Below are 288,358 nucleotides of genomic sequence, written 5' to 3' on the forward strand. Positions count from 1 at the left end.
TCTAAAATTTTTAATACATATTTGGCAGAAATGAAATCACTCATCTACCAAGTATTAACTACCATTCACTTTGTGAATGGTTAATCCTAATTGTAAGCAGAGTATTGAAATGGAAATCAATGAATAAAGTTATAATTGCAACAAAATAGTAAACTCAAATGTGATTCCATTATCTTCAGTTGCCAACAGAGTTGCCAACCAAGTCTCTATCCTATATTATTTATTTTTAGAATTTCTCATAATTATTGTATACCTTTAAAGATATAGCATTCCCTAAACTTCATTGAAATTATGGGTTAAATTAAATAAAAATGGAGAATGTATCTGGTTTACAGGATAATTCCAGTACCTAAAAATTTGGGGTCATATCTACAAAAACTAAAATCTTTCAGTTATTTTCCCTTTACATTTGTTCATCTATCCTTGCAGCCATGCATTTCATAAAATAAAAGGGAACACAGCCAGGCACTGATCTGGGTCTTGGGAGTACAACTAGTAAGGGCACAGGCAGATTATTCATACGTGCATGGAACTTTCATCCTGCAGAAAGGGGTATAGAGTAAAATGGTCAAATAAATAAGTTAAAATACAATATGTTGTATATGATAAGTGCTATGTCAGTGGAAGGGAAATAGGAATTGCCATAATTGCATACAGATGGGTGTTATCTCCAATTTGCTTAGAACAAATGAGGCATAAATTCCTAGAAATGAAAGATAATTTAAGATTAGCCCTGATGGTCTCCAGTGGAGAGCAGAGGTAAAGCTGTAATTGCTGCAGAAAAGGAAACATCTTGTCAGGAACTAGCAGAATTCTGAGGGTCTTCTCTTTTGCCGGAGATTGAGCAGCCAGAAAGATGTCCTCCTACTCAGAGCTTGTAGGGTTTGTCAGCTCACTCTTGAATCCTCTGAGGGGAAATATGGGGAAAAACAATATGTTTTCCAATATCAAGACTGTTCTCACTTCATTTATGAAATCCTTCTTTTCTATTCATTATTTTTCCCTTTTCTCTGGGTATATTATGCAAGTTCATGTTTGCCTGGAGTTCTTCTCATATCATAGCGTGCAAGGGGCTTATGAGCTTTCGGTTCTTTGGGTACAATATACTAGATACAATCAAAATCCTCAGATTAAAGTCTCTGTAGTGAACATTTTTGGAGAAGGCAATGGCACCCCACTCCAGTACTCTTGCCTGGCAAATCCCATGGACAGAGGAGCATGGTGGGCTGCAGTCCATGGGGTCGCTACAAGTCAGACACAACTGAGCAACTTCACTTTCACTTTTCACTTTCATGCATTGGAGAAGGGAACGGCAACCCACTCCAGTGTTCTTGCCTGGAGAATCCCAGGGACGGGGGAGCCTGGTGGGCTGCCGTCTATGGGGTCGCACAGAGTTGGACGTGACTGAAGCGACTTAGCAGCAGCAGCAGCAGTAAACCTTTTCCCCTCTTCTGATGATCTGACTGGAAACATATGGCTGGGGCCTCAGACAGGGGTGCTGGAATGGTTTTTCAGTTCTTCCCCACCTGATGGCCAGACAGCTCTCTCTATCCATCCTCTCCATGTGTCCCACATGGGCTTCCTTGTATCACAGCAGTGACAGAGGTCAGAAATGTATAGGAACTGACTTCTGCCAGAGTGAGCATTCCAAGAGTAGGAAACTGCCAATCTCTTAAAGGCTGGGCTTGGAGATTGGTATTGGTTCAGGGTCATTTCCTCATATTCTATTTATAAAGGTAGTCATAAAACCTACTCAGATTCAAAGATAAGGATTATAGAACCAACTTCTCAAGGGAAAGAGACCCAAAAAATTTGTAGCCACAGGATTACAACCTGACCTCCTGAGAATTGAATGGGTTCTTGCGACTAATTCTGATTTAATAAGCTGTAGGCAGAATGGCTTGTGTCACTTCCAGACTAGGGTATTTATCTCTCTTTCAAGAATTTCAAAAGTCTTTTTCCCTTAGACATAGAACCTGATAACATTTGAGAGATTAAACTGAGTCAAAAGTGAAGAGGCGTGGAGTAGAGACCTTTGTCAACCTATAATGGACCTATGGTATAAGCTGAAAATATACCTTAATTTAAGGTACTAAGATTTGGGAGTCATTTGTAAGTATACAATAACCTAGTCCATCCTGATGGATATGTAGCCTGGGTATCCACTTTCCTTATCACCCTCCCTGACTACTAAGATATGCCAAATTTATTATCATGTGGAAGTTCTGATAGTTTTTACATATGGGAAGAGATTTAGTCAAAGAAAATGATTATTGCCTCCTAGACATATCACATATGGCAAAACAACTGGAGAACAATTCAAATATTCCACCCTCTATTTCTTAAAGTTAAGCAGAGAAAAAATGTTTTAGCCAGTATTTAATGTTTCCTGAATAGATAAAACATTTCAAGCAGAATTTATATTTATTACATTTGACTTGTTCTCTTGGCATGGTCATATTCCTGTCAGTGTCTGATAATTCCTTTTCCTTCTCATTTTTTTCCATTTATTTCATCTGCTTTGGTTTGCTTAGTATGGGAGTTAATTTCTAATGATTTCTAATTCAGGACAACTTCATACACTCTTAGGAACAAGAAATGACAAGGAACTTTCTTCAGTTTTACATTTAAAAGTCATTTGGTTAAATTAAATGACAATAATATGTTTTTCAAAGTCATTTTTATATTGTAAGTGTTTAGTTTTAGAGAGGAGAATTGTGTAGTGCTCCTTTCCCCAATATTTTTGCAGCTGGGTTGGTTTAAAATGTATCAGGTTGAAAGGGCACCCACTAGATGGCAACAATAATTGGATTTGATTCTCTTTTTTTTTTTAACTGATATTTATTTATTTATTTATTTTTCTCTGACTAATCATTTTATTTATTTATTTTTTAAAATATAAATTTATTTATTTTAATTGGAGGTTAATTACTTTACAATATTTTATTGGCTTTGCCATACATCAACATGAATCCGCCACAGGTGGATTTGATTCTTTTTAAAATCCTGGCTCAGGAAACTCAAACAGGGGCTCTGTATCAACCTAGAGGGGTGGGATGGGGAGGGCAATGGGAGGGAGGTCCAAAAGGGAGGGGATATATGTATACCTGTGGCTGATTCATGTTGAGCTTTGACAGAAAACAGCAAAATTCTGTAAAGCAATTATTCTTCAATAAAAAATAAATTAATTAAAAAAAAAAATCAGGGCTTCAAATCCTGAGTGAGGTACACATGTCCCCAAGTAAATGCTCTGTGTTCTGGTAACATGGAAAACACTGAGGATGAGTTCTATAGGTCAGTCCAGCCTGTTTAGAAAAGAAACCTAGAATTACAAACGTATAGAATGTCAAAATTAAAATTTACAGAAGTCAAATCCCCACTCAAATCACACATTCTTTCCTTACTTCTGAATAACGATCATCTGAATCTGGTTGAATTCTCACATGACAGGAAGATCAAAGGACAAAAGAATGTAGTTCATTTCCTGGATGAATAGCTCTAAGTATTAGAAAGTACTTCTTTCTTTGCCATGGAGTTTTAAATATATCATGTCATTCCATTCTGGCCTGCAGTTTCTGCAGAAAAATCAACTGATAGCCTTATGAGGTTCCTTTGTATATGAATGATTTTTTGTTTTTCTACTACTAACTTTAGAATTCTCCATTTATCTTCACTTTTACAGTTTTAATTATTATATGTTTTGTTGTGATTCTATTTCAGATAATCTTGTTTGAGACCCTCTGTGCTTCTTGTACCTGGGTATCTGTTTCTGTCTTCAGGTTTGGGAAGTTCTCAGGCATTATTTCATTAAATACAATTTATTTGGTTTTAATTGAAGTATAGTTGATTTACAGTGTTGTTACTTTTATATGCATAGCATAGTGGTTCAGCATTTTTATAGATTATTTTCCATTATATGATATTACAAAGTAATGGGTATTCTTTGACCTTCTCTCTCTCTCTTCTCCTTCTGGGAGCCCTATAACTTGAATCTTGGTGTGCTTAATATTATTCCAAAGATCCCTTAAATTGTTTTAGTTTTTAAAATTGTTTCTCTTTTTACTGTTGTAATTGGGTGATTTCTATTATCCTGTCTTGCAAATCAGTTGTGTGTTCTGTCTCATCTAGGCTGCTGTTCATTTCCTCTAGTGTGGTTTTCATTTTATTTATTGTATTTCTCAGTTCTGACTGTTTATTTTTTTGTATTTTCTAGTTCCTTGTTAAAATTCTCACTGTATTCATCTCTTTCCCTAACTTAGTTACCAACCTTATTACTAATGCTTTGAATTGTTAATCTAGTAAGTTGTGTATTTCTGTTTTATTAGTTGTCTTCACAGGGGTTTTTGCTTGCTTTTTCAGTTGAAACAAATTCTGTCTTTTCATTTTGCCTATCTTTTTCTGTCTCTATGAAATGAGGTGAAGTAGTTACCTGTGGAGATATTGAAGGGGTATCCTTATGTGGGCATATTGGTTATGGTCTGTGCTGGTATATGGTCTGTGTTTGCTCAATGGCTTTGGTGGGAGAAATGGATTTAACAGCATATATTCATGTCTTTTTTCAGAGTGGGCTTTCTCAGTCACATCTTTTCTCAGAGCTGACTGGCAGCTATCACCTTGGTAGGGGGTGGGGTTGAAGGAGGAGGGACTAGGGCTAGAACCAGGTTGAAGTGTTGCTTCCCCTCTGCTCAGTGGCTATAACTGCTCTATCAGAGGAGGGGTCAGGTGCCAAGCTACAGCAGAAGCTCTCAGGGTTGGGTGCCAGCTGGCTAAGTTCCCTTTCAATGTGTGCTTTTGCCCTTCCTAGCACTGGCACCCTCAGTCCAAGAGATGAGCTGTGTTAGAACAAGAGATGTGGTAGGGTAGTTGGCAAGGACTGAAATGCAGCGTGTGGTATTTTTGCCACTGTCTGATCCACTCTGCCTCTGATGTGCTGCCTGTGCAATTGCAAGTAATGGCTGCCTCCTCAGCATCTCAGTCAAGCTTTTTCTCTGGTCATGGCCACCCATGCTCAGTACGGAGTTTTACATGAGGCAAACAATGCTTAGTCTTTGTTCAGCTCAGGTTGGGGTGGGTGCCAGGACAGTCAAAGGAAACAGGTCAGCCAGCTACAGGGTTCAATCCACCATTTCAGCCCTGCTTTGAGAGTAAGCAGGTGCTTGTGTATTACTTACAGGAAGAGTTTAGGCTTCCCACAGCCCTCCAACCAGGTAAGCTGAGTGGGCTTTCCTTTGTCAGACCCCAGGGTTGGGACACCTACTGTGAGACTTGAGCCACTCACTCCTCAGGGTAGGGTTCCACCAGCATAATTTACCTTTCTGAGTTCCCTGTCAGGGGCACCGGTCCTGAGCTGATCACTTCTCTTATCTGCGTATGCAGTTCCACGTGTATCTTTCTTCCAGTTTTGGTTTTACAGGAGTCTTTGTGTTAGTCTCCAGTTAGTTTTCAGTGAAAACTGTTCCATGTGTAGATGTATTTCTGATGTGTTCATGGGGAAAGGTGATTTCTGTGTCCTCCTACTCCATCATTTTGTTCAATTCCTATGGCTTGGAATTTTTAAGAAACTACAATCATAGGACACGTTTTTTCTGTTTTACTTTTTAGAGTCCACATACAAATTATAGTATTAGTGTTTGTCTTTCTCTGGCTCATTTCACTAAGTGTATTACCCTCCAGTTTTATCCATATTGAAAATGGCAACATTTCATTCCGTTTTAGAGCTGATTAGTATTCCATTGTGTGTGTGTGTATACCATACCTTCTTGATCCATTTATCTGTGATGAACATTTAGGGTATAAATTTTATATCCTAGTTTTATCTATTTAGAACTTTATTTAAATGGAATAATATTTTGAATTTTATTTAAATGGAATTTGTCTTATTTTGTGCCTTGATTTTTATACTTAACTTTATAGTTGTTAAGACATGAGTAGTAATAGTTTGTTCAATTTTGGTGCTTTACAATATGATTTTGTTAAATGTATTGTCTTTATTTGGTATTTTTCCTCAACCCAGTAAACCCCATGGTACACGGTGTCCTGAAAGTATGAATATATGCATTTATGTAGGATATATATCCAGCAGTTCAGTTTTTCCATGACACAATGCATGCATCTTAAATGTTACTAGAAACTGCTGAAATCTCTACTTATTCCAATCTATACTCCAGCCAACAGTGAACAAAAATTCCTTTTGCTCCATATCCTCCCCAAATTTATGCTATCAGATTTAAATTTTTTGCCCAATGTGGGTCTGATTGTGATTTGCATGTCTCTTATGATTACTGAAATTGAGCATATTTCCCTATGTTTATTGGCTGTTTGAATTTTCTTTTTTTGTAATATGCCTTATTTTCTTCTGTGTGACAGCATTTTAAAATGAAGACATGTTTCATATTTCTGCTTAGTTTTCTGTTCTTTCATGTTTGTTAAACGATATAGCATCTTGGATTACATTTCATGTATGTACTTTAGGTTGACCTTTTTCCTTTTATAATACAATATGAGAATGACACTCATTATTCTTTAAGTGATCTGAACAGTGCAGAATAAATCATAGTTCTAGTTCCCTTCATCTGGAAGACTATACTTAGATTTGCATTAGAAATCTTAGCTCTTTTGTTAGCAAGTCATAATTAATCCCACAGTATTGAAAGCCAGCATTTTGTTGAGTCTGACATTTTTATAGAGTGATTGGAACAGGTAGGTTAATTTCTTCTATTCACCACAGAAAATTAATACGTGTTATAATCTACCTATACATTGAGCACAATCTCTTTCCCTTTTACTGGAAAAATATATTAGGGTGAATATTTTTTCTCCTTGGCCAAGAAGAGGTGTCAGGTAGGAACATTTTTGTTTTGTGTAAAAGTTGAGCAAATTCTAATAGGAAAATGAAATTTTCGACAGGGTGATGTTTTGTATGCCAAAAATAGCAGTATCATACAGAAATGATTATACTAAGAACATAGTGTTTTCGTTTTCATCGAATATGTAACAAAAATATTGAGCAAATGTTTCATGGGATATAATTATAAGCAACTTAATTTTCAATTCTTCTTCTTGTTTCAAGTTTATTCTCTAGAGTTAGTATCTTTTCTACCTCTCTCTGTCCCAATATGATTCTGCCAAGAGGAGGAAAGAGGTGCAGTGGCAGATTCTTTCTTTCCCCAAGTTGTGATTTGAGTTTTTTTCTGTTTCTTGTCAATAGTGCTTTCTGACCCTTTTAGGATCAAAAAATGAGAGAAAATGAGAGAAGGAAATGGGCAGAGAGGATTCCTTATTTGGTTTATATTATTTTGAATGATTGTAATGCTCTCTGAGCTTTGAAAATATTTCAAGCTGCCACAACCTTGTGCAACACTTTCATATGTTCTTAGAAGAGATCGCTGTTGCCTAACCTCCCTCCCCTGCTGTTCCCTTGATGCACATGATAAGCTCCCCACTAGTTGGCTGCTTGGTGGTGCACTTCTGCACAGATTGTCTCTCTGTTGGGTCTCAGTTGACCCTCTTGGGCAAAATTCCTTTAAGGGGTTTCCAGCTCAGTTTTTGTGTTATGAACACAATCTGTCTCTGGAATATTCACCTTTGGTTCTTTCATCAGGACTACAGGTATCAAACTGGTACCTCCTTCTGAGATGGAACAATACCTCAACCAACCTCTTAACCTTTAAGTTTCTAGGGCATAAATTAGACCACTGCGTATGTCAGTCAAACTCTCCAAAGTCCTGTGGAGTCCTTTTCCTCTAGTCTTCAGGTGAAGAGTTGACATCCTTCCCTTCTTCCACTTTATAATGGGACTCACAGCACACCAACTCTCTTTGTCCAGAAATTCTTTGTTAACTATTAGGCTTCTAACTTTGTTTATACCCTTAACATGGGGGAGAAAAGACTCTACTTTGGTACATGGTATATAATATTTTAGAATTTGAACCAAAAATAAGGCTAAAATAATTTTATTTAAAGAGAAAAAAAATGCATTATATACTTCATTCTGAGTGTTTATCATTCCAGGCACTGTTTTAGGAGCTGGGATTACATTTTAGAAATAAAACCAACAAATCCTTGTAATTATAAAGCTTGTATTATAGTTTGAAAGGAGAATTAAGACAAACAAGTAATGTATATAGCACATTCAGTTCAGTTCAGTTCAGTTCAGACGCTCAGTCGTGTCTGACTCTGCGACCCCATGAATCGCAGCAATCCCAGGCCTCCCTGTCCATCACCAACTCCCGGAGTTCACTCAGACTCACGTGCATCGAGTCCATGATGCCATCCAGCCATCTCATCCTCTGCTGTCCCCTTCTCCTCCTGCCCCCAATCCCTCCCAGCATCAGAGTCTTTCCCAATGAGTCAACTCTTCACACGAGGTGGCCAAAGTACTGGAGTTTCAGCTTTAGCATCATTCCTTCCAAAGAAATCCCAGGGCTGATCTCCTTCAGAATGGACTGGTTGGATCTCCTTGCAGTCCAAGGGACTCTCAAGAGTCTTCTCCAACACCACAATTCAAAAGCATCAATTCTTCGGCGCTCAGCTTTCTTCACAGTCCAACTCTCACATCCATACATGACCACTGGAAAAACTATAGCCTTGACTAGACGGACCTTTGTTGGCAAAGTAATGTCTCTGCTTTTGAATATGCTATCTAGGTTGGTCATAACTTTCCTTCCAAGGAGTAAGCATCTTTTAATTTCATGGCTGCAGTCACCATCTGCAGTGATTTTTGGATCCCCCCAAAATAAAGTCTGACACTGTTTTCACTGTTTCCCCATCTATTTCCCATGAAGTGATGGGACCGGATGCCATGATCTTCATTTTCTGAATGTTGAGTTTTAAGCCAACTTTTTCATTCTCCTTTTTCACCTTCATTCAGAGGCTTTTGAGTTCCTCTTCACATTCTGCCATAAGGGTAGTGTCATCTGCATATCTGAGGTTATTGATATTTCTCCCAGCAATCTTGATTCCAGCTTGTGCTTCTTCCAGTCCAGCGTTTCTCATGATGTACTCTGCATATAAATTAAATAAGCAAGGTGACAATATGCAGCTTTGACATACTCCTTTTCCAATTTGGAACAGTCTGTTGTTCCATGTCCAATTCTAACTGTTGCTTCCTAACCTGCATACAAATTTCTCAAGAGGCAGGTCAGGTGGTCTGATATTCCCATCTCTTTCAGAATTTTCCACAGTTTATTGTGATCCACACAGTCAAAGGCTTTGGCATAGTCAATAAAGCAGAAATAGATGTTTTTCTGGAACTCTCTTGCTTTTTCTATGATCCAGTGGATGTTGGCATTTGGTCTTTGGTTCCTCTGCCTTTTCTAAAACCAGCTTGAACATCTGGAAGTTCACAGTTCACGTATTGCTGAAGCCTGGCTAGGAGAATTTTGAGCATTACTTTACTAGCGTATGAGATGAGTGCAATTGTGCAGTGGTTTGAGCATTCTTTGGCATTGCCTTTCTTTGGGAATGGAATGAAAACTGACCTTATCCAGTCCTGTGGCCCCTGCTGAGTTTTCCAAATTTGCTGGCATACTGAGTGCAGAACTTTCACAGCATCATCTTCCAGTTGAAATAGCTCAACTGGAGTTCCATCACCTCCACTAGCTTTGTTCGTAGTGATGCTTTCTAAGGCCCACTTGACTTCACATTCCAGGATGTCTGGCTCTAGGTCAGTGATCACACCATCGTGATTATCTGGGTTGTGAAGATCTTTTTTGTACAGTTCTTCTGTGTATTTTTGCCACCTCTTCTTAATATCTTCTGCTTCTGTTAGGTCCATACCATTTCTGTCCTTTATTGAGCCCATCTTTGCATGAAATATTCCCTTGGTATCTCTAATTTTCTTGAAGAGATCTCTAGTCTTTCCCATTCTGTTGTTTTCCTCTATTCTTTGCATTGATCGCTGAGGAAGGCTTTCTTATCTCTTCTTCCTATTCTTTGGAACTCTGCATTCAGATGCTTATATCTTTCCTTTTCTCCTTTGCTTTTTGCTTCTCTTCTTTTCACAGCTATTTGTGAGGCCTCCCCAGACAGCCATTTTGCTTTTTTGCATTTATTTTCCATGGGGATGGTCTTGATCCCTTTCTCCTGTACAATGTCACGAACCTCAGTCCATAGTTCATCAGGCAGTCTATCTATCAGATCTAGTCCCTTAAATCTATTTCTCACTTCCACTGTATTATCATAAGGGATTTGATTTAGGTCTTACCTGAATGGTCTAGTGGTTTCCCCTACTTTCTTCAATTTCAAACTGAATTTGACAATAAGAAGTTCATGATCTGAGCCACAGTCAGCTCCTGGTCTCGTTTTTGTGGACTGTATAGAGCCTCTCCATCTTTGGCTGCAAAGAATATAATCAATCTGATTTCGGTGTTGACCATCTGGTGATGTCCATTAGATGATGCTAAATGCTAAGACAAGAAAACATTAATGAAAAACATAAGGAAGGGGAAGCAGTCAATGAGAGTGTTGTCATTTGAGATAGAGTGGCCAGGAAAGATCTCGTAAGAGGCTGATGTTTGAGTAAAGGCCTGCAGAAAATGAAGAAGTAAACCATGCAGTTGCTATGTGAAGAGGATTCCAGGTAAAGTGGTCATATTGGGTCACTGCCCTGAAGTGGGAACACAGCTGGTTCACATGAGGAAACCAAGGAGGCTGATATGGTTGAAGGGAATCATCCAAGGGAAAAGTAGTAGGAGATGTGGTCACAGAGGAAAATAGCAGGTGGGGCTAGATTGTTCTTGGCCTGAAAACCTCTGAGAAAACACTGGCTTTTGCCCCCAAGTACACCTTAGAATCATTGGAGTGTTTTGAGCAGAAGAAAGACAGCATCTGAGTTTTATTTTAGTAGGATTATTCTGCTTCCATGTAGAGAATAGAGTATGGGGTGGGGACTATGGCAGAAGCCAGAGCCCATTGAGGGGACTACTGTAATCAGCCAGGCAAGAAATGATGGTGTCTTGAGAGGAGTCAATAGTGGGGAGAGTGGTAAAAGGTAGGTAGAAATTAGATGTACTTAAGAAGAACTGACAGGAATTCATGATGGATTGGATAAAGATTTGAAAAATAGAGATGAGGTAAGGATAATACAGGTTTTGGCCTGAGAAATTGGAAGGGAAGTCTTGTCATTTACTGAAATAAAGCAGACTGAGAAAGCAGTACATTTGGAGGGGAAGATTAGGAGTTCAGTTTTGCATATGTTAAGTTTAATATCTTATTAGCATTTAGGTAGGAACATCAGGGAAGCATTTGGTTACAAAGTCTGAGACTTAGGAGAGATTTCCAGGCTGGAGATATAAATGATATGCCTATTAGGGTAGAATAGCTTGGAGGCAGATGGTGAATCATGTTTTTCATAAAGGGAGATATTGAATCCTGAAATATAAAAATACCTTAGAATTCCTAAGAGCTGGGACTAAAATCTTCCACTCAGTTGGTGCTTATTTAATATTGGTCTTTGGGGATGATGAGGAGACCTTTGGTCCTGATATCTCAGTCTTTCAGTGGTCAGATCTTATGAAATCTCTAGGCTTAGTACAAGCTTATTGTGAAAGTCTAGCTGAGGTGGGGTAGATAACCTCGAGTAGAGACTGCTGTGTCCAACTCAACTTCACCATGGAGTCAGGGAAGCCAGTGTTCCTAACTTGGGATGTAGGATATCCTGTGGAACTCACTGTTGCTGATTGCCTTTCCAAGGTGGATAGGGTTGCTTAATGTCCATAAAAATCAGTCAATAAAACATGCTTTCTAGCTAAGTCCTCAAGGCAGATCTTTGTTTCTGCCATTTTTATTTCTGAGTCAAACACCTTTCTTCCTGCCCTCAACCATTAACTTTATTGGCTTAAGAAGTGACTTTGAGATGTCCATAGACTTAAACATGCTGCAGAGAGACTCTGGAATCAGACTGCTCTACATACCAGCTAGCCCTGATGCTTATAAGTGATGTGACTGTTCATGGATCAATTCTTTTTTATGGACCTCAGTTTCCTTATCTGTACTATGGAGCTGGTCATAGTAATCACCTCATATGCTTGCTGTGAAGGTTACATTAGGTAATCCACACAAATCTTCAGCCTGTAGCTGAGTAAGTTGGAAACAAATGTTGGCCGCTACCTGCCTGCTACTTCAAGTGCATCATTATTCAGCAGACTGTTATGGGAGGAACGAAGAGGAAAATCCTCTTCACTATGCCCCCATTTAGTTCTTCCTTGATAACCTTAAAGGAGGACTTAGTCAAAGGTTCATGTATGATCTCCTTATGGTGCTTGTTAAGTAAACTTCTAGTGGGCCATGACATCCCCTGCTCCTTTGAAATTGGCTTGCAGGGAATAACGATGCTATAGAACACTGCTTTATTGTATCACATCCCTATAAGTCTCAGGGACCTTATAGATGCTGAAATGATATCCCTCCAAGGTAGTTTGGATGAAAGGAGAGGTACAAGATAGGTATATAAAGTTGGGGCCTGGAGTAAGTAGAAAACTCCCAGGAAGCTTCTTGAGCACTATTTCCAAGCTAATTTGCACCTTCCTGTTTGAAACTAAGGCTTTCTGAGTGGTGAGCATTGGCCAGAATAAAGGCCTATGAGTTTCAAGGTGAAGTGCCACCAGGGGGACAAACACACACACACAAACACAAAACTCAGTAAACTCATGTCTCAAATTGTTAGTTCAGTTGTATTATTATTTACTTTTGAAATTCAGTTCAAGAATGGTATTTCTGGAAGTGAAATATTGATCCAAGATTGACTTAAGCTATATTTTTGTTGAATTAGAAGTATTTCAATTACTATATTAAATCGGTTTAGTTTCTTTATTTTTATATTATTCTTTAATTTATTTAGTTTATTTGAAACATGTGGTTTGATAGATCATACATTAGAATTATCCTAAAGACAAATTGCCCTTATTAAGTATTTTTAGTTATCAGATCACTTAGTTTTTCTAACTGTAGGAAGAGATGGTAAAGAATCTGCCTGCAATGCAGGAGACCTGGGTTTGATCCCTGGTCCTGGAAAATCCCCTGGAAAAGGAAATGGCAACCTGTTCCAGTATTCTATCCTGGAAAATTCTGTGGGCACAGGAGCCTGGTGGACTGCAGTCCATGAGGTTGCAAGGAGTTGGACACAACTGAGCGACTAACATGTTCACTTTTTCACTTTAAATAATAAAAAAGAGATGAAATTTACTCTCTTTTTAAAATTCAAGGATAGTTGACAAAAAATACTCTTTTCAGGTGTATAGCATAATGATCCAGCTTTTATATACATTACAAATTGATCTTGGTGATAAGTCTAATAACCATACAAATTGCAATGTCACTCGCTATATTGACACAGGAAAGCTGTACATCCCCATGACATATTTATTTTATAACTGAAAGTTCACAGCATCCCTTTTAAACTGAGAATGCAGAGTTCCATTGCCAATATCATTTCCAAGATCACACCACTTTTTTGTTGTTGTTGTTTCAAAAAAGAGTGTACGTACACACAGACACACCTAAACACAATTTCCCTTTTTATCCAAACGGTATACATTCATGAACGCACAAGTGGACAGACAGCAGTACTGTTCGGCCTCTGTTAGATTGTTTAAGCACTTTCTGAAGAAGAAAATTTCCCCAAAACAGTAGTGTAAAATATACCACTTATTCTAAATGTCATGTAGGGCACCAGTATTTCTTCATCTTTTTCTACATGGCAATTGCTATTCAGCCCACATAAATCATGATTAGTAATAAATCAAAAACAATGAAACTGGTCTTCTCCTCAGGCAACTTGTTCTCTCTCATGGAAGGGCTGTGTTTTTAGTAATCAAAGTACAAATTGTTCCTTCAGGAAAACAATGATGACAGGAAGACATAGCGTACATAGAAAATTATATATGCTTGAGAAAGCAGAACTATACTAACCAGTACCTAAGAGAAGGACAAATCTGTCTACACATTTCATCCATCAGTAGATGTGAAGTAATTATATCTTGTGGAGTCCTAAAATTTCATAGTTCAAAGGTATACTAGAGGTCTTTCAGACCACAGATAATAAAGTTGAAAAGGTAAGTCATTTACACAGTTCCTTAGAACTAGTTCCCAGCTAAATGGAGAGTTACATGCTTTTTTCTGGTCCTCCAAGTCAATTTTTTCTTAATAGTGATACACTAAACAGTCTTATCTCTCGAACTTGCAAATTCTAAGGTTCAGGGCAGAAATCATTTGTACAAATGTACAATGACACATATATACCATTATAGTATCATACAAAATAGTTTTACTGGCCTTAAAACCCTTTGTGCTCCACCCATTCATCCATCCCTCCTAGCAAACCCTGACAACCATTGATATTTTTTACTATTGTTATAGGTTTACGTTTTCCAGAATACCCTACTATTGAACTCATACAGCCAATAGCCTTTTCAGATTGCTTTCTTTCACTTAAGTTAAATGCATTTAAGGTTTTTAGTCTTTTCATCATTTGCTAACTTACTTATTTTTAGCACAGAATAATATTTCACTGTCTGGGTGTACTGCAGATTATCTAACTATCCACCTATTGAAGAACATTGTGGTTGCGTTTATACTTTGACAATATGAATAAGGCTGCTACAAACGTGTGTGGAATAGTTTGTGTAGACATAAGTTTTATCTCTAAGGAGTGTGATTGCTAGTTCATAAGGTAAGAGTTTTCTTAGTTTTGTAAGAAATTACCAAACTGTTCTCCAAAGTGGCTGCACAACTGTGCATTTTCACCAGCAATGAATCAGAGTTCATGTTGCTCCACATCCTCTTCGGCATATTCTGGTGTTAGTGTGCTGGATATTGGCCATCCTATCAGGCACGTAGTGGTATCTCATTGCTGTTTTAGTTTCTGTTTCCCCAATGGCATATGATGTAAAATATCTTTTCATGTATTATTTGTTTTGGTTTTTGCTTTGTGTTTACTTTCTGTAGTGAAATGTCTGTTGAGGTCTTTGGCCCATTTTCAGTGGTGATGCTTAATTCTTTATGATTAAATTTTAAAAGTTCTTGGCCTGCTTTGGGTATTATTTTGGGTATAAAGGCACACCTTTATTATTTGTGCCTTTTACAAAGAGTTTATCCAAGTCTATGGGTTGTCCTCTTATTCTCTTAACATTGTCTTTTGCAAAGAAGTTTTAATTTTAATGAAGTTGTTGCTTTTATGGATCTTGCTTTTGGTGTTGTCTAAAAAGTCATATTCATACCCAAGGTCATCTTGATATTCTGTACTTTTGTTGCCTCGGAGTTTTATAAGTTTGAATTTTATATTTAGGGCTATTTTCCATTTGGGGTTAATTTTCATGAAGGGTGTAAGTTCTGTGTCTACATTCATTTTTTTGCATGTAGTTGTTTAGTTGTTTTAGCATAATGTCTTATAAAGGCTAACTTTGCTCCATTTTTTGGAGCAAATACTTTACTCCAAAGTATTGCCTTTGCTCCCTCTTCAAAGATCAGTTGATATATTTATGTGATCTATTTCTGAGCTTTCTGTTTTGTTTAATTAACCTATTGTCTATTCTTTCATCAAAACCAGATTGTCTTGATAACTAACTTTATGCTAAGCCTTGAGCTAAAGTCATGTAAACAGTCCTCCAACTTTGTTCTTTTCGTTCAGTGTTGTATTAGCTCTTCCGGGCCTTTGGTTTTATCATATAAATGTTAGAATCAGTTTGTCAGTATCTATTTGCTGACATTTTCTTTGAAATTGCACTGAATCTATAGATCAAGTTGGGAAGAGCTGAATATTGAATCCTTTTTATCAATGAACACTGAATATTTCTCCATTTATTTAGTTCTTTGATTTCATTAGCAGTTTTATGACTTTCCTGAAAGAAATCTTATATCTATTTTGTTAGATTTATACCTAAGTATTAAATTTTAAGAGTGCTAATATAAATGGTATTGCATTTTTAATTTGAACTCTTACTTGTTCATTGCTGGTATGTAGGAAAGCAATTGATTTTTGTATATTAGCCTGTATTTTGCAACCTTATATTCTGCGATGACCTATAATTGTTCATTAGTTTCAGGAAATTTTGTTGATTCTTACGGTTTTTCTACCTCATTTACAAGCAAAGACAGTTTTATTTCTTGCGTTTTGATCTGGGTATGGGTGTTAAAATACTTCTTAATTCATTCTATGAGGCCAGTTTTATCTCCATACCAAACCAGACAAATATATTACAAAATACAGAAACTACACAGCAATATTTCTTATGAACATAGATTCAAAATCTTGAAGAAAATATAAATAAATTGAATCCAACAGTGTATAAAAGAATACACATTACCACAACTTAATAGCTGTTTTCTACTGTTCGTTTAACGCTAGTAATGGTCAAAGCATGGTGAACGTAGGTCTTCCTCAGCCCTGGCACTCATGATGGTTTTTGGCTACTCACAAGCAATGTGAAATTTTATACCCAAGCAGAATTTCTAAGCACAATCTAAATTCAATCAACGTATTATTTGTTTAAATAACATGTTTTAGCTCTCACTACATGCCTTCTAAATAGGCCTGGGTATGCTTATCACACTTCCTTGGTAGTGATTATATACACAAAGTAGTGAAAAACTACTATATTAGTAGAAAATTCTGCTGTTTCCACAGCTCTCTAGGCCAAACAATTTATTAAGTAATACTTTGAGAATTTTGTTGAGCAAGAACTAGCAGCCACGGAACTCCTCTGTGTTTTGTCCATAATTTTTCATGTAAAGGCAAATCTTGGTATAAAATTGTTTGAGGACTTTCTTCTCCCTTCAGCTCTTTTTTAGTATGAATTGGTTTTTAGTATAAATTCTCAGCAAAACAAGGATAAGGGCAAAGTTTTAGGGTCAAAATTTTCTTGGTTACTTTAGCAATTCCTTAGAGAACACAGATTCAGTTACATTTCCTGGTTACCATGAGCTATAGAGACACAGCAAGCATGGAGAAAATAAGCTTCATATTGACTTGCAGTTCTTGACAGAGAGTTGAACACGACTTGATGTCTTCCTTAAATTTTAGGTCACTACACAAGCCCGTAGAAACTAAGTTAAACTTTAAATACGATTTAAAAGATTTAATCTTATTCCAAATAAGATTATTGCTTAATCAAGCATTTCTTGATCTTTATAGTTCTCTATGGTATATTCTATTTAGAGTTCTCAAAGTGTAGGCAGAATTAAAAGATTTGTTTTTGTCATTGTTAGGATGGCCATGGTATTTTTTTTTCTGAACTACAACAGGTATAAAAACACTAACTAAGGGATACCATATTGAAAGAGCTTCCCTGGTAGCTCAGTGATGAAGAATCCACCTGTCAATGCAGGAGATGTGAGTTCAGTCCCTGGTCTGGAAGATCTCCTGAAGAAGGAAATGGCAACCCACTCCAGTATTCTTGCCTGGAAAATCCCATGGACAGAGGAGTCTGGTGGGCTACAGTCCATGGGGTTGCAAAGAATCGGTTGTGACTTAGCAACTAAACAATAACCTTATTGAAAAAATAGTTTGTCTAAAAGAAATTCAATGTATTATTTTTCTTAAGTTTTTTTGTTTTTGTTAGATTTATTGCAATTTTTATGAAGTCTCATACTTTTCCACCTTAGGCAGACAGAGAAAATGATGGATCAAGTGTAGCAAAAGATGCAATCAGCATATTTAAATTTAAATATCAGTGTGCAGCTGTTTAAATTTAATTAAAATTAAATTAAAAATTTAGAACCTCAGTGGCACTAGTCACATTTCAAGTGCACAAAAGCTACATGTGCTTGTGTGTAGGATTTTGGACAGAACAGATACTGAATATTTCTGTCATTGGAGAAAGTTCTACTGGATAATATTTCTCTAGATTCTTGTTTTTTTTTATGCATAGGAGTATAATTGGCACTCCAATTATGTTCCAGAGTTTCAAAGAGAGAAATGTACATTCTGGGTGTTTCATTTTAGAAGTTAAAGAAACATAGAACTCATTTTAAAACATTTATTCCAATTTAGAATATATGGAAAATATAGGAATTTAAAGTGGTTAGTTAGGGTTTATCTACCTTAGTAATTTGTGATGTGAATACTGGAATGTCGAATAATATTGTTTTATTGTTTTATATGTTTTTAAAAGACTTCTTTTGATGTTTTATGGTTTAGTGAAATATGAAGATTGTGTCATGAAAAGGTGGTATAAAAAATAAAAGTAAAAACATGCTACCTAATTATCAGGTGCATATCTTACCCACTATATTATGAGTAAATGAAAGATGTCTCTATTTTCCATTCTAATGAGGAAAGCGATGGTATAAACAAAGTGTTTGTTGTGCTGGATTAGGACCATTAAAAATGGTCTTGTTTCAGTCCCACACGTAGGTGAAATAAGAGAAGAACATTTCAAATGTACCATTATAAGGTAGCAGTAGACTTATCAGATAAAATATAGGATACCTACCTGTGTAAGTTGGAATTTTAAATAAGCAACAGATATCTTTTTCAGTATGTCCTAAATATTGCATAGGAAATGCTTATACTAATATATATATATGTGTGTATATATACACATTGTTTATCTAAAACTCAAGTTTAATTTGAATTCCTGCATTTTGTTTTCTAAATATGGCCACCCTAGGTAGAAGATTTGACAGAGTTATGATTTGCCAACTAACCATCTTTCCCACTGGGTTACTTTGTGCAGTTTAATTGTCCTGTAAGGGAAAAGATACCGTTGACTACTTACTGCTCATGGATAACCAAGGAACCATTGAGCCAGGATCACTAACATTTTTAGCATTCTTTTCAGAAGCTTCATATCTGAACCATACATAAAAATCTTTGATGGCTAACTGTCAACATATATATGTACAATGTAGCCATAATTAAGGTTACTGTTATAACATGGGAGTTTGATAAAACATGTACTGAAGATTTTGCCCCTTGCTCCTCTTCCACTATCCTGAGTACCCACTCTGCAGCCTCGAATGTGGAGCTTCCTTCCGCGTATCTGGCACATTTGTGCCCTTAGGAATCACTGTGCTACCAGTACAGCTATTCACACAAGCCTCCCTTGCCTTTTCCAATCCAGGGAATAGATACTTGGTGATGAGCTGATTCCCCTCTTCCCATTCTCTAACAGGAGGTAACACTGTCAAAGTGAAGCTAGAACAGACTGGAAATAAAACTGACTTGAGATAACTTGCATTTAAAGATATGGCAGTATACCATCTTTCTCCTCTGATATTTCATCTTGTGAAGAGTACTTCAGTGAAAATGGTAGGCAGGTATTACAAAACTGAGAGAGAGTCTTCTGTATTCCAGAAGAAAGAAATTCTGAATTTCCCTTTTTCTTTAACAGAGATACCCTGTGATACTCATGTTCACTCATTATTCTCCCTTAGTGTGGTTGATGTATAGGAGCTAAATGATTTTGTTCATTTTTTCAGACATGACAAAGGATCCCAAATGGCAAGAAGTTCAGTAAAGTCTAGATCTCTGGGTGTTGGTGGTTGGTTTTGAAATACAAAGGTTCATAAAGAGGTGATCAGAGACATACCTTATGAATAGTCGATTTCCAATAGCAAATAGCTGTATTCTGCTTCTCTTTGTAAAGGCTCCTCCAGTCACCCCTCATCTTCTCTGCTTTCTGATCATATCACGTGGATATCTAGAACAATACAGAACTATGTGAGGCTATATACAGAGTGAAAAAAAATCTTCTAAACTATTAAGTCTATGTTAAAAACATTTACCTTTGTTAAGTATTTAAGGGACTCTATTCTGGATCTCAGTGTAGTGCAAGATTGATAAAAATCTGTGAAGTTACTGGAAGCCAGTTCAGTTAAGTTCAGTCGCTCAGTCGTGTCCATAAAGACATAACTATATAACATATCCAAGACCTCAATAAGTCCTTGAAATGAGAACCTTGAAATTGACAAATAAGAAAAATTGCAGTTTCTCCTCTCCCCTAATCTTTAAACCCACATACTCAGGCATTAAACTGTGCAATAAACTGTGGAAAATTCTGAAAGAGATGGGAATACCAGACCACCTGATCTGCCTCTTGAGAAATTTGTATGCAGGTCAGGAAGCAACAGTTAGAACTGGACATGGAACAACAGACTGGCCCCAAATAGGAAAAGGGGTACGTCAAGGCTGTATATTGTCACCCTGTTTATTTAACTTATATGCAGAGTACATCATGAGACACGCTGGGCTGGAAGAAGCACAAGCTGGAATCAAGATTGCAGGGAGAAATATCAATAACCTCAGATATGCAGATGACACCACCTTTATGGCAGAAAGTGAAGAGGAACTCAAAAGCCTCTTGATGAAAGTGAAAGTGGAGAGTGAAAAAGTTGGCTTAAAGCTCAACATTCAGAAAACGAAGATCATGGCATCCGGTCCCATCACTTCATGGGAAATAGATGGGGAAACAGTGGAAACAGTGTCAGACTTTATTTTGGGGGGCTCCAAAATCACTGTAGATGGTGACTGCAGCCATGAAATTAGAAGATGCTTACCCCTTGGAAGGAAAGTTATGACCAACCTAGATAGCATATTCAAAAGCAGAGACATTACTTTGCCAACAAAGGTTCGTCTAGTCAAGGCTATGGTTTTTCCTGTGGTCATGTATGGATGTGAGAGTTGGACTGTGAAGAAGGCTGAGCACCGAAGAATTGATGCTTTTGAACTGTGGTGCTGGAGAAGACTCTTGAGAGTCCCTTGAACTGCAAGGAGATCCAACCAGTCCGTTCTAAAGGAGATCAGCCCTGGGATTTCTTTGGAAGGAATGATGCTAAATCTGAAACTCCAGTACTTTGGCCACCTCATGTGAAGAGTTGACTCATTGGAAAAGACTCTGATGCTGGGAGGGATTGGGGGCAAGAGGAGAAGGGGACGACAGAGGATGAGATGGCTGGATGGCATCACTGACCCGATGGATGTGAGTCTGAGTGAACTCCGGGAGTTGGTGATGGACAGGGAGCCCTGGCGTGCTGCGATTCATGGAGTCACAAAGAGTCGGACAGGACTGAGTGACTGATCTGATCTGATCTGACTCAGGCATTGCCAACAAACACATACACAGTGTTTATTGACTATGATCATAATGATCACAGTAAAGGTCCACTCTTCATTACTGCACAGGAGTCTGAGACATGCAAATGTTAACAAAAATTTTGATTAAAGCTTAAGGCTCATAATGCTGGAAAATCCAATTGTAAAAGAAAGCACTTAAATTTTGTTGGCTTCATAAGAACTACACAAAAGAGACTGATGATACAGAGGAGAAATATAATACAAACAGAGAGAAATTTCTTATCCAAAAACTAAGTAAACTGGCTGAAAAATGTAGGCTTTGTGGTAAATTCTGCTGCTGCTGCTGCTAAGTCGCTTCAGTCATGTCTGAGTCTGTGCGACCCCATAGACGGCAGCCCACCAGGCTCCCCCGTCCCTGGGATTCTCCAGGCAAGAACACTGGAGTGGGTTGCCATTTCCTTCTCCAATGCATGAAAGTGAAAAGTGAAAGTGAAGTCGCTCAGTCATGTCTGACTCTTAGCAATCCCCATGGACTGCAGCCTACCAGGCTCCTCTGTCCATGGGATTTTCCAGGCAAGAGTACTAGAGTAGGTTGCCATTGCCTTCTCTGTGTGGTTAATTCTGAATATATATTATTTTAAAGACTTGACTTTTGTTTTTTACTCAATGACCAATCTTTCTAAGAGTATTCTTACTATGATGCAAATGAACTCACCATAGACCTCTGTGGTTGGGATTGAATTTAGCAGCATAAAATGCAAAATCCAGATTAAAGAGGTTTAATTGATTGAAACTTAAATTTGTCTCATGGAAATTGGGAAGATAAGGGTGGAATGGCTGCTTCACTAATATTAGGAAATATTGTATTTTTATCTTTTTCTCTTCTTCCTTCCCTAGCACATGTTTTCCGTCTTTGAATTGTCTCGGGCTATATGAGGACAGTTGTACTTCCAGACAATATGTTTATACTCCAAGAAGGAAGAATAAGGAAGCCAGGGAAGCTAAAAGGGAAAAAAGTCCCACTTTAAAAAAATGTCCTTATCTCCTATCTGATGACTCCTACTGTACTTCACTGGATGCAAATAAGACTGTGAAATATAATTTTTTATTTAGGTATTTTGTTGCATTGGATAAGATCAGATTCTGTTAGTAAGGAGAAGTACAGAATTGATCTTGGGTGAGCAACTAGCAATACCTTCCTTCCTAACAGTGTACTACTGTAATAATAATTTAAAAAAAAATCTTTGTTATTTTTCTAGTTTCTAACTTGCAGAGGATCTTAGCAGGTAGTCATCAAAATAGAACTTAAACATAATATAGGTAATCCCAATAGAGCATTCTGTGTGCTGGCCAGTGTTTCAAATGCTTTACATATTTAACATTTTAAGAAGACCCATGAGAAATGTATTATGATCATCCTTTTAAGGAAAGGATTATGATCATCCTTTTAACAGATAAGGAAACTAAGTTACAGAGAGGTTCAGTAACTCAACCAATGCCACGCAGCTAATGACTGTAGATTGAATGCTATATGAAAGCATGCTTGTCAGCAGTTGGCCATTCTCCCGTTCAAGATTCAGAAAAAATTTTGATTTCAAGTTTTTAGATTTTATTACTGCTACTTAAAATTAAGCATCTTAAAGACCTTGAAATAAAGTACAACATTTTGGTTATATTTTTCAAACGCAGAAGTAGAACATAGGAAAGGTGAAGGGAAGTTATTAGAAAATTCTCACCAGAGAATGACATACTTGGTATAAGAACACAACAGAGGATAAACCTTTGTTTTCCCAAATGAGGAGCAAAACATGGATCTTGGGGTCATACTTCTCTTGAAAAATTCCCTACTTTGAGGCACCTACCGTCTCCTTGCTTTTATGTTAATTTGTAACTTGAATTCTATTGTCTTTTGAATGTCTGTAGAACTGATCAATACATTTGCTTCTTAGAGATATCTTTCCCTCACTATGACTCATTACCCTTAAATATGGACCTTTCTGTCTTAGATAAATCATCTGCTTTTATTTCATCCCCGTTCTATCTTCAGATATTTTGGTTATAATAATTAGATCTTTCTTTCTAAAATTTAGGTAGAGTTTGTATTGTGTTTCTGATTTTTGTTCACTTTGGCGGTTTTGAGCAAATTTCAAAAAAAAAGGTACAGGTAATATATCTGTTTTTATCATCTTAATTTGAAAAATCTATTCCTGTTCCATTTGGAAATTCTTAGAAGAGAAGGATTGGCCCTCAGCTGCACTCACTGGCCAGGCTGTTATCACAGATGTGGAGCTCCTAATGTCAATACTCAGTCATTTAAGGCAGCAGCATTGCTGATACCCACGGTTACACATTCCATAGTCCCATCATGTAGAGTGCTTATTTCTGTCACCCATGAGTGAATACCAGTTTATTATGGTGTCTTCTACTGTTTGGCCACTAAATGTTAGCAATACTATGAAAGAGAACATTGGTAAAAACACACACACACACAAAAGTACAATTTGCTCCCTTAATTAACAATCATCAAAGGGTAAGTTTTGAACAGAATTGAAATAGTTATAAGCAGTGTATTCTAGCTCAAAAAAAAAAAACAAACAAAAAACCCTAATCAAACCTTACAATCTTGCCATCTTCTTTGGTACCCAGCATCTACTTTAGAAATTCTTGTCTCCATTTTTAATTTCTGTCTTGATACTAAAATGTTTTCCATTTCTGGTCACCGAAAGAAAATGACAAATGAACATATTTGCACTAGGGTTTTTGGTACTCATTATTTTTATAAAACAATTTGCATTTAAAAAGATACATTGAAGAGAAAAGGCAGTGATTAAATCAATGAAATTACATGTTGAACTTTGAGCATGAGGAAAGATGTGGGGATGGGAGGCTCTTCCAGGGTCTCAGTCATGCTATTCTCCATAAAGTCAGCCCCTATCATAAGGATTATGTTGTTATGTCCTGGAAAATAAACAGTTCGAGGGTGGAGCTTAGAGATATCGCATTAGCAGGTCAGAGTTAAGAAATAACTTTTTCAAGAGACTTAGGAAACTCATTCAGGAAAAAAAAAAAGCTTATTTTCAATAAGAAATGGGTTATTAATGATCGAAAGAAAAAGGGCAAAACAAGGATAACTCTAGGGGACTACTTAAATTCAGTCTATTTTTCACTTCTACATCTTTCTGAAATAGTTGTATTATACTCTTGAAGGACACAGTAAAACATTCAAAAGTAGAACTTACAAAGCTTATATATTTTCTGAGTTTATGTTCAGTAGCATACAGATGAGCATGATTCTAAAAGTTTAAAATCCTATTCTGTCTACTTCAAGAATCCTGCATCAGCTATTCTATTTGACTTGTTTCCTAGAAGGAGAGCATTTTTAGCTTTTTAAACGCAAATTATTAGGAAACAATTTTAGGATATTATTACATACATGATGGTACTGTGTGACATTACTGGAAACACGTTGACATTTTCCTCTGTGATCTGTGAATTGATTAGGATTTTCAAATATAGTAAAAGTGAACAAGTAACCCTTGCAACTTAAAATGATTAAGTGTTTTATCAGTTTTGAACCCTAAAATTAAGGGTCTTTTGTGCATAGAGAAACCATTTAATGGAGCATGCTGTTCCCTATTTTTGGCTAATACTTTTAAGTTACTGTACTTCACTGTTCATTGTAGCTTGAACCAACACTTCCAACTGTAGTATCCTGATTCTTGAATGCAGCTAAGGTATTGTGATCCCGGAACCTAAAGAAGAGACGGCAATTTCCAGAATTCAGCAAAGCCAAAATTTCTCTTAGTGATCCAATTCTGAAGTGCTATTCTAGGAGTCATTTTGAAGGCCCAGCCTGGAACTTGTTCCTCTAAGGCCTTCCAATAATTTTAGAAATACTCATTCATCCATATCAAATATTCTTTGCTTAAAATTGCTAGGGATTTATTATCTGAAAGTGAGTCCTTATTTTAAACCATTTTTTATTATAGTTAATTTACAATGCTGAGTTAGTTTCAAGTATACAGTAAGGTGATTCAGTTTTTCACATTCATTTCCATTAGCTATTGACCTTAGTTCCCTGTGCTATGCAGTAGGTTCTTGTTGTTTATCTCTTATATATATAATAATGCACATATGCTAATCCCAAACTCCTAATTTATCTGAATGAAGCCAACTCTCTATTGATAAAGTATTTGGCACCAAAAGTAGTTGCAGGCAACAGATTCTTAAGGATGAAAATTGAATAGTTCCCTGATGCTGCTGGTTTAAAAGGAGAAAATATCTCTTCTACTACAGAATGGTATCTTCATAGCATGATTCCCAATGTGAAAAATATTACTAAAGGTTTTATTGATGAATGTACAATTCTATTAGATTAAATGATAGCTTCTGTAGTGTACTGTAACAACCACATAAAATTAAAAGCCTGTGAGATGGGGTGTTTCTAATAATACTGAATAACAGAAAAATAAGAATAACAGAATCAGGGCTTTACATTCTTAGCATAAGGACCAATCATAGAAACAAAAATATCTGTGATCCTTGTAAATTAATGTCTTTCCTTAATTAGCTTGAGGGCTAAAATAAACAATGATCAAATAAAATCTGATCCTGTGAGATGATATCTTGCAAAATAGACTAAAGTTTACAGATTCCTTAGGTCCCTTATATGAACACTGATTATGGGGGGGAAAAATCCCCCTCTTCTTCTTCTCCAAAAATAAAATTTGATGTTTGAATGATTTTGTAAGTGTAAGCATTCTAAATGCCCAAGCCGAAAAGAGCCCCCCAGGCAAGCCAAAACCTCCCCTTCATCTTTGAATAGGTGCCTACTTTGTTGGAGAGATAACATGACCTCACAGGTCACCTTGGAAGAGAATAACAATTATCTTTTTGCTCTATCACTACTATCTAATTTCCTCCAGAGCTAAATTTAGTATCAGATCCCAGCATGGCACAGAGGCCACTTATAATGTCAAACCAAGAAGTAGAGAATTAATATGCCAAAATAAGTTCCAGATACTGGTAGATGGTATTTTTATTTTTAAAATATTTTCTGTGCTCTCCTCCTATAGCAAATTAGCACATTTCTATCTGATTGACTTAACGACTTGGCTGTAAGAGTTAACTGTGACAAAGGGAATGTGAGTAGAACTGGCGTGTGCAAACTTACAAGTGTTCAGAGCCTTTGTGTGGTTCACCGGCAGGTCTGCTGCTGCCACAAGACCAGCAATTTGCAGAAAGGTCCTAATCTTTGAGGTTGGACTCTAGGATGCAGACAACATAAAATATACTGTGGCCAACCCACAAAGGAGTCATAACGAAAAATACTGTGTATGTGTTTTGCCTTTGCTGGATTCTAGAAATTGCCATCCCAACTTTTGGTTTGGGGATCATAATATCTTAGGTGCATGCAGAAATCAGGAAACCACTGCTGAAACTTCTGGTTCAAGCTGTGCTGCTAGAACCAGGAAAGAGTGTCCCTTTCCATCTTTTACTCCATTTAATGAGGTTATATGTATGTGTCCATTGATTCATGAGCTCAAAAATGCATCTGTAACTCTGAGAGAGAGTCTGAGAAATCTTATACTTTGAGTCTAATAAAGGAAGGAGTTTAAGAATAAATATTGGAAAAAATAATCAATGTAAGTACTAAAAATAGTAAGTATAAATAATTAAGGTATAATAGTCCATGGGGTCACGAAGAGTTGGACACGACTGAGCGACTTCACTTCCACTTTTCACTTTCATGCATTGGAGAAGGAAATGGCAACCCACTCCAGTGTTCTTGCCAGGAGAATCCCAGGGACGGGCGAGCACGATGGGCTGCCGTCTATGGGGACGCGACTGAAGCGACTTAGCAGCAGTAGCAGTATATAAATAGTATTTTTAAAAGCCTATCTTCAGTATGTGTAGCATTGTTCTATTTCCTTTCCTGTTGTTTCTATTGGGATGTCTGTTTTCAACTTACTGTTTTCCTTAATAGATTAAAAAATTTGATCTGTAGCTGCATTGAATGTCTTCTTACTTGTTGTGCTGTAGCTTTTCTGGGTCATCTCTAGGGGTGGATGAATTTTTATCTACTTTTTTAAAGAGTCATTATGATTCCTGATTATAATGATTTATGTACTTCAGTAATTCTTAGAAATTCTCATTGTTGTATTTTCTCTCTTTAGTCACTCTGGTATGTCCTTCTGGAACGTCTATTTTATACATATGTTTACATGCATATGTTTACATACATACAGATGTATACAGATAATGTAAAACCTTCTAATAACATTTATTTTTTTAACCTTGTTATACAATTTATATATAGTTTCCTTATATATGTGATCCAGATAACCAATAATCACAGCAGTATTTAAGCTGCTGGATAATTTATTCACTGGTTTATTTCATTTCAGTGACTGTATTATTTACAATTTGAAGTTGTTTTGGTCTTTTGCAAAACTGGAAGGTATTTTTCCATAGTGTCACACTACAGCCTCTTTTAAGCAATGCAATTATTTACTCTGCTGGTTCTCATATCTGAAATTCTTTAGAGGGTGCAGTAGGTTGAATGCACCCTAGACTCTTGAGAAGATACATTCTGAATCCCAGAACTTTCCAGTGTTATCTTATTTGGAAAAAGGGTCTTTACAGATGTAATTAAGTTAAGGATGTGGAGATGATATCATTTTGGGTATCTGAGTGGGTTCTAAATGTAATGACAGGTGTCCTCATGTGAGACACAGAGAGGAGAAGATGACGGAAGCAGAGAGCAGAGCAATGCAGACAAATACTAGAAATGCCCACAGCTACTGGTAGCTGAAAAAGCAAGAACACAATCTTCTTCAGAGCCTCTGAAGGGAGTTCAGTCCTCCTAGCCCTTAGACTGCTGTCTATAGGGTCACACAGAGTCGGGCACGACTGAAGCGACTTAGCAGCAGCAGCAGCAGCCCTTAGACTTCATATGTCTGGCCTTGTGAGAATTAATTTCTATTGCTTCAAGCCATCAACTTCACAGTAATTTGTGAGGGCAGTCCTTGGAAGTTTATACAGAACAAAATCTTGCTTTCCTTGTTTTGCCTATTCTTCCTCAGGGTTGATTAGTTCCCCAGGCACTTGGTACTTTCAGATCGTGAGCTCTTGTTTAATAAGAGTTTGTGCAGACTTGGTTTAAGGACATGTCCCTTTTTAAAGGCTATACATTTGATTATTCCATAAGACTGAGAAGTGTCACCAGCCTGGACCAATTATTTATTTGTTTTTTATGTTAATTTTTTTATACATTGAGATCTTAAGGGATCTGGTAGTAAAAATGTGACCATGCCCAGCAGACTGCGGGTAGGTAGGGCAGTTAATTGTGAAAAATTCCCTGAGAATATTGCTTGAGAATATTTATTCCTGTCCTGGCCATCCTTTCAGCATTAATTAATTTTGCTTTAGTTCACTCTTTCTTGAGAATTTAATGCTCTCGTTCTGTATACACTCTTCATTTTTAATCTCTGATAATTCTTTTATTTTATGCAGGATATGGCTTTTAAAGGACTTAAAAGTATTTATTCCAGTATCTATTTCTAAGTAATTTGTAGCATGAAATATAGCAGGAGATATGATTGGCTTAAGTTTGTAACAGAGACCCATTAAAACATTAAATAAGTTTGTAGCAGAGACCTTTAATAAAATTACAATTTTCTGATTATGATTATATCACCATTGAGGGAAAATGGCTGAAGGGCTGAAGAGATTTCCCTATAATTTGTACAACTGTATGTAAATCTATAATTATCTCAAAACATTTACAAAATAAAAATAAAATTGGTTAAGCTACATATGAGATTATTCCTTTTTCACATAGGAGAAAAGTTAACCTCAAGATGGAAACAGCTTAGGATTTTATATTTAAGATGGGGTTGTTTTCAGCTTTCTGCTCTATAATTTTTTATATTATAGCTCATGGCTTCAAGTCCCAAATTGTACTTCAGTTAAGATGTTGGTGTTCCCAGAGCATTTAGAGGTAGGAAGGAAAAAGGACACACTTTTCCTTTCAAGGATGCATTCTCTAAATTGCATGTATTATTCACCCTCACCTTTTGTGTCAGAGATTTGTTACATAACTACACTCTTTGGAAGTTGCCTAAGAATTGCAGCCTTTATTCTGGATTGCTAGTTACTTATATTAAAAACAGAAGTTCTAGTTCTATGGGAGCAGGGAGTTATCTTGAAGTCTCTATCATTGTCCATGTATTATCTAATACAAAAATCTCTGTTAACATCTTTTCCTTATGGCAGGTAACAGAAGGAATGTGATCAAGCCATATATTTGTGTTTGTTTTGAAACAAACACTAGAATCATGCCACATAATTAAATAATCTGAAGGATATCTATAAAATTATACCTTTGACAGATTATTAGGCAGCATTAAACTAGCATTTGCAGAATTTCTCATTATGTTTATAATTTATTATCATCATCATTGTTGTTATATTTAGGATGGGCCTTGGGGATGAGCAAACAGTAATGGGTTTGTATAGTTAAGAATGAAATTTCTGCAATGTATTTTTAAAATAAACTATTAAATCAGCCAGAGACGTTAAAAAAGTCTTTAGTAAAAGAGCTTTGCATGAATGCTTCAGGAAATCTTAAAGGTCAAAATACCTGAAAGCTTTAAAGTACTAAATTCTGTGTATAGCATTGTTCTTTGGAAATTAAGGTTTGTTTTAAAAAGAAAAAAGCCTTTCTTTCTGGAACCTTAGCAATCCATGCTGTCATTCACAATGGCAACTGGAAAGGAAACAATAGTCACAATAAAACTTGGCATCCAGTCAGCAGCCAAGAGGCAATGGTAACCTTTCCTTTCTCTGTCAGAGTAATTCTCTCCCAAGAGTTGATTCAGTGATTGTTCCAGCTCAAATGAATTTGCTCGGTGTGTTCTTTAAAAATTGGAGCATGATGGCCGAATAGCAGTTTCTTGAGAAAAACTCATTAGTCACTGAAGCTACTGTTTAATCTAGCCCTGACTTAAATGTGACAATTCAAGCAAAAATTGTCCCATCATCCCAAATAAGGCGATGTGTTTTCTCGGTGGATGGGAAGTAGTAGTGTGCACAGATCTTTCTCTCTACTAGCTATATTTTTATATTATTCAAGCCTTGTCCAGAAAAGAATATGCTTTGTTATTGGTGATATTCTATTTAAAAGGATGCCTTATTAAAATATATCCTACACATTAAATGCATTGAAGTGAAAAAATATGCATAAAACATGGTGCCATAAGGGCAGAAAGAATTTATCATTTCATTCTTAGGACTGACCATCTTTTAATAGGTCATTTACACCATGTGATTAAAATACTATTTCATTCGATCAATGTAAGCCTCACTGACAGTTTAATGTATGATATATGTTCCATCTTCAGCAGTCTAAATTCTTTTCTCTTTAGACTTCCAGAAGATTGTACATCTAATTCTATCACTTGTAAAAATAAGAATTGGAACTCATTAGATTTTCATCTAGGGATATTCCTAGGTATGATATTTCCAAATTGGCAAAAATAAACTTCTATAATTTTCTCTGATAAACTTTTTTATAAAATAATATTGGACTAGTTTCTTCAGATGGAAAAGGCAATGGCACCCCACTCCAGTACTCTTGCCTGGAAAATCCTGTGGATGGAGGAGCCTGGTAGGCTGCAGTCTATGGGGTTGCTAAGAGTTGGACACGACTGAGCGACTTCCCTTTTGCTTTTCACTTTCATGCATTGGAGAAGGAAATGGCAACCCACTCCAGTGTTCTTGCCTGGAAAATCCCAGGGATGGGGAAGCCTGGTGGACTGCCGTCTATGGGGTCGCACAGAGTCAGACACTACTGAAGCGACTTAGCAGCAGCAGCAGCAGTTTCTTCAGAAAAACCATTTACAATTATAGTAGTGCTTTGTATTTTACAATACAAGTTCACATGTTATTATTTATAGTTAAAAATAATATTAAAATCTAAAGATTTTAGTGATATTAGAATACATTTTATTCCTTAGGGTGTATGCAATGAAGTATAAATGGGTAAGTGAAAATTACATATGTAACATTTCTCAAATTGTGCATAAAATAATTATATTTTATATTAAGGTAAATCGTATATATATACACATATGTATGCAAAGGAGAATGATAAAAGAATTGTGCAAAGTGTTAAAAATCTGGGTAAAGGATATATAGAGTATAGGGAATATGAGAGATTTTGTGTGTGTACGTGCATATGTTTTACTATTCTGCAACTTTTCTGTAAGTTTGAATTACTTTAAATCAAATTAACAAAAAAGAACTTGAGATGTATCTGGTTCAGCCCCCCATTTACAGGTTAGCAAACTGAGGAACAGGCCAGGAAAATCATGTATTAAAGTTGTAGAGGGCTTCAGTGATAGAGATAGGAATGATGTATCAGTATTCTGTTCTGATTTCTAGTAAAGGTCTCCTGCACAACTCCAAGCTTTATTTACACAATATCTAGGAGAGTAAAGAAGCACAAGTACTATCATTCACATTTACAGATAAAAAACATACTAGAAGAAATTAGATTAATCTTTTTAGTTCACATAATTAGCAGTAGAGCAGAAATTTTAGCTTGTAAATGGATTTCAAATTTTGGAATTCTTTTTGTTATGTGATGGATTAATGTATGCATATACAAGAGAACATGCTTCTGCTTAAAATCAGGACAAATTATACAGTTAAAGAAAAAAATGCTTTTTACTTCAGAATGTATCAATATATAAAGATAGAACATATTATCATAATATTCCAGAATGTTCCTAGAGGCTAATCAGCAATGGAATTAAGGTCAGATTTTATTCATGTTTTGTATTATATTCCACACATATTAGGAAATAATACTGTTCAGGTTATAAATGAAAATTCACTGCCTATTGATGTCAAAAGTAACTACAATTGCAATGAAGCTAACCAAGTGCAAATTCTAAATTTTAATTTATTTGAATTAATTCCACTTCAGCATTTAATTTGTTTTGACTCATCTGACTCAGAGGGAAAACTCAAAGAACCATAATGAAAACTTTGTTTCGTGGATAGGATTTTCTCATCGCTCTGCATTTAGAGAACGATCTCTGTTATTTTCATTTTATGTTGGAAGGGTAGTCATCATTCTAGAATTAAATTCTGTTAGGTGCAATTTGTATTTCTCTGTTTTAGCATGTTTCCCCACTGTATTTTCAAGTTCTTCTGTTCACCCTGCATTTTGCTACACTGAGTCAGATAGAGACTATTTATGATCTTTAAAGATATTTGATTTGAATCTGCTATACTTATCATATAATGTAGGCTCAATAAAGATTTATTAAATTAAAGTCATTCTAAGTATATATGATATACATGCATATCATATATATGTCAAATACATTCACATATGAATGTATACATAAGCACATTGGGGAATTCAGAGTAAGGTAGCGATCCTACTAAAAGTTCACTAAGATAACATTTTTTTAAATGGAAATTTTTACATTAGTCCTGAAAACTGGTCAGAGAGAATTCTTTTAAGTATCAGTTCAGTTCAGTCGCTCAGTTGTGTCCGACTCTTTGCGACCCCATGAATCACAGCACACCAGGCCTCCCTGTCCATCACAAACTCCCACAGTTCACTCAGACTCATGTCCATCGAGTCAGTGATGCCATCCAGCCATCTCATCCTCTGGCATCCCCTTCTCCTCCTGCCCCCAATCCCTCCAAGCATCAGAGTCTTTTCCAATGAGTCAGCTCTTCGCATGAGGTGGCCAAAGTACTGGAGTTTCAGCTTCAGCATCATTCCCTCCAAAGATTCAACTAATTAACAATGATATCTAAGACTAATTTGACAAATCTGCCTCCACTGACAAACAGGTTTTTCAGAAAGAGGACAAAATTCATTCAAAATCCTATGATTTCTCCCTAATTTGGAGTGATGGAAATAGGGAGACATTTACAATATTTTTATCTCATCAAAAATGTTATAAAGATTGGATCAAGATGGCTTCTTACTAAGGAATGAATATGGACTTATGTTAGTAAAGATCCCCAAATTAAGGTGACTAAAATAAGATGAAACTGTCTTTCAAATGAAGTCCAGAAGTAAGAAGTCAAGGACTTGGCATGAAAGCTTCATGGTTTCAATGAAGATCATATTAAGTTCTGTCTGCTTTGTCTTCCTAGATGTGTGCAAGGTCATCTCTTGGCCCCTGGAGCCTCAGCACCATTTGTATCATGGACCAATGAAAGGAGGAAACGGGCAAAGACATGGGGGCTCTTCCATATGCATTGATTCCTGTTAACCAGTCATTCTGAAAGTATAGATAGCATTTTCTCATACACTGCTTTGGCTAGAATGAAGCCAACTGGCCAGACCTACCATCCACAGAGGTTAGAAAATGACATTGTTTATTCATATGCTATTTTACTCTGCTAAAATTTTGGTTTGGTTATCAGGAAGGCATGTTTCTTAATTATTTTTTTGAGACAGATCCATGACACTGGTTTACCTAAATACCTATTCCAGTTGTCTTTTAACAGGAGTTTGTTAACAGAAGCTACAAAAATTAAAAACTAAATTTCTAAGACTCCCTAAAACCAGATTTTTGGTTATGATTATGATGTACCAGTTAATTCATTTCCACACAATATTAATTAAGAACTAAATTATACAAGGACACAGAAAGAATTGAGACCTCTATTTTGCTGGTGAAACTAATCTGAGATGATACGATTCTGTACCCAACAGTGGACTCCACAGCTTTCTGATCATGGTGATACACTGCAGCTTCATTGGCAACTAAATTCTGTGAGAGCCTTTCTGACATGCTCATGTCGGTTTCTGCATTCTTCCAGTCTTTGTCCTAGTTCAAACATTAAAAAAAAAAAAAAAAATCCCAGTGTGGTTAAAGATCTATAGTAGGTTCTGCTGTCTGTATTTAAAAACTCAAATCAATAAACACAAGTTTTGATAAATACATGTTGTTTAGCTAAATAGAAAATCACCAGGTATAAAAATCTGAGGACTGTCTGAAAGATATATGATCTAAAACTTCAACTTTGTATTAGCTTAAATTTGTAATAAAAATAGTTTAAATGATCTAGTTAAAATATTTTGATTGCTTTAAGGCAAAAAATGCAATTTTAAAAATGTTACTATATCCACAAAGGAAGAATATTTTTTTTCAAAAGGAAATAAATTATTCCAGACAATAACATTGTAATGATGTAAGAAAAACATGAAGTTTATGTTCCATGACTAGAAAGCATAGACTCTTCACACACACTCACATACACACAAATCCAATTTATACTCTCTATAAAAAGATATACTTAAGGGAAAACAAGAAAGTATAAGAAAATTATGTATAATAATATAGTTGGCAAATTGTAAGAAAGAGGCAGGTAGAGTTATGCTTCTGCCTAATGTATAGAAAACTGAAATGAACATCCTTCTTATAATAATAATAACAAAACAGAAAAAGTACCAAAGCATAACTTTATTGAAGCTTTTTGATAACAAGTTGCAGAGAAATAGAATGCAATCTAAGAGGAGATAGGCCCCTTGGACGAGACAGGACACAAGCGGTCATTCAAATGCTGCAGAGCACAGAAGGGAAAGGTAAGAAAACTCAGATATAAATGTTAAAGTCTTAAAGGTTGAATATGGACTATTTAGGAGAGAACATATTCATATTCTTCCCAAGTAGAACACATTCTACTTGGGAAGAGGCAAAAGGGAATTTATACTAAAAGCAACTAGTAGGAAGGAAATAATTAAAATGGAAAATAGAAAACAATTAAAATTTAAAACAGAAAAACAATAGACAAAACTAGTGAAACCAAAAGTAGATTCCTTGAAAAGAATAATAGCATTAATGAACTTCTAGTCTACTGAATATGAAAAAAGGAGAAAACACACAAATCACAAACATTAGGAAAGGAAAGTGGTAACGAAAAACTAGAGCCACTGGAGAAATTACAAGAAAATAAGGAGATGTTGCAAGTAACTCTCTGCCCACGGATTTGAAGATTTTGATAAAAGGATCAAATTATTTGAAAGATACCAACCTCCGAAAGCTCACTGAAGAAGAACAGATAATCTGGATAGTTTATTCCTATTTAAAAAGTTGAACTTATAGTTTAAATCATTGTAACAGAACTGCAGATTCATGTGGCTTCTCTGGGAAATTCTACTAAACACTTGAGGAAGAAATAATGCCAATTCACTACAATCTCTTCTGTGCTGTAGAAAAGGAGTGAATATATCTTAACTAATTTTAGGAAAGAAAGATTACCTGGTTCTGAAATCAGAGTAGAAATCACAAGGGAAAAAAAAGACATAGATTAATATTAATCATAATCATAAATGCAAAAAAAGTTATATATGTATCAGTAAATGGGGGTGTATCCAAGAAATGCAAAAGTGATTCAGCAAGTTGATCAGATAGACTGAAAAAGAGATGCAATTGATAAACTTTAGTATCACTTTATGATACAATTTCAGGAAACTTGGAAAGAAGAGTATTTCTTCATCTGATAAATGACATCTATAAAAGACCTGCTGCTACTGCTGCTACTAAGTCGCTTCAGTCGTGTCTGACTCTGTGCGACCCCATAGACAGCCTCCTACCAGGCTCCTCTGTCCCTGGGATTCTCCAGGCAAGAACACTGGAGTGGGTTGCCACCAGCTAACATAATACTTAGTGATGAATGACTGAAAGTATTCCTTTTAAGAAGAAAGCAAAGCAAAGATATTCACACCTACTTGATATCATTCTGGAGCACATATTGGCTTAGGGCTCACCTTAATTTTAATCAATTCATTTTCACTTAACTTTTAAAGGCCCTAAGTCCAAATGCAGTCACATTGTGAGGTTAGGTCTTCAATACGTGAGTTTATTCAAGGGGACACAATTTAGTGCGTAACGCTATTTAACACTTATGTAATAAAAGAATAAAGGTTTTAAATCAATGACCAAAGTTTCATGTTAGAAACTAGTAAAACAAAACCCAAAGAAAAATACAAAATAATGACGTGTAGAACTTAATGACATAGGAAAGGAAATAATAAAGTAAAAAAATAGGTTTTTAAAAAATATTTCAATAAAATTAATGACTGTCTTACTCAACTCACCAAATAAATACAAACAAAAAGGACATAAAATTGCTTATATCAGAAATTGTCAGTATCAGGATAAAATGGATAAATTTAAGGCAAGAGACAAACCACTAAAGCTCATTCAATCATACATACATACATGCATACATAGGTACATACAACCTGAATAGTCTTACTAAACACATAGAATTCCTAGATCAAAACCTTCTCACAAAAAATGTTTTAGGTCCAAATGGCTTCAACAAATGAATTTCCTCAAACATTTAAGGAAAAAATATTGAAATTCTATAGAAAATATTCCACAAAACATGAGTAGGGAATACTTTTAAAGTCATTTCAGGAGGCTAGCATTACCCTGATAGCAAAACCAGAAAAAGACACTGGAAAAACTTCCATACCAGTATCACCCATGAATATAGATGCAAATATCTAGCCAAATATTTCCAAATGGAATATAGCTATGTGTAAAAAGTATAATATATCATAATATATTATACAAGAGGGCTTTATCCCCAGAAAGCAAGTATGGTTTGTCATTCAAGATCAATCACTGTAATTCATTATGTCAAGAGATGAGAAAAGAAAACCTATATGATTTTCAGAATATATTCATAAAATATTTAACAGAAGTCAATAGCTTTCTGTGATATTCACTCTCAATAGTTTAGGAATAGAAAGATATTTCTCTAACATGATAAAATGTACCTGCAAAAACTGATTAGCATCATATTTAATATTGACATCTGAAGGCTCATTGCCCAAGCTTGTGAGCAGAGCATAAATATTTGTTTTTACCACTTTTATTTCTGAATGTACTGAAGAGCCTAGTCAGAATAAAATGCCAAGAAAAGAAATAGACATTAAATAAAACTAACTTCATTCACAAAATTTCTGTTTTAAAAAAGTCTACATAAAACTACTGGAAGAAATAACTGTTTAGCAATGTCACATGATAAAGGCCAATATACAAGAATCAATTTTAGTAATTGCTAGCAATAAAAATTGGAAATTGATATAAAAATGACCAACATATAAAAAACCTTGATAAAATATACTACTTCAAAATTAAAAAAAGGAACACTTCTTCTTTAAAAGACACTGTTAACAAAATGAAAGCTAAACCAAAAACTGGGAGGAAATAATTACAAAACATTTTATTTCAAATATATAAAAAACCAAACAATTCAATACTAGGATTAATGATGATTAAAAATGGAGAATAATTTGAAGAGATAATTCATCATGAAAGAGATATGGTTGTTACATAAATTTATTAAAGATGCTCAACAGCATTAGTCATTAGGAAAATATGAATTAAAACACAAGTGAGATACTACTGTACTCTTATTAGAATGTCTAAAATTAACAAAAATATCTGACATTATCAAGTCAATAACTAAGGTGGCTTGAAATCTCATACATGCAGAATAGAAGGAATAAAAGTATAGAATTCTAGATCTATTTAAGAAAAGAGCTTTCTTATAAAGAAAAGAATTTCTTGTAAAGTTAGAGGGGAAATTACGTAACAAGACATATGGTTACATAAAGACTTGTATACAAATATTTATTGCACTGTCAAAAATAATAGCCAATATCTGGAAATAATGCAGGGTCCATAACTTGTGAATGATTAAACAGAATACAAAATATCATTAAAATGGAATCTCTCTCAGCAATTAAAAAGGTATGATGTTTTGACATATGCAACATCAGTGAATCTCAAAATTTTTTGCTAAATGAAGACAGGCACCAAAGACTTTATGATTCTGTATTAAAGTTCATAAAATAATCATAGCAAGAAAAAGCAAATCACTATTTTCTAGGGGCCATGGGTTTGAGGGAGGGAGAGGATTGACTGCTAAGAGAAAAAAGGAGGCTTGTGATGAAGGAAATTTTCTAAATCTTTATTGTAATGGCAGTCATGAAACTATGCACATTAGTCAAAACTCATTGACCCATGTACCTAAAATGGGTTAATTTGATTTTGTATAAAATATACCTCAGTGAATTGATTAAAATATAAATATTTAATAATGCATAAAATAGAAATAATATTCATGTTAGATATATTATGGAGGAAATTTTGCCTATCTTATTGGGTTTGTGTTTTTATAAACATTAAATAAGATTATGTGCATAAAACTCGTAGAACATTGTCTGAAAGCAGTGAGCACTCAATACTGGCAATGAATGCTATTAATGTTCAAACTCAGAAAAAAGTGCAAAACCTCTTTCATGATATACTTCAAAGAACTGAGAAAAACATTGCGAGATTCAAATAGTTCAAGTGTTATCACTTATATGCATATTTTCCTTTAAGACTATATTCATGCAGCAGTAGGTAGTGTTCACATATTAGTGTCATCTTAAGGAGGAGTCTTAGCTTGGAAATCTGTCCTCTTTATATGACAGAGGATTTCTGAACTGAAGCTTGCTAAGCCAAATACTTGTGGGAGATTTGAGAACCTGAGAAAGGTCTGCTTTTATTGTAGATTTTTCAAGAAGAAATAATTTTGTATCAGTGGCCTGAATGGTGCAAAACTCCTAAAAAGACTCTGGTTTAGTTGCTAAGTCATAAGACTCTTTGCGACCCCCTGGACTGTAGTCCACCAATGTCCTCTGTCTGTGGGATTTTGCAGACAAGAACACTGGAGTGGCTTGCCATTTCCTTCTCTAGGGGATCTTCCTGACCCGGGGATTGAACCCGCATCTCCTGTTTGGCCAACCAATTCTTTACCACTAAGCCACCCGGGAAGCCTGTTTACAAGTAGAAAAAAAAATTTGAACACACCAGGATGCTTCTGTTTCACAGTATTTGTGCAACTCTTTCCTGTACCTGGAATACTTTCCTCCAGAACATTGGAGGATGGGTCATTCACGTACCTTCTTCAAATTTTTACTTAAAAACTACCTCCATGAGGCACATGGCCATCATATGTAAAACTGTGACTCCCACTATAGCCAGGTACCCCCATTCTGTTTTGTTCCATCCGCACTTAACACCTCCTAACATACTGTGTAATTTAACTATTTATCACTGATGTATTTATGACCTTTTTTTTTTTTGCTAGAATTAAACCTCCATCAAAGCAGAGAATTTGTCAATTATTTTTTTCCATCGTGTATTACCAGTTCTTGGCACATTGTACATATTAGACAAAAATCTGATGAAAGGGAAAAGAGAATGAAGGAAAAGTCTGGTAAATATTAAACACTGCAGAACAAAAAAGAAGAAAATAAATTTGCACTTTAAGAAAGGAAGGCATATGTATCTAGTCAGACATCATCATATGCCCAAGAAAGGATAATATTTTCTGTTATGCTTCCTGTACCTCCAGGTACATTCCTGACCTTAATAGCCCCATTTGTTCCCCCCTTTTCTCTTTTTAAATGGTTAGTTTAATTTACTCAGATTATAGAAGGAAATGTAATGACTATTCTTCAAAGTTGAGTGAACATAAAAGTATTAAAGCTGCTGCTGCTGCTAAGTTGCTTCAGTCGTGTCTGACTCTGTGTGACCCCATAGACGGCAGCCCACCAGGCTCCCCCGTCCCTGGGATTCTTCAGGCAAGAACACTGGAGTGGGTTGCCATTTCCTTCTCCAAGTCGCTCAGTCATGTCCGAGTCTTAGCGACCTCATGGACTGCAGCCCACCAGGCTCCTCCATCCATGGGATTTTCCAAGCAAGAGTACTGGAGTGGGGTGCCATTGCCTTCTCTGATTAAAGCTGCTAGGAGAAAAGAAAGGTATAATTTGAATTGGCAGTACTTAAAATGGAATGCTCTTTCTTTGTCTAGAGAAGGGCATTTTGAATCAGATGATCAGTAAACAACATTTTCCTTGTCATTCCAGTGTTGCTCTTTATATAAATATACACATTACACTGATGTACAAAGAGTTTAGACCAATTTGAGTTATTGCAATCAGTATTTCAAGATTCAGATAAGAGAAAGTAGCTTTTGGTACCCATCTAATGCCCCTGCAGTACCGATCACCTAATTTTACAGAATTTAATGCCATCTTTAGGCCAGTGTTTTGCTTGCAAAGTACAGTTTAGGATCATGCAAGAGCAAAGGGCCAGGATTATTGCTTGAATTTTATTGAGGCATATAACAGACAGGAACTTCCATGGAGATATTATTTGTAAGATTCATTTTGTTGTCTTTTTTCCAAGGAGACTCTGGGAGAAATTGCTTTGAGCGTTTGACCCAGTGTTTATCAAAAGCTTTTTGAAAGAAGAAACTATGGATGAATAAGATAATTAAGCACAGACTGATGGGGAAAATGAGAGTTTCCAAATCCTTTCAGTCACTTTATTTTGTTTCTTTAGTTTCTGGGAATAAATGAATAAATATGTTTGTAAATATGCATCTAATAACTGATAATGTTTAATGCTGAGATATATTTAATACTGATAATGATCTTCTGATGACTACATACTTTATTTCCTAAGTATAATACCAAAAAATTATCTACAATTTAACTTTTTGGCAACTAGATTAATTTTTAAACATTTCAAGTGTGATTTTTAAAAAATATATTAAAAATTTAAAGTAGGCTGATAAGATAAATATCGATCAAGCCATAGGCCCATTTACAGTTTCTAATTCATAGTTATTATTTCCTAGGTAAGTGTGCCTGTTTTCATCAAATATCCAAAAACACTTGTAATTTTGTAAGTCTATATTTGTAATTCTCACATTTATGGAGATTTTACTAATTATGGTTATTAATTCAAATGAACCTCCTAAAAGACATTTCAATCAAAATGGCTCTAACAGACATTGATTTTCTCCTCTGGACATATATTTTTTTTCTAAAGCTCTTTATATAAAATTCAAATATTTTATCAATGCAAAGATGCAGTTAATGAATATTTTTGCTATTTGATCAGCTATAGTGTGCTTTGCTTCCAGAAAATGATTGAACTATTTTTGTCTAAAGATTGAATATTGCATCTAGTTTAAGCACATGTATATTGCCACTTGTTGACTCCTTTAGCCAAAATAAGTTGCATCAATAAAGTTAGAAATCTAATGGCAGATTCTTTAAAGCATCTGGATAGTTCTATTTACCAATCTGGTCAGTGATTTTGAACATTAGAACTGTCAACATCCCTGTTTCCATGGCCACACTTTATATAATTTGTCATACATGTTTCCAAGAAAGTTTAATTGGGGATATGGATGCCCAGTAATAATGTCTTGTGTTTAATATTTGATTTTTTTTTTAAGTAAAAGCTTTTAGCACAATTTCTTGCTATTAAGGAATTCATAATTGAATCAGATCAAAGCCTGAGGCACATGCAGTAAACACCAAGACACACAATGACGATTGTGTGTTTTATCCTATGTTTGGGTTAATACCAAGATGTTAGTAATAAAAAATAATAATTTTCTAACCTAGAATAGCATTATTTTTTTTTCCAGATATCTGTTTGAATTTTTAAACTTTTGTTTCACAAGCATTGTTTTTGTTTTAAATTTAATGGTTGCCACTTCTTTTTATCATCATTGCCTTGGTTATGAAAGTAGATTTGGGTAGATTTATCTAGACTAATAGAATTAGAACTAGCTTCCAAAAATGTCTGCTCCCAGCTCCTCTTTGTGAGGCTCTGCAAGATCAGCAAATAGTTCTGACCCAGGCTCTTTTTTTTTTTTTCCACTTTACTGTTATTATTAATGTAATTTTTAAAGGTTGCTTTCAATTTACAGTTATTACAAAATATTGGCTATATTCCCTGTGTTGTACAATATATCCTTGAGCCTGTCTTAAACCCAGTAGTTTCTACCTCCCCCCCACCATATCACTCCTCTTCCCACCCCCCACACTGGTGACAACTGGTTTGTTCTCTGTCTCTGTGATTCTGCTTCTTTCTTGTTATATTTACCAGTTTGTTACATTTTTTAGATTCCACCAATGATATCACACAGTATTTTTCTTCCTCTGTTTGACTTATTTCACTTGGATTAATGCCCTCCAACTCTATCCCTATTGCTGAAAATCACAAAATTCAATGATATTTTATGGCTGACTAGTATTCCATTGGAGAAAGCAATGGCACCCCACTCCAGTACTCTTGCCTGGAAAATCCCATGGACGGAGGAGCCTGGTAGGCTGCCGTCCATGGGGTCGCTAAGAGTCGGACATGACTGAGTGACTTCACTTTCCCTTTTCACTTTCATGCATTGAAGAAGGAAATGGCAACCCTCTCCAGTGTTCTTGCCTGGAGAATCCCAGGGACAGAAGAGCCTAGTGGGCTGCCATCTATGGGGTCGCACAGAGTCAGACACAACTGAAGCGACTTAGCAGCAGCAGCAGCAGTATTCCATTATCTTGGAGAAGGAAATAGGAACTCACTCCAGTCTTCTTGCCTGGGAAATCCCAGGACAGAGGAGTCTGGCAGTCTACAATCCATGGGTTTGCAAACTGTCAGACACAACTTAGCGACTATACAGCAACAGTATTCCCTTATGTACAGTTCTTCAGGCTAAGTTCATCATGCTTTCTTTACACTGAATTATATCTCATAAACCCAGGTTAAGCTAATCAAATACTGTCCTGCTGTGTCTCTATAAACACATTATATTGCCTCTTTGTACCTTTGCCAGGAAAAAAAAATCTACTAACTTCTCTCCTCAAGAGTATTTCAGGAGTTAATAAGTGTGCAGAATTTTTAAAGAAACGGATAGTGTTTAGAGCTCTGTGGAGAAAACACGTGTATATGAATGCAATACATCATTATTACAGGATCTCCTTGCAGCCTAATGAAATGAACCCAATGCACTCTAGGAACACAGTTTTTACTTGGGTTCCATCCAACTCACCAGACACAATTAGCACATAAAACTTTTGTCATAACCATAAACTAAAACAACCTGGAACTCTGTAGAAGTAAGTCATTCTGTACTCTGTCCAGTTAGATATTGGAAGGACTATAAGGTCTTCATTATAATATGATTCTATGAGAATGATTAAGTTCACATTTCCAGTGTGTTATTTAGGGCTCCTAAAAGGAAGCAGCATTTAACATTCCAAAATATGCCTTTTGGTCATATAGATTATTTCAGACTGATTATTTTTAAGAAACAGTAGACATAGAATATGTTCTGAAAGTGGAATAGAAGTTACCCTTTTGCAAGAGACATTTACAGGGGAGGTCTTCATGTATAAGGATGTCTCCCTCTCTGTCCCAGGAAGAGCAGGATGACTAAATCTCTAGAAACTTATCGGTGGAGAAGGCAGTGGATATAAGTCTACTTAACAAACTTACACTTGTTCACTGTGCTTTTGTTCATAGCTGGTTCTCCCCCTCAAAATCTTTTGTCTTTACCTGGAGATAGTATTTAAGATAGTGACATGGACCATTTTGGGGAGTTACCCAGTCTTCTTGGGTTTCTTTCATGTATACAGAAGGTATACATGTCATTAAACTTATGTTTTCCTCCTGTTAATTTCTTTTATGACAGGGGGTTCTCAGCCAAGAACTTAGAAGGATAGAGGGGAAATTATTTTTCCTCCCCCATACTCCAAACACAAAGGGTTCTGTTTGTGTTTCTGCCTGGTTTTGGCAATTTTTTTTCCTCTAAGACAAATTCAAATTGGATTTTTTTGAAGTGTTTAACAAACATTTTACCAACGACTTGATCCAAGTTTCATAAATTTTCTCTTTCCTTTCTAAAAGTGTTACCCCTTCTACAATCTTATTTCTTTCCTTACTTTTAATTTCAAACCTGTGAAAGAGTAGTCTTCACCTGTCAATTTGATTTCCTTTCCACCCACTTTCAATTTAAAAAGAGAAATACTCTTGTTTTGCCTTCTCCAATATACTGATTCAGTTTTTTTTATCCAAATCTCAAGATTTATTTGAAATTAATACACAGAAAATAATAGCTCATATTAAATAAATGAATAATATGAATAACTGATATTTTCTTTTTTTAATTTAATTTTATTTTTAAACTTTACATAATTGTATTAGTTTTGCCAAATATCAAAATGAATCCACCACAGGTATACATGTGTTCCCCATCCTGAACCTATGGAAGATTACCAATAATGATATGGATACATCTAGAAGTTTCTTTCTTAAAAAAAATTATTGGAGTATAGTTGATTTACAGTGCCATGTTAGTTTCTGCTGTACAGCAAAGTGAACCGTTATATATATATTATATATACATATATAATATATACATATATCTACTCGTTTTTAGATTATTATCCCATATATACTATTGAATAAAGTTCCCTGTGCTATACAGTAGGTTCTTACTACTACTACTACTAAGTCCCTTCAGTCGTGTCTGACTCTGTGCGACCCCATGGACTGCAGCCTACCAGGCTTCTCCATCCATGGGATTCTCCAGGCAAGAACACTGGAGTGGGTTGCCATTTCCTTCTCCAACAGTAGGTCCTTACTAGTTATCTATTTTATATATGTGTGCGTGCGTGCTAAGTTGCTTCAGTCTTGTCCAACTGTTTGCGACCCTATGGAATGTAGCCCGCCAGGCTCTTCTGTCCATGGGATTCTCCAGGCAAGAATACTGAAGTGGATTACCTTGACTTTCTCCAGGAGATCTTTCCAACCCAGGGATCAAACCTGAGTCTCTTGTGTCTCCTGCATTGGCAGGCAGGTTCTTTACCACTAGTGCCATCTGGGAAACCCAATTTATATAGTGTGTATATGTTTCTTATTTGTTTAATGTCCTTACTCTTCTTCCTATGTCTTGGTTGCATTTTATGCAGTGAATTAATGTATGCTCACTGATAACTTTCCCTTTATGTTCTATTATACTCTATTCATTTCCGCTTTGTTCTCATTATTTCTCTCTACCTTTCTTATTTTTTGTTAAATATTACCATTTTGAGTAATACCTTTTGAGAAAGCCTAAAATTCTACCTTGTCCATATTAGATCTCAAATTACGTAGAGACCATGTCTTTACATCCATAAGGATTTGCCTTAAGCATTCTTATTATGTCAGTTTCCTTCCTTGTACTTTACTATATCTTTCAATTTCATGAAGTCTTGCTGAAGACATGGTATATTGTAGGCATTCAGTAGATGTTGAACAGGTCAACATTTGTCTGATTCCTAAGCATTTGTTATTTCCATTTTTCTGTGTTACTTGTCTGTTTGGTATCTTAAACTCTGTACTAGCATTATGATATAGCTGAGGACTGCATCCTAAACCTCTTTTGAATATTTTTCTTTTCTTCTATTAAGTAAGAGTCTGGCTCATGGGTGAGATAGCTGGCCTGGCTCAGGGGTGAAATAGCTGGTGACATTCTTGAGCACCAAATGGGTCCGTTGTGTCAAGCCACCTCTGCAACTGCTCCTGGCTCTCTACTGTCCTCTGGTGGCTATATGCTGTATCCCCCTTCCTGGAGTGGTATAAATAAAAAAATAGTCTGGATGAAGACCTAAAATGTTCTGTTCCCACAGCCTGGATTACTGTGGGCTGACCTAAGTAGTATGGTGAACTGATGTGGCCTGTCATGGAAAAATTAGATCCAGATCATTATGAGCTTGGAGACCCATTAATGTCCCTTTCATTGCCATTCAAGGCAAGCTGCCTACAAGCAACTGCCCCCACCCCTTCATCCCATGGTCTTTCATAGATATGCAGTTATGTGTTTCAAGATTTCAATCATTCTAATCCAAAATATGCCTTGTGAGCAAAATGTCTTTCAATAGTTTAGAACATTTATAGTCCCCGTTAAAAGTAGAAGGCTCTCTCCACTTGGATGTTCTGGGAAACCACTTAACTTCTCACAGCTGCAAATTCCTTATGTAAAAATTTAGCCCTTCCTGTAAGTGGTTGAAAATAACTGATGGAAATAATCCCAAAATATTTTGTAAAAATCAATAGGAGCATTAAGCAATATTTCAAATGTGAGTATAGAGATTGTGTGTGTGTTTAAACAAAATCTATTTTGGACAACAGCAAACTACAATGGGGAAAAATTGGTTTTGAAACATGAAAGCCAGTCGTCATAGGGAGCAGATTCTACATATATGTCATATGGAATATGTATGTGGCAAATGTACCCTGGAAATCCTTAAGCTCTCTGGAAGGAAATACCAATCTTGAGTCTTTAATTGTTCTTTAAGGCAACTGTGGTTCTTTTCAGATTGATGATAAGGTGTATGATCTACATGATTGAGTTGCTGAATTGTAAGAAAGACTTGCTACTTCAAGAAGGTGCTGAAGTCAGAAACTGTCTTAATCCTGCCATGTGAACTACTATATCAAGCAGTCTTAATATGCAGACTTTGACAGGAAGATAAAAGCTTAAGCCTTGGGTGATGGGAAGGTATCTCTTTGTGAAAACAATCTGGGGGGCAAAATATTTTTCTGTAAATCAGCGTGCTAAGGAAATAGATGCAGGTTCAGTCCCTGGGTCGGGAAGATCCACTGGAGGAGTAAATGGCAACCCACTCCAGTATTCTTACCTGGAAAATCTCATTAACAGAGGATAGTTGATTCATAATGTTGTGTTAGCTTCTGGTATACAGCAAAATGATTCAGTTATACAAATATATATATATATATATATATTTGTATATTAGTGTGTGTGTATATGTATATATATATATATATATTAGTTTGCATTTGCTAATCCCAAACTCTCAGTCCATCCCTTCCCTCCCACCCCCACCTTGGCAACCACAAGTGTGTTCTCTAGGTCTGTGAGTCTGTTTCACAGATAAGTTTATTTGCATCATACTTTCGATTCCATACAGAAGTAACATCATATGGTATTTGTCTTTATCTTTCTGACTTCACTTAGTATGATAAGCTCTAGGTCCACCCATACTGCTGCAAATGGTATTTTTTCATTCCTTTTTATGGCTGAGTAGTATTACATTGCTTATGTATACCACATCTTCTGTATCCATTCATCTGTAAATGGATATTTATATTGTTTCCCTGCCTTTGTTATTGAAAATAGTGCTACTATGAACTTAGGAGTGTATATATCTTTCTGAATTATAGTTTTGTTTGGATACACGCCCAGGAGTGAGATTGCAGGATCATATAGCAATTCTGTTTTTAGGTTTTTGAGGAAACTTCATACTGTTTTCTGAAGTGGCTGCACTAATTAACACTGAATCATCTATTTTAAAAGGAGAGAGAGCATCAAAACAGTTATTGCTACTGTATGGAAGAATCAATGAAATAACAATCTTTAAATGTCAGTTACTTTGTCATACAAACCTACTTACTAAACATCTTTAATTCTTCATTTCTTTCTTGATGGATTTTATAGTCTTTGTTATTCTGTTTTCGGACATTAAGATTTAAAATCTCATTTCTGTCTTTTTCACTTTGACCTCTCAACAAGCTGTTTCTCTGTTCTCACTCACATACTTGATTGTATTTTAGAATGTAAAATAAAATAGCTTTTACAATGACAAGGCCTTTATAAAGTACAATTTGATAGTAGAAAGACAAGAAGAGAATATATTTTTTTTAAAAACTGAGATTCTGGATGAAATTCCAAGGAGCTGTGGGGCCCTCAAGATGTGGGATTGCTATTTTTTAAAGTGGTTCAATGCTATGAATGCCCTTGGAAATTTCATATACTAAATTATGTAACTGTAAAAATGAATGTTTTATGGAAGAATATTATTTTGGTTTGCTGACCTTTTGAAGAAGTGGAAACAGGATTATATGTCATTCATCTTACATGATTTATATACACTTCCTCCAGCTCCTTGTATTATAAAAGTTATTGAGGCAAAAGTGACACTTGAAGTTTTCAAATTTCCTGATAAGTTTACAGAATGATTTGTTTTGTTTGTGAAATATATCTAAATACTTACAATATTCAGTTATATTCAGTTATGATTTGCCCTTATTTCTTTTTTGCTGTTATTTCTATATTCAAGAGTATAAGACATCTTTATTCTTCATTATTTAAGTACAAAACTCATCTCCAGTTGGCAGTTTTGGAAAAACTTGAAGTCTCAATATTTCCAAACTAGAGTTAATTTCAACAAACTGTACATATCTCACATGTATAATAGGGTGAAGATGGACACCAGTAGAAACTGAATCTTCTTTGAAGCACAGACTGAATAGAGAAGTTGGAGGCTTAGTTCACAATTCAGTGAATTTAAATACTGCAAAATAAAGTGATCCTGCAATTAAACAAGAAATGGAAAGGCATCCAAGCATTCTTTTAATCCTTGAACTTCTCACTGAATATACTAACATTAGTATAAATCTGAGCACTGCACATATATAGGTATAGAATAGACTTTAGCAGAGAAAAAATTAAGGCAGTTAGTTTTCATTTCCACATAAATGGGAGATCTGAAAGGCTTGAGTCTACCAGCATTACTTTGTAATTTATTTTCTCAACACTTCTTTTTTCCCCCTTTTTTGGTCTTATTAATAATCATACTTCATTGGTTTTGCTGATGTTGTTATCTATTATTGGGCTTCCATAATAGCTCAGTTGGTAAAGAATCTGCCTGTAATGCAGGAGACCCCAGTTCGATTCCTGGGTCAGGAAGATCCACCAGAGAAGGGATAGGCTACCCACTCCAGTATTCTTGGGCTTCCCTGGTGGCTCATTTGTAAGAGAATCTGCCTGCAATGCGGGAGACCTGGGTTCAACCCCTGGGTTGGAAAGATCCCCTGGAAAAGGGAAAGGATACCCCACTCCAGTATTGTGGCCTGGAGAATTCCATGGACTGTATAGCGTCTATTATACAGCGTCTATTATTAGCTTCTTAGATATGTGTATTGCAAATCTCTGCAGCTAAAGCAAATGTAAAAAAAACAAAAAAACAAAAAAACAAAAACCGAAAGGGAGAGAGAGATTACTATTTGGCAGCTTTATAGTAGAGAATGAAGATGCATAGCATGTGTGTGTGTGTGTGTCCATGTGTCTGTGGAATTCTCCAGGCAAGAATACTGGAATAGGTAGCTATTCCCTTTTCCAGGGGATCTTTTCGACCCAGAGATTGAACCTTGGTCTCCCACATTGCAGGCAGATTCTTTACTGTCTGAGCCACCAGGGAAGCCCTGTGAGTGAAGATGGTCAAATGTGCCTGAGGGTAATCTGATGTGACTGTTACAGAAATAGGAAAACTGAGCCAAATCAGGATTCCGTGGGGGTGTGTTAACTACTGAATGAGAACATGGAAATGAGAAAACAGGGAAACAAGAAAGATATAGCTTATTCCTGGATAGCTACAAAACAAAATAAAGATTAAAAAACATCAGTATGGTGGGTTAAATTGTTATTTAACAATTAGGACTAATACCTTAATGTAACACTGTATTTCCAGATTATACAGTTCGAAAACTTCTTAGTAAATATATAGACTTAAAAAATGAATAAAAACCAGGCATTTCCAAGGGAGGATTCCATGTATTAAAGAAAATGTTGGTACTACAGAACTTTAATGCCTTGTGTATGAGATCTGATTACCTGCTTATTGATGGGAACAAGCAATCTTTGTCAATAAGTAGATACTGATAATATACATGGCCAATAAATATGCACTATAAATTATATACTGATGGGGACAAATAACTGTGTCAACAATTTTATATATATGTGTGGGTGTGTATCAAAATTATATATATATATATATATATATATATATATATATATATTCCACTCAGTCTATACGGGCAGCTATTCAATGACTGGATTTAGATTACACGAGTAATTATTAACTCAAATAATAAAACTGGTAAACTAATCAGCTCTAAATTTTAATTGTTATTTGTATCAGATGTTGGAGCCTAACATATGCAGAGAATTTTTTCCTAGGTAATATTTTTGCTTTATCTTTATTCCTTTATCCATTTCTCTCATGACTAACTAAAAAGGCATCCTCTTGTGAGTGAGTAGTTGGAGCGAGGCAGTGGATGGAGGCTGGAATGGACATTAGGAAGCTGGATTCATAGTCCTGGCATCATCAGGGATCAGTGAAGTCAATAACTAGTGACTAAAGTTTGTGTCAATAAGATATCTTCTGTTTAAGAAATTGTAAACCAGGAGTCTGATATATAGAGTTATCAAAACAAAATTATTAATTAGCTATAAAGCTAATTATAGAAACTTAATAAACTATTAAGGAAGTTAGGTTATAATTTCAAAAGTCTACCCAGAATACAGTAGTGTGTTTTTAGTATCATGTCCAATTTTAGTTGCTTTGTAGGAATTTATTTAACTCTGTGAACTTTCAGGGGAAAGAAATGTTGCTCAATAGGGACCATATATTGCAGATGTCATCTATTCAGTTTGCTGTTTAATAAGTTGACTGCTTGTAAGTCACCTGAGTTTGCATATTTGCCTTTATCATACAGTGTCCTAGAATTCTAGCATATTAGATCAACTGAAAGATGTATACAGTAAATTTTTATGTTACATAATCATCTAAAAGAATTCCCCACATCTTTGTGTTTGAAATTAGCTATGAAACTTAAAATTGTCTTTACACAAAATAAATGAAATAACGATTTTCATAACACTGGCTTAAAAAATGGGCAGCTTTCAGAGAAAGGTAAGGTTTAACTAATACCTTTAAAAGATCTGACTGCAGGAGACTGTTCAGGTCATTTATCCCAGCCTCCTCCCTGGCAGAGATAAAAATCACAATCTAGAAACATTGACCTGAAGGAGAAAAAAAGTGTCATTTTTCAGCCTCAATTTTTCATTTGTAAAATGAGTATCAAAACAAAACCTTCCTTAGAAGGTCACTGGGCTTATAACACAACTTGGGCACTTGAGAATCTTATGTCATGAGCACCCTAATACAGAATTTTCACAGACTGCTTTTCAGCTGTTTTGATTTCACCCAAGAGGTTGTTTTTAATCTTCCTAACCCTCCCCCAACACACATACCTAAATGTAAAATTCCCTCACCTCTTCCAGAAAATTTGACAAGCCCTGACACCTTCTCTGCCTCAGAATTGGAAGAATCCAATTGACTTGGATGTGAACTGTTGATTTGAGAATTGAAAATCTGCTTACATACCATAGAATAGTGCTTGGATCTGAACTATAATTGAACATAATTTCTTTGAGGAAATGGTGCCAAACATCAAAAACTCCAACTTTATTTATTGTCAACTCCCTGCACTCTCTTCTCAGAAGGCATTAACGTTATTCTCCTCAACCCTCATTTCTGCTGTTGACATTTCTTGTTTAAATTCTAAGCCTACCAGGTCACCTTCAGAACTGTTCACCAGCAGAGACATTTTTCCCAAAGAAATTTATCCCATGGTGACTGCAAAATGCCGCTATCCTCAAAGCCAGATTCTTTAAACAAAACAAAGCAAACTTTGTGATTTTCTTCTCTTACTGTGTCAGATCAAACTGGTCTCCAGACACCAAACTGTGTCTCCTCTTCTTTTCATCCTCTTTTTACTACACTGCACATGTCACTAAATTCACTCCCGTGAAAGAAGCACAAGACTCATGTATTTCCCAAGAGAATTTTCAAGCAGCCACAGAAACTTTAAGCAAAAGGGTATTTTCCTGATTCATCACCTAGTTTTGAATCATGAATCAAATGTATGCCCTGAGTGAATATACCCTGCAACCCAACCAAACACAAAATACTGTGATATGGGTGAGTTGGAGGGAAGGAAAGTTAGTGCTCTGTTATGGTCTTTGACTCAAGAACAGGTGGTAAGTACAACCTGCTGAATGTTTCTGATCACTCCTTCTCTTCCTTCTTTTCTTTTCTTCCCCACCAGATAGAGAGTAGATGAAAAGAGTTTTTCCAGTAAGTGACGTATATAAATGTGGAGCCTACAAGACCCTTCCCTCTTTTATGGATTCTGTATTCTTTATATCTAGTTTCAGTCCCAGCCTCTGCTGAACCAGATGATTCTCACAGAGAATGTTTAATACCTGTACATTTCATACTTGACATGATGCATGTGTTGGGCTAAGGCAGGGCATCTATGCTAAGGCATGTATCTAGCATGATACACTTCCTTGAGTACTTTTAAAATTACTTGAGTAATTTTACTCTAAGACTTGAGAAATAAGCCATTACTTTCAAGTAATAAGAAAATATGGCTGATAATAAAGTAAACTAAAATCCTGGTGGTTTTTTAAGACAAAATATCCTGATATTTTATGTTCATAGAGATCTGATGAGTTAATACAAGGTATTGTCAAAAGTTAGGACTTTGATATCAGACATATCTTCCTCTGCTACTCAATAGTTATTTTGGGCAAGTCACTAAGTCTCTTCAAACTTCTTTTTTGTTTCACTCCTATGTGCAAGATGCAAAAAAAAAAAAAAATCTCACTTCCTAAAAGTTTTATTAGGATTAAATGAAATATGGTCTTGCCTATAATAAACATATGATAAAATATAATTAATGCTATCATTTTTCCAGAGACTTCTGTCCTTATGTTAAAACTCCTCTTTGACCTTTAGATAGCTTTTTTTTAGGTAAATAAGTTAAACTTTTCATTGGTTGACTTATTGAAAAATATAGCATTTAGGTCTAAGATTAAAAGAAACAGTGAGAATGTTAACCTGATCATCATTTGCTGCTGCTGCTACTGCTAAGTTGCGTCAGTCGTGTCTGACTCTGCGACCCCATAGACGGCAGCCCACCAGGCTCCTCTGTCCCTGGGGTTCTCCAGGCAAGAATACTGGAGTGGGTTACCATTTCCTTCTCCAGTGCATGAAAGTGAAAAGTGAAAGTGAAGTCGCTCAGTGGTGTCGGACTCCTCGTGATCCCATGGACTGTAGCCCACCTGGCTCCTCCTTCCATGGAATTTCCCAGGCAAGGGTACTGGAGTGGGGTGCCATTGCCTTTTCCTAAAGTGTAAGTTCAGTGCAATTCAGTTCAGTCACTCAGTTGTGTCCGACTCTTTGCGACCCCATGAATTGCAGCACCCCAGGCCTCCCTGTCCATCACCAACTCCCGGAGTTCACCCAAACTCATGTGCATCGAATCTGCGATGCCATCCAGCCATCTCATCCTCTGTCATCCCCTTCTCCTCCTGCCCCCAATCCATCCCAGCATCAGGGTCTTTTCCAGTGAGTCAGCTCTTTGCATCAGGTGGCCAAAGTATTGGAGTTTCAGCCTCAGCATCAGTCCTTCCAATGAACACCCAGGACTGGTCTCCTTTAGGATGGACTGGTTGGATCTCTTTGCAGTCCAAGGGACTCCCAGGAGTCTTCTCCAATACCACAGTTCAAAAGCATCAATTCTTCATTGCTCAGCTTTCTTCACAGTCCAACTCTCACATCCATACATGACCACTGGAAAAACCATAGCCTTGACTAGACGGACCTTTGTCAGCAAAGTAATGTCTCTGCTTTTGAATATGTTATCTAGGTTGGTCATAACTTTCCTTCCAAGGAGTAAGCGTCTTTTAATTTCATGGCTGCAATCACCATCCGCAGTGATTTTAGAGCCCCAAGAAATAAAGTCTGACACTGTTTCCACTATTTCCCATAAAGTGATGGGACAAGATGCCATGATCTTAGTTTTCTGAATATTGAGCTTTAAGCCAACTTTTTCACTCTCCTCTTTCACTTTCATCAAGAGGCTTTTTAGTTCCTCTTCACTTTCTGCCATAAGGGTGGTGTCATCTGCATATCTGAGGTTATTGATATCAGGAGAATATGATAAAAACAAACAAAAGAAAACAGTACCTGACACCATGATTTAGAGATACTTTGTATGTGTCTTGCTAGAGAAACCTTGCTTTTATCAACATAACTTAATACTACTTTTTTGCACTGTTTGAATTTTTAAAAATTGTATATAAGGCAAGTATTCTTTTATCATACTTTTATTTGAAATTTCCAGCTCTGGTACAAAGGAACCATTCCCACAGGGCAAGGTCCCAGGTGAAATAAAAACAAGAAAACAAAACCTAGGGCTCACAGTCCCACAGGACTGCCCTGAGCTCTCATCAATATACAAGTTATATAATGTAACCCTTGGACAACTTGCAAACGCTGTTCCTATTTTCTGATATTTGAAATGAGGTTTACCCCATTTCCCTCAAAAAGTGATTCAGGGCAATGTTATAGGCAAAGTGTCTGTATGTATTTATTCAGCAATGTCTTTCTGAACACATACACTCGACCAAGTGCTACTCAAGGTGCTGGGAATAAAATCTGCATAAGATAAATATGCTCCTACCCTGGGAACTTAGTTCTGATTGGGGACGGCCTACAAATTAGAAATGAGCATTGGAGGAGGGATGCAGGGATCCGTGTACTGTTTTATCACAGGGGCCATGATCTCTGACATTTGCCTTGAGTGAGGGGGCTTTGAGCTGGAACCCAAGCCAGGAATCATGTTGTTTTGCCTCCCCAACTCAAAACAAGATATTGTCAATGTCAGAGGGAAGGTAATGAAAAAGTAAGTTACAAAATGAGTGTGTAGATGCTAAATGGGAAAAGAAGGGGACTGGAAAAAAGAGGATACCCCAGGCCAAGAGAAAAGCATTTATAAATGATCATGAGGCATATTTTAATAAGGAATAATAATAATGATGTATTTGATAAATAGCACTGTTTTCTTAAAGGACTATCTCATATTCATTATTTTCATTATCTTGACACTTTCCCATAGTTTCTATACTTTCATTTTTGGATGAAGTACCTGAGGCACAGGCTCTGAACTCTCTGCTTTCTGAATTTTAACAGCAAATATAAACAAAACATTTTTTAAAGAACTAAAGGGGAGGAGCTTTGCTTTCTCTCTCGTCCTCTCCCCTCCATCTCCCTCCTCCCCTCCCTCCCGGCCCCCAAATTTTGCTTTCTTTTTCTCTTGTGTACATGTGTGTGAGTGGATGAAACACATCACCAAACTAGGCTATTACCACCGTCATTACAAATAAGAGCAACTTACACTGGTACTTAGATAATTTTCAAATTACTTTCAGGTGCTTTATCATGTCTGAAGTATCCAGTAGTGTTAAGTGTCTCTAGTCCAATCTAGGCGCAAACAATAAAAGAGAAGTAGATCCAGGACTAGAATCAAAATCTACGCATGCTTTAGGAAGTAGTCATAGAAAGTTTTTAGTTTGTTATTTAATAAATCACACAAGCAAAGGCACAAAGTAACTTAAAGTGGGAAATGCTGTAGAGCAGACAGTTTCCTAATGTTCCAAGAGGAGATAACCCTCTGCCCAGAGTAGGCTATGGTATATGTGTGTGGTTCCAGTGGCGACCCCGACTGACTGTGGGCTGCAGATGGGCATAGACATAAAACCAGAGAACAATCTCAAAGGTACTATTTTACCACCAGTTTAAATCATGCCTGGTTTAATACTATTATATTTTAGGTTGTTTCAAAAATCTAAACTAAATGCAATCTCTTGTACCTTGTTAATGTTTTCCAACCTGTTTATAGGATTATTGGAAATGCCTGGAACTGTTGTTGATGGCTGATAAATTCTTAAATTAAGGGAACCATGAAGTCAAGGTCTATTAAAATATTGTAAGGAAACCCTTGTGCCTAAGAAATTTACATTCCAATGTGCTGATCGCATTCCTTCTCTTAATGATGGAACTTTTCCACTCAGGGGTTCCCATAAGAACAGCTCTGTAAAATTAATGTTTTCACTGGTAGGCAAGAAATTAGTTACTTCTTAAAGCCGATGAAATGTAAAATATATCAATTGCTATCTGAGGATCATGGAGTCCATTTTTCATTATCCTTTCTAATGGGAGGTAAAAAGGATAATTAAAAACGGAGGATATTAAAAGTGTATATCTTTGATTTTAGTGTTGACTTATATGAGCTGCTTATGTTTTGGAAATTAATCCTTTGTCAGTTGTTTCATTTGCTATTATTTTCTCCCATTCTGAGGTTTTTCTTTTCACCTTGTGTAATTTCCGTTGCTGTGCAAAAGCTTTTAAGTTTAATTAGCTCCCACTTGTTTATTTTTATTTCCATTACTCTGGGAGGTGGGACATAGAGGATCTTACTGTGATTTATGTCACAGAGTGTTCTGCCTATGTTTTCCTCTAAGAGTTTTATATTTTCCGGTCTTACATTTAGGTTTTTAATCCATTTTGATTTTATCTTTGTGTATGGTGCTAGAAAGTGTTATAATTTCATTCTTTTACACGTAGCTGTCCAGTTTTCCTAGCACCACTTACTGAAGAAGCTGTCTTTGCCCCATTGTATAGTTTTGCCTCCTGTGTAAAAAATAGGTGCATGGGTTTGTCTCTGAGATTTCTATCTGGTTCCATTGGTCTATATTTTCAGTACTATACTGTCTTGATGACTGCACCAGAAAAACAAACAACCCAATCAAAAAATGGGAGAAAGGCCTTAACAGACATGTCTCCAAAAAAGACATACAGATGGCTAACAAGCACATGAAAAGATGCTCAATGTTGCTCATTATCAGAGAAATGCAAATCAAAACTACAGTGAGATACCACCTCACATTGGTCAGAATGGCCATCAGCAAAAAGTCTACAAACAGTAAATGCTAGACACGGTGTGGAGAAAAGGGAACCCTCCTGCACTGTTGGGAATGTAAGTTGATACAGCCACTATGGAAGATGGTATGGAGATTCCTTGAAAAGCGAGGAATAAATACCATCATATGACCCAACAATCCCACTACTGGGTATATATAGTGAGGCAACCAAAGCTGAAAAAGATGCTCATACCCAATTGTTCATTGCAGCACTATTTACAATAGCTAGAACACGGAAGCAACCTAGATGTCCATCGACAGATGAGTGGATAAAGAAGCTGTGGTACATATATACAATGAATATTACTCAGCCATAAAAATGTATGCATTTGAGTCAGTTCTAACAAGGTGGATGAGCCTAGAAAGCCTACTATGCAGAGCAAAGTAAGTCAGAAAGAGGAAAACAAATACCATATACTAATGCATATGTATGGAATCTAGAAAGATGGTGCTGATGAAATTATTTGCAAGGCAGCAATGGAGACACAGACATAGAGAACAGACTTATGGGGACAGGGTGGGTGGGGAGAGGAAGGAGAGAGTGGGTTGTATGGACAGAGTAACATGGAAACTTACATTACCATATGTAAAATAGATAGCCAATGGGAATTTGTTGTATGACTCAGGGAACTCAAATTGGGGCTCAGTAACAACCTAGAGGGTGGGATGGGGAGGAAAATGGGAGAGAGGATTAAGAAGGAGGGACATATGTATACCTATGGTTGATTCATGTTGATGTTTGGCAGAAACCAACACAGTTCTGTAAAGCAATTATCTTCAGTTAATAAATAAATTTAAAATAAAATAAAAAAACATATATACTTGATTTTAAAGCAGTTTGAATGAGAGAACCAAATCCAGAAATCCTGAATCAAATTGTGAGAACTCAGTGTAAAGTTCTGGTTCTATAGAATATAACTTTATCCTGGTTTTTTTTGTTGTTGTTGTTGTTTTCTGATTTTTAAACTTAGGATAAAGTTATTTACTTTTTCATAGTACCATAAGAAGAAAAAGAAATTAGTGATCTCTCTCTTTCTCCTTTTATGTACTTGCTCACGTTGTCTTTAGGGCTGTTTCAACAGTTAGGGGGACAATTAAAACATTTCCTTATACCAGGACATCAATCTTCTTCTTTATACGTCAATGAGACCTTTAATTTTATGATGCCTTATAGTTGTAGAACATTTTAGCATGTATGATCTAAGATAATCCTCAAAGCAACATAGAAATAGCATGGGCAAATCTTGTCTGGTGGTGGTTGTTTTTGTGTTTTTTACTTGAAATACAGACTCTGACAGACCGGAGCCATGGTCACAATCACCCAGCTAGAGAAATACAGAGGATCTAACCTGTCGTTGACTGCCTCGTCTACTACCTTATGTTTCTTTCATCTTTATTAGACCTTTATCTATTATCTGAACCCTGTCATTCAAGACATTTCCCCAGTCTAATAAAAACTTTTAACTTTATTTTTAAATATTCTTTTGAAACATACAATTCAGTCAAAAAGGGGTCTCCTGTGCCACACGCGTCCCCTGCCACTCTCAGATGCTTACTTGTATCTGTGGTGTCTTCCTGCACTTCCCAGACCCAGCCGGTTTGCCCTTTTCCATCAAAGCTCAGCTCTTACCAGGACCCACCTGGGGTCACAGGACCTTCATAAACACATCTCAGCACAGATTTCTCTTTTCTCTGAACTTCCACTTTGCCCTCTGTGTAGTGCCCTTTCCTCATTGAATAGATACTTTCTTTTACATTTCTTGTGTAAATGACTTGTGATGGTCTTCATTTGTGTGAAGTGAAGTTGCTCAGTCGTATCCGACTCTTTGTGACCCCGTGGACTATAGCCTACCAGGTTCCTCCATCCATGGGATTTTCCAGGCAAGAATACTGAAGTGGGTTGCCATTTCCTTTTCCAGGAGATCTTCCCAACCCAGGGATTGAACCCAGGATCTCCCGCATTGTAGGCAGACCCTTTACTGTCTGAGCCAACAGGGAAGTATTTATTTGTGGACGTGTGTCCAAACATAGTTAACTTCCCCACCCTGAATACTGTATCTTTCTTTAATGAGAAGAATGTGTTAGACCATTTGTTTTAACATGGTGATTTTCCCATGGTATCTGATTCTCAATATATATCTGAAGACTGAATGGAAATGTCAACAAAATGGGCAAATAAAACTCAAAAGCAAGATTTGTTGTAGATAACTTAATTCCATTCTGGCAAATCAACTGACATTCCTGATTTACTAGCACATTATGTAGTAGTTAGGTTAATATATGCAATTGTTTTGATTCATAGGTTCTTTGGAGAAATCTGTTTAATATATTTCATAGCAGATACTTTTAATAGGTATTGAGATACCTCAGTATCATTACCAAGAATTTCTTTCATAAAAATTACCTGTTAATCATTAATCATTGTGGTAGACAAAATAATATTCTTCCCCCAAAAGATGTTCACATGCTAATCGTCAGAATTAGTGAATATAAAAGGGCCCTTGATGATCCATTTTAATTAAGGATCTTCAAACTGGGAAATTTTCCTGGATTATTCAAATGATCCCAATGAAATCACACATTTGTAAGAGGTAGACAAATAAGTCAAAATAATAAAAAGGAGATGACCATGAAACCAGAGGCTGGCATAATGTGCTTTGAAGATAAAGGAAGGGACCACTAGCAAAGTAATGCAGGTGACTTTCAAAAACTAGAAAAGACAAGGAAAGATTGTCCCCTAAAGCCTCCAGAAGCAATGTAGCCATTCTAACACTTTGATTTTAGAACCCTGAAGTCTAGAACTGTAAGAGAATAACTGCATTATCTAAGCTGCTGTTTGCAGTAATTTGTTAGAGCAGTAATAGAAAGCCAATATAAACTTAATGAAGGTATTCACTTTAAATATAAATTAAAACTTAAAGTATTTACATAGAATTTTTTTCTCCATAGTATTGAGTTTTTATTGTGTGGGTCACTGACATTGAGACCTTGATGTTCTGAGCATGAGCTAACCTCTGCAAAATATGAATAACATACTACAAACACTTAATATTTCAGTTGTCCCTTTATGTACAAAAACGTGGAAATTAAAAGATTTAGAAATGTTAAGATTAAATTCAGCATCAGTGAGTAATGCTCATAACTAAATTGTAATTTGGATTCACTTGGTTCACATTTTTTATGATACCAGATTAGTGATACACAAGGTAGTTCTCCTTGTTACTGATTAAATATACAGTGATTAGGTGCTCATGGACTTAGGGGCAACTATGTTTGTTATTTTCCACTGGTTTCTTTCCCTAGAGCTATTATTATTATATGAGTTCTGTTAGAACTGATAAGAAAATGCCTAATTAATGACTCACCTTCCATTTTCCTTGTGTGATTTCATGGTTATCAAATTTGCTCAGCGAATAGACATAGTGATAAAATCCCAAACCAAACAAAATAAACTAAATACAATCTTTAATGGGGTGAAAAATGTATTGTTATAACTTAAACAAGCTCTGCTCTCATCCCAAAGAAAACTGATCTGTGGTCAACTTGCCTGCTAAGAGCTCAGCCCCTCTCAGTTGGATTAGATCAAGTTGTACTTTTAAAGAAGGATATTTGAACTAATTTGGGGATATAATTCAGCCAAAAAAGGAATAGAATTTTAGACGTGAATATATTGACATGATATGGATAAATATTGTTGATAGATGGTTAAGATCATAAAGCAACCTATGGAACAGTAGCTTCTAATCTTAGTTTCGAGACTCCTTTATATGAAGGACATCAAAGATATTTTGTTTATGTGAATTGTCTCTATTCATAGTTATTAGAAATTAAAAAACAGATCCATATTTGATATATATATTAAATCATTAAAAATGCAATAGATTAGTCATTGTATATTTATAACATATTCCATAAAAATAATATTAATTTTCAAAAAATTTAGTGAGAATAATGGCATTGTTTTTGCACCTTGCAAATCTCTTTACTGTCTTGCTTATTAGAGGGCAGCTGCAGTCTCATACCTGCTGCTGCCTTTTGGCCTCAAAACTTTTCTTTTCATTTGTGAGAAAATGAGAATAAAGAAAGAAAATAAGGTCTTAGTATTCTGATGAAAAGTTTTAACACATGAGCTCTGCGAAGGATCCAGGAGATCTCTAGAGATCCCTGGACCATATATTGAGAACTGCAGGCTGTGCGTGTCTGCATATTTATTTCTTTATCTATCTATATAACTATTTTACTAGAAAAAATTTTGGAAGAATGCTGAGTTTTTAAAATACTACCTTTGCTACTATTACAGTTTAACTACCCAATTATTCGTAGTTAATATTCTGAATATTTACTCTGTTTCATACATTTGGATAAATACTTAAAAATATTACATTGCTTAATCTTCACAAAAACCTTAGAAAGCACATAATCTCATTCAAGGTAAGGAAACATATTTGACAGGTAATGAAACAAATAAGAATATGTTCTTTGCCATTTAGAAACTGGTGAATCTAGGATTTTACTCTGGCATATCTCACTCTGGAACCCATGTTACATATCTCACTCAACATGGAACCCGTGTTGTAATTATAAAATCTAAGAGAAATAGCTAACAGGGCATGAAGGTATGTGTGAGTGTTTCTTCATACTTGTGAGTTTGTCTGTTTACAAAAGAAGCTCTTAAAGAGCAGGAAAATGTCAAATAGTTGATGTTATTCCAAATTGTAAGCAAGTCTACTTTCATGATTTTTTAATAGGTTGTTTTCCTTTCTGTTGATACGGAAAAGTTTTCCCATTTACACCATAGGTAGAAAAGCTTTCTATTTTATGAATATAATAACATGAGACAAGTATTTATTTACTTTTTTGAAGAGTTTTTGAACTCTTAGAACACCAATGAATACCTTTTCTCATGAGTCATTGTGAAAGTTACTTGAGTCTTTCTTTGCAATGTGAATACTGACTTGGGCATATTCATTGTATTTCTTATTTTTTACATTTTTTTTCCAGGCAGCTCACCAAATTAATAGTCAAATTTTCAATCATTTAGATTACGTTTTTGAGAATTTGAGTCTACCCATATAAACCATCAAATATGGATGGCAGTGATTTGATTTTTTCAATTAATGTTAAAAAATAAATTTGACTTTAAATTGGTTCTAAATTTAGAGTCTAAATAAACAGTTCATGTACCAGCAATAAGTGATAAATATCAGATAACATGTGCATTTTTCTGGGTAATAGATGTATACATTTGATCAATTTGACAAAGAAATCAGTGACCCCCAAAAGTTGAAAACCACTTCCTTAATCAAAGTTCTATGCATCATGAAAAATAATGTATCTAAATTACTTTTAATAGTATACTTTTACCTTACTTTATGGCAGTATCAGAGCTAAAATATTTGCTTGAAGTAAAAAAATACTTTTCAGAATATTTATATATGTTTATAATATTTATTTGGAAATGGCAATTCACTCCTGTATTCTTGTCTGGAAAATTCCATGGACAGAGGAGCCTAGCAGGCTACAGTCCATGGAGTCGCAAAGAGTTGGACATGACTGAGCAGGCATACTAGTTAACCTCTCCATAAATATACAGAATTATTCTTTACAATAAATTATTTTTATAAAAAATTTTAAATTCCAGTGAAAAATAATTAAAGGAGAATAATTTAAACAACTAATTAAAAGGACACTTTGCATTGATAGCTAAAAATATATGAATATTTGAGATAAATTTCTAATTTAATTTGAAATGTTATATTTGCCCCCATATAATGAAATTCTGAGCTGTTGCAGAGAATCAACATTTTGTAATTCTTTACTTTGACTAGGATCCATCATGAATACAATTATTTTTAAAGGTTGCTGTAGATCCTTTCACTCTGTTGCTAGAAGGAATTATTAATTTTATTTAGATAAATTATCTAATATAATTTTGAAAGAAAATGCTCTGTTAAGGTGTTTATAGACACATATTGTCCTTTAAAAACATTCCCCTTAGTCAAACCTACAAGGTGAAGTTGGAGATAAACAACTGTTTTATGATTCATTTTAACCTTTGGATAATTAGTATAACAATTGCCTACTTTTTAAAAGACTGCTTAGGAAAAGATAATGGAAAATATAGAAACCAACAATTTCAGCTTCATTTTGATCAATATCTCCCACATTTATTTCCATCACTTACTTTCACCTTTATTACTCAGAGACAGGAATACCCAATAATAATTTCCCCTCAGCTTCCATGAATTCTCCCATCCTCCCCAGTTGATGGCAGTATCAATACTTAATCACACTCCAAATTGTGGATAGTGAAATGGGTGAGGAACTGGTGAATTTGGCTTTATGAGTTACAAATATAATATCAATTTGTAAATAACCGAGAGTTACACAAGATCCATATGTTTTCATCCAGGTAACTTTCTTGTTTCAAGTTACTATCTAGATGTTACACTCAATCATACAATTTCAGGGCCTGTGTCAGGAAAGTCAGGAAAGACAGTCAGTCATTTCAGTTTGGAAATTTTCACTGAAAGTTACCTCAATAAAAAATTCAAAGCAACCAGGTTACAAACATATTCTCATTTCCTTGTTTTCAGTGAAAGCTTCCTTGTCAAATTGTTAAATAATTATTATTTAACAATAATTATTAATTATTATCTGATAACCCAGATCCCAATTATTATTGAACTGCTTTTCATCATTAAACATTATACAAATGGTATTTCATGAACATTTACGTTCAAAGAATATGTTGAATGATGGACATTTATGTTTGGACCTGAGCTCCTTCCACACTTGGAAGGTGTTGTCATCGGAATGAAGTACCATCTCTTATTTTTTCTTACAATTACATTTTTTCAAGAATATCACTAATACAAACATCTACAGACAGTTTTTATCTTTTCAATCCAAAAGACAGCTGCATTAGCTTTCATATGCCACAAATAGAACCTGAACTTGTACTAGTTTTGAAGAAAAGATCTTAATTCAGATGACTCTGAAGTCTGGGGATAGAGTTGGCACCAAAGACTCCGGGGCCTTAAACGATGCCACTGGGGATTGTTCTCTTTCAGACCCTTGTTTCCCTGTTTGTGTGTTGGCCATTTTCTCTCCTGTCACCAAGATGAGGAATGAGGGGCGTGCCTGTTAATAGATCCAGGTTTATAAAACTCAATGTCACATCAAAAGGAAGAGAGAACCTCTTTACTCCAGAGTCTCTATATAAAGCATTGTGAGAGGCATTCAGTAGTCTTACGGCATTTGCTGGAAGCTTATTATAGCCTGAGAGAGAATGTGACTGGTGGCCCGTCAGATCCATGTAGTCTGTAAAGGCCACTCTGGTCTGGCATACGAAACAGATTCTAGTACAGACACCTTGCAATGAGAAACTGTGCCTTGCTCACAGGAGCAAGCCATTTTGTTCAGGCTTTCTTGTGGCTTCTTAGACACTAGTAATGTATTCTTTCCCAGACACTCTTCTTCCTCGATTTGTATACAGCCAATTGTGAATTGGATATTGAAAAGCCTTTTCTAATTGGCTCTCCACACAGTCTGTACTTTCATTATAAACTTCTTTCTCTTCCTTCAAGTGCTTTCCCTACATATACTCAGAAACAAACAAAAACAAAAGCAAAATGCAAACAAAAAATAAATGAAAATCCTTCTTTTTTTCTAAGTTACTCTAAGGACTGTTTGAAAAGTTAAAAGGGATGGATTCCACAAGCTATTCTCTAAATTATACATGAGGATTGGGGTAGAAATCTGAAAAATGATACTCTCATTTGGGCAAAAATCTTTCTGAAGAGGGTCAGCTACTATTCTGTATGTGGTATAATGGAGAGTTTAGTAATTTTATTATATATCTGTTTCCAGGATTAGCAGAATAGAAGCTATTTGATACAGGTACAGACAATATATAAATATTTCCCCTATTTTCCTATTATTAATTAGTAAGCACACACACACGCATATATATATACATTTTTATACAGATTTATGTACAATTCTCACCATATAGAAATATATGTATTAGAGTTCTGCAACAGAACCACTAGAATCTACAAGGAATTGGCTCACACAATTATGGAAGTTGGCAAGTCCCAACCTGTACAGGGCAAGTTGGCAAGCTGGAGATCCAGGAGATCCAATAATATAGTTCCAGTTCAAAGGCCAGCAAGCTGAAGACTTAGGAAGAATTTATATTTCAGCTTGAGTCCAAAGGCAGGAAAAAGTTGATGTTCCAGTTTGAAGGCCATCAGGCAAAAAGAATTCTCTTATTTTGGGGAAGGTCATTATTTTGGTTATATTCAGGCCTCCGGTTGATTGGATGAGGCCCACTCACTGAGGCCAATCTGCTTTACTCAGTCTATCTATTTGAATATTCACCTCATCCAAAATTGCTCTTTCAGAAACACCCAGAATAATATTTGACCAAATATCTGGACACCTCACAGCCCAGTTAAATTGACACATAAAATTAACTATCACAATATACATGCTCAGGGTCTCTAATTTCTTTTCTGTGAAGGGCAAATGATTTCTCACCTTCAACATTCTGAGTTTTCCAAATACAGTTTGCCAGAAAATTTGTTGAAGTTGCTCAGTCGTGTCCGACTCTTTGCGACCCCATAGACTGTAGCCCACCAGGCTCCTCCATCCATGGGATTCTCCAGGCAAGAGTACTGGAGTGGGCTGCCATTTTCTTCTCCAGGGGATCTTCCTGACCCAGGGATCAAACCCAGGTCTCCTGCATTGTAGGCAGACGCTTTACCATCTGAGCCACCAGAGAAGTCCAAAAGTAATGCTGCTGCTGCTGCTGCTAAGTCCCTTCAGTCATGTCCGACTCTGTGCGACCCCATAGACAGAAGCCCACCAGATTCCCCCGTCCCTGGGATTCTCCAGGCAAGAACACTGGAGTGCTAAAAAGTATTAAATATTTTCTGAGAAATCAATGACTTAAGAACATTCCAAAGGATGATCTGTTGCAAAATTCACTGTATTCATAAATCCAGAAGCTTCACCCAGAAAGCTAAAAATTTTTTATTTACTTAAACAGAAACTAGTTGTCTTTGTAATGCACATCGTTTAACAAAGACTTTTAGTCTTATAAACATGACATGCTAACCTACAACCTTGAGATCCCTTTGCCAGTCAGACATTTGATACCTGTGGTAGAGTTGGGTCCTGTGTTCCTCACAACTCCATATAACCTCTTTCTTCTTTAATAATAAAAATACAAAATTCAGGATCATGAGATAAACAGAGGCCTGGACACAGATTCTCTGAGAAGCGTAGCCCTTCTAAACAGAGATGCCTGCTTGCTTCTTATTTCCATGTCATCATGTATCTCAGATGCAGAATCGCCCTTATATCAGTGTGCATGTGTGTGTGTGTGTGTGTGTGTGTGTGTGTGTGTACGTGTGAATGCCTGTGTTGTAACTCATCATACACTCTGCACAGTGTATGGGAAAGAATTCTCACCTTGGAGTCTTCCAGTGAAGCTACCTAGAAAATTAGGCATAAGGCATTACTGTTCAATGCAATGCCATTTATTTATTTATTCATTTATATTGATAGTTATTTTTATTGAAGTATGGTTAATTTACAACACTGTGTTAGATTCAAGTGCACAGCAAAACGATTCAACTACACACATTTTTTGTATTTATAAATATTCTTTTTAAAATTCTTTTCCATTATAGGTTATTACAAGATATGGTTCCCTATGCTTATAGGAGATCCTTGTTTTATATATATATATATGTATATGTATATATGTATATGTATATATGTATATATGTATAAGTATATATATATATATATATATATATATATTTGTAGTGTGTATCTTTTAATCCCAAACTCCTGATTTATTTCCCCCATCCCATGCTATCCCCTTACAATACCTTTTAAAAAGCGAAGCATCTCATATATTACTCTTATCTCTCAAGTAAATTTTAATAAGGAATAAAGGAAGGTTTTAAAATTGTTTCACTTGAAGATAAATAAGAATTCAGTTCAGTTCAGTTCAGTCGCTCAGTCTTGTCCGACTCTTTGCGACCCCATGAACCGCAGCACCCCAGGCCTCCCTGTCCATCACCAACTCCTGGAGTTCACTCAAACTCATGTCCATTGAGTCGGTGATGCCATCCAGCCATCTCATCTTTTGTCGTCCCCTTCTCCTCCCAGCATCAGAGTCTTTTCCAATGAGTCAACTCTTCGCATGAGGTGGCCAAAGTATTGGAGTTCCAGCTTTAGCATCAGTCCTTCCAATGAACACCCAGGACTGATCTCCTTTAGAATGGACTGGTTGGATCTCCTTGCAGTCCAAGGGACTCTCAAGAGTCTTCTCCAACACCACAGTTCAAAAGCATCAATTCTTTGGTGCTCAGCTTTCTTATAGCTTCTTTCATTCTGCAGCTAGTGAGCCTATTATGATTTTGCATCGCTCTTAAATGATGTATCCAAGTTATTACTTTGTTGCAATGCACTACAATTTAAAGAATTATTTTTAATAGATATTAACCAGTTTTTATTCAAAGGTAATGTATGAACTTTAATTGTATAGTGTCACTTTACAATAAATACTGTTATGGAGGATTCTCCAGAGATAAGTTTTCATTCCTAAATAAAACACACACACAAAATTTATGGTTCTGTTCTACATACCAGATATTAAGTATTTTTTCAAGGGAATTGAGTTCTCTTTTTGCTTATCTCCCAAAATAATAGTTTTACATATAGTATTTTGTATTTGGAAAATGTTTCATCTATATGAATTCTCACAAATTATTAGCTATCAGAAATGAAGGATTCTAGCACAGGAAACAATATTTAATATCCTGTGATAAATCATAATGGAAAAGAATATGAAAGAAGTGTGTGTGTGTGTGTGTATATATATAATGTATATATAGCTGAATCACTTTGCTGTACAGTAGAAATTAGCCCAACATTGTAAGTCAACTATAATTCAATAAAATTTAAAAAAGGAAATGAATTTAAAAAATGTGACTTATAGAAGACAAAAATACATGAATCAGAACACAGATAAAGTTTACACAGGACTCCTCAGAGCTGCCTAAACATCTGTGGACAGACAGCAGGGTCCTCTCATAAATATTACAATGAATGCTATCATGTCATAATCCATATCTTTAATCTCACAACCTTGTGAATGATTTGCCCTCACTTTTGTTGCTTTGAGCTGAATATACACTATTCTTCAAGCTCTACATCCCAAAACATATTACTGAATTAAAGGTCAGGCTGGCTTGAGTTATGTGAGCTGCTAATCCATTTGCCATTTCATAGTTATCATGTAAAGTTATCATGTAATGGAAATTGACTGACTTTCAGAAACAAATTCAAGGGGCAAGTGTAACAAGAAGCGAAGGTTTAAATATTTGTCATAGAAAGAAGATTAGAAATGACTTGGACAAATATGTCTTTTAACTGAAATGGAGAAGAGGGAGTTAATTAATCAGAAACTCAGGTGAAAATCTGGGTGTGGGCTGCTTTTGTAACACATTTCCTGTTACTGTGAGTTAAGACACTAAGGTGGACTTCTGAATTGTGATAACAAAGGGTGATAAGTCAGATTGGGGCTTCCTGGCATAGGGCACTACTTTAAAAGTACTTGGTGTCTGGTTATTTGCTTTCATTTATTACAAGAAAATCAGAGCCATTAGCTTATCGTAGTCCTTGGGCCTAGGGCATTGCCTTGGAATCTTTGTGTGCTGATGGTCAGCCTCGGTATAGTTGCACTGCCTAGTCTAGGGTCTCTTTGATGTGCACCTTGTTGGCTGATGCAAATGAAGGGTAGATGGTGAGTTAAGCATAAGCTACATTTTGCTCTAGGTTGAACCCAGCAATATCTCCTTAATCAGGAGTCATGACACTTTTTAAGGTAGAGAAAGCTTGACAAAGGTGCTTTGGAGCTAGCCTTGCTATTCCTGGACCTCAATCTTATTTGTACTATGTCTGCTTCCCCCTTGTCTCTGATGCTACCTGTCTTCAAGGACAGATGTCTGGCTTTCTAAACCCTGAATATGTACAAACGATCACATACCTTTTCTCAGTCAAGTTGGATTATATTTAGAAAAATCTTCTTCCAGAATAGCAGGTTTTCTTCCCCCTCTGATCTCGCAACGGTCAGCTTTAGTGGAAGCATTCTCTGTAGTAGCACTTCCTTAAGGCTGCGAGTAGCCAACACAGTCTAGCCTGCTGAAAATTTCCTGCCAACTGTCTTAATCCTGTAGTTTTGAGGCATATACTTTGTTAATCAGGGAATAATAAGCTACCATTTGAGAAAAATAATTAATAATAAAGATTGACAGCTTATTAATGCAATCTGTTCACTTGTTTCCTTCTAATTGTGACCCATTTCACATTTTGGACCTGTAACACTCCTCTTTCTTAAATAAAATTCTGTTACTACTAAAAAATTGTAAGTTATACTTAAAGAGGACTCATCTCCACTCTTTAAAATAATGACAGGAACTATTTTTTCATTAACTTAAAAGCGGAAGTTTCAAGGTAATGATTTGACCACAGTCCTGAACTCTATTTCCTCTTAAAGGTTGGTAGAAGAGTATATTATTTACATGTATAAAGTATGTAAGGATAGAAATTGGGGGCGAGGCAGAGTCAGGAAGATGATTCCAGTTCCTTTGGTCTAATTCTCTGCTGTCCTCTCTGTGCTTCCCTCATGCTAGCAAAATGGCTGCAGTTCCAGGCTTCACACTCATATTGTATCCCACATTGCTGAAAGAGAGAGAGAGACAGAGGGAGAAGGAGAGAGAGAGAATCTGCTTCCTAGAATGGAAACAACAATGGAACAGCTCATTGTTATATACTCACCTCTCAATATATTGATCTCCCTTAACTTGGGTAGGGTAGCAGTGCTCCTTTCCTTCAACTTCCCTGGGAAGCCATGGATCAGTGGCATGACACAACAGATATTTGTGTCAGCCTGCAGATATCTACTTAATTTGTGGAGACCAAAAGACAGTGATCAGTGTGATAAGGGTCTGCCCATTGTGTCATGTGAGGACTAGGTGAATATTAAGGAGATGAAAATCCAAAGACTGAAGTAAAGACTCTGTCCATGGTTTACAAATATCATCTATGAAAACTGATCAGGCCATTTGATGGGATATAAGCAAAGAAGGCTGACTACCAAAGAATTGATGCTTTTGAACTGTGGTATTGGAGAAGACTCTTGACAGCTCCTTGAACAGCAAGGAGATCCAACTTGTCAATCCTAAAGGAAATCAGTCCTGAATATTCATGGAAGGACTGACGCTGAAGCTGAAATTCCAGTACTTTGGCCATGTGATCCAAAGAACCGATTCATTGGAAAATACCCTGATGCTGGGAAAGATTGAGGGTGGGAGGAGAAGGGGACGACAGAGGATGAGATGGTTGGATGGCATCACCAACACCATGGACATGAGTTTGAGTAGGCTTTGGGAGTTGGTGATGAACAGGGAAGCCTGGTGTGCTGCAGTTCATGGGGTCGCAAAGAGTCAGACACGACTGAGTGACTGAACTGAACTGAAGCACAATATGGGATAACAATAAGATGAAGTTACATTAAAAGTTAACAATCTTAGGCTTCATAAAGTACTTATTGGAAACAAAAAACTAACTTTAGTTAGTTATTAAAACTAACTTGACTTTTAATTTAGGCTGGGTAGATGCAACTTGGAATGCAATTTGTGTAGATGCAACTTGGAATGCAATTTGTGTAGATGCAACTTGGAATGCAATTTTTAGGTTTGAGTGTCACAGTTTTAAAGTGACACATTAGGGATCATGAAGGTGGTCATGTGGATTTTAAAAATATGATGGCCTAAGTATGATGGCCAGAAAGTAATTTTTTAGCATTTGCTACATAAGCTTATTCATGGTCATCCAATTTCTCTAAGTGTAGGCTTCAGATATACACATATACCATATGTATGTATATCTATATGATTTTGTTGTATATTTATATAATTTTACTTTAATTTGGTTGTGAAAATAAATGTTTAAAAGGAAATGTATGAAAACTTTTTCACTGTAGAAATTCTAATAATATTAAACTATATTAAGCATATTAAGTGCTCCTTGAATAACTGTTCTGACATTAATCACTTTTTTCTCCCAGAAATAACCCCCCTTTTCCTAGATCCTTCCCTCAATGATTTATTGTTGTTTAGTCACTCAGTCCGGAGAAGGCAATGGCACCCCACTCCAGTACTCTTGCCTGGAAAATCCCATGGACGGAGGAGCCTGGTAGATTGCAGTCCATGGGGTCGCGAAGAGTCTGACACGACTGAGTGACTTCCCTTTCACTTTTCACTTTCATGCATTGGAGAAGGAAATGGCAACCCACTCCAGTGTTCTTGCCTAGAGAATCCCAGGGACGGGGGAGCCTGGTGGGCTGCCGTCTATGGGGTCGCACAGAGTCGGACACGACTGAAGCGACTTAGCAGCAGCAGCAGCAGCAGTCACTCAGTCATGTCTGACTCCTTGTGACCCCGTGGACTATAGCCCACCAGCTCCTCTATCCATAGGATTTCCAAGCAAGAATACTGGAGTGGATCGCCACTTCCTTTGCCAGGGGATCTTCCTGACTCAGGAACTGAACCCGTGAATCCTGCATTGGCAGGTATGTTCTTTACCACTGAGCTCAGGGAAGCTCAGTGATTTCTTTGTTTTGCCAAAAATTTACACGATTGCTTCAATATTTAAATACATAATTTTGTCAATATTATTTTTGAAATTTAGTGACTTGATTTAACACAAGTAGATTTAGTCCATCTTTTAAAATAATATAGAAGAGTCAGATTACATCAATAATATACATTGTTTCTCATTCTCAATGACTATTCATAGATTTAATTTTCACTTATTCAAATCAATTTATTATTATTATAAAATCACTCTCAAAGTTGGCAGACCAATTTTGTTTCATACCAGCAATGAATGAGAGTTACTATTTACTCACTCATATTAACATGTTTGTTGCACGTTTTGTGGATGTAAATTTAATTAATTATATTTTATAGTGCTTTTTACTAGTGAAATTGAGCATCTATTATTGGCCATTTGAATTTCTTCCCCATGAATTCAAAACCTTTGCTTGCTTCTCATATTGGTTGTTTAAAATTATTCTTACTTGAGTTCTAGAAGTTATTTATACTTGCTGGCTGCTAATCCTTTGTATTAAATAGTGTGCTACTGCTAAGTCACTTCAGTCGTGTCCGACTCTGTGCGACCCCATAGACAGCAGCCCACCAGGCTCCCCCATCCCTGGGATTCTCCACGCAAGAACACTGGAGTGGGTTGCCATTTCCTTCTCCAGTGCGTGAAAGTGAAAAGTGAAAGTGAAGTCGCTCAGTCATGTCTGACTCTTAGCGACCCCATGGACTGCAGCCTTCCAGGCTCCTCCATCCATGGGATTTTCCAGGCAAGAGTACTGGAGTGGGGTGCCATTGCCTTCTCCGTTAAATAGTTTACATGTATTAAAAATAATTTTATCAAAATTATGGCTTTTCCTTTATATTCCTTCATGAAAATTTGTGTGTTTGTGTGTGAAGATGTGATATATCTTGAAAAGAGAATGTAAAAGTGTTGCTCAGTTGTCTACTGACTCTTTGCAACCCCATGAACTGTAGTCCTCCATGTTCCTTTCCATGGAATTCTCCAGGTAAGAACATTGGAGTGGGTAGCCATTCCCTTCTCCAGGGAGTCCTCCCAAACCAGGGATCAAACCCAGGTTTGATCTCCCACACTGCAGGCATATTCTTTCCTGTCTGAACCACTTACTGAATTACAGTTAACCAATCTTTCCCTTGATGGTTTTGTCTCTTGCTCCTGTGTGATATACTCCAGCTGGCAGTGTGTGTGTGTGTCTTCTTTCTTATTACAACACCCAGGGCCATGATTATATCAGATGCATTTCTTTTTCATATTACTGTTAACATTTTCTGGTGCCCCCTTCATAAATAGACTTTCTGAAAATAATTGTAACATTTAATAATATTAAAACTTACTTAAAGTGTCTACAGGCAGAAAATAGAGGCTCACCAGTTACCTGATCAGTTAAGATTTTCCCTGATATATTCTTGGTTGTCAAGAAAAGAGATTGAAGTTGTTGATTTTACTTTCCATAACCACGTAAAGTCTAATATAGGAGATGCCTCATAGTTGGCACTTAATCTTTTGGCAACTCATCAGGGGTGAAGAAAATGATCCATAAGTTCTATTGACAGAAGACCATTCAAACAGCAGGAAAAGTTAGTCAGGGAGGAACAAATGAGGAAACTGACGATATTTAGGCTGAGAAAATAGAAGCCTTGAAGGGCAGTGAGGCATGATAGTTACCTTAAAGTAATTGAAGTGCTGTCTTTTGGAAGACGGATAAGACTCTGTGTATCCTTAGCAACGTAAAGAATGAATCAATGGGTAGAACTGGTGTTCCAATACATGTAAGAAAAACACGTAAGAAACATCATGGCTTACAATCTGAATGAACATGAGTGACTTTAAAAGCATTACCAGAAATGTTGACTCAGTGGCTAGATGACCTTTTCCTCTGGAGGATTATAGACTTTAGATGAAGAGTTGTGTTATTATTTTCCACTTTAGGATTACAGAAAAACAAAACAGTTAATGTTCAGAAATTAAATGGACTACCGAGGGAACTAAAGAACTCATATTTTAAATAAGGAAAACAAATGACTAAAGGTGCAATAGAGAATGTTCCTTTAGCTTGGAGAATATTTTGATAAATATTAAAATTGATCTTTTTCAAACTATATGATCCCTATTAAACCACTAAATAAAATAATTATTCAGAAATGGGTAGTGTGAAGTGTATATAAACACATGTGAACTGTTATAAATGACTGTAAAACAATGATGCCTGTACTAGGTTGAGTTTATTTATTTATTACTGTCTTGTTTTTTTTTTAATTAATTTATTTTAGTTGGAAGCTAATTACTTAACAATATTATAGTGGTTTTTGCCATACACTGATATGAATCAACCATGGGTGTACATGTATTCCCCATCCTGAACCCCCCTCCCACCTCCTTCCCCATCCCATCCCTCTGGGTTATCCCAGGGCACCAGCCGTGAGCACCTGTCTCATACATCAAACCTGGACTGGTGATCTGTTTCACATATGATAATATACATGTTTCAATGCTATTCTCTCAGATCATGCAACTCTCACCTTCTCTCACAGAGTCCAAAAGACTGTTCTATACATCTGTGTCTCTTTTTCTGTCTCACATATAAGGTTATTGTTACCATCTTTCTAAATTCCATATATATGCATTAGTACACTGTATTGGTGTTTTGCTTTCTGATTTACTTCACTCTGTATAATAGGCTCCAGTTTCATCCACCTCATTAGAACTGATTCAAATGTATTCTTTTTAATGGCTGAGTAATACTCCATTGTGTATATGTACCACAGCTTTCTTATCCATTCGTCTGTTGATGGATATCTAGGTTGCTTCCATGTCCTGGCTATTATAAACAGTGCTGCGATGAACACTGGGGTACACGTGTCTCTTTCCCTTCTGGTTTCCTCGATGTGTATGCCCAGCAGTGGGATTGCTGGGTTCTATGGCAGTTCTATTTCCAGTTTTTAAGGAATCTCCACACTGTTCTCCATAGTAGCTGTACTAGTTTGCATTCCCACCAACAGTGTAAGAGGGTTCCCTTTCCTCCACACCCTTTCCAGCATTTATTGCTTGTAGACTTTTGGATCGCAGCCATTCTGACTGGCGTGAAATGGTACCTCATTGTGGTTTTGATTTGCATTTCTCTGATAATGAGTGATGTTGAGCATCTTTTCATGTGTTTGCGAGCCATCTGTATGTCTTCTTTGGAGAAATGTCTATTTAGTTCTTTGGCCCATTTTTGATTGGGTCATTTATTTTTCTGGAATTGAGCTGCAGGAGTTGCTTGTGTATTTTTGAGATTAATTCTTTGTCAGTTGCTTCATTTGCTATTATTTTCTCCCATTCTGAAGGCTGTCTTTTCACTTTGCTTATAGTTTCCTTTGTTGTGCAAAAGCTTTTAAGTTTAATTAGGTCCCATTTGTTTATTTTTGCTTTTATTTCTGTTACTCTGGGAGGTAAGTCATAGAGGTCCTGCTGTGATTTATGTCGGAGAGTGTTTTGCCTATGTTTTCCTCTAGGAGTTGTATAGTTTCTGGTCTTACGTTTAGATCTTTAATCCATTTTGAGTTTATTTTTGTGTATGGTGTTAGAAAGTGTTCTAGGTTCATTCTTTTACAAGAGGTTGACCAGTTTTCCCAGCACCACTTGTTAAAGAGATTGTCTTCTCCATTGTATATTCTTGCCTCCTTTGTTGAAGATAAGGTGTCCATACTAGATTGAGTTTAGATTAAATGATACAGTAAATGCAGTTTCATTCCTAAGGAATGGCTAGGAGAAGGGTGAGCCACAGATATTTTCTTATCATGTTGGATTGGCTCCTTGAATTCTTCTAGATTCCCTTAAGCATAGCTTTTTAAAATAGTACTGTAAATTTACCTCACTTATTTTTAGTAGTGTTAGATTAAACTAACTAAATCAACATAATGCTTTCTGCCACTTACAGATTTCAGTTCGGTGTAGTTACACTGTTTCTTCCTCAAAGAACTAACTTTTTCATATTCCACTTTTGTAGTAAGTTAATTTAAGCCTAACCCAAATGCATAACTTAGGCCCCAGACAAATATCTAATTTGTTTTCTCACCTCAAGGTGCAGCCCTATGACTAGACCAACAGTGTATTAGAACTTCTTACTGTGATGGAAATGTTTTCTATGTATGCAACCCAGTGTGGTGGCTTATCTCTAATGAACCCTTGAAACAGGTCTAGTGTTACTGAGAAACTGAATTCTAATAGTATTTAATTTTTATTAATTTATGTCTAAATTATATTAATTTATATCTGAATATCTAGTGATTACCATGTTGACAAGATAAATGTAATCAGATTTACCATAGGTCCTTTCAGATATAACCCTTAACTTTTTGCAAACATATCTTAAGACTTATCCTAAATCTCAGTGTTTCTACTTGAACTTCCTGAATCTCCAAGTCAACTGGAGTATGAAGACAGAGAGGACAGTGAAATTTGTGTTTTCATCATCTTCTGTATTTCAGTGAGAAAGTCTTATCGAGACTCTATAGTGTGGTAAATGCTGTCAAGGTGCTACGTTTACAGCACGTAATGGCAAATTTACTTCCATATAACTGCTGCTGCTGCGGCTAAGTCGCTTCAGTTGTGTCCAATTCAGTGCGACCCCATGGATGGCAGCCCACCAGGCTCCACCATCCCTGGGATTCTCCAGGCAAGAACACTGGAGTGGGTTGCCATTTCCTTCTCCAATTCATGAAAGTGAAAAGTGAAAGTGAAGTCGCTCAGTCGTGTCCGACTCTTAGCGACCCCATGGACTGCAGCCTACCAGGCTCCTCCGTCCATGGGATTTTCCAGGCAAGAACACTGGAGTGGGGTGCCATTGCCTTCTCCGTCCATATAACTAGATGTATTCAATTTTTTCTAGCTGTTTCTTGGGTATTTGCTGAAGTAATTTTTGGTATGATCTCTGAACATTTCTTCAAATTAATTTTATTACTCTATGAATGAGACAGATATTATCCTCTTCTGAAGAAAAAATAAAATAGATGATCTATTTTAATAAGAATTAGAATTGTTTGAGTGTTTCTATCACTCTTCTTGGTGCAGGAAATGTAAAGATAAAAGACATTTAGTCCTTATGATTTTTAAGAGCAAGAACCTTGAAGTTTTCATTATTTTACCAGATTGTCTGGAAAACAGAGGGAAATTAATGAATATGTTAAATGAATGAGTAGTTTTTTACTTCAAAGAAGTTATAGCCCAGCGTATAAGACACATTTGTTGTTGTTTAGTCGCTAAGTCATGTCCAACTCTTTAGTGACCCCATGGACTGTAGACCAGCAAGCTCCTCTGTCCATGGGATTTCCCAGGCAGGAATACTGGAGTGGGTTGCCATTGCCTTCTCCAGAGGATCTTCCTGACCCAGGAATTGAACCTGTGTCTTCTGCATTGCATGCACATTCTTTACTACTGAGCCACCTGGGAAGCCCAAGTACAAGACCCACATTTAAACCATAATAATCTGCAATGGGAAAGGCACACATAGTCTAGAGGGATCCATACATTGTGTTATTCACTGAAGTTTATATATTCATTAGGGATTGATTTTGGGAAAATCTTAGCTGTAGATACAATGTCCTTTAACCACCATTTTTAGAAACAATTAACTATGCGATCTCCACTTCTTAATTCTTTTTTACTGACTCTTTAATATGATTAGGATCTTATGCTTTCTAATATCTCATTGTGCAGCTTTTCACAACCTGCCTTTCTAATATGTCAAAATAGATGTTCTTAAACCAATTTCTTCAGTGTATTGACCTAATTAAGTAGAAAATTAAAAGAAAATATTCTGTCTAATAAACCTTAACATAGTAATGCATTAATTCTCTCAGAGATATTTATTTGCATTATATTCTCTTGGTCATCAAAAATCTTGTTGATCCGAAAGAAAACATTGCATACCTTGTTGATATTTTTGAAAAGAAACATTTGAGGGCTTTCCCAGTGCCCTTCAGAGTGCAGGAATAGGTATTTGCTTACCCTGCTTTGACTGAGGTCAGCTCTGGGGAGACATGGAGAAAATTTGTGTTTTCTTTAAGCTCTGATCTATAACATAAGGATATTAATTATTTCTTGTACTTCAGTCTCTCATTCTAAAATGAGAATCTTATCTAAATTTAATTTCCCAGGGCATGGTGCAGATTAATTAAATAATGGACAGTGAATTATTCCTTCAGAAGTTTATCTCTAATAAAGGTCTGTATGGGAAATCCTCTCTGTTCCACTGCCAAATATTCAATGCAGAAACCAGTAAGTATAATCTTCCCTGTTAAGACCTTGAAAGATTTGTCTCTGAGGGGTTTGATCAAGGACTTAATCAAACAATACTTATTAATCTCATCTTGTTAAATCAGTGTAGTCTTTGAGAATTTATCTTCACTTCCTTACAGGGTCATTAGATTTCTGAATTTATGGAAACTTGGAAATTGATTTCCAAAGTTTATTTCCAAAGACAGCAGAAGTTTTCCTCAGTACATAAATTCTCGGTGTTTGGATATTATCTTTAACTTACTCCAAGTTTTCTCTAACACTGAGCTAATTTCCTAACTCTTTTTTTATTTTTTGTTTGTTTAATCTATTTGAAAAGGCCTATGTCTTGTAGACAATCTCCCCAAACTATTTCTCTCTCAATACATACCTTAAAGTACTTTTTAAATGAAATGTAGTTATTTATTATTAACATAAGATCTTATTTCTAATTTTACCTACTCTGATTCATCTATTAATATATAAATTGATTATTTCATGTGTTCTTTCAATACGCATCTGGCATAATTTATTATTTTAAGGAGCTTAAATAAAATTGGGCTTCCCTGGTAACTCAGCTGGTAAAGAATCCGCCTGCAATGCAGGAGACCCCGGTTCAATTCCTGGGTTGGGAAGATCCCTTGGAGAAGGCATAGGCTACCCATTCCAATATTCTTGGGATTCCCTGGTGGCTCAGCTGGTAAAGAATCCGCCTGTAATGCGGGAGATCTGGGTCCGATCCCTGGGTGTTACATAGGATGGAACTAAGTTCCTCGGTTCCCTCTTTCTTCTTCCTTTTTTCATACATTCTTTTCCTTTTACTCCTCCTCCTTCTATCACTGTCTCTCTTCTCCTTTCATAACTTCATGCAAAGGCACTTCTTAATTGTCATTTAAACATACAATTTTGTTATTTTCTGCTTTCAGATCTTTCCTCCATTATCAAGCCAAAACTGGTTTCTTCATGGTCATGATTCCCATGACCAGAATTTCTTAAATCATCTCTTTTTAAGTCACAAATCTAAATGTTTAAAAAGCCTAGGGAAAACAGGATGAAGATCTCATCTACATTTTATCTACCAGAAAACAAGTCAGTCCCTCTCCAATGGGGAATGAACAATCGCATGATAATTATGCTGTGGTGAGGGTGATAACTCCCACCTATAGAAATGGCTCAGTGTCTGGGAGGGTCACTTCTTGCAATTTGGTACATTTAGAAAAATGTATAGGTTTGCTTCCAAGGTGGTGCAGTGGTAAAGAATCTGCCTGCAATGCAGGAGATACAGAAGATACAGGTTTGATCCCTGAGTTGGGAAGACTCCCTAGAGTAGGAAATGGCAACCCATTCCAGTATTCTTGCCTGGAAAATTCTGGGGATAGAGGACCTGGTGGGCTACAGTCCATAGAGTTGCAAACAGCTGAAAACGACTGAGCGATGGAGCACTAGCGCTGACACAGACTTGCTTGGACCTCCTAACACATGTGCTCCTAACAGATGTGCTCCCGCAGGGGATTTTGATACAGACAAGATTATGTTATTTACTTCATAGCATACAAATTGTAAAGACAGGTTTGAACCTGGGACTATTTAATTTCATACTTTCCGTAATATATTGATGAGTCTTCAACCTAGACCTACTGTGCTGATATCTCCAATAAATGAGGTCTTGCTACTGGGCATTTTTCATTATTTCCAGTATAGAAATCTATTTGAGGTATCTTGCATTGAATAAATTTTGGTGGTATACTGGATTCAAGGTCATAGCAACACACTCTTTCAACAACACAAGAGAAGACTCTATACATATTCATGAACATCACCAGATGGTCAATACTGAAATCAGATTGATTATATTCTTTGCAGCCAAAGATGGAGAAGCTTTATACAGTCAGCTAAAACAAGACCGGGAGCTGACTGTGGCTCAGATCATAAACTCCTTCTTGCCAAGTTAAGTTCAGTTCATTTCAGTACAGTCTCTCAGTCATGTCCGACTCTTTGCAACCCCATGAACTGCAGCACACCAGGCCTCCCTGTCCATCACCAACTCCTGGAGTTTACTCAAACTCATGTCCATCCAACCACCTCATCCTCTGTCATCCCATTCTCCTCCTGCCCTCAATCTTTCCCAGGATCAGGGTCTTTTCAAATGAGTCAGCTCTTCGCATGAGGTGGCCAAAGTATTGGAGTTTCAGCTTCAACATCAGTCCTTCCAATGAACACTCAGGACTGATCTCCTTTAAGAGGGACTGGTTGGATCTCCTTGCAGTCCAAGGGACTCTTAAGAATCTTCTCCAACACCACAGTTCAAAAGCATCAGTTCTTCTGTATTCAGCTTTCTTTCTAGTCCAACTCTCACATCCATACATGACCATTGGAAAAACTGTAGACTTGACTAGATGGGCCTTTGTTGGCAAAGTAATGTCTCTGCTTTTTAATATGCTGTCTAGGTTGGTCATAACTTTCCTTCCAAGGAGTAAGTGTCTTTAATTTCACGGCTGCAATTACCATCTGTAGTAATTTTGGAACCCAAAAGTATAAAGACAGCCACTGTTTCCACTATTTCCCCATCTATTTGCCATGAATTCAGACTTAAATTGAAGAAAGTAGGAAAAACCATTAGACCATTCAGGTATGACTAAATCAAATCCCTTATGAGTATATAGTGGAAGTGACAAATAGATTCAAGAGATTAGATCTGATAGAGTACCTGAAGAACTATGGACAGAAGTTCGTGACATTGTACAGGAAGCAGGGATCAAGATTATCCCAAGAAAAAAAAAATGCAAAAAGGCAAAATGGTTGTCTGGGGAGGCTTTAGAAATAGCTGTGAAAAGAAGAGAAGTGAAAGGCAAGGAGACTAGGAAAGATATACCCATTTGAATGCAGAGTTCCAAAGAATAGCAAGGAGAGATAAGAAAGCCTTCCTGAGTGATCAGTGCAAAGAAATAGAGGAAAACAACAGAATGGGAAAGACTAGAGATCTCTTCATGAAAATTAGAGGCACCAAGGGAACATTTCATGCAAAGATGGGCTCAAAAGGACAGAAATGGTATGGACCCAACAGAAGCAGAAGATATTAAGAAGAGATGGCAAGAATACACAGAAGAACTATACAAAAAGATCTTCACGACCCAGATAATCACGATGATGTAATCACTCACCTAGAGCCAGACATCCTGGAATGTGAGGTCAAGTGGGCCTTTGAAAGCATCACTATGAACAAAGCTAGTGGAGGTGATGGCATTCCAGTTGAGGTATTTCAAATCGTAAAAGATGATGCTGTGAAAATTCTGCAGTCAATATACCAGCAAATTTGGAAAACTCAGCAGTGGCCATGGGGCTGAAAAAGGTCAGTTTTCATTCCAATCCCAAAGAAAGGCAATGCCAAAGAATGCTCAAACGACTTCACAATCTCACTCATCTCACACACTAGCAAAGTAATGCTGAAAATTCTCTAAGCCAATCTTCAACTGTACGTGAACCATGAACTTCCAGATGTTCAAGCTGGATTTAGAAAAGGCAGAGGAACCAGAGATCCCATTGCCAACATCTGCTGAATCATCAAAAAAGCAAGAGAGTTCCAGAAAAACATCTACTTCTGTTTATTGACTATGCCAAAGCATTTGACTGTGTGGATCACAACAAATTGTGGAAAATTATTAAGAGATGGGAATACCAGACCACCTGACCTGCCTCCTGAGAAATCTGTATGCAGGTCAGGAAGCAACAGTTAGAACTGAACATGGAACAAAAGACTGGTTCAAAACTGGGAATGGAGTATGTCAAGTATGTCAAGGCTGTATATTGTCACCCTGCTTATTTAACTTACATGCAGAGAAATGCTGGGCTGGATGAAGCATAAGCTGGAATCAAGATTTCTGGGAGAAATATCAATAACCTCAGATATGCAGGTGATACCACCCTTATGGCAGAAAGTGAATAAGAACTAAAGAGCCTCTTGATGAAAGTGAAAGAGGAGAGTGAAGAAGTTGGCTTAAAGCTCAACATTCAGAAAACTAAGATCATGGCATCTGGTCCCATTACTTCATGGCAAATAGATGGGAAAACAATGGAAACAGTGACAGACTTTATTTTGGGGGGCTCCAAAATCACATGTGGTAACTGCAGTCATGAAATGAAAAGATGCTTGCTCCTTGGAAGCAAAGTTATGAGCAACCTAGACAGCCTATTAAAGCAGTGACAACACTTTGCTGTGTTGTCACAGCAAAAGTCTGTCTAATCAGAGCTATGGTTTTTCCTGTGGTCATGTATGGATGTGAGAGTTGTACTGTAAAGGAAGCTGAGCACCAAAGATTTGATGCTTTTGACCCATGGTGTTGGTGAAGACTCTTGAGAGACCCCTGGACTGCAAGGAGATCCAACTAGTCCATCCTAAAGGAAATCAGTCCTGAATATTCATTGGAAGGACTGATGCTAAAGCTGAAACTCCAATATTTTGGCCACCTGATGCGAAGAGCTGACTCATTGGAAAAGACCCTGATGCCAGGAAAGATTGAAGGCAGGTGGAGAATGGGATAACAGAGGAAGAGATGGTTGGATGACATCACTGACTCAATGGACATGAGTTTGAGTGAACTCCGGGAGTTGGTGATGGACAGGGAAGCCTGGGTGCTGTAGTCCATGGGATGGCAAAGAGTCAGCCACATCTGAGTGACCGAAATGAACTGAACTGAGGATAAAGGGGGTTGCATATTCCCAGTTTACTCCCTCTCAAATAATCAGAAAGACATTGTTGATCAAGTCTCTTCCTGAAACTAGAAGAATGAGACTAGTGAAACTAGAAGAGTGATATAAAAATTAAACAAGAGTTTAAAAGTTATTCATTCTAGTGGTAGTATGTCATGTATAGCAACGGTGATGAAATTAAATGTCCAGGGATGATAGTGGCTGTTCAGATGTCGAATCATTACCAGATGTGTTCTGTTCTTTCCCATAGCCTCCTTTTTATTCCTGATCCTGATTCTCCAATCTGCATGTAAGGATTATAAGTTACTTGATGCTCTTCCATTATATAATGGTTCTACTTAAGGCATCATTGTTTTTTTTTTTTTTTTTTCCTTCCAACCAGACCAATAACCTTAATCACCAGAGTATTTTCCTAATAAACTAGATTTGGATACATACTAGATCTCATGGCAAAACAAAGGTAAGGATATGGAGTCTAAGAAACTTCTTCTGTTTAATTTGTTTGTGTAGCAAAGCTTTCTGAAGACAAAAATATTTATACTTAATTATATATACAGCTGATTTTATTAAAAGAGTGAAATAAGTACTATTTAGACAATTAAGGACACATGATTTCTATGTGGTTAGTATGGAAAATGATGGAGCAGAATGGTAAGGGACAACACTATGATCTTAGCTGATATTTTAAGGATAAGTAGAATTGACTAGCGGAGAAGGCACTGGCAACCCACTCCAGTACTCTTGCCTGGAAACTCCCATGGATGTAGGAGCCTCATAGGCTGCAGTCCATGGGGTCGCTAAGAGTCGGACACGACTGAGAGACTTCCCTTTCACTTTCCACTTTCATGCATTGGAGAAGGAAATGGCAACCCACTCCAGTGTTCTTGCCTGGAGAATCCCAGGGACAGAGGAGCCTGATGGGCTTCCATCTATGGGGTCGCACAGAGTCGGACATGACTGAAGCGACTTAGCAGCAGCAGCAGAATTGACTAGGCTATGAAACAGAATAATTCCTTCCATGTGTATCAGCAAAAGCCCAAAATATGACTGGAGCTCTGCTGACTATGGTGAGGAGTTAAATGTCCCCCCAATACTGAAGCCATCTTTAAGAGATCATTGTTCATTTGAAATATATATTTTTCAAAAATAGAAGGTAGTTTGAATTCATTTAATGATGATAAAAGAATTACTTGAATAAGTAATATAAGAGCATGTAACTTTGTTTTAAGTAGATAGAGCTAGTGAATGCTGTCCTCACAAAATATTTAGCTTGACAGTTAGGTTTCTTTGCAAACATAATCTTAGTAAACTCCTTTTGGATTTTTTTTCCAGAGTCTGTGCAAGAAAACCACTCAATGGTAGTCTTATATTTTTTGAAACAGCTCTAACTATCTGTATTCATATTTGGAGAATCTGAGGAGAGGGAGTTATGAGGCTAGTACATGTTTTTAAGATACAAAACATAGAATGCTCATAATATAATAAAGATTCTGTGTGTCTTTGAAAGCAAACATCAAACATTCATCACAAAACTTTATAATAATGACTACATCCCTAAAGATAGAAAGTAAGATAGGTTTACAGCTTGTGCAAGATGCACTAATCATTCAGACATTAGATGTGTGAATTCTGCTATGAAAGTGTTAAAAAACAACCTCAGGGTCACTATCTTAGGATAAACTTCAGGTTGGCATGTCATAATGACTAGGTATATACAGAATAGGGCTTTTCAGGTAGCTCAGCTGGTAAGGAACCCACCTGTAATGCAGGAACCCTGGTTCAATTCCTGGATCTGGAAGTTCCCCTGAAGAAGGAATAGACTTACCCACTCCAGTATTCTTGGGCTTCCCTGGTGGCTCGGATGGTACAGAATCTGCCAGCAATGTAGGCTACCTGGGTTTGATCCCTGGGTTGGGAAGATCCCTTGGAGGAGGGTGTGGCAACTCACTCTGGTATTCTTGCCTGGAGAATCCAGATCCTGATGGACAGAGGTGCTTGCGGCGGGCTACATTCTGCCCGCAAAGAGTTGGACATGACAGAGTGACTGAGCATATATACGGAAAAATCCTACTTTCTTTTTTATTAAATGTTTACCTAAATTCTTTTGTTATTTGAACAAGTTAATTAAAGTCAGATTTAAAACATGATATATACAAACAGTAGAGTTATACATAAAATATTTAAATATATACTAATTGTTTTTTCCTTGGATTATAGATTTAGTAATTGAGCTCTTTCCTAGACTTTAATATTTTGTTCATTTAGACTAAATTCAACATCTTTTATTTTATTTTTTCATGGAAAGGCATTTTATTTTAAATATAGCAGTGTGTACATGTCAATGCCAAAATCTCAACATCATTTTTCAAGTTAACTTTTCAAGTGTTGTATTAGTCAGGGTTCTCCAGAGAAAGAACCAATAGGAGATATATATATAGATAAACATAGATATATGTAAAATATTAATATACACATATATATTAATATATACACATATATATGGGGGCTTCCCTGGTGGCTCAGTAGTAAAGAACTGCCTGCTAATGCAAGTAGACACTGAAGACATGGGTTCGATCCCTGGGTTGGGAAGATTCCCTGGAGAAGAAAATGACAACCCACTTCAGTATTCTTCCCTGGGAAATCCCATGGACAGAAGAGCCTGGGGGTCTGCAGTTCATGGGGTCACTAAAGAGTTGGATGTCTCTTGCTAAGTTTAGATGACTTAGCATCTAAACAACGACTATACACACACACACATATCTATACATGTGTATATATATATATTTATTATAGAAATGGGCTCACATGACTGTGGAAGTTGAGAGGTCTCACAATCTTCTGTCTATAAGCTGGATAACCAGGGAAGTTGTTATTATAACTTAGTGTGAGTCCAAATGCCAGGGACCCAGCATCACTGATGTCATAGTGCAGGAGAAGATGGATATCTCATCTCAAGCAATGAGGCATCATTTGCCTTCCTTTGCCTTTTTGTTGTATTCAAGTCCTCAGGGGATTGTCGATGTCCACCCACACTAGGGAGAACAATCTTCTTTACTCTTTCTACCGATTCAAATGCTAAACTTTTCTGGAGATGCCTTCATAGAAACATCTAGAAATAATGTTTTACCAGATATCAGGGTATTTCTTAGCCTGGACAAGTTTATACATTAACCATCACAAGTGTCAGCAAAGTGTATTATTAAGGATGATACTTAACTGAATGATGCAAGTAAAAGACCAAGTAAAAGGGAATATATCGGGTTAGGAGTAAATACAACTATTATAAAGCATTCAGTTATATTGATAGAAATGGTGAAGTACAGTGTCCATTATCCTACCAGTTACAAAGAATATGGTATATTATGAATAGCTACCAGTATGCTTTATGAAATAGCTAATCCACTGAATGAGAAAAGAGGAGGTTAGTTATAGAGCTTCTCCTATATCACAGTACCTAATTAGAATAATGCTGCATCAACAGATGGAACAACTCTGATTTAAGTACTTTGATGAAAGTGAAAGAGGAGAGTGAAAAAGATGGCCTAAAGCTCAACATTCAGAAAACGAAGATCATGGCATCTGGTCCTATCACTTCATGGCAAATAGATGGGGAAACAGTGGAAACAGTGTCAGACTTTATTTTTTTGGGCTCCAAAGTCACTGCAGATGGTGACTGCAGCCATGAAATTAAAAGATGCTTACTCCTTGGAAGGAAAGTTATAACCAACCTAGATAGCATATTCAAAAGCAGAGACATTACTTTGCCAACAAATGTCCATTTAGTCAAGGCTATGGTTTTTCCAGTGGTCATGTGTTGATGTGAGAGTTGGACTGTGAAGAAAGCTGAGAGCTGAAGAATTGATGCTTTTGAACTGTGGTGTTGGAGAAGACTCTTGAAAGTCCCTTGGACTGCAAGGAGATCCAACCAGTCCATCCTAAAGGAGATCAGCCCTGGGTGTTTATTGGAAGGACTGATGCTGAAGCTGAAACTCCAATACTTTGGCAACCTCATGCAAAGAATTGACTCATTAGAAAAGATCCTGATGCTGGGAGGGATTGGGGGCAGGAGGAGAAGGGGACGACAGAGGGTGAGATGACTGGATGGCATCACCACCTCAATGGACATGAGTTTGGGTAAACTCCAGGAGTTGGTGATGGATAGGGAGCCCTAGCATGCTGCAATTCATGGGGTAGCAAAGAGTCAGACATGACTGAGCGACTGAACTGTACTATTAAGATACTAAATTTGATTTTTCACTTTCCTCACCTTCTGAAGGTTACTTACATAAACTGGAAAAAAAATTTCTGTCATTGGTTGATGATTCTTTGGACCAAATATAACAAGTTATTTAATATTAACCTCTCCATGTCTTAGCTTCCTCACATGTGAACTGAAGTTAATACTCATCCTTTTTTTAATTATTATTATTTTATTTTTAAACTTTACAGTATTGTATTAGTTTTGCCAAATATCAAAATGAATCCGCCACAGGTATACATGTGTTCCCCATCCTGAACCCTCCTCCCTCCTCCCTCCCCATACCATCCCTCTGGGTCGTCCCAGTGCACCAGCCCCAAGCATCCAGTATCATGCATCGAACCTGGACTGGCGACTCATTTCATACATATAATATACATGTTTCAATGCCATTCTCCCAAATCTTCCCACCCTCTCCCTCTCCCACAGAGTCCATAAGACTGATCTATACATCAGTGTCTCTTTTGCAGTCTCGTACACAGGGTTATTGTTACCATCTTTCTAAATTCCATATATATGCACTAGTATACTGTATTGGTGTTTTTCTTTTTTTTTTTAATTTATTTATTTTAATTTTATTTTATTTTTAAACTTTACATAATTGTATTAGTTTTGCCAAATATCAAAATGAATCTGCCACAGGTATACATGTGTTCCCCATCCTGAACCCTCCTCCCTCCTCCCTCCCCATACCATCCCTCTGGGTCGTCCCAGTGCACCAGCCCCAAGCATCCAGTATCGTGCATCGAACCTGGACTGGCAACTCGTTTCATACATGATATTTTACATGTTTCAATGCCATTCTCCCATATCTTCCCTCTCTCTCCCTCTCCCACAGAGTCCATAAGACTGTTCTATACATCAGTGTCTCTTTTGCTGTCTTGCATACAGGGTCATTGTTACCATCTTTCTAAATTCCATATATATGCATTAGTATACTGTATTGGTGTTTTTCTTTCTGGCTTACTTCACTCTGTATAATAGGCTCCACTTTCATCCACCTCATTAGAACTGATTCAAATGTATTCTTTTTAATGGCTGCGTAATACTCCATTGTGTATATGTACCACTGCTTTCTTATCCATTCATCTGCTGATGGACATCTAGGTTGCTTCCATGTCCTGGCTATTATAAACAGTGCTGCGATGAACATTGGGGTACACGTGTCTCTTTCCCTTCTGGTTTCCTCAGTGTGTATGCCCAGCAGTGGGATTGCTGGATCATAAGGCAGGTCTATTTCCAGTTTTTTAAGGAATCTCCACACTGTTCTCCAGAGTGGCTGTACTAGTTTGCATTCCCACCAACAGTGTAAGAGGGTTCCCTTTTCTCCACACCCTCTCCAGCATTTATTGCTTGTAGACTTTTGGATCACAGCCATTCTGACTGGTGTGAAATGGTATCTCATAGTTGTTTTGATTTGCATTTCTCTGATAATGAGTGATGTTGAGCATCTTTTCATGTGTTTGTTAGCCATCTGTATGTCTTCTTTGGAGAAATGTCTATTTAGTTCTTTGGCCCATTTTTTGATTGGGTCATTTAGTTTTCTGGAGTTGAGCTGTAGGAGTTGCTTGTATATTCTCGAGATTAGTTGTTTGTCAGTTGCTTCATTTGCTATTATCTTCTCCCATTCTGAAGGCTGTCTTTTCACCTTGCTAATAGTTTCCTTTGATGTGCAGAAGCTTTTAAGGTTAATTAGGTCCCATTTGTTTATTTTTGCTTTTATTTCCAATATTCTGGGAGGTGGGTCATAGAGGATCCTGCTGTGATGTATGTCAGAGAGTGTTTTGCCTATGTTCTCCTCTAGGAGTTTTATAGTTTCTGGTCTTACGTTTAGATCTTTAATCCATTTTGAGTTTATTTTTGTGTATGGTGTTAGAAAATGTTCTAGTTTCATTCTTTTACAAGTGGTTGACCAGATTTCCCAGCACCACTTATTAAAGAGATTGTCTTTAATCCATTGTATATTCTTGCCTCCTTTGTCAAAGATAAGGTGTCCATATGTGCGTGGATTTATCTCTGGGCTTTCTATTTTATTCCATTGATCTATATTTCTGTCTTTGTGCCAGTACCATACTGTCTGGCTTACTTCACTCTGTATAGTAGGCTCCAGTTTCATCCACCTCATTAGAACTGATTCAAATGTATTCTTTTTAATGGCTGAGTAATACTCCATTGTGTATATGTACCACAGCTTTCTTATCCATTCATCTGCTGATGGACATCTAGGTTGCTTCCATGTCCTGGCTATTATAAACAGTGCTGCAATGAACATTGGGGTACACGTGTCTCTTTCCCTTCTGGTTTCCTCAGTGTGTATGCCCAGCTGTGGGATTACTGGATCATAAGGCAGTTCTATTTCCAGTTTTTTTAAGGAATCTCCACACTGTTCTCCATAGTGGCTGTTGTGTGTTCCAGACGGTGGAGAATACTCATCCTTACTTCACAGGTTGCTAAACTGAAAGTGAAGTCACTCAGTTGTGTCCAACTCATAGCGACACCATGGACTGCAGCCTACCAGACTCCTCCGTCCATGGGATTTTCCAGGCAAGAGTACTGGAGTGGGGTGCCATTGCCTTCTCCAGGGGATCTTCCCGACCCAGGGATCGAACCCGGATCTCCCGCATTGTAGACAGACGCTTTACCATCTGAGCCACCAAGGAAGTCCACTCAGAGGTTGCTAGGGGGATTGCAAATGAGTTAATACCTAAAATACCTAGAGCAATGCCTGATGCATAATGAGTGCCAGGACTATCTGGTGGTGTCCTTTGGTTTTGTGGAGTGCACAGCTTATGTAGCTGTATGCAACAGCTTTGGTAAGTCATTTTATTTCAATTTTTATAGAAATAAAGTCTCACTTATAAGCATTATCAGAGATGGCAATGGCACCCCACTACAGTACTCTTGCCTGGAAAATCCCATGGACGGAGGAGCCTGGTGGGCTGCAGTCCATGGGGTCGCTAAGGGTCGGATACCACTGAGCGACTTCACTTTCACTTTTCACTTTCATGCATTAGAGAAGGAAATGGCAACCCACTCCAGTGTTCTTGCCTGGAGAATCCCAGGGATGGGGGAGCCTGGTGGGCTGCTGTCTATGGGGTCGCACAGAGTCAGACACAACTGAAGCGACTTAGCAGCAGCAACAGCGTAAGCATTATGCTCTATTGTCTGCCTTTGGTGATGGTGATGCCATGGAAATATTAAGGTCATCACAATAGTGCACTGCTACCTTTTGTCTGTTGACATTAAAGGAATCTCTGATGACCAAACTCATGTTAAATGTCTGCCGACACCTTCATTCTTCCACCATGGTCTTCCCTGGTGGCTCAGGTGGTAGAGAGTCTGCCTGCAATGCAGGAGACCTGGGTTGGATCCTTAGGTGGGGAAGATCCCCTGGAGAAGGGAAAGGCTACCCACTGCAGCATTCTTGCCTAGAGAATTCCATGGACAGAGGATCCTGGCAGGCTACAGTCCATGGGGTTGCAGAGTTGGACACGACTGAGCAACTTTCACTCACACACCTTCCTCAAAAAAAGGATAGAATTGCTCACTTTGCCATTCTTGCAGAGCATACCAAGTATACAGGAGAACTGAAGCCAATTTTCAGATCATACATCAGTTCAGTTCTGTTCAGTTCAGTCGCTCAGTTGTGTCCGACTCTTTGCGACCCCATGAATCGCAGCACGCTAGGCCTCCCGGTCCATCACCAACTCCCGGAGTTCACTCAGACTCACGTCCATTGAGTCAGTGATGCCATCCAGCCATCTCATCCTCTGTCATCCCCTTCTCCTCCTGCCCCCAATCCCTCCCAGCATCAGAGTCTTTTCCTATGAGTCAACTCTTTGCATGAGGTGGCCAAAGTACTGGAGTTTCAGCTTTAGCATCATTCCTTCCAAAGAAATCCCAGGGCTGATCTCCTTCAGAATGGACTGGTTGGATCTCTTTGCAGTCCAAGGGACTCTCAAGAGTCTTCTCCAACACCACAGTTCAAAAGCATCAATTCTTCGGCGCTCAGCCTTCTTCACAGTCCAACTCTCACATCCATACATGACCACTGGAAAAACCATAGCCTTGACTAAACAGACCTTTGTTGGCAAAGTAATGTCTGCTTTTCAATATGCTGTCTAGGTTGGTCATAACTTTCCTTCCAAGGAGTAAGCATCTTTTAATTTCATGGCTACAGTCACCATCTGCAGTGATTTTGGAGCGCCCCCCCCAAAAAAAAATAAAGTCTGACACTGTTTCCACTGTTTCCCCATCTATTTGCCATGAAGTGATGGGACCAGATGCCATGATCTTAGTTTTCTGAATGTTGAACTTTAAGCCAACTTTTTCACTCTCCTCTTTCATACATAAACATACTCAATTGCCTGTATATTTACTGTGAAAAATGCAGAACACTGTGGGGAATATTTAATACTATAGGTAAATATTCTATAGTTTGTTTATACATGGTTGAAAGCCATTTTGCAAGTTTTACTTATTCGGGTATAGTTTTACATTTGAAAGGAGAGAACATTTTCTTAACAGTTTTTGTTAGCTCACCTATGTTTTAAGAACTCTGTACTTTAAAATGCCATTGTCCTTTCAGTATATTGTCATGATCCCTTTTTTTGAGTTATTTGAATAAGATACTAATGATAAATTTATTTTTCCCATCTCCAGTGACTTAATGCTTCCTGTTTTTAAAAACTCTGACTTGTTTTTCATAAGCTTAAGCATTTTGTGCTTTTCTCTTTTTTCTTATTTACCTAAAGTAGAAACTCAAATTCATTTCATTTTCCTACTATGCACACAAAATTTAGTATAAATCACATGTACTTCAAAAACATCATTTCTCATTAAATAAAACATGGGTTTATCTCCCATATTTTGTCTACTGGTCTGGGATTCTTCCTCTCACAAATGGCCTCTATGCATCCCAGTGCTCAGTTTATCCTTTGTTCATACAGTGGCAAAATAATTTTTAAACACTTTTATTTTTCTGCTGTTTTAAGATCTCATTCCTTAAATTTCTATGTATTTGCTCATACTAGGAGTCAAATCAGCAGGTGAGCTTCCAGTTATTTTTCTTCTGCACCTTCCCTACCTGATTGAGATCCTACTGAACAGTGATCTGTTTTCAATCAGGAAATAGAAACAAGAAAGAGGCAGAAAAAATTGCTTTGGTTATCCAATTATTGGGTGGTTCTAGAGACCAGGCTGTATCCATGCATTCACAGTATCACTATGGAGATTCATAAAAGAAAATAAAAGTTTTAAAAGAAGATTTCAATGTCTTGTGTAAGGGAATAGTCTTAAGAGAGTGAAGCTTGTAAATAAGCAGCAAAACCTCGATTGGTGACTTCCGACCTTTAATTCCTCTTTCATTTGGATGTTCTAAAATAAGCCTCTGGAAAGTCAGACTTAATTACAAGAGGAATCCCTTAACACATTGACATTATATTACTCTAAGTGATTAGAACTTCCTGAGAGAGGCAGTATCTTAAAGGGAAACTCACAGCTCCCAGAGATGGCTTTTTTAAAGAGCTGTCTTCCCATAACCACTTCTGCTCTCTGCAGTTTCAGCTTTGGAGAGTACCAGTCCTGGGAAAGGCACTATCCTTGTGGCTTTCCTACTTCATGCCCAAATTTTAATAAATTGTCCCTCTCTAAACTCTTCAAATTATCCAATTCACATGTGCTATTCCTGTTGCTCTTTAGATGCTAAGTCATGTCTGACTCTTTTGTGAACCCCATGGACTATAACCTGCCAAGCTCCTCTGTCCATGGGATTTTCCAGGCTAGAATACTGGCATATATGTTTAGTCGCTCAGTTGTATCCAACTGTTTGCAACCCCATGGACTGCAGCCCACCAGGCTCCTCTGTCCATGGGGATTCTCCAGGCAAGAATACTAGAGTGGTTTGCCATTTCCTTCTCCAGGGAATCTTCTCGACCCAGGGATCAAACCCATGTCTTCTCCATTCCTGCTATTCCTGTTATGACCTTGACCAATAGGCTGATTTTGGAATAGGACTCAAGTAAAATTCAGGCTTCAGGATTTTCTGGTTAGTAACTTTGAGTAACTTACTTAGCCTCTTTGAGTCTCAAATATTTCATCTATAAAGAAAAATAGTAAAACTTACCTCACTATGAAGGAATGAGTATTAAATGAGATTATATAGGTAAAATGTTAGCCATATCTTTGATGCATAATAAGTACTTATAATTTCATTTCTTGCCTCTCTTTCCCACCCATTTATGTGGTTGCTATCCTTGAAGAATTGATGGGCCAAGGAAGATTTTGTTACAAAAAGGAAAGTTTCAAAGACCCTTTTTATTTTTCACCACTGTGATTATGACTATTATTAATTTTTGCCAGACCAATCATTTTACAAATTTTACACTCAGTCTTTAGGTCTAAGGTTATATTTTTCTGTGCTTATCTGTGTGTGCACAACAGAATGAGAGAATATGAGTGTGTATATTTTAGTGTGTGGATTAGATGTTTAAATTAAAATAACAAAGCAGCCTTTTGTAACAGTTCAAACCAAAAGAATAAAAAAGAGTTTAAAGGAAGAGTTTCTCCTTGTCCATTCTACTTTTCTCTCCATAGGTCACCCTTATTAGATGGTGGTGTATGTGCATACACAGACACAGACACATTCATATTTACAAAAATAAACCCTATATTCTTTTGTTGCTTCAGTGTGGAGGAGTACACAAATGAAATCCTATCATATAGATTGCCATGCCTTTTGTTATTGCTAATCTTTTTTTCATTTCCTAAAACCTAAAGAAATGTTATTTTTTATTGTTATATTAGTCCATAAAATTGATGCATGTTTTAATTTATTTTTCTGCTATCTGCACATTTCCCCAGGTTTTCACTGCAAAAAGTGCTGTGTGCAAATGTGCAGTTTTCTGCAGTGTACATTAGGAGAAGTAGAATTCTAGGGTAAAAAAAAAAATACATATTTTTATTTTTGATTGACCCTTCCAAACTGTCTCTTTAAAACTCTCTCAAATTTATTTCTGACATTAGTATAGAAATGTGATAATGTTCCCATACATTTTTTGAATCATAAATATAATCAATATGTTATTTGTATGTATTTGAGTGGATAATGTTATCTTTTTAATTTGCATTATTTTTCCATATATTTGTAGACTAATTGTACTTATTTTTCTATGAAATTCATATCGATACCTTTTCTTCTTTGTTGGCCAGTTGTCACATTTATATTGATTTATTGGAGATCTTTGTATGTTATAAATAAATCTTTGTTCATTATTTATGTTGCAAAAATTTCCCAGCCTATTGCTTGTCTTTTGACTTGGCTTTGGTGTGAAGTTTTAAATTCTTATACATTCAAATTTGTCAGTATTTTTTAGACTTTTGGACTTCATATTTTCTTTAGGAAATAATTTTCTAAATAGACTTGCTTTTGTTTTTTTCCTACATTAACCCTCTTTGAAATATTAAAATGACTTCCTAAACACAGTTATGTAGTCTTTACTATTTTATGTTTAGAGAAGGAATGATATACTGAAAAATAGAACAGATTTTATAAGAGTCTCTGTGCTGGTACATAACAGGTCTTAGAAAATATTTCTTAAATAAATGAAATGCTGTGGGCTTTATTGAAAACAACCAAGAGTTATTAACCTTTAATTGGTATGAACTTGATAAATTATTGTCTGTGTTTATACATTTTAAATGGAAATAATTCATATTATGATTTTAAAATACATGATTTGTAATGTAACTTTGTACATAAACAGCATTTCATAAATCCATAGTATGAAAAACAATCAAATATTGAAGTTACCAGGTTGAAGCAAATGAGTGTGGGTGGGTGGCAAGTAGAAAACATCAGAGCTCTCGCTAGAGTTTCCTGTTTTCACTACCGAAACAGTCTCTAAGACATCTCTGTACAAGCCTCTAAGCCTCTCTTTTTGAAAAGACCTATCTAAATCAGTTGGAGAAGGTGATGGCACCCCACTCCAGTACTCTTGCCTGGAAAATCCCATGGACAGAGGAGCCTGGTAGGCTACAGTATGGACTGGGTTGCGAAGAGTCGGACACGACTGAGCAACTTCACTTTCATGCATTGGAGAAGGAAATGGCAACCCACTCCAGTGTTCTTGCCTGGAGAATCCCAGGGACGGGGGAGCCTGGTGGGCTGCCGTCTATGGGGTTGCACAGAGTCAGACACGACTGAAGTGACTTAGCAGATCTAAATCAGTGATTTCTAAAGTCAGTGCTAGAGGTGATCTATTAGTGTTTAGTAACAAAAGGTTAGAACTTCCATTTATATTAATATGATTTCAATTTTTGCATGTTTTATAATGCACATATAATATTAGCATAGCATTTCTGTCATTGTTTAGCTACTAAGTCATGTCCAACTCTTTTTGTGACCCTGTGGACTATAGCCCACCAGGCCTCTCTGTCCATGGGATTTCCAGGCAAGAATGCTGGAGTGGGTTGCCAGTAGTTTAGTGTACTAGTGTATAATATATAAATAAATTACATATATTGGGACATGTAATTGTATTAAGCCAATTCTAGTCATAAAGGTTTAAGAGTCTATGTATTCTAATATTGTGTCTCCATTTTTGTGTTAAGTACTATGAGGTTAAACAAATAGATTAGATATATGACATATATTCCCTGTAGTGAAGGAGCCCCCTATTTAATTTATAAGATAATTTTGCCTAGCTGCAAAGAGAGACTCCAGGGTATATTACAGATATGTGTTCAAGGTATTCAACAAATGGGGACCAGTACAGGTCAAAATGGTGTGGGGAATGAAAAAGAACTTGGTATTCCATGTGAGTCCTAAAAGGTCAAGAAAATTCAAGAAGGTGACTCAGTTTAACTTCCTTGAAATCCTTAATTGGAGAACTAGATTAAACAAGAGAGGTAAACTAAATAAGCAAGAAATGCCTCCTTCTGTTTATAAAACCCACAGGCTTCTCTGATTAGTAAAGAGAGATGTCTGATGGGGTCCTCTGAGTTCTCTGGCCTCATAATTATTAGAATTGGGAGTTCAGTTCAGTCGCTCAGTCATGTCCAACTCTTTGCGACCCCATGAATTGCAGCACACCAGGCCTCCCTGTCCATCACCAACTCCCGGAGGTCACTCAAACTCACGTGCATCGAGTCATAACCAATCCTTTAATTCTAATCTCATTTCTGCAAATGAAGAAATTGAAATTGAGGCACAGACATAGCAGGTTAGATACCAAGTCATTGACAGGTTGGGAGCTGAGATCCAAATCTTTGCCCCACCAACTAGTGTTCTTTCTACGTTATTGTGAATGACAGTCAAACTTTACATAATATTATGCAGGATTTTGAGTGGAGAATGGAGGAAAAAACATAAGGTACAATAAGACACGGAAATAACATAATAACATCATGTACAAAATATACACAATGCTAAATATTCTACTTGGCTTTCTTTTCCCATCTTTGGCCTCATAGAATGACATAGTATTTCTACATTTTTGTGCTGGAAAATCTCTTCTTTCCTAAGCCAGGCTGTCAGAACTACTCTCTTTATCTTAATGTCAGCCTTTCTTCGAGATAGATGCTGCATTGCTTCTCACCCTACAAGTGGATTGTATAGAATTTGTGTTGTCAGTTCATCTTCTTTTTCTTTTAATTAATGACTGCATTTGTGAAAATTGGTTGGTCTTGTTATGGTTCTAGCATTGACTGTATACAGACTTTAAAGCTATAATATGACATAAAGAGATTCCTGCTTACAAGTCAAGAAAGCATTATCTTCTAGTTTTTTACATATAAAAGTAACTTATAACTGACTTTCGGTTAGTAGCTACATATCTAACTCCTTATCACTCTCCATTCCCTCTTTCAATATTCTGGGGAGGGTTATTGCCATTCTCTAGGGATCTTTGGAAGGTGAATTGGAAGATCTGTACTGCTGCTGCTGCTAAGTCACTTCAGTTGTGTCCGACTCCATGAGACCCCATAGACGGCAGCCCACCAGGCTCCGCCGTCCCTGGGATTTTCCAGGCAGGAACACTGGAGTGGGGTGCCATTTCCTTCTCCAATGCATGAAAGTGAAAAGTGAAAATGAATCTCTCAGTCGTGTCCGACCCTTCGCGACCCCATGGACTGCAGCCTACCAGGCTCCTCCGTCCATGGGATTTTCCAGGCAAGAGTACTGGAGTGGGGTGCCGTCGCCTTCTCCAAGATCTGTACTATTGTTCCTTAAAATGATTGTTTGGCCAATATTTATGTCTATTGTAAATTATAAATGTACCCACACACTTAGACCTTGGGAATAAAATTACATTAAAATGCTAACACTTTTTATGACACTCAGATGGGAAAATCTCCCTTATAACCTAAAAATCGGAGACATTCAGAAGACAAACCTAAGTTTCCTAACCATCAGAACTCTAGATTTAATGACATAGGCAAGACTGCGAAAATTTCAAAAGTAAGAGATTCCTGAGAAAAATGCTTTCTGTATTGAAATGAGCTTTTGTCTCCTCACATGCTCCAGAGATCAAACCAGCGAGAGGCGTTTCCATTATTCACAGTCGTTATAGCAGCAGTTGAAGTTTATGGCAGCCTTTTCTGTAAATGTCTATTGCTGATGGAATCATAATATCACATGGCACACAAATGAGGTAATTCATAGTATCGCTATGGGGCATCTCATGTTTTTCAGGAAGGTTGAATAGAATAGAATATATATTTACTCCTTTTAGTTTTAATTTTGCCTTTGATTTGAAATGAGAAAATATTGATTTCTATCTCTGCACAGCTTTCTATTCTTCTGTCTTATCTCTGAATAAACATTGAGGGCTTATTTGACATGAATTTACCCATTTCTAATATAGCTACACTGTTAGAACTTAACTAATTTTAGTCTTATGAAAGTGACAGATACCTGAGCCCAGGTAGATTCCTGAGGACAGTCTAGCATAAGTGATGTACTCTACTTGGTCACCATTTTTAGAAAATTGATTATCACTGGTTCCAAACCAGGAGCACAATAGGTATTTACTCTGTTGAATTAAGCTACCTCAATCAGGAAGCTCACTATACTAAGATAATACAACATGAGAGTTCATAGAGACAGCTGATTTTCTCTGAGAAAATTAAACCCCACATTACAACATTTATGGAGTTCATGAAACCCAATGGTAATGTATATGTGCTGAAAGTGTAAAAGAACTGTAAGTATACTTGTAAACACAAATAGCCATGTATACATATATAATATTATAACAAATTATTTTCCTTAAGGTTTTTGGTAAATAATAGAGTGGTAAAATAATTGGCCCCACCTTATCTTTTCTGTGGAAGAAAAGAGGCTTTCACTTACCCAGAAAAGAACTCATTCTACTTTCAGCAACCACCCCTACCCCTAACCAGTTATTAGTAAAATAGGAAAGTCTGAGATTCATAGGTCTCTATGAGTCAGGGGCAGGGTCACTGTGCGGAAGTATGGGCGGTAATCCTGATGGACACCAGATGTATGACTAGATACGAAAAACGAGCACTTGGGCTTTCAACTTCCAAACACTGAGTATGTTAGGAAGACCATTTTCTAAGCATTTGCATAGAATGATTTTTCTAATAAACACACAGGATATAATATAATTTCACTCTTTACAAAACAGATTTATTCTAAAAAAGTTATTAACAAAAGTGTAGACTGGCAATGCAAGCAATTTTCAGATTGCTGGCTTCACCTTCTTTCAATCTCATCAGCATCTCTCTGAACCTGTATTGGAGAAGTCTCAAATTGAGGTCCTATGGGAACAGAAGCCTTGGAAAAGCATTCCCTTCCACTCTGGTGGGAATGAGACCTTATTTTAACAGACATGTTTTCAGTTGGTAAGAGTCAGTAGAAGGGATGAACAAATAGTTTGGACTCTGCAAAACTCAGTTGTGAAAACTTAGGGGGAGGGTAGTGTCTATTTTCTTCTTGCCTAGTGTTTCTGTTTGTTACTGGGTATTTTTTGGTCTTTTCCATGTATTATTTGACATTTGTCTAGGCATTTTCTTGAATTGGTTTTGATTGCAAATTAAGAGATTATTCAGTTGTTTAAAATATAGCCTTAAAAATAAATGACTGCTTCATTTCTGTTGTTTTGCTGTTTATCCATTTCTCTAATGAATTATTAATCACACTTTGGGGATTAGGACATACTGACTTTTCCAGTGATAATATATAGTGGTAATATAGTCCACAAATATGTCTGATGCTACCACAGCATAATTACCTTGCTATGGTGGAAAAGGTTTTATAGCCAGCTCTAGCTCTGGGGGAAAGAGAACATCTAGTTGAATTGAATGTGACCTGAAAAGGCTTCACTCTTTCTCATAAGACTGTTCATAGATTTCTTGTGCCACAATTTTGAACTGCATCTCTCTTACTCCTTTTTCCCTGGCAGTGTCCTAGTCCTCTCTCTCTCTCCTATCTATTGATCAGTGTTTTAACTTTATTTTGCTACTTATGAGAGATGTTGCTGTTTATCTGCTTTTTGCCCCATAATGAATACTGCACTGAAAACTGATGCTCTTCAGTCATTAAGCTGCCATGATCTTGATGTATTGCTGAGATGCCAGTGCTTTATCGAACACCTACAGAACAGAGTTTGGACATTTCTGCCATATATTGAATATATAAGCATTCAGATTTGTGATGGATGTACTTATCTTGCATGCTTAATCTACACTACATGGATATAATACCAATTCTACACTACATTTCATGAAAGAATAAGTGGAACTTCACTAAAATTTAAAAATCTGTTCTGTGAAAGACAATGTCAAGAGAATTATAAGAAACCATAGACTGAAAGAAAATATTTGCAAAATACACACCTAATAAAAGAGTGCTATCGAAAATATTCAAAGACCTCTTAAAATTCAACAATAAGAAAGCAAACATAACAACTAAGAATGGGCAAAGACTGTAGCAAATACCTTATGAAAGAAGATATACACGTGTTTTTCATCATATGTCATCCTGGAAATGCAAATTCAAACGACAAGAAGATAAATCATTACACATGTATCAAATGGCAATATCTGGGACAGTGACAACACCAAAAGCTGGCGAGAAACTAGAGCAACAGAAACTCTGGTTCACTGCTGGTGGTTATACAAAATGATGCAACTGTTTTGGAAGATAGGTTAATAGTTTCTTACAAAACTAAACGTACTGTTACTACACAATTCATCAATTGTGTTCCTTTGTATTCATATTTATCCAAAGAACTTGTGTGTATACACACTAAAACCTGAACATAAATGTTAATAATTGTGGAAACCTGCGGAGCAACCAAGATACCCTTCAGTGGTTTGAAGATACCCTTTAGTGAATGGAGCTGTGGAGCATCCAAACAATGTATTATTATTCAGTGCTAATAAGAGTTGAGCTGTCAAGCCATGGAAAGTTATGGTGAAAGCTTAAATGCGTATTATTAACTGAAAAGGCCAATCTAAAAAGGCCACATCTATTATTTCAACTCTATGACATTCTGGAAAAGACAAAACTATGAAGATAATAAACAGATCAGTGGTTGCCAGAGGCTGAGAGAGGAGGGAGGAGAGATGAACAGGCAGAACACAGAGGCCTCTTGCTGCTACTGCTGCTAAGTCGCTTCAGTCGTGTCCGACTCTGTGCGACCCCAGAGATGGCAGCCCACCAGGCTCCTCCGTCCCTGGGATTCTCCAGGCAAGAACACTGGAGTGCGTTGCCATTTCCTTCTCCAATGCATGAAAGTGAAAAGTGAAAGTGAAGTCGCTCAGTTGTGTCCAACTCCTAGCGACCCCACAGACTGCAGCCCACCAGGCTCCTCCATCCATGGGATTTTCCAGGCAAGAGTACTGGCCTCTTAGGGCAGTGAAAAATATTCCTGATGCTATAATAATGATGGCTATATCTCATCATGTATTTGTCAAAACTCATAGAATGTACACTTCTAACTTGGGGTGAATATGACCTAATATAGGTTCATCCTTGGTTGGAAATGTATCATTCTGATGGGTGATGTTGACAATTGAGAAGGTTATACATATTGAGTGGCAAGGGTGATAAGGGAAATCTTTGTGCCTTCACATCAATTTTTTGTGAGCCAAAAACTGATTTAAACATTGTCTTTAAAATATCTAAAAAATAGTTTCAACAGAGAAATAGAAGTCTCAGAAAAGAAGTAAACATTATAAAGAAGAACACAATGGCACGTTTAGAAGTAAAAAATACAAGTATAAAAATAAAAACTCAATGGACACACTCAACAGCAGGTGGAAAAGACAGACGAGTCAGTAAATATAAAATAATAGAAATAAAACTGAGACATAAAACACTAGATATCACCCAGTCTGAACAACAGAGAGATATATATTGGAAAAATTATAAAATTTCAGAGACATATAGGACTTTAACAAAAGTATTTCTTTGAGTCAGCAGAATCCTAGAAGAGAGGAGTAAAAGGATGGAATTTACAAAGCATTGGGAGAAATAATGGCTGAAAATTTCATAACTATTACAAAACACTGAAACCTACAGATTAACAAAGCTTAATAAACTTCAAACAAAGTAAACTCAAAGATATCTGCACTAAGACATATCCTATTCAAACTTCTGAAGACTAAGCACAAAGAAAATTTTGAAAAAGCTAGACAGAAATGACTCATTCCTGGAAGGAAAAAGCAATTGGAACAACAGCCAGTTTCTAAGAAGAAACTATAGTGACCAGAAGGAAGTGGTGCAGTATTTTTCTAAAGAAAAATAAAACAAAATATCTGCTGACCTAGAATTCTGTATCAGTCAGAAATTATTGGAAAATTCTAGATCATTCAGAAATGCAAACATCAAAAAAAATGCAAACATCTCACCAATGTCAAATTTCTGCTTTTGTTATTGTATTATAACTAAGATATAACAATTGGAGTGAAATTGGGTGAAGCTGGCATGACATCCAGCTGTAAATCTTTGTGAATTCCTATGAATCTAAACATATTTTAGGATAAGAAAGTTTTTTTTTAAAGTTTAACAAAGTAGCTTAAGTCCCAAATTTAGTTTTAAAGACACCGTCACTGGTTGGCAGAAGTCTAGTAGAAATCCACAAGTTTCATGTACTTTCTTAAGCCCCCTCAGCCATATTTCTAAGGAAAATGAAATGATTTGTATTTTACCATTAAGAAACATTAGATGTGTTTGGACTCCCAGCCATTCATTTTCAAAAATTTCACATAATTCCTCAGAACCTAGCAGGTCAGAGGCAGAATCCTCCACAGAATCAGATAGTCTTTACTTTGATTTTTGTCTTAAAGATCTTTCTCTTCTCCTGTCTCCTTTCTCTCTCTCTCCGTGTGTCTGTGTACACACACATGCACATGGGGTTTCCCAGGTGGTGCTAGTGGTAAAGAACCCACCTGCCAATGCAGGAGATGTAAGGGACACAGGTTCGATCCCTGGATTGGGAAGAGCCTCTGAAGATGGCATGGCAACCCACTCCAGTATTCTTTCCTGGAGAATGCCCATGAACATAGGAGCCTGGTGGGCTATGGCCCATAGGGTTGCATAGAGATGGACACAACTGAAGGAATTAGCAGCGTGGAGTGGGTTGCATGCCCTCCTCCAGGGCATCTTCCCAACCCAGGGACTGAACCCACATTTCTTATGTCTCCTGCATTTACAGGAGGGTTCTTTACCACTAGCGCCACCTGGGAAGCCCGCATATGTACACACACACACACACACACACATATGTCTATGTATATATAAAGTGACTTATAAAAATCACTCCCAGGAGTTATTGATTTTCACTTTTTAAAATATATATTTGAAAAGCAAGTGTTAATCTTTGCGTAACCATTTTATTATGTTTTTAAGATAGTTTACCTTTGAAATATCCTAGCTATTCTTAACTTGATGATTTTAGAGAAAAGTAATACTTAGTATGAGTTGAGCACTCTGAATGGCTAAGTTTCTTCTTAATAATGCAGTACTTAATATTGCCCATGGGCAGTTTGACGTATCGCTGCCAGTTTGCAGCAGAAATGTGAGTGCAATGCTGTGTAGCTATGTGGCCTCTCTCCATAGGCCACAAGTTAAGTGATAGTCATTCAGTCATGTCCTTTCTTTGTGAATCCATGGACTGTACAGTCCATGGAATTCTCCAGGCCAGAATACTGGAGTGGATAGTCTTTCCCTTCTCCAGGGGATCTTCCCAACCCAGGAATTGAACCCAGGTCTCCTGCATTGCAGGAGGATTCTTTACCTGCTGAGCCACAAGGGAAGCCCAAGCATACTGGAGTGGGTAGCCTATCTATTCTCCAGGGGATCTTCCCAACCCAGCAATCGAACTGGGATCTCCTGCATTGCAGGCAGATTCTTTACCAACTGAACTATCAGGGAAGTCACAAGAGCTCTTCTCAAAACCACTTTTTATTGCGAGGTGGTTCCCAAGGCACCAACAAAAGATTTTTAAAGCATCTCTTGGAGAGAATCTGCATCAAGCGAAAACCCAAAGGCAAGGTGGAATCACAAAAGATCTTTTAATGGGAAGGGGTTGCTTGAGTGTTAAAAAATCTCAGTTGGGAAGCTGGCAAATGTAAAGAAATCATTTTTTGTCATTGAATGTGCTTTCTAACCTCAAATGCTGGAGTACTTGGTGAATTATTTTAATGAGCAAAATCGCCTAACAAAGCTGAATCAAAAACTCAGGGGCATGATGAAGTGAATTTGCCTCCTCCACCTAAATTTTTGTGGTTTTACCTAGTGCAGATATTAGTACAGTGGTAGAATTCAATGGAAAAATATATAATCCTTACATTCTTATTTAATAAAATGGAGGAAACAATTTGTACATCTATTTTGAAGAATCCTATATATTGTAGCTATCACTTGGAAGTCAGTAGCAAATAGCTTATGGGAGCCTACTGGACTTTTAAAAATTAGTCGTTGAATAAAAAATTTTGATGAAATACAGATTTATTTTAGAAAATATTTATAGAGATATCCTTAAAGTTACTGGATTAAAGAAATGAACACTGAGATTGGGAAGCATCAAAGAAAGTGCTTGAGGGATTTCAAAATGTGAGATATTGAAAAAAATTTACAGGATTTTATAGGCCCCAGATTTTATTGAGAAAATTGAAATTGAAAATGCTGATAGTGGAATCAACCAGCCCTTTTCAAAGAGGATATTGGACTGTGATTCTTTGGCAAGAGCAACTAATCCTTGGCAAGTGCAACTTCACAGAAGAGTTAAATTTGTGTACATTTTTCAAATTTGAAATGCAAATCAATAGTACATTTACCATAGTCTTAATAACTTCTACATTCTTAACATTGTTCATCCATTTTAGGAGCTTCATGGGTTATTCATTGTCTGGTTAATATTTAATTTATAGGATGGACACAATATTCAGTTCAGTTCAGTCACTCAGTCATGTCCGACTCTTTGCGACCCCATGAATCGCAGCACGCCAGGCCTCCCTGTCCATCACCAACTCCCGGATTTACACAAATTCATGTCCATCAAGTCAGTGATACCATCCAACCATCTCATCCTAGGTCATCCCCTTCTCCTCCTGCCCCCCAGTCCCTCCCAGCACCTGGGTCTTTTCCAATGAGTCGACTCTTCTTATAAGGTGGCCAAAATATTGGAGTTTCAGCTTCAGCATCAGTCCTTCCAATGAACACCCCGACTGATCTCCTTTAGGATGGACCGGTTGGATCTCCTTGCAGTCCAAGGGACTCTCAAGAGTCTTCTCCAACACCACAGTTCAAAAGCATCAATACTTTGGCACTCAGCTTTCTTCACAGTCCAACTCTCACATCCATATATAACCACTGGAAAAATCATAGCCTTGACTAGATGGACCTTTGTTGGCAAAGTAATGTCTCTGCTTTTGAATATGCTATCTAGGTTGGTCATAACTTTCCTTCCAAGGAGTCAGCATCTTTTAATTTCATGGCTGCAATCACCCTCTGCAGTGATTTTGGAGCCCCCAAAAATAAAGTTCGACACTGTTTCCACTGTTTCCCCATCTATTTCCCAAGAAGTGATGGGACCAGATGCCATGATCTTAGTTTTCTGAATGTTGAGCTTTAAGCCAACATTTTCACTCTCCTCTTTCACTTTCATCAAGAGGCTCTTTAGTTCCTCTTCACTTTCTGCTGTAAGGGTGGTGTCATCTGCATATCTGAGGTTATTGATATTTCTCCCAGCAATCTTGATTCCAGCTTGTGCTTCCTCCAGCCCAGCATTTCTCATGATGTACTCTGCATAGAAGTTAAATAAGCAGGGTGACAATATACAGCCTTGACATACTCCTTTTCCTATTTGGAACCAGTCTGTTGTTCCATGTCCAGTTCTAACTGTTGCTCCCTGACCTGCATACAAGTTTCTCAAGAGGCAGGTCAGGTGGTCTGGTATTCCCATCTCTTTCAGAATTTTCCACAGTTTATTGTGATCCACACAGTCAAAGGCTTTGGCATAGTCAATAAAGCAGAAATAGATGTTTTTCTGGAACTCTTGCTTTTTCGATGATCCAGTGGGTGTTGGCAATGGGATCTCTGGTTCCTCTGCCTTTTCTAAAACCAGCTTGAACATCTGGAAGTTCATGGTTCATGTATTGCTGAAGCCTGGATTGGAGAATTTGAGCATTACTTTACTAGAGTGTGGGATGAGTGCAATTGTGCGGTAGTTTGAGCATTCTTTGGCATTGCCTTTCTTTGGGATTGGAATGAAAACTGACCTTTTCCAGTCCTGTGGCCACTGCTGAGTTTTCCAAATTTGCTGGCATATTGAGTGCAGCATTTTCACAGCATCATCTTTTAGGATTTGAAATACCTCAACTGGAATTCCATCACCTCCCCTAGCTTTGTTCGTAGTGATGCTTTCTAAGGCCCACTTGATTTCACATTCCAGGATGTCTGGCTCTAGGTGAGTGATCATACCATCATGATTATCTGGGTCGTGAAGATCTTTTTTGTACAGTTCTTCTGTGTATTCTTGCCACCTCTTCTTAATATCTTCTGCTTCTGTTAGATCCATACCGTTTCTGTCCTTTATCGAGCCTATCTTTGCATGAAGTGTTCCCTTGGTATCTCTAATTTTCTTAAAGAGATCTCTAGTCTTTCCCATTCTGTTGTTTTCCTCTATTTCTTTGCATTGATCCCTGAGAAAGGCTTTTTTATCTCTTCTTGCTATTCTTTGGAACTCTGCATTCAGACGCTTATATCTTTCCTTTTCTCATTTGCTTTTTGCTTCTCTTCTTTTCACAGCTATTTGTTGTCTCCTCAGACATATTTTCATTTTATTTGTATGTTTTTTTAGATACGTTAAATTTACTTTTTTCTTTGTTACTTCTGTATTTTTTATACTGTCCCTCAATCACATAATTGGAAAAGTCTCTTAAGATTGGTTCTTTGTATAATAATATGATGATTGTGATTTAGATTGTCACCTTGAGATGATATATGTGTAAAGTATAAACAGAAACATTTATACAAATGTAACCTCTATATAAATTTTGGAAGCATGCAAATCTGATGGTGTAGTGATTTGGGATAAAGAGTAGAAAAATACAGAGGTTAAATGAGAAGTTCACTGATAAAAAGTAGAAGCTCACCTGTTTGGATTGGCTTTGTGTTCAGACTTGGTACCCCCATGGGGGCTTTCCTGGTGGCTCAGACAGTAAAGAATCTCCCTGCAATGCAGGAGGCCAGGGTTCAGTCCCTGGGTCGGGAAGATCCCCTAGAGAAAGGAATGGTTTGGGGATTCCCTTGTAGCTTAGTTGGTAAAGAATCTGCCTGTAATGCAGAAGACCTGAGGCTTGATCTCTGGGTCGGGAAGATCCCCTGGAGAAGGAAATGGCAACCCACTCCATTATTGGTCCCCAGAGAAGGTCCTCTTATGAAACATTATCAAGGGTGACATGAAACTGTTGGTGTATTGACATCATATTTGAACAAAACATGATGACCCCTCTGGTAAGTCAATTGAGACTTTTTTTTTTAATTGGAGGATAATTGCTTCACAATATTGTGTTGGCCTCTGCCATACATCAACATAAATCAGCTGCAGGTATACATATGTCCACTCCCTCTTGAACCCCACTCCTATCTCTCACCCCATCCAACCCCTCTAAGTTGTCACAGAGCACTAGGTTGAGCTCCCTGTCTCACACAGCAGATTCCTACTTGCTGTCTATCGAGAGTCTTTATTTTAAAGTCACAAAATAATGCTTTCCAAAACAAAATTGATGAGTTTAATTACTAAAGGCTAAGATGGTGATTGCAGCCATCAAATTAAAAGACGCTTGCTCCTTGGAAGAAAAGTTATGACTGACCTAGACAGCATATTAAAATCCAGAGACATAACTTTGCCTGCAAAGGTCCGTCTAGTTAAAGCTGTGTTTTTTCCAGTAGTTATATACTGATGTGAGAGCAGGACAATAAAAGAGGCAGAGCGCTGAAGAACTGATGCCTTCGAACTGTAGTGCTGGAAAAGACTCTTGAGAGTCCCATGGACAACAAGGAGATCAAACCAGTCAATCCTAAAGGAAATCAACCCTGAATTTTCATTGGAAGGACTAATGTTGAAGCTGAAACTCCACTACTTTGGCCACCTGATAACGAAGAACTGACACCTTGGAAAAGACTGGGAAAGACTGAAGGCAAAAAGAGAAGGGGACAACAGAGGATGTGATGGTTGGATGGCATCACCAACTCAAGGGACTTGAGTCTGAGCAAAGTCCAGGAGATGGTGAAGTAAAGGGAAGCCTGGCATGCTGCAGTTCATGGTCGCAAAGAGCCCAACACGACTGAGCAACTGAACAACAACAGCAATAAATTATACATCAATAAAACTGCTGTCAAAAATACATTAGAAATATAAATTCTGTAGACTTCTGTCTTCCAATCTGCATGGAAGCTCTCTAGCCTCCAAACTAAGCTATCATTCTGGAGGTTCTCTTCAGTATTTAAATGGGTATTTCCTTATTTTCTTTTTTTTTTTTTAAGGTGTATATCATAATGATTTAATTTACATACATCATGAAATCATTACCACAATAAGTTTCATGAACACCCATAATCTTATATAAATACAGCATTTTTTAAAAAGAAAGAAAGGAAAAAAAAAAAAAAAAAAAACCAGGGGAGTATCATTTGCAACTGGGCCATTTAATAACTCATGATATTATTTCCTTCTTTTCTCTTTTTCACAGTATCTCCTATTTATTGGATCCTAGCTCTTCCCCTGCTGACATATCCTTCATAGTTTTAGTGGAAGATTGCTAGGGTTGAGTTCATAGCAGGTACACTTTTTAAAAAATGTGTATATCTGACAAAATGTTATCTTTGATACTTAATGGAGAAGTTTCTCTGTGAATGATACTCTAGATTTGGTGCCATTTCATTCAATATTTTGAGACCATTGCTCCATTGTATTTCAGTTTTCAACGATACAGATAAAAATTTCAATATTGAAAGTTATTATGATGTTGGCATATGTGTATAAGTTTTATTATTCAGTATTCTGATTGTTCTTGCCCTTGGTTGGTCCTTTCTATACAAAAACATATGTCTTTCAATTCTGGGAAATATACTTGTAATTTTTCTTTGATATTTGTTCTCAGTAATGACCTATCACTGTTAGTTAGCACATTATAACTTAGTAGAAGTGAACTACTAGAAGGAAAATTTTACTGGAACCTGAACTATACCTCAAATATACCTATATATTCAGTTCAGTTGAGTTCAGTTCAGTTGCTCAGTCATGTCCAACTCTGCGACCCCATGAATTGCAGCACGCCAGGCCTCCCTGTCCATCATCACCCATGGCAGAGACCTACATTTGATGCTGCTTAAACAGAGGATTAAGCCCTCTTTGCGGGCTATTTATTAATAGCCTCCTAGTTCATAATAGCTCACGTGCTTGGTTGACATTCTAGTAAACCACAAATTTTCAGCTGCTCTTTTCTCACTGATCTTGCTCATATTCTGTGTATGAAGGAAAAGATTGAAATCTTATTCACCTAACTACTCTAAATCAACTAATATAAGAACTCTAAAGAGCCCAAAGAGAATTTGAGATCTAGAAAATTTTCTGTTTATTTTGTTATCAGTGTCACATATACCAGGTCCTTCAGGTCACGTTTTAGTTTTCCAAGAGCCTCTTTCTACAACAACATCTCAAAAAATTCAAAAGTCCTCCTGTTGATTCAGTTTCTCCTACTTGAGCCCTGTATTTGGAGTAAAGATGGGAGAGCAGGAAGAGATCAAAATGCTGCTGTACGCTTCCAGTTTTCCCACAAAGCATATCATACAGAAAATTTTAGCATTTTAGAGTACCTGGAATACTTTTATTCACTTTTATTGAAAAATACTTGAAACACATCATGTATAATTTTAATGGAGTGTTTGATTTACATTTATTGTAAAATGATTAACCCAATAGTTTGAGGTAGCATCCACCTTCACATATAAATACAATTAAAAAAAAAGAAAAAAAGGGAAAAATCCTCTTTATAATGAGAATTCTTAGGATTTATTCTTATTGCAACTTTCCTATATATCATAAAGCAGTTCTCTCTGAACTATGATAGATTCTATTACAATCTCAAACTGATCTCACTTTATAGAAAAGGCTACAGTTCATGTGTTTCACAGTCATCAACAGAGACTCTTCTAGTCATCCCAGGGCAAGAAATATAATATAGCCAACTTGCATACGGGACTGAAACTAGAAAGCAAGAAAATGGGTAATTTCTCAGTACCTTAGATATTGTGAAATGTCTTTGCCTCATCTCTCTTTTGCTGTATCTGTCTCCCTGCTTCCCTCTCTAGACTATTTTTCTCTGCTTACACATGGTTGGCATGGCCATTCCCTTACAATCCTTGCTGTTTCATTGAAATTACAGGATTTCAGTTGTACCCCCGCCTTACACAGACTACCAACAGTGCCAAAGTCTTGTTGATCAATTATTGAAGGAAAAGGAAATGTTTATTCTGTACTATGGACTGGTTTCCTTTAACTTAGTGGTTCATATTCAATCTAATCTGCTGTTGACAGAATGGAGTTGTCTAGAGATGACTTTAGTGTAGGAGTTTGGTCTGTAGGTGGAGTGCTGTATTAAGTGGTTAATACACGGCACATCATTAAAGCATCTTGACAGTACTGTGAGGTGGTTGGTTTTATGTCAGGTTCACCAAAAAAAAAAGGGAACTAAGGGGTAGGAAATTTAAATAAGCATTTTCATATCACATAGTTTAAGTGACATGTCCATTATTCGAATATAAACTCAGCTAATTCCAAAATCCATGCCCTTAACCAATATTCTTTCATCAGTGAATAATCCTCTACCCAACTCAGACTCTCTCTTTAAGTGGCTGTCTCAGTGCTATAGTAATGGTAGCCTCTGTCTGTTGTTTTTATATGTGGTGAATTGTCTCCCCTAGAGAATCCTTTTCAGTCAGGACACATACCATATGAGACATGAGGGAGCCAAATGCTGGATGGTAAATGAATGTGGGTACACGGAGTGCCCCCCATCCCTTTGCAAAACACTGTCTGTGGTCATGTGACCAAGCATACTCCATCCTTGCTATTCTGTAGTAACCCTCAAATTCCAGCTCCTGTTAACATGGATACTGTACTTTAAACTCTCCTCCTGCATCCATAGTTACCCTTTTTTATAGTATTGCTGAATGCTGACATTTTCTTCAGGATTCCCTCCAGTCCTCTAAAGGCAGCTCATAGTTACTGAAATGATGTCTGGTCCGTGAAACTACCTCCTGCCCCCTCCACTGCCAGCAGCATCTGTAGCAAGAACCAACCTCACCCTAATCCCTCAGCTGCTGCCAAGTCTGTCAAGCCCTTTCTGGGTTTGAACTATTCAGGATAGTAATTTGTATCTTTGAGTCATCAAGCAAAATAATGCTGTTTACCAAGTATTCCTGAGTAGTATCATATAGTACATTAAATATTCTGTGGGTTGCATTGTCTGTAGGTTTTCACTTTGTCAGTCAGAGTGTCTGCCTTTGGAATCAGAGAAGGCTTCTGAATAGCATTTACATTATAAGTCATTTCTTTTAATATTTATAATGTGTATTGAGCTAGCTTCACTTGTTAACATATTTGCTTGGTTTCATAAATGTCAAATAAGATTCATTTGATTGGTACTTTGGATTGTCTCATTATTAACTTTTTTTAAGTTACTTTTTTTTCTTTAAAAAAATGAATTTTTAATTGGAGAATAATTATGTATTTATTTATGCATTTTGCCATACATCAACATGAATTGGCTATAAGTATACACGTGTCCCCTCCCTCTTGATCCCACTTCCTTCCACACCCCACCCCTCTAGGTTGTCACAAAGTACCGACTTTGGGTTTCCTGTGTCATACGTCAAACTCCTAATGGGTACCTATTTTACATATGGTAATGTATATATTTCAATGCTGTTCTCTCAATTCATTACACTCTCTCCTTCCCCCAGTGTCCAAAAGTCTTTTCTTTATGTCTGTGTCTTCTTTGCTGACTTGCGTGTAAGATTGTTGGTGCTATCTATATTACATGTATATGTGTTAAAATATGATATTTGTCTTTCTCTTTCTGACTTACTTCACTCTCTTCATAATCAATTGCATTATGGAAAAGGGTACCAGAAGAGAAGAGCTCTCATTGCACATCTGTGCAGCACAAGAGGAAATACTTTCAATAGGCTATTAAGTGCATCTATAGTATTTAAATCTCAACAAGTACTACCACAAGTTAAAAGTGCCTTCTTATAATTTTCAAAATATAACAAATGTCCCTGTGCATATGAATTCCAAAAATAAGGTGGCTAATGAACAATAATGCTTCAAACCGATTTTACAAGCACAATTTGCTGTATCAGGATGAATGTCATATTCAGATGCCCATCAGTATTGAAGTAGCGGGTTTCTACTTCTCACTCTTATCTTGAGTTCTGAGTTTATCTCAGGGGTTGCAGTGGATATAAACAGGCTGGAAGTGAGCAATAATGGTTACCTCAAACCATTTCTTTTGTTTCGGCATTTTACGAACACTTTTAAGCAATTGCTCTGTGTCAGGCATTTTTCTGGGTACTGGTTGAAGCACAGTGGAACAATACATAATTATTGCCTTCATTGAAACTTACTTTCTAATGAATGACAGTTATTATAGAACTGAATTGTGTAATATTGGTTACATTTTTAAAAAGTGGGAAAGAAGAGAACAGAATAAGAAAAAAGAGTTTTAACATCAGTTTATGAGTTCAGAGTACTTTATATGAAGGGATCAAGGGGATCCTGTGGGGAAGTGGGTGAAATAAAAAAGCTAAATAGGTTGGCAACAGCTCTGTTGTTGAGAACATTGAGTACTCAGATATGGTGTTTATCCTGAAGGACATAGAGAAACTCAGAACAGAAATTCTTAGTACTACCATTACATATTGCCTCTGATCTTAATTAAAGGAACCATTAAATATCAGTCAAAAGTTACTGACGATGAAAATGTAACATTTTCATTCCAAATCTTAGCCCCTGAATTCTAAGACTTGCTTGAGGAACACACAAGATTTCTAATAAATGAAATTATTGCTGGAGACAGTACATTCAGAATAATGCTAGTTCTTTCTATTGTAAAATTTTTAGAATTATATACAGGAGTCTGATTGGAGGAGTGGAGAATTCCAAAACATTTAATTATGGAAAGTTGGAGTTTTAGTTGATGTACAATGAGAAATACTAACTGGCAAGTGAGTGAGGAACAAGGGCAAGGGTGTAATCCAATGCCTGTTGGTTGATTCTTATTTAGTAGGAGTAAAGTGGTATCAGAAGAAAAGTAATGAACTGGGGAAAATTCAGTTGTCAAAAGGTTAATGGTATCAGTGAGGTGAAAGACTAAGTGTATTGTCAATAATAAAGTAATAAAATTTGAATAATATGAAGTTCTATCAGAGAGTTGTAGAGTAGTGTTTTGATCTCATATGTCAATGATTATTCACACTGATGAGTGATTTGACAAGGGAGATCATTAGTACAGAGGAATTTTAGTAATTTGATTGTTGTATGAGTAAGTGACACAGATAAATAAGAGTCTATTGGGAGAATGAGTGATAGAAAAATCATGATCAGGTGCCATTACATGTATCTACATGTGTAGATGTAGATGACAAAAATAAAAGTTTGAGTATATATAGATGTCATGAGTTCTCATGAAGATATAATTATTGATGTCTGAGGTATAATACAGCAGTGGCCATGGGACTGGAAAAGGTCAGTTCTCATTCCAATATCAAAGAAAGGCAATGCCAAAGAACCCTCAAACTACCGCACAATTGCACTCATCTCACACTCTAGTAAAGTAACGCTTAAAATTCTCCAATCCAGGCTTCAGCAATACATGAACCATGAATTTCCAGATGTTCAAGCTGGTTTTAGAAAAGGCAGAGGGACCAGAGATGAAATTACCAACATCTGCTGGATCATCAAAAAAGGAAAAGAGTTCTAGAAAAACATCTATTTCTGCTTTATTGACTATGCCAGGGCCTTTGACTGTGTGGATCACAATAAACTGTGGAAAATTCTGAAAGAGATGGGCATACCAGACCACCTGACCTGCCTCTTGAGAAATCTGTATGCAGGTCAGGAAGCAACAGTTAGAACTGGACATGGAACAACAGACTGGTTCCAAATAGGAAAAGGAGTACATCAAGGGTGTATATTGTCACCCTGCTTATTTAACTTATATAGAGTACATCATGAGAAAGGCTGGGCTGGAGGAAGCACAAGCTGGAATCAAGATTGCTAGGAGAAATATCAATAACCTCAGATATGCAGATGACACCGCCCTTATGGCAGAAAGTGAAGAAGAACTAAAGAGCCTCTTGATGAAAGTGAAAGAGGAGAGTGAAAATGTTGGCTTAAAGCTCAACATTCAGAAAACTAAGATCATGGCATCCGGTCCCATCACTTCATGGGAAATAGATGGGGAAACAGAGGAAACAGTGTCAGACTTTATTTTTGGGGGCTCCAAAATCACTGCAGATGGTGATTGCAGCCATGAAATTAAAAGACGCTTACTCCTTGGAAGGAAAGTTATGACCAACCTAGATAGCATATTCAAAAGCAGAGACATTACTTTGCCATCAAAGGTCCGTCTAGTCAAGGCTATGATTTTTCCAGTGGTCATGTATGGATGTGAGAGTTGGACTATAGAGAAAGCTGAGCGCCAAAGCATTGATGTTTTTGAACTGTGGTATTGGAGAAGACTCTTGAAAATCCCTTGGACTGCAAGGAGATCCAACCAGTCCATCCTAAAGGAGATCAGTCCTGAATATTCCTTGAAAGGACTAACGTTGAAGCTGAAACTCCAATCCTTTGGCCACCTGATGCAAAGAGCTGACTCATTTGAAAAGACCCTGATGTTGGGAAAGATTGAGGGCAGGAGGAGAAGGGGCCAACAGAGGATGAGATGGTTGGATAACATCACCGACTCGATAGACATGGGTTTGGGTGGACTCCGGGAGTTGGTGATGGACCAGGAGGCCTGGCGTGCTGCGGTTCATGAGGTCACAAATAGTGGGACACGAATGAGCGATTGAACTGAAGTGAACTGAGATATAATTGGTTGAAAGTGAGACAAGAATTGCACTTGCTTGATCATATTTCTTTATGATGTAGTACATAGGAAATGAAAAAGTGAGTAATGAGCTATGAAATGACACAGGAGAGTTGCATAACTCCTTTGTTTGGGAAGCTCGCTTTATAATGAAGGATAAAGATGAATAATCAAGTAAATTACTATAAAAAGTATAAGCAGAGTGAACTAGGAATGCACAAGAGGATTATTCAGATCAACTACCTTTATGATTATATAATAGTCCAGATGTTTGATTACTCTAAATCATTTATAGTGAAATTAAAAATTCCATAAGATCCAAAAATCACCTTTTGTTAGGAAGAAGGAACAATGTGTATCCACATAAACCAGAGACAAACTCCAGAAATAGGATTGATTTCTAATTAACATATTTGAAAATATGCCATTTTTTAATCCTGTGTCTTTGTTCTTTGACATGATTTCCCTTTTGCATAAACTCTTTCATGACTTGAATAATAACTAGATTGGGTTAGAACTAACACCCCCAAAAGATGTCCTTTTCATTATAGGGAACTGGAATGAAAAGTAGGAAGTCAAGAAACACTTGGAGTAACAGACAAATTTGGCCTTGGAATACAGAATGAAGCAGGGCAAAGGCTAACAGAGCTTTGCGAAGAGAATGCACTGGTCATAGCAAACACCCTCTTCCAACAACACAAGAGAAGACTCTACACATGGACATCACCAGATGGCCAACACCAAAATCAGATTGATTATATTCTTTGCAGCCAAAGATGGAGAAGTTCTATAAAGTCAACAAAAACAAGACCGGGAGCTAACTGTGGCTCATCATGAACTCCTTATTGTCAAATTCAGACTTAAATTGAAGAGAGTAGGGAAACCCCCTAGACCACTCAGATATGACCTAAATCAAATCCCTTATGATTATGCAGTGGAAGTAAGAAATAGATTTAAGGGACTAGATCTGATAGACAGAGAGCCTGATGAACTATGAATGGAGCTTCATGACATTGTACAGGAGGCAGGGATCAAGACAATCTCCAAGAAAAAGAAATGCAAAAAAGCAGAATGGCTGTCTGAGGAAGACTTACATATGGCTGTGAAAAGACGAGAAGTGAAAAGCAAGGGGGAAAAGGAAAGATATACACATTTGAATGCAGAGTTCCAAAGAATAGCAAGGAGAGATAAGAAAGCCTTCCTTAGCTATCAGTGCAAAGAAATAGAGGAAAACAATAGAATGGGAAAGACTAGAGATCTCTTCAAGAAAATCAGAGACACAAAGGGAACATTTCATGCAAAGATGGGCTCAATGAAGGACAGAAATGGTATGGACCTAACAGAAGCAGAAGATATTAAGAGGTAGCAAGAATACACAGAAGAACTGTACAAAAAAGAGCTTCACGAGCCAGATAATCATGATGGTGTGGTCACTCACGTAGAGCCAGACATCCGGGAATGTGAAGTCAAGTGGGCCTTAGAAAGTATCACTACGAACAAAGCTAGTGGAGGTGATGGAATTCCAGTTGAGCTATTTCAAATCCTAAAAGATGATGCTGTGAAAGTGCTGCACTTAATATGCCAGCAAATTTGGAAAGCTCAGCAGTGGCCACAGGACTGGAAAAGGTCAGTTTTCATTCCAATCCCAAAGAAAGGCAATGCCAAAAAATGCTCAAACTACTGCACAATTGCACTCATCTCACATGCTAGTAGGTCATGCTCAAAATTCTCCTAGCCAGGCTTCAGCAATACATGAACCATGAGCTTCCAGATGTTCAAGTTGGTTTTAGAAAAGGCAGAGGGACCAGAAATGAAATTGCCAACATCTGCTGGATCATCAAAAAAGCAAGAGAGTTCCAGAAAAACATCTATTTCTGCTTTACTGAGTATGCCAAAGCCTTGGACTCTGTGGATCACAATAAACTGTGGAAAATTCTGAAAGAGATGGGCATACCAGACCACCTGACATGCCTCCTGAGAAATCTGTATGCAAGTCAGGAAGCAACAGTTAGAACTGAACATGGAACAGACTGGTTCCAAATAGGAAAAGGAGTACATCAAGGGTGTATATTGTCACCCTGCTTATTTAACTTCTATGCAGAGTACATCATGAGAAACCCTGGGCTGGATGAAGCTCAAGCTGCAATCAAGGTTGCTGGGAGAATTATCAATAACCTCAGATATGCAGATGACACCACCCTTATGGCAGAAAGTGAAGAGGAACTAAGAGCCTTTTGATGAAAGTGAAAGAGGAGAGTGAAAAGGTTGGCTTAAAGCTCAACATTCAGAAAACGAAGATCATGGCATCTGGTCCCATCACTTCATGGCAAATAGATGGGGAAACAGTGGAAACAGTGACAGACTTTATTTTTTGGGGTTTAAAAATCACTGCAGATGGCGATTGCCGCCATGAAATTAAAAGACGCTTACTCCTTGGAAGGAAAGTTATGACCAACCTAGATAGCATATTCAAAAGCAGAGACATTACTTTGCCAAAAAAGGTCCGTTAAGGTCTAGTTAAGGCTATGGTTTTTCCAGTGGTCATGTATGGATGTGAGAGTTGGACTGTGAAGAAAGCTGAGCACCAAAGAATTGATGCTTTTGAACTGTGGTGTTGGAGAAGACTCTTGAGAGTCCTTTGGACTGCAAGGAGATCTAACCAGTCCATTCTAAAGGAGATCAGCCCTGGGTGTTCTTTGGAAGGAATGATGCTAAAGCTGAAACTCCAGTACTTTGGCCACCTCATGTGAAGAGTTGACTCATTGGAAAAGACCCTGATGCTGGGAGGGATTGAGGGCAGGAGGAGAAGGGGACGACAGAGGATGAGATGGCTGGATGGCATCACTGACTCGATGCACGTGAGTCTGAGTGAACTCTGGGAGTTGGTGATGGACAGGGAGGCCTGGCGTGCTGCAATTCATGGGGTTGCCAAGAGTCAGACACAACTGAGTAACTGAACTGAACTGAACTGACTGCAGCACTTTCACAGCATCATCTTTTAGGATTTGAAAAAGCTCAACTGGAATTCTATCACTTCCACTAGCTTTGTTTGTAGTGATGCTTCCTAATATCTGCTCTTTAAAAAAAAAAAAAAATCCCAGCCTATTCTGTCTAACATCTTTTTTAATACCTTTTCTGAAGAGTTGAAAGGTGTCTGGCATATCTGGTCTCTCTTTTTTTCCATAAGACTCAACTACATTTGCAGCATAACTTCAACTCATCTTTCCAGCTCAATAATCAACACACTGGCCAATAGGAGTAATGGAACAAAAGTACCTTGAGCCAAAATAAACCACCAGTTTAGCTCTGTCTGATGTCTCCGTTACTGTTTCGTCAATCCACGTGTTTAGGATGCCATTGAGGCCATCAACTCACTGTCATACCTGCTGTCAATTAACTACAATTAGAAGAAAAGATGTTTTTCATTTTCTCTTTCTAAAATCTAAAATTATTCATTTAAAACCCTTGCAGGTAGACTTTTTACATAACACTCTATATTTAGCTCCACTGTATTCAAAATATTTGCTGAAAACTTCTCTGTGTCATAGTCAGTTCTAAGAAAGGATTTTCTACAAACCTGTTAATGCATTTTAATTACAAACACATGGGAAATAGCCAAGTGAGTCTCATAATTCAAGTGAAGTGATGGGTACCTTAGAAAGTACTGCATTTTGAAAGTACCAGTTTTAATAATCTAAAGTGTAGATTTAAGTGCCTATAAGAAAGTAATTATTCTTTATTAGCTATTCTATTAACTTGATACACTAAACTGAGAATCCAAGAAAAAGGGAGTTGTTCCATTACTGACTAATGTGAGTATGATGTACCTTTCTCTACTGAAGCCTGCTGAAAATATGAATGCGATCTAGAAAATTACATGAATAGTAGTAGGCTCCTTTGATTGCATTCTTCTATGTACTCATTTTTTCTCATTCTGAAATTAGTTACTACTTACTCTGCTGAAATTTTTTGAGAAAAAACTAAGAATGACTAATACTGACTTGAATTTTTTTCTCCAGTATAATACATGTACTTTAAAATCAGCTTTCAAATTTCTCACACAAAGAAATAACTTATGTGGTCATTTCCCGTGGTGAAACTTTTTCATAAGGATGAATCCATTCTCTGACGTTCTTTGCTATACACTTTTGAACATACATTTGCTTGTGAACATATTTGTGTACAAAATAGGCATGTGCATTCATCACACACTATGTATAATCATTATTTTTCCATTTAATAAAATTGCCTTTAACTTTTTCTAGAAATTGTGAAATTTCCAAATTTGCTTGAAATAGACTTGTTTTACAATCAGCTCTAGGTGTTCTGGTTCTACTTTGCCTTTTCTGCTGAATACAACCACATAATATGGGCTGACTGCATAGAATAGCTGTTTGAACTCTGTAAAGTAAATCATAGAAAGCAGATAGGAGAAGACCTGAATTTCAAATCCTCTGAAGCAAGAATCCCTTTAGTTCTGACTTGTAAAACAGGAAAGGCTACATCTAACTCTCAAAGGAAGTATGGAAATCACCTCTTTTTTTTTTTTAACTTTTGTCTGTTCTGTCATGCCCCAGCCCTCAAGCAATCTCATGGTGGTGGTGACAGACAGTGGCAAATTCTAAGGAAAGGAAAACTTTCTCTGTGTTCAAAGGAGCTCTGATTACAAAGCCTTGAGGGAAACCCTTGCTCTTTTCTCTCTGTGTCTCCCTACTGATTTACCCCACACATTGGACTGCTGTGGAAGTTCATATCAGAGGGGGGTAACTAGATCTCCAGGGAACTTGAAAATACTGGGAGAACTACAGCGAGGAAGAAGCCCAATAAAGTGACTCCATAAAGTTTTCTTTTTAGGTCCTGAGCATCCCCAACTTCCTCATGCACAATCCAATCCTGTTCTGCATATTAAAGGCATTAAACTTGAATTAACAAAATTCTCCATTGGATGTAAACAAGACTCAGATTCTTATAACTTCTTATTTAAAATGTCCAGGTACAATCCAAAGTTATTTTACAAAAAAAAAAAAAAATATTAAAATTAACTTGTATGAGAAAAGCCAGTTATTAGACTCTTAACACCAAGGTGGCATAGATGTTGGAGTTTTCTGACAAAGACTTAAATCAAGTATTATACAAATGCTTTAGCAAGCAATTATGAATACTGTTGAAGCCAACAGATAAATTAAAAATCTCATCAAAGAAATAGAAGGACCAAATAGTAATTTTTGAATCAAAAATCACAAGGACCAAAATAAAAAATTCATAGGATGGCCCTTTAGAAGGTGAACTGATAAAGAAACTGTTTATGGTACAACATAAAATATTCAGTGCTGGAAAGAAATGTGCTATAAGCCATGACAAGATATGGAGGAACCTAAAATGAATATTACTAAGTGAAAGAAACCAATTATAAACCATATGATTCCAACTACATGTTCTGGAAATGCAAAAGTATGGAGCAGTAAAAGATTAGCAAATATCAGAGGTTGGGGTGGAGGGAAGGGTTGAATAGGTGAAGCACAGGATTTCTAAGGCAATGAAAATACTCTGTTTGATGATATAATGATGTTATGCATTGATTTTTGATATTGATTGATATCAGTTGATGATTGATACATGATTTAAATGCCACTGTACATTTGTCCAAACCATAGAATGTACAACACCAAGAGAGAACCCTAACGTAAACTATGGACTTTGGATATTATGATGTGTCAATGTAGGGTCATCAATTGTAAACAGATTTACTACTTTTGTGGTGAATTGATATCAGAGGAAGCTATGCATGTGTGGAGCGGGCGATATATGGGAAATGTCTCTACCCTCCTCTCAATTTTTTGTGAATCTAAAGCTGCTCTAAAAAAATAAAATATGTCTGTATCTCCATGGTTGCCCTTCAAATAGGTTCATCGGTACCATCTTTCTAGATTCTATACCTGTGAGTTAATGTACAATATTTGTCTTTCTCTTTCTGACTGACTTCACTCTGTACATAGGCTCTAGGTTCATCCACCTCATTAGGATTCAAATGCATTCTTTTTTTTTTTTAGTATTCCATTGTATATATGTGCCACAATTTCTGTATCCATGGGAGGGAGAGGATGGAATGAACTGAGAGAGTAGCATAGACACATATTTATTACCATATGTAAAATAGATGGCCAGTGGGAATTTGCTGTGTACAACAGAGAGCTCAACCCAGTGCTCTGTAACAACCTAGAGGAGTGGGGCGGAGTGGGAGATGGAAGGGATGTTCAAGAGGGTGGAGAATTATATATGTATATATTTGTGACTGATTCATTATGATGCATGGCAAAAACCAGCACAATATTGTAAAGCAATTATCCTCCAATAAAAAAATTTAAAAATAAAATAATTTTAAAAATTCATAAGATGTACATAATATCAAGCAAAACTAATACAATTATGTAAAGTTTAAAAAATAAAATAAAATTAAAAAAAAAAAGAAAAAAAAAGAAAATAAAAAGAGAGATGGTAAAACAAATGACGAAAAGAACTCAGAGATAAAGAATAAATTAGCGGTTACCAGTGGAGAAAGGGAGAAGGGGGCAAAATAGGCGATATTAAGAAATACAAACAACTATGTATAAAATAGATAAGCAACAAGGATATATCGTACTGCACAAGGATGTATAGCCATTGTTTTGAAATAAATTTAAATGGAATATAATCTACAAAAATGTTGAATCACTGTTTACACCTGAAACTAATGTAATATTATAAATCAACTACTCTTCAACTTTAAAAAAATCCAGTGGATTTGAAGTTATACCTATAGATGGAAATATACAATCTGTAAAACAGTGAAGAGAAAAATGAAAAGTAGTTGTGATGTTCTACCATTTAGTAGTTGGAAAATGTACTCTAGATTCCTTCTAATTGCAGGAGACCAATTTAAGGATCTGGGAAGTTTAAATTATGCCTATGAAATAAGGAAATGATCTCAAATTTTGCTTCTCTGCTCAGTGGTAGATGATGGCTAAGCCATCCAGCTTTATCTTAGTCTGCCCTAATGACCGCTCCAGACATTATCCTTATCCCTGTTATGTGAACAACTGACTGGTTCAAAATTGGGAAAGGAATACAACAAGAGTATGTTGTCACCCTGTTTATTTAACTTATATGCAGAGTATATCATGCAAAATGCTGGGATGGATGAAGCACAGCCTGAAATCAAGATTCCTAGGAGAAATACCAACAACCTCAGATATGCCGATGATACCACCCTAATGGCAGAAAACTAAGAGGAACTAAAGAGCCTCTTCATGAAAGTGAAAGGGGAGAGTGAAAGCTGGTTTGAAACTCAACATTCAAAAAACTAAGATCATAGCATCTGGTCTCATCACTTCATGGTAACTAGAAGGTGAAAAAGTGAAGCAGTGACAGATTTTTTTTTCCCTTGGGTTCCAAAATTACTGCTGTTGGTGACTGCAGCCATGAAATTAAGAAACTTGCTCCTTGGAAGAAAATCTATGGCAAACCTAGACAGCATATTAAAAAGCAGAGACATTACTTTGCTGACAAAGGTCCATATAGTCAAAGTTATGGTTTTTCCAGAAGTCATGTACAGATGTGAGAGTTAGACCATAAAAAAGGTTGAATACCAAAGAATTGATGCTTTTGAATTGTGGTGCTGGGGAACACTCTTGAGAGTCCCTTGGACAGCAAGATCAAATCAGTCAATCCTAAAGGAAATCAACCCTGAATATTCATTGGAATGACTGATGCTGAAGCTGAAGCTCCAATACTTTGGCCACGTGATGTAAAGAGCTGACTCATTGGAAAAGACCCTGATGCTGGGAAAGACTGAGGGCAGGAGGAGAAGAAAGTGGCAGAGGATGAGATGGTTAGATAGCATCACCAACTCAATAGACATGAATTTGAACAAACTCTTAGAGATAGTGAAGGACAGGGAAGCCTGACATGCTGCAGTCCATGGGGTCACAAAGAGTCAGACATGGCTGAGTGAGCAACAACTGTTACCCATGGACAACATCAGCCACATACCAAGTTCCTGATGGTATATAAATGCCTTAAACCCCTTTCACTTAAATTAGACCTTTCACCTTATGCTCATGTCTCTAGCTCTCAAACTCCTAGCTTTAATAGCTGTTTTTAGATCATTAGATTTTTGAATGATATTAATACTCCTCTCTGATTCATTGCTTTCTGTGTTCCATTCAACTTCCATCTCTGCATCCTCATTTACTGTCTCAGAATATAGAGTCCTTCTTACACTCGGCTCTATGATCCCACAGGCTAAATTCTGACTTACCAGCCAAAACTAAGTGTTCAATCATGGGCTATAGTTTCCTGAAATGAAGTCTCAGAAATCTGACCTAGGTTGTGATATCCTAGAATTTTGTCTATTCTGCTGTACAAGGAATATTGAAGAAATTTGATATAGAATCTTTTTTTTTTGCTTAACTTGTAACTTCAGAAATTAGTCACTTAATTTCATTGTACTGTTAAACATTAAATAAAACAGTACTGTTTTATTTCTAACTGATAGGTATTATACTTAAGCTCAAATCTCCATAGAATGACAAATTATCTCCTTAAGTATTTTAAGGAGATAACCTTTCCTAGGAGATGTATTTTGTTACTCTCTTTTTAAGCTTTGGTTAAAGCTCCTTTTAGAATCTCAGGTAAGCATTTTCCACTGATCCTCTTGATACTTTTGCCTTCCATTTTAGGATACTTGGCCTTCCATCTTTTCTGATTTCCTTTTATTGTTTGGTCAACCATTTTCCAGAGACTTTTATAATAAATCTTTATATGATGATAACATGAAATGTGAACTGAGATGATCTTTTAATTCTGATTGCTCAGTAATAGCATGTTACATAAAGAATAATTTCTTATTGTTTTCTGATCATTTGTATCCTCTGTGGTTTTTGTTAAGTAAGAATAGTCCTGCTAAAACCTGAAATTCTATGTGTGCTCCATAAGATGTCATTAGGATTAGCCTGGTTAGAGCACTGAAATATTTGAAGAGCATTTTTTATAAGTGGGTTTTTTATTGTGATTTCTTTAATCAGCTTTCCAGCTGAAAAACACATACAGAATCTATGCAGTTCTCTGGCTATACTTCCTTGTCTCTGTGAATAATGCAACAGACTTTAGCAGTAGTGGCTTGGTAGGAACTACTGTAATTCCCGGAATCACAGTCCTTTATGAGGTTCTGCAGTGATTTCGAAAAGTCAAATCATATTAGGATGCATAATGGTACAAGCACTTGCAAAGCCATAGTCTTATTTCATACAAGAAGAAGGCTTGAATTTTGATTTTGTGGTTATACTATTAGGTAAAAAAAGTTATCTGGGCTAGTTCTTAAAAACAACCATGATAACAATATCCCATCTTTATAACAGTTCCAAAATTGTTATTCGTGAATATGGTGTTATACAATCAGTATTAGTTCTTTACTAACACGCTGTGTTTTGAGCTATGTTCTTCAGACCAGATGGTCAGAATAGTCTGAACCCAACCCCAAATTGACTGAACCAGAATTTTTGTGGGTTTATGTGACTCATGAATTTACTTACACATTTTGCATCCTCCCAAGGTGATTCTTAATGCCACTAGTTAGGCAGTCTTTATCCCTGGATAAGGGAAAGACTGTTTCAGGACAATATAAATGATGGCACGCCATCATCAGTGTTCTGTAATTAAAGTCAGAAGGAAGAGAATAACCATCCAAGACTAAAAATGAAGAAATGACTTAAAATCAGTAAATATTTCACTTTCAGTATTAAAAATCATATAGTAGACCCAAAAGGGACCTTAGATTTCCAGTCTAAGCCTTATAACATATGACTGGGAAAACTGATAGCAGTAGCTATTATCTAGTCAGTGCTTACTACATGCTAGACATTATGCTAAGCACTATATAGGAGATATTTTATTTAATCTTTGTTGCTCAGAGAGTTGAAGATTTAAGATTATCAAGGAAGTTATTGGTAAAGTGAGGCCAGACTCTAGATTTGGCTTAGGGCCACGTTCTTATTGTCCCTCACTGCTTCCTATTTTCTTCCTGGGGAATAGTAGATACTGGCCAATTATATGTGCCTCTTGAAATGAATTTCAAGTACTTATATCACAAGTCACATTTTCACAAAATGTTTGCCATCTACTTACTTTTTCATTTTTTCCTAAAGAATGAAGAAATAAAATTCTCTAAAATGTCATACTTTGACCTTATTCAAAGTCCAACTACTAAGTATACTATGTTAAAATAAAATAACCAGGAAAATATCCAGATGTAAAGTTTTATGTGAAGATTACCAGAAATATTGGAGTTAGTTTCCTTTCAATGATTGAGTCTTAATTTTGTAATGAAGAATTATACATCGTGATCTTTAAGCTGTTATTTAATTGTACTTTCTGTGCTGTTTAGATTCTGGAGCCAGCAGTTTGCTTGCTCATTATCTCTAGAGATCTGTTTGCATGTGGGCTGTGTGCATATGTTTCATCCAGTCATTTGTGAAGCATTCTTATATTTTTCTATCTCCTACAATGCTTGTCATTTATGTAAGTCTACATGAATTTGCAAGATCAAAAAGCTGCATCTTCCCTTATATTCTCTTGTGACAGACTTAGGGCATGGGGAGGAAATAATTCTGTGTTAGGCCCCCATGCTTTTCGGCAAAATGGCCAAATATTTTAGCATTATTGAATTGTCATGGGCTAGTCCTAGCCTACTTTTTCAGCGGCATTTCTTACCACTTTCTTTGTTCTTCCTCTTATATTGCAACAATACTTGAAATACCATGAGCATATAACACTGTCTCATTCACTCATGTATGTGTACTTATTGTTTTATGCCTTAAACCCTCATTTACTTATCTCCCTGAAGAATTCCAACAGGGTTCAACCTAAATGTTAACTTCTCTACAACAAACTCTAACTCAGCCTCAACCTCCAAGCAGGATTTATTACTTCCTTTGCTGCATCATCTCTGGCCTTTTATACTTACCTCTCTCCATTACTTACCTCTCTCCTTTTATACTTACCTCTTTCTATTGCATTTGCCACTCTTCATTTTAGTTGCTTTTCTCTCTTCCTGATTTCTTGCTTGCTTGAAGAAGATTCTCTTTTTTTTTTTCCTCCAGAACCCAGAATAATTGGCAGAGCAAATGCTTATTAAAAGAGATTCATTTTGCCCTTTGTTTTATGTTCTTAAAGACTCACATCTGTGCCCTCCTTCTTTCTTTTTGGCTGAGCCACATGCATTGCAGGATCTTAGTTCTCTGACCAGGGGTCGAACCTGGGCCTTTGGCAGTGAAAGCTCAGAGTCTTAACCTGCCAGGAAATTCTCAAAACTCATGCTTTTTCAATGTAGTTTTCTTTATAAAGAAAATCTACTAACTGAGAAAATGGCATGTAGTGGGAATTAGCATGTTGATTACTAGACTGAATTAATGATTATGTCATTAATTGTCAACTTGTCAATACAATAAGAATTATTTTCATAGGGTTTCACAGTTTCTGGTGAATTTTTATATATGAACTTAATGTCGATACCACTGAGGTAGATATCCATTCCATTGCAGCTGTGAGGACTGGAGATCTCACAATTGTAAATGATTTGCTCATTGCAGCTAGTTTGTTTCCTTGTTTGCTTTTACCCTGAAATTTTGTGCTCATTACAGTTGCAAAGAGAGCAGTTATGAATGAATGATTTAGTGAACCCTCTTCAAGGAAAATGAATAACTTTTTTTTTTAGAAGTCTTTAGTTTGAAAATTGATTTTGTTTTCTTAAAGATCACTGACCATAAATAATTCATCTTTTCATATTGAATGGAAGCTCACAGCATTTATTTTTTTAAATGTATGCTATATTTCAGATGTTGAGAGATATGACATGTGTTAAGTATTCCCCCATGCTTTTGCAAAATTTCAAAAGATTTGTGGGAAAGAAGAATTTGCAACTGTTTAAGAAAATAACAATTATTTTCTCTTTTTTCTATTTTTTTGGGTGAAAAGAACAAGGAGTATGGGGATACATCTGATTTTTTTCATTAGATCCCTAATACCTTTGTATATAACACATGCATGACATTAATAAAATTGATTAAAAATTATAGACATATAAATATGGTTTAAATATTGACATTTAAATTAATAGATTACTAGTCATTTTAGAAGTGATTATTCTATTGTAGCTCAACATTGTCCTCTGGCGATTTCAACAAGAAAATAAGGAAACTAAAGCACATTTCCTACCAAGTATTCTCTCTACACATGGTTTCAACCAAAATAAGTCTTATTTAATTACACACAATTTTGCAGCCCAGAGCTGCTGTTTTTCTCTCTACTCATTTTTTCATGTCTTCCCATAAATATTCTCTGAATGTAAAGTGCCTGGCTGAGTTTAAGAGCACTGAAACACTTGCCCACACTGCAACCCTACACACCATTAGGAAGAAAGTATTAGAGCATTGCTAAATTTGCAAAAGCCTGAGTAATTTAGTTTGATTCATGTTCACTTTTAGATGAGATCTATGATTACATCTATATATTACATTGAACACATATTCATTTTATTTGCCTCCAGTATACACAGCACATTTGTACTAGAAGAGTCATGCATCTATATACAAACCTTTAATACTTTTCAATTGCTTGCTAGATTATATTCAAACTGCATGGTTTGATATGCAAAGTCTCTTATATTCTGGTCCCAGCCTGCATTTCATGCTTATTATTCCTGTGTACCCGATGTTCCATTCAATCTGGTCAGGTAATTGAGCCATCTTTTCATTAGTCACTCAGCTATGTCTGACTCTCTGTGGCTCCATGGACTCAGTCATGTCCAACTCTTTGAGACTCCATGCACTGTAGCCCACCAGGCTCCTCTTTCCATGGGATTATCGAGACAAGAATTCTGGAGTGAATTGCCATTTCCTTCTCCAGGGAGTCTTCCTGACCCAGGGCTTGAACCCTGGTCTCCTGCATTGCAGGCAGATTCTTTACTGTATGAGCCACCAGGGAAGCCCCTCTTCCCACATGGGTGTCTTAAACATCTACTTTCCCATCAATTTAGTCACTCAGTCATGTCTGACTCTTTGAGACCCCATGGACTGAAACATGCCAGCCTTCCCTGTCCATTACCAACTCCCGGAGCTTGCTCAAACTCATGTCCATACATTTGGTGATGCATTCCAACTGTCTCATCTCCTGTCATACCCTTTTCCTCCTGCCTTCAATCTTTTCCAGTGTCAGGGTCTTTTCCAATGAGTCAGTTCCCATGAGGTGGCCAAAGTGTTAGAGCTTCAGCATCAGTCTTTCCAATGAATATTCAGGACTGATTTCCTTTAGGATTGACTGGTTGGATCTCCTTGCTGTCTAAGGGACTCTCAAAAGTCTTCTCCAGCACTACAGCTCAAAAGCATCAATTCTTCAGTGCTCAGCTTTTTTAATAGTTAACTCTCACATGCATACATGACTACTGGAAAAACCATAGCTTTGACTAGGTGTACTTTTGCTGGCAAAGTAATGTCTCTGCTTTTTAATATGCTGTCTATGTTGGTCATAGATTTTCTTCTAAGGAGCAAGCATCTTTTAATTTCATGGCAGCAGTCACCATCTGCAGTGATTTTGGAGCCCAAGAAAATAAAGTCTGTCACTGTTTCCATTGTTTCCCCATATTTGCCATGAAGTTTTTAATCCAAGGACAGATTTTTTAAAAATCCTCTTCAAATTCAGTGATTAAAAATGCATCATGGAATTCAAACTAGATGAACCAGATTTTTTGTAGTAACCTGATTTCCCCTATGATTTTTTAATTTTAGTGTATTATAAACTGTAGTTAAGTATTATAGTTATGAAAAAATCAAGTGTTACATAAAGGATCTGTGCAGACCAATAGGAATCTGAGATTTTAGGTCAAACATGCTTCCAAGAGTGAAACTCTGTAATGATCTAACAGCATCACCTGACCTACATAATTTACCAAGGTGGGCATTTGGGCAAGGGGGATCAAAGTCAGTACTCTTCTCAGTTCACCAAAGGGAGAAAAACTACTATTTATTTTGTCTGTTCAAGAAAAAAAAAAGAAACACCACACAATAGGTTCTACTCTCAGTGATCAAACACAAGTCACAAAAGTAATAATAACACTGAAGAGGTTTAAAGAATCACAATTTAGAGAAGATTCGTGAAAGTGCTTTCTGAACTAAATGAATGCCAACTCATTCATTTGCAAACTAAAACATCAAAATTAAAAAGCAACAACCTCTTTTTATCTTAGTGGAAAACGGATCTCATTTCAGTACTTTTTGTTTTTAATTTTTTTTTAAGTTGGTACAAATGTGCGTATGTGTGTGAACAAGTGGCAAGTGAGTTAGCAAAGTATCAGCTCCATGAATTTAAAAAAAGCTCCCATAGATAGAAGATAATATATTACTTATATAAAATGAAGGGCTATGTTGTTCACTTGCTTTAGGTCTTTTTTTTTTTTTCTGATGCCTCAAATAGACATAATGAAATTATCTGCAATGCAATATCTGTGTGATGACTATATATCCAATTACTTCTGAAAAGCCTCTCTTGTAAGTGGAAGACTAATCATTTCATGAGTTTGGAGATTTACTAAGCAAAAGTACATTCAGTCAAATCATACTGTGTTAAGGAAGGGGGAGATAATTTACCAAAGTAATGCAGGGGGAAAAGGGAGTAATGAGAAGAGGAAAAAGAGAAGTGAAGATCAAGTAAACTAATACTGCCACTTAAAAAGTAAGATGCGTCTTTCTTGGGGAAAAATCGTCATAACGAGAACTCTTTGCAAGTGTTTGAGTTATATTATAGTTTGGACTTTAATTGAAAATAGATTTATACAGTTTCAGTGTATATTATGCCCTCATCTGTGGAAGATGATTTCATTTTTAACACCCTCTCTGTTCCCCAATGATACTCAGTCTACCATATACATTATTTAAATTTAACAGAAGCCTGTCTTTATAAATCGTCTTCTCTACAATGGTTAAAATCAGTAAGAAAGTAAAATATTCAATATGTATGTAAATAAAGGCCATGGCCCTTAAGTTTTTAGGTAACTAAAGCAATAATATTGCCGTTAATATAGCTTCAAAGAAATAAGCAAACATGGATGGAGCCTGAAGGCTGGACCACATTCTGACTCCCCAGATGCAGGTCTATTAGTTAATAATTAAAGACAAAATAATAGCACAATTTCAGGCATCACAGGACTGGTGAAGAACTCCCTTCATAGTGGAAGGCAGGATCAAGTGTGTCTTTCTTATCACTAGGCACAAAGAAGCTCATTAGAAGGAGAAACGTCTGTTTTGATAGCTGAGAAGACTAGAGTTCCTTAACACCAGCTGCTGAAATTGAAGGGTTGTGGATTCTGGCTGATTCATAGGAAAAAGGAACTCCACATCTTGGAAATATTTGAGAACAGTGATAATGCAATTTTGTTTTAATTTCTCCAATGCATCTAACAGAATTTTGCTTATAAGAAATCAATAAATACATGCTGATGGGATGTATGCACTAGTGCTACTATGGGCACTGGGCTTGAGTTACAACAGCTTGTTTATGCACAGTTCATTCCTATTTGCTGCCAGTGATTTGCCATTTTTCTTCACTGCCTCATCTGGCATCTCCTCCTTAAACTTTTATTGCTCATTTTCCCTCTCTTACTTTTCACTTCTGATACTTCAATCAATCATTCCAGTTAATCAGTCTGACCCAGAGTTTGCTATTAGTAATTTATATGAGATGAGTAATTGACAGCTTTTCCTTTGGCAAAGGCCCTGTGTATTGGGAGACTGAATCTACAATTGGACAATGACTGCTCTATACCTAAAAATAGAATGCTATCCCACAACTTCTGCAGCAACTAGCCTGGGGAGTCAAACCACATTCAATGCAGCAATCAACCCAGAGTACTTACGACCTCATCAGTAACTGTCAGTTATACTAATTTTTGCCCCCTTTCCTTTTGTCCATTTTGGAATCAACCAGAGAAAGCCAGCTATCTCCCCAAACCAACCACAGAGGCTAGCTCACTTCTCTTGACCTGACTCGAATTTCCTCATGCCAGCAAACCTCCACGTAAAACATACTTCAAAGCTTCCCCTATTTACCATGTAAAGCTTTCCTACTTCCACAGCTATCTTTGAGTCTCTGCCCAACACAAGTGATGGTGTCTGACTCCCTTGCTATAGCAAGCTATAATAAATAGCCTTTGCTTGGCCTCTTTTGTGATTTTCATTTATTCACACAAAATTATCTCTCCCAGTATTTATATTGTAAACTTCCAATTTATAATTTATAAAAGAATGTTTTGCTTCTGTTTGAAATGTAAGTCAAACAGTGGGGAAAGAATTGTTTGCATTCTTGAGAGAAGCTTGAGACCAGTGATGGTGCAGATCTAAATTCTAAATTTTTAGACAATTTACCAGGATTTGTTGATAGGAGAAAGCCTTGAATCTTTTAAAAGGTATGATGGTATTTGGCAACCAGACTGAAACTCTGGTTGACTGAAATAACTCTCTGCTAAACAGTTACTTTTTATCTCTTGCCTGTCTACCATAAATGGAAGACAGTTACTTTTTTTCTTCCCTCTGCAGCAAGAATTCAAAATGAGCATAAATTCCCTTGTATTATCTTATATTTAAGAGGATTTGTGTTTTTTTCCTTGGGTGTAATATTTTAGAATATTATGAAGAAACCGAGGATCAAATAACTTAAATGATTTAATCAAAAGACAGAACTGGTAGGTACCAGATTCATAGGTGAATCCATCTTGCTCTGACTTTCCAGACTGTTTGTTTTCTTCCAAAGTACGTAATTCCTTTTTTGTTATCTCTCATATTTGGCCAATTGTTACTTCTTTGTGGCCACTGCTTGAATGATTCAGGATAAAGATCTCCAATATAGGTTTCAGATCACTCATTTGTGTCCAACTCTTTGTGACCCCATGAATCGCAGCACACCAGGCCTCCCTGTCAATCACCAACTCCCGGAGTTCACTGAGACTCTCACGTCCATCAAGTCAGTGTGCCATCCAGCCATCTCATCCTCTGTCGTCCCCTTCTCCTCCTGCCCCCAACCCCTCCCAGCATCAGAGTCTTTTCCAATGAGTCAACTCTTCGCATGAGGCGGCCAAAGTACTGGAGTTTCAGCTTTAGCATCATTCCTTCCAAAGAACACCCAGGGCTGATCTCTTTCCGAATGGACTGGTTGGATCTCCTTGCAGTCCAAGGGACTCTCAAGAGTCTTCTCCAACACCACAGTTCAAAAGCATCAATTCTTCGGTGCTCAGCCTTCTTCACAGTCCAACTCTCACATCCATACATGACCACTGGAAAAACCATAGCCTTGACTAGACGAACCTTTGTTGGCAAAGTAATGTCTCTGCTTTTGAATATGCTATCTAGGTTGGTCATAACTTTCCTTCCAAGGAGTAAGCGTCTTTTAATTTCATGGCTGCAGTCACCATATGCAGTGATTTTGGAGCCCAGAAAAATAAAGTCTGACACTGTTTCCACTGTTTCGCCATGTATTTCCCATGAAGTGATGGGACTGGATGCCATGATCTTCGTTTTCTGAATGTTGAGCTTTAAGCCAACTTTTTCACTCTCCTCTTTCACCTTCATCAAGAGGCTTTTTAGTTCCTCTTCACTTTCTGCCATATGGGTGGTGTCATCTGCATATCTGAGGTTATTGATATTTCTCCCAGCAATCTTGATTCCAGTTTGTGTTTCTTCCAGTCCAGCGTTTCTCATGATATACTCTGCATATAAGTTAAATAAACAGGGTGACAATATACAGCCTTGACGTACTCCTTTTCCTATTTGGAACCAGTCTGTTGTTCCATGTCCAGTTCTAACTGTTGCTTCCTGGCTTGCATACAAATTTCTCAAGAGGCAGATCAGGTGGTCTGGTATTCCCATCTCTTTCAGAATTTTCCACAGTTTATTGTGATCCACACAGTCAAAGGCTTTGGCATGGTCAATAAAGCAGAAATAGATGTTTTTCTGGAACTCCCTTGCTTTTTTGATGATCCAGTGGATGTTGGCAATTTGATCTCTGGTTCCTCTGTCTTTTCTAAAACCAGCTTGAACATCAGAAAGTTCATGGTTCACATGTTGCTGAAGCCTGGCTTGGAGAATTTTGAGCATTACTTTACTAGCGTGTGAGATGACTGCAATTGTGCGGTAGTTTGAGCATTCTTTGGCATTGCCTTTCTTTGGGACTGGAATGAAAACTGACCTTTTCCAGTCCTGTGGCCACTGCTGAGTTTTCCAAATTTGCTGGCATATTGAGTGCAGCACTTTCACAGCATCATCTTTCAGGATTTGGAATAGCTCAACTGGAATGCCATCACCTCCACTAGCTTTGTTCGTAGTGATGCCTTCTAAGGCCCACTTGACTTCACATTCCAGGATGTCTGGCTCTAGGTCAGTGATCACACCATTGTGATTATCTGGGTCGTGAAGATCTTTTTTGTACAGTTCTTCTGTGTATTCTTGCCATCTCTTCTTAATATCTTCTGCTTCTGTTAGGTCCATACCATTTCTGTCCTGTATCGAGCCCATCTTTGCATGAAATGTTCCTTTGGTATTTCTGATTTTCTTGAAGAGATCTCTAGTCTTTCCCATTCTGTTGTTTTCCTCTATTTCTTTGCATTGATCGCTGAAGAAGGCTTTCTTATCTCTTCTTGCTATTCTTTGGAACTCTGCATTCAGATGTTTATATCTTTCCTTTTCTCCTTTGCTTTTCGCTTCTCTTCTTTTCACAGCTATTTGTAAGGCCTCCTCAGACAGCCATTTTGCTTTTTTGCATTTATTTTCCATGGGGATGGTCTTGACCCCTGTCTCCTGTACAATGTCATGAACCTCATTCTATAGTTCATCAGGCACTCTATCTATCAGATCTAGGCCCTTAAATCTATTTCTCACTTCCACTGTATAATCATAAGGGATTTGATAGGTCATACCTGAATGGTCTAGTGGTTTTCCCTACGTTCTTCAATTTAAGTCTGAATTTGGCAATAAGGAGTTCATGGTCTGAGCCACAGTCAGCTCCTGGTCTTGTTTTTGCTGACTGTATAGAGCTTCTCCATCTTTGGCTGCAAAGAATATAATCAATCTGATTTCAGTGTTGACCATCTGGTGATGTCCATGTATAGAGTCTTCTCTTGTTTTGTTGGAAAAGGGTGTTTGTTATGACCAGTGCATTTTCTTGGCAAAACTCTATTAGTCTTTGCCCTGCTTCATTCCGTATTCCAAGGCCAAATTTGCCTGTTACTTCAGGTGTTTCTTGATTTCCTACTTTTGCATTCCAGTCCCCTATAATGAAAAGGACATCTTTTTTGGGTGTGAGTTCTAAAAGGTCTTGTAGGTCTTCATAGAACCGTTCAACTTCAGCTTCGTCAGTGTTACTGGTTGGGGCATAGACTTGGATTACCGTGATATTGAATGGTTTGCCTTGGAAACGAACAGAGATCATTCTGTCGTTTTTGAGATTGCATCCAAGTACTGCATTTCGGACTCTTTTGTTGACCATGATGGCTACTCCATTTCTTCTGAGGGATTCCTGCCCACAGTAATAGATATAATGGTCATCTGAGTTAAATTCACCCATTCCAGTCCATTTCAGTTCGCTGATTCCTAGAATGTCGACATTCACTCTTGCCATCTCTTGTTTGACCACTTCCAATTTGCCTTGATTCATGGACCTGACATTCCAGGTTCCTATGCAATATTGCTCTTTACAGCATCGGACCTTGCTTCTATCACCAGTCACATCCACAGCTGGGTATTCTTTTTGCTTTGGCTCCATCCCTTCATTCTTTCTGGAGCTATTTCTCCACTGATCTCCAGTAGCATATTGGGCACCTACTGACTTGGGGAGTTTCTCTTTCAGTATCCTATCATTTTGCCTTTTCATACTGTTCATGGGGTTCTCAAGGCAAGAATGCTGAAGTGGTTTGCCATTCCCTTCTCCAGTGGACCACATTCTGTCAGACCCGCCCATCTTGGGTTGCCCCACGGACATGGCTTAGTTTCATTGAGTTAGACAAGGCTGTGGCCCTAGTGTGATTAGATTGACTAGTTTTCTGTGGGTATGGTTTCAGTGTGTCTGCCCTCTTGCAACACCTACCGTCTTACTTGGGTTTCTCTTACCTTGGGTGTGGGGTATCTCTTCACAGCTGCTCCAGCAAAGTGCAGCTGCTGCTCCTTACCTTGGACTAGGGGTATCTCCTCACCGCCGCCCTTCCTGACCTTCAACGTGGGATAGCTCCTCTAGGCCCTCCTGTGCCTGCACAGCCACGGCCTGGAGTTTCTCCTCCCGGCTGCCGCCCCTGGCCTCGGGCTTAGGGGGGGTGGGGTATCTCCTCTCGCCCGCCTCCCCTGACCTCAGACTTGGGGTAACTCCTCTTGGCCGCCACCCTTCGGGCATGGGGTCTTCCTGGCTTCTGCCCCTGACCTCCTACGTGGGGTATCCCCTCCCGGCCGCGCTTAGCGCACCCATCGCAGCCGCCTCCGCTTTAGCACAAGATACAATTTTTGTTTTATTTTATTTTTAAATTTAAAAGTCTTCAAAGACAGGAATCATCTTATAAGCCCCTAGAATAATTCATAGTCTATGCCTTGTCTTTTTGATATAATTGCCAGCCTAGCATTTTAATATAATTGAAATCAAGTATTGCAGTCTGCAACAAGTTATCAAAAACTATATAGCCAAAGTGCATATCTCAATAAGATACTTCTGTGATTGTGAGGGTATAGGCATATTCCATTCATTATTATTATGAACTGAATTAGAAAAATCTGGTTAATATAATACCATTGATTATAGTCATGAATCACTATGCAAAAGCCTATGATATCCTCAACATAAGCTAGAAATATGAAAGACTGTTCTTCCATGAAAAACTGAGAAAATTTAAGATTGAAAAGTAAAACTTTTTATTCTATAATCTATTTTATGTGTATTAATCTATATCTATTAATCTCATAAATCTAATTTATCTCTCTCCCTTCCTTTTCCCATTTGGTAAACATAAGTTTATTTTCTATGCCTGTAAGTCTGTTTTCATTTGCTATATAGATTCAACCTATTATATAGATTTGTATTATTTTTTTAGATTCCACATATAAGTGATGTACTATAATATATGTCTTAATTTGATTTACTTCACTAAGATGGTACTCTCTAGACACATCCTTATTACTACAACTGACAATATTTTACTCTTTTTTATGACTGAGCAGTATTCCATTGTATATAATATAAAATATCTTAAGCCAGTCTTCTGTTGATGGACACTTAGGTTGTTTTCACATCTTGGTTGCAAATACTGTTGCCATGAACATTAGGGTGCATGCATATATCTTTTTGAATTAGAGTTTTCATCTTTTCCAGATATCTGCCTAGGAGGGGATTGCTGAGTCATATGGTAGTTCTATTTTCTTTTTTTTTTTTTTAAGAAACCTCCATAGTGTAGAAGAGTTCCTTTTTCTCCAGACCCTCACTAACATTTATTATTTGATGATGGCCTTTCTGACCAGTGTGAGGTGATACCTCACTGTAGTTTTGATTTATATTTCTCTAATACTTAGTAGCATTAGCATCTTTTTGTGTGCCTTTTGACCATCTATATGTCTTCTTTGGAGAAATGTGCACTTAAGACTTCTGTGCCTTTTTTGTTGGCTTGTTTATTTTTTGACATTGGATTGTATGAGTTGTTTGTATATTTTGGATATTAACACCTTGTAGGTCACATCATTTGTAAATATTTTTTCCCAGTCTATGTTATCTTTTCGTTTTGTTGATGGTTTCCTTAGGTACCATTTGTGGGTTTTTTTTTTTTTTTTTGCTTTTATTTCTTTGGCCTTGGAAGACTGATTTAAGACAATATTGCTACAGTTTATATCTTAGAATGCTCTTCCTATATTCTCCTGTAGAAGTTTTATGGTATCCTGTCTTATATTTAAGTCTAAGCCATTTTGAGTTTATTTTTTTTATTAATATGGTGTGAGGGAGTGTTCTAATTTCATTATTTTACATGTAGCTGTCTAGGTTTTCCAACAGTACTTGTAGAAGAAACTCTTTTCTCCATTATATATTCTTGCCCCTTTGTTGTAGAGTAATTGGCCATAGGTATTTGAGTTTATTTCTGGACTCTATATTCTGTTCTATTCTACATGTTTGTTTATTGTACCAATACCATGCTCTTTTGATTATAGTACCTTTGTAATATAGCCTGAAGGGTTTTGCCTCCAGCTTTTCTCTTTATCCTCAGGTCTGCTTTGGCAATTCTGAGTTTTTTGTTTTTGGTTTTTTTGGTTCCATATAAATTATTTGTAGTACATGCAAGAAAAATGTCATAGGTGTTTTGATAGAGATCACATTAAATCTGTAGATTGCTTCCCATACCATGGGCATTTTAAATGACTTTAATTCTTCCAATCCAAGAGCATGAGATATTTTTCCATTTCTTTGAATCATCTTTAGTTTCCTTTATCAATATTTTATAGGTTGCAGGAAATAGCTCTTTGGGATTCCCTAGTGGCTCTGATGTTAAAGAATCTGCCTGTAATTCAGGAGACCTGTGTTTAATCCCTGGGTTAAGAAGATCCCCTGGAGATGAGAATGACTACCCACTCCAGTATCCTTGCCTAGAGAATTCCATGGACAGAGGAGCCTCGTGGGCTACAGTCTACAAGGTTGCAAAGAGTCTGACATGAGAAACTCGCACTTTCATTTACACATATAGGTTTTAAACCTTTTGGGTTTATTCTTAGGTATTTTTGATGTAATTTTAAAACAGAAATTTTTTTAAACTTTCTTTTACTGATGCTTCATTGTTAGTGAAAAGAAATAGAGCAGATTTCTGTATATTAATCTTGTCTCCTGCTACCTTGCTGAATTCACTTATTATTAATAGTTCTAAGAGTTTTTGTGTGCAGTTTTAGGGTCCTTCTGTTACAATTAGCATGCTTCTTATTTATTCTTCTTGTCTAATTTCTGTGGCTAAGACTTCCAATACTGTGTTGAAGAATAGTGATAAGAGTGAGCATGATTGTCTCATCCAGAATTTAATGGAAAGGAAGGCTTTCAGCTTTTCACTGTTGAGTATTATGTTGGATGTGAGTTTGTCATAAATGGCTTTTATTATGTTGAAATATGTTTGCTCCATACCCACTTTGGTAAGAGTTTCTTTTATGAATGGATGTTGAACTTTACCAAGAGCATTTTCTGTGTGTATAAAATGATTGTGTGGTTTTGTCTTTTCTTTGATTGATTTGCATATATTGATTGATTGCATATGTGACTCTGGAATGAATCCAACTTGATCACAGGGTATGATCCTATTTTGTTGAGATTTTTGCTTCTATATTCATGAATGATATTGACCAGTAACATTCTTTTTTCATAGTCTTTGTCTGGTTTGGTATCAGGATGACTGTGGCTTTACAAAATAAATTTATGAATGTTGCCTCCTTTTCAATCTTTTGGAATAGTTGGAGAAGTATGGATTTAAGTTTTTCTTTGTATATTTGGTATAATTCCCTGAGGAAGCCATCTGGTTCTGAATTTTGTTTGCAGGGACATTTTATTATTATTATTATTACTGATATTATTTCACTTCTAATGATCAGTCTCTTCAAATTATCTGTTTATTCTTGACTCAGCTAGGCAGATTATATGTTTCTAGAAACATTCATTTCTTCTAAATTGTCCAATTTGTTGGCATATAACTCTTTATAGTAGTATTTTATGATTTTTTGTGTTTCTACCACTGTTATTTCTCCCCTTCTGCCACTTTTTTGTTGTTGTTGTTATTTTGTTATTGATTTCTCTAACTTTACTTCTTGGTGAGCCTGGCAGGAGATTTGTCAGTTTTATTTAACTTTTCAAAAATCAGCTCTTAATTTTATTGATCTTTTCTATTATTTTTGTTTCTATTTTATTTATTTCCTCTCTCATCTTTATTATTTTATTCCTTCTACTGACTTGGGGTTTTGTTTTTTTTTCTTTTTCTGATTCTTTTAGGTGGTAAGTAGATTGTTTGAGATTTTTATTTGTTTCTTGAGGAAGGCTTCTAGGGCTCTGAACTTTCCTCTTATAGCTGTTTTTACTGCATCCCATAGTACTCTTGCCTGGAAAATCCCATGGACAGAGGAGCCCAGTAGGCTGCAGTCCATGGGGTCACTAGGAGTCAGACACAACTGAATGACTTCGTTTTCTCTTTTCACTTTCCTGCATTGCACAAGGAAATGGCAACCCACTCCAGTGTTCTTGTCTGGAGAATCCCAGCGACAGGGGAACCTGGTGGGCTACCATCTATGGGGTCGCACAGAGTCAGACACGACTGAAGTGACTTAGCAGTAGCAGCAGCAGTGTAGATTTACTAAGGTTGTGCTTTCATTTTTTTTTTTTTAAATCTCAAGGTATTTTCTGATTTCCTCATTGATTTCCTCATTGACCTATTGATTCTTTAGCATCATGCTGTTTATGTGTTTGTTATTTTATGATTTTTCTTTCTGTGGTTAATTTCTAGTTTCATGTCATTGTGGGCAGAAAAGATACTTGACATTGTTTCTGTCCTCTGAAATTTGTAGAGTTTTGTTTTGTGACCTAGTACATGGTCTATCCCACAGAATGTTCTATGTGCTCTTGAATAGAATGCATATTCTGATTTTATTTTGATGGACTTGAAACTCAGCATTAATAAACTAAGATTATGGCATCCAGTCCCATCACTTCTTGACAAATAGAAGGGGAAAAAAGTGGAAGCTGTGACAGATTTTCTTTGGCTCTAAAATCAGTGTGAATGGTGACTGCATCCATGAAATTAAAAGATGCTTGCTCCTTTGAAGGAAAGCTGTGACAAACCTAGACAGTGTATTAAAAACCAGAGACATCATTTTGCTGGCAAAAGTCCATACGGTCAAAGCTATGATTTTCCCAGTAGTCGTGTATAGATTTAAGAGTTGGACCATAAAGAAGGCTGAGCTCTGAAGAAGTGATGCTTTAGAGTTGTGGTGCTGAAAAAGGTCTTAAGAGTCCCTTGGACAGGAAGGGAATAAAACCAGTCAATCCTACAAGAAATAAACCCTGGATACTCATTGAAGGACTGATGCTGAAGCTGAAGCTCCAATACTTTGGCCACTTGATGCAAAGAGCATATTCATTGGAAAAGACCCGGATGCTGGGAAAGATTGAAGGCAAAAGGAGAATGGGATGGCAACAGAAGCATCCTATGAATATCAATTAAGGACAACAGGTCTATTGTGTAATTTAGGACCTTTGATGCCTTATTAATTTTCTCTCTTGATTATCTATCCATTTTTGTTAGTGGGGAGTTAGTCTCCTACTATTGTAATATAATTGTCAATTTCTCCTGTTATGTCTGTTAATATATCCTTTACATATTTAGGTGATCCTACATTTGGTGCCTATATGTTAATAAGTGTTCAGTTCAGTTCAGTCACTCAGTTGTGTCCGACTCTTTGCGACCCCATGAATTGCAGCACCCCAGGCCTCCCTGTCCATCACCAACTCCCAGAGTTCACTCAAACTCATGTCCATCAAGTCGGTGATGCCATCCAACCATCTCATCCTCTGTTTTCCCCTTCTCCTCCTGCCCCCAATCCTTCCCAGCATCAGAGTCTTTTCCAATGAGTCAACTCTTCGCATCAGGTGGCCAAAGTATTGGACTTTCAGCTTTAGCATCATTCCTTCCAAAGAACGGCCAGGGCTAATCTCCTTCAGAATGGACTGGTTGGATCTCCTTGCAGTCCAAGGGACTTTCAAGAGTCTTCTCTACCACCACGTTCAAAAGCATCAATTCTTCGGCACTCAGCTTTCTTCACAGTCCAACTCTCACATCCATACATAACCACTGGAAAAACCATAGCCTTGACTAGACGAACCTTTGTTGGCAAAGTAATGTCTCAGCTTTTGAATATGCTATCTAGGTTGGTCATAACTTTCCTTTCAAGGAGTAAGCATCTTTTAATTTCATGGCTGCAATCACCATCTGCAGTGATTTTGGAGCCCCAAAAAATAAAGTCTGACACTGTTTCCACCGTTTCCCCATCTATTTGCCATGAGGTGATGTAACCGGATCCCATGATCTTCGTTTTCTGAATGTTGAGCTTTAAGCCAACTTTTTCACTCTCCTCTTTCACTTTCATCAAGAGACTCTTTAGTTCCTCTTCACTTTCTGCCATAAGGGTAGTGTCATCTGCATATCTGAGGTTATTGATATTTTCCCCGGAAATCTTGATTCCAGCTTGTGCTTCTTCCAGCCCAGTGTTTCTCATGATGTACTCTGGATAGAAGTTAAATAAGCAGAGTGACAATATACAGCCTTGACGTACTCCTTTTCCTATTTGGAACCAGTCTGTTGTTCCATGTCCAGTTCTAACTGTTGCTTCTTGACTTGCATATAGGTTTCTCAGGTCAGGTGGTCTGGTATTCCCATCTCTTTCAGAATTTCCCACAGTTTATTGTGATCCACACAGTCAAAGGCTTTGGCATAGTCAATAAAGCAGAAATAGATGTTTTTCTGGAACTCTTGCTCTTCGATGATCCAGCATATGTTGGCAATTTGATCTCTGGTTCCTCTGCCTTTTCTAAAACCAGCTTGAACATGTGTAAGTTCACGGCTCACGTATTGCTGAAGCCTGACTTGGAAAAATTTGAGCATTACTTTACTAGCTTGTGATAAATGTAATATGCTATATCTTAACAGGTGTTATATTTTCTTCTTTTATTGAACCATTTCCCATTATATAATGTTCTTCTCTCCTTATGGATTTGGTTTTAAAGTCTGTTTTTTCCAATATGAGTATTGCTACTTCAGTCTCTTGTTGTTTCCATTTGCATGAAATATTTTATCCATCCCCTCACTTTCAATCTGTGTGTCTTTCATTTGAAGTGAGTGTTTTATAGGCAGCATGTTTTAGCTTCTTGTTTGTTTTGCTCTGTTTTTAAATCCATTCTGCCACTCTGTCTTTTGATTGGAGAATTTAGTCCATTGACATTTAAAGTAGTTATTTATAGGTACAGACTTACTGCCATTTTAAATCGTATTTCCCTGTTGATTTTTTAATTGTCTTTTGTTCATTTTTTCTCTTTTTTCCTTTTGTGGCTTAATGGTTTTCTTTTGTGTTGTACTTGAGCTCCTTTTTTTTTTTACTTTTGTGACCCATTGTAGCTTTTTGATTTGTGGTTACTCTGGTTTTCAAGTGTGTTGAACTTTGTCTACTTTATACTATAAGTCATATCAGTTTAAATACATTCTGAAAGATCTACATTTTTTGTTCCCCTCCCCCTACACTTTGTGATTTTGATGTCCTTTTATGCATCTTCATTTTTGTCTATTTACTGTTAATTGAGTTATAATTTCTTATGCATTTTTTTTACCTTTTTAATGTATACACTTATTTATATAAGTGATCCTCAATCTTTTTATATATTTGCCTTTCCTGTTGTGATTTTTTTCCTTTCCTGTAGATTTTTTATTCTCTTCTATTTAATAAAGATATTTATTTTAGGGTAGGTTTTGTATTGCTGTATTATTTCAGTTTTTGCTTATCTGAGTTTTTTTTTTTTTTAAACTCTCCTTCTAAGAGTTTTCTTGCTGGGCAGAGTATCCTAGGTTGGAGGTTTTTCAGTTTCAGGATTTTTAGTATTTCATGCCACTCCCTTCTAGCCTTCAAAGTTTCGGGAGAGAAATCAACTGATACTGTTATTTAAGAGAGATAGCAAGAATTTCATAGCTGCCTTACAGTATTTGGAGAATTGTCCTGAGAAAGAGAGAGAGAATTATGCTCTTAACTAATGGTGAACACCTATTAGATGCCCGGTAGATATTACAGGAATGAATGAATATGTGAATGAATGAGTGATTGAAATACTAAAACCAAAACGTAGAAGGAAGAGCAAAGGATGAAAGGTACAGGGAGATAAATATTATTTTAATGTGAAGACTAATGTTCTCTTGACAAGAGCTGTCCACAAATATTCACATCAGCAAACTGCCCTGGCTAGATGGAAAAATTACATTTATAAGATTACAGTTATAATTTTTTTCAGTATCATTGTAGAGAGAGGCAATGGGTGTTTCTAAAATTATGCATCTTGCAAAAAGATAGTTTTTTCTATAGCTGCATCTAGCTATAGAAACTAGCTTTCAAATTAGTATTCTTTTAATTTCATAACATGTTGAAACTAATTTTTAACACATGGAGCAGTTTCAAGATGCAAGTTGTTCTAGGAAAGAAAATGTCAAATAATTTTTAATTAAATATGTATTCCAACTGTTTCTAGGATGAGCAAACCAACATTGTCTATAATAGTAGTAAGGCTTACTCTCTGTCATCTCTCATCAAGGAACTGTGCTAAGAGTTTCATGTGTCTCTAACACAAATACCAAATCAGGTTTAGGACAGCCAAGAACTGTCATGTATTGTATAAACTGTCTTGGGTTTGGGGATGTTTAGTAGTTTACTCAGTGTCATGAATTTATTAATTTGTGGAACAGGGACCTATATCTTAGTCTGTCTTATTTTTTTTATCATGTTTTTTAACACGTAATTTTTCCCACCTGTAGAAAATCTTCCTTCTGCTGTTGCTTTTCTGAATTAAATTGGTGTCATTATTCTATATTGCCTAGCAAGCATTCTCTAGTAGGCAAATAATATACAATTTATAGTAAAACAAATCTCAATCGTTTCATATGAGTTACATCATACATGAACTTAAGTAAAAATTGACAGCAAGTACTTTTGTTAAGAAAATGCTATCCTGTTAAACCACTGTCATTTCTGGAAAATGCATACTGACATGAAATTTAAAGTTCATTATATATTTCTTGAGAATGGCTTTTTCTTAACAATCAGAATATGAACTGGTAATGAAAGTTATGCAGAAAGAATCAATGAAGCACTGAGTTTGGTCTGCTGGACAGAGAGATTTGAAGATAGGTAGTGAGATTTGTAATACCAAGCTTTCATTCAATAGTTTTTTAAATGGAAGATTATAAATGATGCTAGTTATAAAATATAGAAAATAATATAGAAGACAGGGATCACTAAACTATTTACTTTTGTTATGGAGAAAAAATTTATTCACATACATGCATTCTACTCTTTTCTTCCTTCAACTAGATAATTTTCTCTTTGTACAGTAAATAGTTATATCCTGCCCTCTAGTCTCTGCGAAAAGTTTGATCTACCACTGGGTGCTTCAGATTGCACTATCAGCTTCCCAAATTCATCTATCCTAAATTTTGTTTGTTGATTTTTTGTTTGTCATTTTAGTTTTATCTCATGTGAATGGATCCCCAATAATTTTGTTTTCTTTGAAATTCATATAAAATACATGAAATATGCATATTCTTAGGGGCTTGCTTATTTTCTTCAGCATATTCATCTTCATTCCTGTATAGTGACCAATTATTTATTATTAAATCAATATCCAAAGTGACTATACCAATTAAAAATGCCCCCATCCAAAACATATGGAAGCTTTTATTACCCATTTATGCACTAAAATCTTTGAAGTCAAACTTCTTGTATTCAATATGATAGGTGTGAAAGTTTCTCCCTATCATTTTTAATTTGCATTTTCCTAATGACTAATGAGATTGAGCCTTTTAAAATGAATTTCTCTGCGAAATATATTTAAATGTCATTTGCTTAAATGTCATACTTTCATATTTTGTTATGAGTTTTTTCTTTCCTGGTTTTAGGTAGGTTTTCTTTAAATTGTAAACAGAGCTACAGCTTTTCTGATGATATGTGTAAAAACATTCTTCAACATTTGTGACCTGTTTTACCATGTCTTTAATTTGTTAAATTTTTAGATTTTGATATAATTCCTCATTTGTGCTATTTATAGATTATGCATGTTTATATTTCATTTAACAAATATTTTTTTTCATATGACAAAGTCATAACAATTTTTTCCCATGTTTCCTTCAAATTTATTAAAGATTTATCTTTTCAATTTGTCTTTACTCCATTTTGGCTTTATTATTGTGTATAGTGTAAAATTGTATCACAAAAACTACTATTACAGTTCATATTTTCCCATTAAGCGAAATGATAACTTTTGCCATATATTTTTTCAAATACATGTGCATATGTGTGTATATGTATATATTAATATATATGCTGCTAAGTCGCTTCAGTCGTGTCTGACTCTGTGCGGCCCCATAGACGGCAGCCCACCAGGCTCCCCCATCCCTGGGACTCTCCAGGCAAGAACACTGGAGTGGGTTGCCATTTACTTCTCCGGTGCATAAAAGTGAAAAGTGAAAGTGAAGTCACTCAGTCGTCTGACTCTTAGCGACCCCATGGACTGCAGCCCACCAGGCTCCTCCATCCATGGGATTTTCCAGGCAAGAGTACTGGAGTGGGGTGCCATTGCCTTCTCCGATTAATATATATACACATATATATTTTCAACTGTGTGGAAGACAGTTGAAAATTCACATATAGCTTATGATCAACCCTTAGTATATGAAGTTCCTCATGTCCATAGATTCAACAACTTTAAATCATATAGCACAGTACTATTTACTATTTTAAAAAATCTGTATATAAGTGGGTAGTTTTACCATCATTTACTTGCCTGTCTAGAACTCTTTGCCTCAATATTTTCTGATAAATTTTTTATGTAGCACATTCACTTTCTCCCTACTGTGCTGAAATTTATAGTCTCCAGTAGACTATACTGGAGAAGTCATACAGTGTAAAAGAGTACATTTATTCTTTAGGGTAATTCTCAACCTTCAGTTTGCGTAAACATTGTTAAGATAGCATGATTAAGTGCTATCTGCATACCCCAGATAATCTGTATCTGTAGGTCTAGGATGAGGTTTGAGAATTTCATTTCTAGCAGCATCCCAGGCAATTCTGCTATTGGTTTAGAACTGCACATTGAATATCACTCAATTATGATACTGGTAGCAATTTTTAGGATATTCTGTTGACAGATTTTAGAGAAAGAGCTTTACCTCAGATGAAATCTTCATTCCTTGTATGTTCACATATGAAATGGCAGCTGTATTGTTCAATTAGCAATGATGCCTCATTTGATTCACTGATGGGATGTTAAGTACAATTCAGTGCTTCTTGTGCCTATGGACAATGACGCACATGACACAAATGTAATCTGATATCAGCTATCTATACTTCTGAAAGCTCAAATTACATTGTCTCTGAACCTGGCTTATTAATGTATCAAACCTGATATGTAGCATTCCTAAAAGTATCCCTGTTATTTGTTCCTCGAAAAAGGGAACATAGATTGCAAACCAGTTCTTCAGATGCAGGCAACTTTAGTTTCTTATGTTCTTCCTCCCATGCTTGTTTCCCTACCTCCCGGAGAGTCTCTTTAGGAGCCTCAGTGCTGCAACTCTTGACATATCACTGTGGGTATACCATCTATGAAAACTTCCCAAACTTCCAATCTGCAAGGTGCCAATCTTGCCTGGAAAATAGGCTGCAGTCCATTGGGTCACTGAGAGTCGGACACAACTGAGCGGCTTCACTTTCACTTTCAATCTTCAATCTGGTGTTTTTCTCACCTAGAAGCTGCAAGATATTAACGTTTCTGGGGTAATCCTATCAAAATACCCTTTTATTCTTTTCATAGTTAATGGAGGATGCAACAAATCTTGCTTGCCAATTTTACTTTGAAATTTTTAGCAGTGTATCCATCTCTGTGATTATCCACAATAATGGTTAAGGTCCTCATCTACTCTTGCCAAGATTGTTAAAATAATCTCTTAACTGGTCTCCTTCCATACTTATTCCTCTAAATTACATCTTTTCTACAGTCAAAGAAAGATTTATCTGAACACATAACTATGCAACTATAATAAGAACTGTGTATTTAATTATATCTATGTATTTCCTACTTAATAGGGTAAAGATTTTAAAAAAAATCTCTGGAATTAAACTTTATAGTGATCATTATTAGGCAATTTTAGGAGTTGAAAGTACTTAGTAATATTCCCAGTAAATAGTGGAACACATATATATGACTGTATCTTCTATTAAGGATATATTTGAGGGCATTAATTCAGCATCTTCTACACAGAAAAAAATACATTCCCCAATTTTCAGTGTTTGCATCAGCAGTTCAGAAATAACTATCTTGATCTTAAAATAAGACTAACTAAACAAAATGGTATGAGACTGGAAATGAATCACATTTAGAAAAGAAACCTGATTTCTGTAACAAAAATTAATGCCCTGGTGTCAATGAGGAATCATTATGAAGCAGAGTGTAAACGTTTTGTTGATAATTAACTTAAATATGGAGAAATGATGAGAAAGATGTAAGGGAAATACTAATATGGATTTTGGATAAAAGTTATAGGCTGTTTAAATTGTTTTCAATATTTGAATATTATTTTCATGTGCTATCTTTATGTTTTGATATTGATCTAATACACTATTGAATATCAAACATTATGTTTACTTCATCAACCAGTAAACAGCAGAGAACAAATTTTGATGAGTTCAACTGAGTCAGTGTTTTTGATGAGGCTGGGAAAGAATGGGGGTAATAATTTTTTGACATATGGATACCCTGGCACTTGAACTAGTCCCGCTGTTCCCACATAATGTCCCCAAAATGTCAAACAATCCCTCTATCCATGCTATGCAGCCCCAGCAAAACTCTTGCTTGCCTGGTGCTGGAAGCCAGGAAATCGTAATAAATGTCAAAAGGAATATGAGGAAAATATATGGAAAGGCACTCGGCAAGAAATGTAGCTGATACTGCCTGCTTTTAAACTCAGTTGTTACTGATCCTATTCCAAGCTTCTTTAATTTAAAAAGCTGATGAGTATCCTGAACATCGTGTTCAAAAGAAGAATATTCAAATAGCTCAAAAAACAAGAAATTTATAACTCATTAATATAATCTCAATAAATGACAGAAGGAAATTCTTGGCCTAAATCACTCCAAAAGTATACTTGATCCCACTCTACTGTCTCTCTTCTCACTTTCTGGTCATTAATCTGCTAAAGAGTCTAGTTCTGCCGAGAAACAGGTCAAGTGCAGAAGAATTCATAAGCCAGTAAGATTTTTTTTAAACAAGGTACTTGTGTTTATTATTTATTGCTGTGTACCATAAATTACTCAAAGTCCAGCATCTTGAAGAGACAAACGTTATCTCACAGAGATGAGAATCAGGAATCTTAAGAGTGGCTTAGTTGGGTGATTCTGGGTCAGGGTTTCTTATGAAGGTGCTATCAAAGTACCTCTGAAGACTTGAGTGGGATTGGAGAATGCCCTTCAACACTCATTCTTATAGTTGTTGGCAGGAGGCAACACTTTCAACACTGTTCTTAGAAATTTCAGCTAGATTACCAAGTTATTATATGCAATGCTGATACTAAAATTGGCTGCCACTACAGAGCAAGGCATCACCAACTCTATGGACGTGAGTTTGGGTGAACTCCGGGAGATGGTGATGAACAGGGAGGCCTGGCGTGCTGCGATTCACGGGGTCGCAAAGAGTCGGACATAACTGAGCGACTGAATTGAACTGAACAGAGCAAGGATCTCCTTTTCCCAAGTTTCAGATAACATTTTACTTCTGTTTCTACAAGCTCTTTCTGGGAGTCTTATTAATCACCACTTGACTTTAAGGCTTTATTTAACAGATCCTTCAAAAGTAACATTTAATTAATGATATAAAGGAAGTAAGAGAGAGAACTATGCAGCTAACCAGGGGAAGAACATTCCAATTAGAGGAAGCCAAATGCACAGATGCACCGAGGAAGAGGTGCTTTGACGTGGTCAGAAAATCCTACAAAGGCCAGAATAGCTGCAGTAAAATGCAAGAAGGAGGAATTCCTTTGAGTAGGAGGAAAGAGTTGCAGCAAGTAGTAAGATCGATTAGGGGCTTAGAGGCTGCTGTAATGACTTTTTGCTGATTGAGATGGGGAAGTAATGGTGGATATGCAATCTGGCTTAAATTATAAAAGAATCACCCTGGCTGTATATGGAATATACCTTGGTATGTGTGGGATGTGTGTGTGGTGTAAATATGGGCCAGTTAGGAAATATTGTAGTCCAGTGCAAGATGTTGGCACCCTAAGCTTGGCTCATAACAGGAGCTTTAACAAAAATTGCTGAATTTTGAATATTTCAAAAGGAATATCTTGAAGCTTCTGTTCATGTGGATCCATATTACATATTACTCGGGAGTTGATGTCAAATCATAACTTTATAACTCTTAAGACTTGAGATCTGTAACATTTGATTCGAAACCAAAGATAAATATTTGTAGGATATCAGATTGTAATCTGGATAAATAGATCATTGGGCCATTCTATTTTAACCTAAAACAGAAGGTTAAAGTATAAGTCAATAAGAAACACATGTGCATTGTACAGATAATACAACTTGAAAATCAGGTTTGAAAATTAAAAGTCATATTGAATCTTCCTTTTGCTCAGATTTTTACAAATGAACTAGTTCTGTTGATTTATTATAAAATGTATGTAAAGGAAAGTTTGACAGATGAAAAGGGCAAATGACACCTGATAACTAATGGAGAGTAAAAGTGTCTTGGTGTCTGTGTTTATCAGATTAGGGATAATTAAATAGCTGAAATTATATATCAGTAGTCAACTTTCAATGGTTGTTAATGCATAGATTACCTTACCATTACTATGATTTAAAAAATATGTTTAAGAACAACTACCTTAAAATATATAAGGGAAAAGAATTTGTGGAAAGTGAAGTATTCTGGCCAGGAAAGTTGATGGTTTGGAAATAGTATTTAAAAAACAATTTCAAAGCAGATAATAGTATAGTTTCTATCTCATTTGTCATTGTTGTATTGAACATTTAATAGAAATGCTTTATATTTTATCCAAAGTAGGGTAAGAGGGCAGATCCCAGTTATGGAGAAGCACTAATTTTTCCAGGTATGGCCCATGACTAGCTACCCTCAGTTGTCCCGCAAGTCTATTCTACATTTATTGATACCTTAACCCCTTTGTAAGGAGAGACTGTATTAATCTCTGAAGATTGTTCCCTAGCACCCTGAGTCATCCTCCAAGGATGAATAGTCCTGTCATATGTTCTTTTTGGATACTATACTAATGTCTGATACTATAATTTACCTCCATTTTCCACAATGTACTACCAGCCATGTTCTTAGAATATTTATTACATAATCACACAGTTTGCAAGGAAACTTTTCACCTAAAGTTGTAAATAATAGTGAAAGATATTGGAGGTAGTTCTTGGAATGGGGTAGGACTTCATAAAGTGTTTCTTGAGTGAGAGGCACCATTTTTTTATGTAATACATCTGCATTATAAATCTTGCTCCAGTGCCCAAAGTATTCTTGATATTTACCCTTTTAACAAAACCACTCCTGTTACTGCAGTATGTGATTGAAGAATGGCTAGATGCTACAGATATTAAAATGAGGCTTAAGATTATTTTTGAAATAGGAGCTCAAGTCACTTTTGTCTTCTCCTATTATAATACTTCTGGAGAAGGCAATGGCACCCCACTCCAGTACTCTTGCCTGGAAAATCCCATGGACGGAGGAGCCTGGTAGGCTGCAGTCCATGGGGTCGCTAGGAGTCAGACACGACTGAGCGACTTCACTTTCACTTTTCACTTTCATGCACTAGAGGAGGAAATGGCAACCCACTGCAGTGTTCTTGCCTGGAGAATCCCAGAGATGGGGGAGCCTGGTGGGCTGCCGTCTATGGGACTGCACAGAGTCGGACACGACTGAAGCGACTTAGCAGCAGCAGCAGCTATTATAATACTTCAGTCCTTTGTTGCTAACTTCACACTCATTCTTAGATACCGACTTATAACAGGATCTTTTAGCTTTGTGCCAGTGGAAGCTTCAGATTCACATTTAACTGATACTAATAATAACTGAATAAAAACTATTTACCAAGCACTGTGCTGGGTACTTTCACAGATTATGTAATTTCAGTCCACAAGCAGGCATGATTTAGTCCTATTGAAGGAAAATGAAAACTTGTAGAGGTAAAATAACTTGCTTGAAGCATCACAGACCCTGTTTGGATTTAAGTTTTTATTCTCAGTCCAGGATTCTCTGACATTCATCCAGACTACTTATTATTCTGCAAGGAAGATTTGTGTCCTTAACCATTAGTCTTAAACATCAGTGACAGTTATCTTTAGAGATGCCATGCTAATCCTATTGTGTTCTGGGTCATTATTTCTAGAATGCCATTTTAGTCTGAGGATTAGAGGTGTAAAAGTAAGCACCCAGATACACATCACAGTTAATGTCAAAATCTTCAACATTTTAACAGACAGAGCTTCATTTTGAAATAGTAATTTTTCATTTCAGTTTCTCAGGGGTTTGAACAAAAGCCAAGATTGGAGGTTGGTTTTCACAAATTGAGCTAGATTAAATTATATCTTGTCTTCATTTTGTCATGCAATGGCCTGGAAGTATAAATAGTACTAATATAATTGCCCTGGTTCACTTTAATATACATATGACTGCTAAAACCAATCTAAATTAATTAAACGAGTTTTAATTTGATTTTTAACCTTTTAAGTATCCCAAAATAAGACAGAAGATCTAATTTGGAAAATAGAGATGCTCAGGATGCCAAGTCAAATTTAATCTACAAAACAAGTCAGATATTGACTGGAGACACATTTCTATGGACTGATTTATGCTGTTAAGAGAGGTAAAAATGTTAACCCTGTACTTTAGAGACCTGGAATTAGGAAATGTCTCTTTATAAGCCAAGGGACTGAGATTCAGCATCAGTGTATAATACATCTGCTTAGGGTGTGTACTTATTTTCTATGAAAAGCCATCTAGCCTTCTTTTCTTTATTTTTTTTTTTAATATGTCTTTCTGTACACCATTCTTGGTAGAAACATTTTATTGGAGATAGTGCTAGAGACAAGGTAGGAGCTTGACAAATTGTTTTGATTTCCTTAAAAAGGAAATATGTGGTCAATTAATAAAAGTGCTGTTGCTGCTGATGGCGATAATGATGGTAATGGGGCCAATGTTCGCTGAATGTTAACTGTCTACCAGACCTATTCTAAGTTCTTTAAATGTAGTAACCTATTTAGTACTTTTTGCAGCCACAAAAGATGGGTTATACTTATCCCCTCTATTTTATTTTATTTTTTGTATTTCTTTTTTTAAAATTTATTTATTTTAGTTGGAGGCTAATTACTTTACAATATTGTAGTGGTTTTTGCCAGACTAAGGGACTCTTTTTCCCAATTAGTTGAACCCAATTGATGGTAGAAACATTATCTTTTCTTGTTGGTTATCATCCAATACAGCCATGTATTCAGTAAATGTCTACTGAGAGTTGATTCTAGAAGTACTGATGAACATGACACATGTCTTTACCGAAAGGGCTTATCATTAAACAGAAACAAATATAAGAAGTAACAAATTCTACCTGTGAACAAACTGCAGGGTCCATGATGTACATCAAGATTAACCTGAAATATGTCAAAAGTGCAAATCTCAGGTTGAAACACGTTGACATGTAGAAAGAAGAGAAAATCACTGGAAAAAAATCTCAACCTATAAGTAAGTAAACTTTCCTCTAATAAAACTCAAAAAGAAGAACCACTAAAAATTAATGATTTAAACTTTTTCAAAATGAAGAAGACTTGTTCTTCAAAAGACAGTTTTATAAAATGAAAAGACAGAAATACTGGGAGGATATTTATGTATTCTCCAAGAATTTTATATATATATATATATGTATATATGGGGCATATATTTTATATGTATTGATACCCAATGTTCTTCTAAAGACAGCATTAAAAAAAGGAAAAGATAGCAAAAGAAAAAGTACACACATATATTACATATATATATTTCCCTGATATCTCACTCATATATATTGATATATTGATAAATAGATATCAATTTAAACACAAAATGTATAAATTTTATAATTTATAAAATGTAAATATATCAATATAGATCAGTTCAGTCAGTTCAATCACTCAGTCGTGTCCGACTCTGCAACCCCGTGGACTGCAGCACGCCAGGCCTCCCTGTCCATCACCAACTCCCAGAGTTTACTCAACCATCTCATCCTCTGTCGTCCCCTTCTCCTCCCACCTTCAATCTTTCCCAGATCAGGATATTTTCAAATGAGTCAGTTCTTTGCATCAGGTGGCCAAAGTATTGGAGTTTCAGTAGGTCTTCATAAATCAGTTATTTATATCTATATTTATTTCTCATATTTATAGATATACTGATATATTTATAAATATATCAATATGTATCAATATAATTTTATATAGAGTAGATAAGAATTCTTAAAACCAATAAAAACTCCAACAAACTAGTACAAAGTAAGAAAAATATTTGGACAGAGACTTCTGCAAAGAAGATATAAGATGACTAATAAGCACACAAAAAAATGTGTAACAATTTTAGTTTCCTGAAAAATACGAATTAAAACAATGAGATACTGCCATGTAGATCATATAACTAATAGGAGGGTGAGAAGTTTCTAAAACAGACAATACCAATTGTTAGCAATTATGTGATCAACTGGGGTTCTCATACATTGCTGGTGGGAATGTAACATAAGACACCCACTTTGGGAAACAATTTTGAAACTTTTTTTTTAAGTTTAAACATAACCTTACCATAAAACTCCCAAGGAAAATGAATTGTGTGTCCATGAATCTTACGTTCAATGAGTTGGTACATGAATATTCATTGCAGCTTATTCATTATAGTAAAACCTGGAATTAATCCAATTATTCATCAGCGGCTGAATAGATCAATTATGGTATATTTCATGCAATGAAATGCAATTCAGTCATAAGTAGATACAAACTAGCAACACACACAACAATATGGGCAAACTGCCAAAACATTGTGCTGAGTGCAAGAATCCAAACGCAAAGGACAACATGCTGTGAGATGCGGTGAACATGGCTCTCAAAGAGATGATGCTAATCTATCCTGACAGAGGGCAGATCAGGTTTACCTGAGTTGTGATATAGGGTAAGGGATTCATTAGGAAAGACACAGTAGGGTTGCCAGGTTAGCTAAATACATGAATGCATAAACAGATAAATACAAGATACCCAGTTAAATTTGAGTTTCAACTAAAAAATGATTTTTTTAAATGTATCTCAAATACTGCATGCTTGTGATACATAGTACTGACTGATAAAAGAAATAGTATCATGTCCCCAAACATGACACACATAAAGAGAAATATATACACTTAAATGCTTATATTGGAACTTATATTAGCAAAAAGAAACAGCATGAATCATGCATTGGAATAAGAAAAATATGTAATAAAGCAAAAAAATCTGTATAAAATATTATTTAAGGACACAGAAAGATATGATAAAAAATACCATCAACTCAATAAAATTTGAAATGTTTCATAAGATGAATCAGGGAAAAAAGGGAGATGATACAAATGACTGTTATCAAGATTGAAAAGGGGACAGCTCTAACAATAAAGCAGATATTAAAAACAAATAAAACCTATGAAACATTTATGCCAGAAATTTTCAAACTTAGGTGAAATGAGTAAATAAAAATTAAAAACCATCAGATTCACTCAAGGGGCTTCCCTGGTGGCTCAGTTGGTAAAGCATCTGCCTGCCATGCAGGAGACCAGGTTCGATTCCTGTGTCGGGAAGACCCCCTGGAGAAGAGAATGGAAATCCACTCCAGTATTCTTGCCTGGAGAATTCCAAGGACAGAAGATTCTGGAGGGCTGCAGTCCATCGGGTGATAAAGAGACAAACACGACTGAGTGACTAACACACACAAAATTCATCAGATTCACTTGAAGAGAATTAGAAGTTCTGAATTATTCTGTAATCTTAAACTCAATAGTTTAAAAAGCCCTACTGAAAATGATAGATTTTACCAATGAGTTCTACCAGAGAGTCAAGGAAGAATTCAATCCTGGCTTATCCATGATTTTGCAGACTGAAGTGAGAAAACTCCCAAATTGTGTGATTCAGTTAGAATAGCATTGATTGCAAAACCTAAAATGTTTAACAGTATTAATGATATCTTACATAGAAACATTGTTCACATAAACTAAAACATTACCAAAATAATTCAAGAATATATAAAAATGCATTATAGTCAATTGACCTTATTTTGTGTATAAAAGGATCAGGAAAGAAATGAATATAATTTACCACATTAATAAAAATAAATGAATAAATGATCGACTATATTGTTATAATGATAGATGCAAACTAGGAATTGAAGGAAGTTTCCCTAATTGATAAGACTATCTGGAGGAAAATATATAACAAACACTGTATTTTATGGTGAAATATTAATACATTCCCTGTAAATCAATGTGCCTATTATTACCATTTGAATTCATATATTTTCTGGATTTTCCTATGGTTCTCATACTTTAATAAGTATATGAGTCATCTAAGGATCTTGTGAAATGCATGCTATAATTCAGTTTATCTGAGGGGGGCTGATATAAATATATATGTATTTTCTTTCTTTTTCATATTTTTTCTCTTATAGGTTATTACAAGTTATTAAATGTAGCTCCCTGTGCTCTACCGTATATCTTTGTTATTTTATATATAGTAGTGTGCATCTGTTAATCCCAAATTCATAATTTATCCCTTCCTAAATTCTTTTTGCATAAGTCTAAGTTTGTATTCTATGTGAGTCTATTTCTGCTTTGTAAATAAGTTTCTTTGTATCCTTTTCTTTTTTTTAGATTTCAGATGTAAGTACTATAATACAATATTTGTCTTTCTCTGTCTAATTTACTTAGTGTGATAATCTCTAGGTTCATCCATGTTGCTGCAATATGGCATTATTTCATTCCTTTTAATGATTAGTAATATTCCAATTTGTGTGTGTATCACATTTTCTTTATCCGTTGATGGACATTTAGGTGGTGTCCATGTCTTGACTATTGTAAACAGTGCTGCTATGAACATTGAAGTGCAGTTATCTTTTTGAATTAAAGTTTTTGTCTTTTCTGGATTTATATCCAGGAGTAGGAATGCTAAGTCATATGGTAGCTCTATTTGTAACTTTTTAAGGAACTTTCATAGTGTTTTCCATAGAGCTATACCATTTACATTCCTACCAACAGTGTAGTTCCTTTTTTCCACACCCTCCTTGGCTATTAATTTTTTTAAGTGTTTTTCTTAGGTTGATTCTAAAATTAATAGAATAAGGAAAGAGGCTAAAAATAGATAAGACTAACCTGAAGAAAGAAAACAAGGTGAAGAGATTTGTTCAAACAATATCAATTCATAAAACTAGAATAACAAAGGCAATATTGGTTCATGGATGGGCTAATAGAAAAATGGGAAAAATAGGGAATATGGAGTCAGATACACACATATTCTGAAAAACTAGTATGTTATGGGCATGGTTCAGTACATCAAAGATAATCAATGAACTGTTTGATAAATTGTGTTGGGGGAAAGTTTATACATATGTATAAATATATTTTATATATAATGTCCATATGCTTGGTTCAAAAATACTTCTTGAGATATCAAACGTTAGTTTCAAAGGCAGAATACAAAGCTATTAAAAGACAGCATAAAACAAGATTTTATGATTTCAGAATAGGTATACATTTTCAAGATGCTAAAAAGAAAATATTTTAATAAAGACAAGATTTTAAAGTTTCAAAAATCTTAAATTAAAAAAATTAGAATGTATAAATCTTAATTAGGAGAAGATGTTTGTATCACAGATAATAGCAAAGAATTAGTATCTAGAATAAACAAAACTCAGAGTGACCTATGAGAAAAGAAAAGCAACCCAACGGGAGAAAGTCAGGTACAAAAACACTACAGAGGGAAAATATATCCTAAATCAACATATGAATCTCAGTATTAATTGGAGCATAGAAATTATAAATATAAAAAGAAAAACTATGACCACCTACTTGGTGAAAATTAAATTAACTGACACAAATGTTGATTAAGATACTGAAAGCTTTATGAGTACTTATACAATATTAACGGGAGTGTATAATTATATTCTGCTTGAGAAATCATGTAAGTAAGTAAGTTAGAATTGTTTTGTAAAGCTGAAGAAAAATAACCTTGATAGCCTCAAAATTTCACTCGTATTTCTCATGTCTTAGAGAAATTCATATACATGTGCACTGTGTCCGTATGGTTTTGAATAGCAGAATATTGAATCAACCCAAGCGTTGTTAACAGTAAAATATATAAATGAATTGTAGAATATTCATGTAATATAACCCAATAAGATAGTCAAATAATGAATTCTAGCTTCACTTATCAATCTGGATAAATGTCAAAAATGTAATGTAAAGGAAAATGCACATTCCTAAAAGAACACATAGTTTTTACATTAAGTTAAAAGCAAACACAAATGGATATTACATGCTAAGAGATTCATAAATGGAAAGGCAAATGTATTAACAGAAAGATGTGGCACATAGTGACATCTTTAAAGGTGCCAATTATGCTAGTTTTTGTAAGCAGGATGTTGGATACGAAGGATTCAAAGATGTTTATAAATTATTCTTTATCTTGCACATATACATTATATATGTACACAGATACTTATATATATGGCATATAAAATATTTATTATTTTAAATGTATGACATATTTCTATAAATGCATGTTGTAAAAAGATCAAGCAGAATATTATAAGGCCATTTTCCCTTACAAACACAATGGCATGACAACAATTTTTACCATGTACTTCCATCTGGTGTAAATACAGAAATTCTTAGTTATTTTTGTTTCTCTGCCACTGAGGCTCAATGTAATGTAGGCAAACTTCATTACTCTCCTGTGCTTGTAATTTTCTTTTGCAAAGTGTAAGGCATATTTTTCATTCACCTTGAAGAAATGCCGTGGGACCCAAAATGTAAACACTTTTAAAACAAAGCTGATAAATTCTTATTTATTCACTTTAAGATTCCAACTACCCATGGGAAAATTCTCAGATTGCTTATAGCCCTTTACATACAATGGTTTTTCAAGGAAGTATATCTTTTTTAAAAAAATATAAATTTATTTATTTTAATTGGAGGCTAATTACTGTACAATATTGTATTGGTTTTGCCATACATCAACATGAATCCACCACGGGTGTACACGTGTTCCCCATCCTGAACCCTGCTCCCACCTCCCTCCCCATACCATCCCTCAGGGTCATCCCAGTGCACCAGCCCCAAGCATCCTGTATCCTGCATCGAACCTGGACTGGAGATTAGTTTCTTATATAATACATGTTTCAATGCCATTCTCCCAAATCATCCTACCCTCTCCCTCTCCCACAGAGTCCAAAAGACTGTTCTATACATCAGTGTCTCTTTTGCTGTCTCATATACAGGGTTATTGTTACCATCTTTCTAAATTCCATATATATGCATTAGTATACTGTTTTGGTGTTTTCCTTTCTGGCTTACTTCATTCTGTATAATAGGCTCCAGTTTCATCCACCTCATTAGAACTGATTCAAATGTATTCTTTTTAATGGCTGAGTAATACTTTGCCGGGAGCTGGCATATTGCATATTGAGTGCATATTGCATATTGAGTGCAGCACTTTCCACAGCATCATCTTTCAGGATCTGGAATAGCTCATCTGGAATTCTATCACTGCCGGGAGCCAGCGTGAGGAATTCCGCCCATGACAAAGGTCATGAGGAAGGAGGCTCGGCATACGCAAAGGCGGGATCGAGCCTCAGGAGTCCCCCTGGAAATTCTCGAGCATCTACCCCCCAAACCAGAGTCTGCCTACTTTCTGCTTTGTGCTTTCACCTACACCTCTGACTTTACGGGGGGCTGTCCCCCACTACCTCTCTCTGAAAAAAGAGTTAGCTTACAGCTCCAGTTAATAATTCCTGGGTGTGACAGTGTTTAACCTACAAACTCCTTTGGAAATCCTCTAGCCTGCCTGAATAGGTTTTTCCGGCCACATGTGATTGTTCAGAGCCTCCCAACTGTGAGAGGCAGGAGATGTTCTAAACTGTCTAAACACAGATTCCTTTGAGTAGTTAAAAGATTGATTAGAAATTGTATTGGTGAAGGGTTTGTCACTTATTGAGCCAATGTTTGCTGCTAAGTCTCCATACTCCGTACCTACTGTGTCCTTGGCAGTGTATTGATTGATATAATGGGTGTATAGAAATGTAAGTAGTAGCTTCAATGTTTGTAACGTTGGACCCTTGAGTTAATTCTTTTCTTGATTGAGCCCCCCTCACCTTTGCCCTATAGGAATGCAGCTTTGTCCAATGCTTTTTTTGGAGGCTGGTGCCTGACTTTGGAATAATCACCTTTAGAGAAAGGTAAGTTTCTTAAAATGTTAACAGGCCTCCTGGCCAGAAGATGATGTAATTCACCTGAACTTTTGCATATGATAAGTTTGAAAAGCCTGGCTTCAATTAGGACCAGGAACTGCTGTCCTTGCATGACTCCACCCCTTCCCCCATTATCCTCTATGCACAACTTTAGGTATAAAAACTACTTTGGAAAATAAAGTGCGGGCCTTGTTCACTGAAACTTGGTCTCCGCATGTCGCTCTCTCTTTCAAATTCTGGCTGAGTCTCCATCTGGAGCGCGGAACCTACCATGCTTGCTAATTATGCCTGGGCTTCTAAGATCCGACCGGGGAGGCCTCAGTGTCTCCTCTCCTTCGGAAGAACGGAAGGACGCCTGCGGCCTACGTAAGTGGTGCAAACTTCTTGTCTTGAAGTTTTATTGGTCTCCCGCGTAAACCAAGCTACTCAGCCTCTTTTCTCCACTGAATTTTCCTACTGAGCTATCCTCATTCTATTACTCTTTATATCTTTGATGAATAAATAATTAAATAGGTCGCCGACGCCGTCCCCGCTTCGAATACCCTGGATCAGCCGGGGCTGGACCCCGGCAATACTCCATTGTGTATATGTACCACAGCTTTCTTATCCATTCATCTGCTGATGGACATCTAGGTTGCTTCCATGTCCTGGCTATTATAAACAGTGCTGCGATGAACATTGGGGTACACATGTCTCTTTCAATTCTGGTTTCCTCGGTGTGTATGCCCAGTAGTGGGATTGCTGGGTCATAAGGCAGTTCTATATCTTTCTATTCATTGAGCATTCACTACTATACTTTAACAACAATATCTGGTATGCTCTTTAGTATTTCAAAGTTATTTGATATTTGTGATTCAGTTTTACTCTCATACCACCCTCATGAGACAGTGAGGAATTGTTCATACCATTTTACATACAGTAAAGATCATAGCGCTAGCAACATCCATGGACTGTTAATGAGTTGAAGGCAGTTTCTTCCATGAATTGTAGCTTAACTGATATCTTCTTAAACACTGAAATTTTCTCTGATCTGGAAGGGATTGTTTTTGGCACTGCCTTCCAAAAGCAACCATAATCCTCTATAGAGGAAGATAACATAATTTTAGACCTCAAATTATCTTTCCAATCAAACTTATGGTTACCAGCAGTGAAGAGTAGGGGAGGGGAATTGGAGGAAGGTGGTAAAAAGGTATAAATTTTTTGTTGTTGTTCAGTCACTATGTCCAGTTCTTTGTGACTTCATGGACTGCAACACGCCAGGGTCCATTATCTCCAGAATTTGCTCAAATTGAGTATTTGATGCTATCTAACCATCTCATCCTCTGCTGTTCCCTTCTCCTTCTGTCTTCAGTCTTTCCCAGCATCAGAGTCTTTTTCCAATGAGTTGGTTTTAGACATTTTCAGTGAGTCATCAATCAACTTTGAGTTGTAAATAAGTACTGGGACTATGATGTACAGCATGACAGTGCAGATAGAAAACTGTACAAAATTATCATAGAGATGGGAATACCAGACCACCTAACCTTCCGCCCGATAAACCTGTATGCAGGTCAAGAAACAACGGTTAGAACTGGACATGGAACAGCAGACGGGTTCCAAATTGGCGAAGAAGTATGTCAAGGCTGTATATTGTCACCCTGCCTATTTAATTTATGTGCAAAGTATATCATGTGGAATGCCAGGCTGTATAAAGCACAAGCGGGAATCAAGATTGCCAGGACAAATATCAATAACCTCAGACTTGGAGGTGACACCACCCTAATGGCAGAAGATGAAGAGGAACTAAAGAGCCTCTTGATGATGGTGGAAGAGGAGAGTGAAAAAGTTGGCTTGAAACTCAGTATTTAAAAAGCAAAGATCATACCATCAAGTTCCATCACTTCATGGCAAAAAAAAAAAAAAAAAAAAGAAAGAAAATGGGGAAAAATGGAAAATAAAAAATGTATTTTCTTGGGCTCCAGAATTACTGAAGACAGTGACTACAGACATGAACTTAAAAGATGCTTGCTCCTTGGAAGAAAAGTTATGACAAACCTAGACAGGTTATTAAAAAGCAGAGACATCACTTTACCAACAAAGGTCTGTAGAGTCAAAGGTATGATTTTTCCAGCAGTCATGATGGATGTGCGACTTGGAACATAAAGAAGACTGGGCACAGAAGAATTGATGGTTTCAAATTGTGGTGCTGGAGATTTCTTGATAGTCTCTTGAACAGCAGGAAGTGAAAGCAGTGAATTCTAAAGGAAATCAGTCCTGAATATTCATTGGAAGGACTGATGCTGAAGCTGAAGTTCCAATACTTTGGCCACCTGATGAGAAGAGCCAACTCACTGGAAAAGATCCTGAGGCTGGGAAAGATTTGGGGCAGGTGGAGAAGGGAATGACAGAGGACAAGATGCTTGTTTGGCATCACTGACTCAATGGACATGAGTGTGGGCAATCTCTAGGAGATAGTAAAGAATAGGGCAACCTAGCATGCTGCAGTCCATGGGGTCTTAAGGAGTTGGACATAACTGAGCTACTGAACAACAAGAACATCACTGCTCTGTGATACATAGCAAAGTTGTTAAGAGGATGAATCCTAAGAGTTCCCATCACAAAGAGAATTTTTTCCCTTTTCTTTCTTTCTTTTTACTGTGTCTGTATGAAAAGATGGATGTTATCTGAACTTGTGATAATAATTTCATAATATATATAAATAAAACCATGCTATGCCCCTTAAACTTATGTAGTTATTTCAATTATTTCTCAATAAAATTGAAAAATTTTTACAAAAATGTATTTGTAGTAAGAATAATATTCAGTTCAGTTAGTCACTCAGTCATGTCTGACTCTTTGCAACCCCATGGACTGCAGCACATCAGGCCTCCCTGTCCATCACCAACACCTGGAGCCTACTCAAACTCATGTCCATTGCATCGGTGATGCCATCCAACCATCTCATCCTCTCTTGTCCCCTTCTCCTCCTGCCTTCAGTCTTTCCCAGCATCAGGGTCTTTTCCAATGAGTCAGTTCTTCGCATCAGGTGGCCAAAGAATTGGAGTTTCGGCTTCAGCATCAGTCCTTGCAATGAATATTCAGGACTGATTTTCTTTAGGACTGACTGGTTGGATCTCTTTTCAGTCCAAGGGACTCTCAAAGTCTTCTCCAACACCACAGTTCATAAGCATCAATTCTTTGGTGCTCAGTTTTCTTTTTTTAAATATATATGGTCATTTTAAAAATTTTATTTTTAATTGGAAGATATTGCCTTACAATGTTGTGTTGGTTTCTGCCATACATCAATATGAATCAGCCATAAGCAGACATATGTCCCCTCCCTGTTTAGCTTTCTGCCCACCTCCCACCACCTCCCACCCCTCTAGGTCGTCATAGAGTACCAGGTTTCAGTTTCCTGCATCTTACAGCAAATTCCCACAGGCTAGTTGTTTTACAGTAATATATGTTTCAGTGTTGCTCTATTTGTCCCACCCTTTCATTTTCCTAGTGTGTCCAAAAATCTGTTCACTATGTCTGCATCTTCATTGCTGCCCTGCAGATAAGTTCATCAGTAGCATCTTTCTAGATTCCATGTACATATATTACTATGCAATATTTGTTTTTCCCTTTCTGACTTACTTCACTCTGTATAACAGGCTCTAGGTTCATCCACCTCCTTATAACTGACCCAAATATTTTCCTGTTTATGACTTGAGTAATATTCCATTGTGTAACTATGCCACACCTTCATTATCTGTTGATGGACATCCTGGTTGCTTCCATGTACTAGCTATTGTAAATGGTGCTATTGTGAACATTGAAGAACATGTGTGTTTTTGAATTATGGTTTTCTTTCTTTATAGTTCAGCTCTCACATACATATATGACTATTGGAAAAACCATACCTTTGACCAGACAGACCTTTGTTAGTAATGTCTCTGTTTTTTAATATGCTGTCTAGGTTGGTCATAGCTTTTCTTCCAAGGAGGAAGTGTCTTTTAATTTCATGGCCGCAATCACTATCTGCAGTGATTTTGGAGACCAATAAAATAAAGTTGTTCACTCTTTTCATTCATTTCCCATCTATTTGCCATGAAGTGATGGGACCAGATGCCATGATCTTAGTTTTCTGAATGTTGAACTTTAAACCAACTTTTCCACTCTCCTCTTTCACTTTCATCAAGAGCCTCTTTAGCTCTTTTTCACTTTCTACCATAAGGGTGGTGTCATGTGCATATCTGAGGTTATTGATATTACTCCCAGTAACCTAGATCCCAGCTTGTGCTTTATCCAGCCCTGCATTTCACTTGATGTACTCTGCAAATAAGTTAAATAAGCAGAGTGACAATATACAGCCTTGATGTACTCTTTTCCCAATTTGGAACCAGTCTGTTGTTCCATGTCCAGTTCTAATTGTTACTTCTTGACCTGCATAGAGAATTCTCAGGAGGCAGGTCAAGTGGTTTGGTATTCACATCTTTTGAAGAATTCTCCACAGTTTGTTGTGATCCCACAGTCAAAGGCTTTGGCGTAGTCAGTAAAGCAAAAGTAGATGTTTTTCTGGAACTCTCTTGCTTTTTTGATGATCCAACAGATGTTGGCAATTTGATCTCTGGTTCCTCTGCCTTTTCTAAAAGCAGCTTGAACATCTGGAAGTTCACAGCTCACGTAGTGTTGAAGCCTGGCTTAGAGAATTTTTAACATTACCTTACTATCATGTGCTGCTGCTGCTGCTGCTAAGTCACTTCAGTCGTGTCCAACTCTGTGCGACCCCATAGACGGCAGCCCACCAGGCTCCCCCGTCCTTGGGATTCTCCAGGCAAGAACATATGTGAGATGAGTGCAATTGTGCAGTAGTTTGAGCATTCTTTGGCATTGCCTTTCTTTGGGATTGGAATGAAAACTGACCTTTTTGAGTCCAGTGGCCACTGCTGAGTTTTCCAGATTTGCTGGCATATTGAGTGCAGCATTTTCACAGCATCATCTTTTACTATTGTTAACAACCAAAAACAAAAGAATAATATAACATGGACAGCAGCCGCTATAAACTATAAGCTATAGAAACAGAACCACAGAGCATCTGAAATTACCTAAAATAGACTATAAAATAACAATATTTACTGTCTTCCAGAAGATAAAAGGGCTTTTTTGGTGGCTCAGATGATAAAGTATCCACCTGCAATGCGGGAGACCTGGGTTTGATCCCTGGGTTGGGAAGATTCCCTGCTGAAGGGAATGGCAACCTACTCCAGTATTCTTTCCTGGAAAATCTCCATGGACAGAGGAGCCTGGTGGACTACAGTCCACGGGATTGCAAAGAGTTGTACTCTACTAAGTGACTAAGCACAGTACACATAAGATAAACATACATGATTAAAAATTTAGCAGATAACTGAATAATGTAAAAAATAGCTCGATGAAAATTCTAGAACTGGCAAATACAATAATCAGATTTAACAGTTGTAATTGATGGGTTCAGAAATAATAAGATTTTTAATGGATAAAGAGAGAATTAGTACTAAAAGATTGGGCAGAAGGAAAAAAAATCAGAATTTAGCATAGAGAGGCAAAAGAATAAAAATCAAAAGGGAAGTTAAGAAACAAAGATGATGCCACATATAAAACTTAAGCATAACACTCAAACACAAACAAGGAAAAAAAATGTTATGTCTCTAAAGGCTGTGTTTGTGTGTGTATACATTTATATTTTTACATATGTGTATATGTGTATATGTGTGTATATCCTTATATCTGAAGATTTAAAATACTGTTGTAAAAGTCACCAGGATTGGTGACTTTTAAACCCTTTTTTAAAGGGTTTAACATTTTACCTCTAATTTATTGTTTTTAAATTTATTTATTTTTAATTGAAGAATAATTGCTTTACAATGCTATGTTGGTTTCTGCCATATATCAACATGAATCAGCCATAGATAGACATATATCCCCTCCCTCCCACCTCCCACCCATCCTACCCTTCTAGGTTGTCACAGAGTCCAGGTTTGTGTTCTCTGAGTCTTACAGCAAATTCCCACTGGCTGTCTACTTTACATATGGTAGTGTATATTTTTCAATGCTATTCTCCATTCGCCCCACCATCTTTTAATGTTATTGCTAAATAACCTTTTTTCTCAACATGTTAAATTTTATTTAATCATATAAAAGATACGTTTTCTACTGTTTGTTCTTCATCCTGATTTCCAGTTCAACTGAGTCTTTAAATCATCAAGGAGCCAAAACGTTGGTTTGTTTCTTTATAGATAAGAAATATGAAAAGTTTGGCCAAAAGTAGAATTGACATCTCCTTACAGACTGGTTTCAAATAGGAAAAGGAGTACGTCAAGGCTGTATATTGTCACCCTGCTTATTTAACTTCTATGCAGAGTACATCATGAGAAACGCTGGACTGGAAGAAGCACAAGCTGGAATCAAGATTGCCATGAAAAATATCAATAACCTCAGATATGCAGATGACACCACCCTTATGGCAGAAAGTGAAGAGGAACTAAAAAGCCTCTTGATGAAAGTGAAAGAGGAGAGTGCAAAAGTTGGCTAAAGCTCAACATTCAGAAAACCAAGATCATGGCATCTGGTCCCATCACTTCATGGCAAATAGATGGGGAAAGTGTCAAACTTTATTTTTCTGGGCTCCAAAATCACTGCAGATGGTGACTGCAGCCATGAAATTAAAAGACGCTTACTCCTAGGAAGGAAAGTTATGACCAACCTAGATAACATATTAAAAAGCAGAGACATTACTTTGCCAACAAAGGTCCGCTTAGTCAAGGCTATGGTTTTTCCAGTGGTCATGTATGGCTGTGAGAGTTGGACTGTGAAGAAAGCTGAGCACCAAAGAATTGATGCTTTTGAACTGTGGTGTTGGAGAAGATTCTTGAGAGTCCCTTGGACTACAAGGAGATCCAACCAGTCCATCCTAAGGAAGATCAGTCCTGGGTGTTCATTGGAAGGACTAATGCTAAAGCTGAAACTCCAGTACTTTGGCCACCTCATGCAAAGAGTTGACTCATTGGAAAAGACCCTGATGCTGGGAGGGATTGGGGGCAGGAGGAGAAGGGGACAACAGAGGATGAGATGGCTGGATGGCCTCACTGACTCGATGGACCTGAGTTTGAATGAACTCCAGGAGTTGGTGATGGACAGGGAGGCCTGGTGTGCTGTGATTCATGGGGTCGCAAAGAGTCGGACACAACTGAGCGACTGTACTGAACTGAACTCTACTTTAAATCTAGATCCTTAATTCTAGTTCTCAACCTCATGCAAGATATTGAACAGTTGCGTTTGTCAGATCATCTTTTGGTGAAATGTATTTCTTTACATCTTACTGTTATTTCTTGCTTAGGCAATTGAAACATTATGGTGAAACATAGTCCTTAAATTAGAATCACAGGTTGATAAACATTAAGTGACAGTGGTAGTATAAAACTGGAGAGGTCCAGGGTTCCCAGCACAAAACAAGGAGAAAAATGATCCAGGTTGGTCGTTGCTGTCAGGTAATTGGAAACCTATACACTCTGCTATACTCTGCCATGTCCTGTACCTTCTGGTCCCACCACTTCTTCCAGGATCATCTGTCCTCTTGTTCTCATTCAGAAGAGAGAGGTCCAAGTAAAAGAATTCAAAATGCTTGCCAGTAGCAATGATAAAAACCAATCTAAACTTTTTAGAGTGCTTTGAGTACTGCTCAATGTTTTTATTCTGTGGATCATGTATTACCTACTGAGAGGTTATACTTTCCTTTTTCTTTTTGAATAGAAGATATTTAAGTAATTGCTCAGAGGACTAGATCTTCCTGTGATTCAAAGAGATATTTAGCTCTGTAATTTGCAGTACTCAAAACAAATTGGCCAATTCATATTCCCAAAGTAGGAAACAATTGAATACACACCTCAGTTTTTTTTTTTCCTGCTTCCTAATTTACTGAGTGGAAAACTAAAGTCCTATAGGCTAGAAATGATTTGCTAGAAATACTGTGAAGAATACTCATTAAACTGACTTCAACTTGTAGCTTTGGGGTAAATGATCACATAGTGTATGAAAGAATTATTATTTATACCAATGTTGATGTGTTGTGCATTTTGGAGTTAGAATCCAAATGAATTATTTATTAAATATTCATAATTGAATCTGGAAATGATTATGAAAAGTATTATTTGGTGACAAAATGATTTTAACTCAATAATTTTAGCATATTTTTCATCTTATATTTTTTATTTGTTTACCTAAGCCAAGATAATATGAGATTCTAAAAAAAAAATTAGGAGATAATCTGTTTATCTAGGCAAAAGGAAGGACAGGTAAAAATCTGTATATTGGGCTTCTCTGGTGGCTCAGAGGTATCTGCCAGCCAATGCAGGAGCCATGGGTCTGATCCCTGCTCCGGAAGATCCCATGTGCCTTGGAGCAGGTAAACCCACGCAACACAGCTGCTGAGCCTGTGTTCTAGAGCCCGGGAACTGAAACTGCTGAGCCCACATGCCACAACTACTGAAGCCCTCGTGCCCGAGAGCCTGTGCTCTGCAAGAAGAGAAGCCACTGCAATGAGAAGCCAGAGCGCTAAAACTAGAGGGTAGCCCCTACTCACTGCAACTAGAAGAAAAGCACAGCAGCAAAGACCCAGCACAGCCAAAAAGGAAAGAAAAAAAATTTTTTTAATAAAATCTATATATTAATAGCACAAAGGAAAGTTTCACAATCTTCTGCATTATGTTTATGCGCAATCAAGTAACCCGGCCAAAAGCAGCACTTAGGAATAGAAATCCCTTGAACGTGGAGTTGCTCAGTCGTGTCCGACTCTTTGTGACTCCATGGACTGTATAGCCTACCAGGCTCCTCTGCCCATGGGATTTTCCAAGCAAGAATAGTGGAGTGGGTTGCCATTTCCTTCTCTAAGAAATCCCTTAGAAGAAACTTAAAAATGTGGAGAAGAAGGGCTTTTGGTTGTTGTTACTGTTGGTAAAACTGATTTTCGTTTCCAGGAACAAACAAAAAGAAAGAACTTATTCAATGAGTGCAGGAATCTACCCTTCACTGATTAGAAAGGGAATGGATCAAAAACTCACCTTCTGAATACTTCTTATGTAATAGGCACTGTAAGGTAAAATTTTCATCATGATGCTCACAATTAATAATCCTGTGAGGTGTTATTCTACCCATTTTCCAGAGAGAGATGATGAGTCTAAGTCATTTTCCCAAGTTAAATCAAACGGTAAGTAATGGGAATTGATTCTGAATCATGTTCCATTTACAAATGATGACCTTAATCTGCTATAACCCAATAAAAAAAAAAACTTTAAAATTAAAAAAATAAATAAAAAATTGTGACCTTAATAATCACTCTTGGAAATTTCTCTCGAGTATTACTTTCCTGTAGCTTCCTTTGTCCTCTGAGAATCTTCAATTTGTCTCAATTTTAAAAATAAATAATTTTAGTCCAGTGATAATTTTCAGACAACATAGCTCTTGCTAATATGGATTTGGAAAACAGAGCCCAAAATATCAGTTGGTGATTAAGTAAATATAATCACAAACAAAAATTACCCAATCAATCTTAACTTTCCATCATTATCTGTTTTTCCAATAACATATTGAAGTTGCAGAGTTTTAAATTGTTATTTTAATATATATTTTTTTAATTTCTAAAATGTTGAAAATAGAATTTTAATACCACAGATATACTGTGTATCTGCTTATATACAACATGTATATCAGCACTTTATATCTGAAAAAGTAAGATTTTGGAGGTTATGGCTTCTTTATTCCCATATTGTTTGTGTCTTTTTTCATTTTTACTTGAAAACTCTTTCCTGTGTTTGTTCTATTCTTTAGCCGTTTCCAAGTATCAATTTCAGGCTCTTTTGGTCCTGGTTTACTCTTTTATATTCTATTCCATTAATTTCTGCTTTTATACATTTTAAAGTGAATAAATACTTCATGTTTTAAATGTTTTCTCCAATAAAAATACTTAAGTTCACTTATATTCTGCCATATTTTAAGCATTATTTTATTAGAGCAAATAGTTACTGAATACTTACTTCTTCTGGAGACCTGTGGTAAAATTTTACACATTTTAGCTCATTTAATCCTCACACTAACTCATTAGGTCAATAGAGTTATTTTCTTTCTTTTTCACAGGAAACAAAGAGAAGTGAAATAACTAGATCAAAGTCACACAGCTAATAAATTCTGGAGACAAGATTCAACTCAGGTCGTCTTAACTCAAGAATCTAGATTGTTAACCATTAATGCTGTTGCCTGTTTTCTATTTTCATTATGATTTTTAATCAAAGCATCCATTTATTAGAAGTCTTACTATACTTCTCTATATATGGGTGTTTAGTTGTCATTCTATATACATTTATAACTTAAATAATCAGAGAACATATTTGATAAGACCAGTTGTTTGAAATATGTGACCTAATATATGACCAGTCTTCTTTAAAGTTTTATATTTACTGAAGAATTATACATTCATTTTCTTAGTTAATGAGGATAAGTTGCTATCATATTTATTGTTGTTCAGGCACTAAGTCATGCCTGACTCTTTGTGACTCCATGGACTGGAATACACGAGTCTTTCCTGTCCTTCACTCTCTCCAAGATTTTGTTCCAATTCATGTCAATTGAGTCAGTGATTCCAAACAACCATCTCATCGTCTGTCGGCCCCTTCTCCTCCTGCCTTCAATCTTTCTCAGCATGATGCTGGGTCTTTTCCAGTGAGTTGGCTCTTTCTATCAGGTGGCCAAAGTATTGACACTTCAGCTTCAGTATCAGCCTTCCAAAGAATATTCAGAGTTGATTTCCTTCAAGATTGACTGGTTTGATCTCCTTGCAGGCCATGGGACTCTCAAGAATGTTCTCCAGTAATGCAGTTCAAAACCATCAATTCTTTGACATTCAGCCTTATTAATGGCCTGACTCTCACATCTGTACGTGACTACTGGAAAAACCATAGCTTTGACTATATGGAACTTTGTTGGCAAAGTGATATCTCAGCTTTTAAATACACTGTCTAGGCTTATCATAGCTTTTCTTCCAAGGAGCAAGCGTCTTTTAATTTCATGGCTGCGGTCACTGTCTGCAGTGATTTTGGAGCCCAAGAAAATAAAGTTTGTCACTACTTCCATTTTTACCCCCATCAATTTGCCATCAAGAGACAGAACTAGATGTGCCATGATCTTAGTTTTTTGAATGTTGAGTTTTAAGCCAGCTTTTTCACTCTCCTCTTACACCTTCATCAAGAGGTTCTTCAGTTCCTCTTTGCTTTCTGCCATACCCTAATGGCATATGTGAGGTAATTGACATTTCTCCTGGCGATCTTGATTCTAGCTTGTAAATCATCCAGACAGTACATATATATTTACTTTTCATTTAAGTTAAATAAGCATGGTAATAATGTACAGCCTTTCCAAATTTTGAACTAGTCCATTGTTCCATATTTGGTTTTAACTGATGCTTGTTGACCTGCATACAGGTTTCTCAGGAGGCAGAGTTCAGTTCAGTTCAGTTGTTCAGTCGTGTCCGACTCTTTGTGACCCCATGAATTGCAGCATGCCAGGCCTCCCCGTCCATCACCAACTGCTGGAGTCCACCCAAACCCATGTCCATTGAGTCGGTGATGCCATCCAGCCATCTCATCCTCTTTCGGCCCCTTCTCCTCCTGCCCTCAATCTTTTCCAGCATCAGAGTCTTTTCCAATGAGACAACTCTTCACGTCAGGTGAAGAGTTCAGCATCAGTCAGTCCTTCCAATGAAGACCCATGACTGATCTCCTTTAGGATGGACTGGTTGGATCTCCTTGCAGTCCAAAGAACTCTAAAGAGTCTTTTCCAAAACCATAGTTCAAAAGCATCAGTTCTTTGGCGCTCAGCTTTCTTTATAGTCCAACTATCACATCTATACATGACCACTGGAAAAACCACAGCCTTGACTAGACAGACCTTTGTTGACAAAGTAATGTCTCTGCTTTTTAATATGGTGTCTAGGTTGGTCATAACTTTCCTTCCAAGGAGTAGGCATCTTTTAATTTCATGGCTGCAGTCACCATCTGCAGTGATTTTGGAGCCTAGAAAAATAAAGTCAGCCACTGTTTCCATTGTTTCCCCATCTATTTGCCATGAAGTGATGGGACCAGATGCCATCATCTTAGTTTTCTGAATGTTGAGCTTTAAGCCAACGTTTTTCAGTCTCCTCTTTCACTTTCATCAAGAGGCTCTTTAGTTCTTCACTTTCTGCCATAAGGGTGGTGTCATCTGCATATCTGAGGTGATTGATATTTCTCCTAGCAATCTTGACTCCAACTTGTGCTTCCTTTAGCCCAGCATTTCTCATGATGTACTCTGCATAGAAGTTAGATAAGCAGGGTGACAATATACAGCCTTGACGTACTCCTTTTCCTGTTTGGAACCAGTCTGTTGTTCCATGTCCAGTTCTAACTGTTGCTTTCTGACGTGCATACAGGTTTCTCAAGAGGCAGGTCAGGTGGTCTGGTATGCCCATCTCTTTCAGAATTTTCCACATTTATTATGATAAGGTGGTCTGATATTCCCATCTCTAAAAATTTTTCATAGTTTGTTGTGATCCACACAAAAGCTTTAGTGTAGTCAGTGAAGCAGAAGTAGATGTTTTTCTGGAATTCTCTTGCTTTTTCTATGATCCCATGGATGTTGGCAATTTGATCACTGATCCCTCTGCCTTTTCTAAATCCAGCTTATACATCTGGAAGCTCTCAGTTCACATACTGTTGAAGCCTAACTTGAAGGATTTTGAGCATTACCTTGCTAGCATGTGAAATGTGTGCAAAGCCAAACATTTGCCACACAACTGCACTCATTTCACATGCAAGGTTATGCTCAAAAATCCTAACTTTCAATATTGTCACTACTTACTTATTTGTATCTTGTAATATCTGTGACTCTTATTTCTTAAAGATCTATTAGGTTCTATCATGTTCATGTTTATGAATCAACTTGGCTAGGCCACGGTACCAAATTTTTGTCAAATACCATCTAAATGTTTCTGTGAAGGAATTTTTGGTGTGATTACATTTAAATTGGTAAAGTTTTAATAAAGCAGATTACCCTCTGTTATTTAATTACCCTTCCTCATTTAATCATCTGAAGCCTTTAAGAGAAAAAAGCTGAAGTGTCCCAGGAAAGAAGGATTTCTGCCTCCAGATTGCCTTTGGACTTAGACTGTAACATCAATCTTATGTAGCTTTCCAGCCTGCTAGCCTATTCTGCAGATTTCACAGCCATGTCCCACAATATCACAAGCCAAATCTCTAAAATAAATCTCTGTTTCTCTTTCTCTCTCATAAAGTTTAGACTGAGCTTTTATTTTGTGTGAAAGCTATGGGGTCTTGATTAAGAGAAGTTCCTCTGAAAAAGGTTTGAATTGGACCAGAGACTGACAGGAACTACCATTATAAGAACGTTCAAAAATTTTTAAAAATTATTTTCTTGATTTGAAGTTTCCTGTTCCATGAAGGTAGAATAAATTTGAACCTCAAATCCACATAAGACAAGCCTGGTATTCTAATACTAGTGGGAGACAATCTTAATCCAAGTTCGGGACTAACAGATAGGCTTATTTTGTAATCTTCTTTTTCCAATGGGCACCTGTTTTTTTTTTTTTTTTTTTCTATTTTACACTTTCCCTAAAGAGAGAACATTTTGATGGTTCTATTTTTATTTAAGAGTCTCAATTCTAAATCCCCACCTTGAGTAAGTTAAAACCCACTCCATGGTCAGTGATGCCTTTAAAACATACTCGTACCTAGTTCCTGGGATGGCCAATCCCCTCAGAACTACTTGACCTTCAAATTACCTCTCTATTTTTAGGTTGTTCTTCATTTAATATCACTGTGGTATTTCTTTTATGGTTTTAAAATATCAGCTATACTGAGAATCATATGTATTTTTTTTCAGCTTTCCTACCTGATTTATATCAAGATATTTTTCAGAATATGTAGCCTTGAGATTTTTTTTCTTAAGCTATTTAAAATTCATATCCTTGGTGAAACAAAAACTATAGTCTTATTTGTCATCTTTAGGGTTTTGAGTTCTAAAATTAAATTAAAAATTTGTAAATTCTTTTGTATATATGTAATTATCTTAAGCATAAAAATAAAATGAACATGGTTCTTTCTTTTCATTTCTACATGACTTACACATTCTGTCCATTGCATTAATAGAATTCCCTTCTTCTTTTGTAATTATTGATAAACAATGGAGAATATATATAAAATTTAAACTTCTCATATCTTGGTTAAGAGTTAAAAATTTTTGTGAACATTCTTGTGAATGATTTTCTTTCAAATATCATTTTATGAATCACTTTAGAACAAATTTAAAATTTTAGTGATATTGAAATCTATATAGAAGAATAAAAATAAGACATAGCACAAGATTTTGAAATTATACTACTGTGTTAATTTCTCTGTTGTTACAATATTTGGTATTTTGCATTGTATTTTTGATCTTGTCTTTTTGAGATGTCAAACAGAAAAAAATAAGGATGAAACTCATTGTCCATTTTGTTTTTACAAAGGAAATTTCCCTTGAGTTCAAGAATATGCTTCAGAATATCTTTGTAAATCTTAAAATGTAGTGTCAAAAATGAATATGTCCTAGACAAAGCAACCACTTTGGATGAACCTGAAATACATTATGCTGCTAAGTCGCTTCAGTCGTGTCCGACTCTGTGTGACCCCACAGACGGCAGCCCACCAGGCTCCCCCATCCCTGGGATTCTCCAGGCAAGAACACTGGAGTGGGTTGCCATTTCCTTCTCCAATGCATGGAAGTGAAAAGAGAAAGTGAAGTCGCTCAGTCGTGTCCAACTCCCAGCGACCCCATGGACTGCAGCCCACCAGGCTCCTCTATGCATGGGATTTTCCAGGCAAGAGTACTGGAGAGGGGTGCCATTGCCTTCTCCAGAAGTACATTATAGGCTAAGTGAAAAAATCCAGACACAGAAAGAAAAATACTGCATGATTACTTATATATGGGACCTTAAAAGTTTGAATACATAGAAGCAGAAGATAGAGTAGTGGTTACCAAGGAGGGTAGTTGGAGGAAGTGGGAGGATGTTGGCCAAAGGATGCAAAGCTGAAGTTACATAGGTTGAATAAGTTCCAGAAATCTAATTTACAGCAAGGTGAGTTTAATTAATAATGCTATACTGTATGCTGGAAATTTGCTATACAGTGGATTTCCTTGTTCTCACTACACACACACACACACACACACACACACACAAATATGGTAACTATGTGAGAGGACAGTTATGTTAATTTGCTTTATTGTGGCAGTAATTTCATCATATCTATATAGATAGAGATATGTCAAAACATCATGTACATTTAAAATATATACAATTTTTATTTTAAAAACTTAACATGCCTTGTTTAACTTTTTAGATTCTACATATAAATTATAACATACAGTGTCTGCATTTCTCTAACTTATTTTACTAAGCATAATATACTCCAGGTTCATCCATGTTGTTGGGAGAAGTCAAAAAGTGGAAGTGTTAGTCACTTAGTCATGTCCAACTCTTTGCAATCCCTTGGACTGTAGCCCGCCAGGCTCCTCTGTCCATGGAATTCTCCAGGCAAGAATACTGGAGTGGGTAGCCATTCCCTTCCCTAGGGGGTCTTCCTGACTCAGGAATCAAACCTAGGTCTCCTGCCTTGTGGGCAGATTCTTTATCATCTGAGCCACCAGGGAAGCCCCATGTAGTTGCAAATGGCCAAATTTCATTCTTGTATGGCTGAGTAGCATTTCACTGTGTGTATATGTGTGTGTGTCTATATATGTATACATATACTGCATCTTCTTTATCTGTTGATATGTTGATATGTTGATAAACACTTAGATTGCTTATATTTTTTGGCTATTATAAATAATGCTGCTATGATTATTGGGACGTATATATCCTTTCAAACTGGTGTTTTTATTTTCTTTGGATATGTACCCAGGAGTGAAATGACTGGATCGTAACGTAGTTCTAGTTTTAGTTTTTTCAGGAACCTTCATATTGTATTCCAGTGGCTGCACCAATATATGTTCACACCGACAATATACAAGGGTTCCTTTTTCTCCACATCCTTGCCAACATTGGTTTTTTGTAGACGTTTAGATGATAGCCTCTGACGTGTGAGGTGTTATCTCATTGTTTTGATTTGCATGTGTTTGATAATTAAAAAGTGCTGAGCATCTTTTCGCGTTCCTGTTGGTCATCTATATGTCTTCTTTGGAAAAATGTCTATTTGGGTCTTCTGCCTGAACTGATTTTTAATCCATGTTTGTTTGTTTTTTTTTTTTTGGACATTGAGTTGTTTGAGCTGTTTATATATTTTTGCATATGAACTTGTTATAGGTCATATTATTTGCAAATATTTTTCTCCCATACAGTAGATAGTTTTATTGTTGCATTGATTTTTTTTTTAAACCTGTGTAGAAGCTTTTAGGTTATTTAGGTCCCATTTATATTTGCTTTTTTTATTCCCCCCTTTTCTTTAGGAGATGGATCCAAAAATATATAGCTAGGATTTATATCAAAGAATGTCCTACCTATGTTTTATTCTAGGAGTTTTATAGCTTTCAATTTTACATTTAGGTCCCTAATACATTTTGAATTTATTTTTGTATATGGTGTGAGAAATATTCTGATTTCATTCTTTTACATGTAGCTGTCCAGTTTTCACACTTGGTGCCTACCTACTAGTAGGTAGAGCGGATCCTGGAACTAGTTCCGGCCCACTGGCGAACAGAGCCAGACCTAGGTCTGGATGCAGGAATCAGGGATCCCTGAGTTAGCATAGGACTGCTGGTGGGTAGGGCTGTTTCTTGACCAGCTAGCTGGCTGTAGGATCCAAGGTGTCTTGACACTTTTGTCAGCCCATTGGTGAGCAGGGCTGAATCTGGAAGGCCAGAGACCTAAGGTGTCAGAGCTGGTATCAGACTGCTAGTGGGTGGACTCGGTCCTACCACAGCTGTCTGCTGGCCTGCGGTTGTCCTGAGGCTAATGTCTGCCTGCTGGTGGGTAAGGCTGGTCCTGAAGGGTGAACAGGCTTAGTAGTGGACAGGGCTGGGGCCCAGGAGATTCTGGGACAGGTGCCTGCTCCCTGATGGAACTGTGTCTGGATCTCTGGTTGCAGGGCCCTGGAGGTCCTGGGTCCTGGGCCCTGGAGGGCCCTGGCTATACCTGGGTCTAGTATCTGTGCAATGCTGTGTGGGGCTATGTCCTGGCCCATCTTATGGGCAGGCCCATGTCCTGGGCAGCTGTAGGGTCAGAAATTCATAGGGCAGCCTGTCTGCAGGTGAGTGGGGTTCTGCCCAGTTAGTTGCATAACCCGAGGCATCCTGGTATTAGTGTCTACAGCCCTTTGAGCCAGGCCAGGCCAGCGTGAGGCCAATAAGCTAGAGGGAGGATTCCAAAATGATGCTCGCCAGCACCAGTGTCCACATGGTAGAAGAGGCTCCCGAAATGCCCACCACCTGTGTATATGTCCCCAGGGTGAGCTCCCATTGCCTGTTGCCTCTCTGGGAGATTCTCCAGAACTAGAAGGTAGGTCTGACCAGGCTCTTCAAATTTCTGCTCTGGGTCTCAACAACTGCGAGATTTTGTGTGCACTCTTTAAGAGTGGAGTCTCTATTCCCATAGCCCTCTGGGTCTCCTGAAAGTAAGCCCCACTGGCCTTCAATACCAAGCATGATGAGGGTTTGTTTTCTCACCATGAGACCCCTGGATTTGGGAGCCCAATGTGGAGCTCAGATCCCTTGCTCCTTGAGGAGAACCTCTGCAATTTTTCTCCTGTTTGTGGATCACCAGTGTGGACGTGTTGGTATTGGCTGTACCGTGACTCTGTCCCTCCTACCCTTGTGGTTCTTTCTTTAGATCTTTCATTGTAGATACTTCCTAGTAGTTTCCAGTCTTTTCATTAATAGTTAATTTGTAAATAGCTGTAATTTTGATGTTCTGGTGAGAGGAGGTGCGCTGAGTCTTACTACTCCACTATCTTCTTCATATATCATGGCTAATATTGTTAATGAAATTTTCTTATGAAGAGACAGGAAAACAGTAAGTTCATTCACTTGCAAGGGACAGCAACCGCTTTCTTAATTTCCTTCATCTTTCTCTTGTAACTCAGCTTTCCTAAGATAGGGACCAGAAAAACAGAAAGAAATAGGCAAGGGGAAAAAACAAAAAAACTGTTAAGTTCTTCATTAAGCATCCTAAGAGGTCAACTAATAACAAGGGGGATATTGACATTTTTGCAAATGATTATATGGGAGACACACAACGAAAAAGCTACTTAACCTCGCTTAAAATGAAAGGTGATGAAATATTACCACAAGCATTTCCTGAATAGTATCTACTTGAAACATTCCTTCCTGTCTCTTTCCCTCCTTCCATTCCTCTCTCTCTTTCTAGTTTCCATTCTATATACTATCATTTATTTTCACAATTTTCTCCCTGCTGATTTACTTTGATATAAAATTTTGATTCTGACTCACACTATAGATGGATCCTTTGTCTTGAAGAAAAAAATTGTTCCCCCTCCTTGCTGTACCACTATGGTTATTGGGCCATTATGCTGGTTGAAGAGCAATGTGCTGAATTATAAAATAATCTCTGGGCATATCTTTTAGCTGAATGCTCAGTATGGTGCTCCTAGCACTGAATGTTTTAATGGGCTAATTTCTCCCTCTGGAGCGCAGAATAAAAGCAATAATCTTATTTTCCAGCCACTGTTGGCACTGTTTGGCATTTTCCTAATAAAGCCACAGTGCTCCTGGCATTTCATCACAGCTTTCCAGTAGTTTCTCCAAACCATTCTACCCTAATTACTGTAGCCTAGAAACATCACCTCCCACCCCCTGTGAGTTTTGCTGAACAATCACCAACTTGCAGTGGATCAGAATTGAATGACAATCTGGGTGAGAAAGAGCCATGCAAGAAGAGATGCCATCTCCCCAGAGTCAGTCTGTTGAAATAGGATTTCATGAGCATGGATTTTCCTTAGTTCTGTTTTAGTCTTTATTGAAATGAAAAAGAAATGCCTCAAAAATTGAAATAAATTTCAATGACAGCACTGCCTACAAGTCAAGACATTTCTTTTCATGTTAATCATCCATTTTGTCCCCATCAAATGAGTAGGAAGGGGTTTATTTGTCTAGAGATTCCTTTTTAAACCCCAAGTGACAGGGTTCAGGCTAAATGAATCACAGTGAAATAGTTATTTTCAAAGGAGAGATTTATTATTAATGATGTTCTTAATAAATGAAAGTGGAGAACATATAGACATTTGAGTTAGACAAGTACAAAGTGATGCATTACAGAAGAACTCTACATTGCCTACTCAGAAGAGAAGGTAGGAAAAGCTGCATGAGAAAGAATGAGAGATGGATGAGAGGGTGAGTTTACGTCAACATGGACAAAAGGCCAGCAGTTAGAACCTGCAGGGAAATGGACCAAAAGTGCTATCACATATAATCAATATTCTCCTAAAGAGCCTGTGTTGAAGGGGGAAATCCTAATTTGGTAGTCATCATTCCATTTGCAATATATTTTTTCCTTCGAAGGAATTCTTGATGATACATCATTTGCATTTCACAAATTGAGTATTAGAAAGTTGACATGCCTGCCCCCAAATTACATAGCCAGAGGGTGAAGAAGTAAGATTTGTTGACCTCTGAACCTTTTGTTTGCTCTACTATAGTGAACTGTCTTAAACTAAGAAGCAGTTATATGTAGAGACAAAAAGATCTTTAAAGATCACTATACAGTGTCTTTATGCAAAGACATATAATCTTCATTAAGTTGTCTAATCATTCATTTAACTTGTATGTATTGTTTATTAACATTATGTGCCTGGAGAAATAATATAAAATGTGAACAAAATACAACATTTAGGAAACTCAGAGTATAGAAGGAAACAGTAAACAAATAGCTATCATTGTGAAGAATTTTCTGAGAGAATATTCCTCAGTGCTACAGAAGTGCATAATGCCCCACCTAATTTATAGGCTTCTGTAATACAGCAACAGGAGAGGGAGATGACAGAGGCTGGTCCCTCTCACAACTGTTGTGGAGTTTGTTTGTTTGTTTACTTACTAATTAGACATAAATTAGGGAAAGAAGTGAAACTGTCACTCTTGGCACTTGAAATTATTATGAAACTGAAATTCACCATAGAACCTATTGAAAAACCATACAAACAATGTAAAAATGCAGTAAGGTAATAGGATATGAAATAAGTATATAGAAATAAGGGTTTCCCAAGTGGTGCTAGTGGTAGAGAACTCTTCTGCCAGTGCAGGTAGACATGACAGATGAGAGTTTGATCCCTGGGTCGGGAAGATCCCCTGAAGGCGGGCACAGCAACTCACTCCAGTATTCTTGCCTGGAGAATCCCATGGACAGAGGAGCCTGTAGGCTATGGTCCACAGTGTCGCAAAGAGTTGGACATACCTGAAGCAACTTAGGATGCATGCATGCAGAAATCAACACCATTTGTGTATATATTAATAAAACAAATAACTTAGATGGTATATGGTAAAAGAAAAGTTCTCTCATTTACAATCAAAACAGAACAAAGAAAGCTCAAGATCCATATGGAGAAATGTTTAAAATACCCCCAAAAAAGCAAACAAAGGAAAAAGTTGAAACAAATTCAAATATAAAAACATTCTGGTAAGAAGTCAAAAAATAAAGATGTTAATGTTCTCTGAGCTGATAGTTTTAACAAATAACCAAGGTGCTTCTAAAGATCAAATGGTAAGTTAACAGAAATAACCAGGAATTTTTGAAAATGAAGATCAGAGAAATGATCTTAGGGCTTAGTTCTACCATTTATAAAAATACTTATAAATTCTAAATAAGGAACACACAGCCATGTGTCATGAACAGACATGAAGACAAAAGGAATAGAATATGATGCCAGAATTTGACCCAGTTACATTTAGGAATCTAAGTTATGAAAGGCAACACATATAATAAATGAAGACTATATACAGAATTTAATAAATTATTGAGGACAACTGAATGGTCATCTGGACATGGTGGGATTTATGCTTGTCAGGCTTCACCAGATGGATGTCTAGTGGATTAAAGATGCACATGTGAAAAATGAAACCATAAAACAAGTCAGAAGATAACATATACCTAATCTTGGAGCAAGAATATTTCTAATTCTGACTAAAAATTCAGGAGCCAATAAAATGGATAATTTCAAGTAATTTTACAAATCTGCATGCCTTAAAAAATCAAGCAGAAGAAAACCAAAACACTTCAAAACTAGCATGAGCAAAGTGAAAGAAAGTGAAGTCGCTCAGTTGTGTCCGACTCTTTGCAACCCCATGGACTGTAGCCTGCCAGGCTCCTCCATCCATGGGATTCTCCAGGCAAGAGTACTGGAGTGGGTTGCCATTTCCTTCTCCAGGGGATCTTCCTGACCCAGGGATCGAACCCGGGTCTCCCGCATTGTAGCATGAGCAAATAAAAATATAAATTGGCATAATATATTTTGAGTCTATACCTATAAAGGGGTTATTTTACATAGATAAGTAGATAGATAATCTAGAAAATCTTAAGAAAAAGATCAAGAATCACAATAGAAAAATAAGCAAAGAATATGAATAGAGAATTCAGTTAAAAAAAATAATAAAGGAAATACAAATATATCTTACAAAAAATCTAGGTAATAGCAATTTCATCCTTCCAGTTGCTCAAGCTAGAAAAGTTGGAGTAATAATTTGCTTTTTTATTTCCTTTACACTACATATCCAGTTTTCTCAGGAAATCTTGTTTGCTGTATCTTGAACATATATTCAGAATCTGACAACCCAGTTTTATTACTCAACCCTGGAATAATCTTCCATCATCTCTTGATAGGATTGAGGCAGTAGTCTTGAAACTGGTCTTTCTGCTTCCACCCTTGCTTTGTATGGTTTAATCTTAATAGCATCTATAGTGATCCTTTAGAAGTATATGTTAGCTTTAAAATATATACTTTTATATTTTCAGTGGCTTTTCATTTATCCAGAATGAAAGCCAAAGTGTTTTGCATTGTGTACCAAAGCCCTGTGCATTCCTGCTTCTCGTTCTCTCTCTAACAATTTTTATCATTCCTCCCCTCTCTGGTTCTGCTTCAGTCACACTGAACTTGTAATTCCTCCACAATGCCAACTATTCTCCACCTTGAGATTTTGCACTGGCTCTTTCTTCTACCTGGAATTCACTCCTCCCAGTTATCTCCCTCATCTTCAAAGTTTTTCCAAAATGTGACTCTGTCAGTGAAGTTTATCCTGACTGTCGTTCTCCCTTCGTCTTATTCTACTTTTATTTCTTCGTAACAATTATCACCATCTAATACTATACTGAATAATTCACTATATGTATATGATTACATGCATAGTCAGATACATATATATGCTTTTTATGTTCAGTTCACTTTTATATTTCCATCACCTTGAATAAAGCTGGCACATAATAGGGATTCAATAAGTATCTGTTCAGTGAATAAATTTAATTCTATTCCTAATCTTACAGAGAAAGGTAAATTAATATTCCAATGAGAAGCCATTTTCATGTAACACATTGGCAAAACCCAGAAATTGTTAACACACTTGTGCAAAATATACTTTCATAAATTCCTGGTGGGAGTGTAAAATGGTACAAACCACCTGGAGGAAAATTTGGCAATATGTGCTTCAATGCACTGGTGTATGTTCTTTGGCATAGAAAGTATAGTTTTTGCACAAGGATGAAATGACATAAGTTTATATTATTCATTGTCATATTATTTTTAAAGAATAGAAAAAATATTAATAAAGAACTGTTTGAACAAATTATGTTAATATATTGGAATGCTATACAACTTAAAAAAAATAATGATTAGTCCTCTATACACTGATTTGAAAAGTTTTTCAAATGATATAGGCAAATTTTAAAGAAGATACAAATCAGTGTGTACAATAGCCTAACACTTATAAAAGAAACTGCTGCTAAGTCGCTTCAGTCGTGTCCGACTCTGTGCAACCCGTAGACGGTAGCCCATCAGGCTCCACTGTCCCTGGGATTCTCCGGGCAAGAACACTGGAGTGGGTTGCCATTTCCTTCTCCAATGCATGAAAATGAAAAGTGAAAGTGAAGTCGCTCAGTCGTGTCGGACTCTTAGCGACCTCCATGGACTGCGGGCCACCAGGCTCCTCCGTCCATGGGATTCTCCAGGCAGGAGTACTGGAGTGGGGTGCCATTGCCTTCTCCATAAGAGAAACTAAACAGATATATATTAACATTTGTTTGTATCTGTCTATCAACTATGGAAGGATACAAAAGAAATTAATCGATGTTTCCAGGATGGAGTTATTTCAATAGGAAAAACTGGAAACAAAGGTAAAGCAGGAGATATTTCTTTCTTTCTTTTTTAATTTTATTTAACTTTACAATATTGTATTGGTTTTGCCATATATCAAAATGAATCTGCCACAGGTATACATGTATTCCCCATCCTGAACCCTCCTCTCTCCTCCCTCCCCATACCATCCCTCTGAGTCGTCCCAGTGCACCAGCCCCAAGCATCCAGTATCTTGCATTGAACCTGGATTGGTGACTCATTTCATATATGATATTATCATGTTAAAGATGATATATTGATATATTTAAAATACTGAATATAGAAACTAAGTTGAAAATTATTGCAAGATAGTATACACTGTAAGAGAAGTATAGATAAAAAGACTGACTTTTAATCACATTCCAAAAAGTAGTAGAGCAGCAGCAGTTTTCTTTAGAACTTGGAAATGTGTTAAAGTTTTGAGGATAGGTTGAAGGAAATCAACATGTAAATAGGTGAAATAAATCATGTGGAAATACCCCACCTAAGTAATTATTTCATGAATATGAGTGGTCCTAATCAAGGGATGAGGGTGTAGTTTCTATCAAAATATGACTACATTAAACATCTTTAAATTGTGACTAAGATAATACTGTTAATAAATTAAAAGGAAAAGGATATTTACTGAAGATAGGTGGTTTATAGAAACATAGAAAGGCCAGAGTTGGAAAGAGAAGCTGGCGCTTCATTCCTTAGTGTCCCATCATAGGGGCTCACTGCATAATGGTCATTGGATTATATTAGGTATGCTTATTGTATATACTCACTCACTGTGCAGATGAATGCACAGACTATTAAGGCCTTATGTCAAAATCCATTGAAAATATCTACTTTAATTAAAATCAACTTTCTAGTTGTTATCAGATGCAGCTGTCTGAAAGTGAATAAAAAGATAAAGCTAGTTTGAACATTCTGTTCTACTTGATATTAAGTTCTTCAGTGGAGAGTAGTGCATGTACATTTTGCTCTCTTGAGATTTTGATTAATATAAGTCTGCCTCCTTGACTTTGATTGTCATAGGGATATTGACAAAACTACAAGCCCATGAAACTAAAGATTAGGTGCAGAATTCATGTCATAGCATCAAGGTGCTGTCGAAAGGAATTGTCTGGATGATCAGCCAGTGAGGATTACTGATGTTGCCTTATAGTATTATGATGTCACCTTATAGTATTATTTACAATAATAAAGCAAAGGTAATTGGATAGAAGAACACAGGATTGAAAGCATGAGATGACTGAGTTAACTCCTCACTCAGACTCACATCCATCGAGTCAGTGATGCCATCCAGCCATTTCATCCTCTGGCATCCCCTTCTCCTCCTGCCCCCAATCCCTCCCAGCATCAGAGTCTTTTCCAATGAGTCAACTCTTCCCATGAGGTGGCCAAAGTACTGGAGTTTCAGCTTCAGCATCATTCCCTCTAAAGAAATCCCAGGGCTGATCTCCTTCAGAATGGACTGGTTGGATCTCCTTGCAGTCCAAGGGACTCTCAAGAGTCTTCTCCAACACCACAGTTCAAAAGCATCAATTCTTCGGTGCTCAGCCTTCTTCACAGTCCAACTCTCACATCCATACATGACCACAGGAAAAACCATAGCCTTGACTAGACGAGCCTTTGTTGGCAAAGTAATGTCTCGGCTTTTGAATATGCTATCTAGGTTGGTCATAACTTTCCTTCCAAGGAGTAAGCGTCTTTTAATTTCATGGCTGCAGTCACCATCTGCAATGATTTTGGAACCCCCCAAAATAAAGTCTGACACTGTTTCCACTGTTTCCCCATCTATTTCCCATGAAGTGATGGGACCGGATGCCATGATCTTTGTTTTCTGAATGTTGAGCTTTAAGTCAACTTTTTCACTCTCCACTTTCACTTTCATCAAAAGGCTGTTTAGTTCCTCTTCACCTTCTGCCATAAGGGTGGTGTCATCTGCATATCTGAGGTTATTGATATTTCTCCCAGCAATCTTGATTCCAGCTTGTGTTTCTTCCAGTCCAGCATTTCTCATGATGTACTCTGCATATAAGTTAAATAAGCAGGGTGATAATATACAGCCTTGGTGTGCTCCTTTGTGTACTCCTTTTCCTATTTGGAACCAGCCTGTTGTTCCATGTCCAGTTCTAAGTGTTGCTTCCTGACCTGCATACAGATTTCTCAAGAGGCAGGTCAGGTGGTCCGGAAGTCCCATCTCTTTCAGAATTTTCCACAGTTAACTCCTAGTATGTCCCAGTTTTTAAAATGCTGTTAGCATGAAAATGTGAAAAAGTTATTTGTTCCCTAAAATAACTAGCCATCAAGGTATAACTCAAAAAAGAGAAAAAATTTATCTCCCATTCCATTAATGGGAGAACAATGATAAAATGCACTGTTAAATCAACTACAAAGTAGAGCACTCTTAAAAAAAAAAAAAACTGAAAAAGTTGAATTTCCTCCATCTCAATTACTGTGCAAATACAAATTGATAAGCCTCCATGTCTCTTTCTGTTAATGACCACTCAAGCAAAGAGAATATTTCATTAGGAAAAAAACCCCAACACTTCCCACACAGTATAACATTTCAAAGTATGTGTATAGTGACTACTAGGTTTCTTTAAGGATGGGATTATGAAGGTGGAAAACAAAAGAACACAGTTCTAGAAAGTCCTAGTCCCCAGTTATCCAAACAATCAGAGAAAATTTAGGGGTTTTTTGTTTCTGTTAAAATATTTCCACTTAAACTTTTTCCCATGAGGGGAGTTTTCTTGTTTGCCTGAGATGATGAATTTTTAACAAATCAAATGTTTATTGAGTACTAGAGCATTATGGCAGAAAGCAAAGAACTAAAGAGCCTCTTGATGAAAGTGAAAGAGGAGAGTGAAAAAATTGGCTTAAAACTCAATATTCAGAAAACTAAGATCATGGCATCCGGTCCCATCACTTCATGGCAATTAAATGGGGAAAAAATGGAAACAGTGAGAGTTTATTTGGGTGGGCTCCAAAGTCACTGTATATGGTGACTGTAGCCATGAAATTAAAAGATACTTGCTCCTTGGAAGAAAAGCTATGACCAACCTGGACAGCATATTAAAAAGCAGAGACATTACTTTGCAAACAAAGATCCATCTAGTCAAAGCTATGGTTTTTCCAGTAGTCATGTACGGATGTGAAAGTTGGACTATAAAGAAAGGTGAGCACCGAAGAAATGATGCTTGTGAACTGTGGTGTTGGAGAAGACTCTTGAGAGTCCCTTGGCCTGCAAGGAGATCAAACCCGTTCATCCTAAAGTAAATCAGTCCTGATGCTGAAGCTGAATCTCCAATACTTTGGCCACCTAATGTGAAGAACTGACTCATTGAAAAAGACCTTGATGCTGGGAAAAATTGAAGACAAGAGGAGAAGTGGACGCCAGAGGATGAGATGGTTGGATGGCATCACCAACTCGATGGACGTGAGTTTGAGCAAGCTCCGGGTGTTGGATAATGGACAGGGAAGCCTGATGTGCTGCAGTCCATGGGGTCGCAAAGAGTCAGACATGACTAAGAGACTGAACTGAACTGAACTGAGAGCATGGGGAGGGTAAGAACTTGAGAAAACCTCGTGTTCTAAGTCCTGCCTGTCCTTTAAAGCTACTTGTCCTTCTGGACCATTTGATCTCTCCTTCCTCCCAAACTATACTTTACTGACTGCTGCATAGCTTTTGCTTTCTTTCTTACTAACTTATCATTGCAGACAAAAGATACTACCTTACATAACTATGTAGAGAATTAAATCAGGTAACAGTTGTAAATATATAATGGATGCTCCATTTCTATTTTCTGTACCAGGCACTCTGCTAAGCACTTCACAAATACTACCTCCTACAGTGTTCAAAATCACCTATTGCATTGCCATATTGATTCTAATTGATTGAAGTCCTAAAGGTTGATGATGTCTTTTTGGAAAAAGCCAGTGAGGTTTCCGCATACATTGGTCATATGCTTTGGGTTTTTCAGAATAGATCTCCCAGTCATTGTGTTGTGTTAGGCCCTCAGTCATGTCTGACTCTCTGCAACCCCATGGACTGTAGCCCACCAAGCTCCTCTGTCCATTGATTAGCAAGAAGGAGGCGGTAACCATTCCCTTCTCCAAGGTCTCCCAATTATAGATGCATTAACAAGAGTTCATTAGGTATTCTGAAATTTGCTGAATTAATAAAGCAATTAATAATGTATCATTATTAATCATGCAATTTGGGGCCCAGTCCACATTTATATAAAATGTATAGATTTCAACTTTGGTACGTTACTTGCAAATTAGCCTTTCTTTTCTGGGAACTTAGATGCTCACTTTGCCATGAGGATAGGGAATTAGAATATTCAGAGTTTTGTGGTGCAGCACATGTATGCTTTGAAAATTTTTATTAATATTTATTATAACTTTGATACTTTTATTAATATTTATTATAACTTTGATACTTTGAAAATGAAAAATAACAAAAAAAAAATTCTTAACACAGGCTGCAAAACACCAAGCTCTTAAAATCATCTCGAATGGTAAACCACAGGCTTGAAAACACTGTCTCAGGATATAATTTGAAGAAGGATTAATCTCCAAAATATACAAGCAGCTCATGCAGCTCAGTACCAGAAAAAACAAAAAACTCAATAAAAAGTGGGCAGAAGACTTTAACAGACATTTACCTAAAGAAGGCATACAGATGGCTAATAAACACATGAAAAGATGCTCAGCATCGCTCATTATTAAGAGAAACACAAATCAAAACTACAATAAGGTATCATCTCACACTGGTCAGCATGACTATCATCAAAAAGTCTACAAACAATAAGTGCTCAACAATAAGTGAAGAGTTCAGTTCAGTCACTTGGTCATGTCTGACTCTTTGAGACTCCATGGACTGCTGCACACCAGGCCTCCCTGTCCATCACCAACTCCTGAAGCCTGCTCAAACTCTTGTCCATTGAGTCGGTGATGCCATCCAACCATCTCATCCTCTGGCATCCACTTCTCCTCCTGCCTTCAATGTTTCCCAGCATCAGGGTCTTTTCCAATGAGTCAGTTCTTCTCATCAGGTGGCCAAACTATTGGAGTTTCAGCTTCAGTATCAGTCCTTCCAATGAATATTCAGGACTGATTTCCTTTAGGATGGACTGGTTGGATCTCCTTGCAGTCCAGGAGATTCTCAAGAGTCTTCTCCAACATCACAGTTCAAAAGTATCAATTCTTCAGTGCTCAGCTTTCTTTATAGTCCAACTCTCACATCCATACATGACTACTGGAAAAACCATAGCTTTGTCTAGATGGACTTTTGTTTGCAAAGTAATGTCTCTGCTTTTTAATATGCTGTCCAGGTTGGTCATAGCTTTTCTTCCAAGGAGCAAGTGTCTTTTAATTTCATGGCTTCAGTTACCATCTGCAGTGATTGAAGCCCAAGAAAATAAAGTCTCTCACTATTTCTGTTGTTTACATATCTAAATGGATATGGAAAGTGTATGAAGAAAAGGGAACCCTCTTACACTGTTGGTGGGAATGCAAACTGATACAACCAGTACGGAGCAGGGTATGGCTGTTGCTGCTGCTAAGTCGCTTCAGTCTTGTCCGACTCTATGCAACCCTATGGACAACAGCTCACCAGGCTCCTCTGTCCACAGGACTCTCTAGGCAAGAATACTGGAGTGGGTTGCCATTTCCATCTCTGGAACAGTATGGAGATCCCTTAAAAAAGTAGGAATAAAACTACCATATCATGTATATCAAATCACATCAATTGTGTCTGACTCTTTGTGACCCTATGGACTGTAGCCCACCAGGCTCCTCTGTCCATGGGATTCTCCAGGCAAGAATACTGGAGTGGGTTGCTATTTCCTCCTCCAGGGGATCTTCCCGACCCAGGGATCGAACCCATGCTTCCTGCAGCTCTTGCATTGCAGGCAGATTCTTTACCACTGAGGCACCAGGGAAGCCCAGTGAAAGTTGTTCAGTCATGTCCGACTGTTTGCAACTGTATAGTCCATGGAATTTTCCAGGCCAGAATACTGGAGTGGGTAGCCTTTCCCTTCTCCAGCGAATCTTCCCAACCCAGGGATCAAACCCAGGTCCCCTGCATTGCAGGCAGATTCTTTACCAGCTGAGCCACCTGGGGAATCCCAGCAATTCCACTACTGGGGATATACCCTGAGAAAACCATAATTGAAAAATACACATGTACCCCAGTGTTCATTGCAGCACTATTTACAATAGCCAGGACATAGAAGCAACCTAGATGTGCATGGACAGATGAATGGATAAAGAAGTTGTGGTATATATACACAATGGAATACTACTTAGCTATAAAAGGAACACATTTGAGTCAGTTCTAATGAGGTAGATGGACCTAGAGCCTATTACACAGAGTGAAATAAGTCCAAAAGAGAAAGACAAATATCATTTATTAACACATATATATGGAATCTAGAAAGATGGTACCTAGCTGCAGGGTGACAATAGAGACTCAGACATAAAGAAAAGACTTATGAACATAGTGGGGGAAGGAGAGGGTGGAACAATTTGAGAGAGTAGCACTGAAACATATACATTAACATATGTAAAATTAGATATAGGAAGTAACAGATAAATTTGCTGTATGAGCTGTATGAGGGAGCTCAAATCTGGTGCTTTGTGACAACCTAGAGGGGTGAGATTGGGTGGGAGGTGGGAGGGAGGTTCAAGATGGAGGAGACATACATATGCCTATGGCTGATTCATGTTGATATATGGCAGAAACGAACACAATATTGTAAAGCAATTATCCTCCAATTAGAATAAATCAATTTAAAAAAAAGTCACTCTCATAATCTTGCAGAGCAGTAGAAGCTGACACAGGGGGTCAGGATTCAACTAGCAAGTTTTGTTTATTTGCCTTTTCCCTAATCACATTTAGCTCCATCTTCACCAATTTTTTCCTTGAAAAATTGGTATCTCTCTTTTAAAAATGAAATATTACATACATGAGCACTGACAATTTAGAGAATAGTTTAATTGGTTAGAGGTTTCTATCGCTGCTGGAAGAGTTGTAGAAAGAGTTAGATTGGGTAATAAGGGTGAAAAAAATGATTCATGTACTGTAAATAGCTGTGAGGAATGTGACCCTAAGGCATAGTAGAAAGGTTGAAGCGTTGTTTTTCAACATATTTTTGGCTTTAATAATTAGGTCTTGTGAATAGAAAATTGCTAGGGAGGAAAGTCAGATTATAGGGACGTAAGTACTAAGCCAGTGGATAATGACAACAGCTGGCAGAGATCACTTAAGTGTGAACCCACTCTTCTAAGGCTGAAAGAGAGGATTAAAGGCAAAAAAAGAGAAGTGTGTTGAAGTAGGAGATAGAGACAATGGAAAATATAAGTGTTATGTGCAGTAACATTAAAAAAGGAGGAGGTAAACAACTCTTGAGACTAAAAAATGAATTAGAAATGGTTGTGTGAATAAGAAATGTGAGTGAATTTTTTTTCCAAAATGGAAATGGAATCTTTTGCTTTATTCAAATATATACAACCACCATGACAAAAATTGAATTTAATTCAGTAAATCTCTGAGCTCTGTGGTCCTAAGAAACATCATGTGAGAGTTGATTTTTTATTTTGAATCTTAAGTACTATGTTCCTGCTGTCACTTCCTCCTACCAGTTCTTATCCTTCAATTGAGACTTCCTGCAGGCTTTAGCAACATTTTTTCATGTTGGAACCTTTTCAGCAATAGGTGACCAGTGTCAATGAACAAATCTTCCCAATTCATGAAGTATAATTTAAAATGGACATGTACTCACTACTATATGTAAAGTAGATAAGTAATAAAAACCTACTATATATAGCACATAGAACTCTACTCAATAATTTGTAATGACCTATATGGGGATATTGGAGAAGGCAATGGCACCCCACTCCAGTACTCTTGCCTGGAAAATCCCATGGATGGAGGAGCCTGGTAGGCTGAAGTCCATGGGGTCGCTAAGAGTCGGACACGACTGAGCGACTTCCTTTCACTTTTCACTTTCATGCATTGGAGAAGGAAATGGCAACCCACTGCAGTGTTCTTGCCTGGAGAATCCCAGGGATGGGGGAGCCTGGTGGGCTTCCATCTATGGGGTCGCACAGAGTCGGACACGACTGAAGCGACTTAGTAGTAGTAGTGGTATATGGTGATATAATCTTAAAGAGTGTATATATGTATATGTATAACTGATTCACTTTGCTATACACCTGAAATGAATGCAACATTGTAAATCAATTATACTGAAATAAAATTAATTTTAAAACCATATAAATGAAAAAAAAAAAAAACAAGTAAAATGTGGAGATATGCTCCCAAGGTTTCCAAATTTGCTGAATAATGTATGGGTAGCATTTTCAGGCTCCATACTTCATTCTGTTCATGCTAGTGATATTTTCCCAGTATTCCCACAAATCTACAAAGCACGTAAAATTCAATCAATCACTCTGAACACAAATATTACAGTTTAATACCTGGATTGTCCTAAGACTTAGTGAATTGTGAGTCTACTCCCTCTCCCACCAAAAAAAAAAGCAAGCCATTTTGTTTCTAATTTATTAGAAAATAAGTTAATTTCCCCAGTGAGTTAAAAAGTCAGTTTATCTAAACATTATATGATTGTCTCTATTTTGGTCCATTTTGAGTTCAGTTCAGTTCCTCCGTCATGTCAAACTCTTTGCGACCCCATGGACTGCTGGACACCAGACTTCCTGGTTCACCATCCAACTCACAGAACTTGTTCAAACTCATGTCCATCGAGTGATGATGCCATCTAAAAATCTCATGCTCTGTTGTCCCTTTCTCCTGCCTTCAATCTTTCCAGGCATCAAGTTCTTTTCCAATGATCAGTCCTTCAATGATCAGTGGCCAAAGTACTGTAGCTTCAGCTTCAGCATCAGTCCTTCCAGTGAAAATTCAGGGTTGATTTTCTTTAGGGTTGACTGATTAGATCTCCTTGCTATTCAAGGGACTCTCAAAGTCTTCTCCAACACCACAGTTCACAAGCATCAATTCTTCAGTGCTCAGCTTTCTTTATGGTCCAAATCTTACATGCACACATGACTACTGGAAAAAAACCATAGACTTGACATTCAGAAGACAAAGATCATGACATCCAGTCCCATCACTCAAGGCAAATAGATGGGGAAACAGTGGAAAAGTGGCTGACTTTACATTCTTGGGCTCCAAAATCACTGTAGATGGTGACTGCAGCCATGAAGTTAAAAGATGCTTACTCTTTGGAAGGAAAGTTATGACCTACCTAGACAGCATATTAAAAAGCAGAGACATCACTTAGTCAACAAAGGTCCGTCTAGTCAAGGACATGGTTTTTCCAGTGGTCATGTATGGATGTGAGAGTTGGACTAGAAAGAAAGCTGAGCACCAAAGAGTTGATGCTTTTGAACTGTGGTGTTGGAGAAGACTCTTGAGAATCCCTTGGATTGCAAGGAGATCCAACCAGTCCATCCTAAAGGAAATCAGTCCTGGGTGTTCATTGGAAGGAATGATGTTGCAGCTGAAACTCCAATACTTTGGCCACCTGATACAAAGAGCTGACTCATTTGAAAAGACCCTGATGCTGGGGAAGATTGAGGGCAGGAGGAGAATGGGATGACAGAAGATGAGATGGTTCGATGGCATCACCGACTCAATGGACATGGGTTTGGATGGACTCTGGGACTTGGTGATGGACAGGGAAGCCTGGTGTGCTGCGGTTCAAAGGGGTCTCAAAGAGTAGGACATGACTGAGTGACTGAACTGAACTGAACTGACCAGATGGACCTTTGTTGACCTAGTAATGTCTCTGCTTTTTAATATGCTATCTAGGTTGGTCATAGCTTTCCTTCCAAGGAGTAAGCATCTTTTAATTTCATAGATGCAATCACCATCTGCAGTGATTTGGGAGCCCAAAAAAATAAAGTCTGACACTGCTTCCACTGTTTCACCATATATTTGCCATGAGTGATGGGACTGGATGCCCTGATCTTTGTTTTCTGAATGTTGAGCTTTAAGCCAACTTTTTCACTCTCCTCTTTCACTTTCATCAAGAGGCTCTTTAGTTCTTCTTCGCTTTCTGGCATAAGGGTGGTGTCATCTGCCTATCTGAGGTTATTGATATTTTTCACGGCAATCTTGATTCCAGCTTGTGCTTCTTCCAGCCCAGCTTTTCTCATGATGTACTCTGCATATAAGTTAAATAAATCGGGTGACAATATACAGCCGTCACATACTCGTTTTCCTATTTGGAACCAGTCTGTTGTTCCATGTCCAGTTCTAACTGTTGCTTCCTGACCTGCATACAGGTTTTCAAGAGGCAGGTCAGGTGGTCTGGTATTCCCATGTCTTTCAGAGTTTTCCACAGTTTATTGTGATCCATACAGTCAAAGGCTTTGGTGTAGTCAATAAAGCAGAAATAGATGTTTTTCTGGAACTCTATTGCTTTTTCTATGATCCAATGGATGTTGGAAATTGGACCTCTGGTTCCTCTGCCTTTTCTAAAACCAGCTTGAATATCTGGAAGTTCACGGTTCATGTATTGCTGAAGCCTGGCTTGGAGAATTTTGTGCATTACTTTACTAGTGTGTGAGATGAGTGCAATTGTGCAGTAGTTTGAGCATTCTTTGGCATTGCCTTTCTTTGGGATTGGAATGAAAACTGACCTCTTCCAGTCCTGTGGCCACTGCTGAGTTTTCCAAATTTTCTGGCATATTGAGTGCAGCACTTTCACAGCATCATCTTTCAGGATTTGAAATAGCTCAACTGGAATTCCATCACCTCCACTAGCTTTGTTCATAGTGATACTTCCTAAGGCCCACTTGACTTCACATTCCAGGATGTCTGGCTTTAGGTAAGTGATCACACCATCATGGTTATCTGGGTAATTAATATCTTTTTTGTATAGTTCTTCTGTGTGTTCTTTCTACCTTTTCTTAATATCTTCTGCTTCTGTTAGGTCCATATCATTTCTGTCCTTTATTGTGTTATATTTGCATGAAATGTTCCCTTGGTGTCTCTAATTTTCTTGAAGAGATCTCTAGTCTTTCCCAGTCTGTTGTTTTCCTCTATTTCTTTTCATTGATTACTGAGAAAGCCTTTTTTTTTTTTTTTTTAATCTCTCCTTGCTATTCTTTGGAACTCTGCATTCAAATTTGTATATCTTTCTTTTTCTCCTTTGCCTTTAGCTTCTCTTCTTTTGTCAGCTATTTGTAAGCCCTCCTCAGACAACCATTTTGCCTTTTTGAATTTCTTTTTCTTGGGAATGGTCTTGAGCACTGCCTCCTACACAGTGTCACAAACCTCTGCCCATAGTTCTTGAGACACTCTGTCTATCAGATCTAATCCCTTGAATCTATTTATCACTTCCAGTATACAATTGTAAGGAATTTGATTTAGGTCATACCTGAATGGTCTAGTGATTTTCCCTACCTTATTCAATTTAAGTCTGAATTTGGCAGTAAGAAGTTCATGATCTGAAGGACAGTTAGCTCCCAGTCTTTTTTTTTTTTTTTGCTGGCTGTATAGAGCTTCTCCATCTTTGGCTGCCAAGACTATATCAATCTGATTTCAATATTGACCTTATGGTGATGTCCATGTGTAGATCATCTCTTGTGTTGTTGGAAGAGGCTCTACTTTGAGAATTACTATTTCAATCTATGTCGATCTGTTTTGAGGTTATTAATTTCTTCCAGTATCCTTTATCATACTCTTTCTTCATTATTCAGTTGTTTTAATTATAGGAATTTAGACTATATTTAATGTGACAAGGCAGTTTCTTCCTCATTATTCCTCTTTCCAGAATTTTCCTGACTGTTGTAACATATTTATATATCCACATAAACTGTAAAAATTCTTCAAATTAATAAAATAAATAGCATTTCCCTAAATAATATTTAATTGATGTCAAATGTATAGATTTCCTTATGGGTAATACCTTTATATGTTTTGCCTTTCATAAATTAGTTTAAATGATGCCCTGTGAAGTTTTAAAGAATTAGATCAGTGCTGTTCATCTTTGGAAAGCTCTAGGTATTTCTATTTTTTATGTAAGTATTTTAAGAGAGATAAATTAACTTATTATATTTCCCCACCAGTTATTATTTACACTATTAAAAACCATAGTACTCTATAGATTCATTTGTTGATTGCCTAAATTGCCTTTTTTGTGTATCGTATAAGACACAGATCCAGTTTCTTTCCTTTGAATGTGGATATCTGGTTTTCCAAACATCATTTAATGAAGAGACTCTCCATTCCCCATTCTGGAATATTGGTGCTTTTGTTAAACATTAGTTGGTCATATATGTGTGGGTTCATTTCTGGACTGTCTATTCTGTGTTGTGGTTTATGTGTCTATTTTTATGCCAGTACCATATTGTTTTTAATACTCTTGCTTTTAATATAATTTGAAATCATAAAGTGTGATGCCTCCAGCTTTATTCTTCTTTCTTAAGATTGTTTTACTGAGTTCAGGACTTTTATGGTTCCACATAAATTTTAGGATTATTTTTTTATATTTCTGTGAAAATACATTGTAATTTTGATAGCAATCACAATGAATATGTAGATATCATTGGATACTATAGACATCTTAACAATATTATTTTTTCCAATCATTGCACACAGGATATCTTTCCATTTATGTTTTCCTTCATTTTCCTTATCAGTGTTTTATAGTTTTCAGTGTGCAAACCTTTCACTAGCAATATTGGGTAAAAGTATTCCTAATTTTTATCCTTTTTCATGCTATTGTAAATGTAATTGTTTTATTAATTTTCTTTTTGGATGCTCATTGTTTTGTAAGCTGATTACCTTGAAACTCTATTTAATTCACTTATTAGTCCTAACAGATTTGGAGTATTTAGGATTTTCTATATATAAGATCAGACAGAATGTGGTCCACTGGAGAAGGGAATGGCAAACCACTACAGTATTCTTGCCTTGAGAACCCCATGAACAGTATGAAAGGGCAAAATGATAGGATACTGAAAGATGAACTCCCTACGTCGGTAGGTGCCCAATATGCTACTGGAGGTCAGTGGAGAAATAACTCCAGAAAGAATGAAGGGACAGAGTCAAAGCAAAAACAATACCCAGTTGTGGATATGACTGGTGATAGAAGCAAGGTCTGATGCTGTAAAGAGCAATACTGCATAGGAACCTGGAATGTCAGGTCCATGAATCAAGGCAAATTGGAAGTGGTCAAACAGGAGATGGCAAGAGTGAATGTCGATATTCTAGGAATCAGTGAACTAAAATGGACTGGAATGGGTGAATTTAACTCAGATGACCATTATATCTACTACTGTGGGCAGGAATCCCTTAGAAGAAATGGAGTAGCGATCATGGTCAACAAAAGAGTCTGAAATGAGGTACTTGGATGCAATTTCAGACACGACAGAATGATCTCTGTTCGGTTCCAAGGCAAACCATTCAATATCACGGTAATCCAAGCCTATGCCCAAACCAGTAATGCTGAAGAAGCTGAAGTTGAACAGTTCTATGAAGACGTACAAGACCTTTTAGAACTAACACCCAAAGGAGATGTCCTTTTCATTATAGGGGACTGGAATGCAAAAGTAGGAAATCAAGAAACACTTGGAGTAACAGGCAAATTTGGCCTTGGAGTATGGAATGAAGCAGGGGAAAGGCTAATAGAGTTTTGAAAAGAGAACGCACTGGTCATAGCAAACACCCTCTTCCAACAACACAAGAGAACACTCAACACATGGACATCACCAGATGGTCAACACCGAAATCAGATTGATTATATTCTTTGAAGCCAAAGATGGAGAAGCTCTATAGAGTCAGCAAAAACAAGACAGAGAGCTGACTGTGGCTCAGATCATGAACTCCTTATTGCCAAATTCAGACTTAAATTGAAGAAAGTAGGGAAAACCAGTAGACCATTCAGTTATGACCTAAATCAAATCCCTTAAGATTATACAGTGGATGTGAGAAATAGATTTGAGGGACTAGATCTGATAGACAGAGTGTCTCAAGAACTATGGGAAGAGGTTCCTGACACTGTAGAGGAAGCAGTCCTCAAGACCATTCCCATGCAAAAAAATGCAAAAAAGCAAAATGGATGTCTGAGGAGGTCTTACAAATAGCTGTGAAAAGAAGAGAAGCGAAAAGCAAAGGAGAAAAGGAAAGATATAAGCATCTGAATGCAGAGTTCCAAAGAATAGCAAGGAGAGATAAGAAAGGCTTCCTCAGTGATCAGTGCAAAGAAATAGAGGAAAACAATAGAATGGGAAAGACTAGAGATCTCTTCAAGAAAATTAGAGATACCAAGGGAATATTTCATGCAACGATGGGCTCGATAAAGGACAGAAATGGTATGGACCTAACAGAAGCAGAAGATATTAAGAAGAGGTGGCAAGAATACACAGAAGAATTGTACAAAAAGGAGCTTCATGACCCAGAAAATCACGATGGTGTGATCACTCACCTAGAGCCAGACATCCTGGCAAGGGAAGTCAAGTAGGCCTTAGAAAGCATCACAATGAACAAAGCTAGTGGAGGTGATGGAATTCCAGTTGAGCTATTTCAAATCCTGAAAGATGATGCTGTGAAAGTGCTGCACTCAATACGTCAGCAAATTTGAAAAACTCAGCAGTGGCCACAGGACTGGAAAAGGTCAGTTTTCATTCCAATCCCAACGAAAGGCAATGCCAAACAATGCTCAAACTACTGCACAATTGCACTCATCTCAAACACTAGTAAAGTAATGCACAAAATTCTCCAAGCCAGCCTTCAGCAATACGTGAACCATGAACTTCCAGATGTTCAAGATGGTTTTAGAAAAGGCAGAGGAACCAGAGGTCCAATTGCCAACATCTGCTGGATCATGGAAAAAGCAAGAGAATTCCAGAAAAACATCTATTTCTGCTTTATTGACTACACCAAAGCCTTTGACTGTATGGATCACAATAAACTGTGGAAAATTCTGAAAGAGATGGGAATACCAGACCACCTGACCTCCTCTTGAGAAACCTATATGCAGGTCAGAAAGCAACAGTTAGAACTGGACATGGAACAACAGACAGGTTCCAAATAGAAAAAGGAGTACGTCAAGGCTGTATATTTTCACCTTGCTTATTTAACTTATATGCAGAGTACATCATGAGAAACGCTGGGCTGGAATAAGCACAAGCTGGAATCAAGATTGCGGGGAGAAATATCAATAACCTTAGATATGCAGATGACTACCCTTATGGCAGAAAGTGAAGAAGAACTAAAGAGCCTTTTAATGAAAGTAAAAGAGGAGAGTGGAAAAGTTGGCTTAAAGCTCAACATTCAGAAAACTAAGATCATGGCATCTGGTCCCATCACTTCATGGGAAATAGATGGGGAAACAGTGGAAACAGTGTCAGTCTTTATTTTGGGGGGCTCCAAAATCACTGCAGATGGTGATCGCAGCCATAAAATTAAAAGACGCTTACTCCTTGAAAGAAAAGTTATGACCAACGTATATAGAATATTGAAAAGCAGAGATATTACTTTGCCAACAATGGTTCTTCTAGTCAAGGCTATGGTTTTTCCAGTAGTCATGTATGGATGTGAGAGTTGGACTGTGAAGAAAGCTGAGCGCTGAAGAATTGATGCTTTTGAACTGTGGTGTTGGAGAAGACTCGAGAGTCCCTTGGACTGCAAGGAGGTCCAACAAGTCCATCCTAAGGGAGATCAGTCCAGTTTGTTCATTGGAAGGACTGATGCTAAAGCTGAAACTCCAGTACTTTGGCCACCTCATGCAAAGAGTTGACTCATTGGAAAAGACCCTGATGCTGGGAGGGATTGGGGGCACGAGGAGAAGGGGACGACAGAGGATGAGATGGCTTGATGGCATCACAGACTTGATGGACATGAGTCTGAGTGAACTCCGGGAGTTGGTGATGAACAGGGAGGCCTGGCGTGCTGCGATTCATGGGGTTGCAAAGAGTTGGACATGCCTGAGCAACTGAACTGAACTGATATACAAAATCCTGTCATCTGCAAACAAAAATAATTTAACTTCTTCCTTTTGATATGGATACCTTGTATTCTTTTTCTTGCCTAATTTTTTTGACTAGAAACCCCAGTACTATATCTAATAGAAGCAGTGAGAGTGGGCAGTTTTTTCTTTTTCCTGACCTTAGAGACAAAGCTTCAGCTTTTCATCATTGAATATAATGTTAGCTATAGGTTTATATGTGACTTTTATTATACCTTCTGTCCTTAACATGTTGAAAGTGTCTTTGTTTTTTATCATAAAATGTTATTGAATTTTGTCAAAAGTTTTTTTTTTCATCTCTTGAGTTGATCATATGACTTTCATCCTTCCTCATATTAATATGGCATTTCACATTTATTGATTTGTGTTTGTTGTGTGTGTGTTACTCGCTCAGTCATGTCCGACTGTTTGTGACCCCATACACTGTAGCCCGCCAGGCTCCTCTGTCCATGGGATTTCCCAGACAAGAATACTGGAGTGGGTTGCCCTTTTTATTCCAGGGATATAGCCCACTTGTTTTTGGTATATAATCCTTCTAATACACTGTTGAATTTTGTTTGCTAGTATTTTGTTGGGGACTTTTGCCTCTATATTCATCTGGTATATTGGCCTGTGTTTTTCTTTTCTTGAAGAGTCCTTGTTTGGCTTTGGTACCAGGATAACATTGGTTTCATAAAATAAGTTTGGAATTACTTAGTTTTTTTAGTAGAGTCTGGAAAGATTGGTATTAATTCTTCTTTAAGTATTTGCAGAATTTGGAACTGAAATCATATTTTCCTATCAGAGAATAAGAATCTACCTTAAAATAATGAAATTTTGTTAAAATCAAATCTTTTCTAAAGAAAAAGACACCCTAACTAATGCCATTTGAGTTACGAAAGTAGTACTATCTTTCATCCTCTCTAGTGATCTCTGGAAAGAGATATTAATAAGAATGATGGCAATTATCTAACTGCTGCTTGTGCCAAAATGAAACCAGTTGCAAAACTTCTTTCCAAAGGACAATCTGATGTTTAGGATTTGGTCTCCTTGCACATTTGTCCTTTGAGAACCATGGTTGAAGTGATAGTTTCAGCATGAATACATCTTACCATGCTATTTAAATAAAATATAGTTCAATGTGGGAATGAGTTAGTTCCTTTACTTTTGAACACTCTCTTCAAAATAGTAATGTATAATCATATGGAGAAATCTGCTTATACTTCCGTTAAGTATTTTTCTATTTTTCCTTATATCTTTTGAAGTATAGATATTTAAATGATAATTTAAAAAAATTACCAGATAAGAATATACCATGAGGACATTTTCCCAATCATAAACATTGTCATTTGGAGTTTGGTATCTCTTGGTCTTATTGTTTTCAAACTGTTATGAAAACCATCAAGTGATTTAAATGTAGCACTTCACAGCTGCTTTTGAGTAAAACTGAGGAACTTAGGAGGGGATGCCCCCACTTTTCTCCATGTATTTTTTGACTAAAAAAGGTAAGACACTTTGCATGGCTTCTTTACTTTTCTTTTGAAGAGACAGAACTCCTTCATTAAAAAGAAAAAAAAAATACTACCTTTTCTGCTTTACAAAGATTTTTTTTTTTTTAACTAATGCACTGGAGCCATTGACCTAGAGTGTTTTATTTAAATAACTCATTTAGTTTCATGTATTCTCCGGAGAGTCAGTAAAAATTTGGACTGTAACATTTCTTTTAATATTGTTCTTTTCCATGATAATATGAAATTGATTTTCTCCAGACCTTTCACAACTACTTACAGACATGAAGGCTTCCCTGGTAGCTCAGCTGGTAAAGAATCCACTTGTAATGCAAGAGACCCTGGTTCAACTCCTGGATCAGGAAGATCCCCTGGAGAAGGGTTAGGCTACCCACTCCAGTATTCTTGGGCTTCCCTAGTGGCTCAGCTGGTAAAGAATCCACCTGCAATGCAGGAGACCTAAGTTTGATCCCTGGGTTGAGAAGATCCCCTGGAGAAGGGAAAGGCTACCCACTTCAGTATTCTGACTTGGAGAATTCCCTATTCCTATAGCCCATAGGGTCACAAAAAGTTGGACACGACTGAGTGACTTTAACTTTCACTTGACAGACATGAACATTCTTGTCAGAGAGAAAGGGCAACAGGATTAAAAAAACTGGTGTTTGATCTGGAGAGAGCTTCACTGTGCCTAGCTGTAACTCTAATTTGATAACATTGCTTTTGCTGTTTGAATCAAAGAAATGCTCTTTACATCTAGAGACCTTGTTCCAGTGATGGAAATGGCAGTACTTCCAAGAAGCAAAGATAATTCTTAAGTGACATTACGTAGAAAGTGTAGGATGTGTAGGTGACAAAAAAAAAAAAAAAGAAGCAAACCTGATTCAGAGAATAGACACTTAAGGAACAAAATGTGAACTCAAGAAGAGAGTCAATGAGAAGATAGAGTTTTATGAGCATTTAGCAAAAGAGGAAGTTGGCAGCTTGGCAAAAGATGGCTCCAATAAAGGAGAGTCCTGCCATGTGGGGATGTGGAGGAATGTCTAAGACTTCTTATTAAAGTGTTACAGTTCCAATACAATTGATTTGTATGCTTGGCACGATATCCTGGACTCTTAAAACTTGAAGTGAAGAATATTGAATGCCATCCAAAACTTCAATTCAAAAAATTTTTTTGAAAGTTTACTTTATCTGTGAAGAAAAATGAGATATTTGGAAGTTAATTTTTTTTTTTTAATATTTGGCTGCTGTTCTTCTCTCAAGTACTAACTTTGAAGAAAACATAATTCTGTGATAAGCACAATGTGCCAGAACAAAGCAGAGATTATCCTTTGAAACTGAGTTTATGGATTCAGAGAGGATTTTCAACATTATAAGAACATTAAACCATGCAAAATAGACCTGTGCTTTCCTTTCCATAATAGATCCATTTTTTTCCTGTCTATCCGAGAAGCTTCCAGATTCTCTTTTCACTTGGTGCCTGCATTCCTATACTGGTTTGTAAGGCCTATGGGCATGCGCATGCGCGCACACACACACAAACACACACGCAAACATACCCGCAAACATACCCGCATAAATGCATCATGTTATAAAACAATAGCCTGGATCCTTTCAAAAAACTAGTTGAAACTATATGCATTGCTGATAACGTATAAGTTATTGTTACCAACCAACTATGAATAGATATCTCCTAGTACTCTTGCCTGGAAAATCCCATGGATGCAGGAGCCTTGTGGGCTGCAGTCCATGGGGTCGCTAAGAGTCGGACACGACTGAGCGACTTCACTTTCACTTTTCACTTTCATGCATTGGAGAAGGAAATGGCAACCCACTCCAGTGTTCTTGCCTGGAGAATCCCAGGGATGGGGGAGCCTGGTGGGCTGCCATCTATGGGGTCGCACAGAGTTGGACACGACTGAAGCGACTTAGCAGCAGCAGCAGGATACTTAGAACCAGTTTTGTATTCTTCTTTTTAAAAAATTATCCTAGTTCATCCTTCATATACTAATCTTCTCTTAGAAACATTTTCTGTTTTTCAATATTTCTTCACTACCCTACTCAGTTGAATTGCCTGAAATTTTTGTATTCTATTGAAACATGTTCACACAAACACAGATATTTCCCTTGAGCTTCCATAGTGAAAACCGTGGTGTTCTGCATATGTTTGGAATAACATCAAGGTTTTTGACTGACAGGCTGGCACTCCAAGATAGCTGTTTCCCAAGGAGTGCTGTACAGAAGGGAGGGATGGCTTTGAAACTGATACTACAAATTTATTTTTCTAAGGATGACTGCAGTGCCAACAGATTGCACTTGAACTGGCTAAATCATGCCTCTGAAAGTGGTTTTCCTTGTTGTTTTATTTTTGTTATTGTTGAGTATAGAGAGGGAACGTAGATGGAGGAATATGCCTTATAACAATATTCTGGGAATTCAGAGTTCCTCTATGGGTACAGCCCTTAGGCATATAATTTTTCCCCAAAGGATTGTTCAGAATGTAATATTTTTATTGTATCATTTTGCATCAAAAAAGTCCTCTGAGCTAATAAAAATTTAAAAAAAAACCCTCATCAAATTGCTTTGATATAATTCATCAAATTATTTGGTGATTCATTTTAGAGGGGAGAAATCACAATTAAAGGCTTAAGTCCTGGGGAAGAAATGGATATATAGCTGTGGAAAATAATAGTTCTTAATGATAGATGGTTGGTACTCATCTTTTAAAGTATATGACAGTTTCAATCATCTGGGAAACTTAAATGCCAGTAAAGTCTTTGGCTTTATGTGAAAATCATTTTGTTAATATCTATAGACCCAGAAAAACTGATATGGAGGCACAAATGGTATTTTTAATGAATCAGTAGATAGGGAGTATTATTATTTTTCTAAGTTTAGCAATATGGTCTTGGGGGAGGGGCTAAGAAGTTATCTAAATATATAAACACATGAATAAAAATCTGTTAGGTATGAATCCTAAGAGAAAGTAATATGAGCAAGTTCAAAGAGCATAGATACTATTATTCTTAAAATGTGTCATCAATTGGCATAAAGAAAAGCACAGGATAGGTAAAAAGTTAGCATTCCTTATTTTGTCTTGAGACATAGACACAGACTTAAAAGGAAAGATAATATCTAATTGTGTATAGTATTGATATAAATATTTTTTGCCAGTCTAGGTTCACATAGAGACCTACAGGAAGATCTCCAGGTATTCTCTGCTCTCAGTATTACAGCTATTCTGGATCACACTGACATGATCAAACCTTGTCCTTAAAATAGGACTGCTATGTCCATGTGGCTGAGTCAGACAGAGTTTTCAGCCTAGGCAGCATGCTTAGCTAGAATCAGCTCTCACCTGAGAACAAGTTAGGTCTGCTGTCACTTTTCGGGTGAATTTTCAGTTGAAGGTTTTTTTTCCTCCAAGGAAATATCCATCTGGAACATTTCATTCTCTGATAGTGACTCTAGTAAAGTGAATTCTCAAAGAGGAAGAAAATCTGGATTCCTTTTTCTCAAGATGGTCTTTGGCCCCTATGCATAGTTTTTCATCCATATTCCAGCTACCACCTCTGCATACCTAAGACATTTCAGAAACAGTGTCAAAGCCTCAAGAGTCAACTGTCACATCCTTTCCATAGGTCAATGAGTACCACTAAAATGGTTTCTGTTTGCATCACTCTTTGGGGTCATTCAAATCATTGTTTTCCTAATAATGAAAATCTACTCTAGGTTTATATCTGTCTAGTCATAAGAGGGCTGGCATATATTTTTCTTAACACCTCCTTAAAGGAGATTTGCTTTTTTGGAGCTGAAACTTCCTTCTCCGAACATACCAAGGAAAGAGACTATGTTTTATTCATTTGATATTTACATCTCCTCTCCTAGTCTAGCATACCATGTGGAAAGCACTGATTGAATGTTAAGCTGAATTAAATTTCATTTGTCCTTTTTATACTTATACAAAATATGTCTCTCTGATGTTTTTCTTCTCCTTGGGAATACAAAAAAATAAGTGTAATAACTTTTGAACATGAAAATGCATTAAATATTTGATAGTAGGTATTTTGTCCTTAGCCTTCTGGTGTTCTTTACTACAGACTAAACATCTCCAATTCCTTTAACTGTTTTCATATGTTAGGGAAACAAAAAAAACTCTATCAACCTTACCACTTGGTCTTAGGTCAGAGATTCTTAAGCTGAAGCCCACATATCTACAGAATTCATAGGTGGGTTGTAAGGAATGCTGTAAACCTTTCTGAAACTGTAAATAAAATTTTACATGCAAACATTAAGCACAACTTTCTGGGTGATATATCTATATGGCTTCTCATATATTCCCAATGAAAGATTATCTGTGATCTCTCAATGATTAAACATCACTGATAGACCAATTATCCAATTTGTTGTTGATCTTAAAATGTGGTTCCCAAATTTGTACATAATCACAGGGTACAACCAGAGAGAGCACAGAGGAGCTGGTATTTCTCTTTCTCAAGACATAATTTTTTTTTAATTAATGCAACTTAAGCATCCATGTGCCTCTGTTAATCAGAATATCTTAGCTAATGCTAAAGTTATTTGTAAAAGCAGAGTCTTACCATCATATACATGAGGACAAACACATACACAACCACACATATTCTTTAGCAAGCTGGTTTCCACTACTATGTTCATGTATCTTTTAGTGTGGAATTCGTATCTACATTTATGCCTGTCAAACTTTATAATGTTGATTTGGTTCATCATAGAGTCATTTTCTTGCATCTTATATTAATTGACCGTTCTGGTTTTCAGTCATTCATAAATTTGGTAACCATGCCATAGTTGAACTATTTGGAAAAGCTAAGATCATGTTTTTAGATCAAATGTTGTATAAATATCTATCTAAAGGAACTTTTGAATGTGAATTTGTTGAGTTCTTATATGCATCAGTTGCAACACTCTTGGTAACATCCTTCTCAAATCATGTCCATCAATATGTGATTGCCTGCTTGCATGTTACAAAGCATTTATTTCCTTCCACCTGAAGAATGTCTAAAATCTCTGTTAATACCAAATCCCCTTCCACTTCCTACTTGTTTACTCAAAGAATTGCTTCATGTTTATCACTCATTGAGTCAGGCCATTCTATTAAGGGAGTGGCTCTCTGTGACTTTTGAATTCTGAGCTCAGTCATTTATTTACTTATAATAATTGAAATGTAGGGAACAAAGAAACAATATATCATCTTACTACATAAAAGACAGTGAGCTTTCCCTTTTTGTTTCACTGTTATTTCTTCTACTTTGGTGATGAAAGGTGGCAATACAGACTATGGTGGGCATTCTTGAATACCCTGTGTAGTGAGAAATGACATCCCTTGGACTGTTCATTACCAATAACATTCTTATATAAAGAATTTGTGGTACACCTTATCAGTAGCATACTGCTTAGAAGTAAGAATGAACATCTGTTACACTCAACAGTCTAGGTAAATATCACAGGTATAAGAATGAGAAAAAGAAAATAATCACACAAAAATATATATTATATGATTTTTGCTATATGAAGTCTAAGAACTGGCAAAACTGAACTGTTGTGATAGGTTAGAGAGAATGATCATTGCCTTAGGCATGTAGTATATTCACTGAGATGGGGCATGAGGGGACTTTTTGAAATGTCCTTTGTCTTGATCTGGCTGGTGATTACCTGGTTGCACAGATACATGTAGAAGCTCCTTGAGCCACACTTTGCTCTAGGATACTTTAATAAAACATTTTTATTTAATACTGATATGTGGGCAACTATGTTTAAATCAGCATATGTTACATGTGAATATATATGATGCTGTTTTTCTGTTTTGATTTTTAGCTGCTCCAGTTACTTAAACTACTACCTTCTTCTTTTATAGCCTAACTGCATTATCTTACTCTTCATCCTAATTTTAATTTAAGTCACTTCTTGATATTGTGCAACTCAATTTAAATATCTTTTCTGAAATCGATATGTCTTAATTTACATTTAACCAAAGTTCTGTTTAATGCATTTGTAATAAATTTATCGATGATGCTGGTTAAGGAAACAGAGTTTCAGAAATGAATCTTGCAAGCCCTTTATTTACAAACTTGATTTTTTGTTAGCATATAAAAGACTGTCACCTGGCCCTTCCGTTTTTAAAAGTCGTGGTCTTTTTTCATGATTGGGAAAATCACGACTAAGAATTCTATCAGTTCAGTGCAGTTCAGTCACTCAATCCTGTCCAACTCTTTGCGACCCCATGAGCTGTAGCACGCCAGACTTCCCTGTACATCACCAACTCCTGGAGCTTACTCAAACTGATGTCCATCGAGTTGGTGATGCCATCCAACCATCTCATCCTCTGTCATCTCTTCCCCTCCTGCCTTCAATCTTTTCCAGCATCAGGGTCTTCTCCAGTGAGTCAGTTCTTCGCAGCAAGTGGCCAAAGTCTTAGAGCTTCAGCATCAGTCCTTCCAGTGAATATTCAGGACATATTTCCTTTAGGATTAACTAGTTGCATCTCCTTACAGTCTAAGCAGACTCTCAAGAGTCTTCTCTAACACGACAGTTCAAAAGCATCAATTCTTTGGTGCTCAGCTTTCTCTATAATCAAACTCTCACAAGCATACAATGGCTACTAGAAAAACCATAGCTTTGACTAGATGGACCTTTATTGGCAAAGTAATGTCTGTATTTTAATATGCTGTCTAGGTTGGTCATTGCTTTTCTTCCAAGGAGCAAGTGTCTTTTAATATCATGGCTGCAGTCACTATCTACAGTGATTTTGGAGCCCCCCAAAATAAAGTCTTTAACTGTATCCATTGTTTCCCCATCTATTTGTCATGAAGTGATGGAATCAGATGCCATGATCTTAGTTTTCTGAATGTTGAGTTTTAAGCCAACTTTTTCACTCTCCTCTTTCACTTTCATCAAGAGGCTCTTCAGTTCCTCTTTGTTTTCTGCCATTAGGGTGGTGTGATCTGCAATCTGAGGTGATTGATATTTCTCCCAGCAATCTTGATTCCAGCTTGTGCTTCATCCAGCTTGGCATTTCACATGATGTACTCTGCATGTAAGTTAAATAAGCAGGGTGACAATATACAGCCATGATGTATTCCTTTCCCAATTTGAAACCAGTGTGCTGTTTCATGTCCATTTCTAACTGTTGTTTCTTGACCTGCATGCAGATTTCTCAGGAGGCAGGTCAGATGGTCTGGTATTCCCATGTCTTTCAGAATTTTCCACAGTTTGTTGTGATCCTTGATAGCTCAGTTGGTAAAGAATTCACCTGCAATGCAGGAGACCCTGGTTCGATTCCTGGGTTGGGAAGATCCCCTGTAGAAGTGATGGGCTATGCACTCCAGTATTCTTGGGCTTCCCTAGTGGCTCAGCTGGTAAAGAATCTGCCTGCAATGCAGGAGACCTGGGTTTGATCCCTGATTTGGGAAAATCCCCTGGAGAAGGGAAAGGCTACCTACTCCAGTATTCTGGCCTGGAGAATTCCATGGACTGTAAGAGATGGACACTACTGAGTGACTTTCACTTTCACTTTCTTATATAATAATAGTTGGCAAGAAATTAGTAGAAATATATGTGTTACATAAGTATAATATTTAGAATAATATATTTAAAATCTCATTCATAGTAAATACATTTGTGGGTTAGATATCTTCTTACTTGTGTCGTGCATCACATGATGAGCCATGACAGCAAGGAGATTTAAATGCTAATGAAGAATTCTGTAATCTCTCATCCTGCCACTTTTAGCTTTCACAAAAGGAGAGAGAAAATATAGAAGGAAGATGTTATCCAACAGTATACTGACACTACTGGAACATCATGTAGACATTTTATAAAGAAAAGTCATGTTTAGTCCCTTAGTTTTACTTCGCCAGAAAAATGAATCCTTTTTTCTTCAGAAATTCATGTTTCCAAGAAACTGTTGCATTCCCTGAAATTAAACAAAAGTCTAATCAAAGCATAATCTTCATATACCCCATGACACATGTGTGAATGCTTGGTGATGCCTATCTCCCCCATATGACATAGAATTACTATATGTGATTATCAGTTATGCTCACCTCAAAAGGAAATCACTGCCTGGAAAAATGTGCACTACCTTCCTAAAAATAACTGCCTAAGAAGCATGTTTCTTCTAAAGATAAAAATCTTGTGGGAATATAATCAGCCTTCAGATTTCTTGTTCAATGAAATTTATGCTCTAAAACAGGAAGTGGGAAATTAGAAGGGTGATTTGTTTTGTTTTGTGTGAGAACACACAAATCCATTCTTATCATAACAGTTGAAAAAGGAATTTTATGTTCTTGTGACTGGGTAAGGAAAGAGGTCCTGTATTTGTGATTAAAATATAAAGATATAAAAGAAGTTTTAATAGTGTAACTTAATACAGATTGCAGACTACTAAAATTTTTCTTCATAATTGCAAGGTTTCAAAATATATGCAGAGGATTCAATGTATGTTAACCCCTGGGTCAGAACGGTCATGTAACCCTCTGTGATAAGTATAATCTTGGAATATAATGATATGAAATTTCCATTTTTCACAGTCAGGCTCATGGAAACTGAAATCTTTGTGGAATGCCCAATTATTCTACTGTTAGGAGGTCAAGAAGGACATTGATGCTTCCAAAATATATAAACATCCTAGAACTGAGATTGGTAAACATAGAATTTTATAGAAATATTTATAATCACTTTTAGGAGACTTCCCTGGTGGCTCAGATGGTAAAGCATCTGCCTACAATGCGGGAGACTGGGTTCGATCCCTGGGTTGAGAAGATCCTCTGGAGAAGGAAATGGCAACCCACTCCAGTACTCTCACCTGGAAAATCCCACGGATGGAAGAGCCTGGTAGGCTACAGTCCATGGGGTTGCAAAGAGTCGGACACGACTGAGCAACTTCACCTACCTACTCCTATGATCTCTTGATGTTTGTCCCATTTATTCAGAATGTTGAACAACATATTAAGGAGCCATGGATCCTGAACCATCTTATTCCGTTACAATATTTAGTCTGAAAATGCTACTGCATAAGTGAAACAGACTTTTCTAGACAGTACTAGAAACATTTGCAAATATGATATTTTTAGGTAATTAGAAATTCATAGCCCTCAAAATAACTAGATACTTGCATCTACCTTGAAAAATTATCTGGATGTTTAGATTCTCTTAAAATTTAATTTTTCTTGTCCTCCATTTACTGATCTTTTAAAGAAACCTGTACCCCAGGAAGATTTTTAAAACATGCAAGATTTCCACCAGTCTTAATAGAGCTCCTCCCTGAGTTATCAGCCTCTTCTGATTAGCAATTCACACACTGAACAGAGGTAAGGATAGTTAGATAGCAAAAGCTATTGCCACCAACTTTCCCCCTACTTTCCTTTTATAAAATCATCTTTTTATTTGTTGATTTATTTTGTTTTCCCCCAATGTTAACTCAAAAATTTTAGGTTTGTTTTAACTTGGAGAGGAATATCAGGACTTAAATGGAGTTGAGCAAATTTCTCATTCCTAATGAAACTAAATGACTACTGGCTTTTTCTTTTTTTTGAATACATAGTCACCATGCCAATATCAGTAAAGAGCTGTCTCTCAAATCATGTCTCTTTGGATAACTCTGAAACTAGTTAAATAAAGAAAATAGTTAAATAGATTAAATATCATGTGTCTTCAAATGTTAAATATTTAAAAAGCCAATCTACAATACTATTCTTCTTCCTGAAATTTAATTGCAGCTTTTGTATTTGTCTCTTCTTTATTGAAAATGGACTTGTTGATTGGAAAAAAAAAAAAAAGACACACAACATAGAAGCGGAGAATTATGCATCCCAACTTTCTGAGGACTTCAAACCCAGGAGATGCTAAGGGACTGCTCTGGAAAGGGAAGAGCCAGGATATGTAGGAGGTTTGGCAACAAAGACCAGGTAGTCAAAACACCAAAAGATTACTGTTAATTAAAGAAAACCAGGTATCTCAGGTTCAAGAATTTAAAGCTTTTCTGTGTATGGGAAGATGCAAGAATCTGGGCTCATTGAAATATTTCCTTTGATATGCACCTTAGGTATCCAGGGTCAGTATCCTATTATTATTATTTTTTTTCCGTGCTGAGTGCCCTTTGGGTGCACCTTTGGCAGTGGCTGCCGTGGCTAAGGGCTTCATGGCTGGCATTCTGAATTGCCTCCAGGCTCTCTGTTGGGGCGGCTGTAACACGATGGCCCGATGACTGCAACATCCTTTGTTAACTAATATGGCAGGAAACATCTTTCATTCACAGACTGTTTTTACCTCAGCAGTGCAATTAGTTCTTTTTTTTTCCCCCCTCTCCTTTTTTTCCCCCACAGCTAGCCTAACCACTTCACCTGAAAAACTATGTCTATGGAAAAATGCCTTCCATCTCCCAATTAGCCAATTTATAAACAAATGTGTACCTCACAACCTAGTTGTAAGTGGATAACTTACTATATCAAAATGTCTGTGTTTTAGTGTCATGCCGATGTCATTATTAACAGTAATAACAAGTTGTGAATGCTGTTTCATTGCTAGTAGATTTAATTACAGGCATTAGAAAGCACCATAGAATCTATTCTCATAGTTACAAATACTTAAAAACATATTCCTAGGTCCATTTTTCTCTAAAAAATACTTCCACTAAACTCAATATATAGATACATAATAGCAGTAATTTATGTTGAGTAATGTTGAGGATGGGTGTGAGAGATTAGTAGGTAGACATCTGCTCCCTCTCTATTATAATCCCTAGAGACCTCTGAGGTATCTCCATGGAAGCTTTGAATGAAAATGTCAGAACTAGTCTGCCCATTTCGTTTAAAGATATGAAACAGATTCAGAAAGGAGAAATAACTTGCAGAAGTCAACACACGAGTCAGTGGAATAAAAAAGTGAATCTGGTCACCTGAATCATTTAGCTATCTTGCTTTAGATAGTGTTGGTTTATACACTCTTTAAGAAGTTAAGTCATAAAATGAAGCTCAAGTGTGACTTATTTATATCTAATATGTTAGCCATTTCCTATTATCTTTTGGCAAAATTGGTAAAAATTAATCTTAAATGGATTTTAAAGTGTAAAAGGAACTGGTTACAGTAATGATATCATTGAATAGTTCCAGTTTAAGTCCTAAATAGCTTTTCTTTGATTAGCTTTCCCATGAAAATAATCTATTCTTCACTAAGCCCATTATCATAAGGATTCCCTTTGGAAAATGCCCCTTCTAAAAATAAAGAAATGCTATCATTGTATTGCCTGTAGAAGAGAAGTAGTCCACAACTACAGGTCCCACTGTTCAGTTGGTTGTTGGGTGGGAGCAAAAGGGGATCAAGAACAGGGGCAGCTTTCAGCTATGCATTTTATCCATTAAAAAAAAAAAAAAATGGGTTTTCTCCATAATGAGATACAAACTTACCCTATAGAATGGTATCAAAAAGACAACAAATAATGTGTTGATAAGTATGTGGAAACAAAGGAATGCTCAACCATTGTTGGCAGGAGCATAAATTGGTGCAGCCACTATGGAAAACAGTATGGAGGGTCCTCAAAAATCTAAAAATAGAATTTTCACATTATTCAGCCATTGCACTTCTGCATATTTACTCAAAAAAAGAAAAAACACTAACTATAAAAGGTATATATATTCCAATGATCATTGGAGCATTATTTACAATAGCTAAGATATAGAAGCATTCTACATGATTATTGATAGGTGAATGGAGTAAGAAACTGTTGTATATCTACACAATGAAGTATTACTCAGCCATTAAAAAAAATATCTTGCCATTTGCAATAACATGGATGGGTCTAGAGGTCATTATGCTAAGTGAAATAAGTCAGACAGAGATGGTAAAAATATCACATGATCTCACTTATATGTGGAATCTAAAAGCAAACAAGCAAACAAATAAAACCTCAAAGGTATCTATGCAGACTCATAAAGAGAACAAACCAAACAAGTGGTTATCAGAAGGGAGGGGTATAGGAGGTTGTAGGAAAAATAAGTGGAGTGATTAAGAACTACAAACCTCCAGTTATATGATAAATTAGTCACAGGGAGTATAATATACAGCATAAGGAATATGATCAATAATATTATAATTACTTTGTATGGGGAAGTTGGACAAATTCCCAGTCAATTTGCTTGCTTCCATTGGAGGCATGAGCTATATCATCAGATTTGTTGAAATGGAGAGTCATGAAATAAAGCATCAGAAAACACTTTTAGACTAGTTTAAGATTAGCTATTAAATTTTTTTAAAATGGATTAACAGAATGTTCTCAATCTTCAGTTTTCTCATCATGCACCCCAGTTGCTAACAAAATTGTTTAACTCAAGTAACAGGGAAATTATCAGAAATATCTTTTAAAAATCAGTGTTTAAGAAAATATGTATTTGAGGCCGCCAGCTCTTCAAAACTCATGCCATACTTATCAGTAATCCCTATTTGTGAATTGCTTACGTTCTAATATGTTTGATAAGTTGTGACTTACAAACAAATGAGTTTCCTCAGTGTCTGAGGTCACAGTTAACTATCAAGGCAAGCCAATCCAATAAGCCATGCTTAGGTTATAAATGGCAACCCACTCCAGTATTCTTGCCTGGAAAATCCCATGGACAGAGGAGCCTGGAAGGCTACAGTCCATGGGGTTGCAAAGAGTCGGACACGACTCAGTGACGCCACTTCACTTCAAAGTATTAAATATTTACGTTAAATAATCAAGAGAATACTATGACTTCAAAAAATAATATTTCTAAATTGAATTTTAATGAAATACAACTGTGGTGGTGGAGAAGACTCTTGAGAGTCCCTTGGACTGCAAGGAGATCCAACCAGTCCATCCTAAAGGAAATTAGTCCTGAATATTCATTGGAAGGACTGATGTTGAAGCTGAAACTCCAATACTTTGGCCACCTCATGTGAAGAACTGACTCATTGGGAAAGACCTGATGCCGGGAAAGATTGAGGGCAGGAGGAGAAGGGGATGACAGAGGATGAGATGGTTGTTTGGCATCACTGACTCAATGGACATGAGTTTGAGCAATCTCTAGGAGATAGTAAAGGATAGGGCAACCTGGTATGCTGCAGTCCATGGGGCCACAAAGAGTCAGACACGACCGAGCGACTGAACTGACTGATAAAGTTATTAAATAATTATTAACATTTTCAAAGGTCTTCTTACATATTTGTCAAACTTCAGTAATTCAAAATTCCTTTCAAGGTAAATGACTTTTAGCTATTCTCATTATAATAATATTTAACATGTATGCATGTAAAATATGTGTACATGACATACAGATCTTATACATCTATAAGAAAAACTATGAAACCAATAATTAAATTAAAAGTTTAACAATATAATTTTTCTCCTACTAAATGAATATAGCAACTTATTTTTGAGTTGAGATAAGAGCTACCTGTTTTGTGGAGATCTAATGATTTACTTTTGTCTTTCTGAGCTCTACGAATTTATGGTTTGTTGACATAAATTAATAGTCACTTAGTGGGAATGCCTAATTCATAGGTAAAATTTGCATTGCTTCTTTTTCTGATCGTAGTGTAATAATTATGCCATGGCAGTATCATGTATCACCAAAGGGTGATATGCGCAAATGGACACTTGTTTGAACAAAACCCATCAGTACATAGTAAGAAATTTGTCATCTGTGAAAAATGTTTAAATTAGTATTTTTAATTAGTCTCCATAACACAGAAGTGCATGTGTGTGTGTTGTGTGCTAAGAAGTGTATAGTGAAGCAGTAAGTGCTGATGTAGAAAGTGTAGCAAGTTACCCAGAAAATCTAGCTAAGATGATTAATGAAGGGGGCTACACAAAATAACATATTTTCAATGCAGACAAAATACCTTTATACTGGAAGGAGATGTTATAATACCTGGGGCTTTCACAGCTAGAGAGCAGAAGTCAATGTTAGACTTCAAAGAACAGACTGACTCTCTTGTTAGGGGCTAACACAGCTGGTGACTTTAGAAACCAATGTTCATCTGCCTTTCTGAAAATCATAGAGCCCTTAAGAATTATGCTAAATTTGCTCTGCCTGTGCTCTAATCAACGGACCAAAAATCCTGATGACTGCATATCTGTTTACAGCCCACTATTGAGACCTACTGCTCAGAAAAAATTTTTTTCTTTCAAAATACTAATGCTTACTGACAGTGCAGCTGATCTCTCAAGAGCTCTGATGATGTACAGTGAGTTTCATGTTGTTTCCATGCCTGCTAACACAACATTCATTTTGCAGCCCATAGATCATGGAGTTATTTCAACTTTTGAGTTTTATTACTTAAGGGAAAAAAATGGGTAAGGATATAGCTGCATAGCTAAGAATTCCTTTAATGGGTATGGGAAAAGTAAGTTAAAAATCTTCTGCAAAGAATTCACCATTTTAGATGTGTTAAGAACGTTTGTGATTCATGGGAAGTGTTCAAAATATCAACATTAGCAAGAGTTTGGGAGAAGCAGATTTCAACTCTCCTGGATTACTTTGAGGGGTCCAAGACTTCAGTGAAGGGAGTAACTGGATATGTGATGGAAAGAACAAGGGGACCAGAATTAGAAGTGGAGCCTGGAGATGTAACTGAATTGCTGCAATCTTGTGATAAAACCTTAAGGGATAAGTTACTTCTTATGGATAAGCCAAGTGGTTTCTTGAGGTGGAATCAACTGCTGGTGAAGATGCCGTGAAGACAGTAGAAATGACAAGAAGGATTTTGAATATGACATAAACTTAGGTGATCAAGCAGCAGCCGGGTTTGACAGGATTGACTCCAATTTTAAAAGAAGTTCTACTGTGGGCAAATAACTATAAAACAGCGTTAAATGTTCCAGAGAAATCATTTGTGAAAGGAAGAGTCAATTGATGTGGCAAACTTTATTATTGTCTTATTTTAACAAACTGCCACAGCCACTCCAACCTTCAGCAACCACCACCCTGATCAGTCAGCAGCCATCCACACTGAAGCAAAACCCTCCTTCAGCAAAAAGATTAATTCACTGAAGCCTCAGATAAAGGTTAGTATTTTTTAACAATGTTTTAAGATATTAGAGTTTAATGTGAACATAACATTATGTTCACATTAAACTCTAATATCTTTAAGTGTGCAATAGCATTATGTCTAAAAGAATGTGCATGAAAAATAAAAAACATTGTTAAAAAATTGGAGTCACTGACATTGCAGTTTTTCACATATTTGTCAATCCTTGTTATTTGTTGCATTTTTGACAACAGCCATTCTGACAGGTGTGAGATGGTATCTCACTGTGGTTTTGATTTGCATCTCTTTGATAATTAGAAATAGTGTGCATCTTTTCATGTGTCTGAAGGCCATGAATTAAAGTTAGAGATAATGGACATTTTTATTCTGTTCCTGATCTAGAGGAAATGCTTTGAGCATTTTGCTTTATTTTTATTTATTTTTATCAAAATATAATTGATTTATAATATTCATTTCAGGTATACAGTGTAGTGATTCGGTATTTTTAGTTTATACTCCATTAAACATTATTACAAGATGATGGCAATAGTTTCCTATGCTATAAAATATATCTTTGTTTCTTATCTATTTTACACATAGTAGTTGGTAGCTTTTAATCTCACACCCTATCTTACTCCTCCCTTCTTTCCTCTCCCCACTGGTAAAAACTAGTTTGTTTTCTGTACTTGTGAGTGTGTTTCTTTTTTGCTATACACAGTCATTTGTTTTTAGGTTCTACATATAAGTGGTATAATATGGTATTTGTCTTGCCTGACATTTCATTAAGCATATTATTTTCTATGTCCATCCTCATTGTTGTAAATAGCAGAATTTCATTATTTTTATGGCTGAGTAATATACAGGTGATAGAATTCCAGTTGAACTATTCCAAATCCTGAAAGATGATGCTGTGAAAGTGCTGCATTCTATATGCCACCAAATTTGGAAAACTCAGCAGTGGCCACAGGACTGGACAAGGTCAGTTTTCATTCCAATCCCAAAGAAAGGTAATTCCAAAGAAAGCTCAAACTACCGCAGAATTGCACTCATCTCACACGCTGGTAAAGTAATGCTCAAAATTCTCCAAGCCAGCCTTCAGTAATATGTGAACCGTGAACTTCCTGATGTTCAAGCTGGTTTTAGAAAAGGCAGAGGAACGAGAGATCAAATTGCCAACATCCGCTGGATCATTGAAAAAGCAAGAGAGTTCCATCCAGAAAAACATCTATTTCTGCTTTATTGACTATGCCAAAGACTTTGACTGTGTGGATCACAAGAAACTGTGGAAAATTCTGAAAGAGATGGGAATACCAAACCATCTGATCTGCCTCTTGAGAAATTTGTATGCAGGTCAGGAAGCAACAGTTAGAACTGGACATGGAACAACAGACTTTTTCCAAAAAGGAAAAGGAGTACGTCAAGGCTGTATATTGTCACCCTGTTTATTTAACTTATATGCAGAGTACATCATGAGAAACGCTGGACTGGAAGAAACACAAACTGGAATCAAGATTGCCGGGAGAAATATCAATAACCTCAGATATGCAGATGACACCACCCTTATGACAGAAAGTGAAAAGGAACTAAAAAGCCTCTTGATGAAGGTGAAAGTGGAGAGTGAAAAAGTTGTCTTAAAGCTCAACATTCAGAAAACGAAGATCATGGCATCTGGTCCCAGCACTTCATGGGAAATAGATGGGAAACAGTGGAAACAGTGTCATACTTTATTTTTCTGGGCTCCAAAATCACTGCAGATGGTGACTGCAGCCATGAAATTAGAAGACGCTTACTCCTTGGAAGGAAAGTTATGACCAACCTAGATAGCATATTCAAAAGCAGAGACATTACTTTGCCAACAAAGGTTTGTCTAGTCAAGGCTATGGTTTTTCCTGTGGTCATGTATGGATGTGAGAGCTGGACTGTGAAGAAGCCTGAGCACCGAAGAATTGATGTTTTTGAACTGTGGTGTTAGAGAAGACTCTTGAGAGTCCCTTGGCCTGCAAGGAGATCCAACCAGTCCATTCTGAAGGAGATCAGCCCTGGGATTTCTTTGGAAGGAATGATGCTAAAGCTGAAACTCCAGTACTTTGGCCACCTGATGCGAAGAGTTGACTCATTGGAAAAGACTCTGATGCTGGGAGGGATTGGGGGCAGGAGGAGAAGGGGACGACAGAGGATGAGATGGCTGGATGGCATCGCTGACTTGATGGGCGTGAGTCTGGGTGAACTCCGGGAGTTGGTGATGGACAGGGAGGCCTGGCGTGCTGCGATTCATGGGGTCGCAAAGAGTCGGACACGACTGAGTGACTGATCTGATCTGAATATATAGATAGATAAATAGATATAGAGATATATATAGGCTTTTCTGGTGTCTCAGTGATAAAGAATCCACCTGCCAGTGCAGGAGATAACAGATTGATCCCTGAGTAAGGAAGATTCACTGGAGAAGGAAATGCCAACCCATTCCAGTATTCTTGCCAGGGAATGCCATGGACAAAAGAGCTAGGTGGACTATAGTCCATGGGGTCACAAAAGAGTCAGACAAAAGTTAACAACTAAAATGACAAATATAAATATGTATAAATATATAGTAATATATATATGTTTGTTTGTGTATATACATATATCACTTTTTTTCCATTCCTTTATTAATGGACACTTCAGCTGCTTCCCTATCTTGCCTATTGTAATAGTGTTGCTTTGACCATTGGGGTGCATTGTAGCTGGTCAGTTGCTAAGTCATGTCTGACTCTTTGTGACCCCGTGAACTGCAGCACACCATGCTTCCCTGTCCTTCACTATCTTCCTGAATTTGTTCAAACTCATGTCCATTGAGTCAGTGATGCCATCCAACCATCTCATCCTCTGGTGCCCCTTCTTCTCTTGCCCTCAGTCTTTCTCAGCATAAAGTTCTCCAATGAGTCAGCTGTCTGCATCAGGTGACCAAAGTATTGGAGTTTCAACTTCAGCATGAGTCCTTCCAATGAATATTCAGGGTTGATTTCCTTTAGGAATGACTGGTTTGATCTCCTTGCAGTCCAAGGGACTCTCAAGAGACTTCTCCAGAACCACCATCAATTCTTTGGTGCTCACCCTTCATTATGGTCCAACTCACACATCCATGCATGAGTATTGGAAAAACCATAACTTTGACTATATGGACCTTTGTTGACAAAGTGATGTCTGTGGTTTTTAAAATACTGTCTAGACTTGTCATAGCTTTTCTTCCAAGGAGCAAATGTCTTAAAATAGAACTACCATACTTCCTAGCAATTTCATTCTTGGCTGCTGCTAAGTCACTTCAGTCGTGTCCAACTCTGTGCGACCCCATAGATGGCAGCCCACCAGGCTCCCCTGTCCCTGGGAGTCTCCAGGCAAGAACACTAGAGTGGGTTGCCATTCCCTTCTCCAATGCATGAAAGTGAAAAGTGAAAGTGAAGACGTTCAGTTGTATCCGACCCTCAGCGACCCCATGGACTGCAGCCTTCCTACATCCATGGGATTTTCCAGGCAAGAGTACCAAAGTGGGGTGCCATTGCCTTCTCCATTCTTAGCTATATATCTGTAAAAAAATAATAAATAAAAACAAAAATTTGAAAAGACACATGCACCCCAATTTAGATTTAGAAAAGGATTTAGAAAAGGCAGAGGAAAAAGAGATCAAATTGCCAACTCTGCAGTTTCCCTTTTCTCTACATCCTCACCAACATTTGTTATTTGTAGATGATTTGATGATAGCCACTCTGATATGTGTGAGGTGATCTCATTCTTGTTTTGATTTGCATTTCTCTAATAAGAGAAATCTGTACATCTACGATCTGTAGAACCATCTGTATATCTTATTTGGAAAAATGTTTATTCAGGTCTTCTGCTAATTAAAAAAAATTTTTAATATTAAGTTGTATGAACTGTTTATATATTTTAGATATTAACCCCTAGTTATCATGGTTCATATCATTTGCAAATATTTTCTCCCATTCTGTAATTTGTCTTTTCATTTTGTCAATGGTTTCCTTTGCTGTGGAAAAGCATTTAAACTTAATTAGGTCCCATTTATTTATTTTTTATTTTATTTCTTTTGCCTTAGAAGACATTTAAAATCATTGCTATAATTTATGTCAAAGAGTATTCTGGCTATGTGTTCTCCTAGGATTTTTATGGTTTCAGGTCTTACATTTAGGTCTTTAATCTATTTGGGGCTCATCATTTATATGGTATGAAGAACTTTTCTAATTTCATTGTTTTACATGTAGCTGTCCAGTTTTCCCAGTACAGTTTATTGAAGAGATATTTTCCATTGTATATTCTTAACTTCTTTGTTATAGTTTAATTGGCCATAGGTGAATGGCTTTATTTCTGTGCTCTCTATTCTGTTCCATTGATCTATTTATATGTATCTGTGTTTGTGCCAGTACCATGCTGTTTTGATTACTGTAGCTTTGTAATATGGTCTGAAGTCTGAGAGCCTGCTACCTCCAGCTTTGTTCTTTTTTTCTCAAGATTGCTTTCACAATTCAAGGTCTTTTGTGCTTCCATATAGATTTTAGGATTGTTTGTTCTGGTTCTGTGAAAAATACCATGAGTATTTTGGGAAGGATTGCACTAAATCTATAGGTTGCTTTGGGTAGTATAAGTATTTTAATATTCTTCCGGTCTAAGACCATGGGATTCTTTTTCATTTCTTTGTATTATGCAGTTTCCTTTATCAAGCTTTTGTAGTTTTCAGAATGTAACATCCTAAGTTAAGTTTATTAGTAAGCATCTTATTCTTTTTGATCAAAATATAAATTTTAAATAGGATTTATTTTAACTTTCTGATAGTTTATGATTCGTGTATACAAAAGCAACAGATTTATGAAAGTTTTCATTACAAATGAGTGTTCAGTTTTGTCAAATCTTTCCTTTGATCTGCTGAGAAGACTGTATCATTTCATCCTTTATTTTGTTAATGTGATATTACCTGTGCCCATTTTTAAATAGATTTTTTTGGAGGATATATTGAGTTATATAAGTCCATTATATATTTTGAATATTAGCCCCATCAAATATATCTTCTCTCATTCTGTTGTGTGACTTTTCTTTGTGCTGTTGGTTCCTTTCACAGTGGAGAGGCTTATAGTTTGATGTGATCCTCTTTGTTTAGTTTTTCTTTTTTTGCCCTTTACTGAAGAGACAGATATCAACAAATATTTCTAAAACTAATGTCAGAAAGTGTACTGCCTATGTGTTCTTAGAAGTTTTATAGTTTTAGGTATTACATTTAAGTCTTTAATTCATTTTGAGTTTATTTTTATATATAGCGTGAGAAAGCAGATAAGTCTGATTCTATAAAGCTGATTACTCTGGGTGCAGTGGTAGACAGGACTGGCTCTCTCACTAACTGGCTGTGTATTCTGGCCAAATGCTTGCTTTGTTCTTCTCACTGTATAACCTACAATATGAAACAAACACCTTTTCTATATGCCTTAGTAAATTGTCATAAATTCTAAGTTGAGTTTCCAACAGGTAATCTGTGATTTCAATGTTTTGCAATATCCTTGAGATTTCCTTTAACTTGGGGTATTTTATTGGTATCACTTATGCTGTAATATACTTTTAGCTTGTGAACTAACAGATGAGCAGTGACCACTCATGGGCAGAGTTTGAAAGAAGTAATATAATTGGTCATTGATCATGATACACTTCTGTTATATGTACAGCTGCTTGTGTGCCAAAGAACTAGTAGTGATATTTGTACTTTATTTACTTATTCAGAGTTAATATATCATAATTAAAAATTGAACTGTGTTACTGGGTAATGGTGTTATTTAACTAAATTATGGTAACTAAAACTCATGGATATTGAAATTTTGCAAAATAAGGACTGCCTCCGTGTGCATTTAAAATTTTTATATAGTTATGTAATAACCAAAATTAAGACTTGGATTATCTTGCTAAACAATTCAGTACTGGATAGTTGCCTCACTTAAAATAATGTACATCCACTCTATCTTAAGGTAAATGAGTGTTGAGTTAGTTTACATTTTCTACTTAAAGTTCAAATAAGTTGTCTTCAGTATATTCTTAGAATATATAGTATTTGAGAGAATATAAAATTGAGGTTATCTTCTATAGATTTAAGTAAAAACTCCTCAGGTTTAATCATATAAACAAGATATTAAAACACAGAGTAGATATTTATTTTGCAATTAATTTAATTTATAGCCAGACTCATAGCAGTGTGTTTGCAGCCCATTTTAGCTTTAATTCTCCTGGAAATAGTCACAGAAAAATTGTGATGCCTTAGTTTTCATGAAGCCATGAAGAGGTGAGTGATGCTATTCGGGGATGATCAAAAACAACTACATTTTCTTTTAAAAATATTGCTGAGTTCTAATTTTCAGCTCAAATCTGTTTACTTACTTTACAAAAAGATGCATGTAAAATTACATGTTTTATATTCCTAACCAAATATGGAACTATAAACATAAATAATATAATAAGAAATTTCTACTAATTCAGAGTTAAATTTTTTTTTTTTAACTAGGTAGAATATCTTTCCAAAATACTCCCTCCTTTTGTTTCTTACTGTATTGAATGGGAAATGGAAGTCATATCAAATCCCCAAATTTATAATTTGGTAAGAATAGCAAACAAGTTAATAAATATCCAAAAATCTTCATCTTGAATTGCAGCAATCTACAAATTCCTCACAAACAAAAATTTCTTTTTTGGTGGACAGTTTTAAAGTAGCATGGATTTTCTTTTCTTTGTTTGCGTAACAGAACTCCATAAAACGTGAGGGTGATGAATGGATAAAGCAGGAAGCCCCAGGTCAAAACAAGAAAGCACGTTTCTTACTGTAAGTTCATATAAAACTTTCTATTATAGTTTTAATTCAATGTGTGAGTCTGTTTGGGGGACTTTTCTTCAAGGCAAGTTTATACCATTTTACCATGAGCGATTACACTTGATGGTACTCAAAAGCAGGGAGATGGAGAAGTTCATCCAAAATAGTGAGAAGGTTCTCATTCCAAAATTTAGGATTTATTTCTTTTCCCAACCTCTGACCTTCCAGTAAGTAGTGATCCACAATGAAATTGTCAGGTTAGTTTATTTCTCTCCCTAAGTTCTTGTCTCATTGTAACAAAGAATTGGGATGATGTGCTAAAGGGTTTAAAACAACAGACAAATTATAGCTCAAGCAGGCAGAACGTTCATTAAACAAACATTCCTGAGACATGGGAGCAGGCTGACCCCCAAGGAGTTGTACAATCCCTCTTGGCTTTGCATTTTATACTTCCTGTCTCCTCCTTTTGGTTCTGCCCTGTGCAAAACACAGCTTGTATCTGCCACCAGTCGGGAAAGGGAATGCAAATAGGCATACACTCAAGGCTGATTGACAATTGCAAGTTACATAACAACAAGCTCTGTTGTGCATGTCTTTCCCATAATTCAGTCTGTTATAATCAGATGTTTATATGTATAGAATATTTATAAACCCTTAATGGGCTCCTAGATGCCTAAGGTCATTTGAGGAAGCCCCTGTGGTTAGTTTGTATCCAGGGTATGCCTAAGGTACTTGCGCAAGAGTTGGAAAAAGTCTTCTGTGGTTATTTTTGTAGCATCTTTGAGCTTTTCATGATGTGTCTGGGATGGGTTTAGAGATCAGTTGTGATCATGCCTAACTTCCTACCTAACAAAATGTTTCAATTTAAAGATTCTACTTCTGTAATTACAAAGCAACAAACATTAAGCACTACCTTTTAAAGTTAAAATCACTTCTAACTTCACTGTGTATTAGGGTGCAAAATTCATTATGAAATTGGCTTTCAATTCTTTACAAGTAGTTAATCTCCTGGGACAGGGAGGCCTGGCATGCTGCAGTGCATGGGGTCTAAGAGTTGGATATGACTTAGTGACCGAACAAAAACAACAAGAACACTCAAATTCTAGCCCTAAAAGTATAAGATTCTTTTAAAAAATAATAGCATGTATTTGCCAATTTCTGCCTATGAGAGATAGCCCTTTCCCCTCACTTAATTCTATTTAAAATGGAAAATATAACAAATACAAAATACAAACCCTTCATATTATTAAGAAGTAATCCTTTCATTTAACTGTATTAAAAACCAAATAACAACTATTTCTACTTTTAATACATGCATTCTATTTCACAAAGAATCATAGTAGAGAGTGAGCAGTTACATTTTTTCATCACAGCAATCCTTAACCTAAGGTAATGTATAAATTTGCCGGATGAAAAGTGTCCTTAAATAGCAGAGTCTCAGTTCTTGCAACATGTTTGCTTTATATTCTGTTTCAAAGGCTGCAGACACATTTTAGCTCCAGTTCTTAACTTTTATCTACTTTTAACCTTTAAAGTGATGCCTTGACTTCAGGCTGGCATTCGTGACTTTTAAAATCTTCACTGTAAATTCAAGTTTCCTTTTCTTCTCAAAGACACATCTGTGTTTCCAGAGTAACAAAGCTTAACAGTCTCTGAAGGAAGTGGCACTCAAAAATATCTTAGCCTTTTTGTGTATCTAACATTGAATTTGATGAGGTAATAGAGTATATCATTAAGCATGTGAACTCTGCATCCAAAGTACATGGATATAAATTCCAAAGCCACCATTTAGTATCTGTGAGACCATAGATAGTTATCTACCCTTTTAATGTTGGCGATAAAAGTATATAGCGCATGGAGTTTAAAAGAGGTGGTGTGAAATTTTTCCTCATTCGTTGCACTCAATACATGCTAGTGACGGTGAGGATGATGATGGTGAAATATTTTACATCTTTGTTTCAATTTAAATCTTTCTGAGAATCCATGCTTTTAGGTTTGTTTCATCACTTTTGACCAATCACTTATAAAACATACCCTTGATAATAAATATGGCTATCCCCAGAGTTCTAGACCTCTTCTGCGAAAATGGATATGATTGGAAGACATTTAAGAAGGATTATTAACAGAAATCCTCTTCCAATTCTTTAAGAGAGTTAAGATTTCTGTGATGCATTATTATTTCTTTGTGACTTGAATGTGACAGTTCTGTTAAAAGTTTATTTTCTGTGGAGTCTCTTCCAAATTCCCTGTAAGAACACACATGGAACAGTTTTTAAACATGAATAGAGGACTGACTGAAACAAAACATATTGTTTTCACTGAGAAAGAGAGTTCACCATTTCACTCAATGATTCTTCTTTATTATGTAGAAGAGGTGTCATTTAGAACTCTGAAAGATAATGCTGTACATCATTTAACCCCAAAAAATCAGAAGAGAAAGACACAATCACATCAAGTAACAGTTGCACTTTTTTGCATAAACTATGCTATATCATAGTTTTTCCAGTCTGTTAAAGTGAGCATATAAAAAAATGCCCTTCTTATGAAATTTGTATTGGTAGGAAGAGAAATTACATCAGAAGACTAAAGATAAAACAGAGCTGTTTAGAGGAAAAATTAATGTTTTTTGGCTGGACTTCTATTTTTTATATGAGTTAAAATTTTAAATCATCCAACATTTGATATTTAGACAGGGCAGTTAGGACAAAATGATGAAAATTAGTCACTGATTTCTCCAAGTAGGTAATTTTCTGAAACAGTATTTCAGGTGTAACTTTCAGCTAAATATTTAATGTCAGTTTGGTTGGCTTTCCTGTTGGTTGTAAAATATTTCATAATGGACTCATGTGGTTTTTGATCAAATATCAATCCATTATATTATAAATTGCCTGGGTCCAGCCCCGGTGGATCCAGGGAATTCGAAGCGGGGACGGCGTAGGCGAGGATCAGGAAACAATTGCTTAACTAAACGTTAACTAAAGATATAAAGAGTGGTTAAATAAGGATAGCTCAGTGAGAAAATTTAGTGGAGAAAAGAGGCTGAATAACTTGGTTTACGTGGAAAGCTAATAAAATTCCAAAATAAGGGATTTGCGTCACCTACGTAGGCCGCAGGTGTCCTCCCGTTCTCCCGAAGGAGAGGAGACACTAAGGCCTCCCCAGTCAGATCTTAGAAGCCCAGGCAAAATTAGTAGGCTTGGCGAGCCTCCCCACCCCAGATGGAAATTCAGCCAGAAGGTGAGAGAAGGACATGGGGAGACCAACTTTCAGTGAACCAAAAGGTGTACTTTATTTTCCGAAGTAGTTTTATACCTTAAGTTGTGCATAGAGGATAATGGGGGAAGGGGTAGAGTCATGCAAGGACAGCAGTCCCTGATCCTAATCGAAGCCAGGCTTTCAAACTTATCATATGCAAAAGTTTAGGTGATTTACATCATCTTCTGGCCAGGAGGCCTGTTAACATTTTAAGATTCTTTCTTCAGAAAACTTATTTTTCTCTAAAGGTGATTATTCTAGGGTCAGGTGCCACCCTCCGAAAGCATTAGATAAAGTTGCATTCCCATAGGGCAAAGGTGTGGTGAGCTATAACAAGAAAAGAATTAACTCAAGGGTCCAAGGTTACAAACATTAAAGCTACTACTTACATTTCTATACACCAAATATATAAATCAATACACTGCCAGGGACACAGTAGGTAAGGGATATGGAGACTTAGCAGCAAACATTGGCCCAATACGTGAAAAACCCTTCACCAATACAATTTCTAATCTATCTTTTAACTGCTCAAAGGAATCTGTATTTAGACAGTTTAGAACATCTCATGCCTCTCACAGTTGGGAGGCTCTGAACAATCACATATGGCCGAAAAAACCTATTCAGGCAGGCTAGAGGACTTCCAAAGGAGTTTGTAGGTTGAAACACTGTCACACCCAGGAACTTTATTAACTGGGGCTGTAAGTTAACTCTTTTTTCAGAGAGAGGTGGTGGGGCACAGCCCCCTGTAAAGTCAGAGGTGTAGGTGAGAGCACAAAGCAGAAAGTAGGCAGACTCTGGTTTTGGGGGTAGATGCTCGAGAATTTCCAGGGGGACTCCTGAAGCCCGATCCCGCCTGTGCGTATGCCAAGCCTCCTTCCTCATGACCTTTGTCACAGGCGGAGTTCCTCACGCTGGCTCCCGGCAATAAATACTTAGTTGACACCTGACAGGTAATAAACAGTTTATTAGAGTTCAAGAAATTTTTAAAAATGAAACATGATACCCTCTCAAAGAGCTCAAAATCTTTTGCATGTGCAGTTTTATTAAAACAAGAAATTTGAAAATTTGCTGTGAGGGTTAATTTTAAAGTAGTAATCTTTTCCCTAATTATATCAGCTATTGTAATTAATTCCACCTGTCTCTTGACTCCTGGCAGAAACATCATTGTGCAGTCATCTTGGAAATATAATTGTTCTTCACTTAGATCAGTCCAGACACACTCAGAAATCGATCAGCACAGCCTTTTATATTCCTCTTGATGACCTCGATATTTTTATATTTACACTCACCACAAAAGCTTTCATTCCTTTTATTTTCCAGAAATATTTTATATAAAGAAATTAATAAGATGCATGGTATAAAAATGCAACAAATTAAAATTGTCTTTGGTTTATGATAAAATCATAAACCAGTAACCAAGTTCATGTTAGCAATGAGGCTAGTGAAAGAGCATGTGCAAAGATCAGACGATAAGTTTTTCAGAGTCACTTGAGTATTCTTACATTATCATTTATATAAATAATATAAAAACAGTGTATTTTGAACATTTTCAGAGGAAATTTTTTGCTGTTTTTGTAGAATCACATGTTGTTCAAACTCACAACAGCTTCTGTTCAGATCATTTTTTCCTTCCAGTTTTATTGAAATATAATAAACATGTAGCTCTAAGTTGAAGGCTTACAGCATAATGATTTGACTTACATATATCATGAAATAATTACCATAGTGAGTTTAGTGAATATCTATCATCTTATCTACAGACACAAAATTAAAGAGAAACTTTTTTTCTTGGGATTAGAACTCTAACGATTTGTTCTCTAAACAGCTTTCATATATAACATATGGCAGGATTAATTATATTAATCATGTTGTACATTATATCTCTAGTATATATTTATCTTCTACTGGAAGTTTGTACCTTTTGACTGTCTTCATCCAGTTCCCCTTGTTCCCACTCTCCACCTCTAGCAACCACAAATCTGATCTCTTTTTCTATTGATTTGATTGCTTGTTTCTAAAGTATAATTGACCTACAACACTATGTTAGTTCCTGGTGCATAATATAATGTTTCAATATTTCTATACATTTCAAAATAATCACCACAGTTAAGTCTAGTTGCCATCTGTCATCATACAAAGATATCACATAGTTATTGACTATATTGCCCACACTGTGCATTTCATATTCATTACTTATATATTTTGCAACTGGAAGTTTGTATCTCTTTATTCAGAGTCACAACAGCTTTTGTTCACAGAATTTTTTAAAAGGAAAAAAAATTCGGTTCTATGGAAATGAAGAAGTCAGGAAGGCTCACTTTTTTTTTTTAATTGATGTATAGTTGATTTATAACATTTGTAAATTTCTGCTGTTCAGCAAAGGGATTCAGTTATACATGTTTATACATTATTTTTATATTGTTTTCTGTTATGATTTATCTCAGGATATTGAATATATTTCTATTTATTTCTATATATTTTATAGAATAATAGAATAGAATAGAAATATATATATATTTCTATATATTTTTATATATATGAAATATATTTCTATGTTTTTTACATAAATAAATATATATCTATATATTTATAGAATAATAGAATAGAAATATATATATGTTTCTATATATTTTATCTCAGGATATTGAATATATGTGCTATTCAGTAGGAGTTTGATTCTATTTATAATAGCTTGCATATGCTAACCCCAGCCTCCCAGTTCATCCCTTCCCTACCCTCCTTCCCCGTTGGTGTCCACAAGTCTGTTCTCCATGTCAGTGAGGAAGACTCAGATTTTCACACCCCAAAATCCTTGTTAGTTTACTAAGGCCTAATAGTCCTTTTCCCAGTGGCTCTGTGGTAAAGAATCTGCCCGCCAATGCAGAAGATTGACACTCATTGACATTTTTCTTCCTCATCCACAAATCCAAGCCCTATCTATCTACTATCTTCAGTTCAGTTACTCAGTCCTGTCTGATTATTTGTGACCCCGTGGACTGCAGCATGCCAGGCTTCCCTGTCTTTCACCAACTCCCAGAGCTTACACAAACTCATGTCCATTGAGTCAGTGATGCCATCCAACCATCTCATTCTCTGTTGTCCCCTTCTCTTCCCACCCCCAATCCCTGCCAGCATCAGGGTCTTTTCCAATGAGTCAGTTTTTCGCATCAGGTGGCCAAAGTATTGGAGTTTCAGCTTCAGCATCAGTCCTTCTAATGACCATTCAGGACTGATTTCTTTTGGGATTGACTGGTTGGATCTCCTTGCAGTCCAAGGGACTTTCAAGAGTCTTCTCCAACACCACAATTCAAAAGTATCACGTCTTCAGCACTCAGCTTTCTTTATAGTCCAACTCTCACAACCATGCATGACTACTGGAAAAACCAAAGCTTTGACTAGATGGACCTTTGTTGGCAAAGCAATGTCTACTTTTCAATATGCTATCTAGGTTGGTCACAGCTTTTCTTCCAAGGAGGATCTTTTAATTTCATGGCTGCAGTCACCATCTGCAGTGATTTTGGAGCTTAAGAAAATAAAGTTTCTCACAGTTTCCATTGTTTCCCCATCTATTTGCCAGTCGGGCACGACTGAGCGACTTCACTTTCACTTTTCACTTTCATGCACTGGAGAAGGAAATGGCAACCCACTCCAGTGTTCTTGCCTGGAGAATCCCAGGGACGGGGGAGCCTGGTGGGCTGCCGTCTATGGGGTCACACAGAGTCGGACACGACTGAAGTGACTTAGCAGCAGCAGCAATGGGACCTGATGCCATGATCTTTGTTTTTTGAATGCTAAGTTTTAAGGCAACTTTTTCACTCTCTTCTTTCACTTTCATCAAGAAGCTCTTCAGTTCCTCTTTGCTTTCTGCCACAAGGGTGGTGTCATCTGCATACTTCCCTAATGAATATTAAATGTATCTGCTTATTCTTTATCCCCATTACTGCTGCCCTAGATCTGGCTGTTGCTATATCTTTCCTGCACTAGGGCAATGCTCCCTCCACTTGTATCTCTGATTTCCAGGTGATCACAATCTAAGGTTTTCCATTCTGCAATAAAAATTGAAATTAAACTCAAATATTTCTGCCCCACCCTCCACTTCCCAGATGTTCATCCTACATTCTCCTTACCTCTAGCATACAACTTTTTACCCTAGATATCACAGTTGCCTATTCCCTTGCTTGGAGAAGGAAATGGCAACCCACTCCAGTATCCTTGCCTGGGAAATCCCATGGACAGAAGAGCCTGACGCACTGTACAGTCCATGGGGTCACAAAGAGTCGGACACGACTGAATGACTAACATGATAACACACACATTCCCTTGCTTATCTTGCACTCTAGACCTTGAATGACCTAAGGGTCGGATAATGGTTTCATGGAGGCTCAGCAGTAAAGAATCTGCCTGCCAGTGCAAGAGATGTGGATTTAATCCCTGGTCCAGCAAGATACCCTGGAGAAGAAAATAGCAACCAGTATTCTTGGCTAGGAAGATACCATGGACAGAGGGAGCCTGGCAAGCTATATAGTTCATGGGGTTGCAAGAGTTGGATACAGATTAGTGACTAAACAACAACTATAGTTCCTTTAACAAATAGGTTACATGAGAACCAATCTGTGGTTAATATGGTCAAAAGTTAAAACTAAATGCAGTTCAGTGAAAAATGATGAAAATTAATACTTCTAAACTATATTTCTGATCTTTTTCTTTTTCTTTATCATGCTTTTCACTATTCATTCTTTATAAATGCTTGTAGTTAAAAAACAGATCGTTCTCAAATTATGTTGAATAGAGTAATTCAAATAAATACAAACAAAAATTAGACTTTGATTCACTACCTCCTTTCAGGTGGGTGTTAGAAGAAAGAAGAAATCATCTCTATTTTCAGTTCTCCATGAATGGGAAGTCAAACTAGAAAGAAAAGCATTAATTAAGCATTGGTATTTTTAAGACCACAATTTTAGTTACTTCTCTCCTTTATTAAATGAAAGAAAATATACGTGGAAAAATTAAACCCTGTGTAACAGCCTTTTTCTCTCTCTCTCTCTCTCTCTCTATATATATATATATATATATATATATATAAAATAAATATAGCTCCAAATAAAATATTTTCCTGGAATTTTTTCTTCCTTGGTATCATTTCAGTATGTAATATTTTGGTTATTTATAGCATAAAGTATGAAAACATGCTCAGTATACTAAAACCTGCTTTTATTATTTCCATGATGCTTTTATTTGAATAGCTCACCTTTATTTTTCTAGTCATTTTTAAAAAACACTGAAATTAATAATTTTTTCCCAAAATAAAATAATATAGCCTGGCTTCTCAGAGCAGGAAATACTTTTATTTTGTATATCTCTTGTTCTTCAATCATGAAAAAAGTTATGAATTTCAAAATAGCCATAATAATAATAGACCAATGAGTGATTTTCTTAGAAGACTATGAACTTTATAAAATGATATGTGGGTATGCTTTTATAAGAACTCACTATTGGTTTTCTCCTGATTTGTTTATGATTATAGAAAAGCTATATATAGGATCTAAAATTTAGAAGGTTAAAATTTTAAGCATTGTGTGTAGATTAATTTATAAACATTTTGTTTTTATTTCCATAGATAATTTATAAAAAATACAAATTTCCCTAGTGTGTTTCATTTACAGTGTTTTTGCAAATGCAGAAATATATATGTCTATATCCATAACCATGTCTTTGAGAAATCATTTCAGATGAATAAAAACAAAGTTTTACTTATAAGTGTTAAAACAGAAAACAGAAATCTTTCAGCATTACATTTCCCATATAAATCTAAAAATGTCTAGAACTGAAATACACTCACTCTTATTGCAAAGATAGCAATATTCTCTCCCTAATTAATAGTATCCTCTTAAAAGGTAGAAATAAAAATGAAATATATGTATGTGGTTATTCCCTGGTTGGAAAAGTTCCCTTTAAAATTTCTTGTTTTAATAATGGTTTAAAAATCTATCCTGCTGTCTAATAAGTTACTGAAATATAAATACTACTTGCTCATCAAAAAAATCAATATTCAGATGTTGAAGTTTCTGCCATTTCCTACAATTTTGATTTTATTTCTGAGCTTCCGTAACTTAGAATGTCTGTCTCAGTTTAGATGGTGGTGGAAATGTATTAGTTTCTTCAATTAACTATTGGACGTCTGGAAGGTGAGGAACATTACCATATATCCAGATACCCAGTGGCTAAAAAAATCATTAGCTTCTCTTTCAAAAATATCCTAAACTACATTAAAATAAAATAATTTAAAGATTTGTGGTGACATAATCCTTTCTAAGTTTTGGTCTTTTCTTTGAGAAGAAAGCTTTGTCCTGTTCCTTAAATAATGATGAGGTTCAGAGCAGTCCACCCCCAAAATATGTCACTTTGGCATATTATTTTGAATAAAGACCCTCATTTGTCCCCCTGAAAGCAGGAAATAAAACTTCCATATGAAAAGTACCCTTCCTGTACCAGGAGGTAGAGAGACATCTTTATCACCTGAGATAGGGAGTTCAAGGCCAAGAAGAGTCTATAAACAAACCTTGTTACTCCTTTACTTCCCGTACCCAGAAGCTTTTGTCACTCAGTTCTGTAGGAATTTATTATTTGTTTATAAAAAGGTATACAAACAGCCTGCTTTGTTCCCTTCCTTAAATCTCATCTTTCTATGTACTCCTGTATATAGAAATTAAATTTGGTTTTCTCCTGTTATTTTGTCTGATGTCAATTAAATTATTAGATCAGCCAAGGAACTTAGAAGGGAAGAAAGGAAAAGTTTTCTTCTCTACAATAGCATGTCAGAGTTGACTCCATGTCAAGAATTGTAACTTGAGCATTAGGACTTATTTATCTACTTAAAATATTTTCTTTCTTGGGTCTGAGTTTTCCCACTGTAATACCAATGTCAATAGTTTGTTGATTATTTCCCTCCAAATCGTAGATTTAGAGTTAAGCAGTAACCTCAATCATAGCAGTGCATGATTTGAGATTATAGAATTTTATCAGGAAATAAACCAAGTTTTAGGAAATCCTGCTGGCTCATTTAGGTGACCTTACCTGAAAATTAAAATGAAGCCCTTTAGTAACAGACATATTTGTGAATACCTTCCTAAGAACATGTTTTTAGGAGGATTACTATTCAAGAATGAAGTTGGCTCTTCTCAGGTTTTATGTGCAGTAAAATGTTTTTCCACAATTGAACAAAATTTTGAAGACTCAATTTGCATAAAAACAAAGGATGTCTGAAGTCTCAATGTCATTAAGTGATGTCAACCAAGAAATTACATTTCCCATTCTATTTTCCTAATAATAACTGAATTTATTGAGAAGTTAACATGCTTCAGTTAGAAAATAGAACATGAGAAAACTAATATCATTCATAAAAATTGAAAACAAATCAGAAAAGAGGAGTTCATTAAATAATGTCTATATTTATCAGCATTTATATTTATATTAATTTCTATATATATTAAAATTATTATTACATATTTAAAATATTTTTTAAAGTACTGACTTGAGAATGAAAAGACCTGAAAGTTCTTGATTAACCTAAAAACCATGTTTTTCACAAAGTTACAATTAATTCAATGGATTTTTAAGGAACTTTTTAGGAACAATAGATACATAGTGTGAACCCCAAAAGAAGTATTCAAAGAGAACTTCTGTAAACACTCCTAAGAGCACATCTACCAATCTACTTACTTCTTTTTTATTATGGACAAAATATTCATATTTCCATAGAATACATTTCATTCTCTCTTCTCTATTCAATTTCTCCTCCCTCTGCTACATTATCATTTTTTTTATCTTTTATGGATTATTTCAATTAGGATAAAAACCTGACATAATATGTGCTATATTAAAATACTTGTTTGTAAATTTCCCTGGTGGCCCAGTGGTGAAGATTTTGCCTTCCAGTGCAAGGAATGTGGGTTCGATTCTTGGTCGGGGAACTAAGAGCCCACATGTCTCACAGACAAAAAAAAAAAAAAAAGAACATAAACAAAAGGCAGAAAACATTGTAACAAATTCACTAAAGACTTAAAATAAAATAAAATATGTGTTTGTACCCACATTCTGCTCCAATGCATGCCCATTTCTTAGCAACATTATATAAAAGAACTCCTCTAAAATAGTGCTTCCATCTGTTATCCTTCATTTACTCTTCAAACCAGTATAATTAGACCTTCTTCCATACCAATTCCAACAGCTATTGTTAAGGTCAACAATTACTAGCCGATTGCTAAATCCAGTGATTTTAGTTCTCAAGACAGTTGATCATTTACTCTATCACCAACTCATTTTTTCACTTGGCTTTCAAGACATCAGTCTCTTAATTTTCCACCTGCCTTCATTCCTGATACTTCTTTGGCTTGTTTTTCCTTTTCCTTTTAACCTGTTGGAAAGTCCAAGGGCTAAGGTCTCAGACTTCTCTTCTTTACCTACACTTACTCTGTGGGAGACCCCATTCAATCTTATAGGAGGAGTAAATATTACTTGTCTTCTTAGGAGTTCCCACTTTATATCTCTACATCTATTCCTCTGAATTCTAAACTTTCATATCTACCATTGGATATCTAATACTCACCTCAAACTTAACACTGATTTCTTAGTACTCACAAATCCTTTCCTCCTCATCCACCCTGTTTCATTTGTTGGAGTGTTCTATATTTCCTCTATTTCTTTCATGTACCATACCTAATTTATCAGTAAATTCTTTTGGCTTAAGTTTAAAAATAGGTCTCTTTTTTTAACCAATCTCAGAATTTCTACCTCTACAACTAAATTCCAAGCCATTATTGTCTCATGTCTAGATTGTTGCAATAGTTTATAACTGGAATTTTCTTTGTGCTCTTGCTCTCTAGTCCTATAATGAATCTTTCAGAATGTGAGTGAAATTATGTCACTCATATAAAAATCCTTTAATGAATTCTCACAATAATTAGCAAAATTCAAGCAATACCTTATAAGACTACATGTTCCGGGCTCCTCCAAGCTACCACCCTAATACTCATCTGCTTTCTCTCTCACCTCTTGCAAACTTAACTCTGTCATACATTCCAGGTATACTTGGAAGGCTAAAACACTCTGAGCACATTTTTGGCTAACTTATGTACATTGACTCTTCCTTTTGCCTGAAATGCTGACTTTCAGATAAGCTTGTAGCTCAGTTCTATCAGAGTTTTTATTATTTTCTTATCTGTTTGCCTATTGATTGTATTACCCTTTCTGAAATAAAAGGTCACCAAGGGCCAGGACTTCCTTCACCTGTTTGTAACCCCAGAACCTGCAAGATTTCTCTCATGTAGTAAGTATTTCATAAATCTGAAAGACTTAGAAAAAGCCTCCATGTTTCCATGTCACTTCAAAACGTATTCTATAGTTTCCTAATATGTTTTACCATAAACCTTGACTTTTCTGTAAATATATTCTACCTAACTTTTTCTAAATTTTTTAGCCAAGAAAATTTAATTACAACCCACCTTTAGTCCAACTTCATTACTAGCTTATAGCCTGTGCTCCTTCCATATCCCATTACCCACACATATTTATAATACTTCACATCTCATTGTTGATTTGCTCATATGATACTATTAGGTATAGAAAGTTTTGGAGTCATGAATATAAGTTTGTATATTGGTAAGTTTCTCTAAATTTCCCAGGTAAACTTTAAGTAAGTATTTTCTCCATATACTACAAGTAATTGCATCTAAAACTTATAAGCTGTGTGGCTTTGGGCTAAGCAACATCACTTATCCACAGTTGGCTCAGTTGTAAAATGAATCATCTACTCTTATCATTCTATTATAAAAAATAGAAGATGCCTAATAAAGTACCTAAAATAAGTAGATACAGAGAAATGCATGCATCTTCTCTGTCCTTCTCAAGCCTATTATCATTCAATCCTATCACCTCTGTATATCACAGCTCTATATTTATCACTCAACTTCTAGTTTCTCTGTTTTCATTGACTTAATTCGTTTTCTTAAAGTTTCCCCCCTCCCCATTACTTACTATATTATTATAGCTATAATCAAGACATATACTCTTGCTAGGCTCCAATCTACTACTGTTTTCAATTTTAAACATGTGATTTGAAGCTTTAAAATGTGTACATTCATAAGAAATTGAAGAGGATAAGATAACTTCCTCTGAACCTCGTCCATCAAAAGAGGCATTTATATGAAATCTTTTAAATATATGAGTTAGTGTGTCAGGAGGAAAAATTTCTCTTTTATCCTTATAAGTTCTTATGGCTGATCAAAGAATTAAGTTAACATGAGATGGATTACAAGGAGAGAAAATAAATGTTCAATAACTTGTATACATGGAAGAGACCCAGAAAAACAAAGTAACTCTCAGGGAAAGTGGGACATCTCATGCTGTCCCTCTTGACTTCTTGTGGCTGGACTAAAATTGATATAAGATAGATTAACCAAAAAGAAAGAAATTTTAGTTCATGTGTATGAAGTTGTCATAAAAAATGGGACCTAAGAAGTGATCAAAATAGATAGCTTCTATATTTTTTAAATGAAGGAACAATAAAGTTGTGAGGTATTGACAGGATGAAGAAACTTAGACTTTGGGCGCTCAGTTAGTGAAGAATCTAAACAGAATTTGGTCATGAGGTAGTAAATTACAGAGGTAACAAGTTTTGTTTATAAAAGACTTCTCATCTCAAAATCCCTGTCTCCAGTGATAAGGGGGTCTTTCTGCCTCCAGATGCAGGGAGCACACCTTTCACATGAGAGGCTTATTTTCTGTCTTCACAGAAACAGAAAGGAAAATCTGTGTCCCTCTTGTGTTGGCTATTTCTTTAGTAAGTTTAATTCAAAATAATCAATATATTATCGAAACACATTTGGGGGCAGCCTACCATGGGACCTGACATTGGGAAAATGCACAAAGCCCTCACCTTGAATAGCATCTTCAGCAAGACAAAAGAGGTTGATTGGTTTAGTGGTCTGGGCTTGAAAGAGGAGGAAGGCAATTGACAAGGAGATGGAAAAGCAAATATTTGTTGGGCCATGAAGAGAAGCATTAAATGGTTTGAGGAAAGATTCTTTTCTTTAAGTAGTATGCTTTAAAATAATATAATCCTACTTCAAAATTACTGTACCTTTTCTGTAAATCAGAGATGATAGAACTTTTTCATTAGTTAAACTAGATAAATAATTTATAAGTGAAGATAAAGTGAGAGCTCTGTATTGAAATTAGAATATTTTCTCTGAGGAAGCAAAAAATAAACAATCGATTAGATAAAAAAGAAGTTCTTCCAAGTAATGCTATTTCTGCCACATTATCCAAAACAGCAGATTTTCTTCTGGCTTTTTAGATTGTGTTTTTAGTCCCTGTTGGGTCATTTTGTCCATTAAGCACTTTCCTTCAAGGTACTGAGTAATTGTTCCTTTTAAGCATAGAATAAAAACTAATTTGTTGTCAAATATCCTGATGGTTTTCTATTTTTTTCTAAGTACTAGATTTTTTTATATCAGTTGAATTTGCAATCACAACCATTCATTCAGGAGAAAAAAGCCTTCAGATTGCAAAATAGACCAATTTAAAGGAAAGTTCATTTTGACATTTAAACCTCATATAAAGGTTTGCCTCATGTTAAGCTTTGCTGGTAGTGCTGAACAAGGAAAAAGAAATTTGGGGGGAAATAAAAAGTAATGTTGGTAGGCTACATTAATTGTAAATCAGATAAAACTTGTTATTTTAAAAATTTTATCCTTATTTTCTATAAGATTATTTTAAATATATATTCTTGCAATGTATGTGTGTTACAAGACAAATTAAATTATGTCTCAAGTTTGAAAGAAATGTTGTTTTGAGTACATTGAATATTCTGAAGAAATTCTTATCCATTTTATTTCATTACAGTTATTATTGTGCCATAATTTTTTCCCACAGATTTCAGTTCCCTTGAAAACTTCCCATACATTTGAAAATACTATCAAATCTATTCTAGTAATAAAGAAACCTTTGCGAAATCTTAGAAAAATGCTAAAATGATACATAAACTGAATGTTCTCAGCGATAGTCTATAGTGCTAGGTCTAGAAGTATATTTTAAGGTTAAAAATACCTTTACACGATAGATAGAAAGAGCTAAACATACAAATGTAGATACATCTACAAATTATCAATAGACTTATCTATTATCTATATTATCTATCATTTATCTCTTACAATGATTACAGATATCTGGTAGTAAATATCTTTACAATAAAAAGCAATATTTTTAAAAATCAAAATTAATCATATAGGAAGTTGCAAAGTATTTAACCAAATCAGTTTGAGCATAAAAAGACTTCTTAATATTAGGTTTATAAACACTTTCCTTAAGCAGGAAATATTTTGTGCTAGGAAATGTGCTTAAAAGTCTTTTCACCTTTCAATAAACTCTATTTTAGAAAACACTGTTATCCTTCTTGTGAAAGAAGTTAAGAAAACTCTTCTGAGGTATAAAACTGAGGGAAACTTACTTCCTTCTGAAGGTTCTGCCTCTGAACTTTTCTCTACTGTGCAGTTATTTATTACCAGAAAATATTTAACAAAATGCTTTTCCTGTTTTACAACTGAGATTTATCTGTAAGATAAACTTCTAAATTAAGAGCATGTCCCAAGGCACTTGAGGGAACTTTTTATCCCATAATTCTATTTCATGTGACATTTCTTTGCCAGGGATCTCCATTTTTAAGGGAAGTTTATAGTAACTAAAAGTCTGTATGCTATGGTTTTAAATTTAGAACTAAATTCTCTAGAAATAGTGAATATAATCATTCCACAATATGTATAAATAAGTTTTTTTTTGTATTTTCCCATCAAATATTCAAATATGACTAGAAATTTTATATATACTTCAAACTGACTTTTTAAAATATATTACTGATGCTGAAAACTCAGCCTCTGTACACTGGTGCTGAATAGAATCTGAGACAGAACTCTGGGTGAAGTAGAAAAGAATAGCTTTATTGCTTTACCAGTCAATCCTAATGGAAATCAGTCCTGAATATTCATTGAAAGGAGTGATGCTGCAGCTGAAATTCCAAAACTTTGGCCACCTCATGCAAAGAACTGACTCATTGGAAAAGACCTTGATGCTGAGAAAGACTGAAGGCAGGGGAAGGGGACAACAGAGGATGAGATAGCTTCCCTGTCCATCACCACCTCCCAGAGATTACTCAAACTCACAGCAATCGAGTCAGTGATGCCATCCAACCCTCTCATCCCCTGTAGTCCCCTTCTCCTGCCTTCAATCTTTCCCAGCATCAGGGTCTTTTCCAATGAATCAACTCTTCACATGAGGTGGCCAAAGTACTGGAGTTTCAGCTTTAGCATCATTCCTTCCAAAGAAATCCCAGGGCTGATCTCCTTCAGAATGGGCTGGTTGAAGCTCCTTGCAGTCCAAGGGACTCTCAAGAGTCTTCTCCAACACCGCAGTTCAAAAACATCAATTCTTCACCACTCAGCTGTCTTTATAGTCCAACTCTCACATCCATACATGACTACTGGAAAAACCATAACTTTGACTAGATGAACCTTTGCTGGCAAAGTAATGTCTGCTTTTTAATATGCTATCTAGGTTGTTCATAGCTTTTCTTCCAAGGAGGATCTTTTATTTCATGGCTGCAGTCACCATCTGCAGTGATTTTGGAGCCCCCAAAATAAAGTCTCTCACTGTTTCCATTGTTTCCTCATCTATTTGCCATGAAGTAATGGGACCGGATGTCATGATCTTAGTTTTCTGAATGTTGAGTTTTAAGCCAGCTTTTTCACTCTCCTCTTTCACTTTCATCAAGAGGCTCTTTAGTTCTTTGCTTTCTGCCATAAGGGTTGAGTCATCTGCATATCAGAGAAGGCAATGGCAACCCACTCCAGTACTCTTGCCTGGAAAATCCCATGGATGGAGGAAGCTGGTAGGCTGCAGTCCATTGGGTCACTAAGAGTTGGACACGACTGAGCAACTTCACTTTCACTTTTCACTTTCCTGCATTGGAGAAGGAAATGGCAACCCACTACAGTGTTCTTGCCTGGAGAGTCGCAGGGACCGGGGAGCCTGGTGGGCTATCGTCTATGGGATCGCACAGACACAGACATGACTGAAGCAACTTAGCAGCAACAGCAGCAGCAGCAGCAGCATCTGCGTATTGGAAGTTATTGTTATTTCTCCTGGCATTCTTGATTCCAGCTTGTGCTTCATCCAGCCCAGCATTTCACATGATGTACTCTGGATATAATTTAAATAAGCAGGGTGACAATATCCAGCCTTGACATACTCCTTTCCCAAGTTAGAACCAATCTGTTGTTCCATGTCCAGTTCTAACTGTTGCTTCTTGACCTGCATACAGATTTCTCAGGAGGCAGGTCAGGTGGTCTGGTATTCCCACCTGTTTAAGAATTTTTCACAGTTTGTTGTGATCCACACAGTCAAAGGCTTTGGCATAGTCAATAAAGCAAAAGTAGATGTTTTTCTGGAACTCTCTTGCTTTTTCAATGATCCAGCAGATGTTGGCAATTTGATCTCTGGTTCCTCTGCCTTTTCTAAAACCAGCTTGAACATCTGAAAGGTAATGGTTCACGTAATGTTGAAGCCTGGCTTGGAGAATTTTGAGCATTACTTTACTAGCATGTGAGATGAGTGCAATTGTGTGGTAGTTTGAGCATTCGTTGGTATTGCCTTTCTTTGGGATTGGAATGAAAGCTGACCTTTTCCAGTCCTGTACCACTGCTGAGTTTTCCAAATTTGCTGGCATATTGAGTGCAGCATTTTCACAGCATCATCTTTCAGGATTTGAAATAGCTCAACTGGAATTCCATCAACTCCACTAGCTTTGTTCATAGTGATCCTTTCTAAGGCCCGCTTGACTTCACACTCCGGGATGTCTGGCTCTAGGTGAGTGATCATACCATCGTGATTATCTGGATAGTGAAGATCTTTTTTGTACTGTTCTTCTGTGTATTCTTGCCTTGAGAACCCCATGAACAGTATGAAAAGGCAAAATGATAGGATACTTAAAGAGAAACTCGCCAGGTCAATAGGTGCCCAATATGCTACTGGAGATCAGTGGAGAAATAACTCCAGAAAGAAAGAAGAGATGGAGCCAAAGCAAAAAAATACCCAGCTGTGGATGTGACTGGTGATAGAAGAAGGTCTGATGCTGTAAAGAGCAATATTGCATAGGAACCTGGAATGTCAGGTCCATGAATCAAGGCAAATTAGAAGTGGTCAAACAAGAGATGGCAAGAGTGAATGTCGACATTCTAGGAATCAGCGAACTGAAATGGACTGGAATGGGTGAATTTAACTCAGATGACCATTATATCTACTACTGCGGGCAGGAATCCCTCTGAAGAAATGGAGTAGCCATCATGGTCAACAAAAGAGTCCGAAATGCAGCACTTGGATGCAATCTCAAAAAGGACAGAATGATCTCTGTTCGTTTCCAAGGCAAACCATTCAATATCACAGTAATCCAAGTCTATGCCCCAACCAGTAATGCTGAAGAAGCTGAAGTTGAACGGTTCTATGAAGACTTACAAGACCTTTTAGAACTAACACCCAAAAAAAGATGTCCTTTTCATTATAGGGGACTGGAACGCAAAAGTAGGAAATCAAGAAACACCTGGAGTAACAGGCAAATTTGGCCTTGGAATACGGAATGACTAATAGAGTTTTGCCAAGAAAATGCACTGGTCATAACAAACACCCTCTTCCAACATCACGAGAGAAGACTCTACACATGGACATCACCAGATGGTCAACACCGAAATCAGATTGATTATATTCTTTGCAGCCAAAGATGGAGAAGCTCTATACAGTCAGCAAAAACAAGACCAGGAGCTGACTGTGGCTCAGACCATGAACTCCTTATTGCCAAATTCAGATTTAAATTGAAGAACGTAGGGAAAACCACTAGACCATTCAGGTATGACCTAAATCAAATCCCTTATGATTATACAGTGGAAGTGAGAAATAGATTTAAGGGCCTAGATCTGATAGATAGAGTGCCTGATGAACTATAGAATGAGGTTCGTGACATTGTACAGGAGACAGGGATCAAGACCATCCCCATGGAAAAAAAATGCAAAAAAGCAAAATGGCTGTCTGAGGAGGCTTTACAAATAGCTGTGAAAGGAAGAGAAGTGAAAAGCAAAGGAGAAAAGGAAAGACATAAGCATCTGAATGCAGAGTTCCAAAGAAAAGCAAGAAGAGATAAGAAAGCCTTCTTCAGCGATCAATGCAAAGAAATAGAGGAAAACAACAGAATGGGAAAGACTAGAGATCTCTTCAAGAAAATCAGAGATACCAAAGGAACATTTCATGCAAAGATGGGCTCTATAAAGGACAGAAATTGTATGGTCCTAACAGAAGCAGAAGATATTAAGAAGAGGTGGCAAGAATACACAGAAGAACTGTACAAAAAAGATCTTCATGACCAAGATAATCACGATGGTGTGATCACTCACCTTGAGCCAGACATCCTGGAATGTGAAGTCAAGAGGGCCTTAGAAAGCATCACTATGAACAAAGCTAGTGGAGGTGATAGAATTCCAGTTTAGCTCTTTCAAATCCTGAAAGATGATGCTGTGAAAGTGCTGCACTCAATATGCCAGCAAATTTGGAAAACTCAGCAGTGGCCACAGGACTGGAAAAGGTCAGTTTTCATTCCAATCCCAAAGAAAGGCAATGCCAAAGAATGCTCAAACTACTGCACAATTGCACTCATCTCACACGCTGGCAAAGTAATGCTCAAAATTCTCCAAGCCAGGCTTCAGCAACATGTGAACCATGAACTTCCAGATGTTCAAGCTGGTTTTAGAAAAGGCAGAGGAACCAGAGATCAAATTGCCAACATCTGCTGGATCATGGAAAAAGCAAGAGAGTTCCAGAAAAACATCTATTTCTGCTTTATTGACTATGCCAAAGCCTTTGACTGTGTGAATCACAATCAACTGTAGAAAATTCTGGGATGGGAATACCAGACCACCTCATCTGCGTCTTGAGAAATCTGTATGCAGGTCAGGAAGCAACAGTTAGAACTGGACATGGAACAACAGACTTTCTCCAAAAAGGAAAAGGAGTACGTCAAAGCTGTATATTGTCACCCTATTTATTTAACTTACATGCAGAGTACATCATGAGAAACGCTGGGCTGGAAGAAACACAAGCTGGAATCAAGATTGCCAGGAGAAATATCAATAACCATAGATATGCAGATGACACCACCCTTATGGCAGAAAGTGAAGAGGAACTCAAAAGCCTCTTGATGAAAGTGAAAGTGGAGAGTGAAAAAATTGGCTTAAAGCTCAACATTCAGAAAACGAAGATCATGGCATCTGGTCCCATTACTTCATGGCAAATAGATGGGTAAACAGTGGAAACAGTGTCAGACTTTATTTTGGGGGGCTCCAAAATCACTGCAGATGGTGACTGCAGCCATGAAATTAAAAGACGCTTACTCCTTGGAAGGAAAGTTATGACCAACCTAGATAGCATATTGAAAAGCAGAGACATTACTTTGCCAAGAAAGGTCCGTCTAGTCAAGGTTATGGTTTTTCCTGTTGTCATGTAGTGATGTGAGAGTTGGACTGTGAAGAAAGCTGAGCGCCAAAGAATTGATGCTTTTGAACTGTGGTGTTGGGGAAGACTCTTGAGAGTCCCTTGGACTACAGGGAGATTCAACCAGTTTATTCTGAAGGAGGTCAGCCCTGGGATTTCTTTGGAAGGAATGATGCTGAAGCTGAAACTCCAGTACTTTGGCCACCTCATGTGAAGAGTTGACTCATTGGAAAAGACTCTGATGCAGGGAGGGATTGGGGGCAGGAGGAGAAGGGGATGACATAGGATGAGATGGCTAGATGGCATCACTGACTCGATGGACATGAGTCTCGGTGAACTCTGGGAGTTGGTGATGGACAGGGAGGCCTGGCGTGCTGCGATTCGTGAGGTTGCAAAGAGTTGGACACGACTGAGCGACTGATTTGATCTGATCTGATCCATGTATTCTTGCCACCTGTTCTTAATATCTCCTGCTTCTGTTAGGTCCATACCATTTCTGTCCTTTATCGAGCCCATCTTTGCATGAAATGTTCCCTTGGTGTCTCTAATTTTCTTGAAGAGATCTCTAGTCTTTCCCATTCTGTTGTTTTCCTCTATTTCTTTGCATTGATCACTGAGGAAGGCTTTCTTATCTCTTCTTGCTATTCTTTGGAACTCTGCATTCAGATGCTTATATTTTTCCTTTTCTCCTTTGCTTTTCACTTCTCTTCTTTCCCAGCTATTTGTAAAGCCTCCCCAGACAGCCATTTTGTTTTTTTGCATTTCTTTTCCATGAGGATGGTCTTGATCCCTGTCTCCTGTACAATGTCATGAACCTTAGTCCATAGTTCATCAGGCAGTCTGTCAGATCTGGGCCTTAAATCTATTTCTCACTTCCACTGTATAATCATATGGGATTTAATTTAGGTCATACCTCAATGGTCTAGTGCTTTTCCCTACTTTCTTCAATTTAAGTCTGAATTTGGCAATAAGGAACTCATGATCTGAGCCACAGTCAGCTCCCAGTCTTGTTTTTCCTGAGTGTATAGAGCTTCTCCATCATTGGCTGCAAAGAATATAATCAATCTGATTTCGGTGTTGACCATGTGGTGATGTCCATGTGTAGAGTCTTCTCTTGTGTTGTTGGAAGACAGTGTTCGATGTGATCAGTGAGTTCTCTTGGCAAAATTCTATTAGCCTTTGCCCTGCTTCATTCCATATTCCAAGGCCAAATTTGCCTGTTACTCCAGGTGTTTCTTGACTTCCTACTTTTGCATTCCAGTCCCCTATAATGAAAAGGACATCTTTTTTGGGTGTTAGTTCTAAAAGGTCTTGTAGTTCTTCATAGGACTGTTCAACTTCAGCTCCTTCAGTGTTACTGGGAGGGGCATAGACTTCGATTCCTGTAATATTGAATGTTTTGCCTTGGAAATGAACAGAGATCATTCTATCGTTTTTGAGATTGCATCCAAGTACTGCATTTCAGACTCTTTTGTTGACCATGATGGCTACTCCATTTCTGTAAGGGATTCCTGCCTGCAGTAGTAGATATTATGGTCATCTGAGTTAATTTCACCCATTCTAGTCCATTTTAGTTCACTGATTCCTTGAATATTGACGTTCACTCTTGCCATCTAGTGTTTGACCACTTCCAATTTGCCTTGATTCATGGACCTGACATTCCAGGTTCCTATGCAATATTGCTCTTTACAGCATCAGATCTTGCTTCTATAACAAGTGACATCCACAACTGGGTATTTTTGCTTTGGCTCCATCCCTTCATTTTTTCTGGAATTATTTCTCCACTGATCTCCAGTAGCATATTGGGCACCTACTGACCTGGGGAGTTCCTCTTTCAGTATCCTATCATTTTGCCTTTTCATACTGTTCATGGGGTTCTCAAGGCTAGAATACTGAAGTGGTTTGCCATTCCCTTCTCCAGTGGACCACATTCTGTCAGACCTCTCCACCATGACCTGCCCATCTTGGGTGGCCCCACGGGCGTGGCTTAGTTTCATTGAGTTAGACCTGGCTGTGGTCCTAGTGTGATTAGATTGACTAGTTTTCTGTGAGTATGGTTTCAGTGTGTCTGCCCTCTGATGCTCTCTTGCAACACCTACCATCTTACTTGGGTTTCTCTTACCTTGGGTGTGGGGTATCTCTTCACGGCTGCTCCAGCAAAGCACAGCCACTGCTCCTTACCTTCAACGAGGGGTATCTCCTCACCACCGCCCCTCCTGACCTTGAACATGGAGTAGCTCCTCTAGGCCCTCCTGCGCCTGCACAGCCACCACTCCTTAGACGTGGGGTTTGAGTGCAATTGTGCAGTAATTTGAGCATTCTTTGGCTTTGCCTTTCTTTGGGATTGGAATGAAAACAGACCTTTTCTAGTCTGGTGGCCACTGCTGAGTTTCCCATATTTGTTGGCATATAGAGTGAAGCACTTTCACAGCATCATCTTTTAGGATTTGAAATACTTCAACTGGAATTCCATCACCTGAACTTGCTTTGTTCATAGTGATGCTTCCTAAGTCCCACTTGACTTCACATTCCAGGATGTCTGGCTCTAGGTGAGAATGCACTGATCATAGCAAACACCTCTTCCAACAACACAAGAGATGACTCTACACATGGGCATCACCAGAGGGTCAAATCAGAAATCATATTGATTAGATTCTTTTTTGTAGTCCATTGGGTTGCAAATAGTCAGACTGAGCCACTGAACTAACTGATTGCTTTACCAGGCAAAGAGATAGACAGCAGGCTTCTGCAGTCAAAAACTGATTGTCCCAACCTGGGAGGAATCACTGAGGAGTTTTGATGACAATGGTTCAAGGTGGGGTTGCTAAGATTAGGGTGTATGCAAAGCCTGCACTCCTTTAATCTGGTTTCAGGTAATCTTTTGATAGCTGCAATCTGAGCCACATGACTGAGCAACTAAAAGGAAAGGAAAGAAACGAAAGTGAAGCTGCTCAGTCTGACTCTTTGCAACCCCATGTACTGTAGCCTACCAGGCTCCTCTGTCCATGGGATTTTCCAGGAAATAGTACTGGAGTGGACTGCCATTTCCTTCTTCAGCAGATCTTCCTGACCCAGGGATGGAACCCAGATCTCCTGCATTGTAGACAGACGCTTTACCATCTGAGCCACCAGGGAAGTCCAATCTATTGATGAGCTTTATCTGCCCTCAGGTGGGCTTCTCTGGAATGAAGAATGCTGACATTTTCCATTAATTGGGGAGTTTAGTTCTATAAAGAGCTCAAAAGATATTAAATGTATCCTTTGAGGCAGAATCAGGACTGTGCCCAAGACTGCACTATTGTTGGCTGCCCTTCCTTTTTCTCTGCATCCCCTCCCTTCCCTGATTAGCAATTGTTTGAATTTGTCCTTTGGGACTCAGGGAAGGTCATGAAGGCTAGAGTCTATTCCCTACAAACAAGTAATTGGACACAAGGAATGGTTTCCATGATCTGGAACCCAACAGGGCTTGCTTTCATAACCACTGCTGTGGAGAGTTTCTACTGCACCCTACTGGGGCAAGATTGGAGAATCAATCAAATAGTATATCTTCAACTTCCCAAAACCTTCTAGAAACTATGTATCCAAATAAAAATCCACTTTTGACTTCTTAAGACTTTTTGTCTTATGGGAAGGCTTTCATTGCCTGACTCAGAATTTATCCAATATTCTTTTTAACATAGTTCAATTTTTCATCTCTTTACCTATTAAGAGTCTTGCTTATTTGAGGATGAAAATCTTAATTGAAGAGTCTTTTTTTAAACAAAAGTATGCCAATATGATTTAAAATAATTAGTTTTATTATTGATTCTTTTCTGTAATTAAGAAAATAGTTTATGCAGATGTCTACACTAATCTATTTCAAAGAACTATATTCTCTTAAGAGATTGCTATTCATTGAGAGAACCTAATGTTCCTAAAAGAAAATATAGCTTGATAAAATAAAAAAGACTAGCCTGAAATCCCCAGTCTTCTTTATATTTAATTTGTAACATAAATGAGAAATAAAAGAGTACCAAAAACTATGATGGCACATATTTTCCCTAGACTTATAGTTTATATGTATTAATTGATAGAACAGATTAGTGTGTGTTTATGTTGACTAAAAAGATGCACAACTTGAAAGTTGCAAGTTAACTTTTATTGAGGGGCAAAATGAGCCTGGAAGCACCTTAAGGAGCTCTGAGAGACTGCTCCAAAGAGGCAGTGGGGAAAAGTCAATATGTAAGATTTTAGTGAAGGGGGAGTTCAATACTCAAGTGCTTACTTTACAAAAGGTTTTCTGCTAGTCATGAGGCAATATGAAGAGATAAAAGGATTGGGATGACCATTATATCTACTATTGTGGGCAAGAATCCCTTAGAAGAAATGGAGTAGCCCTCAGGGTCAACTAAGAGCCTGACATGCAGATTGCATGTGGTCTCAAAACCAAAATGATCTCTGTTTGTCTCTGAGGCAAACCATTCAATATCACAGTAATCCAAGTTACGCTCCAACTAATAATGCCAAAGAAGCTGAAGTTGAATGGTTCTATGAAGACTTACTACTCCTTCTAGAACTAACATCAAAAAAAGATGTATTTTTCATCACAGGGGACTGAAATGCAAAAGTAGGAAGTCAAGAGATACCTGGTAACAGGTAAGTTTGGCTTTGGAGTACAAAGTGAAGCAGGGAAAAGGCTTACAGAGTTTTGCCAAGAGAATGCACTGGTCATTGCAAACACCCTCTTCCAACCACACAAGAGATGACTCTACACATGGACATCACCAGATGGTCAATAATGAAATCCAATTGATTATCTTCTTTACAGCTGAAGATGGAGAAGTTCTATACAGTCAGCAAAAACTAGACAGGGAGCTGACTGTGGCTCAGATTCCTTACAATTATGCAGTGGAAATGACAAATAGATTCAAGGGATTAGATCTGATAGAGTGCCTGAAAAACTATGGACAGAGCTTTGTAACAGTGTACATGACATAGTGACCAAAACCATCCCCAAGAAAAAGAAATGCAAAAGGACAAAATGGTTGTCTGAGGAGGCCTTACAAATAGCTGAGAAAAAAAGAAGTGAAAGACAAAGGAGAAATGGAAAAATATACCATCTGAATGTAGAGTTCCAGAGAATAGCAAGGAAGCCTTTCTAAGTGAACAATGAAAGAAATAGAGGGGAACAATAGAATGGGAAAGACTAGAGATCTCTTCAAGAAAATTAGAGATACCAAGGGAACATTTCATGCAAAGATGGACACAATAAAGGACAAAAACAGTATGGGTCTAACACAAGCAGAAGATATTAAGAAGACGTAGCAAGAATACTCAGAAGAACTATACAAAAAAGATGTTAATGACCCAGATACCAGGATAGTGTGATTACTCACATAGAGCCAGATATCTTGGAGTGCAAAGTCAAGTGGGCCTTAGGAAACATCACTACGAACAAAGCTAATGGAGGTGATGGAATTCCAGGTGAGCTATTTCAAGTCCTAAAAGCTGATGCTGTGAAAGTGCTACACTCAATATGCCAGCAAATTTGGAAAACTCAGCAGGACTGGAAAAGGTCTGTTTTCATTCCATCCCCAAAGAAAGGCAATGCCAAAGAGTGTTCAAACTACCACACAATTGCACTCATCTCACATGCTAGCAAAGTAATGCTCAAAATTCTTCAAGCCAGGCTTCAACAGTACGTGAACCATGAACTTCCAGATATTCAAACTGGATTTAGAAAAGGCAGAGGAACCAGAGACCAAATTGCCAACATCTGTTGGACCATAGAAAAAGCAAGAGAATTCAGAAGAACACCTACTTCTGCTTCATTGACTACGCCAAACCCTTTGGTTCTATGAATCACAATAAACTATGGAAAATTCTTAAAGAAATGGGAATATCAGACCACCTGACCTGTCTCCTGCCATACCTGTATGTAGGTCAAGAAGCAATATTAGAACCCGACATGGAACAATGGACTGTTTCAAAATTGAGAAACGAGTATGTCAAGGCTATATGTATTGTCACCCTGCTTATTTAACTTATTTGCAGAGTACATCATGAGAAATGCCGACTGGATGAAGCACAAGCTGGAATCAAGATGGCTGGGAGAAATATCCACAACCTCAGATATGCAGATGACACCACCCTTATGGCAGAAAGTGGAGAATACCTAAAGAACCTCTTGATGAAGGTGAAAGAGGAGAGTGAAAAAACTGGCTTAATTGATCCCACCACTACATGGCAAACAGATGGGGAAACAATGGAAACAGTGAGAGACTTGATTTTCTTGAACTCCAAAATCACTGCAGATGGTGACTGCAGCCATGAAATTAAAAGATTCTTGCTCCTTGGAAGAAAAGTTATGACCAACCTAGACAGCACATTAAAAAGCAGATACATTTTTTTGCCAACAAAGATCCATCTAGTCAAAGCTATGGTTTTTCCAGTAGTCATGTATGAATGTGAGAGTTGGACCATAAAGAAGGCTGAGTGCCTAAGAATTGATGCTTTTGAACTGTGGTGTTGAAGACTCTTGGGAGTCCGTCGGAGTGCAAGGAGATCAAACCAGTGAATCCTAAAGGAAATCAGTCTTGAATATTCATTGGAAGGACTGATTTTGAAGCTGAAGCTCCAATACTTTGGCTGCTTGATGCGACTGGCTGTCTCATTGGAAAAGACCCTAATGCTGGAAAAGATTGAAGGCAGGAGGAAAAGGGGATGACAAAGGATGAAATGGTTGGATGGCCATCACCGACTCAATGGACATGAGTTTCAGCAAGCTCTGGGAGATGGTGAAGGACAGGGAAGCCTGGCGTGCTGCAGTCCATGGTGTCACAAGGAGACATGACTGAGCGACTGAACAACAATAAGGATTGGGATCATGAAATCATTTCCTGAAAATATCTAACTATCTAAAGACTTGTTCCACAAGAATCCCTGGAGCACAACGTGCCTCTCTCTACATTGAAGTCCCTCAGAATGTGCTGAAAGTCAACAGCTGCAGCATCACAGGGTTAAATCTCTGCAGAGGCAGATGGAAAATGCCCTTGTTGTTGTTCAGTCTCTGGCAAGTGTTCTTGGCAAGTCCCAATTTGTAGTTGAGAGGAAGATGGAAGAATCTGAGTCATTGAAATTCTTTGCTAAATAAGCTTCTGAACAATCTAGGGGTCCATATATGTAAAAGTATGGAGTGCTTTGTCCAGTTTTTTTTTTTCTCTCGTTTTGCCATCCTGAATTATCTCCTATGTGTTGTCATTGAGCAACTGCAGTGGGTTGCAACTTAATCCTTGTAGAGTTGGAATGGTGAGTAGCAGTCTCTGTTTAAACCCAAAGTGCAGTTGATAGCACTTCCCTCTATTTAGATTTTCCAGTGGTGTACTAGGGCCAGAATGTACTTGCCCACTAGAACCATTCAGTTTCCACTGATTTTGTAAGGAAATTCTTAAATGCAAACATTATTTAAAATAAAATCATAAAAATTTACAATTAAATTATAAATACTCAAAGCATGTCACTTCATAATTGTTTTCCTACATTTTATCATTATCTATGCTCTTGAGCTGTGAAAAGAAGAGAAGTGAAAAGCAAAGGAGAAAAGGAAAAATATAAGCATCTGAATGCAGAGTTCCAAAGAATAGCAAGAAGAGATAAAAAAGCCTTCCTCAGTGATCAATGCAAAGAAATAGAGGAAAACAACAGAATGGGAAAGACTAGAGATCTCTTCAAGAAAATTAGAGACACCAAGGGAACATTTCATGCAAAGATGGGCTCGATAAAGGACAGAAATGGTATGGACCTAACAGAAGCAGAAGATATTAAGAAGACGTGGCAAGAATACACAGAAGAACTGTACAAAAAGATCTTCACAACCAAGATAATCACGATGGTGTGATCACTATCTAGAGCCAGATATCCTGGAATGTAAATTCAAGTGGGCCTTAGAAAGCATCACTACAAACAAAGCTAATGGAGGTGATGGAATTCCAGTTGAGCTATTCCAAATCCTGAAAGATGATGCTGTGAAAGTGCTGCACTCAATATGCCAGCAAATTTGGAAAACTCAGCAGTGGCCACAGGGATGGAAAGTGTCAGTTTTCATTCCAGTCCCAAAGAAAGGAAATGCCAAAGAATGCTCAAAGTGAAAGTGAAGTCACTGAGTAGTGTCCGGTGCTTTGTGACCCCGTGGACTGTAGCCCACCATGCTCCTCTGTCCATGTGATTTTCCAGGCAAGAGTATTGGAGTTGGTTGCCATTACCTTTCCCAGAGTATCTTCCCAACCCAGGGATTGAACCCAGGTCTCCTGCATTGTAAGCAAGACGCTTTACCATCTGAGCAACCAGGGAAGTCCTCAAACTACTGCACAATTACACTCATCTCACACGCTAGTAAAGTAATGCTCAGAATTCTCCAAGCCAGGCTTCAGCAATATGTGAACTGTGAACTTCCACATGTTCAAGCTGGTTTTAGAAAAGGCAGAGGAACGAGAGATCAAATTGCCTACATCCGCTGGATCATGGAAAAAGCAAGAGAGTTCCAGAAAAGCATCTATTTCTGCTTTATTGACTATGCCAAAGCCTTTGACTGTGTGGATCACAATAAACTGTGGAAAATTCTGAAAGAGATGGGAATACCAGACCACCTGACCTGCCTCTTGAGAAACCTATATGCAAGTCAGGAAGCAATTTAGAACTGGACATGGAACAACAGACTGGTTCCAAATAGGAAAAGGAGTACATCAAGGCTGTATTTGTCACCCTGCTTATTTAACTTCTATACAGAGCACATCATTAAAAATGCTGGGCTGGAAGAAGCACAAGCTGGAATCAAGATTGCTAGGAGAAATATCAATAACCTCAGATATGCAGATGACACCACCCTTATGGCAGAAAGTGAAGAGGAACTAAAAAGCCTCTTGATGAAAGTGAAAGTGGAGAGTGAAAAAGTTGACTTAAAGCTCAACCTTCAGAAAACTAAGATCATGGCATCTGGTCCCATCACTTCATGGGAAATAGATGGGGAAACAGTGGAAACAGTGTCAGACTTTATTTTGGGGGGCTCCCAAATCACTGCAGATGGTGATTGCAGCCATGAAATTAAAAGACACTTACTCCTCGGAAGGAAAGTCATGACCAACCTAGATAGCATATTCAAAAGCAGAGACATTACTTTGCCAACAAAGGTCCGTCTAGTCAAGGCTATGGTTTTTGCAGTGGTCATGTATAGATTTGAGAGTTGGACTGTGAAGAAAGCTGAGTGCCAAAGAATTGATGCTTTTGAACTGTGGTGTTGGAGAAGACTCTTGAGAGTCCCTTGCACTGCAAGGAGATTCAGCCAGTCCATTCTAAAGGAGATCAGTCCTGGGTGTTCTTTGGAAGGACTGATGCTAAAGCTGAAACTCCAGTACTTTGGCCACCTCATGCGAAGAGTTGACTCATTGGAAAAGACTCTGATGCTAGCAGGGACTGAGGGCAGGAGGAGAAGGGGACGACAGAGGATGAGATGGCTGGATGGCATCACTGACTTGATGGACCTGAGTTTGAGTGAACTCTGGGAGTTGGTGATGGACAGGGAGGCCTGGCGTGCTGCAATTCATGGAGTCACAAAGCGTTGGACACGACTGAGTGATTGAACTGAATGCTCTTGAAATGATTTACATTATTGTATCATGGATGGGAATGGTGGAAATACAGTTTACCCAACATGGGTTTAAACTCAGTAGTTTCACTTTTATGTGGATATTTCTCAACAAATGCATACTGCTTTGTGACACAGTCTACAGTTGTCTGAATTCTTGGATTCAGAGCCAAGGGTACAGAGGGCTGACTATAAAGTTCTATATGGATTTTCTACTGTGCACCCCTAAACTCTGTTATTCAAAGATCCACTGTACTGTAATATAATGTGCTACCATGTTTATTTTCCCAACCTCTCATTCAGTGACATCACATTGATATATAGGAACTGGCCAAGACAGAATTATTTACACCATGGAAATAAGTGAAGGGAGCAAAATTTGCCACTCCAAAATGTGTATCTGGCATGAGGATTAATTTAAGCTCATAATTTTTAAGAAACCGAACGCTCAGGAATTCTTTTTAATCTCCACCTTAGCTGCCTCAGCTTCTCTGGTGTCTCAGATGATAAATAATCTGCCTGCAATGCAGGAGACCCGGGTTTGATTCTTGGATCAAGAAATCCCCTGGAGAAGGAAATGGCAACCCACCCCAGTATTCTTGCCTGGGAAATCCCTGTGGACAAAGGAGCCTGGTGTGCTGCAGTCTATGGTGTTGCAAAGAGTTGGGCACAACTGAGCGACTAACACTCAGCTGCCTGAAGAATGTAAATAGAGGGCCTGTCTCTGTAATAGAGCTATCACTAGAGATCTCTGCAAAGAACTCGGGCTAGGTTTGGTGTGGGTAACTAGACAGAACCTAGAGATCAGAGTCCACACTATGTCCCATTGTCTCTGCAGGGCCCGGCAAACATTTGTTTACCCAACATTTGTTTTTCCATCTCCATGTCAATTGCCTTCCTCCCCTTTTGAGTTCAAAACTACTGTCTCCAACATCTTTTAGTCTTTAGCTGAAAATAGTATTTAAAGTAAGGATTTGGGGTATTTTGGCAAGTTTCTAAGTTTTTATGGGTTTTTCTCATGTCATTAAACTTTTGTATGTATTTTTAAATTTCCTTTTAATCTGTTTCATGTCCATTTGATTCTTAAACTATCCAGAAGAAACACAGAGGGTAGAGAAAAACACCTTCCTCACCACATCAGCAGATAGCACAAATCAGTGATTTTTTTTACTTTGTTTTACTTTCAGCTTGTTAAACATTTGCCAGCACATCACAGACAGAAGTTCCTGAAGGTAAATGTATATGCCTATATAAATATATGCATAAATATATTTTTAATAGACTTTAATTTGTAGAGGAGTTTTAGATTCACAGAAAAATTGAAATGAAAATACAGAGATTTTTCATACATTCACTGTCCCACACACACACATGATCTTCTCACATTATCAACATCCTGAATATAGTGGTACATTTTTACAGCTGTTTACCTATATTGACATACCATTATCACACAAAGTGCATACTTTACATTCATTGCATGGTATATTCTATAGGTGTAGAAAAAAATTTATAAGAACATGTATTCCCCATTATTGTACCACACAATGATTTCACCATCATAAAAATCCTCTGTGTCCCACCTATTCATTTCTTCCTTCTCTGTAACTCCTGGCAACCATTGATCTTTTTAGTGTCTCCATAGCTTTGCCTTTTCTAGAATGTCATATAACTGGAATTAAACAGTATGTAGCCTTTTCAGACTGACTTCTTTTACTTAGTAATATGCATGTAAATTTCTCCCAGGTCTTTACGTAGTTTGTCGTGTGTATTTCTTTTTGTTGCTAAATATTCATTTGTCTGGATATGCTGTACTTTAGCCATTCACATACTGGAGGATATCTTGGTTGCTTCCAAGTTTGGACAATTATAACTAAAGCTGCTATAAATATCTATGTCCAGGTGTTTGTGTAGACATAAGTTTTCAACTAATTTGCTTCTCTGGGTAAATGCCAAGGATTGAAATCACTTGATTGCATGGTAAGAGTATATTTAGGTTTTCAAGAAACTGCCAAACGGTATTTCAGTGTAGCTGTATCATTTTGCATTCCCACCAGTAATGAATGAGAGTTCCTGTTGCTCTACTTCCTCATCAGCATTTGATGTTGTCAGTGTCTTAAATTTTGTTCATTCTAAATGGTTCATAGTGGTCTCATTATTGTTTTAATTTGCATTTCCTTGATAACAAATGATGTGGAGCATCTTTCCATGTACTGACTTGCCATCTACATATTTTTTTGGTAGGGTATTTATTAAGGTTTTCAGCATATTTTTAATCAAGTTGTTTATATTCTTATTGTTGAGTTTTAAAAGTTTTTTTGTGTATTTTAGATAGCAGTACTTTATTACAGGTCTCTTTCATAAATGTTTTCTCTCATATACATTTTCTTCTTAATGAAAAAGTTCAGCAAAGATCTGCACTAATTTTAAATCATGTATTTTAAACTTAAAAGCAACTCAATAAAGGAACTGTGAGGTATTGTTAGCAGCAGTCTGTGGGGAACTGGTCCAAAATCATTATTATGTAGGGGCCGTGTTTCAGTGGAAGAGAGAGAAGAGAAATGGTGGGAAAATACAGAGTATTTAGGTTTCATACATTGATTTGATTAGATGCTGCTTAAGGAAATGAAAAGTCTTTGAATTCATACAGTCTAAATCTGTTTCCCTTCAGTTGAAATCCTTTAATTTTAAGTGTAATGGCCCAAAGTTAAATTGCACTTGTAAAACACATGACTTGGAAGAAGATTAAATTTTATATTTGTGTAATCAGTTCCAGCATGCCATCAGAGGAGGGTAGGAATTAAAACTCTGAAGAGTAATCATTTCAGAATAGTACCAATAACTATATAAAATAATCAAGAATATACATTCTGCACATACAGCTTCAAGTAAGGTTGTTTTTTTAATTTTATAATGTTTTTTTTTAAGCCTCCAGGTGCATCTACTCAAATTAACATTCTCACAAATGTAACTTTTTCCATGTGAAATTATTTTGAATCAATGGCATATGATGTTTTCAAGGGAGGAAATCTTCAGACTATATGGAGTATAAACCATAATCTAAACATATAGGCATATGAAACTCTTTTATGGATGCTAGAAACTGCACTGAGTATAAAAAGAGATATAGGTATTATTATACTAAATAGGAGATAAAGTAATTTTCCCTCTATTCACCAGAGTTCTTAGCTGAGACCCCTGTAATAAAAGACATATTAACAAGGGAAGAAATAAACAGAAGTTCATTTACACATCTACCTCATGTATACATGGGAGAAACCCAAGGAAAAATGAGTCACTTCTGAAGTGTCTTGGAATTCAGATTTAAATATTTTCATAATATGGAATGGGGGGAGAAAATCTAGGTCTCTAAGGATAGGAAATGATTTTTAGGGAGGATGAATGGGTCTGTAGAAGAACAAATGGGAGGTGCGATGGTATGGGAAAGAAAAAATAATTTTCCCTCTACCCTTTTAGGTTCTTGACTGAGACACTCCTGTAATAAAACAACCACCATATTAATAGGAGAAAAACAAACAAAAGCTTAATAACATGTATACCTTCTAATATGTGGAAGATACTCAGGAAAATTGAGTAACTCTCCAAAATGGACCAGGCCATTACCTTAGCTACTATCTTCAGCCCAAGACAAAAGAAAGATGTTGTAAGTTGGGGAGCCAGTTATGGGAGGTTACCAGGAAAACATAGTAAAGAAGGATATAGTTGTTATGTAGATTTGTTAGTACTTTCTCCATTGATAGGTTTTAGAGATTTGGTAATCCCGTCTTCCTTATTCCTGGGTTTCCCTGGTGGCTCAGCTAGTGAAAAATCCACGTGTGGCCACACTTGCCTTCTGCAATGGCCCACACTGTCTGTGGAGTGTACTTCTCTCTGTATCTGAATAAATTCACTTCTTACCTAAAAACCACCACCACCACCACCACCACCAACAAATCCGCCTGCATTGCAGGAGACCTGAATTGGATCCCTGGGTTGGGAAGATCGCCTGGAGAAGGGAACGGCTACCCGCTCCAATATTCTGTCCTGGAGATTAGTCCACTGGGTCGCAAAGAGTCAGACACAACTGAGAGACTTTCATTTTCACTCTTCTCATTCAGGGAGGGAGATACTCTCATAAATAGAGATGTCCCTTATAAACATAAATACCTCTTTCAATGTGTTAACTTTTATTTGGTTTTCAGAACCTCTCCTGTGTCTCCTATTTAAACAAAATAATGAGTCTAAAATAATCATTGTGCTAAAGAAGAATATTTTAGGGTGACAAAATCTGCTCCCCATCAACAGTTTGTGATAAGTTTGCCTGAGTGAGGTATTTGTTTCTAATCTCCTCTGCTTTGAAAAGAGTCAATATTCCCCGGCTGACAAATCTCTCAGGGAAAAGATCTATGACAACTGAGTTCCTTTTGGAGAGTCTGTTTTTAAGGGAAGTTCAGAGAAAGCTTCTTTCTGTTTTCTAGCATCTATTGTTTTTCAAGTATCTACAGCTCAGATTACTCAATATACCAAAGTGGAATGTTTTGGGGCAACATATTCTGAACTCCTACAGTCATACTTTGAGATGACATTTTCTGCTGCTCTTCAATATCATTATCATTTATCACCCCAAATCAATTGTCCAATCACTGCTCTCTACTTGTTAATTCAAGAAGACCTCTAGGTATGCTTGTACCAGTTTTCTAAGAGGAAGAAAAAAAAAACTTTAATTTTAATTTTACAGGTAATATGTATTTTTTAAACCCAGAAATATTGGGGGGGGGAGTTCATTTGTGTTTCTGTATCCAATTATTGGTAAGTTAGACTTTAAATATTAAGGCTCCAAACTTACAGCTTCATTTTTCTTTTTAATACATTTGGTCAGCACTGAGCGAAAAACAAAAAGCACATTTTCCTGGAAATGGTAAAAGCAAGTGAATAAAATTAAGTGTCTAGGACAATCCTTTTGACTAAAAAATATTCAAAGCCTAAAAGTTGAGAATTATATTTTATTCAGCAGAAGTGTGTAGGACTTCAGACGAGGACACAGCATCTCAAGTAACCCTAAGAGGAGGAGGTGAGAGGGAAGTTAGGATATACAGGAGTTTTGTAACAAAGGGCAGGGAGTAGGAACAAAAGATTACTGTGGAAAACTAGAAGTCTCAAGTTTAGGAACTTAGTGCTTTTCTGTGTATGGGAAGATGCAAGAGTCTGGGCTTGCTGAAATTATGCCCTTGATATGCATCTCAGGTATCTAGGTCCAGTACCCTGTGTTTTCACATCCTGAGTTTCTGCAGAGCTCACCATCAGGGGTGGCTGCAGTCTGATGGCTGCTAGATGGCAAGTATTCTTTGTTTCCTTCCTGAATTTTCTAACGCAGCTTACCATTGGATGTAGCTGCAATGATGACAATGGCATCCTTTGTTAATTGAAATGGTGGGCAATATTCCATTTCTCAATACAAAACATTTTTTTCTTAAAATCTTACAAGATTATAGGCTTTGTACAGTTTAATATATCACCTCCTCTTCCCTGGTGGCTCAGATGGTAAAGAATCCACCTGCAATACAGGAGACCTGGGTTCAATCCCTGATTTGGGAAGATCCCCTGAAGAAGGGCATGGCAACCCACTCTAGTACTCTTGCCTGGAGAATTTCCATGGACAGAGGAGCCTGGCGTGCTACAGTCCATGGGGTTGTAAAGAATCAGACATGACTGAGTGACTAAGCATAGCACATCATGTGTCACTTTTGGATAGGAAACCATTTAAAAGTTCTGTAAAGTAATAACCTACTCAAAAATATTTTGCATTGTAATCTGTCCCTAGAAAATACACTGAATACAATCACTCATGTAATTTACCTTAAAAGAGAACACAAATCTTTCCTTCAGAAAGTAAAGTTTTCGAGGTTGTAATCCATGATGTATAAATTTAGCAAATCAACCTCTGAGCTCACTCCTTCTCCCCAGCCCCCACCCATCCACACATATATACACTGGATCAAAAACAGACATCTAATAGCTGAAGCCTCCCATTATATAGTTAATCTTTTAAAGTCTGTAACTAATTGGCAGAGGTAATCTGATTAATGAGATAGCGTCATGTAAATAAATTATAAAATGTTCCTTAGAAGAGACATTAATCAAGAAGGATGACAAGCACTAAGCCACCACACAAAAATAAAATGGTTCAAAAGAGGGAATTGGATGGTGACAAAAATAAACCCCTCATTTCTTAGTTTTGACAAAAGATCAAAGATCCCTTCAAGCCATTTCTTCTAAAGATCCCAATTTGTTTTGGAATTAGTTCTTTGAAGAGTGATCCTAATTTTGAGTACCTGCTGCATGCCTGTATTGTTCTTTTATGTGTTTTGATCTAGTTTCCATAAATCTTACAATATAGGCAATATACTTATAAAGTAACCAAAATGAAAGCTCCAAAATATTCAATAATTTTTGTTCAGTTTTTCTTTTAAAAAGTTGCAATAAGAGAATCAAAACTAGGTTTTCCTTGTCAAAAAAACCCCCCACAACTTAGCAATCCCCAAACAGATAAATGCGAATTATTTTGAGGAACAAAAGATGAGTTTCACTATCACTTCTCATGCTTTCTTTCAATAAACTTAAAGAACATACTATGGAATAGAGTTACAAGATCTCAGAAGAGTTGTGCTGACTTTGTCTGTCTGAATTTCCTATAGTCTAAATAATCTTGAAACCATTATCAACACCATTCATTTGGTTTAGGCATTTATTTCTTCTCCTGGGAAGTGGTAGCACATGGATGTGCTTTCCTATTCACTGGACATGAAGCCAGCACACTGCGGATCCCTCCTTCTCCAGGCCTAGGCAGTCATTTGTACCATAGAACTTATGACTATAATGATCTCCTATCCTGAAAAATCAACTACAGGATTCATGAATGATGTATAGATCAGGTGGAGTGTGGTAATGAATGAATAATTACCAAATATTCATGGGATTATTCATATACAAATGACCTTTCAATACAAGTAGAATTAATCACGTCATAAGTAAATTGAATCATATATAAGTGTTAAAAACTTTTAAAAGTACTTCCATAGGCCTGTTATTTAAATGTCATTTGTTGGAATTGATTTGGTAGTTTTCATTCCATTTTATGAATTTCCAAGTTACATAAAATGTAGATTTTTAAGATCTGTGATAGGTTGGAGTTCTCATTACTGCCATGAGTGCTTTTCATTAATGATCTGTTAGAAATCTCACTTGGTCTTTACAAAATCTTAGCATTACAAAAAAGAAGAAAAAAAAAAAAGTGTGGTAAACCACAGGTGAGCAAATTGCAATTTAACAGTGTGTGTTATGCTTTTATGTTCTTTGTGGGCCAGAATTGATTTTAGTAATTATCCCAACTTTCTAAGAGCCCTGGTCTGTGGACTATTTCTGCTTTCACAATTGCCTTTTCTTTTGGTGTTCTTAGAACCCCAGTTGTGAAATATCAATAATCTGCCCCCTTCTTCAAAGTGACGTTGCCTGGATACAGCAGTTTATGTCCATAATCATCGTATATTCCTTAGGATATTCCCTTTAAAAAGAGAAACAAAAGTGTGAATTCCTTTGTGCCTTTGAAAAAAATGTCAGAAAGATATTTTGAGAGTGAGCATCATTCACACATTTTAATCTATTACTCTATAACTCCTTTTAAACATAATCTTAAAACTTGAAAATTAGAATGCTGTACTTCAGCCAAGTAATTTTTTCAGGGGAATCACCTACTTCCAAATTCACTGATTCATTCACTGTCACTCTCTCCCCAAAGACTCTCATCTTTATCTCATCCAACAAGCTCACCACATTACTGCAAGCCTTGCTGTCTTTAGTCTGCCATAGAGCCTTTGCATATTTGGTGCCAACAATGCCTTTGCACTCGGCTTTGCATAGATTTGCGCTAGTTACATACTGCGTTTGGTAGTCTCCTTTATGTTTTGTTGTATGAGTTATCCAGTCTCCAATGTTACACTCTAAATTCCATTATGGCAAAGACAAATTGTTTGAAAATATAGCTTTTATTAATATTTAAGTATAACAAGGCCAACAGATCAGAAGATGACTGCCATTAAAAAAAAGGAATTTGTTATACTTGCAGATCCCAACAGATGAGAGCATGCCACACCATGGGGCCACACAAGAAAGTGTTAGGGGAAGCACACTGACTGAAACCGCCTGCCCTGGCCAGGCACCATAGTAACCATTTGCATGAGTTGTTTTACAACAGGAGGTCCTGGTAAGGAGCATAGAACCAACCGGAAGCCTCCACCAACCGGAAGAGTTCCGGAAAGGTCAAAATGAGACACCACAAGTCTGACCACTTCCCAGAATCCTTCTGTCTGGCATTCATCTTGGCTGAACAAGGCATGCACTACTAGCAAGGACTCTTGAATTAGAATGATTGGCTAAAGACAACCCCAAAACCAATCCCATCACCATGAAACCCGAGACTGCAAACCATGTGACAGAGCTGTTCTCCTGGGTTCCCTTGCCCTGCTGTTCTCCACCTGGGTGCCCTTTCCCAATAAAATCTCTTGCTTTGTCAGCATATATGTCTCCTCAGACAATTCATTTCTGAGTGTTAGACAAGAGCCCAGTTTCGGGCCCTGGAAGGGCTCCCATTTCCTGCAACAGAACTGCCTTCAATCTCAGACAAAATCCAATCCAGACCACACTTCCACTGTTTTGGACTCTCTTTAAAAACACCTAACCAATCCATGTCCAAATCCTTCCAACACCTTCTGAGACACCCCACAGTTGCCCATGCCAGGCATCTCCCTTGCTACAATGAGAAATAAGGCCATCTCATTCAACTATATGTTTGTTCCTATGATCCTTGGCTACAGGGCATGGACAATAAAACATAACTATTGGGTAGAAGTGCTTTTGTTGATTTTATATATATACTGGTAAGGCTAACCTTTGCTAACTATCCCAGATAGACTGGAAAAAAAAAAAAAAATACACAGAGTGTGATTGCCTCTTAGACAGTAAATTATGTTGTTGCAAGTGTGTCTCACTTTATTTTTATAGTACTAGGAAATCAGTCCTGAATATTTATTGGAAGGACTGATGCTGAAGTTGAAACTCCAATGCTTTGGACACCTGATGCAAACAACTGACTCATTGGAAAAGACTCTGATGCTGGGAAAAATTGAAGGCAGGAGAAGAAGGGGACGATAAAGGATGAGATGGTTGGATGGCATCACCAACTCAATGGACATGAGTTTGAGCAAATTCTTAGAATTTGTGATGGACAGGGAAGCCTGGCATGCTGCAGTCCATGGGGTTGCAAAGAGTCAGACATGACTGAGTGACTGAACTGACTGATCAAGAGTTAAAATGTAGAAACCTTAGTGGATTATCCATGGCTTGTATTTTCTGATGCTGTGATATCTTGAAACCTTGGTGACCCCAGAAAGACTTCTTCTCCTAGGGCTAGCTAATTTCTAGCAAAGAGCTGGTCCATACTTTTTATATGCAAATCCACCAAACTAGAGCCCATATCCCTAATCATTTCTCTTAAACCCTTACATCCTAGGTCACTATTCCTCTGCCCTAATCATCCTAGGACCAAGTACCAGAAAACTAGAGATAGCCGCCACATCCCAAAACCCACTGAAATTATTCAATCTAGTCAATAGCTGTTGATTCACTTATTTACAGGCTGTTTCCTCTGGCTTGCCCATTCTTTCTCATGGAAGCTACAACAGAAGCTCTTGCCCTATTTACCTCCGCTCCCGCTGCCTCCTGACTGACCCTGGTGCTTCTGTTGCAGGAAAGGGGACCCCTTCCAGGGCCTGAAACTGGGCTTTTGTATAACACTCGGAAATCAATTGTCTGAGGAGACACATCTGGTGACAAAGCAAGAGATTTTATTGAGAAAGGGCACCCAGGTGGAGAGCAGCAGGGTAAGGAAACTCAGGAAAATAGCTCTGTCACATGGCTTGCAGGCTAGGGTTTTATGGTGATGGGATTAGTTTTGGGGTTGTCTTTAGCCAATCATTCTAATTCAAGAGTCCTTGCTGGTAGTGCACCCTTGTTCAGCCAAGATGAATGCCAGACAGAAGGATTCTGAGAAGTGGTCAGACATGTGGTGTCTCATTTTGACCTTTCCCAAACTCTTCCGGTTGGTGGAGGCTTATTAGTTCTGTGTTCCTTACCAGGACCTCCTGTTGTAAAACAACTCATGCAAATGGTTACTATGCTGCCTGGCCATGGTGGACAGTTTCAATCAGTGTGCTTCCCCTAACAGTTCTATATTTAGTTATCTCAATAGATCTTATCTGTATAGAGGGGTGATTAGAGGGTGGTAATAAGCAAACAGGGAAAGAAGCAGCTGTCATTCATATTAACTGTGAAATGGTTTATAATCAGTAGGAGGATGCCAGTACCTACCTGTGAGTGCCAGGCCAGCTCCTAGATGTCAGGGCTTGCTTTTCTTTTTCTCATTGTACTGTATAAGTACTAAATGTATGTGTGTGTTACAGTCAGTTGCCCAGTCATGTCTGACTTTTTGTGAGCCCTGGACTGTAGGGACCCACCAGGCTCTTCTGTCCAGGAATATTCCAGGCAAGAATACTGGAGTGGGTTGTGATTTCCTACTCCAAGGAATTATCCTGACTCAAGGATCTATCCCTCGTATCTTGTGTCTCCTTCATTGGTAGGCGGATTCTTTACCAATGCATCACCTGGGAAGCCCTAAACTTGTGTATACACAGAGTCAATTTTCATTATTAGTAAAGTCACAAAGTGACAGTGAATATTGAATTAATATATATGGAAGCATTGCTCCTATAGGAAATAAGAGTTAGGTTCCTCTGAGCCATTAATATTAAAACCATTTTTAGTCAATCAATCAGTACATAGTCTTGTTTCATGTGTATTTCTGTTTAAAGACACCTTAGTTAATATATATTGTTGATTAATTAATATTGAACTCACAGCCAATATCACTGTAACTCATGTCTAAATGAAGCTCATCTAACACGTGTATTTTTTTTTAATTTAATTTAATTTAATTTTTTAAACTTTACAATATTGTATTGGTTTTGCCATATATCAACATGCATCCGCCACAGGTATACACATGTTCCCCATCCTGAACCCTCCTCCCTCCTCCCTCCCCATACCATCCGTCATCCCAGTGCACCAGCCCTGAGCATCCAGTATCGTGCATTGAACCTGGACTGGCGACTCATTTCATATATGATATTATACATGTTTCGATGTCATTCTCCCAAATCATCCCACCCTCTCCCTCTCCCACAGAGTCCACAAGACTGTTTTTTATTAAGACACATCACAGCTTTCTTGCATTTGGAAACACTAAATAGCATGCCTACCCTTTAGGGACATTGTAAACAGCAAAATCACTATCAAAAAAATACAAAAATGTCAAAAAAATATAAGACTAAATAGACTATACTCATTATGCACAAGAGAGGAGACAAGAGAGTGAATCACAGCCTTTTTCAAACTCAGCTGGAAAGGTACATATTGGAGAATTTAAATTTGTTGCTGCTTTCTGTTCATCTGTGCATGACCACAGAAATGCCACAGGTAATGTGGGGTTACAAACAAATTTTAGTCACTAGGCAAATTCATAGGTAGAGAATCCACATTTAATGAGGATTGACTGTGTAAATAATCTCTAATCCTCTGAAAAATTCTTCAAGACAACATTGAAATAAAAAAAATTCTGAGGCAAACGGGGTGTGTTCCTTACTCATGGTCACAAAGCTGGTTTCTGGAAGAGTCAGAATTTGGATGCAAATCTATTTGATCTAAAATCTTGTTCTTTCTAACAGATCACACTGCTCCTGTTTTGAATGAGAATATATTCTCTTAAAACATTTAAGTCTTTTCTTAAATTTGAGAAGGACATTATAAATAATATTTCCAACATACCAGTATATTATCAAGTACAAAAACTTGGTAGTCAGTATAAGTTTCTTTCATAATAATTATTAAATATGAATTATTGCAATTCACTCAGAATGTAATATAATGCCTGCATGTATCCAACATGTTCTGTAATTACAGGACACCATGATTAAGGGAGTGCCTCTTTTCAGAGACTGTAGGAAGCCAGGAGAGATTATTGCTTAAATATTAAAGCAATGCTAGAGCCTTGAATATTGTATCTTAGCTTTCAGTATGAAATGGGGTGAATTCTAAAACAAATACATGTCAGGAAACAGGTTGAATAGTGAGAATTCCTGATGTTTTGCATGATAATGGTGAACTTTAACCTGGGATCTGAAAAAACTGAAAGGGTTAAAAAAAATAAACTAAGTATACTTTTTAAAGAAACTGTATTTTAGAGGAAATATATATATTTTTTCATTAATTTACTGAAATTACTTCTTACCTTATGTAAATCTAAGTAAGTGCTAGCCTTGGATTATATACTTGAGTTTACCTCTTATTATAAGTAATCTCAGAGTAGATGTATTGTTTCAGTTTCTAAACCTTTAGTTTGCCATTTCCTTCTCCAATTAGAGAGAACACAGGACATCAAACAAATTGAAAAATTTTAAGTGAAAAACTTGAAGGTTTTAGTATGAATGTTGATGCAAATCACATTTGATATAAAATGAGTTTATATATAATCCCATTTAAGTTCTTATATTGACCTAAACATTGATAGAAGTCTTGGAGGCAGACTGTATATGGTACAAATTAAGCTTTTGTTTCTCATGAAAAAGCAATAACATTAAAATAGATATGATAAGTTTAATCTTTGGAAGGAAGAATTACAATTTTTAAGGAGCATCTACAAAATTCCAGACTCTCTGTCGACTACTTTTGCATGCATAACTTTATTTAATTTTCTCAATCTTATGAGACAGTAGTATAATGCCTCAAATTACTCAAACACGGAGACTGAGTTTTTGAAACTAGACTTTCCAGCTAGAAACTAGTAAAGACAGATTACAAACATAGACTTCTGCAGTCATGTCTATAACTTTTGCAAAGCTTACTTCTTCACCAGAAGGATGAAAACTGACAAAATTTTCCACAGTGCTTTATGACCAGAAAGGCTAATATTTTACTCACTCAAAAATGAATTTTCTGGCAGAAATTCTGCAGACGAGAGGGTGCTACAGTCAACAATTAAAATTGTTTTTTTGTTTACTTTAATGATTATGGTGAGTGCAGATATTCTGTAAATGAACATTGCCTCAAATAGTAAAGTAATGTAAAGAAGAATGCCTCTCTAAATCAAACAGAAGCTATTACTAGGACCTTCCTGATTGTCAGTTATTTGGTTCAAGATTCCAAATCACCTCCACGGTGTACCCTCTAGCTCAAGAGAAGTACATGACCTTTATGGATTATGGAGAAAATTTTATGTATTTGATTACCATAAAAGCTGTTATTTTATTTCAAATAATTTTTTCACAATGACAAAGTTAATCATTTATAACATGTTACAAATGTTTACAAATGCTATTTAATAAATGCTTATAAAATAGCAGTTTTAAGGATACTAATATAAATCTTAAAAGAGTATAAAAACTCAGATGAACGTTGATAAAGCCTAAGGACATCTGATACTCAAATATGTATTTATGTTAAAATGTATGTTTTTCCTCTTTCTTTTTTATTTTAAAAAAATGTATTAGTTTTAAGTAACTGGAATCTTTCTTCAATTGTCCTCAAAATGTTGCAGGAAGGGGGACCACTTCCAGGGCCCGAAACTGGGCTCTTGTCTAACACATGGAAATGAATTGTCCTATCTGCTGACAAAGCAAGAGATTTTATTGGGAAAGGGCACCCGGGTGGAGAGCAGTAGAGTAAGGGAACCCAGGAGAACAGCTTTGCCATGTGGCTTGCAGTCTCGGGTTTTATGGTGATGGGATTAGTTTTTGGGTTGTCTTTAGCCAATCATTCTGACTGAGGGTCCTTGCTGGTGGTGCACACCTTGTTTAGCCAAGATGGATATCAGTGAGAAGGATTCTGGGAGGTGGTTGGACATGTAGTTTCTCCTTTTGACCTTTGCGGTACTCTTCTGATTGATGGAGGCTTATTAGTTCTGTGTTCCTTACCAGGACCTCCTGTCCTAAAACAAGGCAGGCAAATAAGTTACTATGGTCCCTGGCCAGGGTGAGGGATTTCAGTCAATGTGCTTCCCCTAACAAAAATACAATGTTTCTTTCCTTACTCCTATTTTGTGTTAAGGACTCAGTCTATTGCAGAAAACTTTATTACTTAAAAGATCATGTTTTATTAAGAAATTATATGTAGTAAATGCAGAGTTCTGGTTGATGGGGTAAAAAGAAATGAAAAACATGTTTTACTGAAGGTGGAGGAGAGGATTAATAGTTTATAGGTTAGTCTTTAGGGAATATCAAACTTGAATGGGAAGTTTAGCAAAACATGGTCAGTTCTGCTCTCTTTCTAGGCTTCAGAAATTATGATCCTTCTTCAGAGAGATATCTGTAGTATGAGATGGCTCCTAGAATAATGAATTATTGAACCATAACTTGTATAACTTACTTGGAAAATTATACAATGTGTCCTGTTTCAATAAAATGAAATATAAAGGATACAACATACTTTCATGATTTTTAAACTTTTTGCCTATGAATATACGGTTGACCAGCATCATTATGGAAACCAAAACAAAAGCAACAAGGGAAGCCTTTCTCCATCCATCCCAGTGGCGTCATTGTCATCATCAAACGATTACTTACTCTTGGCCTTACTTTCAGTTCTTTTGGCCTAGTTGTCTATCTTTTCAAAACCAATAGTACATGGTTATTAATTGCTATGGTGTTAATATGATAACTTTATATATTTTGGTAAAACTTTTTCAGGTTGTTCTTACTTTTGAACATTAGGTTGACTAATAAGGAATGTTCCTATTTTCATATATGAATTCAATCCTGCAAAAATAATACTGAGATGATATTAAACTAAAGAATTTGGGAGAAACTGACAACTTTATAATATTAAGTTTTCCAATGCATTAACAAACTATAATCTTCTAGTTATTCAAGTCTTTTATTGTTTATTGTAACATATTTTGTAATTTTCTCACTAGTTGGTAAAAGCATCTAACATTTAATTTATTCATTGGTATTTGATATTTCAGGTAAATAGTATCACTTTACATTTTACTTTCTGGTTATTTCTTGCCATATGTGAAATTTTAGAGTTCTATGGAATATCAAAATTATTTTTGTGTATATATACATGTGTGTATATATAAAAAGGAGTACGTCAAGGCTGAATATTATCACCCTGCTTATTTAACTTATATGCAGAGTACATCATGATAAACGCTGGACTGGAAGAAACACAAGCTGGAATCAAGATTGCCAGGAGAAATATCAATAACCTCAAATATGCAGATGACACAACCCTAATGGCAGTAAGTGAAGAGGAACTAAAAAGCCTCTTGATGAAAGTGAAAGAGGGGAGTGAAAAAGTTGGCTTAAAGCTCAACATTCAGAAAACGAAGATCATGGCATCTGGTCCCAGCACTTCATGGGAAATAGATGGGGAAACAGTGGAAACAGTGTCAGACTTTATTTTTTTGGGCTCCCAAATCACTGCAGATGGTGATTGCAGCCATGAAATTAAAAGACTCTTAATCCTTGGAAGGAAAGTTATGACCAACCTAGATAGCATATTGAAAAGCAGAGACATTACTTTGCCGACAAAGGTCCATCTAGTCAAGGCTATGGTTTTTCCAGTGGTCATGTATGGATGTGAGAGTTGGACTGTGAAGAAGGCTGAGCGCTGAAAAACTGATGCTTTTGAACTGTGGTGTTGGAGAAGACTCTTGATAGTCCCTTGGACTGCAAGGGGATCCAACCAGTCCATTCTGAAGGAGATCAGCCCTGGGATTTATTTGGAGGGAATGATGCTGAAGCTGAAACTCCAGTACTTTGGCCACCTCTTGCGAAGAGTTGACTCATTGGAAAAGACTCTGAGCTGGGAGGGATTGGGGGCAGGAGGACAAGGGGACGACAGAGTATGAGATGGCTGGATGGCATCACTGACTCGATGGACATGAGTCTGAGTGAACTCCAGGAGCTGGTGATGGACAGGGAGGCCTGGCGTGCTGCGATTCATGTGGTCACGAAGAGTCAGACACGACTGAGCGACTGAACTGAACTGAATACATGTGTGTCTATACATATATATTTGCTAATAGGCAGTGATTCTAAACATTATCCATTAATTCTAAACATTTATCAGTGGATATTTTTAGTTTCTTTTTCTGTATATCCAGTTATTTCATCTATGATAATTAACAGTTATACTTCTTATTTTTCTCTCCTTATAGCATTTTGTTATTTTTTTCTTTCTTTTTGGATTTGTAACATTGTAATACTTTCAGATGTACAGCTCAGTAATGCATATATAAATTTCATTTCAGATTCTTTTCTCTTATAGATTATTACAAAATACTGAGTACAATTATCTGTGCTATGTAGTAGGTTCTGTTGGTTATCTAATTTATATATAGTAGTATGTAAATGTGGAGAAGGAAATGGCAACCCACTCCAGTGTTCTTGCCTGGAGAATCCCGGGGATGGTGGAGCCTGGTGGGCTGTTATCTCTGGGGTCGCACAGAGTTGGACATGACTGAAATGACTTAGCAGCAGCAGCAGCAGCAGCAGCAGCAGCAGCAGTATATATATGTTGATCCCAAACTCCCAACTTATCTCTCACTTTTTTGTTCTTGCTTTATTTTTTGCACTTGCAAGGACTTCCCTATGAATGCTGAATAGAAATGTTAATAATATACTTCTCTCTCATTTTCAAAGGAACACTTTTATAAGACACCATTAAATATGATGCTTACTTCCCTGTTGTCAGGAAGATCCCCTAGAGAAGAGAATGGCTTATTGACTTCAGTATTCTTGTCCGGAGAATCCCATGGATAGAAGAGCCTGGCAGCTATGGTCCATGGGATTGCCAAGAGTTGGACATGAATCAAGTAACTTACCACGATGCTTATTGTATATTTTTTCTAATGAATTGTTTTATGTCAGTCAAGTTTATTATTTCTTTTGTTCAGAACTGTTTTCTTGTGCATGAGTGTTCAGTTGCTTCAGTCACATATGACTTTTCTCCTTTACAACTCTTTTCTCCTTTATTCCTCTGCATCTTGCTGCTATTCATTTAATCTTACATCTATTTTAACCCTACATATACTATTAAGATTATTACAGATACAAAGAACATCTTCTGTATTCATATGCAAGAAGTCTTCTTTCTTACATGCAAGAAGTCTTGCATATAATATAGATAATGAGATGCAATATACCTGCATTTCCATTTCCATTTAATATGTTATTGATACAATTAGATTTAAGTCTTATCAACTCACTAGTTGTTTTCTGTTTGTTCTATTTCATCTATTCTTTGCCCCATGGTTCCTTTTGTTTTTCTCGGGGGAAGAACAAAATTTTCTTCTATTTTCTCCCTTGTTGATATCAATGAAAAACTAGTAAAATACAAATAAAATCTGAAGATTAGTTAATAGTCATGTACTAATTTTGATTTCTTCCTTTTGACAATAATAGCATGGTAATATAATATATTAACATTATAGAAATGCTTTCTTGATAGCTCAGTTGGTAAAGAAGCTGCTTGTAATGCAGGAGACCCAGGTTCGATTCCTAAGTCAGGAAGATCTGCAAGAGAAGGAATAGGCTACCCATTTCAGTATTCTTGGGCTTCTCTTGTGGCTCAGCTGGTAAAGATCTGCCTGCAATGTGGGAGACCTGGGTTCACTCAGTCATGTCCGACTCTTTGCGACCCCATGAATCATATCACACAAGGCCTCCCTGTCCATCACCAACTCCTGGAGTTCACTCATACTCTCGTCCATCAAGTCAGTGATGCCATCCAGCCATCTCATCCTCTGTCGTCCCCTTCTCCTCCAGCCCCCAATCCCTCCTAGCATCAGAGTCTTTTCCAATGAGTCAACTCTTTGTAAGAGGTGGCCAAAGTACTGGAGTTTCAGCTTTAGCATCAGTCCTTCCAAAGAGCACTCAGGGCTGATCTCCCTCAGAATGGACTGGTTGGATCTCCTTGCAGTCCAAGGGACTCTCAAGAGTCTTCTCCAACACCACAGTTCAAAAGCATCAGTTCTTCAGTGCTCAGCTTTCTTCACAGTCCAACTCTCACATCCATACTTGACCACTGGAAAAACCATAGCCTTGACTAGATGGACCTTTGTTGGCAAAGTAATGTCTCAGCTTTTGAATATGCTATCTAGGTTGGTCATAACTTTCCTTCCAAGGAGTAAGCGTCTTTTAATTTCATGGCTGCAATCACCATCTGCAGTGATTTGGGAGCCCAAAAAAATAAAGTCTGACACTGTTTCCACTGTTTCCCCATCTATTTCCCATGAAGTGCTGGGACCAGATGCCATGATCTTCGTTTTCTGAATGTTGAGCTTTAAGCCAACTTTTTCACTCCCCTCTTTCACTTTCATCAAGAGGCTTTTTAGTTCCTCTTCACTTTCTGCCATAAGGGTGGTGTCATCTGCATATCTGAGGTTATTGATATTTCTCCTGGCAATCTTGATTCCAGCTTGTGCTTCTTCCAGTCCAGCGTTTATCATGATGTACTCTGCATAGAAGTTAAATAACGGTGACAATATACAGCCTTGACGTACTCTTTTTCCTATTTGGAACCAGTCTGTTGTTCCATGTCCAGTTCTAACTGTTGCTTCCTGACCCGCATACAGGTTTCTCAAGAGGCAGGTCAGGTGGTCTGGGATTCCCATCTCTTTCAGAATTTCCCACAGTTTATTGTGATCCACACAGTCAAAGGCTTTGGCATAGTCAATTAAGCAGAAATAGATGTTTTTCTGGAACTCTCTTGCTTTTTCCATGATCCAGCGGATGTTGGCAATTTGATCTCTGGTTCCTCTGCCTTTTTCTAAAACCAGCTTGAACATCAGGAAGTTCACAGTTCACATATTGCTGAAGCCTGGCTTGGAGAATTTTGAGCATTACTTTACTAGTGTGTGAGATGAGTGCAATTGTGCGGTAGTTTGGGCATTCTTTGGCATTGCCTTTCTTTGGGATTAGAATGAAAACTGACCTTTTCCAATCCTGTGGCCACTGCTGAGTTTTCCAAATTTGCTGGCATATTGAGTGCAGCACTTTCACAGCATCATCTTTCAGGATTTGAAATAGCTCAACTGGAATTCCATCACCTCCACTAGCTTTGTTCATAGTGATGCTTTCTAAGGCCCACTTGTCTTCACATTCCAGGATGTCTGGCTCTAGGTCAGTGATCACACCATCGGTATTGTCTTGGTCATGAAGATCTTTTTTGTACAGTTCTTCTGTGTATTCTTGCCACCTCTTCTTAATATCTTCTGCTTCTGTTAGGTCCATACCATTTCTGTCCTTTATTGAGCCCATCTTTGCATGAAATGTTCCCTTGATATCTCTAATTTTCTTGAAGAGATCTCTAGTCTTTCCCATTCTGTTGTTTTCCTCTATTTCTTTGCATTGGTTGCTGAGGAAGGCTTTCTTTTTCGAACCTCAAATTATTCATTTTTAAATTACATTCATTAAGTTTCTAACTTAGAGTGAATATCAAAGGTTATGTGTAGAAGATTCCTAGTGATAAGTCTGACCTATAGGAGGCCCTTCTGCTAGCAATTATAATAAGTTTTTAAGAATTTCTATTTCACACAATCACACAGCATTTAATTCTGACCCTCCTTTGTGATCCTCAGCAATCTGAAAAATTCACCTATCCCCCAAATTTTTCATTGAAGAATTTGAACAACAGATGTATTCAGCATTATGCATATGTTATTTCATCAAATCCTGACAGTATTATGAAGCAAAACTTTTATATTTACACTCGAAGAAAATAAACAAAAGTACTGTCAAACTGTGTGAGGTCACAGAATTATTAAGTACAAATATGGAATTTAAATCCTCTTGTCTAATTATACAGTCAATGTTCTTTATATTAGTGCTTCAAAACCTGAAATTCATAATTAATATCAGAAGAAACAGTTGGAAAAGGAAACAAACAGAGATGATTATGGTAGGTTTTGGTTTCCTGATTGAAAGTCTCGGCCACTTCTTCTCTAATTTGTGACGATAAGATAGAGATGCTCATTTTTATTTTGAGTTATGATCTTTCATCATATTTTTGTTTCAATTTTCTGTTCTTTTGCCCGAGTGCACAAAGAAATGTAGAGTACAGTAAGGAATATGGACCAACTTTAGTTCATCTATTTGTACTAAGACAAAATAAACTAGACCAGAATTTATTTACTTTAATCCGGGGAGGGAAACACATACACAAACACCTTTTTAACAGCCCACAGAGAATAAGAACAAAATGCCTATGAAAATAAATTTCATTAAAAATTTTTGAACAATGACATATAATGTCTGATGATAAACCATTTTCTAGTCTGAAAAATCTGCCTTGAGTTTATTTCTAGATACAGGTATGCAGTCTGTTATGTGTTGGAGTATATAATTTTCATCTGTATTTGACACCATGTCTCTGTTTAGCATCATATATAATGCTCGAATGTTTTTCTATTTTGAAGCAAATAATAAAGCTTTAAATATTGTTTGTTATGGTGGCTTCATTCCTGTGTCAGACAACTGCTAAATACCTCACAAAATATAGACAAAGCTACTGTATTATGCTAGTCAGTGCTTACATGTTTTTATGTATATACTGCTTTTACTCATAGCCAAAAATGTAACCAAGATATTACTCTGTAGAAAGATAGAATAAATTGCAGGTAACAATGGGTAACTAATTTTTGAAAAATATAATTAGGAAATACTACAGTGTTTTCCAAGATTTTTTGTGTGTGTGTCACCATACAAATATGTGTTATACTTTAGACTATGCTTTTCCTCTTTTTTAATTAAACACATATTTATGGAACTCTTGCTTTGGAAACAGCACTCTTAATAGTCTAAGGAAATATGACATTGCTTATCAACATTTAATTATTTGCATAATCAGTAGAGTGAAATTGGTATTTCTCCTCATATTCAATATGATCTAGTTGTCACACATCATAGAAATTACTCTGGAAGACTTTTATTTGCACATTGGCTTTGCATTAAAATATTCAACATAATGACAGTTTAGCTATTAGTAAAAAAGGTATCACTGTCAAGTCTATCCTCACAGGAACTTCACCAATACTTATCATTTAACTTTGAAGAAAAATTACATCAAAAAGCAAATTATAATCAGAGTGACATTTGGTATGCGTGAAATCAGAAAGAAGAATTAAGTAGGTAATGAAATAGCTTTGGAATCTGATAACCTAATGAGTTCACATGATTTCATTTTATAATAACCCAAAATGAATAGTTAAATTTATCAACATTTGGTATTTGTAATAGTAAGAATTAAAATATTCAACTTGTTTGTGCTCCAAAATGTGTATTTTCTGTGTAAATGGCTTTAATATTCTTCATGTGATTCACCTCTGAGCTGTTAAACACAAATTGATATGATGATAATAATATACAAACATCAGTAATTATTATAGCTTATCTCACTATATATGAAGGAAAATAAATCAATAAAGCACACTCGAATGGGCATTTAAAGCATGTCTCCAAAAAGATTTTCATATTGGCTTTAATCAAGTAATTTCCTTATTTTGTTAATTACAGTACCCAACAGAAAGAAAGGGTAAGATAAACAACAACAACAAACATTTTATTGTTAAGGACAGAGAGAGAATCATGCTTAATACATGATTATTATTTATATTTTTCAAATTTATAGAGATTGTGCACGCCTGCTCAGTTGTTCAGTTGTGTTAGACTTTGTGACTCCATGGACTGTAGCCTGCCAGGCTCCTCTGTCCATGGCATTTTCCAGGCAAGAATACTGGAGTGGGTTGCCATTTCCTCCTCCAGAGGATCTTCCTGACCAACCCAGGTAAGCAACCCATGCTTCTTGCATTGGCAGGCAAATTCTTTACCATTGAGCCACCTGGGAAGCCCTTATAGAGATTATTTGTGCTGTGCTGTGTTTAGTCACTCAGTCATGTCCAACTCTATGCGATCCCATGGCCTGTAGCCTCCCAGGCTCTTCTGTCCATGGGGATTCTCTAGCCAAGAACACTGGAGTGGGTTGCCATGCCCTCCTCTAGAGGATATTCCCAACTCAGGGATCACACCAGGTCTCCCACATTGTAGGTGGATTCTTCATCATCTGAGCCACCAGGGAAGCCAGTAGAGCTTATTTAGCAAGTCTCAATTATAATAGAAAGTAAGTTCTATAAGGCGAAGCTTTAACTGCCATGATCACTCCTATATTCTTAGAATCTTGCCTGACAAAATTTCTGCTTTAAAAATGTATATGGAATGACAATCTGACTGAATATATAAAAATGCTTTTTAAAAGCTGTTGCTGGAAATTAAAACTGATCTTGAAAATTTTTATATTAAAGTAGTATTTTAGTTACTTATTTTATACATACTGATGACACCCCCACTATATGCATGGCATTATGTTGAACATAGGGAAGAATACAAGTGTGAAAGTTAAGGTAGTATGACTTTTATTTTAAAAATAAATCCTTTTTTTTGCTTTAGTTCTAAAATAATATAAAATAATACATATAGATTAATAGTTTGAGGCTATAATGGTAAAAGATATTTCACTCCCAAACAGTAAAAATCATTGTCAATATTTTTATGTAGTCCTTTTATTATTTGGGGCTTCCCTGGTGGCTCAGAGGGTAAAGAATCTGCTTGCAATGCAGGAGACACAAGTTTGATCCCTGGGTTGTGAAGATCCCCTAGAGAAGGGAATTGCTACCCACTCCAGTATTCTTGCCTAGGGAGTTCCATGGACAGAGGAGCCTGAAGGGCTACAGTCCATAGGGTCACAGAGAGTCAGACATGAGTGAGTGACTAGCACTTTTACTTTTAATATTCAGCATGTGTGCCTAATTATATACTATAAACAATTGATTTCAAAACATCATATATATATATATATATATATATATGTCAACTTACTGCATTTTCAGTATTTTAACATGTTACTTAAAGTTTTGGGTTGCCCATAATTTTGATGGGTGCAGAGAAGCTTGCCATAATTATTCATTTGTTTATTGATTCCCTGTTTATCCATTAAACAGATATTCATTGATACCCTACAAGGTATCAAACATTATTTTAGGTATGCAGTATCTACCTGTTTTCTCAAAGTTTATATTTTACTGAAAATCTGCAGAGAAGAAACAAATATTCAAATATATATGTGGTAGGTGGCATTGAAATGGAACAGGGTATGTAGGAAACAAGGAGGGAAAAGTGATTGGAGAAATGGCTGTCTTCTGTGGTGTGGTCAGTGAAGGATAGGGTGGCCTTTGTGTAGGGAACTGAGTAAGTGAAGGAAGTACTCATGAACATCTGAAGGAAATGCCTGATAGAAGAGTCATTGCAAATGTTGAGGCAAGACCTTGCCTGAAGTGTTTCTAGGTGAGGAGAAACAGTGGAGAGTGAAGAGAAAGCCAGAACAAGAGAGTGATGGGTGATACAGGACTGCGGAGGCCATGTAAAGATCTTGGCTTTTATCTTTCTCCAAAGAGAGTCATTTGGGAGGTTTTAAACAGAGAAGTGATATGACCTGACTTACACTGTGATATGATGCCCTAGCTTTTCTGAGGAGGGGAGACCATAGGGAGGCAAGAGTGAAAACAGGAGAACATGTGAAAGAATACTGCAATAATCTTGTGAGAAATGATGGTGGTAGTGAGCAATGGTCAAATTCTCTATATAATCTGTAGACCTGCCAGGATGTGGTGATTGGGAAACGTAGGGTGTGAGGAAGAGAGAGTGATAAGCATGATGTTGAAGGTTTTGGCATGAGCAACTGAAACTGAGTTGCCTAAAATGAAGAAAGAACAGATTGAAAGAAAATTAGCAGTTCAGTCTTGAACTTGTTAAATTTTTGGTTGGTGCTTGAGATTCAAATGATAATGTTAAAACCTGAAGTCTTGAAAACCAAAATAAAACTTTGAGAGTTTCAGTGAATTGATGGTGGTCTAAAGGCTTGAGATTAGAGTTGATCCAAAGGACCATATGAAGAGGAGAGGAGTTCTAAGGCACAAGCTCTGCAAGCCAGTACATTGCATTCAGGAATATAAGGAGGATCCAGTGCAGAGACAAAAATAAGAGGCTGGAATACTCAGAGGAAAACTGAAGAGAATTTTCTTCCTAACAGAAGAATGTTAAGGGAGTGTTTGAAAAAGGATGAACTGTTCAAGAGTTTGAAAACCTCCTGTTAGATCAGCCAGTAGGAGGATTGAAAGATAATCATGGTATTGACAGCTGGAGGGCATTAGTGATTGTGAGAAGGGTTTTGGTAGAGTGGTGGATGAATGTCTGGTTGGAATGTGTTTAAAATAGAGCCAGAGTAGAGAAACTGAAAAAAGAAACTGCAAATTAATTATTTGAGAAAAATTGTGGGAAAGGGAATTGGACAGATTGTGTATTATCTGGAGGGAAAGTGGGGCTTGCTTTAAAACAGGAGATGTGAAAGCTATAGCAGCTGTGGATGTCCCCCTTTTCAAGAAAGCAAAGGCTTTTGGAGGAAAATTTTCACTATGCCTCTTTACTCAAACTGTTTTTCTGATATGGCCATTCATATCAGCAAGGGAGGCTATAAAAATGACTGTTTATCTGGAAACATTGCTTCTTTGAATACTACTAAGATTCTAAATATTAACAAGGAAGAAAGGGTGAATATCTATTGGGAGGCAGCTAATAGTGCCTGTTATTGACCCCTATGAAGGGTCAATGCTCAGCTTTCTTTATGGTTCAACTCTCATGACCCCAGGGACTGCAGCATGCCAGGCTTCCCTGTCCTTCACTATCTCCCGGAGTTTGCTTAAACTCATGTCCATTGTGTAAATGATGCTATCCAACCATCTCTTCCTCTGTTGTCTTCTTCTTCTCCTGCCCTTAATCTTTCCCAGCATCACGGTCTTTTTCAATGAGTCCGCTCTTTGCATCAAATGGTCCAAGTATTGGAGTTTCAGCTTCAGAATCAGTCCTCCCAATGTATATTCAGGTTTGATTTCTTTTAGGATTGACTGGTTTGATCTCCTTGATGTCCAGGGACCCTCAAGAGTCTTCTCCAGCACCACAATTCAAAAGCATCAATTCTTTGGTGCTCAGCCTTCTTTATGGTCCAACTCTCACATCCATAAATGACCACTGAGAAAACCATAGCTTTGACCATATGGACTTTTGTAGGCAAAGAATCTCTGCTTTGTGATATGCTGTCTAGGTTTGTCATCTTTCCTTCCAAGGATCAAGCGTCTTTTAATATCATGGCTGCAGTCACCATCTGCAGTGATTTTGGAGTCCAAGAAAATAAAATCGGTCACATTGTTTTATTAGTAAATAAAATATGTTTCCACTTTTTCCCCATCTATTTGCCATGAAGTGATGGGACTGACTGCCATGATCTTTGCTTTCTGAATGTTGAGTTTTAAGCCAGCTTTTTCACTCTCCTGTTTCACCCTCAACAAGAGGCTCTTTAGTTTCTCTTTGCTTTCTGCCATTAGGGTGGTGTCATCTGTATATCTGAGGTTGTTAATATTTCTCACTTTTTTTCTGGTTTCTCCTGGCAGTCTTGATTCCAGCTTGTGATTCATCCAGCCTGGCATATCCCATGATGTAGTCTGCTTATAAATTAAATAAACAAGATGACAACACAGCCTTGACATACTCTTTTCTCAATTTTCAACCAGTCTGTTTTTCCATGTCTGGTTCTAACTGTTGCTTCTTGACCTGCATACACACTTCTTAGGAGACAGTGAAAAATTGTTGCTGAGCCATGAAAGACGCCAGGATTCTTAGCCTCCAGAGGACAGGAATTCAATCTGGGGCCAGTGCCGATCTTTGATCACTCAGAGCTTTTGTGTAGTAAAGTTTTATTAAAGTATAAAAGAGATAGAGAAAGCTTTTGACATAGACTTCAGAAGAGGGCAGAAAGAGTGTCCCCCTGCTAGTCTTTGACAGGAAGTTGTATATCTATTAGCAGGCTGCTAAGTGGTGAAAGGAAATGTCTCAAAACTCGGAGAGTGGCACCAGACCCCTCACCCACAACATGCATTTTGAGATAACACTGGCACAAGGTGAGTCATTCCGGCCATAAAATGATTGACATGAATCTTGAAAAAAGGCAGGTTTCCGAGCAAATATATAGTCTCATTAAATAGCTTAAGAGACCATTTACATGAGTAAACTGTACAGTCAGTTCTGAGTCTTAGGTGGAACCAACATGAAGAAAGATAAAGTCTAAGGTAAATACATAGTTTATTAACACAGCTTAAGAAAAACATTTCTATTAAAAAATGCATTGGTTAGCTCAAGGTTTGAGAAAAGTTAAGTTCAGGTGCAACCAATGTCCTCATGACAACACAGAATTTTAAAAGAAACCTCCTTTTAATTTTGTATCAGTTCACTTCAGTTCAGTTCAATCACTCAGTTGGTCCAACTCTTTGAGACCCCATGAATTGCAGCACGCAAGGCCTCCCTGTCCATCACCAACTCTCAGAGTTCACTCAGACTCATGTCCATTGAGTCAGTGATGCCATCCAGCCATCTCATCCTCTTCTCCTCCTGCCCCCAAGCCCTCCCAGCATCAGAGTCTTTTCCAATGAGTCAACTCTTTGCATGAGGTGGCCAAAGTACTGGAGTTTCAGCTTTAGCATCATTCCTTCCAAAGAACACCCAGGACTGACCTCCTTTAGAATGGACTGGTTGGATCTCCTTGTAGTCCAAGGGACTCTCAAGAGTCTTCTCCAACACCACAGTTCAAAAGCATCAATTCTTCAGTGCTCAGCCTTCTTCACAGTCCAACTCTCACATCCATACATGACCACTGGAAAAAACATAGCCTTGACTAGATGGACCTTTGTTTGCAAAGTAATGTCTCTGCTTTTCAATATGCTATCTAGGTTGGTCATAAGTTTCCTTCCAAGGAGTAAGCGTCTTTTAATTTCATGGCTGCAATCACCATCTGCAGTGATTTGGGAGCCCCAAAAAATAAAGTCTGACACTGTTTCCACTGTTTCCCCATCTATTTCCCATGAAGTGCTGGGACCAGATGCCATGATCTTAGTTTTCTGAAGGTTGAGCTTTAAGCCAACTTTTTCACTCTCCACTTTCACTTTCATCAAGAGGCTATTTAGTTCCTCTTCACTTTCTGCCATAAGGGTGGTGTCATCTGCATATCTGAGGTTATTGATATTTCTCCTAGCAATCTTGACTCCAGCTTGTGCTTCTTCCAGTCCAGTGTTTCTCATGATGTACTCTGTGTATAAGTTAAATAAGGGTGACAATATACAGCCTTGACGTATTCCTTTTCCTATTTGGAACCAGTCTGTTGTTCCATGTCCAGTTGTAACTGTTGCTTCCTGACCTGCATATAGGTTTCTCAAGAGGCAGGATAGGTGCTCTGGTATTCCCATCTCTTTCAGAATTTTCCACAATTTATTGTGATCCACACAGTCAAAGGCTTTGGCATAGTCAATAAAGCAGAAATAGATGTTTTTCTGGAACTCTCTTGCTTTTTTGATGATCCAGCGGATGTTGGCAATTTGATCTCTGGTTCCTCTGCCTTTTCTAAAACCAGCTTGAACATCTGGAAGTTCATGGTTCACATATTGCTGAAGCCTGGCTTGGAGAATTTTGAGCATTACTTTACTAGTGTGTGAAATGAGTGCAATTGTGTGGTAGTTTGGGCATTCTTTGGCATTACCTTTCTTTGGGATTGGAATGAAAACTGACCTTTTCCAGTCCTGTGGCCACTGCTGAGTTTTCCAAATTTGCTGGCATATTGAGTGCAGTACTAGCGAAGAGAAAAAAATCTGACACTTGTAGTTTATTTCTTCCTGCTAAAGAGAGGGATAAAAAAACGTCTGACACTTGCAGCCTATTTCCTCCATTTGGAGACCTCTGGCATTCCTGCCTGTACCCTCTCAACAGGTAATTCCCATCTCTTTAAGACTGCTGAGTTTTCCAAATTTGCTGACATATTGAATGCAGCACTTGTACACCATCATCTTTTAGGATTTGAAATAGCTTCTCTGGAATTCCATCACCTCCACTATCTGACACAATGTGGTACACTAGAGAAGGAACGGTAAACCACTTTTTGCCTCAAGAACCCCATGAACAGTATGAAAAGATTCTCTATAATGTTATTTAAGCATATGCTGAATTGTATTGGAGAAGGAAATGGCAACACACTCTAATATTCTTGCCTGGGGAGTCCCACGGACAGAGGAGCCTGACAGGCTACAAACCATGAGGTTGCAAAGAGTCAAAGTCAAAGTGAGAGTGACTAATACTCTCACTTTCTTTCAACTGTATAGTTCTTCCCTGGTGGCTCAGATGGTAAAGAATCTACTTGCAATGAAGGAGACCCAAGTTTGATCCCCGGGTCAAGGAGGTCCCCTAGAGAAGAGATATAGCTACGCACTCCAGTATTCTTTCCTGGAGAAATCCATGGACAGAACAGCATGGTGGGCTACAGTCCATGGGCTCACAAAGAACTGGACATGACTAAGCTACTAACACTTTCATTTCCACTTTTCCTAGGGTTTCTCAAGGACAGAGACATGCCCTGAAACTCTAACTAACAGAATGTGAGACAGATGACAACTCTGTAAACCTAGCTCCCTAACTACCTATAAAGTTTCATCCAGGATAGGTGATTCTGTCCTTAATGTTATAGAAACCATGTGCTTAGGTTATGTTTAACAGGGGCAAAATGGAGGAAAAGGATTTTCCTAGTGAGATTCTACATAAAGAGGAAATCATTTTACTAAACATTTGCTTATGCATAGTTTTCAAATCTGTAAACTTACTCTGAGCAAGCAATAAATAACATACTGCTAAAGAGGAATTTGCTAAAGATAGATGCATTAATACTCATGTTTCTCAATTTATGTACATCATTTCAGAGGATGTGTGGCATTTTTAGTGAGCAAGAGGGCCTATGTTCAAATGCTCTTCAAAAGACAGAAATATTTTCCTGAAAATGACTCACTGCTTCAGTGACTGTTTCTCTACTCAGTCTCAGAATATTTCCACATATGATCTCCCCCTGAGGAGTAAAGGCAGTCTTCAGCCTCATGCAGGGCTTGCTCTGGGATTTCATTTTCTCCATTTCAACCAATTTTTGTAGACTGCCTACATTGTTTTATGGTTATAATAAGCTGGGAGTACAAAAGTGAAGAAGACAGCTGCTCTATCTAAAAGAGCTTAAATTTTGAAGGCGATGACAAAATAGTATATATGCTGAGGGTAAAGAACTGTGGAGACATCTGTCGGTAACAACTTAGGTAGTCAGTGGATATGTTAGGGGAAGCACACTGATTGAAACCGCCCACCCTGGCCAGGCACCATAGTAACTATTTGCATGAGTTGTTTTACGACTGGAGGTCCTGGTAAGGCACATGGAACTAATAAGCCTCCATCAACCGGAAGAGTTCGGGAAAGGTCAAAAGGAGAAACCACATGTCCGACCACCTCCCAGAATCCTTCTCTCCAGCATCCATCTTGGCTGAACAAGGCTTATACCACCAGGAAGGACCCTGAGTCAGCATGATTGGCCAAAGACAACCCGGAAACTAATCTCATCACCAAAAACCCAAGACTGCGAGCCACGTGGAAGAGCTGTTCTCCTGGGTTCCCTTATTCTACTGCTCTCCATCCAGGTGCCCTTTCCCAATAAAATCTCTTGCTTTGTCAGCAGATGTGTCTCCTCGGACAATTCATTTCTGAGTGTTAGACAAGAGCCCAGTTTGGGGCCCTGAAAGGGGTCCCCCTTCCTTCAACAGATAGGTAATACAAGAGGTAGCGTATGGGTTTAAAAAAAAAAAAAAAAAGCAGTTAGGACCTTATAGACCACAAACACACAGTATGATTTTTCCCTCCTTGTTCCACTATCTATTCCAATATAAATTTATAGTTTTAAGGCTTAACTCAAGAGCCAAATAACACATTTATGAAACTATTCTCCAATTTAACTGTAAGAATGAGTTATTTTCCTTTAAACTTTATTATTCTTGTGATCTAGACTTCTGCTGGAGTTAGAACAATGTCTTATATATTTATGCACCCCATGGTGTCTAAACATTGGTATCCAATATCAATATCTTTCACAGACCCCTTGTAGTTTCATTTTCCACCTTCTATTCTCCAGAATGCTTGACAGTCCCTCCCAGTTATTTACATGGGCTGCATATTGTCCTTTGCTAACTGTACTTCTCTGTAGCCCCCTCCAAGACTACTACTTTTATTTCTATTGATTAGCATTTCAGAGATTTGCATATTTTGACTTGTTGACATCTTATGCAATTATGAAATCAATTACTTCAATCTAAGAGTACCAGTACTAAAAAAATCTATGTTATAGTAAGCAGGATTCTTTCCTCTAATTATATGGTTATTCTGCATCCAAGAGTTAACAATGCAATAGCAAAGTCTTGCTTGGGGACACTCCAAATTTGAAGCTGTGTTTGGATTTTAAATTCTCTTTATGACATGTTTTACTTTTCTTATTTATGATGAGAATTGATAGCCCTAATGTCTCTGAAGCTTTCCATGAATAATTGATTTGGGTATGTTGATTTCCTCTTCTAGATCTGAGTTGTGGATTTTATTCTGGATGACTTCAGAGTTATGTACCTCTTGAAAAGTTTGATATTGCAAATTTGGAATTTGTTTCATGCAGGGAGAATTTTCAAAATGATTGCAAGGGCTTCAGATAAATCAATAAATCTTTGGGGAAAGAGTTGTGTCCACTTTGTGAACAATATGCTTAGAAAATAAATTATGTATGTTTTAGTAAATATGTGTGTGCATGTAATATATATTCTTATATATGTATCTCATATTCTTTTTTTCTCATATTCTTATACATGTATCTCATACATATATATGTGTATATATGTACATACATATGTGTATGTGTATGTGTCTTAGTATGCATGTAAATTTTGGTTCTGTATAAGTTGGAGTTAACTAATTTTCATTGATTTTATTGTCATTCTTATTGTCTAATAATTTTATTATCTTAGAAGAATAGGAGAGAAGTCACATAATAAGGGTGAAATATTGCAATACCTTTCCAACATTTCCAATGGAGTGTAGGAACAGCAATATACATTTTCTACTTTCTCATGTAGTTAACTGGCCCATTCTATTCCAGGATTCCTTCCTGGAATTGCAACTCATTGAAATCAACTGTTAGGTCCATGAATCAAGGCAAATTGGAAGTGGTCAAACAGGAGATGGCAAGAGTGAACATCGACATTTTAGGAATCAGTGAATTAAAATGGACTGGAATGGGTGAATTTAACTCAGATGATCATTATATCTACCACCTTGGGCAGGAATCTCTTAGAAGAAATGGAGTAGCCATCATAGTCAACAAAAGAGTCTGAAATGCAGTACTTGGATGCAATCTCAAAAACGACAGAATGATCTCTGTTTGTTTCCTAGGCAAACCGTTCAATGTCACGGTAATCCAAGTCTATGTACCGGCCAGTAATGCTGAAGAAGCTGAAGTTGAACGGTTCTATGAAGACCTAAAGACCTTCTAGAACTAACACCCAAAAAAGATGTCCTTTTCATTATAGGGGACTGGAATACAAAAGTAGGAAGTCAAGAAACACCTGGAGTTACAGGCAAATTTGGACTTGGAGTACAGAAAGAAGCAGAGCAAAGGCTAATAGAGTTCTGCTGAGAGAATGCACTGGTCATAGCAGACACTGTCTTCAAACAATACAAGAGAAGACTCTACACATGGACATCACCAGATGGTCAACACTGAAATCAGATTGATTATATTCTTTGCAGTCAAAGATGTAGAAGCTCTATACAGTCAGCAAAAACAAGACCAGGAGCTGACTGTGGCTCAGATCATGAACTTTTTATTGCCAAATTTATACTTAAATTGAAGTAGGGAAAACCACTAGACCATTCAGGTATCACCTAAATTAAATCCCTAACAATTATACAGTGGAAGTGAGAAATCGATTTAAGTGACTAGATCTGATAGACAGATTGCCTGATGAATAATGGATGGAGGTTCGTGACATTGTACAGGAGACAGGAAGCAAGACCATCCTCAAGGAAAAGAAATACAAAAAAGCAAAATGGCTGTCTGAGAAGACCTTACAAATAGCTGTGAAAAGAAGAGAAGCAAAAAGCAAAGGAAAAAAGGAAAGGTATACTTATTTGAATGCAGAGTTCCAAAGAATAGCAAGAAGAGATAAGAAAGCCTTCCTCAGTGATCAGTGCAAAAAAAAAAAATATGGGAAAACAATAGAATAGGAAAGACTAGAGATCACTTCAAGAAAATTAGAGATACCAAGGGAATATTTCATGCAAAGATGGGCTCAATAAAGGACAGAAATTGTATGGCCCTAATAGAAGCAGAAGATATTAAGAAGAGGTGGCAAGAATTCACAGAAGAACTGTACAAAAAAGATCTTCATGACCCAGATAATCATTATAGTGTGATCACTCAGCTAGAGCCAGATATTCTGGAATGTTTAGGAAGCATCACTACAAACAAAGCTAGTGGAGATGATGGAATTCCAGTTGAGCTATGTCAAATCCTAAAAGATGATTCTGTGAAAGTGCTGGCACTTAATATGCCAGCAAATCTGGAAAATTCAGCAGTGGCCACAGGACTGGAAAAGGTCAGTTTTCATCCCAATCCCAAAGAAAGGCAATTCCAAAGAATGCTCAAACTACTGCACAATTGCACTCATCTCATACACTAGTAAAGTAATGCTCAATATTCTCCAAGCCAGTCTTCAACAGTATGTGAACTGTGAATTTCCAGATAAGATCATGGCATCCAGTCCCATCACTTCATGGGAAATAGATGGGGAAACAGTGGAAACAGTGTCAGACTTTATTTTTTGGGCTCCAAAATCACTGCAGATGGTGACTGCAGCCATGAAATTAAAAGAAGCTTACTCCTTGGAAGGAAAGTTATGACCAACCTAGATAGCATATTCAAAAGCAGAGACATTACTTTGCCAACAAAGGTACATCTAGTCAAGGCTATGGTTTTTCCTGTGGTCATGTATGGATGTGAGAGTTGGACTGTGAAGAAGGCTGAGCGCTGAAGAATTGATGCTTTTGAACTGTGGTGTTGGAGAAGACTCTTGAGAGTCACTTGGACTGCAAGGAGATCCAACCAGTCCATTCTGAAAGAGATCAGCCCTGGGATTTCTTTGGAAGGAATGATGCTAAAGCTGAAACTCCAGTACTTTGGCCACCTCATGCGAAGAGTTGACTCATTGGAAAAGACTCTGAGGCTGGGAGGGATTGGGGGCAGGAGGAGAAGGGGATGACAGAGTATGAGATGGCTGGATGGCATCACTGACTCAATGGACGTGAGTCTCAGTGAACTCCGGGAGTTGGTGATGGACAGGGAGGCCTGCCGTGCTGCAATTCATGGGGTCGCAAAGAGTCAGACACGACTGAGCGACTGAACTGAACTTAAGCTGGTTTTAGAAAAGGTAGAGGAACCAGAGATCAAACTGCTAACATCTGCTGGATCATCGAAAAAGCAAGAGAATTCCAGAAAAACATCTACTTTTGCTTTATTGACTGTGCCAAAGCCTTGACTGTGTGAATCATAACAAACTGTGGAAATTTCTTCAGGAGATGTGAATACCAGACCACCTGATCTGCCTCTTGGCAAACCTATATGCGGGTCAGAAAGCAACAGTTAGAACTGGACGTGGAAAAACAGAATGGTTCCAAATAGGAAAAGGAGTATGTCAAGGCTGCATACTGGCACCATGCTTATTTAACTCATATGCAGAGTATATCTTGAAAAATGCTGGGCTGGATAAAGCACAAGCTGGAATCAAGATTGCCAGGAGAAATGTCAATAACCTCAGATATGCAAATGACACCACCCTTATGGCAGAAAGTGAAGAAGAACTGAAGAGTCTCTTGATGAAAGTGAAAGAGGAGAGTGAAAAAGTTGGCTTAAAGCTCAACATTCAGAAAACAAAGATCATGGCATCTAGTCCCATTACTTCATGGCAAATAGATGGGGAAACAGTGGCAGACTTTGTTTTGCAGGGGCTCCATAATCACTGCAGATGGTAACTGCAGCCATGAAATTAAAATACTCTTACTCCTTGGAAGAAAATGTATGACCAACCTAGACAGCATTTTAAAAAGCAGAGATGTTACTTTGCTAACAAAGGTCCATCTAGTCAAGGCTATGGTTTTTCTAGTAGTCCTGACTGAGCTACTTCACTTTCACTTTTCACTTTCATGCATTGGAGAAGGAAATGGCAACCCACTCCAGTATTCTTGCCTGGAGAATCCTAGGAACGTGGGAGCCAGGTGGGCTGCCGTCTGTGGGGTCGCATAGAGTCGCACATGACTGAGGCAACTTAGCAGCAGCAGTAGCAGCAGCAGCATGTATGAACGTGAGATTTGGACTATAAAGAAAGCTGAGTGCCAAAGAATTGATGCTTTTGAACTGTGGTGTTGGAGAAGGCTCTTGAGAGTCCCTTGGACTGCAAGGAGATTCAACCAGTCCATCCTAAAGGAAATCAGTCCTGAATATTCATTGGAAGGACTGATGTTGAAGCTGAAACTCCAATACTTTGGCCACCTGATGTGAAGAGCTGACTCATTTGAAAATACCCTGATTCTGGGAAAGATTGAAGGCAGGAGGAGAAGGGGACAACAGAGGATGAGATGGTTGGAGGGCATCACCGACTCAATGGACATGAGTTTGAGTAAACTCCAGGGGTTTGTGATGGTAGGGAGGCCTGGCGTCCTGCAGTCCATGTGGTCTCACAGAGTCAGAAACGACTGAGTAACTGAACTGACTGACTGACTGAGATCAACTAATTGATCTAATTACCTAATTACCTACAATTATTTCTCCTGTTTTTCACTGTGCTACAGCATGCAGGATCTTAGTGTCCAAACCAGGGATCAATCCTGCACCCTGTGCTGTGAAGGTGTGGTGTCTTAACCAGTGGGCCACCAGGGAAGTTCCCCTACAAGTTTTGATCTAGATTCACACAGCCTAAATCCAAAGTCCTAGCACTTTGACATTTGGGGCTGGATAATTTTTTGTTGTGCACATTAGTGTGGTGTGGGATTTTTCTGTGCATTTAAGGATGTGTAACAGCATCCCTGGTACCAACTGGATGTTGGTAGTACTACATTCTGTCTGTGACAATCCAAAACATCGCCAGACATTGGCACACATCCCCTAGGGGGCAAAAATCACCTTGGTTCTGTTTCTTGCTGTGAACAATCAGATTTTTGCTTGGTCGGGTCTATACTGTTAAAGATAAAAATGACCCTCAGCAAGTCATTAAAACTCTTAATTGTTTATTTTCTTATCTTTAAAAATAAGCATAGTATCCTATTGCCTACATCTTAGTGTGGAAGTGAGAATTAAAAATAAATGCCACAATAGAGATGGAGGTAGCTATAATAAGTTTTACTCATTTTTTTCTTTTCTCCCTTCCCCTGTTTTAAATATTAAAACAAGCATTAAATACTATTCAAATCATATCCCAAGGGGCTAATTTTGCTTAAAGTATATATATATTTGGAATGTTGTTTCCTTGAGTCTTCCTGCCCCATAATGTTAAGTAAGCTACCCTAACATTGCTAGTGTCCTGCCATTCCATACGGAATGGATGCCCCAGCACAGCATCAAACTGCTTCAGGGACCCTCATTTCACTGAAGGGAAAGGCCATGCAACGCATGTCCTGAGGTTGTTCAGACAACACGTGCAAAGCCACACCCATTGCAGCAGGAAGAATTCCAATTTGCCAGCCCATCATGTAGGATGCTGAGATTCCCCACACACTTCCCTTTACCTCCTATTCCATCTTGCTTAGTAGTCACTGAATTAAGGTAACAAATCAATGCCAAGCTACAAATTTTCTTGGTAAATAGATCAAACTGCTGCCAGTTGACTGGCTCAATGACAGACCACTACATGACAGGCATGGAAATATCCCCATCGGTGAGACAGGACAGAGTTCATCCAATTGGAATGCTGGGGAGATTGAACCTCAACTGTGGGAAATTTCTGTATTAATTGTTCTTGTAGCTGTGCTGACCAGTGTACCCTAGTCCCCAAAATAAACAAACCAACAAAATAAAACTTTCAAATCTTTCCCGAAAACCCTTGAAGTTTCTTCAAGTTCTCTTTGAAGAAAATGATTAAATTATCCCATGTTTAAATGAATAATCTTCATTATTAAGTCCCACTGTCACCTTATAAGTTCCTAAGTTCCTTACGATGTCAGCATCATCACCATCATCCTGGTTGCTCCAATAAGACACCCAGGCATGTTCTTCAATCTGTCAGTTTCTCTCAGTCTTCTCATCAATCAGCCCAACAGCCATCAGGAACTTCTTATTCGAGTATTTAAATATCTACTGAATTCACCCCCTTCTCTGCATCTCACTGCCATTTCGTTCCCCATTACTCAATCACAGAAAACGAACCAAACTGATCACATGGACCACAACCTTGCCTAACTCAGTGAAACTATGAGCCATGCCATATAAGGCCACCCA

The 288,358-nt window shown here is 37.1% G+C and overlaps 1 long non-coding RNA gene and 1 other non-coding gene across 2 annotated transcripts; both read left to right on the forward strand.

Moving 5' to 3' along the window:
* Positions 1-4,492: 4,492 nt before the first annotated feature.
* LOC123328442 lies at positions 4,493-229,519 on the forward strand. The gene is made up of 3 exons (XR_006543265.2): positions 4,493-5,207; positions 221,189-221,265; positions 229,354-229,519. It is a non-coding gene; the product is annotated as an uncharacterized LOC123328442 (long non-coding RNA).
* On the forward strand, positions 153,791-153,862 carry TRNAG-GCC. Its single transcript has one exon. It is a non-coding gene; the product is annotated as a tRNA-Gly (tRNA).
* Positions 229,520-288,358: the final 58,839 nt, after the last annotated feature.

This window comes from Bubalus bubalis, chromosome 12 (genome assembly GCF_019923935.1).
Source record: "Bubalus bubalis isolate 160015118507 breed Murrah chromosome 12, NDDB_SH_1, whole genome shotgun sequence".
NCBI lineage: Eukaryota > Metazoa > Chordata > Mammalia > Artiodactyla > Bovidae > Bubalus > Bubalus bubalis.